The sequence below is a fragment of the Sturnira hondurensis genome, unplaced genomic scaffold (genome assembly GCF_014824575.4).
Source record: "Sturnira hondurensis isolate 20B ecotype Veracruz unplaced genomic scaffold, ASM1482457v3 Scaffold0021354, whole genome shotgun sequence".
Classification (NCBI taxonomy): domain Eukaryota; kingdom Metazoa; phylum Chordata; class Mammalia; order Chiroptera; family Phyllostomidae; genus Sturnira; species Sturnira hondurensis.
The window spans coordinates 6,031,220-6,319,577 of NW_028093985.1; the positions used below are offsets into that span (position 1 = coordinate 6,031,220).

A 288,358-nucleotide genomic window follows, 5' to 3' on the forward strand; every position below is an offset into this window, starting at 1 on the left:
CAAGAGGAAGGTGCCTGCAGGGGTTCTGTCAGACAGGGTCAGGCAGTGAGGGGCCCAGGGTCCTAAAAGCACTGTCTCTGGCGGAGGAAGAGGGGAGCAAGGTGGGCAGCTGCAGCCGTCCTCACTACTCTCCCCTGTGGGGATGGGCAGGACATGGCTCTTGGCGGTCAGACCACCCCAAGGCACGAAGCAAGTAGTTGTTAAAGTGCCTCTAAGGAGGGTGAGTCACTTACCTGCAGGGCTCTTGTTCTTGTTTGGCCAAGTGGGGGGTGTGCCTCGGAGCCTGCTGGGGCCAGACTTAACTAGGTTTGGGACCCCAGGGGAGTGACCGGGCAGCTGCTTTCCCTCTCCAGGCTCCCCTGCTCCTCCCCCAGGGCTCCTAGCCCAATGCTAATTTCCCAGGAAGACAGGAACATCACTTTGAAGGAGCGCTGCATTGTTAGCCTTCCCAGAGAGCTCACAGGTCTCAGTTTGGCTCTGTCCATAGAGAGGAAAAGGACCTTGACCTTTATCTCTTTACTTTCCCCTGCCTTCTGACACGTTTCCAAAGACTGAATTAAAGTAGAGACAATTAACCATCCAAGAAGCATGTCCTGGAAGGGAGGACCGGCTGCCCCAGCTGAGATGATGGTTCAAGTCCAGACAAAGGCTAGGCTTTTCCTGCACTACCCTCAGCAGCTGGGGCTCCTGCTCCACCCCCTCCCACTCCTGGTACACGCCTGTGAGATTGCAGAGGGGGATGGGACTGATCAGTCCACTTGAAGAAGAGCTGTAGGGGCCAACAATTGTATGGAAAAGTTCAATCGCTTGGCACAGAAAGGAATAAAAAATAATGTAACATTTTAAAGCCTGTCAACAAGCAAAATTGTATAACAATATATACTGATAAAAGTAAGGTCAAGTTCTAGTCTCTGATGGTATAAAGCCTTAGTGACAAAAGAAGGGAGGCTAATGGCACCAACTGCTCACTTCTTCTTCCTGCCATCCCTGTCCTGAGACAGTGTTTCTCCTCGCTGGGGACTGACAGCTAGACTTTGGGTTTGCAGAGGGGTCATCACTGGGGTGACTGAGTCTAAACGCCAGCAGAGGCCCAGAGCAGTGCAGCCCCCGCAGCACCAGCAGGGGTCCTGACTTCAGGAGGAGACCCGCCCCCAATCCCAGACTGTGTGTTAGATGTCTTTTCTTCCCAACCAGTCAGAAGAGTTGTGGGCATAATTCCTATGGCTCAGCCACTTAACTATTTTACTTAAGGCAACAATGTTTAACTACAGAAATCAAAGCCTTTCTCTAACCAGGTCCCATTAACCAATACAGAACTCTCTAACTATGTAACATTTTATAGGAAACCACTCTCTGAACCTAAACATAGTCATTATTTATTCTTTGAGGAGAGACCCTTACAAAGATTATTCCTTATTTAAAAAAATCCACATGTACACGCTAACCTCTGTACCTTCTTTCATCCCAGTCCCCGGAGATAAATCATTACAAACACAACTGTAAGAAGTCTCCCAGGTAACTGAAGTGATTGTTACTCTTCATTTCAGAGCCTTAAACACAGAAGGTGAGTGAGGTTCTGTTGACTTGGTATGAATGAGAGCAGTCAGGGTGTCTCATAGGCCTCCTCCAGAATTTTGCAAGATGATAACTAATTGTAACTAAAGATGAAAGATGGGTTGATGCCAACTTGTTGCAGAACAAGCTACTAAATGTCGAGGGCAGCACCACCCCAAGAAGCTGCAGTGAGCTTTAAGAACCCCCCTGCAAACCTCGCCCCTCCTCCTCCAGATGTGCAGTTGGGTTTGCCCGTGTGCTCACGGGGATGGGGGCGCAGGTGGTCACCAGCCTCTGTGACCTGGATGTGGGCAGGAGATTTTCCTATGAAATTCATAAAAACATTAACAAAGACCCTTTTTAGGCTGTGCAATTTCAACTTCTTTGAATTGCTTTGAAAAATTTCTAAGCCCCCAATTAACTCTTTATTCCATTTTCCTACCTCTTTGGGTGGCATCACTGCTCGGTTAGGCTGCCGCACTTGTCTCCCCACCGGCCTCCCGGCCCTCCACTCACCCCAGGCCCTCTGCCTGGTTGATGGTCACGGGAGGCACGTGACACTCCCCGAGTCCCGGCTGTGAGAACAGGACTTCCTACAAATTAGCCTCTGTCCTTAAAGGTGCAAGACAAAGGGCAGAGAGGAAGCCCAGCATTGGAGGTTGCAGGAGAGCACAGTAGAGACAGGGGCTTTTTAAGAGCCATCTGGACTCCATTTCCCGATCTCCTGGCTACATGACTTCATAATTTCCCCAATGTGAGGACCATTTACCTAACAATTAAATATGACTGTGAAGAGCTCAGTAGCCATTATAAAAGTCAAATGGTGTCTGGCCTACAGCATGTCCTCATTGAAGGTCCCTTGCCTTATCCCTGTAATTAGCAAGATATGGCATACCTGGTGGGCTAATTTACAATATCCAAAGAGGCTGTGGTGCATTGGGGCCAGACGAGGCCCACGTGGGCACCTAAGGGGGAGTGCACTGGCTGATGAGGCAAAAGAGTAGAAGCAACTTCTAGGCACTAGTGACCTAACGTCTCCTAGGAGAGCAGCTTTATGATCTAGGGGACTACAGATTACAATCCCAGAATATAAGGGTCAGGGACCTTCTTTACCCAAGAAAATTCCATGTTGTCTCTTCCTCCTCTTGGTGTTTATTTCTTGAAAACACTTCTCTGTCGGTTGCATTGCCACCAACTGTTTGTTGACAGGCCTGGCTTCTTCCTTAGGTTGGGTCCCCTGCGATTTCCCCACTGCATCGCAGAGGATGTGCACACTGGTTTCCTCTTGTGTTTACACTTCTAACACATTTCGAATGTGTCCCGGGCTTCGAGGGCTGCAGGCACGTGAGCAAAACAAACTTCCAGAAACACAGCTGTGGTTCTTCTCAGAGACAATGGCCCACGGAGAGGACAGAAGCACATCACCAAGTCAAGCTATCAGTTACCAGGAGGCGCCACCCGGCAGGCACTGAACGAAGCCGTGTGAGCCTGCCCCGAGGGAGCTTCCTCATTTCCACACCAGTGTCGCCCAGACACAGCCCTGCACTGGTGATAATAAATCAGTGAAAAAGTTTACTCCTCCTTCAACTTTTCCTTTCCTCCCAAGTCAGGAACAGTTCTTAGCTCAAATTTAGGAGCAGTTTGGATTCACCGGGTGTATTTTTATGATTACCAACGACACTAGTTTCCCCTTCCCCGTGGTGATAAAACAGCATCACTTAAAATTACTTATTCTAGTAAAGAACGTAAACTCGAGGAAAAGCACCATGTTCAGGCTCCTGGCAGTGGGAGGGCCTCTGTGAGCTGCCGAGGTCTGCGTGGGGCCCGAGCAGCTGTGGGATTGCTGGGGTGTCTTCCTGGCCCTGGCTGCCGGGGGAGCTCAATCGGGTTTTGGTGGGGAAGAAGGACCTACGGACCGGAGTGGCAGAACACGTGCAGGTGCCTCAGAGAAGGGGCCCTTCTCCTGGGTCTGGAGTCCTCCTAGATGTGCCGCCCACATGTTCCCAACACCTGGACACAGTAAACCCAAGCAATTGCCTTCAAGCACAGGTTTAAGAACCAAGAAAACCCAGCTGCGTTACTGCGAAGCCCCGGTAACATTTCCACACCATACAGATGCTTCCCTCACAGAACAGAGTGTCCTCTAATCAAAGGTTTTAAAAATAGTTTTTACAGAGAGAGCTCACTAGTCTGAGGGGTGTAAAATATAAAGCAAATCAATTCCTTTGTGGATCTTTAGGCTGGATTTCCTCCGACTCAGGAGCCCCTTCCGCCTCCCCTCCGCCCTGTCCCAGGGCTGCCTGCCTGCTGTGCTCTCTGGCAGGTGAGCCTCCTGGGAGCAGGGCTGTCTGTGCACCTCCCTCCCCTTGCTGCCATAGCTGCTCCGTCCTTGCCTCCACTGCACAGTGTGATTCTGGCTACAGAACGATGGCAGAGGGCAAATCCCAGCTTTTGATTTATTTAATATAAATAAAAGCACAGTAAGTCCTGTTTACTTGAGGGGAAGAGTGTGTGTGTATTTACTCGTCCCTGCTCTGCAAGACCCTGGTGTGGACAAGAGGCAGGGGCCTACTTACTGGCTTCATTACTTGCAAGCTGGCTCCTCAGTGCCCAAGCCCACTTTTGAGGCTCATGGAGAAGAGGGTGAGAATGTGTGTGTGAGAGTGTATGTGAAATCAAGACCCTGTGGAGTAAAAATCCCAGGGACATCTATACTTCATCAATGGGATTAAAATGACAATTTCCAGAAGAGGTGACAGTTTATTTATCTACAATCTAAATCAAAATTGAGGACTCAGCTGGGCAGAGTGGGAGGCTGGTGTGGCTCAGTGGACTGAGTGCTGGCCTGCAAACTGAAAGGTCGCTGGTTTGATTCCTAGTCAGGGCACACGCCTGGGGGGTGGGCCAGGTCCCTGGTTCAGGTGTGCATGAAGCAACCGCCAGATGTATCTCTTGCACATCAATGTTTCTCTCCCTTGCTTTCTCCCTCCCTTCCCCTCTCTCTAAAAATAAATAAATAAAATCTTTAAAAAAACAGGGAAGTGGACCACTTCATTATTCTCTCAAAGGGGTTTTAAAGAAGGTTTCTGGTGGCTGTCTCTAGGTGGGTGGCTTATTGTTTAATTATCTTTTATAGCTGCCTGTATTTTTAAAAATTGTTACAGAGATATTATTATCTCTATTGTTAGAAGAATGCCAGGGATTATTAAATAAAATACCTTAACCTCAGCGATCGATTACGTGGGTGAATCGCCTCCCCTGCCAGGCACAAAGCTCTGAGGCCAGGCCCAGGGCAGCTTCTCTGCTCTGTGGCATCTGGTGGCGTCTGGTGGCTGGCTCCTACGGCGATGGAGCGCAGGTGAAAGAAGGGTGGTGGCCACCTGGACACCGACTGAACACACCTGCTTGCAGCGACTGCTCAGGGTGGTCACCAGGTGGGCGGGCTGGTCTTTCACTGGCTTGACACTGAACCAGTCTACAAAAGCCATGGCTATTCTCTTGGGCAAAAACAGATTTTAAAGTTTAAGAGATGACTGGGAAAGATAATAAAAATGAGCCAATACATTTTTAAATTTTCAATAAATACTACCTAACTTAAGATTGATCATTTAAACCATTTTAAAGGGTATAATTCAGAGACATCCGTTCATTCGTGATGCGGTGGGACCATCACCTCTGCCAGGAACACCTCACTGCTTGGGCAGAGACCCCACACACGCAGCTGACACGTTCTGAAAGACACATTTAATTCTTTTTGTCCCCTACATGTGGAACAATGGTGAAGTAACAAAGAAAAACAATTAAATAAACAGATCCCTTCTTCAAAGGTAAACACATTCAGAAAGAAATGACATTAATACTGCTAATGACAACCTATGAATCTGTCCACATTCTAGCACAGAGAAAGAAAATCTAACCAGATGCATTGTTATGGGTAAAATAATATCTCAGATAAAAGTTTTACAGAAAATTAAGTCTTTAAAATTTAAACCCACTGATTGAGGAATAACCACACTGTCCACAGCAGTGAAGGCGCCAGAACCAGGGACAGTTGCTGGGGCCACAGCAGGGCGAGCGAAGGCGTAGCATTGCCCAATGGCCTCCAATCTGCAGTATTAACGGATTAGAAGGACCCAGAAGGAACATCTGGGCTCAGTTAGTTCATAAATCTGCCGCAGGCTTGGGAGTGAGAGGTACCAGCATTTGGCTGGCTGGCTGCCGACCCAGGAGAGGGGCACAGGCTGGTAACGTGTCCAAGGGTCTAGCACCACTCCCTCCCAGCTTCGTATCTTAATGCAGTCCAAGTCAGTAGTGACCAGAAAATACAGCCACTCAACTGAAGGATGGCTGCACCAGGAGCTCTATCATATTATTCAGTGGTTTTAGTTTCTAGAATCCTGTGAAGAACAGACTGAACCGAGGATTACTGGCAAAAGAAGAGTCCCTTCGGTGGCATATTGCACCCCACCCCAGTGGACACCATGACTTCACTGTGGCGTGTCCTACGCCTGCCCAGACACGAAGACTGTGCTCCTGCCCCAGCAGGGCAGTGTGAGAACAAAAGAGCAATGGTTGGAAGATATTTCTATTAGCCCTGAATTCAGCTCACAGTGTGAGACTTTCTCATTTGCTCACTCGTCTATTCATTTGTTTTTTTAAAGTGAACTGAGTGCCTTCTATGATGTACCAGGCACTGCACCAGTCATTGGTGATAAACAGCGAATGAAACAGTGGAGCTAACACAAACGGAGCACAGTTTTTGCAAACATTTCTCTGAGTCACACTCTTTGGAGCTAACGCAAACCGATCCCCGTGAATAGGGCCTTAGCGGGACTGGGCGGGGCTGGCAGGTCACCCTGCGCATCCTCTCCCTCACCGCAGCACCTCAGTGAGAGCAGTAACTCTGAGAGGGTAAGAGGAACGCGGATGTGCCTTCCTGGCTTCACCAGGCCCGGGGGCCCAAACTCGGCCGTTTCCTAGTCAGGCTGCCCACTTGCATCATCTCAGAACAGCATCCTTTCCCGGGTTTTCCCTCACTGCTGGAGAAGAGCAGTGCGACTCTTACTACGTTATGAGAGAAAGCCACAATCGTGATAATACACTGCATGTAACTAGAAATATCCTCACCAGGCAGATGACACAGGCCCAAGCCTCGCCCGCCCAGGCCTCTTCGTGTCTACCCTGCGCATGCTCATGGAGCCAGCCGGCCCAGCTTCTCCAGGCAGGGCTGTCACTTGGGTTCAGGAACAAAAGGCAGGCATGGTTCAGAGTTCCAAACACCAGTGGTGCTCAGAGTGGAGAAGCAAAGCAGCTTCTCAGGTGCAGGATGCCTGAGTCCAAAGAAAAAAAAAACGCAGGAGAGTTGGGGGTAGCAGGAAGTCTAGACAAAATGATCAATGGCTGGGGGGAAATTTGGGAATAAAAACAGAGTTCTTTACTGTAAAAACCAGAACCAAAGAGCAGGCATACTGCCACACTGCCCTTAACAGTGAAACGAGCCTCATGCTCCATGACAGGATGAGTGATGAAGTGGGTGAGCAAGGGCTGACCAGGGCGGGCTATTCACATGGAACTCCTGACCACCATCTCTCAGACAGGGAGAGCCCCGATCAACAGAACCATTAACAGTTGTCTGCTCCCTTCATTTGTTACAAGAAATGTGAGTCAGTCCAATAAAAGCTGGCTATTGGCACAGGGAAATCTAAGGTCTGACTTGTGAGGCAAAAGGAGCCAGCTGTTGCAGCCTCCAGGACTCTGTAACTTCCTATTTCAAATCAAGTTCCCGGCTGTCCCACGGCTCCAGACAAGGGGATGAACCCAATCACCCTCTCCTTTGGACACCCACCCCAGCCAACGGCGGGAGTGCTCCAGATTTCATCAGCTTCTTAAATGCACTAGGGGTTGAAAGCAGACACGTCACTGTGGTTTAGGAGCAAGGGAGGGGACAGGTGAACCCAGGTTGGGAGAACAAGTGAGATGAGTCATATGAGTAAAGGCCTGAAGTCCCACCTGCCACAGAAAGGTTTTCCGGCCCCCACCCAGGGAGGCGGCCCCAAATCCTACATCCAGGGGCCCCAGGCCCCCGTGCCCTTGGGATCACAGCGGGGGTCCTGGTCTGGGAAGTACACGGGCACCGAGTGTTTGTGGTAGAACTGGAGCCGGGAAAGGAGATGCTTGACGACATGGGGGTGTTCCTTTGATAGGTCGTGTCTTTCTTCTGGGTCCTTCTCAATATCAAAGAGCCAGAGGGTCTTGGTCGGTGGGTCTGGTGCGGGTATCTCGGAAACACTGTATTGAGACGGTGGAGGGAACCAGTGACCACAGCCTGGCAAAGAAACACAAGAGTTCAGTGGGGAGACTTGGTAGGCACATTCTAATTTTGGGAAATGAGTCCAGGGGACAAAGCCGACCTGGGTTGTGGGCGTGGACCCACGGAAAAGATGGGGCCCTTGATGCTGTGTTTGGATCTAAGACTCTGACTTCCAGTGCTTTCATGAGACATGTCTCACTGCTTCACCACCAGGGGCATCTGGGGATGTGAATGCATGCATGTGTGAGTGCGGGGACGGGGGCGGGGGCAGAATTTTACCTGTGACGTGACTTGGAGGGGTGGCTGCTATTGGCATTTAGTGGTCGTGGGCTAGGGATGCTAAAATGTCTTGTAGCATGTGGTGGAGTCCCGAACGATGAAGAGCAGTCTTGCCACAACTGCCAAGACTGTCCTCATCATCAACACTGAGTAATTACATCATAACCATAACCACCACGCCACATCTGAAAGGTATTTAACAGACATCCCTCTCAGAGAATGTGCTCAGGGCAAGCAGCCCCCTCCCGCAGCCACACCACTGGTTGCGGATGTGTGCAGCTTCCAGAGACTCCCCTTACGGTGCCTGGGAGCCAAACATATCTGAAATCCTTAGGCTTCCATGACGCTGAACTAGCATTTCTTCCTCCTACTCCTCCTGCAGCTAATTCTCAATTTTGTGGGGAGGAGGGTCAGGTTTAGTAGATCACGCCACTCCTTCCTCTTCCTTGTCCAGCTGTTTCATTCAGCAGCCCCAGAGTTGTCTTTTGCAAAAGGCAGTTGTCCCAGTTTGGGAAGTGCTGAGCGTTGTACCTGGGTAGCCCGTGAGGAGTTTCCAGTTTCCATGTCTAATTGCGGCGTGGACAGACGTGTTGAAGGCCGGATATTCTGGAAGGGAAGAGCCGTCCTCTGCTGGAGCTGTGCTGTTCCCAGGACCTGGGAAGAAACAGTTCGGGAGAATTAGATCACTGTTCTCGGAATGTGACATTATAAATCAACATTTTATTTCCTTCTTGCAGAACAGTAGCTTTTATTCAACAGTGGAGAGCAAATGTGTATCCTGCCACAGAAATGAATCTTCTATTAAGTATAAACAGAGCCATAGTTACATTAAACATCAGTTATAAACCACTGCAAATATAAAGGAAATCCCGAGGAGATTAGAATACTAATTCATCCTTAAAATCAGTGCGTTCTGCCAGCGCGCAGCTGGCTGTGTGGAGAACAGTGCTCTGCTATAGCACGGTGGGTAGTTTTTGTATGTTTTGCTTTTGCTGTTAAATGACTGAATTAAATGCCTTTTCTATGTATATCTATATAGATAATATAATGCTCTATAAAACGAACATTTTAATGGAGTCCATCTCAAGCTATGGGAGGTCAGGCATGCCGTGATAAATAGTACATATATTCATTTTTGTAACCACAGGTGTGAAATCCAAAAGTAATTGAGCGGTGCTCAGTTAACCATTCAGACGGGATAATTACGGGCGCAAGAATAAATGTGGTACACAAATCACTGGCTCATAGTGTGGATGATGTTCATTCATCATCTTGAGGTCTTATATTAATTGATCAATCAGGTTTTTTGAGGAGAACCATTAACACCTGCCCCCCTTTTGGGTTTGGAACCAATTGAAAGGTAGAGGACAGACAGATGGAGATGGAAATATTGCTTCTGTTACTGATGAACTTGACTGGAGAGGACACAGTTTCAGACCTGTGACAGACAGGTTTTGCTCATAACTGAAATCAACTTAAAGACTCAGCCATCCATCACTGATCTTGCTGCACGCGCACCAGGCTCTCAGAACGCAGAGCTCAGGGCCGACCGAGTGCTCCCGCAGAGCCCGGGGACGTGCTGGCTCCAGATTTCAACAGACACAAGGGTCTCAACCGAGCAAGTTTAGCTCCTTTTGGATAAATCCCTCCTTCCCCTGCCTGTGGGGAGGAGGAGTAAGGTCCAGAGAGACCTGAGCTGTACTAGAGCTGAAGACACTGGAGGGCGAGGTATGGATGTCCCCCACCTCACTCCTTCCTGTCTGTTCAAAAACCTCAACTCAGGGCCCGACTCTATCATATTCGGTCTGTTTTTAGTCCACTCAAACATGGTCACAGCAATCACATTGGGGGCACTTCCGACGTCAGCCAGACTGCCCACCCAGTGACTGAGAGCCGTAGTTTGCAACGTGTCTGTAAAAGTGCACACCTAACCACAGTGGTTGGTCCATCCACCCATTCACTGTCCCATCTTCGAGGACTTTGAGAGCGCCCTCCTCCCTGCCAGAGCAGGACTTCTGCGCTGCTCAGGGTTCAGCGCAGGAAGCACTGTCCATGCGGCAAAGGGTAGGGCCCCATTCTTACGTCAAGTCAAGTCTCAGGTCTTGTGGAAATGACCCTGAAGACATACATACTGGAGACTGAGCCAATTACTGTTGGTGGTTTCAGACCCCCAATCTTAACAATCACATACCAACAGGTCATTAGCACCAAGGAGGAAATCTTTCTGACTTGTTTCTCTGTTTGCTTTTGGCTATTTTGGATCCAATACAAAGGAGGCTTCAGGAGGCGAGGCGCCTGAGGATGTCTGTCCCAGGAAGTGCACTCTTCAAGCTCAGACTGTGGTGGACCTGTGAGCCCTCGTCACACGTCTGTATGAAAGGCCACATTCAGACCCCAAAGAATGTTAAATAAAAGAAGGCTGCTTTGTGAACACACACAAAAAAGAGGAAATTTAGCTATCTCACTAGACGTATATTTACATATATTTTTTTCTTAAAACAAACAGGAGCATAAAATACCCAAACAATAAATTAGACTAAAGATGAAAGATGTTGTTATCTCAATAATATTTTTCATTTTCAGAAATTAAACAACAGGAAAATCACAAGGCATGCTACAACCGACACCCTGTGAGGTGCCACCCAGAACGAAGAACTGCTAACATTTTGTCCTATTTGCTTTTTTACTTAATTAAACAGGACAACAAAGACGAAGTGACAGGCTCCCTGTCCCCGTTCTCAGTCCCAGTCCCTTCATCCACTCCCCAGAGGCTGCTGCTTTGTGATGTCAGTGCACAGTGTCTCCTTCAGCCATTTAAAAACACGTTAACATAAGAGCAGGGGACCCCAAAACCCTGGGTTTATTTATAAAACACTGAGGACTTCTTCTTACATGTTGAAACTTCAGTCACCTTCAAAGCGCTCTCCATTTGATGCAATACACCTATCGAGAAGTTTTTTCCACAGCTCAAAACAGTTTCGAACTCATCGATGTCGATGCCTTTTAGTGCTTCTGCCGTTTTTTGTTTCACCTCTTTCACATCAGCAAAATGCTTACCCTTGTGGATTTTTTTCCATCAAGGGAAACAAAAAACATTTCTTGGAGTGAGATCAGGTGAATAGGAAGGGTGGGGCATGGGGCTCTTGCCGTTTTTAGTCAAAAACTGCTCCACACACAGTGCAGTGTGGGCAGGTGCACTTGTAAATCACCCATCAGAAAATGGGCAAATGCATTGAAAGAGTCTTCAAAACAAAAATTCACTGAAGCCCAATGCAACCTCTCTCAGCAACACCAGCTTGGTACCCTGATACAGATGGGTTCCTAGAACACTCACCTTGTGGGGGAAGCCTGTACTACAAGGGGCTTGCCTTCCAAAAGATAATTCCAGTGTTTTTTGGGATCCCCCCGCTTTGTATATATATATAAGGCCTGTCCAGAAGGTATCCAGCCAGGTATTATGAAAAATAGAGACATTTATTTAAAAAGATACAAGACACGAGAAACATTGTACATAGGACAATGATACCTCAATCCCTTTCTAAGTAGGCACCTTCGGACCTCACACAGTTCTCCCAATCACCATCAGCTCCAACATCATATTTTCTTGAATCTCATCAGTGGATATGAAATCTCTTCCCTTTTAAAGGTGATTTTAGTTTTGGGGAAAGCCAGAAGTTGAAGGGCACCAAATCTGGGCTGCAGGGGCGCTGAGTCACCTGGGCGATTTGTTTTGCCAAAATACTCTGTATGAGATGCGATGCATGAGTGGGCACATTGATGTGATAAAGCTGCTAGTCACCAGTTGCTCACAGCTGTGGCCTTCTGAATCATCTGGAGAGTTTCCACATAGGAATGTTCAAATTTAAAGAAAAATTTGATGCAGATTCATTGTTCTACTCACTTAGTCATTTTGACTGTGACAGCCACACAGAACACATGCTCATTCAATGGCATCTATCGCCCCCACTGACTAGTACAGTGAAGTCATCATTGTTCACGCATGTGCGTTCCAGTTCACTTTCCTTGGCTGCCAGGTTACACCAATGTCATGCAAACCATTCTCATAATATTAACAATGGTTGAACTTTTTCCAGACAGACCTTGTATGTGTTAAGCAATAATGTACAGCACTGTTTAATACTTTTAAAATGTATGTGTGTGTTATGCTTTACATTTTCTGCATTTGTTTTTCATTCACAATAGTATTTTTAGAGCTCTGTGATTCTAAGTGTGTATATATATATATATATATATACATATATATGTGTATGTGTTCATAATTTCACCATATAAAAACACATTTTTATCCTGTTGATGGGCTCGTAGGTTGCTTTCATTTTATGTAACATGTTGCTTACAGCTCCTTGTGCGCATGTAAAAGAGCTCCTCCTGTATGTGTCTGCCCAGCTGCAAGGTGCCCACATTTCCAACTTTACAACACGTGCCGACTGGCCCTCCTACCAGTAATGTCCCTGTTTCTCCACATCCTCTACCTGATACCTTCAGATTTAAAATATTCTGCCTAGCTAAAAATTTTAGAGGGAATCTATAGCTTTAAAAAAATCATTTGATCAGCAATAATATCTTTCTTTTTCTATGTCAATCCAAAGGTTGCTTTGAAAACATTTTAAAATAACACTCATAGGGAAATGAACACAGATCACACTGGGTGAAGAGTGGATTCTGCACTGTAAACACCAGTCCACTCAGGAAATGGAACATTTCTAGGGCTCCAGACACCCACGCCAGCAGCCTCCAGTTACCACCCCCTCTCCCCAAGGTGACTGCTAACTTCACTGGTGTTTTCATTGTTAACAGTGTATGAAATAGACTATTGACATGCGAGATAAGAGGCAGAGATTTCTTAGAGTGTTAACAAACTTTTAGAATCTCTCTGATAGAGTTGGACTACATACATATTTAAGAAATATTTACTGATGAACAACTATGTGGTTAAGAAAGCTTTGTGTTCTGAAATTCTATGACACAAAGTACCATACTTTGCTATGTATAATGTGTACTTTCTTAGCTAAATTTTTGTGGGAAAAATAAGGATGAGCATTATACATGGGTAGTACTAATTTTGTATCTATATAAATATTTTTAATTCTTTTTTATGTTTCTGCATTAAAAGTGTAACTCTAGAAAGCAATAATGATATCCATATGCAAAATAATACCCTGGACTATGAGAATTGGTTTTGTTTCTAAATGTAAATAAATAAAAATTTAAAATGAAAGATTCTTTTCCCTGAGAACCTGGACCCAAAACGTGGGTGCCCATTATACAAGGCCAAATACAGTAATGAGCAAAGAGACATTGAAGAGAAGTTTTGAATGTAAAATCTAAGATACTTAGGGACAAAAGTTGTAATTAATAAAACAATAAAACTTCAAGGTATCAGGTGCGGTGACTGGGAGAGCAGGGCTGCTGCTGGAAGAACAGAGATGACGCAGCAGAAAAGTGGTGCTCACGTGATTCTGAGTCGGGCACACTGACCTTAAAGAACTAACATGAGCTCAAGGTGGAGATGTCTACTGAGCATCGCAGCTACAACTCTGGACCTGTGGGAGAGATGGGAGCGTGGTCTGATTCACGCACCTTCTACAGTGAACCCCGGAAATGAATTAGTTGTCTGGAGACTGAAGCAAAGACAAATCAGTGGCCCAGAGAGACAGCACTAAATGCCAAAATAAAAATTAAAAAGGAAAAGAGAAAAAGACTGTTAGCAAATGAGGCAGAGAAGAGGAAAATAATATGAGGATGAAGAGTAGTTGAACAGGACATCACAGAAGTCAAGAGAGCAGAGAGTTTCAAGACCATGAATCACAAGTACCAAATATTCCATCCATCAGCTTGATGAATGAACAAAATGGCACTGCATTTGTTAACCTTTGGGGAAAAAAAAGTAGGGAATTTGGATAGAATCATATACAAATAAATCTTTCTCTTTTCCTTCTGAGCTGGAAGCCACTTCTAAGATAACAGGCTTTCTGTCCAGACATTACTAACCAGTTAAAAGATGGCTTAGTCATGTGTATTGGTTTGGGATGTGAAAAAGAAGATCAGCAGAAAATTTTAGAGCAAATGAAAAAAAAAATCAGCGTCTTACAGAACACTTAGTAAGCTTTCAGACCTCCTGATCTGAACCCCCTCTAGAAGTCTGAAGGGGGTCCAATGTCCAGAAGGAGGTGGGCCAGTGGTTTCAGTGGAGAACCGTGTTTTCCAGACAGGTGGGTTCTGGACACACCTCAAGAGTGCTCTGTGGATGGGACGGCGAGTTAGTGAGTGGGGTCTGGGCTCCCCATCTCCACTTCAGGTGTCACAGTTTACCCTTAAGGGAGAATCTGTAGTATTTGCTAAATACATTGTATTTCTGCACACTTTTGTTTGAAAAAAAGGCTCTATGACTAAAATATAATTTGAAAGACACTAATCAGTGACAGGTGATGGATTCACCAAATGGGGATGGGACTGACAAAGGCCTGAGGACATCTGATCTGCTGTTCAATGTATTTCTTGGCTGTGCAATGCATCCTCCTGACTCTTTGGAAATACTGTCTAATACAGTCTATGATTGTGTTTTATAAAATATATTAATTTTCCTACTATGTTCTTAGTTTATTGTAATACACTGGAAAACATACAAAAAAGATGAATAGGAAAAGTAGGTGAATAGGAAATTTTAAATCGCCTGTAAATTTATTAGCTTCTGTTTACATTTTGGTGTATAATCCTTGAGATTTAATGGCACAAAGCTTAAATAAAATGAACATGTTAGCTGACTTGCAAATAAGAAGAGGTCACTTCAGAGAAAACAAACTTTTTGTGCCTAAAGATAATTGGGGAGGGTGGTGGGGAATCCTGAGCACCAGTGCAGAGGTGAACAGATGGTCTGGGTTCTTCCTCTATGGAATCTTGCTCAAGTGGAATGAGTTGGGCGTGGCTGGGGAACAGAGCTTGGAAAGAGCTAATGCTGTGACTGTGAAGGAAGGCGCTGTTAGAGACAGGGACGGGGGACAGGGCTGTGGGACCTACGTGAAGGACCGCCTCCCCCTCTGCCAGAAGGCCACAGTACACAGCAGCTTAGAGCACGCACTTTTGCAGCCACGTGGCTTCGGTTCGAATCTCAGCTCTCTCGCTCACTGGTTGTGTGACCTTGGGTGTTAGCTGCCCTGCCTAGGCCCAGTTTTCTTCATCTGTAAAGTGAGGATAATATTGTCTCTTTAACAGGATTGTTGTGTGACCTAAATGTGATGATATAATGAAAATGTATTACCACTATGCCCAGCAAATATTAAGTGTGCAATAAATGTTATTATTACCAATACCAATGTTATTATTACCAATTGTGTAATCGTGGGCAACTTTCTTATGCCCTGATTTACTATAAAGTTAGTATAAGAATAACATTAGTATGCCTATAAAATAAGGATAAGAATTAGTATAAGAATACCAAGTGAGATAAGGCATGTAGAGCACTCGGCACAGGGTCTGGTATGTCCTGAGACTAAGTTCAACATTAAAGACAACAGCTAATACTTGTAAGCACTTATTACCCGCTCACAAACATAAAACACTGTGTTAAGTGTTCCAAATATGTTAACTCATTTAATCCTTACAATAGCTGTATGAAATAGGTAATAATGTCTGCCAATAACTGTCACTAAATGCTAGCTATTATCAGTACGATACAGGTTTTTCCTTCTACTCAAGATCTTACAAAAAGGAGAAAAGTAGGCAGAAGCAATGATTGTATCTGCAAAAAAAAACCCCAAACCCAGAAAATAAAACAAATCACTTCTCTGGTCTGGCTTTGGAGAGGCCCTATACCTGCTCCCCCATCCACATTCTGGTGTTTGAACGGGGTGAGGGGAAAAGGCATCAATGGTGGAGGTTTCAATTTGCCACGTTCGGGGTTTAGTCCCTTTTCTGCTCTGTTGAGTGGCCTGCCATTCACTTCCACTGAACCTTCTTTGTTTTTGATTGCTTTTATAATCTACAAGATTAGTTCAAAATTTTATTCTACCTCTAATGACCCATCTTATTCTTCCTGCTATTGGAGGCCATCTTCACACTCTAATGGCACATGCCTGTTTCCTTACAGCACGATTCCCTCACTTGGGCTAAGTGAAGAAAACCCTGATGCTTCTCCAGACATTTGGTTGTCGAGGTATTTCCTAAAATGGAATCCTGCCACACGTGTTTTGTTTGTTTGTTTGTTGTGTTTTAAGAGAGAGGTGAAAGGAAGGAGAAAGAGAGGGAGAGAAACGATGTGAGAGAAAAACGGATGGGCTGCCTTGTGTAGCACCCGACCAGGACCGAGCCTGCAACCCAGGCAGGTGTCCTGATGGGGAATCAAACCCGCAACCTTCCGCTTTGTGGGATGATGCCCAACACACTGAGCCACACTGATCAGGGCTATGCATGTTTAAAAAAAAATGAATAGGTAAGCCTTCAGTTTAATGAGCTCAGTTACCTTCAACTTCTATGTCTGAGTTATAAGTTCTTGAAAGTAGTTTGTTTGTTAGCTTATTATGTGCGTCAATATGCTTCAAGGTTTATTTACACTAAACATTTGATTAGTGGACCACTTCTTCATGGTTCAAACCAAGAAAAGGACACCAAATTCAAAGTGAAGTTCAAGTCACTAGGCTTTTTAAAATAAAATTGTTTTAAATCCTCACCTGAGGACATGTTTTTATTGATTTTAGGGAGAGAGGGAGAGGGAGAAGGGGCGGGGAGAGAGAGAGAAACATCGATGTGAGAAACATTGATCTGCTTCCTCCCATCCTGCACCCTGGTGGGAAATAGAACCTACATCCTAGGAATGTGCCCTAACTGGGAATTGAACCTGAAACCCTTTGGTGTGGGATACAAGGCTCCAGCCAACTGAACCACTTGGCTAGGGCAAGTCACTAGAATCTTTAATGTGCCAGCTTGTCTGAGCCCCACTGCCCACTGCCTGCGCACCCCCCTGCTGGCTCCAGATCACAGGGCATTTGGGCTACATCTGGCTAGATGCACCTGGGCTCATGTGGATCAAATCTCCAGTCTGCTCAGGGTTTTACATGGCCCCAACATGTGGGTTCAAGCCACGGCTGCCTCTCATCTCACTGTGTGGTGAGGACTTCCGTACCCGGAGGCAAACATATTCATTGTTGTCTTGATTCTTGTTTTTGAAAATCATTCTGAATCTAAAAATAGAAGTTTTCTCTAAAAATAGTTTCCAAAAAACACTGGCCAGAACTCCCACACTCTGAGCTGATGCTTCAGTGATCCTCTTTGGTTAATTTTCGAAGATGACAAAACCCTCAGTAGCCACATGCACAGCCCTGTGGGCTGGAAAGCTGGGGTTAGAGAACTGTGAGGGGTCCGCGGCAGCAGTCCCCGCACTGTGGCTCAGGTTCTGGAAAGGAACTCAGGGAAACCAAAGTGCATTTTTGTAGGTTGTAGAACGCATCTATTATTTTTAAAAAAGATTTTATTTATGTATTTTTAGACAGAATGAAAGGGAGAGAGAAAGAAAGGGAGAGAAACATCAATGTGTGGTTGTCTCTTACGTGGCCTCCACTGGGGACCTGGCCTGCAATCCAGGCATGCATACTGATTGGGAATTGAACCAGCAATCCTTTGGTTCGCAGGCTGGCACTCAATCCACAGAGCCACACAAGCCAGGGCCTGATCTTTCTATTACTTCTTAAGTTATTGAACCACTCTGAATTCCTGCTTCTTTGCATGTAAAATGGGGGCAAAATAATGCCTACCTCACAGGGCGACTGTGAGGATGAAAGGAGACCCTTGCGGGGCAAGCGTGCTATGTACTCTATGTATGAAAACCCTGGTTACAGGTCTCTTGATTCCCACAGTGGCTGCTAGAGGACTGGGCACACAGACAAAACTGACTGACCAACTGACAGAAGTCTTGATGGCTAGCCATCTAAATCAAGGTGTGATCAACAGCCCGACTCTGTGATGACCACGAGATCTGAACCAGCTGCCCGGGTAAGAAGATGGTATCAGAAAATCACAGGTAAGACGGGATGAGGAAAGGTAGAGTTACTAGTCAAAGGGCATGTACGAAGTCTCAGTCACACGAGATGTCCCAGAGATCTCCTGTACAGCCCGGGGCACACAGTCAACAATGCTGTATCATCCATACTGTATCATGTACTTAAAAACTGGTTAAGAGTTCTCATCACACATACACACACACAACATAATAAACAAAGGGGGCAGGAAGAAACTTTGGGAGGAGATGGATATGTTTGTGGCAAAGACTGTCATGACAGTTTCATGGATGTATGTTTATCTCAAAAATCATTGAGTTGTATACATTAAATATGTACAGCTCTTTGTATATCAGTCATACCTTAACAAAGTAGTTTAAAAACAAGTGAATAAAAATAATGTGAAAAATGTAGTAATAACACCTAAATTCTGTATGCTAAACCACAGGTCTGGCCAAAATTGTGAAAATTGAGTGAAACAGAACAGGGATTCCCAATTACGGTTGTACATGGGGTCGGCCTGAGCCCCACAGTCGCCTTCACACTTGACTCTGTCTTCCTGAGCCCTGCATAGCTCAGCCCTGGGCTTTCTGGACTCACATGGGCTGCTTGGTTTTCTGTCACCTTCGATGCCCTGAAATCACCATCTTTAGCAGCAGCATCTATTATTTGTGCAATGGTCTTGCCACAGCTCCTCCCTGCAAACAAAACTTTATGCAGCTTTCCATACAAAGCAGCTTAAAGCAGAGCAGTCCAGCGTCCACCTTGATGCACTGTCAGCAGTCCCCAGAGGACCCCTCAGGCTCCATGCATCTCAGGGCGACAGACAGTGGCCAGTGCACTCTGCTGGAGGCACCTGTGTGGGCACAGGTGTGGACAGTGAGGGGGCCTGAGGGCCCAGGGAGCACGTCAGCACAGGGCGAGGTGGAGCTGGCTCGTGGTTGTGGGTTACAGTGGCCCCCAGGCCTTTTGCCTGACAGGGCCACTCCCCCACCTCGGGCTCTGTACAGCTCTGTTGTATGAGCTCTGGAGAAGGGGAAAACAGGGAGGCCTGACACCATTCAAAATCCCCCCTAAATTCATCCTGCCCCTTATTTCTGGATTTAACCTGACTGCTGCAACAGAAAACCTTCAAGTTTTCTGTTACACCCATACTACTTATTTAGAATCCTGTCTCCTGTTGGTGAAATCCTTACAACCCAAAACAGGAGTATCAAGGAAAATATGCCAGACATAAGGCTAATCAGAAAAAGGTGAGGAGGAATATGACAGATGGTATTTACTACCTACAAGGGAAAAATAAAAATGCCCGTAATTTTTATACATGCAGTCCACATGACATATTCCAAGTGAACCTAAGTTTATGATTTTCAGTTTACAAAGTCAGTTTCTCTGACACCTACTCATTCAGTTCATACTTGGGATTTTAAAAGTCCTAGTGAAAAAAGAGCTTTGATGTGGTTTGCTCAGCCTAGATGGAGTTCAAATGTTAATCATTACTGAATTGTGCATAGTAAGTATTCAGAGAATGCGCCTGTGTTACAGGGACCTTCAGCAGTCGCTTAATGTCTGACTCAGTGAAGATTTCAGTGGATCTTCAACTCTTGACTCTCCTGGCAAACTAATTCATTTATATCTGAAACGGGTTGATGAAAGGTCTTCTCATACTTTGGTTCAAATTGTATCTTGAATAAATATTTTTATATAATTCATTTGCCTATTAAACAAATACTTATTTTATTGATCATTCTAGGTGCTATATAGTCAATCTTCAAAATGAATAAACCAGAGTCCAGCTGGCAATAATACAATAATTTTTTTAACTTTTTAAAAAAGATTTTATTTATTTATTTATCTTTAGAGGGGAAGGAGAGAGGGAGAGAAACATCAATGTATGGTTGCCTTTCGTGCGTCCCCTGCTGGGAGTTGGCCTGCAGGGAACTGGCCTGCAACCCAGCCATGCGCCCTGACTGGGAATCGAACCGCGATCTTCTGGTTCGAAGGCCTGTGCTCAATCCACTGAGCTACACCAGCCAGGGCTGCGATAATACAATAATTTGTGAAAACATCATAAATTCTAAAATAGTAGAGAATACATTTGTGACTGAGTGAGTAAAATGCACAGAGTGCCTGGGAGGATCCGGAGGGGCAGTGCCCACTGATCTGGGACCTAAAAGACAGGCTGCATGTGACAGGTAAATGAAGGGTGACGGAAATGATCCAGGGAGTGGGCAGTATCTCCTTGAATATGTTTCCTCCCTATGGGAACTTCCTCCTTTTTGTAGTTTAGGTATCCTTCCTGCTTCCCCACATTTCCGTGCTCCTGTGAGTTACCCTGCGTTCTCCCAGCCCTGTGCCCAGGGGAGGAGCAGGGGCAGGAGGAAGAGAAATCCTGTCTCTCTGACACCCATCGGACAGACAGCTTCCACCGGAGCTCCTCTCTGCTGTGCCACGTGCGCTGGCCATGTGTCCTGGCGCCCCGGCTGGGAGCCTCATCTCCACACCTTCCCGCCGTAGCTCAAGTGGGAGAATCACACAGACTGAGACGGAAGGCAAAGCAGAGGGGAAGGAGCCTCTCAATGACGAAGGAGGAGTTAGACTTTAGTTTGTCTCTCTCTAAATACACGTTTTTCAAGTAACTGGTAGAGTCCATCAGCAAATTGCTATAAATGGGCACTCGTGTATATAAAAAAAGAGAAACTAACCAAAAATATTCCAAGAAACTAACAGGAAATATTCCATGGAGAGATGGTTACTGTCAAAGAGAGGGAATGTGTGAGTGAGCAGGGAAGGAGAGCCCTGAATGTGGCAAAGAGGATGCCAGCGAAGACTGTGGAGACAGCAATCACTGGGCTTGTTACGTAGAACGCCCACAATAAACATGAATGAGGGCCCAAGGAGCTTGCAATAACGAAGACAGATAGAAGAGTGCGTATTTTCTCTAATCATCCTCCGAATTAAAGTGAAACCAGATGATTGTTTCCAGTTCTGACATCACTGTTCATGTGCCAACCACTGTTTTCCATTCTGGTCCTGCCCCACAGTACGCTAATCTAATGCAGAACTATGGCTATCCTTTGAATTCACATTTTTAGTTTGTCTCTCTCTAAATACAAGTTTTTCAAGTAATTGGTAGAGTCCGTCAGCAAATCGCTATAAATGGGCACTTGTGTATATAAAAAAGGAGAAACTAACCAAAAATATTCATCTTCAGCCTGTGATTAAGATGATGAGCATGAGCCAGGCTGAGTCGTCTGTTCTGTGGCGAGGGATGAAAGGAGAAAGGCTCCCCCACCCGCAACATGGCATTTAACAAAACCCCAGCTTTCGCAAAGCCCCACGGTCCAAAATGCCGTGCCGAAGGCCACACTCCTCCTGTGTCCTACGGCTCACGTTCCTGTGCGCAGGAAAGACGTGACTAGGCTCTGAGCACATTTTTGGATAAAGATGAAATAAAGCTAACTTGATACTTAATTTGGAAAGGGGGCTCTGCCCGTGAAATCAGCCTGGGACGGCTGTCAGGCGGGCCTGGCCTCTCTTGACAGCGTGGTGGTGCCGTCCTTCCAGGCCCTGAGAGCTCACACTGGGGCAGCGGTGGCCACAATTTCAGTGCAGAAAACTAAAGCTGGCCAGCGTGCTTGCAAGGACAGCCCTCCGCCGCACTGTGATTCTGTGGCCCAAACCCCAGCATGTTACGCAAACCCTGTAATCACTGAAATGAGGGCCACTGGGTGCTGCTTGCCAGGTAAAAAAGCAAAAATTTGAGACAACCCTTTCTAGCCTACCCTAGCTCCTGGCAGCAGCACAGCCGAAAACTAGGGATGTTTTCTATTTCTAGTCAGTCAGGGTCTCACATAACCCAGGATTCAGAGCATAATCTCCCTTTCCGAGGGAAACTGAAAACACACCTGAGACGGTCAGCAACGATGGGCCCTTTAAAGAGGTGCCACCAATTCTTCGGATGGATGCAAAAAGTTCGGTTGCAGAGTACCCGCCTTAAATGTGCATGAATTTGGGGATACTGATTTGAGTCTGGTGGCTTGATTATGGGGTCCAGCAGCCAGCCGGCCAGCCTGAGATCCTTAAGCCTCAGTCAGGCCTCCCCCTAAAGATCCTTTGTGAACTGTCATGACCATAACCCCCAAGGTGCTTCCCGGGGAATGCTGACTGTTAGGCACCTCACGCACATAGGTGAGAGGACCCACAGGAGGGGCGGCAGCTGAATCCGTACTGGCCAACCCGACCAGAGAGACACTCTCTCCCTAGCAGTCACATTGCCATCATTCAGAAGCCCTAAGTAGGTGGGAGGAACTCAGCTCGACTGAATTCCAGGATCACTACCGACTTCTCTTTCTCCTGACGGTATTGTTCGTTTTCACAGTAAGGAATGAAGTGTACAGATAGACCTCACTTCTGAGACCTGCATAAAAGCCAATTAAGATCAGTGGAAAAAAACCCAGATCTAAATTTTTCATCTGACTCAAATAAGAATGTTGAGAATCTTCAGGCAGATTAGGAAACGGAATGGAGAGCCCACTATCTATCCTATCAGGCGCTCAGGTTACTAGAGGCTGGTACTCTACAAAGATTCTGGCAGTCAAATGTCCTCAGACCCAGGATAAATTCTGAAAACATGGTCATTTGTTCTGGAGCTCTCCCCTGGTTCCAGTACAGTTTGTCACATGAAAAATCTTTGTAATGTGGAAAATTAAAAAGACAGACCCCCTCCCCAGCCCAGGGCCACATCCCTACCCCTTGCAACCTCTTTTCTGGGAAGGGAGCACTGAAAATAGGAAAGCAGGAGTACTTGTAACGGAACAGTCCATGACAAACCTTCAGAGGGCTGGAGAGTCACTGGCCATCTCTACTCCCCACCTGGTATTTCACCCAAAGGTCTCTCTTTGGGGCTGGAATTCCCAGCAAAGAGATCCCCCCCTTTAACTGACTAAGGCTTTGCATTTTAGAAGGAAGCATACATTAAAACAGCAACAAGACATCAGCAAGAATGTTTTAAACATTTGTTTTGTTGAAGGAACTGTGTAAGGTATCACAGAAATTATAGAAAAGCGTCAATTGATTAATTACTATTATTTTTTATAGATGTGCCAGGTTTTAGATACAGGAAAAGTATCCCTACTCACCAAGTTTAGAACGAATTGGAAAGATAAATGTAAAAAAAAAAGGTAACACATGACAGATGCCAAAGGAGTGGTAAGAATAATTTAAATAACATAAGCATTTCTTGAACACTTAGGTTTGCAAGCCATTGTGCAAATAACTTCGGGGAGTAAGTATTACAGAACTCCAGGGACAGAAAGCTTATTTCTGGTTGGTGCCGTGAAGGCAGGGTTTCCGGGGAAGGTGAGACTGCGGGTGAGGCCTGGCACGGAAGGATCTGCAGGCTTCAGAGAGGCGATGGGTAGGGAGGTGAAGTCCCAGGCAGAGGGGAACAGTATGAGACAGGAGCTCATCAAGTCCGCTTTGACTCAGGAGGGTCATTGGGTACCCTGACAGGCTGGAGGGGACAGGGTAAGGCAGTTTGGGAAGGATTAGTTGTATCAGTTCCCACTAACTATACAAGCTAGAACTTTTTGCTGTAGGTAACTAGAAACCAGTACCATTTTTCTGTGTACATTTCAGAAGGATCATCTCCACACCCACTATGATGTAATCATTAAGCTTCCCAGGTGGTGTGATACTGTAAAAACACTGCAGCCAAGAATGACTGTCACCAGGAGAGGAAATTCCACATTGGGAGTGTGTAAATTAGCATCGTGCATCAGAGCAGGAAGAAACCAGAGAGCCTTGTTGGGTGAATACCCAGACAGGCCAGGCCAGGCCTGAGAGGTAGAAGGGAAGTCTGGGTGACCAACAGAGCAGGAGAAAAGGACCCTGGTCTGAAAGGACATCACTGAGAGAAGAGACAGCACTAGGGGGAGATGCTGCTTCCTGGGGGGTGCTGAATTAGGTTCAGACTCACTGTGGGACATGAGCAATCGGACGTGCGGGCTTAGACGTGGTGACGGGTTTACGGCGGGTGCCCACCCCTGCACTCCCCTCAGTGCACAGGAACAAAGCCTACACTCTGCAACACGGCCCACAGGGCCGCACCATCTGCTCTGTCTCCTTCTTGGGATCACAGTCTCACCACGTTTGGTGGCCTCCCTTGCAGTTGGGTATGTGCCAATGGAATGTAAATGAAGTGTGACCACGACTCCCAGGCAGGTCTGGGCCCAGAAAACCCTCCTGTGCACAACCGTTCACGCAGACAAGTACGCCGGCCTCAGCAGCTCGTTAAAAATGGCAGAGCCACAAGGTGGAAGAAGCTGCAGTCCTTTCCACGCTGCTTGCACAAGAGCTGTCCGTGGCTCAGGAGTACCCATTTTGTCCTTGACGTGCCTGGGAAACGTCCCTTGTTTGGATGATTCACAGTTTCAGTTTGCTCCAGCAGCCAGCGTTTTATCTTAGTGAATCCACCCCTCCTCTATCTCGTCGCAGGCCACTCCCCTCACCCAGTACTGGTTTCTTTCAGTCCTTCGGACACACTAAGCTCTGCCTGTTGGCGTGGCCCTTCCCAGACACAGGTTCTTTGCATTTGCTCTTCTCTCTACTCAGGGCACTTTCTACAACTCTTTGCTTGGCCAACTCCTCTTCCAGGTCTCAGATCAAACTCAGAGCTGCCTTTTTTTTGCCTCCCTAATGAAATTAAGTCAACCCCCATTGATCTTTAATATGTAACCCATATTACAACCTGCAACTGTATATTTCTTTATTTATTTACTATGTCTCCAATAAAAATATAAGATCCAAAAAAGGACAAAATCATGACTATTTTGCTCTCTGGTGTACCATTCACTCAGTGCCTAGGCATCTGATAAATATTACTGAATAAGTTGATGAACTGGAGCTCCAAGGTCATGGCTACATTTTACAGGGATCTAAATAAGGACAGATGGAGACACAGTAGGCTGTTTCCCAAATGTAGGAAACACACTTTTCGACTGCACACCCCCAAACAAAAGACACTTGAAAAACTAAGGAGATAATTACTACAGAATGAAGAAAGTTAGAACTAGCAAGGGGCCTTACACATCAGGTCACCTGATGCCCTTTGCACAAATGAGGAGATAGAATTTCCCTGACCCAGCCAGTCGGTGTCCACGCTGGGAGCTGCTGGTCAGGTACCCAGCTCCATATTAGGCCATTCTAAAAAAAGGTTTGGACTCTTTTGCCTGCAATAACACTGAGAAAGAATATAACTTTAAATTTGTGGCCAGGATAAACCTGCAGTCCTACTGTTAGATCTCGGGGCATCTCATGATGTTTATGTGACGGACTTAAATGAACTGATATTTTCTAAGATCTTAACTCCAGGTCTTCACTCCATTGTCCTGAGTGGTCTGAGAGGAGGGAGCTGTTGAAAAGCACGAGGAAGGGACATTTAGGTCCTTATTTGGCTGTATTCGCTCTCCTAAGAATGAAACACTTGTCTGCATGAGATACAGAACCTTCTCAGAAAGACAAACAGCACACATCCTGAGGCCTGGAGAGGAGCACTCCTGCTCCCCTCCCGACTCATCTGCTCTCACGGAGAGTGTGTCACTCACGCCCTGGAACGGGAGCTCCAGCTCTGAAATGGACAATTCATCGTAAGAAATTTCCCTCCGCACTGGGGACACATTTTGTGTTAATGTGATTAAATTAGCCTATCCTTTGGTATCCTTTGAACACTTGAAAGAAAGCCAGCAGATTATGGGCTCCTCCAACAGAAATATGTCCTACTCAAAAGTGATTTCCTCACACATCCCGGCCTCCCTGATCAGGAGATAATTGCTGGGCTGTTCTAGCCGCCAAAGCTGAGGCTTGGCATAAAAACTGTACGCTTTTGTAAGAACGCCAAAGGGAGTAGAGAAAGCCCTGGGTTTGCATCCCCACACCCCACTCCTGCACACTTCCATGCGGTCAGAGCGTCCAAGTTCCCACAGAGCAGTGCTGGTCTCCTCGGCTGGAGGACTTGGATCAGCCATCTGCCCGTGGCTGCTTTCCTACGTCATCCAACCTAAAGGCCTTCCAGAGGTTCAACGATGCAGGCTCTGTGAGCTCTGGAACTCTTCCCCGTGGAATACAGGAATTTCTCTTATTTCAGCAAGTATTTATTAAGCATTTACTCTGTACCTGCTGCCATACCTATTAGATGATTATTTATTACGCACCTACTATGTACTGGGTATTGGGCTCAAGTGCCATTCCCTGCAGGCAAGGAGGTCTTGGTCTAGTGAAGGGCGTGTTCCCTAGTTCAGTGCCCTAGTTCTCACCTGAGGACTCCAGGCAGAACTTCGCAGGGCTCCTGGCCGTCCTGGTGAGTCAAGGGTATAAGCAGAGTGCCTGAATGGCTCTAAGGGTCTTTTGCCATTAATGTTTTGGGAACAGAAAGAATGCCATTTAGTTTCAAGGAGCTCACATAAGATATATGCAGAGTTAAACTCCTACAAAAAGCAACAGAAACACCAGGGGAGACATTATCTCTCAGGGTTAGAAACTGCTCACACAGATGTAACCAAAATGTGGAGTGAAAAGGAAGAGTGTTTCTCTCCAGCTCAGAGTAAATTTTTTTTTAAATCAAAACTAGTCCATTCCTTTCCTTGCTTTGACACTCCCTCCAAACCCACCTATCTGTGAGGTAAGAGAACTTGGTTGAGGTAACCACACAAGTTTCTCTTAAGGGAAAAAGAGAGAGGGGAGGAGGCTGGGAACGGCCTAACTTTCACGTGACACAGGAGACAGGGAAACCACGGAACTATTTTGACTCACTGAGCAGGCGTGACACAGCCACTGGGAAAAAAGGGCAAGAGCTTAGAGGGATCAGGGTAAAATATCTTGACATGGCAGATAATTAATACACTAAAACCAGCAACCAAACGCAGAAAAAGAAGCTGTAATTGCCCAAATGCTTTCAAAGAGGGGATGCTGGAGCGGAAACAAAAGTGGGTGGTTCCTACTTTCACAGATGCTGATGGCCAGTAGGGACTGGCCCTTCCCTTGCCCAGCGGGGTTGGTTAGTTTTCAGCCTGTAGCCCATCTCCCTGTTTGCTCACGAGCCTCCCTGCTCCTGGACAGCAGTCTGGTGCGCTCCTCGGGAATTGGGACAATGCTGCCTGATGTAATGTGTCCTCACAGGGCTGCATCCAGTCTCCTATAAAGTCAATGCCGCTTGAGGGCAGAGACTGTGCCACTGAGTTCCTTTTAAACTACTTAGTGCTTAGCTCAGTAGGAGCCCCATAAATACTGTTTTTAAAAGATTTTATTTATTTATCTTTAGAAGGGAAGGGAAGGAGAGAAGGAGAGAAATATAATGTATGGTTGCCTCTTGTGTGTCCCCTACCAGGAACTGGCCTGCAACCCAGGCATGTGCCCTGATTGGGAATCAAACCACGATCCTTTGGTGTGCTCAGTCCACTGAGCTACACCAGCCAGGGCCCCATAAATATTTTTTGAGTGACTGATTTTTCTCTGCAACATTTCCGACTCCAAGGACCACAGACATTTGGTAGAGTCTCAGGGCCAGTGTGCATCATTTTGTGAGAACGAGTTTCTTTTTTCAAAACATTTTTTAATTATTATTCAATTACAGTTGTCCCCGTTTTCCCCCCATTACCTTCCCCTGACCTACCCCCTGCCCCCACTTCCACTCCAGATTCAATCCTCCTCCCACCCCGTTGTCTTTGTTCATGGGCCCTTCATACAGGATGCAAAGTTTCTTAGAAACAGGAAGTTCTTCATCGATTCACTCAAAGGAATGCACACTGGAGGGTGACAGAGAGACCTGGGCCAAGTAATAAATCCCATTGCAAAGGGACAGTTAAAAACACCAAAGCTGCCTTAGCCAGACAGCTCAGTTGGTTACAGCGCTGTCCCAACACACTAAGGTTGTGGGTTCCATCTCTGGTCAGGGCACGTACAAGAACCAACCAATGAATGAATAAGTGGGACAACAAATTGATGTTTCTGTCTCTAAAATCAATTAAAACAAACAAACACCAAAGCCTAATAATTGCTGAATCATATAACAAGCAAAAGGTGTGTGGGAAAGAAGGTGGAAATAAGGGTATTTTGTTTTTATCCCCTCTGTGCTTAGATTTGCTTTAGGATATCCCTTTGCCTGATTAATACTTTGCCTTGGTGTGATTAATACTATAATCACACCAAGTTTACCTATATATTGAGTGACTTTCTGCATTTGCCACTTATCTGTGGCCAGAATCTGAAATATTAGTAACATATCAGAGCAGAATTAAGCCAGCCAAACCCACAGGCAGCTAATATTACATTATTAGAGTGTACATTTTAATCAGTGATTTCATATAGGTATATAATAAAGATTTATTAAGATTAGAAAAATGGACAAAGTGAGGTTATTAGAAAGGAAAATGTCTTTTTGTTCCTATTCATTAATTTTATTTCTAATTATTTTCCTTCTATCACTCCCCCACTCCTGAAGAAGGAAGAGGCTAATGCAAACTTTTCAGCTGCTTTCCATGGCAGGAAGAACTATTTCTGACAAAGCGAAACTCATTCACTTTAGTAGATTTTTCTGGTTCTCACTGACCTTGACTAAAAAGCAAGCACGAAAGAAAGGGAATGATAATTTGTGAGGATAAATACATGGTCTGTGTCCTCTCATTGGGAAAATGGCTGGGAGAGCTGGAATGTCCACTGGAAGCAAATGTATACCTTTTGGTTATATTGACATGTACCGGGCTCTGGTACAAGTTCACAGCCAGACTCGACGCCTGGGCATTTGCTGCAGTGCAGAACCCTGCAAGGAGCAGTTCTAGAGAACAGCCCTTCTCTGTGGCACCAGGGCAGCACTGAGGAGGCAGGAGGAGCGATAAAGGAAACTGGGGTCCCAGTACTGCCCCTTTCCAGCTGTGCAGCTTCAGGCAACTTACTAACTTTCCTTTCTTCTTCCCTTTCTCTCTTCCTTTCTCTTTTTTCTCTCTCTCTCCCCCCACCCCTTCCTTCCTTCCTTCCTCTCTCCCTCTCTTTCCCTCCCTCCCCCCTCCCTCCCTGGAGGATATGTTTATTGATTTTGGAGAGAGAAAAAAAGGGAGGGAAGAGGGACTTCTCTCCCTCCTCCCTTCTTATCTCCCTTTTTCTCCCTCTAAAATCAATAAACATATTCTCCAGTGATGAAGGGAGGGAAGAAGGTGGGGGGAGCGAGAGGCACATCAATGTGAGAGAGAACATAGATGCATCGATGGGTTGCCCCTCTTTATGTGCGCCAGGACCTAGGCACGTGTCCTGACCAAGAATAAAACCTGTAACCTTTTGGTACCCAGGGCGATGCTCCAACCAACTGAGCCACTGCACCAGGGCTGTGTCTTTCTTTTACAGTGTGCTCGTGCCTGCTCCTCTGGAATACAGGCACAGTGTTCATCTCATAACCTGCCATCGAGGAGGCAGTGGCTCCTCACTGGGGAGCCTAAGCCAGAGTTCAGAGTGCAGACCTGTTTTTCCAGGACTTCATGCTCTCCTCACCCTCTCTGAATGAGTTAAGAGGAGGAGCATCTTACTTTCAAAGCCCTTTAAACATATTTGGGAAAGCTGAAGGGAGGGTCCTTTAAGAAGTTGTAAAGGTGTGAAGGTGCCAATAATTTGGGTGTGTTCCCTAACTAGGAGATCCTCAGAGGTGACTTCCAGTGAGGCAAAGGGATATCCTAAAGCAAATCTAAGCACAGAGGGGATAAGAACAAAATACCCTTATTTCCACCTTCTTTCCCATACACCTTAATACCTTACTATGAAAAATTTCTAGCACACAGCAAAGTAGACTGAAGAGCATAATAAACACCAAATTACCCAACTCCCGGCTCCAACAATTATGGCCAATCTTCCATTTTTCCTTGCCTTCCCCTTCTCTACAAATTGTCTCAAAGTAAATCCCAGCCACTATAACACTTTACCCACAAATATTTCAGTATATATCTCTAAAATACAAGGATTCTTTAAAAAAAAACATGATTACAATACTAATGTATCATCACATTAATGGAAATTTATGAGGAAGATAAGCAATATTCCCTAGAGCACTAACAGTAATTCCCTAAGAGCCTCACATGCCCAGTGCTGTACTCTGAACGCTTATGCGCTGCCCCGTTCATATACTGGAATCCACACCAGCAAAGATGGGAGCACTAGGAGGCCTCTCGGAGGTGCAGCAGTCATGGACTAGAGCCTTCGTGAATGGAATTAGTGCTTCATAAAAGAGGCTCCAGGGAAGGCACTGGCTATGAACCAGGAAGTGAACCCTCACCGGGCTGTGCCGACACTGGTATCTTGAACTTGGACTTCCCAGCCTCCAGAACTGTGAGAAATAAATTTCTGTTGTTTATAAGATATCCAGACTGTGGTATTTTGTAAAGGCAGCCTCAATGGGCTACGACGCCCAGTTGGTGTTCAGATGTCTGCCCCCTCATGGCCAAGACACTTTTGTGGGTGGCTGGGAGGACACCGTCCTCGGGCCCGGCTCTCTGGAAGAGTGCACCCTGTGCTGGGTGGAGTGAGGGCCATTTCATGCTGCATCTACACCTCCTGGCCCAGAGAAGCATTCCTAGGAAAGCATTTTCCTGGTTTCTGGAGCCACAGACAGCTTCACAAAGCCAAATATTTGTGAGGGCCACAAGGGACCAACCTCACTCCAGCCTTCAGGACAGCTCAGTCCTCAGCCTCAGCTGATGCCTTTGCCCTGCTTGCAGTGTCCCTGAAGGGACCAGGACGGCCCCTGCAGCCCTCCTGCTCAGACCAGTGGTGTCCTGACTAACGCTCTGTGGGGCGTGGAGTGAGGCAGGGCAGCACACAAAAAGGCATCAATAAATGTTAACTATTGCCTTTGCCCTGCTTTTGACTTTCTCAACTAGCAGAGCTAAGGTGTCAATGGGTACTAAAGGCGTCTATCTAAGGCACCAGATTTGCAGTACAGACATGTGTAGATCACGGGCTATGTCCCAGGCACTCTGCTGGGAGGGGGTACAGAGGTGGGTGAACAGATACGTGGGCCCCTGTCTTTCAGAGTTTTGGAACCCAGGCCTCAGTGTTCACCGAATGAAAAGCAGTAACAGCCTGCTTAAGTCTGCCCAGACAGGCAATGCCTGTGGTCACTGGGAAGGCCTCATCAAGGAAGGCGACATTTGAACTAGATCTCAAAGGAATAGGCAGATAAATCCCAGACAGAGGAAGGCAAGAAAGACAAAAGGAACAGCAGGAGGAAAAGCATGGAGGCAGGAAAGCCTGTGTCACATTTGGGGGACATGTCGAGGAGGGCATTGCTGAGCAAAAGAGTGAGAGGAAATGGAGGTGGTGAGGTGGGGAAGGTCAGGAAATGGGCTGGACCACTTGGCCTGGGCAGGGCCTCTGCAGTGTGAACTCGAGTCCAGCTCTGCTGAGGGAGCAGGTGCTGGGTGCTCACTGAGGGAGGCTAAGTAGGCGAGCAACTCCTATGGAGAGGACTTCAGACCCACCTCCATTAGCAGAGAGGCATCTGGTGACAGACCTTTCCATATATGTCATGGGTGACTCTCTTCTATGTCTACACCAAGGGCCAGTCCCATGGAGTAGCTGGAGGAATGAGGAACAAGCTAGGAGACAGATCATTCTGGAGTGTGTTCAGGGAGGAAGGTAAGGGCTCCCAGGTTTGGCTCAGCTCCCAGAGTGTGCGGCACTTCTTGCCGTTCAGCTGGGAGCAGGAAAATGCAATTCTGCAGCTGTTCAGTACGTGGTGTCTGGCCACACCTGCCGCCTTGGGCTTTAACCCCTGTGCTCCTGCTCTGACAACCACAGCCTGGCAACCTGCCCGACAGATCTGGGTCAGGCCTGCTGGCTTTTCCCACAGCAGGCCTGCAGGCCTGGCCCTGAACCACATCCCACTGACGCATTTCTTAACGCTGCACGCCTACTTGCCTGGCCCCGTGATTCTTGACAGGAGTGGGGATGGTGTCAGAGAGGAATTGGCAGCTGAATGATGGCAGAGGTATAGATGTGAAAGCAGGGCCCATGGGCCCTTCCCGTCGAACTCTGGTCTGGTGGCCCAGCACGGTGAACACCCCAAGGACCCCTTGATCCAGGAGATAGTGGCCCATCTGTTGTTCCAGAAGAAAAGGTGTTGCTCCCCAGTTTACCCTTGGCAAATTTAGCTCTCCTAATCTCTACCCACTTCTCAAACTTCCTGCATGCCTTGCTCGCCCCTCGAATTCCCCGACCAAGGCAGAATATTAATCTGTCTTTTCTTCAGGTGCTCAGAGGACCGCAGCCATTTCTCTTTTGGGGACAGATACAAACAGAGCCTGCTACACAGGGAATCAGGACGAGGCAGGAAAGACAATGGGAGTGATGAAATGCATGTCCAAAGCCAGCATGCAGATTCCACGAATTTCTATTGCCAGTGGTACGAGTACTCCAGGTACGACACAGTTGAGAAAGGACAGGGGAAGCAGCATGGGAAAACCTCTTCCTGCTTTGAATGGAAAAACGAAGCTGGTGCCTGTGAGTTATTTGTTTCTCATTTGCTTTGGAAAGAGGCTGTGGAGAGAATTTGGAAACTCACATTCCACTTCAGAAAGCAGACGAGATTTCTGCTGACATCAGTTTGGCAGGGGGTAGATTTTGTCTACTTTTTGCCACAGGAGCTCATTTTCTGGGGTGAACACTGTGCCGTTCTAATTCTAGTCCCCGACAGAGCTGCACCTCTAGTCATGAAACTGTAGAATGGGTTTTGAGTTTTTGTTTAGGACACGTTTTTAGAAAACACACAGCCTTCCTTCTGCCAACAGTGAGCGCCACTAGGAACTACACTAGTTAAACATCTTCACCGAGGACCTGCGCTTGGCCTTCCTATGCTTTGGGAGTTTCAAGAACTTCCAAGCGCTGACTCCCATGTTTAGCTGTATCAGAATATAATTGTGGTTGGATTTCTCCCAAGACTCAAAGGCCTTGAGTCTTTGACGTAGCGTGGTTAACATAAACTTCTTGCTATGCAGAAGGCTTTGAACAACAAAACAACTCAGAAATACAAGAAAAGTTAGGAAAATTTCTGTGGAAAATTCTGGTCCTAAAGTGTCAGATCAAACACAAAATTTGAAAATAATGCCTGGAGCTGCGGGTGTGATAGGCTGAGGGCCCTCGCTTTTTGGGGGGCAGTGCCAGAAGCTCGGTCTGACACTTACGCACACCACCATCCGTTCCATAATCCTGGTCCTGTGCGTCGAACTGGACTGGCCACTTTTCTGAGGGGAGCACCCATGTTATCTTTGCCTCATCCACATTTCCTAGCAGAGTGAAACAGTGAGTGCTCGGAAGTATTCGCTGGTTAAATAGTTGAGGGAATGCATTGATAGGCTAGACCTTTCTGAGGGGCTGTTCTCTTGGTTAGTGGGGTTCTGCTCTGGGTGGCAGAACTGTCCTCATTCCCTCCTGGAGAACCACAGTCCTACCAAGAGGACACAATCGAACTAGCAATATAAACGACAGGACCCAGAAATTCATCCTGGGAGCCCACTAAAGAGTTAATTCAGTTTTGATATGAGAAGCATGAGTCAAGGCTATAAGGATTATACACAATGGATTTATAACACAATACAATTAAAAAAAAGAACAAAAGTAGTGACTGGGGACGTTTCAGATGAAGAAATAACCATGTTAACCTCACTGCCTTCTTAAACATTTGCATCTGTGAGTTGCGGAGGCTCAACATAAAGCAGATTGCCTAGATCCACTGAAGCCATTCTGGCATGAGAAATTTCTCTTCCATAAAGCAAAACAGATGTGTGAGAGGGAAAAGCAAACTCTCTTTTGGGTGTATCAACATTTGGAATTACATAGTTATCTGAGGGACTATGTACTGTGTGAGGCAATGAATATAGAATCTTGCCACACTATACCCTTAAAAACTCAACATAAAAACCAGGGACATAATATCTGGAAAATACTAATTATTAGTGCAGATGGAAAATAACAGTATAGTCACATCTCATCCACAATTTTTAAGGCTCTCTGCCAACTGAACTAACTCTGAACCAGTGATTAAATATCCAGAATATCCGGCCAAGTGCCATTCTGTAAGATGTGAATTCAGATCCACTTAACTGTGTAAGTGAGTAGAAGAAGTGCCACCTCCTTGTAATCAAGGGAGAGCACACCAGGGTCATCTGCATATGTGACCACACACTGGGAACACAAACAAATCAATTTGGAAAGACAAAAGTGCTCAAAGGCTGCCCCACTCAGGGCAGGTCAGTATCTACAGAGCAGCAGAGAAGTGCCTGGTGGTCTGCTGGGTTGTGGGAACAGAGGAGCACAAACAAGAGCACAGGCACTGGGCCTGGAAGGGAGGCCTGGCGTCCTGGAGGGCACCCACCTGCCCTCAGAGAAGAGTATTTACAGCAGGGAGGAGAGGAGACAGAGAGGATGAACTCCTCCGTGAGTGACCAATCTGAAACCAGGCTGGGAATGTTGTTCAAGGAACCTTCAAATTTGATCTACATGTAAAAATCATGTGTAATAGACTGGGAATGGCAACACGAGAGTCAAGATCAATTTGATAGAAATGAATGCTACTATGATTAAATAAGTCCAAATGATTCATATGATTCCATTACAGAAACAAAGTCACAGGGATGTTCTGTTCAAATACGCACACACACACACACTCTCTCTCTCACACACACACTCTCTCACACACTAGATGCAGTAGCGTAGATGCAGCATAGAGGGCTCAGAACTGTCTTGGGCACACATGAGTGCAAATGACAATGGTGATGCAAAACTTGGTAAATTATGAGTGTACACAGGAGGAATAAGCAAATACATTTTCACTGATAGCTTTTCCACTTATGCTCAATTTAAACTTTAGATAGTCTCCACCTGAAGCCCCACAGCATTCATTTATCACTCAAAAACCTCACAGCAGTGATTTGTACTCTAAACCACAGTCATGCAGTACTATGCAAATCGGTACTTTCCTCATTTTGTGTGTTCAGTAAGAGTAGCAGTAAAAGAGAGTTTTCTTTCTTTTCTTCACTAAGTATATTCTCTGAAACTGTATTCTGATGTTCAAAACTGCTTGAGTGAGAAAATGGAATTATAAAACACAAGTATCCAACACTCTCCAATAAAAACACTTAGATAGTAATCCACTGAGAAAGAATGAGCTCCAAACTTGGGTTGTATGAATAAACAAAGGCTTTGCATTGCAAAAGGTGGATGGAGAGTTTTCATACATAATTCCATGACCACTTCCTCAATTTCACTGATTGGCAGTATAGTTCAATATGTCTGTAGACCTCCCACTTTTGAAGGAAAATATACAGAGCAAAAAAGTATGCGGAAAATATACAGAGCCAAAATGTTCATTGTTCATGAAAGGCTCTGGCATCTGAATTTAATAATCAGATGCCACTTGGGGTCTATATAGTTTTTCAACAGCATAGACACTTAAGCAAATCAGGTTGAAATTATACATAACTTGGTGCATACATTTCAACTGTGATTAATCTTTCTGTGTACATGTGCAACCTCTTACAAAACATTCTTGAAAGCAGTCTAACAAGGAAGAAGAAGGTTGTGGTTCCGGAAGGATCATCAGTGAAACAAGGAGGAGATGCAATTTGGTGTCCCCTAAGTGGCTTTGAGCTGTCTGCCACCACGGAAGACCACAGTGCCTCTATTACTATGCATTCCCCACCTGGTGTCTTCTTCTTTCCTTTAAGGCCCAGTTAAAATTCAATCCCTTTTCCGAAATCCTCTAAGAACTGTATTTGGGCATAGTCTTCCTTTCTCCATATTATTTTCCCTCTTACTCACCTAGCTATTCAGCATCTACTGTTGTGTATTTATCACTTGTTTTGGAATACATCCCCATTTTATTTCCCTGGCTCATTTATAAGCTCTTTGAGGACAAGGAACTCTGAGTTATACGCTTTCCATCCCTATAGCAACCTTCCTCAAAGTGTAGTCCTCAAATCTTAACAGCTGTCTGGTTCTTAGATCAAAATATATTCAGAGATCCTATAACCAGAGAAGCTGTATGGAGGGAAGGCCCAGGAAGCTGCATATTAAAGATGCTGCCCAGGTAATTTGTAGGCACTCTCAAGACTGAGGACCATTATATATACAAGCACTATAGATATGAACAAGGGGAGTACTGTGAACATAGTCAGTATCAAGCAGTGTTTCTTGACTATATAAAGGAACATGAAAAACCCCAAACCAAACCAAATTACCAACATCAAAATCAAACAGAAAACCATGTGTAAAATTAACAGTGTTAGGCTTAATCTTATGTCTGTAAATTGAATGACAAGGCAATAATCTTCTTACGAAGTTGAGTATTCACGAAATATTATTATTATTATTTTAAAAAATGCCTTGAATAATTGTTGTTCAAGTAAGAGAATGCTTGTTGCTTAGTTGCATGGTTGATGTGTAGGGCAGACCATCTGCCCCAAACTCCTAACTAGGAGGTCACACAGCCACCTGCTTTCCCGAAGAACCATTCCCTTGGCTTTCCTTCTTGTCTCTATTGCTCCTTCCCTGTATTTTATCTAAGAGATTTTTTAAATTTTTAAAATAATTTTATTTATTTTTAGAGAGAGGGAAAGAGAGGAGAAAGAAATGGAGAGAAACATCAGTGTGAGAGAGAGATATCAATCGGTTGCCTCTTGAACGTGCCCCACCTGGGGACTGAACTTACCACTCAGGCATGTGCCCTGACTGGAAATTGAACTGGTGACCCCTCACCCTGCGGGGCAATGCCCAACCAACTGAGCCACACTGGTCAGGGCGAGATTGATTGCTTATTATACATTTCACAATGACTCACAGGTTCAAGATAAGGGGAGAGCAGGCCTCAGAGAGCAGGGTCCCCAGTGGTGTGCAGATGCCTTATTCAAATTAGAAGACACTCCTGTGCCAGGAAGCATGACTTGGCACACGGAGGGCAGGCGGTGCCCTTGTGCAGTGAGCAACCTGCAAAACTATGCATGGCAGCCTGTCAAAATCGGGGGAAGAGAGCATCTGAGCCTACCATCCTTGCTCCATTTGTCTGAAGATGGCTTTCCCAGATCTCTGTTTTTTTCTGACTTTACTCTTTTTTCCCCTCAGGTTCAGATGCTATTGAGCAATAAGGAAAAGTCCAAATATTTTTCATTTGAAGGCTCAGAAGAAAGCTGCATGCGACTTATTATTGTAAGACAAATGTGAAAGGCTTGCTTTTTATTCCCACAAAGGGATAACAGAGGGAAGGATTTACATTTTGGGAAAAGGTAAAATAAAGAACTTTAGACTACAAGGGAGACTGAGGAATTCTCATTTCTACAGAGGTTTTGAAGTACTATGAGGAAAGGTCCATGTTTGGTGGTTTATGGTTGATCTGAGCAAGGAGGCCTCCTGGGAGCCCCTCCTTCTCCATGAAGGCACATTTCCTACCATGCAAGGCTCTGGGTCCCTGCTTTTGTGGCCATTTCTGCTGAGGTCCCCCTGGTGCCTTGAAGGGACCTTTCAGAACCACAACCTTGGTTCTGAAGTCCTCATTTCTTGGGCCCAAGTTATCCTCTTTAGCAGAAAGCTGACTAGTAGCTACAACAGGAATAGGTACCCAGTACAGTCTATAAAAGACACAAAAATTATTTTCCTGAAGATACGTAAATTTGTCAGAGTGCAAATTTGATAAGGACAGCATCAACAATCAAAGAAATGTCTTATAATCTTGCTAGACCATGGACTCCCAGAGGGCTGGACTCCATGTTCTCTCTCATTATTCCTTATGGGGCCTAGCAAGAAGCTTCTCAACAAAATGCTTATTGATGAGAGGAGCCTAATTCCTCAGCTCAGTCATCAGACTCTGCCTCCAGAAGGTCTTCTCTGTTTGGCTCCTGGAGAACTTTCCCCTTCTGTGCCACTCTCCATCCCTGCACCCAGCCCCATCCTCAGTCAGTGTTCTGGGCGTGGGCCCTGGATCTCCAGCTGTCATTTCAAGGTCAGATGAAACCACACCCTGGACAGCTGTTGTTGACCAAATTCTCAGCCCCACAACCTTTGCCCCTAAGTGTAACTTCTGTGAGTGTGTGCCTAAGTGGCAGATCTAATCAGTGACTTCAAGATAAGGAGATTATCTGGGCAGTCCAACCCAATCACAGTCTTAAAAACAGAGTTTTCTTTGACTTGTAACAGAAAAGCTTGAGAGATTCTAGACGTGACAGGGATTCAACGAGAAGGTTCTTCTTGACTTTGAGGTAAAGGGGGCCACGGGGCAAGGACCTGGGAACAGCCTCTAGAAGCTGGGGGCAGTCCGTGTGGGGAGAACAGGAATCTCAGTCCTACAACCACAAGCAACTGAATTCTGCCAACAACCTGGAAGAAGCTGAAGCGGATTCCTCCCTGAGCAACACTTGACGGCAGCCTGCGAAACCCTCCGTGGAGAACCCAGTTGAGCCTGCCTAGACTTTCGACCTCTAAAACTGTCAGATGATAAATGGGTGTTGTTTTAAGCTGCAAAGTTTGTAGTAATTTGTTATATAGCAATGGGAAATGAATACAGCAGCCCTCTGGGAATGTCTGTGGCAATACTTTACTTGCCTCCCAACTCAAGTTCAATCAACTCTGTACTTAGAGAGATAAAAAATGGGCATTAGTAGACCAAAAATAAACAACAGCCATGGTTATTATTATTGTTGTCCTTGTTCAACGACCCATTCAACCAGCTGCTGCCTTCTCTCCCCTGTTTGAGCTGCCCTCCTCAATCCCACACATCTGTTACATTTTCCTTTCTGCCCTTGTCTATCAGGGCTTGCAGTTTATGGTAAATGCCTCTATAACTGAGCTAGATCCTTTATGCTTCCAGGATCCCACCCAGCACCAACATGAGCAATTAAAAATATAAACACAGGGCCTGCAGAGCATCTGCACACAGATCTGGAGCAGTCAGTAGGTATGCCTTTAAGAATTAGATGACATGTCTTGCGTAAAATAAACTTGAACAGAAATGAGCCAAATTAAGACCGTTTGACATACAACCACAGCTGCTCAGACCTGAGCATTTGAGACTGAGATAGCCACAATCTAGCAGCTTTTATGGAGACCCGAGATCAATATCTGAGAGAGTAACCACCCTGTGTAAGGTCTGGGGCCTTGCCCAAGTTCCGTGGTGCTCAGCAGAAGGACGCTCTAGAATCCAGCTCTTCGAACACTTCATTCTTCCTTTCAGAAACCCCACGCTCTTTGTGTTTCAATCTAAAGAATCCTTCAAGGATAGCCACTCTTACTTTTCAGAGGCAGGGGAAATGATGTTCAAATGCCCTGCTTGATCCCCCCTTTTTCCTTAAGCAACTTTGTTCAGCCCTCTTTTTAGGGCTTGGTTTATTTTGCTTTGCATTCCAGGTAGTTGTCTGTATGTGTGCTTCCCCCGCCACCCCCCACCCTTGCAGCCCCATCTCCTTGGGAGCAGGGGCCTCCATCATTCATCTCGGTATCTCTCTAGAGCCTGCCTACCTGTTTTAGCCTCTAATCTGGGCTTTGAGTTGAATTTACAGTTGAGACTTCCTTTACTGTCAGGTTTCAGGTAGGGATTGAAGATCCCTTGATCCAGGGAAACAGAGGTCAAGGAACAGCTGCAGCTCAACCCACTCCTGGGGTCCCCCAGGGAGGGGATGGACCCACAACCCCAGGAAGTTGAGAGAAAGGGGGAAGGGACCGGCATGAAAGTTCCAGATGGAGAGGGGGAAGAGCCAACCTCGCTCCCCACCCCTGAGCCAGCAGCGGGCAGGGTTGCTTCTTCTCTAACTTGCTCTTTTCCCTGCCTTGGCCCAGGCTGAGCACATTCCCTGTAGAGCAAGAGTGGAACAATGCAGTTGCTGTTTCAAAGCAGGAAAAAAAAGGATGGTGGTGGGAAAATGTGAGGAAAGCATTTTACTTGATTTATTTTTTTAAATGTATGTTGTGTGGGAAAAGTAGTCAAGAAGATAAAATATGCAGTACATTCTGAACCATGAAGAAAAAACATTTCTGTTGTCCTTTAGAATCTTTTCTACTATATCTGATCATTTATTCAATCACTCAGCAAACCGCAACCACCCTGCCTGGGGCATGCGTCGCTTGGCTCCGCTTGTCTGTGTGCACACCGGTCTCTAGACCAGAGGGCCTCCTGAGCAGGGCCCTCCGCAGTCCAGCCTCACATCCCCAGTGCCCGGACAGTGCCCGGAGGAGGCAACTGCTCAGGGCATGGTGGCTGGCCAGCCACAGAGACTAAACAGGGCCAACGGAGGTAGGGTCTTAAGGGCAGAGCCTTGGGGCCAGGGGGCCAAGGGCTTCTAGGGGCGCGGGCAGTGACAAATGTCACAGAAAGGCCAGGCTGCTTCATCCTGAAAAACAGCCAAGGATTTGGAAATCAGGAGGCCACTGGTCACCTAAGGGATGTGTGAGGAAGAAAACAGATTGCAGTTGGGTGAAAAGCACTAAAAGAAACAATCACTGATGGGCACAAATAATTAAAAGTGTACCTAAATGTACATTGTTACATGACTGGCGAAATTACTACAGGACACTGTGCAGCAGTTAATACGGTAGATCCATGTTGGGGTTTCTCAGCCTCCGCATTATTGACAACTGGGTGGATACTTCTCTGTCCTGTGCATTATGAGAGGCTTTGCAGCACCCCTGGCCTCTGTCTGCAGAGGCTGTAGCACTACCACCCAGCTTGTGACCACCAAAAGTGTCTCCAGAATCGCCAAATGTCCCCAGGGGCGGGGTCGGGTGGGGAGCAAAACGGTCCCTGGATGAGAGGCACTGCTCCGTATGTACTGACCTAGAAAGATCTCCAAGGCAGATGTTTGAGTATTTAAAACATGTTGCAACTAAGTACTTTTCATATCATTCCATTTCTGTAAAGAAAAATATTTTGTATACACACACATACACACAACTGCACAGATCCATATTTCACATCTAAGGACACACATCTACAGTGGTCTGGACAGGTAGCACGGTTACTGTGGCATTTCTGGGGAGGACCCTGGGGCTGGGAGTTGCAGTGAGGTTTGTCTTTATTTGTACTGTTGGTGATTTTAAAAAATGAAAAAGAGCGTGGACAAAGTACATGTAAATTCTCCTCGACCAAGTTTAGAGATGAAGAAAGGTGGCCAGAATGAGGCAGAATTAAAGGAAGAAAATTTTAGGATGTGGGAAAGCCGAGCTACACTCAGTTGTGGCAATTCTGGATAAAGCGTAATGAGGGGAGGGGGGTGACTAATTTCTAGAATGCTTCCGCTTATTAGCTCAAGACTGCAAAATGCTTCGCCAGCCATGACCTTCCCACTACAGTTAAGTCTGCATAAAATGATAGAGTTTCTCTGTTTTTCCACGGCATGTTTCTTTAATTGGTATTTCTTGGGAGTGGGTACAGCTTCCTGTACCTAACATGCTGATACCTTTATGGAAACCGTCACTCTCTGGAGCTGGAGAGACCTGAGAATAGAAGCTGACTCTGCCTTGTGTTTGGTCTGGCATGGCTGGGTGTACTGTAGGAGTGTATTTGTTTTTCATTAATTTGTTTGTCACTTTTCTCCATGATCTATGGAACATTTATTTCCCCTGAAGCAAAAGAATCTGAAATGTCAGAGGTTTCCCTTGGTTCTGCTGGGATAATGAATTGTTGAGAAAAAGAAATTTTTCTTGTATGCTGTTTGATTGTGGAAGGAGACATTTTGTGACCTTTTGCTATTTTATGGTGATAATGAATTTCCTGACAAACGTGAAAACTTTGGGCTTCTTTATTAAAATAATAAGGTTTGAGGAATAACTTTGACCTGGACCTTTGTAGAATTAATCAAATACAGATTTTGGAAAAATTGATGAGTTTGGTCTTTACTGAGACACTCTAATTCATTCCTGTCACTGAGGCAGTGCACAGGTCCACACCACGTAAAAACATCGAACAATTAACTGCAGGCCCAAGTCCCTGAATGGAGATGCGGACGCGTGTGGCGGGAGGAGGTACCGGCCCAGGGACTTTCAGCCTGATCATATGCTGCTTTGTTTCCTGTGTTTCTTGCTCTATTTTTTAATGTGAAATAATGCAACCTGGCCTATCTTGGACAGAACAGAAAAGATAATAAGAAGCATCTGCACTCTCGTTCTTCAGAGCTAATGGGCCATAGTAACATTTTGCTTTATTCTTTTTAATCCTATTTTGATGTTTATATTTTCTACACAATTGAGATGATATAGAATATAAATTTTTATATTGCCCTTTTTTTCCACTTAAATATCACATATAATGTTTTGTTTCCAGTCTTTAAATACTTGAAAGGAAACCTGCCCTGAGTCCTCTTATAACATTCCAAACAAAGGCACCATTTCATGGGGGAAAAAAGTAATAGGTTTTCTTCTTTGCAATATAATAGGAATGCAAATCTTACCAATTCCCCTTTGAATATAGTAAGTAATTAGATCTATTTTTTCAGATTCTCTGAATTTGTAGATATGTGTTCACTTTTATTTTTTGTAATAAAATCTTTAAAGGTTTTATTTATTTATTTTTAGAGAGAGGGAACGGGAGGGAGAACCATCAATGTGTGGTTGCCTCTCATATATCCCCTGCTGAGGACCTGGCCCACAACCCAGGCCTGTGCCCTTACTGAGAATCAAACCAGCAACCCTTTGGTTTGCAGGCCCGTGCTCAAACCGCTGAGCCACACCAGCCAGGGCTACGCCTTTAGTTGTTTAGAGCTGAGAAAACCTTCCTGAGTCCAGGAGACAAGGCAAACTCACACAATGACTCTGGGGAAGGATGCTCTGTGTCCCTCAGAAACAATGACTGACCACTGCTACTGCTTTGACCAGCCAAGTGGATGCATGGAAGTCAAATTTAACACCAGACAAATTCTCAGCCATTTCCTGAGCTATGAGCATGGGGAATTTTCCTCCTTTCCACACAGAAGTAGCACCGCTAGTCACGGAGTCCCTCTACTTATTCTCTCTGGGGGATCGTCGGAGTTCTTCTATACCCACCCCCAATACATGGCAAAGATTCAAAAAAGTACTCGAGAGGACTCAGAACCCACAGCCCAACGAGGTGTCAAAAAATTTGGGTAGAAGTTAGCTACCTCATTCTGGACTTGGGAACCACTTCCTGGGTGGTAGATGTTTAGTTCACTGCTATTTGTGGAAGTTTGGGCTTTCTTTCTGAATATTGACAGAATGAAACCATCAGGAACAAAAGGAAAAAAAAGCCAAGCTTCTGAGGTGAGCTCTTAAAACCTTCATGCCTTGCTGACTTGAATATATTTTGAATTGTTTTCTTCAAATGCCAGATCACTTTAAGATCAGAAAACAATTTGGCATTTGGAAAATGAGAAAAATGATGTAAATTGTTATCCAACTAGCCTAAGTAGGAACTTGGCAGGGGTGGGGGGTGGGGAGCAGGTATTATAAACACATGAAACAGTTCTAAAATTTAAGACCTCGCATCTGCCTTTAATTGCATATCTCATAAAAATATTTAATTAGTCTTAAATCAAATATCCATGCAGATATTTTAAGTTATAAATCTTGCACTTCAAATAGGGTGAAAGACCATTTTAGAGTATGGGCTGGCTACTCGAAGTGTATTCAGAGGACTAGGAGCGTCAGTACCACTTGGGAGCTTGCTAGAAACACCAAATTCAGGCCCTACCCCAGTCTACCAAATTAGCCATCCATGTGCTCGTTCATGCCTGAGAAGCACTGGTTTAGAGTAGGGCTAACACACCACACCTTTAACATGCAAGCGATTTTACGTGATGGTCACAGGTGAGCTCCTAGGTGATGCGGGAAAACTGTTAGCACGGTCCACAGACTGCTGTCTTCTTCCTCACTAACAGACTACAGTGCAGGTGACTGACTGCCTGACGTTCTGAAGGGAGAAAATAATGCCCAGATCATTATCTCTGGATCTCGGGCCAGGTTGGGGTAGAGAGAAGAAGGTGGTAACTTTAAAGTGTGCGTGTTTTTCTCTCACTTGCTCACCTCTGCTTCTAGAAACACAGCCCCCTCTGGATAGCGCACGTTTTCCGGAGCGCTCCAAAGCTTGCTTGAGGCCAGAAATGTGTTTGGCTTAGCAGTTCGGGGACTTTAACTGTAAACCTAGCATTTTTTTTTAACATTCGACTTAATCACCAAAACTTGATAAAGCGCCGCCGAGTTATCTGAAAGAAAGCAGACACTGGACGATGGAAGGGCTGATGTCATCCTTGCAGCTGCCAAACCATTAACAATTTGGAAAGCGATTTTTAAAAGGGAAAATATAAAATTATGAAAAACATGCCATTTGGACATTTGCTTACATGCTCTTCCAAGTGTCTGGTGATTTATGTACATCTCCTCTTTCCATCCTTCTCCAATTTGGTTTCCACTGTCAATATTTTCTTTTTAAAAGAATGTATATTCATTTGAGCACAAAGCTGGATAAATGCTTCAGAAAAAAATGACCTCATATAAATTTGAAAATATGGTAAAATTAGAACGAGGGAAAGATTTAGATTTTTTTCAGTCTCTAACATTAAAGGTTTTGAATATTACTTAACTGTTAGAAATTAGGTAGTATATTCTAACTTGTCCAAGAAATAATCAAAATCCAACCCTCAATTTTCTAATGAAATATATATATTGTAAATAATTCTTATATCTCTGGCAAAAGATTCTAAGAGCGGCCGGCACTTGAGCTGAATTTCTCTCTTTCCTCTTTTATTCTTATTTTCCCTTTAGAGAAAGGAGCTGAAAGTCAGATATGCCCCAAATTATTTGCTGGAAGGAGTTTTTACAAAATGATATGGCTCTGAAATGAATTTTTGTATGTAGTCAAAATAATCACGACTTCCTGTTTAAGTCACAGAAATTATGGTAGTGCCAGACTCAAGTAAACTCAAATCTCTTACGCTTGCCATCAATTAAGCAAAATCTAAGTTTTCTGTCTTATTCAATAAACAAATATTAGCTATTATAATTCAAGCACCTCCAATATCTAATTACTTTTTAAACAACTTGTTAAAGTCTTTCTCTGTTTAAATTTTTATTTAAATAAAGAAGGACATTTATTCAGCAACTGCTTTTTGTTTTGCCACTGTGCTAGAGGCTGGGGTATAGTAATAAATACAAGAGACAAAAAGTCTGCTCTCATGGAGCTTATATTGCAACGGGAGGGGACAATGACAAACAAGTGAGTATTTAAAATATAATTATGCCAGGGGGTGACATGCACTGTAAAGAAAGTAACGCAGGTGTGGGGAACAGGGGCGTGGCGGCACAGTGCCTGATGGCACCTACAACACAGAGCTGTCATATCAGCTCCTTTTCCTTATTTCTCTCCATCCGATCTCCCTCAGCTCCCCGATTTAATCTTGTCTGTACCCTACGTGGAAACGGTTAGAAAAGAGGGCAACTAGCACAGGCACCCGACACCGCTCACCTTTTAAAGGGAAGTGCTCAAGCTGACTGAGAGCCCCTTTCCTAAGAAAAATAGTGCGGTACCCAGGAGATAAGTAAGAAATATACTTGCAGACTTTTGCCAACATTCCTAACTTGGAAATCAGGGCAGGTCACAGGACCGAAAGAAAGCTTCCATGTGAGAGACTCTTTCATTGCTGTGAGTCAAGAGTGTTGGGAGTCGCCTATGCCAGAAAGCCCGGGAGTCTCTCCAGCACACTGGACAGAAAGGCTGCTTGCAGCGTGTCCCCTCTCCTACGGGGGTACAGCAGCGCTGGGAGAGCACAGTCACCTGCACACCCAGAACAGAGTCCGGGCTCAGGAGCGAGACCACGAAACTGGCTCCATGTTGACGACTCCACCAAACACAGACGCCACCTCGAGACTGTTTTCCTTCATTTGGGCAGCCCGCTGCCCCAGACCACGCCTCTTCATCCACGGGCTATCGCGCCATGGAACTCATTCCCTACATCTCCTATAAGCTAGACCTCCTGCTTTTATATGTGATTAACAAACCTGCAGAGATGAGATCCCAAAATAACCTATCTTAAGCAAAAACCAGCTAATTTACACTCAGTAACAAAATAATACCAGCATGGAACATAAAAAATATACAAAAATATGAAAATATCTCAAAACTTGAAGGAGATGAACACATAAATGTGGAGGTAGGTAGAGTCACCACACACCTGGGAACTACTTACTAAAGAAAAAATAAACTGTCAGCAGCAACTTTGTGCACTTAATACAACCATGTGAAATATTAACTCTGTGAAAGAAGAAGCAAAAAAAACATAAAATTGATACCTTTTGTTAATAAAAAGAGCAGGAAAGCCTACAGAAAGGTAGTGAAAAGAGATCTGCCACACTACACTCTGAAATGCCATCAGAAGCGCGAAGGAGAGGCGAAATGAGACCTGTGAAATACAACCAAATCAGCAATCTGAGCTCACCCCAGAATGCAGGGGGAAAGGGCAAAGAGATAAAAATAAGAAGTAAAAGGACATGTATAGGGTGGGGCAAAAGCAGGTTTACAGTTGTGGGTACACAAAACACAGTTTATTCTCATATTCTTATTTATTACTTATTGTACGGATTGTACTGCTTTGTACCAGGGAGAACTGATGAAACAAATCTGAAATACGCTGGAGATCTTTCTCTCTTTCTGTGTGTTTATATTTATATTTTCATTTATATTTATATACTTATTGAACTACCAGTATCAAAGACGCAACACTACAATCACCCAGGCAGAAGGAGAAAAGCTGGGCAGCGTGAAAGCAAGGGTAACAGGCTGCGCTGACATTACTGTAACAATACGTGCCAATGACCACAGCAATGTCTACAGAACTTTGAAGGAAAAAGTCATGACTTACTCAATAAAGTTGTCATTACGTACACAAGTTACAGAAAGACATACAGTATTCTCAAATAAGCAAGGCCTCCAAAAACATATCACTCACGAAATTTCCATGATAATTCAAAGATGTACCCAAACCAACCCAAAAAAGGAAAATCAAAAGAAAATTTCTATCATGAGAGAAACTTAGTTATAATAAAAAAGTAAGCAGTGAAATCTATAAGTAATCTATATAAAATTAAATCTGTTCCTTATTCCTGTACCCTGGGATTGCTTTGCAAGTAACTGACTATATGCAAGTCTTTGTCCCTACTTTTTGTGAACTAAGACCAAGTCAGTGAACAATACTGAATAATTCATGCATGATGCTCAAAGTATCAACTAACTATTACTGATACCACATATATAACTGAATTCACAACAGAGAGTAATGATGATGGCCAGGACATGGGGGGCAGGGGAAATGGAAGATGGTCAAAAGGAGCCAACTTCCAATCACAAGATGAAGAGTTCTGGGGACTCCTCTTGGAGTGTCGTGAACAGATAACAATACGTATGTACACTTGACAATTACCAGAAGAGTAATCATAAATGTAATATTTTACCGGAGGTCATTAGAGAAGGTTACATCAAAGAAATATACAGCTTTCATAAACAGAAAGACTTGATATTGTTAAAAATGACAACACTATTCAAACTGATCTATAGATTCAATGCAATTTCAATTGAAATCTAAACTTTTCTCCAAGATGCTAGGCATTACAATATTGACTTTGTTGTTTTAAAACTGTAAACATGCTTTACATTAATTTTATTATAACTAATACATTTTTTAAAAGAGCCAAATATAAAACTTTAAACTTTCATAAGACAAAAAGAAAATACAAGTGAGTATTTGAACTCAGATTCTAATAATTTTTATTTTTTTAACATTTTATTTAAGATTTTATTTATTTTTAGAGAGAGGAGAAGGAAGGGAGAAAGAGAGGAAAAGAACCATCAGTGTGTGGTTGCCTCTTGTGTGCCCCCTACTGGGATCATGGCCTGCAACCCAGGCATGTGCCCCGACTGGAATTCGAACCAGTGACCCTTTGGTTCGCAGGCTGGCACTCAATCCACTGAGCCACACCAGCCAGGGCAGAATAAAGAATTTTAAAAAATTTTTAAACACAATGAAAGAGTTCTATAAAATAAATTTAAATTTTAAACTTTAAAATTTAAAAGACACCATAAAATAACATTTTAAATATTTGTTACAAAATGAGTATTTTCCATATAAAAAGTTCTTATACATTGATAAGAAAACTTTTTTCTTAACATGAGAAGAAAACAAACTAGTAATTGTGGCCCACAAATATTAATAGACATGAAAAATAAGACTAGCCTCAGCAGTACAATTAAAGAAATAAAATTAAAGCATTATTTTATTTATAAAACTGATACATGTTTTTAAAAATGCTAATATACCCTTTAGCCAAGATTCCAAGAAATAAGCACTCCTCTGTAGTAATATCTAGCAACTCACAGTATTACAGAGAAGCCACAGGGCCACGTATATCAAGAATCTTAAAAATATTTATGCCCTTTGACCCAGGTATTTTGTTTTAGACATTATCCTCTCAAAATAATGGATGGTCATTGCAGCTTTATTTATATTAACAAAAAAATTGAAATATCTTAACAAATGCAAAAATAGAGCAACGGTCAAGTATTCCCACAGGTTAGAAGGGCAGATACAGGTTCAAGACTGTCAACGTTATTAATGCAGCCATTAATAACATTGTTACACATCAATTTGAAAGATAAAAATTTTCTATACTTAATTATGCTAAAAATTAAGTAATGAAATAATATATCATATGATCTGAATTCTGTAAGAATCAATGTAAATAAATGTGTGTATTAGTGAGGAGAGAGAGAAAATGGAAAAAGTACACCAAAATATTAACAATGCTTCCTGGGGGCAGGGGGCAGGGGGCAGGATAGTGGGATTAGAATGATTCCTGCTTTGTCTCTGAGCTTTTCTGCATTTTTCAAAACTTCTACACCCTCCCCGCTCCATGTATTACTCGTATGTATAAAAAACAAACAGGACACTTCTCTTTGCATGCAAGATCAAATCTAATCTCCTCAGTCTGGCATATAATCTAATTTATCTTTCCCATTCCCATCTTCCCTTTCCCCATCTTCCCTTTGACCCTGGGACAGGCTTACACACACACCTTCACTCACACTGTTCTCCGTCTCCAGACGGATGGCCTTATCCATCTCGGGAACTCCATTCCAGGTTCAGAGCAAGGCTCGCTTCCCTTCATAAAGTGGCCTGTGTGGTTTCGCCCTCCTTCTCTCTCTATCAGACTCTATGGACTCGATCTGGTGATTAATCAAGTATAACTCGTAATGTCTACCACTGTTGCCTTGAGCTGTTATCTGGTTTTCTTTTAACTTTTTGTACGTTTTTGTTCTTCTCTCCAACTGGGTTATAAATGACTCTTTGTATTTTTCATAATGTTTAGTGAAACAGAGGGCTGTCTGCGGAAGACAGAATAAAGGCCCCCAAAGATGCTCATGTCCTAACCCCCAGAACCCGTAAATATAAGTTACAAGCAAAGAGGAATTAAGGTTAATCAGTTGTCCTGGACAGGCGGAGAGAAGCCTGGATTATCCAGGTGGGCCTAATACACATAATCACACGGGGCCTTCGGTGTGGAAGAGGTTGGAGAAGGAGAAGGAAGGAAGGCGGCTGCACCCAAGTGCGATGAGGACTCAGCCCCCCACAGCCGGCGTTGAAGGGAGGAAGGGCCGGGCAAGGGGGGCAGCTGGCTGTGGTGGGTAAAGGCACAGGCACGGATTCTCTTCCAGAGCCTGCCCTGCTGACACTGCATTTTGGTCCTGTGAGACCCACGCCAGTCTTCTAGCCTACAGGGCTGTGAGATAAACTGGTGCTGCTTTAAGTCACTAAGCTCATTGTAATCTGTACCTGCACTCAGAGAAAATTAATAAAGTGTCAAACATTATTTTCTTTCATTCAGGAGAAATCAAGAAAAGATAAAACCAAAGTTACTGAAGTAATAGACTAACTTAAAACTATACTTTTTGAGGAATTCTATCTTACCTCCCCCAAATGCCTCTCATTATTTATTTCTCCTTAGTGCTTATTCGGGGTGGGGCAAAAGTAGGTTTCCAGTTGTGGGTGCACAAAACACAGTTTATTCTTGTATTCTTATTTATTCATTGTTGTATTATTTTCCATATGGACAACTGTAAACCTTTTCCTGCCTCATCCTATATATTCGATGTATATTGCTCATCATTTCTTGCTATTTTATTTTATAACTGTTACTTTCACTGCGTACTTTATAGCTGTCTAATGTCATTTCCTGAGCATATATTTTTCCCTCTGATTAAAAAGATCCTTAAGAAGCAAGGGACATGTATTCAGTCTCTACAGTCGCTGCCAGAGGTCACAGACCTCAGTCTATAAACGTTGGTTACTAACGCCGTGCCTAACGGGTTACCTGGGGTAGACCATATACTCAGCTTTCTACAGCCTGCTTCTCTGAAGTGTTTTCAGAAGTTTTATCTCAACCCTATACATAAGTACCCCATTGCCCCTTAAAAAATTTGACAAGATTAGTAAATATTTAGAAGGTGAAATTACTACATTTTAATTTCATTGGATATGTCCCATAAAATTTAGTGAGGTTTTATGTTTTTCCTGAATTTTATGATTTACTCTTTCAAGAAAGCTGTCCACACTTATCCTTACAGACTGTAAGATTCAGGAGCTGAGGCAGGAAGATGTCTGGTCTAGATTGAGAGAAAGGAGGGAGTCTGGCCAGACCTGGATGTGAAGTGGGCCCCTGTAGGGTAAATAGATGCAGTCTGGCTTCCCCACCCCAATGTCTGAGGAACTAAGCGAAGCAGTGTTTCCATAGCCTTGAGACTGGGTCTGATAAACTGTTTCTATAACATGAAGTCACTTCGCATGCGCAGAATTATGTTATGTTATGTAACGTTCTGGCAGTTCTCTGGCTTTGTTCCCCTTTAGTACTTAAACAGGTAGGGACTCCCTGCTGGGGGAGATGATGAAAGACACACAAGGGGACAGGTGCTATGATGAGTGCCATGGGGGGGCAAGGGTCATGACATGTGCCATGCAGAGACATGCAGATAGACACGCAGCTTGCAGCATGCATGGCTCGCCCACCTGTGAATAAAGGCATGCCAGCTATCCCAGCTGCTCCATGAATATTATTCTGTTTGTGCAAATACCATTGACCTGCCCAGCCTTGAAGGGTCGCAACACAGCCCCAAGGCAGCTGCTGGGTCTGAACGGGACTATGTGGAGGGTGGTCTGCGTTGAGTGTCAAAATTGGCATGGCCTTTGAACCAACCAGAATTTCCAGGCTACTCCCAGAAGCTATGGCTAAAATTCTAGGCTCTGCCAGAATTAAACAAAAGTAGGCAAATAGATAAGTGGTCAGTTGGAAACAGAAGCATGTGGCATCACTGTGACCCTGGGGCGGGGAAGCTGATGTGTAAATGGGGCTCTGGGCGAGCACCACGTGGCGCTGTGCAGAAGAGAACTCAGGACGCAGCTGGCCCTGGCCGGGCGCCCTCCTTGCACAAGCAGGGCCAGCCCAAACCCTCCGTGTCGGCTTCTGTTATCTGGCCCTGGGAAGTCTTACAAAGTTGCCTGCCCTCATTTATCCGATCATAAAGTTGGAGCAGTGGGATCTGCCATTTCTGTACAGCCTAGGCCTGTGGCAAGGATTAATTAGTGTTTTTAAAGTGCTGCGGGTTTGGTTTGGTTTATTTATTTTCCCAGGATGAAAGCCAGGACGCCAGCACCAAGTGTTAACAGTGAAGGTTTGATGTAAGTTACTTGAGATGGATTCTGTGAAGTGGGGTGGACGGGCTATGGGGCTTGAGGGACTGCCTTTGGCATCCAAAAAGCCACATTTCCAAACACACTTTAGTGTTCCCCAAAGTGAAGGAGGCAGAATAGGAGCCTTTGAAAATTAAAAAGGAGCAGAGCTATCTGTGTTCAGGCCTGGTGATTGAGGGCAGGCACCAACCCACACCAAGGAGAGCCTGGTGAGCTGCGAAAGACAAGTATCGGCAGCCCGAGAAGACACAAAATTCTGCTCACTTCGTGACAAGCTGTAAAACGAGCTCCTCTGTTTCATGAAGAGAAAGAACTGTAACACAGGCAGTCAGGGTTTCGGGGCCGATGGCTGAGGAGAAATGCTGTCACGCGTGGGCTTCTCTGACCTGGGACAGGTGGACACAAGGAGCAGGAACTCCAGGACAGTCCCAACTCCCGCTCACTGAGAACCCAGCAGCGTCACAACAGTCCAGTCTCAGAAGAACCCTCCGAGCCGGGGGAAGGTCACGTGTTCTCACTACTAAAAATTAACACTGCAGAAATACAGAAAGTAAAGAGTATAGACACCCTGCTTCCCATCCCAGCGGCCAGAACACAATCACTGTTAACCTTTGTTGGGACATATTTATGGGAGACAGCTACAACTGCCCTCTATTTATGGGCGATGAAACAGAGAACTCAGCTTATCCACAGGCTGGCAGGAACGAAGTCAAAGCTGGAATTCAAACCCAGGTCTTTCGGAAACCCCAGAACTCGGCACGTTCCACTGCGCTCCACTGCTGTACACCACCCCTTGCCCCCTTGTTCCACCACCAAACTCAAATGTAATGACTACAAGGCACCAACAGGCTTCCACAACCAGAACAAACAGAAACTGCTAAGTCATGGGGATGTAATATACAGTGTGTGGCACAGAGGCAATAACATCATAATAACTGTGTGTGGTGACAGATGGTTCCTAGACTCATTGTGGTGACTATTTCAGAAAGTATAGAAATGTGGAGTCAGTTGGCTGTACACCTAAAACTAATATAATACTGTATCTCAATCAAGAGTAAGTTTTTCCAAAAAGCTTGGGGAGGGGGGACCCAAACAGAAGCTGCTATCACCTAGAGATACGAGAAACTGCAAGGCTAGTGTCACAACTAGACCCATTTTTCCAGCTCGTCTAAGTGCACAGTGTTTAGTCGCCACGCTATTATTTGAGTGACATGGCTGTAACTAAGATCTGGGTGACCTTTCCCACAAAATCAGTTTAGAAAACAGAAAGCAGAGAGACCACTGAAATGAGAAAGATGTGACTTCTGCATGAGGCTGAAACCTGGAGAGCCCTGAGTTCCAGCTCCACTACTTATTAGCCGTCTGTGACCGATGTCTCAGTTTCTCCTTTTGGATTATGAGGAGGATGGATGACCTGAATGCAGGGTGCTTTCTGCCCTCTGGAACCGTATGCAGTGAGGAGCAATACATCACTGAGAGCTGGTGCGCCTCATGCATCCCACCTAACCTTTTTCATTCTGTTCAGTATCTCATTTCAGGCTGAGAGGTAGAAAGTTGCCTCTGTAGTTGCTACTTCTCAAATATGCCCAGAAAAAATGAAAGTGCTTTGAAAATAATGTATGATGTTATTACTCTTGCTAGATTTATTCTAATTTAATCAGCAGGTGGTAACCTGCTAAAATGACTGATTTATCAGCATGCATTCTTTCAGTATGCATAAAATCTCTGATATATAAGGCATCGAGAGAGCTGTACAGATGAAATCTTGCCCTCCTTGGAGCTTACGGCTCTGGGTGGGGAAGACACACAAGTACACATAATTGCAGTATGAGGGAGCAAGAGCTCTGTGTCCTGGGATGCTCCAGAGAAACTCAGGAACTCAAGTTTGGAGGCATCAAGGAGAACTTCATGGAGAAGTAGGGATGTGAACTAGGTCCTAAACAAAGATAGAGAAGCAAAGGAGGATGCTGGTGACTTAAGGAGGGCATTGCAATGGTGCCGAGGGGCTGTTTCAGATGAATGACAGAGGTTGCAGGAGGCAGGCTAAGGAGTCTGCATGCAGCTGTCAGCAGGACAGTGAGCGGCTGTGTCCATGCCCTCTTCCAGGCCAGTTTCTACCCAAACTGAAAGCCTGACTGAACCCTAGTACCTACAACAGTTCCTGGCATGTTGTGGGCAGACAGCATCTACTGAATAAATTATCCTGGAAAAGGCAACCTAATGTCAGGAAATAGGTTTGAATGTTTCTCTAAAGAGGAAACAGGGAGCAGTTCCAAGCATGCAAACCTGGATGACTCCTGGATCTCAAGTATAGATTTGGCAATTTTACTGCAGAAAATGAGCGTCTGAGAGAGGAGAGGGAGGGACGCGTGTTCCTTCACCCTGTAATCACGAGCAGAAATAACATCTCATTATAACCTTTAAAGAGAGGAGGCCCTTTCAATGAAATAGTAACAAAGCTGGACAGAATCACTTTGAAGACTTGGCCCTTGGTGGTACGGAAAATGCTAACATCTGTCAGTGCCCTTCATCTGTAATCAAGCCCTATCAGCAGAACGAGTGCTTTAAACGTGTGCATGTGTGTCAGGTATGTGTGTGTGCTACACAATCAGAGGTACGTAAGAATGCCAGCGGTGCACGGAACGACACATCTGACTGCCAAGGCGGGTTGTGGGTGTAGACAGAGCAGGGTCATTACCTCAGAGCAGTCCAGATCAGGCCTGGAGCCTGTAGGTTGATGTAATGCTTTTGAAATAATTTTCCCTCCTGGTCTGGGGCAGGCTAGCTAGCGTCCAGGAAAGGTACAGAGTGTGGAGTGTGTCTCCAGGTGATGCTCGCACCTGCAGGACCTGGGCCTAACTCGGGACGGCGGGTGCTCCCCGCTGCTTCGGGCGCTTCCAGGCTTCCCCATAAATCAGCTCCAGTGGCACCATCCCGTTCCCTTGGACCCTCTCAGCTTTCCTTCACAGCCCACCCTGGACTGCTAGAGAAAGACCCAGAGTCTAGGTCTGCCTGTTAGAAAAAAATATTTTAAAGACATGGAGGAGTAAATAATCCTTAGGATCTAGTCTGAGGAAGGAGGAAAGAGAAAGAAGTACTATCTGGACAGAGCCCAAAACATGTCTCTCCGAGGTTAGGTCCAAACAAAGCCTCCGAAGGTGCATAAACAGTGTCCTCAAAGCACACAGGAGAGCCGCTGCAGCCCACGCGTGTGATGCTGGCCACGGGGGCTGGGGAGACAAAAGCGGGGCCATACTAGGGGCTCTGAGAGGGCCAGTGACCAATGCAACGATGAAAGAGAACGTGCCAGGGAGGCAGGATCCCCGAGAGAACAGCAAGAAGAGGCGGTGCCCTGGACTCAAGGGGGAAGTCAGGACAGGTTGAATCCAGAGGCCTCAGGTCTGTGAACATAGTTGTCTTTCCAGGAGGTCTGGGGAACCCAATTACTGCCCTGCCCCACTTGGGGTTCATTTTGTTTGTGGTTTTTATAGTTTGTCTATGTGACCATTAACATAAAGTTTGACCAATGCACTGTGGATATATTAGACATCAGTAATTAAACAGTATTGTAAAAAGTCAACATATTCTACAAAAAATGGAATTTTAATGTCCCTTAATGTCATCAAACCACATTCTTTTCTTTGTAATGAACACATACATTCTACTGCTTTTACTGGTGAGGAGAAAGAGGACAGATGGTACACCAGCCACAACCTACCAAGGGTATGTGGCCATGAAAAAAACCCTGTAAGAAGAGCCTCTGGGGGTGCCCTGTATTCTTAGAATGGAAGGGAGGGGCTGTGGCTGCTGAACCCAGGAGGCAAGGCTGGGAGGGGATGTGGAACTCCTCCGAAGGCAGGGCTTCCCTAGGAAACATCTAATGTCTAGTCCTGTGATTCATGACCAGAGAAGGCACGGAGCCGCCATACCCAACAAGACCAACCGAAAGAGAGAGAGCAGATGGAAAACCTGATTGATGTAGTGATGTTTTAGAACAGGGACTGGAAAGGTGGGCAGGATACAGTGATAACAAAATGATATAGTATTTCAAACCACTAGTGCTTTCAGTGTTTCTAGTGCTTTTCAGTGTTTTCACTCATATTCACCGATTACGACCATGCCTTTGGCTGCCTCACTGCTTATTAGCAAGGGCACCCTTACCAGCAGGGCGAGAAGGAGAGGAGCTGAGGAAGCAGCTTTGCTCATTTAAGGTCCTACTTATATAGCGTTCCTCCGAATGTTGAAGCTGGATGGAAATGTAGACATATTTAATCAATCTTCACAGATGAGGAAATGGATGAAGTGGCTTTTGGCAAAGTGTAGGTGGAGCACTACTCTGGTCTGCTGTAGGTAAGCACACCTAATCTGGGAAGTGCTGGAGTTAGAAGGCAAAGAAGTGTTTCTGTGATAACAGTGCCTCAATTGTCAATCCTTAATTTACACTCTAGACTGGCTGCTTTCTAATTTCGTTCCACAGAAGTCTCTAGAACATGTTTAAAAACAGATTCTATAAATAGGATTTGCAGACTTTTCCCTACAAATTAATTGCATAGAAAAGAAAATGGGCTTGTACCATCATCCAATAAAGGAGCAGCCCCCATGCCCCGCCTAAATAACTCATTTCTCCAACTGCTGCACAGTGGATTGAAATGAATATGAAAACTGGGAGGAGAGGCTCACAGTGCTGCCCATGTACGACTAAGAGGTGGCACTCAGTGGCCTGCAGGCACGGACAGCACAGAATGCTGCCCTGCTTTTACGGATAAACAGTGAGCGTAGTTCTATGTCAACGTCAGGAACTGACATTGTCCCTTACTACAAACAGAAGTCAGAGCAAGAGTCCCAAGCTGGCAGAGAAGGCCTGGAGTGGACTTCAAGGAGTGGGGGGAGAAGGGCAGAAGGCAAGATACCCTCCATGAATTTGTGATGGCAGTAAAGGATCTTCATCCATCATTTCATGTGTGGGATGAAGTGAAATCTCAAGCCAAGTGAAGGAACTTGCTTAAGACTTCGCAGTGTATGGGTGGCTGGGCGGCAAAGCTGAGCCGACTCTGTATTGACTTCCATGTCTTCGTGAACTTCACACGAGCTAGTGAAGATAACAGCGAGTGGTGCTGTGGCCAGGTGACACAGGAAAAGAGCTCAAAAGCTCCCGTTTGGTGCCAAGACAAAACATACTTTAGTGAGTGAAGGGGGCTTAAAGCTTTTCATTTATAGATGGGATTTTACGGGTAAGAACAGTTTACAGTCATTACAATGTGGGCAGCACATTCAGCACAATGCTGGATCTTACGCTGGGTATATGCAGTGCATTAAATTACTCAGAAATTTTCAAATTAACTCCCACCTTCCCCTGTTTCCCTCTGGGCACCCTGAGAGATTCTCATACGCCGGCCCTTGGTGGAGAATCTCTGCTCTGGGGACACAGTCACAGAGTGGGACGTGCAGTAGCCCTCAGACACACTGGGGCAGGGGAGAATCTAACAACCGCGGACACTGTGGCCTCACAGTGACCACCACGGGCTGTGACTCTCTCATGCAGTCGACCAAATCGTTTTCCTACCACCTTCTAGAATAATCCTTCTACAAGGGTTATTAGAAACACACGAGCACTTAAAATTCGTCTATTAGTCACATTACAAAGGAAAAAGAAATGGGTAAAATTCACATTAATACATTGAACTCAACGTATCCAAAGTATGCCATTTCAGCAAGTTGTAAATATGTATTATGAAATATTTTACTTTTCCACACTAAGCCTTCAAAATCTGGTGTGTATTTTATATTTACAGCTATTTCAATCCATGATTAGCCACATTTCAAGTGTTCAATTGCCAAATGTGGCTAGTGGCTGCCATACTGGACATACCAGCTCCTTTGCCTCTCTCACTCGCACTAGTAAGCTCCAATAGAAACAAAAATTTCTCCGTAATGTAGCTATTCCTACCTGTCTCGAGGCCTTTTCCTTTCTAAGTCTAATGCTTCCACTTTGGTCTTTATTCCATCCCCACTCTCCGCCACTCAATCATCAAGCAATTGTCACTGAGCGCCTACTAAGTGCGGGCCTTTGTGTTAACTTATGAGGATGAGAGATAAATAAGACATAGATCCTGACTTCCAGGAGGCCTCAGCTTAGGGGGACATGAAGGCACACGCTGGGGAATCTGATGAAGGCCGTGCAGAGACGCCCAGGTGGGTGCACAGAGGAAGCAATGACTGCTTCCTCCGGGGCTTCTGGAAAACATTCATAGGGATGAGATGAGACATTTGGACAGGGTTTTCAGTGATGAGGAAAAATTGTGGAGAGGCAGGGAAAGGTGTTGCAGGCAAAGGGAAACGCATAATTAAACATAAGCATGACGATCTGTGTGCTTGGAAATGGCAAGTGTCTAGCGGGGCGAGAAGATGGCAAGGAGCCTGGAGAGCGCCTGCGAGGTGAGCTTGGCAGCGACTGCCAGGTGAGACATTGAGAATTACTGAGGGGTCATTCTCTAAGTGAGGAAACCTCGCAGTGGGTTTTAGCACAGACTGGAGAGGACAAAGAAGCAAGGAGATTGGACAAAGGGGCAGCACTATGATTAGAAGGGAGGGCATGTGAGCACCCAAGTGAAGGAAGGTAATGTAAGAGCACTATTTTCTGAAGACAGTGTTGGGATGGGGCATTAGGATGGAACCAGGGCAGAGGGCGTAATAGGTCATGCTTTCCAGGCTCAACCCGAAGGCCCTGAGATGCTACTATAGAGGGCTACCATAACCTGTTGGGAGCTGACAGCGTTCAATGGCCTCTTTCCCTGAAGAATTAAAAGAGTGACCTGTGGGTTAATTTAGGCAGTAGACAGAATCATGCTGAAATACTTCCACAATTGCTCAGTAAGCCGTGCCTGTGAGATGCAGCAGGTGCTTGGCAGCACCTGGCCGACTTGCTCAGATGATATGATGGCTTATTTGACCCTGGGTTTTCTGGAAGAAGCCTGGAACTCCCAGGTAAGAACAGGGTAGCAACAACATGACATTCACAGTGAGAAGGAGCCTCTGAGGTCGATGGGTTTTCCTTTCTCAGACGGGAGAGCTGAGGCATGGAGAGGGAAAAGGCTTACAGGTCATACAGTTAGTAAGCTGCAGAGCTGAGAAGAGAATTCAGCCTCTGCAGCACCAAAGCCACAATGAGTCTGGGACAACGGGTGCCAGTGTTTATTTACCTTTATAGAAAACTCAGTGGAAACGAGAAAGCAAGGCCGGAGACACACACGCTAATAAAACTGACCACACAGACCTAGCTTAGCAGCAGTGCACTGGGTACTCACACGGAGAAATGTCCACGAAGTCGGGGTCGATGTTGTGCAGCAGCTCCGTTCTGGGGGATGGGCTTCCTTCACTAGAAAAGAGTTTTTTAGGCAACATTAATTTCCTCTCTCAAATGAGTATGGGTGATTTTAATACTTCCTCCTCTTATACTTGTAGGAAACAACAAACTTGGCAGTTAACAACTTTGTCATGAATTCAGAGATCCCCAAACTCTTTGGTTGGTGCATCTATTGTCCCGCAGTCATCGTTTATCTGTAATATAACAATGACTGGACATTTACATGAGAGCTTCAAAGTCAAGCACATTTTTAAATGTGACCTTTTGCAATAGACAATGGGGCTGTATTCGAACGCCAGTGAAGTGAGAACTCAAGTCACCCTGCATAGACTGCGTACTGAATCCTCACAGTGAAATGAAGAACGAGCATCGGCCAAGCTGGCAGCCTCAGTATTGCAGATGCAACATGCCTTTGAATATAAGCCTCTGTGAGAAAAACCACTGTCTTCTGTATCTGGCAACATGCATGGAATTCATTGAACACAAATACATGTGAAATATATGTACCTCTTTAACATTTAAAAAAAGGATTTACACAAATACAATCACAACCTATAAGAGAGCTGAAAAAAACTTGGTCACTTAGCCCAATACCCTCATATTACAGATGAGGAAGGCACAGAGTAAGTTATTGGCCAAATAAGGGTTTGTGTGACTCAAAATAGTGCTCTTAAAAAACTGGGGGCAGAGTCACCATCAGACATATGTGGTGTATGCATGAAATACCCGGGTCATTTGGTTACTGTATACCCGGCCTTACGGAAGGCGTTAGACACAGTCTCAATCACTGGGAGAGATCAGTGGACAACTCGATAATCCAACAGAAGGTGGCCAAGAACTGTTAAAACTCTGGGGTTTAGCTGCGTCTGGTGTGGCTCAGTGGATTGAGTGCTGGCCTGAGAACCAAAGGGTCACTGGCTCAATTTTCAGTCAGGGCACATGCCTGGGTTGTAGGCCAGGTCCCCAGTAGGGGACACGTGAGTGGCAACCAAACATTGATGTTTCTCTCCCTCTCTCTCTCTCCATTCCCCTCGCTCTAAAAATAAATACATAAAATCCTTAAAAACAAACAAACAAACAAAAAACCCTGGGATTTATACATGCCTGAATGACCTGTTCAGGTTTCTGCTATAACCAAGAGGCTAAGTTTTCAGGTGGCTCGATATACGCATACACCAAACTCACAGCTAGCTGTCTACAGCAGTGGTTTGGGATTCTAAGGACCATAAAATTTAAAAAAAATCTTGATTGTGATTGGCCACATTGTATTTGCCATGTAAGGAAATGTTAAGAAAAAATTAAATTACTTAAAAACAAAACAAAAAAACTTCTACTACTATCATCATTTTGCTTTTCTTCCGGATGCAAGTCCCTTATTAGACGCACAATTTGCTAATATATTTTTTAATTCTATGGGTTGTCTCTTTGCTTTCCTGACAGCATCACTTACAGGACAAAAGTTTTAGCATTTGATACCATTTCCTCCTCAAAGGTATGTGTACCAAAGTGGGTTGGATTTAAAAAATTTTTAGTTTTGTACATTTACAACACAGTTTTTAGCATATCAACTGTGTAATCACCACAATCTTACAGAATAAGTTGCAGCCTCATCAAATTCATAAAATGTTTAAGGGATTGATTATTGCTATATTACAACATTTGTTAGCTTCTCTCTTCTATATGTTGCCATATGTATTATATATAATACTACAAATATTGTGGTATTTCATTATTCTTTTGTACATTATTCCAAAGTCTCATTTCCATACAACCAAAGTACTAAAAAGTAGACAATGTCGATTGGTTCAACAGCTTCTGGTCTTACTTCTGGCTGATTCTGAAGGCCTCACTTTCTCAAATGCAGAACAGCACAAACAGCATAGCCTTTCAGAGTTTGCTTCTCAACTCCACAAATTACTGGCCATACAAACTTGAGCCTTGTTGTTCTCACTAGCACAATGTAGATCAAACTACAGAGTTTACAGGGTTGCTATGAGGATTAAATGAGGCAACACATGTAAAGCACTTAGCACGATCTGGGGTATCTTAAGTGCTGAGTAAGCTGCTCACTTAAAAACAACAATGTTCATTGCAAAATGCAGATTCTGACTCTGCAGACATGAAAAAAATTACACAGGATTATAACCTGAGATGCAGATACAAGCATAATACGTAGGTACAACAGACATTAACGTCCCTATCCATTCTTCTTGCAGGCAAGAGTTCTCCTTATGAAATACACTGATGTAGCTATAACTTTAAATTTCTAAGACATGTTATGATACATGTGAGAGTCTCTTTTTCGAAAAGTATCAGTGTCATATATACCTAGGTCACACACTGTCTATTCAGTATGAGCTACATATAAAAAAGACATATTGCAATCTGTTATCTAGGAATTTCCCTTATTTTTCAGTTTCGGCACAAGGCCCAGTTTAGTTGTATAAGCAACGCTATCTTCACTAGGCTATTGATTCCATTGTGAAAGGTAAATCTCTGAAAAATGATGATGTTTACAGTAAGTGATTTTTCAATAATCACACAAGTTCCTTGTTTTTAGGTGAACCAAGGTAAGGGGTGTTTTTGTTATGGCGCAACTGTTTGTGCTCCAGGTGGGCAGAAACTAAGGAGAGCTCTCTAATCAGCTCCTATAAGGCGGCCATCTATGGGACTTTTCAAAGATCTCTGCTACATAGTGCTTACCTCGGGCCCAGCACCCATGGCTGGCTAAGGCAGTGAGTTCACAATGACCACTTAATGACAGACACCGACCTCTGCACCAGAGAAACGGGCATGTGTCATGCATGTCCATTACAATCACACTGGAGTTACTGTGGGGGGTTGGGCTAGGCTAGTCAGAATAACAGTGGCTAGCATTTATGATAGACCATGTGCCATTTTCAATGCTTTATATGTATTATCTCACTGAATTCTTGACACCATGATAGAGACACAGCCTTGGCACACTGCACTTAATGAGTCATGAGATCATGTGGTTAAGCGGGTGACAGAACTGTGTCTGCAACTCAGGCAGGTCCCCGCTCCCGAGCCAGGTCCCCGCTCCCGAGCCAGGTGCTGGACGGTCTCCTTCGTGAAATGCAGACACGGCCTCAGCATCTCCTTGAATGTCTGGTACCTTCACCCATGTAGCTTATTATTAAGGCCCAATTAACAAGTACCGCTATTCAAATGCCTCTATTAAGAGTTCTTTTCCTCCACCCTCTTGTCCTAAAGACCGATACATTTCAGTACTCCATTTTAATTTACCTCAAATTTCATATTTTCTGGATTAATGAAAAACAACAGACCAAGGAGAAACTGATCAGGGACTAGTTTCCAATATGCTATAAATATTTTCTAAAAGTCTACAGTTTCAGACACTGACATCACAGCACTGTCCATTTATAAATAGAGTTTCCAGTTTTTGACTTTCATTTTCCAACTAGCCAAAGGGTGGGGCAGTAAAACATTTCCCATAAATAAATGAAATGCTGTTACATTCCCTATTTCTTTGACCACTGGTTGCTGACCATCTGCCCTAAAAGGACACACCCTGTAAGGCAGTATCAAATTTTTAGAAACCTGTTAACCCTTAGTAAGCGTCTTCATCATTGTCATCACCTTCATTCAAGCTAAGCGTTTGTTTTATACATAGTTTCCCCCCTAAATCCTCATGGAGGGCCAACCCAGCAGGTACCACTGCTAGCCCATTTTCCACACGAGGAAACTGATGCTCACAGATGGGAAGTAACCTTCCCAAGATCATAAAAAATAAATGGGTAAGATGGGATCTGAACTATATTTAACCACAAAGTTCACATTCTTAACTATTATACTAGTGAAATAAGTCCCTTACGGTACTTACATTCTTTGTTACGTGGGTGTGGGTGATACTGAGTTTGTACAAATCCCACGTGCCTTGAAAAGCCATTTAAACATGCAAACATCACCACAAATAAAGAGTTAGGGATGGAAATTATCAAGTTTTGACTATCCTTGAAGAAGAAATTCATTTGATATATGAGGAGAGAATTTTTTCATGTGCATTTTTATTACAGAATATTATTAAATTTCTTAAGTAGGCTACTTAAGAAATAAGTAATATAAAAGATAACAGAATCATGCCCTTAATATAATCTTTCCCTATTCATTACTGTAAAATAATTGGGTACAACTTCTGGGTTAGTCTCTAGGTAAACCAGCAGGGCCTAATATGCCTTCATTCCAATTTCCATTATAAAACTCATGAAGAATTACAAAGTGATGAAAACTGGCAAGAGTATTGGAAAATAAAGAGAAGACCAGACGCTGAAGTCCTGAGGGGACTTCGACTCATGCCAATGCTAAAGAGATCAACAACACATTCTCGGATTCTACCTAAGGGTCAGAACCTGATCCCAAAGTACAGAGGAAAAGATGGATTCATTTCGTCTGCCGTTAGCTGGATGACTCGGGGGCAGCACCACAGAAAACAGGCAATGACTTCCCATTGGCTACCTTCAAAGCTAGGCCCTCATGCCCTTCCTCCCTCGGCCCCAGCAGCATCCTTCCCTGTGCCCATCCAGGCAGCAAAAACCAGGCTACATGGGAGTGAACAGAAGAAACAAGTATCACCTATAGCATCCTCAAATGCAGCATTTAATGACAAAAAAAAAAAAAATCTAAAACAGCCTGCAGAGCACTACATCCTAGGAGCATAGGGGAGAGGCTTTTTTTGGTCAAAAGGGTAAAGTAGGGAATCAAAAACAAAAACAAACAACAAACCCACATCATTCTTTAAACACTTGAACTTAAAAACATATATAGTCCCCTGGCAGTCTTTGAAGGCAGAGCTGCTGCTTGTGTTAGGTAGCAGCTAGGAAAGAGTGGCCAGGGAAGAAATAAAGGAAGGGCCCTCACCATTATAATCCAAAAAAATCCCCCAACTTAATACAGGAGGCTAGACACAAAAGGAAGACATGTCTCACCAATGAACTCAGCTGTCCTGAGCCCAGTGTGACAAGAATGCAGGGTGTCCTGAGCACTGCAAGCAAAACAGGTGCCTATAGGAGGAGGGAGAGTCCCTGAGCCTGTACCGAGGAAAGGGGCTTCTGTGGCAACCTTACTCAGACTGCTGGGTGTTCTGAACATCACAAGCGGGGATTACACAGAAGGAAGAGGGGGGTCTATGCTGGGAAAGGGGGCCTCTGTAACAATTTCACTTAGACGGAGTCTACACTAATGGAGAAAGAAAGCCTCTATAGCAGTACGTATTCCCAAGATTTAGAAGGGGGAACCTAGAAGCTGACTAAGGCATATAACCCATGAACCCCAATGGTCGCACACTTCGATTAGCTAGGTACTCACTTGTAGCCTCAGCTCAAGTATACAGAACAAACTTACTAACAACTTCATTTCCTCTATACATGGGCAATTTAGACTAGCTGGGGGCCTGCTTGCAGCTTTGTGCTCCTGTGTTTCACAAAGAAACTTGCTGTCTCGTTGCCACTCTACGTGTTCATCTCCTGCTTGAATTCATGTCTTGTGAGTGAGACAAGAACTGAGGCAGGGAAGACAGCCTATTGACTTGGGTCTCTCCCCATCTCTAACAGTTGGAATTCCCTAGCATCTTTATTTCATTAATCATACTTATAATGCTTCATCTACAGTTTCTAGTGCTATTTTTCTTAAACTAGAGCAAGAGCCCAAGAACAAGTGAGTTTCGGGTTTCTATAGAATGCTGGTGGCCATCTAAATTTGAATCTCTCCACCCATTCCTCTGGGGGGAGGGGGGAAGACCATATTAAAAAGGAAAGACAGTAAAAGCACCCAACAGCCAAGCCTACAACATAATCAGGAGACAGGATATATTTAAACCCGGGGTGGATGTGGGGAAATGACCATCCGAGACCTGAAAGGGCAGTGCTGGTGCCCACCCTAGTGGGGCCAGGCTGGGACAGTGCAGGAGAGAGCAAGGAGTACCCGAGGGCCAGAGGCCCAGACCATGTCTGGTAAAAGAACCCCAAGGATGATGCGGGCTGACACTTGGTAGATCAGACAACTGGCTACTGGGGAGTCAAAGGGAAGTAGCTTGAAAAGTGCAGGGTCAGTGTGGCCGTCTTGGGTGGGCACCAATTCTGAGAGGGACAGCTGACTAACAAGTGTCTTTTGGAAGGTGGATGGTGAAGGGGAAGGAGGAAGAGGCACAGGCCATGGTCCTCCTGAGACAACACAGTATCAGAGAATTACAAGACGGACGAGACGGAAAGCGGCAGCACTTGTTAAAGGAACTGCACTTCACCATAGCAACAAAAGGTGCTCTTGAACTAGGAAATGAAATGAACTGTCCAGCTTCCACTCTCCAGATCACCTGCTATTGTGGGTCCAGGAAAAGCTAACATATGTAAACATAATCACAAAATGGAAGAAGCCGGCCTCTAGGCAATGTTACTATTAAGAGTTAGAAAAGAAGTGAGTGAGAATTTAAAACATTTAGCAACTCAGAACACTCCCCCTACTATGGGGACAAAAGCAGAAGAAACTGTAACATGATATTTCAACATGATTTAATATAATTAAATCAGAAATGCTGATATAAAAAATACCATGAATCAAAAATTTAGAAATCAGACACTGAACTAAAGGAAGAAACTGAAAGAAAATGCAAAATCTCAGAAGTGAAGGGGTATTTTATCCAACTGAAAGTACATGAAGGAGGATAGATAATAAAGAGGAAAAGAAAGAGGATAATTCAAAATGAAAGTTAAAAAGTAAAAAGAATCACAGAGAAACTGGTAGAAACAAAAGACATGTAAATTAGATTCAATAATAGCTGTAACTGAAGTCCCTAAAGAAGAAACACAAAACAATGGAACATAACATTTAAAACTATAATTCAAAAATTTCTGAAATAAAAGACCTCGATGTACAGATAAAAGGAATGCACTGTGTATCTGTGAATATTGACCCAGTAGGGTTACCTTTAAGGCGTATCTAGTAAAATCTTAGACTTTAAATAATAATAGTGATAATAAAAATCTTTTAGGCCTCCAGACTAAAGGACCAAGCCATTTACAAAAGAACATGAGATTGACATTGAACTTGCCAATAGCAGCATACACAGCCAGTGAGAGTGGGACGGCATGTTCAAGAAGGTCAAGGAAAGATGGTATGGGGCAAAGACTCTGTGTCAGTTGAACTGATTTTTAATTCTCAAGGTTGTATAAAACATTTGAATAGGCATGCAACAATTCTAAGAATCCTGAGAAATCTATTAAAGAATGAATTCCTCCAACTAAGAGATCATTGAGAATACTTTAGAAATGAGCAAATGGTTAGCATGTAACACACTGTAGACCTGAGACTAAAACAAAATTCTGGATAAGGAGAGAAGAACATTTTATGTGGCCTGCCAAAGTAGAAATAATACAACTAAAACTGGCAGACAAGGGCGAGAGAAAGGATAAAGTTGAATAAAGGATAAACTTGACGCTCCTATAGTCAAAGATGCCATTTAAAACTAACAAACCAAATGGAGAACTTATGTCTTTAAAATTAAAGAAAAAGACTTAGAGAATTATATAAAGACATTAGTATAATGGTGAAATATAAGTCATTCTAAATATTAAAAGAACTAACAAATGAAAGGTCAAAGATAAAAGTAAATATAACACAAAACAATATGACAAAGCTAAGAATAACAGTACCAGCCAGGGCAATAGACATAAACTCATCTACTAAAAGAAAGTATTTTCTGACTGGATCATAAAGAAAAGTCTAACACAGTACCTAGCAAGAACAGAATACACATTCTTTTCAAGTCCACATGGCAGACACCAAGAAAGACACCAAATCTCAAATTTAAAACAATTGAAATAAGAAGTATGTTCCCTGACCAAAACTGAATTAAACTAGAAATCATCAATATCATTAGAGAAAATCTGAAGTATTTGGAAATTAAGCAACATACTTTTAAATATATGGGTCAAAAAAAGGAAGTCACCATTTGCACCATTCCTACCATTATATTTACCAATAATTTTGATGTAAATTCTACCTTGCCAGAAAGCAAGACTGCAATCTCAGATTTTTTAAGGGTTTAAAGAAGATTAAAATTCTTTTTGTTTCACTAAGAAATAATTGACATGCATCACTGTATACGTTTAAGGCATACAGTATTCATCTTCTCATATAGATAAAATAAAAAGAAAAGAAAAAAAGAAAAAATTCTTCTTTTTGGTTGTAGGGAAAACTGTTGTTACACTTTGTTGTAATACTTCTTATCAAAAGACAATGAAGCAAAATCTATAGAATGCTGAGAAGAAAAGATGTGACAAGAATTCTTTGTCAAAAAGTTTATGTTTGGGGGTAATAATTTTTTTTCATATGCAAAGATGAACAGAACTCACCACTTATGTACTTTTACTAAAAATTACTTTAAAATATTAACTGACCAATCAAAAGATTAACTAAAGTTAGGAACTGAAGAGTGAGAAAGATATGTAATAAAAGGGGTGTTGGTAATATTAAAGGTAATTAAACATACAGATATATATATATAATACATAATGTATTCAGAATGCTGAAATATAATGCCAAGCTGAATTATGAAACACTTGAAAGTAGAAAATAAGCAGGAACATACTGACCAGGGAAATGCACAATAAAATTTTCTTTGGGTACTTCTGCTTCCAGCCAAGACCGCTCAGTCTTGGTAGACTGGACTGGTCTTACCAAGGAGACAGGCAGACTGGACTTATCCCCTCCTTAAAACAATCCAAAGAAAAACAGAGCATATAAAACAACAGTTTTCAGAAACACTGGCTCTCAGGCAAAGGACAGTGATCCCTGACGGCAAACAAAGGAAGTGAGTCTTACCACTGTCCCCGATTCCTATCTTGAGACAGTGCCCGAGCCCTGTACAGGGAGGGGAACTGAAGCACAGCCTCAGTGGAAGAGACAGAGCCCAGTGTCCAGGGAGACCAAGGGAGCTAACGTTTACAGGACAGAGTGCCAGAGAAGAGAAAACTGCACAGAAAGACAGTTGTAAAGGGTTCCTTAAAGAGTATTTAGCTGAGCACTGATCAGATGTATCTGCGGCAAAACTTGACAAAGGAAATACAATGGGCAGAGGTGGAGAGTATTCCTACCAAGAATTTAAATACATGCTTCAACCACAATGAACGATGATAACAGCGTGGCACTAACACACTGAGAGAGCTGCTCCGTCAGGGGGCTCAGCCCTGGCACCGAGACAGGTCCCGGGCTGGTAAGGACTCAACGTGGGGCCACAAAATTTCCACTACAGAGGAAATATTATTCAACAATATTAATAAAATCAGTATCAATAATAATTTCCCAATAATCAGTCTGGTTGTCTTGTTAATATTTGGAATAAAGTATCATTTTAGTTCAGACTTTTATTGACCGTTGTGCTTTGCTGGGCTTCACGGTATCTGAGAAAGTGGGTTGAAAAGTGACTTCTTTTCCCTTTACCTTTCTTCTTGAAGCTGAATCCATGGGAGGAAGAAGTTTTTACAATGTAACATTAGATTTTAAATGTATCTACATCATCAGAAAGTATTTTATTGCCACTACGGTCACATTGTATCACCTAGAACAGTTTCCCATTGATGAGGGGACAAAAGCCCTTCTTACCATTATGATTAGGGGCTCTGCTTTTGTCAATAAGTTTAATTAAAGAGAAAATAAGTAAAAAAAAAGAAGCATTACAAAGTCTGAATCCTTTGAAATGTGTTGAAACAACCTATAGGCTGCGTCTCAAGTTGAAAAACAAAAGGTTCATTTCAGACTGGAAAGAGCTTGGGGAAGTCACGTCCCCTGTAATGACAAACGTGGTCAATGGTTTGGAACAGAAGGAAACTGAAGCAACTGAAGGAGCTTCTGTTGCAAACAATGTCACCCACTCCAGAGGCGCCGACACTCTCCTGACATTTTAACATTTCACAGCAGGTCTAAGAGGAATTGATAACCAGGCAGCCGGTGAAACTTCCGGTGCTCTCAGCACAGCCGACTGTTTTTCTTCCATTACTGGCATTCCTATTTCATGAGACCATCTTGAAATTTTCAAAAACTGCCATCCTCTTGAAAATGGTATTTCCGAGCAAATATCTGACTGGAAAAAGTTGCAGGGGCACAGATCAAGTGTCTCTGGCACTTGGCTGTCCTCTTGTTTTTGCTACTTCGGAAAAGAAGCTCCAGATGCCAATGTGACTGACCACTTTCTGTCTCCGCGGGCGTGGGTGCCAAGTGTGCTGCCACCGACACTAACCGGAGGCTTGCCGCGTGCTGTGAGGGGCACCAGCTTCAACAGGGCGGGGGCTACGTCATTTTCCAGGATCTTTTTTATCAAGAGAGGGGAGCAGAATGAGAGCAGTTCTTCACTTACTAAGGGAAATTTGCTGGATTCCCAGAAGAAAGTCTGGAAATGCTGGATTACAGTTTGGGCAGCAAATTTTACTTTTTTTAAAGTAGAAAAGGAATGTGTACTTTTTCATGGTTTAACATACTTGGATGATGGTTTTCACCACATTCCCGGTAAGGCCCTGCAGTTACGTATGCTGTTCCAGAAAGGAGGGCACCTGTCCAGTAAGTAAGGGGCCGGTCACTATGAGTTCAGTTCTTCTAATACCAAAGAAAGACTAGGCAAATCTGGAGTTACGGGGACCAGCCTTTTCCCAATTTTTCTGCAGGCAGAAGCAGACTCCTGCCAAACTCTTAAAGGTTACTTCCGATCGAGATAATCTTAAGACTGGCATTTGGACTTATTATCCAAAATTTGGTGATGTGGATGAACATCAATGACTTGGACTTTGTCAAAGATAAATCCAGTAAATTCAGGGCCGAGGAAATGATTCAGATGAATTCCACTAGTTCTCAACTCAAGCGGACCCTCATCTGGCAAAGCGAGCTTCCTGATTATGAAATCAAGAGAAGGCTGAGACGAAAAAGGCAGTGGGAGAATTAGGAAAGGTCATCCAGAGCAAAGACGTGTCATTAGAGACCAAGGCTAAGATTCTCTGCACCAGTGTACTCCCAAGTACTGCAATAGGGCCCAATTTGGACAGTGAAGAAGGCTGATAGAAAAAAACAATTCGTTTGAAATTTGGGGGAGAGCTCTACAGATTCCCTGGACCACCGGAAAGACAGACGAGTGGTCCTAGAGCAAATTAAAACTGAAACAAAGCTGGAGGCAAAAATGACAAAACAGAAGCTATTCTACTCTGGTCCATCATGAGAAGACAGAGGTCTCTGGAAAAGATAATGGTGCTTGTGAAAAAACACAAGGCAGCAGGAAAAGAGGAAGATTGAGTACAAGCTGGATTGATTCAATCAAAGAAGCATCAGGCTGTTGAGGACAAAGCATTGTGGACTCTTTCATTCATAGAGTTGCCAGGAGTTGGGGCCGACTCACTAACAGGTAACACACACAATCACATAAGGGAAAAAAGTGTAATCAGTGTCTAACATCATAAAAATAAATTCTATCTAAATTTTTGTGCATATGTTTAAGTACCTTTTTTCCCCTGTAAGTTCACATCTTTTAGACTAGACTCAAAGAGATCTATGATTCAAAAACCTGAAAAAAATCTACAATGTCCCTAAAAGCATTTCTTTAAAAAAAAAACATTTACTTATAAGCTGAACCACCACTCTCACGCAAAAGCTGCCATCCTCACTCAGGTGCGCAAGCAGCCTTAGAGCTCTGTCCCGAGAGGAGAGAGGAAGATGGGTAGGCACCTGATGGTTTTCCACACGTCGAAGCCATCCAGAGGCTTGGTGCCGTTCGTGCTTCCCCCGGCCAGCTTCACCAGGGTTGGCAGCCAGTCGGAAATGTGGATGAGCTCCCGGTTCTTCACGCCCTTCTGTTTCAGCAAGGGGCTGGCCACAAAGCCCACGCCGCGGACACCTCCTTCCCACAGGCTCCACTTTCTTCCTCGAAGGGGCCAGTTATTGCCCCCAGCCAAAGTCTGCCCTCCGTTATCTGAAATACAATTAGGTGGTGGCATTAGGCCAATATTTAAGAATGAAAGACTTCTATATATGTTCTTATTAAATTGTGCTTAAGGACCAAAGAAAATAATTCCTCCTAATCCTCTCCTGTACCAACTACCCTGTTCCCACCCGAAAGTACCCTCCACCACACAGACATAACCAGATTGCAGCATGACCCAGATCTGACAGGAGACCAATCAGTCCTCTATAGATACAGCCCCTGAAAAACAGCCGTCCCCCATGGGTACCTGCTTGGGATGGAGCCCTGTGCCAATAACTGATGCACGAGGTTTCAAGTGCACGTATACAATGTGGTGGAACAGAAGAATGTGAATCCAGGTAAGCTGGGACCTTCTGGCGCATGGAAAGAAACTTCTGAATGAGTTTCGCTTAGTGACTTAAAGCTCCTGACAGGTGGGGACAATGGACCTTTTTATTTTCTTCCTGGAAAAATTTTCTGACATTTAAACTGGTCATTGAACTAACATTCTACTCCCTCATAATTTGAATGCTTTCTTAAGTGTAAAAGTTGAAGATTTCTTCAGTGGGCTGTCTCTGTAAACAGAACAGTCAGATGGAAAAAATAATTGTAAGAAAAATTCCTCCCTTCCCGAAAGGGTGATGGCAAGACCAAAAGCTTCATGGTGCACTGTGCCAAGGAAGAGAAGGGTTTCCTTCCACGAAAACTGAAGGAATGGAGGACACTGGTGAAGCTAGCAGAGAAGTTACAACAGTGACTGAAGTTAAGTAACCTACCAGCTGCTTAGGGCTCAGAGTCAGAAATTAAGTTGGACTGGAGAAGGTAAAAAGTGATATTTCTTGTGCAGTGAGGCTGTAGAATCATATTATTTTCAAAAGTAGCCACACACTTAGGTGACTTTACAGACATATTTTAAATGACACTTATTTGCACATATATTAATTATACTTATAACTAAACAATTTTTAAAAACCACTGTTATCCAAATGAACCACAGGAGGGCAGTAATACAGACCTGCTCTACAGGACCCTACACATATAAAAATCTAACACAGAAATTAAGATCTGTCAAAGCCACAGGAGATACACATGGAAGGAAAGAGACCTAATATGTGTTAAGTAAGCACCTACTATGCACCAGGCACCACTTTAATTTCATATTATCTGTCGCAGAATCTGGAATCTGATAGACTGGAAGCCTGACACACTAGCTGTGTGATGCAAGGCAAATGGCTGCTTCAGTATCTTTATCTTTAATGTGGAGACAATAATTGAGCGATGGCTGGTGTGGCTCAGTGGACTGAGCACCAGCCTGTGAACCAAAGGGTCACTGGTTCAATTCCTAGTCAGGGCACGTGTCTAGGTTGTGGACCAGGTCCCCGGTGGGGTGGCATATGAGAGGCAACCACACATTGATGTTTCTGTCCCTCTCTTTCTCTTTCCCTTTCCCCCTCTCTAAAAATAGACAAATGAATAGATTAACTGCTACCTCATGTATTATGGTGAGAATTAAATGACAACATCTATGATTGTTGCTTGGTTCGGTACCTGGCACAATCTAAGCACTAAATGAATGGTAGCTGATATTTATGACAATCCCAATAGTCTAATGTTATAACCATTGTGTTGCTTTAAAAGAAAAAGAGACGTGAAAAGGACAGTGGGAGGTGGGGGGTAAGTAGGGTAGGAGAGAGTAATGGGGGAAATGGGGACAACTGTAACTGAACAACAACAAAAAAGTAAATAAAGTACAACATAAAAAGAAAAGGACAAGCCAGCAAGTGGCAAATCTGGGATTCAAACACGGTCTGGGTGACTCTCCAGGCAGCTTCTGCTCCCAGAGAGTCGTGCTCCTGACATTGGGAGTACAGGTTTACACCCACGGGCCACAGAGATCTCCACCCCCCAGGGAACCCAAGAGCACAGCTGACCTCGGCACAGAGTGCATTCTTCGATGATGCAGCACCAGAAGGGCTTTGCAAGGTGAACACTCCCTTTAGAGGAGAAGCGCCTTTGTTGCTGGCGGGCAAGAAAGTCAAGGAGGCTGCCAAGGAGGCCTCTGGTTAAAGCCCTCAACGCACCAGCTCTCAGTGCCTCTCTGCTTTGTGAAGGGGGGGGCGGTTTAGAGGAAAGTGACAATTTTTCAACACACGGGTGGGTGACATCAATTTTATTTGCTGTCATGGACTTTCAAGAACCTCTCCTTAAACCCCACATCTCTTCTTGACAAAAACCCAAGGCCCAGGGAGTCACCCAAGCCCCTGTATTAAATACACATTCTACTTCACGTGCACCCACCTGTATTTTCAAAAGAAGGCACACTGTTTTTAGAAAGAGGAATTCCTCCATGTATACTTGTCAGGGTATGTCACCCATAGCCACCATATGAGTTTAAAAGAAGGTGCTGTTCATGTTGAATCACAAGAATACACTGGAAAGGAGCGCTACCCTCTGCCTGTGAGAACAAGAACGGCCGAGGCAGCACTGTATTTGGCTCTGTCACCTGGATTGTTCTAAACGATACTGACCCACTGCTTGCAGACGATACCCGGCGTCTCCATTTTAAATATCTGAGATATTATAAACTGTCTCTCGCAGTTGTGCATATTTGTTAGTGCTCAATACGAAACTGCGGGATGATGATGGTGGTGGAAATAAGAGTGGAAATGACGGGGAAGGGTAGCTGTGTCTGGAATCTGATTCCAGGAGCAGCCCTTCAGGTATGACTTGGAAAGGAAAATACTCCAGGCTGTAAAGAGAATTTGGCCGCCGCTGCTACTGTAGGAGCTGTAGAAGGTGTTTCCTCATAGTACTAGGGGAGGGCTGTTTTTGCCATTAGCTCAGGGTGATGCTTTTGCCATTAACGATGATAAGCCATTCTATCATCAGTTATCATCAGTTATGCGGCTTCCTCCCCGTTTTGCGGACAGCACTCCAGAGAGAAAGCGCTGGTAACTGACACACCTGCAACTTTTTCTGTGGGACCCCCCCATCACAGAGCCAACTGCAGACGTGGCTACATGCAGAGGGCAATTCGACTTTTCAGGAAGGAGCTGGGGTGTCGCATCTCCACAGCCAGTACGGGGCTGACGGCCGCCACTCACCAGGGAAGGAGCAGAATCCGCTGCAGACTCAGGCGTCTGAGCAGCAGGGTGCTGCTGGGCATCAGTTCCAGCACCGTCTCCCCAGTGTCTCAAGGAGCCGGACACAAAACTGACCAGAGTAACAGCACGGATCAAATAAGCTCATTTTTAAAAAGGTAGAGAAGGGGTTTTCCTATAACGCTCACTTAAATCTGCCACAAATTAAAAGGGGTCAAGTGTGTTGCATAAAATGGTAACTAGCCCTTGGTGGTGATTACTCTGCAGTGCACACAGATGTCGAATCACAATGAAACTTCTATCATGTTATGCACCAGTTTCATATAATATATACCAGTTTATATATTGTTATATGCCAATTTTACTTCAATATAAAAGTTTTAAAAGATAATGGAGCCACCATCATTTCAAACATGTTTTATTTTCATTTCCTTCTTAATTTTCTGTGGGCAAAAGTTAATTTTTGTTCTTATTAAGAATTAATTTTCAAAAGAAAATTTTCTTGTTTCATTTCCTGACTGACTTAGCAAAAAACTTCCAAATCCAAGTAAGATGACTTCAACAAGGAAACTATGAAGCATTTTTTTTGTCAGGGAAATGGTTTTTCAGCAATGTTTTTGGCAGAGGGAAAAGCTAATTATAAAATCTTTGCAGTCCAGAAAAGAAATGTCAAAATAAAACAAATGTTGTCATTTACAGATGGTAAATCTCACTTTGTAATTCATTATTGAATACAAATAACTGTCAAAAAGTCATGGAAAAACATCGGTCAGCCAAAGACCTGGCAAAAGCATTAAGTATATGACAACGAAGTCTCATCCCTATCCAGCTGATAAAAATGGAGACGGAACCGTGAGGACGTTAGTTTTCAAGACTGCTCCCAGGCAACGTGATGTTGTGGCTTGGCTGTGGCAGGTTTCCCTGAACCATCGACATACATCTCCATCCCATTGCCCCCAGGGATCTTTCAACCAGGGCTTACCCAAGGCATTCTCCTCATTCTGACTTGGGGATCACGGAAAAGCAAGAAACACTCCAGCAACCCTGTACCAGGGCCTGGCCTTCCTTCCAAATGGGAGGCTACCCATGTGAGTGTGACAGACGAATAGACATGACTTCAAATGCCAAGAAGCCTCTTCGTCCAAAAAAAGGAACCTGTTGATGACAGTTGCTTCTTTTAGACTAATTTTTTTAAATGACTAAAATGTAAACTGGAGAGTTAACATGTGTCTTAGCAGTTCATGTAAAGGGTTAGGTTAATTCAGTCTTCTCCTATGAAAAGATCTTGGAGAGAATACTCAGATACTCAATTTACAGCCTGATGTTCTCTTTCCCTGTTGTTCTACATTCAGCCATTTCTGATTTAATGTGCATTCATTTCTGCTAAGTATACCTTCCCAATGGGTTTCTAATCCAGACCACTGCCATGCGCCTATGACACTCCCCTCACCTGGCCTCCAGAGGTAACTTACAGACTACTGCAGGTTGCTGTCAGAGGCACACCTGTGCTTAAAGACCTCTGATTGCTTTCCAAGCAAGAAAAAGTTCAAACTTCTACCCAACACAGAGAATCCTTCACATTTGGTCAACCTACTCTTATAGCACCAACTCCTGCCCTTCCTCATAAAAAGTGCCCTGTGCTTAACACAGAATTAACTTCTCCCTGTTGTTATGGAAGGTCCATGGGGATTCAGTCCTTGTACATGTTTGGTCCTTTGCCTAATATGCTCTTCCCCTTCTTTCCTGCCACATGTAAATTTTGGGTCCCAGGTTAAATGTCACATCTTTGGTGAACTTCTCACTTACTCCCCCAGTCCTTCTCTCTCCTCTGTACTTCCACTGCACTCTACTTGCACACTCATCTACCCCACTTATCTTGGTATCTTACCTTACATACACTTATCACACTTATCTCTGTGTATTAATCAGTTGTTCATGAGTTCGTCTTCCCCTCTACCTCAGCCTCTCTAGGGCGAGAACAAGGCATTACCAGGACCTAGCACAGGCTGCCAAAGAGAGAGCTCAAAAATTTGAGAGGAACAAATAAATGAGTGGAGAAAAGGTCTCTACAAATAAAGACTGAAGACACTAAAAACTAACTGACTACTGAACAGTTTTTACTGAGCTTTTCATCCAGCCACTTCATGACCTTGGCTTTTAGGAAGATGGTCTGCACACAGATGCTCCTTATTTTATAGGATAATGGCAAGTGGGGAGCTCTTGGAACCCTGTGAGAATTTAAGCAAATACCAGAATTGTTTGTCCAATCTGGCACCTGGGCAGTTGCAACAAAGTCAAAGGGGTTGTTCGAGAGCATTTGAGGAAGCACCAGTCCTGGCCTGGAAGAGAATCCTCACTCACCCCTCTAACAAATCTTTCTGGAGCACCTGCTGTATACCAGGGACCATGCTAGCTGGCAGCAAACAAGACAGGCAGGGCTCCCTCCCTCATGGCATGGGCAGAGAAAGAGGCAAGATCTCCCCATTCATGGTAGATGGTAACTGGGCTTCTTGGAGGAGCTGCCACCAGAATGACAGGACAGAGCCAACCGCCATCAGAGAGACAGGTGCCCAGCACGGGGACAGGAGGCTCGGGGCCTTGTTCAATTATACATTAGTTGACGGGACATTCTGCGTCGAGGCTTCTTCTTAATTAAATATGTTAAATTAACTATACTTCAAGAACACTCTGTTGTTAGAACTTAAGGAAATCTTAAGCTAAATGACTATATATAAAAAAGAAAATTTCTAGCTGTTTTATGACTTTCATTATTTTTGTCTAGTATATCAACTGCCACATTTCTAATTTTGCTGACATGTATGCAAGGGATAGGAGTTAAGTGCTATGAGTCTGGGCCCTAACCAGTATGGCTCAGTAGGTTGGACCACTGCCCTACAAACCAAAGGATCAAGGGTTCAATTCCCAGTCCAGTTATGGGTTCAGTCCCCGGTCGGAGTGCATAGGAGAAGGCAAAGGATCAATGTTTCTCTCACATGGATGTTTCACTCTCTCTCCTTCCCCCTTTCTATCTTCTTCTCTCCCTTCTCTAAAAGCAATGAAAAATGTCCTTGGGTGAGGATTAAAAAAATAAAAACAGCCCTGGCTGGTGTAGCTCAGTGGATTGAGTGCGGGCCTGTAAACCACATGGTTCGATTCCCAGTCAGGGCACATGCCTGGGTTGCAGGCCAGTTCCCAGCAGGGGACTCACGGGAGGCAACCATACATTGATGTTTCTCTCCTTCTCTCTTTCCCTTCCCCTCTAAAGATAAATAAATAAATAAATAAATCTTAAAAAAAAATAAAATAAAGTCAGTGCTATGAATTTGGGAAGGTTATTCTAAGTTTCCGTGTTTGAAAAACGGATAAAAACCATACTCGCTCCAGTGTAGTGCCTGGCACAGGAGTAGTGTTCGACAAATGTTAGCCATTTTCACTAGTGATAATCACCAGCAGCAGCAGCAGCGTCCAAGTGTGTGGAGCAAATCGGGAGCCTATCTGGGTGTTTATGAAACACATACCAGATGTAGGTAGGTATTGCAGTCACACTCTAAAGCAGCGTGCTTCATAGAGTAAGTATTCCAAGCATAGAGCCCTCCTTGGTAACATTCTCTTCTCTGTAGGTAATTTCTTGAGAGTCAAGAAATGAATTGTGAGGGGTTTTGTTGTTATTCTTGGGACACAGCCAGGGCGACTCCTCTCTGTTTTCGTGAGTTCAAATAAAATACATCACTTATCAATGAATGCGTTCAAAAGCCAGAGCCTGTGATTCAAATTACATGTCAAAAACAGAACCTGTATCCAGACATTCATTTGAATATCTGAAGAGGTTTTCATTGGTTTGCAGCATTCGGGGCAGATAAATGCTCTGACCCCAACGCGAGTCTGACACTAATCAGACTTCACATCCCAATCGGAGGCACGGGCGTGGGGAGTGTTCCTGCTTCGTGGGCATTAGGGCTCTGCTGGAGTGATGCTGGCAGCCAGGCCCCGGTAACTGACGTCGCCACCAAAAGAGCTGAAGATAAGGAAGATGAATGCAGGGCAAGGGGGAAATGAATGGAGATTAAAAAGAGAAAGATTACGGAAGGTTGTAGTAAAAGATTTTTCTAATTTTAATGGGGCTAATGCCATTGGTTATAGTGAGATACCAACAGGGTTTCCGCTTTCCTGTAACATTTATTAGGGATAAAAAGACTCAAAAATCTGCCCAATAACTGAAAACATTTGGTCTCTAGAAGTAAAAATCAAACTGGGAACTGGAAAACTGTCCTAATTTACTCTGTATCAGTAGGCAAACAACTGAGCTTTTTTCTCCCATCTGAAGCATAGGTAGGTAGACCCTGATCTTGGAGATCCTGAAATGAAAGTTGGCGGGTAAACAGCGGGTGCTGTGAGCTAACTAACACTCCCAGAGTGTTGGGAGACAGGGGCAACGCTGGGTTTGATCTGACATTCTAGAACCCATAACAAGTGCCACAGAAACCCTGTGTTTGGAGTATTTAGGACCAGCAAACATAGATGTATGTTTGTCCTTTTTTACAATTAAAGCCCTCTTTGTTTTCCCTGCAATTTGATCTTGAAAGAATTTCTAATTTTTTTTACTAATCAAGTTATGAATTTCAGGACAAACTAAAATTATTCAATACCCTGAGGGAGTATCATGGTTGAGTCACAATCTGGCTCCCCTTCCAGCTCTCAACCCCCTTTAAGGGGGCCAGATAATTTTTACGAAACAGCTGTTTAGTTGTCAGGAATGTCAATCACGAAGTGATAGATGGAAAAGGTATCACGGAGGCACTTCAGAGTCTGTCAGGATAAAGGATGGCAGGAGAGAAGTGAAAATACCTTCAAGAGACAGAAGAAAGGAGAACTATGGATTCAAAACAACACGCATACTAAGTACTTGTATGGTGAGAAAGAAGGGGGTTGAGTTCAATGATTTTTCAGAGAATTAAACTAGCGAAAGCTAACAGATTCTATTCAAGCAAGCAACAACTACTTTAATTTACCTTTATGTTTCCAAATATACAAGTTAAATGTTTTGAATTTACCCTTAAAGCAGAAACATTTTATTGGATTTCCACTTTAGAGTAAGATAACATTTCAGAAAAATCAATAAACTAAACTGAGTACACAGGCAGTTTTGTTTCCCCAGGGCCCTCTCTGATGTTTGCTCAATGGTACAGGCTCTCCAGGTATCTGGATATCTGGGTGCCTGGGTGCCCGGGGGGGCCAATGATGGTGGGAGAGACAAAAAAACCTCACAAGAACATCGATCAGTGCAATCCTCTTTGAAGAACAACAGGGTAACACTTAATGACAAAGGCCAAAATAACTCAATACACCTAAATATTAAGAAGTTTGTTAAAAGAATTTAAACATTGAATGCATAGTTAACAAAGGCAGAAAAAAAAGATTTGCTTTGGGTCCCCAGATGATATTCGCTCCAAAGCTGAAGTAAATCAAACTGAATCTGTGGACTCTGGGTCCCCCCGACAGTGTGGGGAGGCAGGCCCCCTTCTAGACTGGGGTGCACAGTGAGATTTGAAGAAACGTGGTGGCCCCCAGACATCCCCACAGGGGAAGACAGTGCCGGCTATGGGGGCTGGAGGCGCTTGGGAAGAAGAGAACGTGGGGGAACAGCCTGGTTTCTGTGCCTAACGGGAGGCTGGAGGTTACATGGAGGAATTTCTACAATGCGGAGAGAGAGGTCCAGTATCCGAGAAACTGTGTCTCCTGAACAGCCATGAACCAGGAGATAAAACAAGACCAAATGGTCAAACAAATCAAAACAAATGCCCTTGACCACAACAGGCATCACCAAGTCTCTGCAACTAGATCCTGACATGGGGCCCACTTAGTCTCAGACAAGATTCTAATAAAATGCATGGTGGCTGGCTTCCTCATTTTATAGCAGGCAAGAATCCGCAAATCAGAAAGGCACACTGCTGGACATGGTCTCTGCAGAGACCGTCCTAAAAGTAAGGGAAAAGAATATGAATAAGAAAATATAAAATTTAAAAGTAGACCACAAACTAAAAATGTCTGTACTTGTTTTTCCAACATTAGGTGACCTACACTGATGTACATTAAGGACACCACTGTATGAAGCATAATACAATAACTAAAAAATTAAAATGATGCCCCTGTATCATTAAGACAGTAAGAGGCTAGTGGTATAGTTAAGGATAGTTTGCTTAGACCTAGAAAAAGGTTTATAGTCAGTATTTATGACCCCGATCCTATTGACATCTATAAAATGTGACCCCCTTCACCTGCCGTCTTCTAGCAGAGGTCACAGCTACAAGCACACAAAAGCTTTTACTGTCCTGGCACAGAGGTAAGCCTGTACACTAAAAACAGATCATTATTTACAGGTCAAGCAAACTGCCTCCTGTGTTTTTCAGCTCCACTGGAATGGTGTTTTGAGCCACAGTCAGGGCTTTTCTCATTCCTGGTAATTCCAGGTCACCTTGTGACGTTAGGACAATGGAGGTATGGCCTCAGGGAAGGGACGTCAGCAGACCATTGAGCTAATAGGTTTAGCCTACACAAACATTCAGAAACCGGGACAGAGTAAGAAGACAGGTTGTGACCCTAAGGCACCCAGGCCCTGTCCCCAGGACTGCATCTCAGGCTGGAGGGAATGATGGATGTGGGGACCCAAGGGTGAAAATAACCTGTGCTCACCCCCCTAAGAACGGCAAGGCTCCCTGCATGGCCCTGTGCCCAGTGTAGTATGGCAGCAGCAGATGACAATGACTTCAGGCCCAGTGGCCCTTACACCGCAGTGTGGAAGAGGTGGCAGTCCCACTGATGAGTGGTTTTCCTTGGATGTGGCAAAAGATGGTCCAAGTCTCTGCAGGCAAGGAGGCTGCAGCAAGGCCTAGGCGGGTGACAGGAGCATGAGGAGGAGGATGACTACGGACCACATACTCGCCTCGGCTCCAGTGCTTTGGGATGAAACGAAGAGGCCTTGAACCGAGATGACCTGAACAGACTGCAACCAGGCTTCCTCCACCCAGCAGAACTGAGACCCCAGCAGTACCCAGTCCAGTTACAGAGGGAAAAATAAGCAAGTTACATATCTTGGATGCCTCTGTTTGTGGACTGAAGTCTGTGATCAATGTGTGTGAGCATTATGGCTGTATGTTCTACATTTGATGGATATAATAATTGAGGTTTCTTTGCAGGTGGAACAGAAGGTGAACCCATTTTTATTGTCGTGATTGCTTTTATTGTCAATGTGGTAATATGTACCTCACTTGTGGAGTCAATTCACAGATTTTTACCTTCTTATATAAAAACAACTACAGGAACACCTCACTGCAGGTTCAGGTCCAAACAACCGCAACAAAGCAAATATTGCAATATAGCAAGTCACCTGAAATTTTTGCATTCTCAGGGCATATAAAAATTATGCTTACACTATAGTGCCTATTAAGTGTACAACAGCATTAGGACTAAGAAAACAATGCACAAATCTTCATTAAAAATAGTTTGGTGCTAAAAAGTGCTAACCGTCTACAATGAGTGATCACCTTTGGCCAGTAACTGGTCTCGCTGCAACACTGACGACTGATGCGTGATCAGGGCGGTGGTGGCTGAAAGCTGGGGTGGCTGGGGCAGTCTCTTAAAACGAGACAACGAAGTCTGCCTCATCAGCTGCCTCTTCCTTTCAGGAGCGACTTCTCTGTAGCACAGGACACTGTTTGATCACGTTCTACCCACAGGAGATCTTTCAAAATTGAAGTCAAACCTCTCAACTCCTGAAGTTGCTTTATCAAGTAAATTTATGCAATAGTCAACATCCCTTGTTGTCATTCAACAGTCTTCACCAGGAGTAGGTTCTAGCTGAAGAAATCACTTTCTTTGCTCACCCATAAGAAGCAGCGCCTCATCCATGAAATCATGAGATTGCGACAATTCAGTCACACCTTCAGGCTCCACTTCTGACTCCAGATCTCTTGTTATTTCCACCACATCTGCACTTGCTTCCTCCACTGAACTCCTGAATCCCTCAGAGTCATCCATGAGGGCTGGAATCACCTTCCAAACTCTTGTTAATACTGATATTTTGACCTTTTCCATAGAGGCATCTAGAATGATGACTACTTTCTACAAGGTTTTCAATTCACTTTGCCCAGAACCATCAGAAGAATCACTATCTATGATGGCTCTAGCCTTGCAAAATGTATTTCTTAAATAATAAGACTTGAAAGTTGAAATTACCCTTTGATCCATGGGCTGCAGAATGGATGTTGTGTTAGCACACATGAAAGCAACGTTAATCTCCTTGTACGTCTTCCACTGGAGCTCTTGGTGACTAGGTGTGTTGTCAATGAGCAGTAATATTTTGAAAGGACTTCCCCCCACCCCCAAGCAACAAGTCTCAATGGTGTGTTTAAAATATTCAGTAAACAGATGTGCTGTTATCCAGACTTGTTGTTTCAGTTACGGAGCACATGCAGAGAAGATTTGGCATAATTCTTAGGGCCCTAGGACTTTCAGAGTGGTAGATAAGCAATGGCTACACTTAAACTCACAGCTGCGTTAGCCGCTAACAAGAGACTCAGCCAGTCCTTTGAAGCTTTGAAGCCAGGCACTGACCTTTCCTCTCTGGCTGTGAAAGTCCCGGATGGCATCTTCCAATAGAAGAGTGTTTCATCTACACTGCAAATCTGTTGTTTAGTAGCCACTTTCATGAATTATCTTAGCTAGATCTTCCGGATAATTTGCTGCAGCTTCTACATAAGCACTTGCTGCTCCATCTTGCACTTTTATGTCGTGGAGACAGTTTCTTTCCTTAAAGCTCATGAACGAACCCTCTGCTAGCTTCAGTCTTTCCTTCTGCAGGTTCCTCTTCTCTCCTGGCCTTCACAGAACTGAAGAGAGTTAATGCCTGACTCTGTATGAGGCTTCGGTTTAAGGGAATGTTGTCACACTGATCTGATCTTCCACCCAGATCATTAAACTTTCTCCGTATCAGCAATAAGGCTGTTTTGCTTTCTTTTCATCAGTATGTTCACTGGAGTAGCACCTTTAATTTCCTCTAAAAACTTTTCTTTTGCATTCACAATCTAGCTCACTGTTTGCTGCAGGAGGCTGGCTTTTCGGTTTATCCTGGCTTTGGACTTGCCTTCCTCACTCAATGACGTCCAGCGTTGATTACAATAAAAGATGTGAGTCTTCTTGTCATGTGAACACTTAAAGACCGCTTGTAGGGTAATTAATTGTCCTGATTTCAATACTGTTTTCTCTCAGAGAATAGGGAGGCCAAGGGGAGAGGGAGAGAAGGGAGAAGAGCCAATTGGTGGTACGGTGAGAACATACATAATGCTTACCAATTAAGTTCACCATTTTTTATGTGTGGTGTCCCAAAACAATCACAATAGTAACATCAAAAATCAAGGATCACCATCAAAATATAATATAACAAATATCCACAGGTTCAGGGCTTCAGAACAGGAACAGCTTTAGGGAAGGAAAGGGGATTTCATTTTGCCTACCACCATCACAATGATCAAGTTTATCCTATGACTGCAAATGATTTGCGGGCAGAATAACAAAGTTCAGAGAATCATACTACACAACTCAAAGACCTACTATAAAACTATCAAGACAGCCAGGAACTGGAATAGGAGCCTACTTAAAGAACCAGATTTAAGTGATCATGCACTATTCAGCAAAGATGAAAAAAGTTTCTGCAACAAATGATTCTTGAGTAATTGGATATTTACAGGGGTAGGGAAAAGAACCTTGACCAACCCCTGTTTAACAATATACACAAAAATTAATTGAAGATAGATCACATTATAACACAATAGTAAAAAGAAAACAATTAAAATATAGGCAAGGATTTGAACAGATATTTCTCCAAAGAAGATATTTAAATGGCCAATAGGCACATGAAAAATAGTTTAATATCATTAGTCATCAAGGAAATGCAAATCAAAGCCACAAGGAGCTACCACCTCACACTTATTAGGATGGCTATAACAAAAAAGACAGACAATGACAAGTGCTGGAGAGGATGCGGAGAAATTGGAACCCGCACACACTGCTGGTGGGAATGTAACAGGGTATAGCTGCTCCGGAAACAGCTGGGCGGGGCGGTTCCTCAGAAAGAGTTACCACACACATATAGAGTTAGCATATATGCAGAAATACCACTCCTGGGTATATACTCAAGAGAAATAAAAACATATCTACATAAAAACTTATATATGAGCCATGGCTGGTATGGCTCAGTTGGTTGGAGTGTCATCCTGTACACCTGAAAGTCTCAGGTCCGATTCCCAGTCAGGGCACATGCCTAAGTTGTGGGTTCGGTCCTCAATCGAGGCGTGTGTGCAAGGCAGCCAATCCATGTATTTCTCTCAAATCAGTGTTTCTCTCTCTTCCTGTCTCTCTCTCTTTCCACTTTCCCCCTCCCTCCCTCTCTCTCTCAAATCAATAAATGTATCCTCATGCAAGGATTTAAAAAATAACAGATAATTTTAAAAGACTTAAAAAGTCCATATATTCGCAGCAGCATTATTTATAACAGTCTGAAAAGTGGAAACACCCATTGCCCATTAATTGGTGGATGCGTTTTTAAAAAATGTGATAGATTTTCAGTAATACGCAGCAATATAAGAAATATCCCACAATAAAAAGGAATGAAGTACTGACACACGCTACAACATGAATAAACCTCGAAAACATGACGCTACATGAAAGAAGCCAGTCGCAGAAGGCCACACACCGTATTATTCCATCCCTATGAAGTGTACAGACTCGGCAAGTTACAGAGATGGAAAGTAGACCATTGGTTGCCAGGGCCTGGGAGGAGTGGGGACACTGGTGGACACAGGGTTTGGTGGGGGAGGTGGGGGAAATCAGATAATGGTGATGACGGTGCCGCTTTGTGAATACGGCAAAAAACCCTGAACTGTATACTTTAAAAGGGCGGATTTTATGGTAATGTGAATTATATCGTAACAAAACTGTACTAGAAAAATAAAGATGGATCAAAGAAAAACATAAGAGAGTATCTTTCTAGAAAAACATGAGAATATCTTTACAGAAAAACCTAAGACCCTGTCTCTGTGACTCAGGGATAAATGAAGCTTTCTCAAACCAACAGCCTTTGGAAACTACATTTGTACTGTAGAAAAACTGATAAGAGCCATAAGTGTATAAGAGGACGCAGAGTGACGATAAAACTTCAAAAGCAGAATCAAGCAGTGGGAGGAAATACAGCTTGGTCAGCTGGTGGGATGCACTTTCTGTCCTCTGGACCAGAGGTGGTGGGTTTGGGGGAAACTCTCCTCAGAGTCCCAGGAATGAGCACCGTCTGCCTGATGGCCACAGGCCTGGCCCGGCCGCCTCATGCACATCTCAGAGCCCAGGCAAGGACGCCCTCAGGACGACAGATGCGACTCCTCCAGGCAGGGCATTCCAAATCCCACCCAAACGCTCAAAACCCAGAGCTTCCGGGACACGTCAGATTCTTTGTGCTCGTTTTCACCAGTCCGTCAAATTCACTTGGCTTCTTTTTGCAACAGTTGAACCTTTCTGGAATCAATGTGTCTCTCTTTCGTGTGCGGATCCCTCCTTTTATACCTCAATTTTCCATCAAGGCCCTTTGTTGTAAGCTGACCCTCGAAAACATCTGCCTGGCACGTGAGGCACAACGTTCTTTTTTTAAAAGAAAAAACCTTTTGTGTGTACACAAAGAGACTGATTCGTTGTTTATTCCACTTCTGGCTTCCTGCAAAGTTTAAATGTGGAATCAAGTGGAAAATGACTTCAAAATAGTTAAGAGATTATATAAATCTTTTCCATACTTCATGCAGCCAGTCATGATTGTTATATTAACCCTATCATGTATCACTGGTGTGCTAGCGACCTCTTTTATTTTCTGATTTACATACAGTAAAATTCACTTGTCTTGGGTTGCAGTTCTACAAACTTTCACAAACAGAGCTGTATACAAAGTCACAATCCAGATACGGAATAACTCTATCACCCCAGAACCACGCCCTTGGGCTGCCCCTTTGTAGTCCTCCGGCCCAGCCTTAACTCCTGGCAAGCACTGATGAAGTTCTGCCTTTTCTGGAATGTCATACAAACAGAACTGTAAAGTGTATAAGCTTTGGAGTCTGGCACAATGCACTTGAGATTCATGAACTGCAACGTGTGTATCCACGGTTCGTTCCACTGCTGAGGAGTGGTCCACTGCAGCACTATCCCGGTTTCATTTACCCACGCACTAGTTCAAGAACATTTGAGGGTTTATTTTTTCTGGTTTTTAACAACCAACTGCAAAGTTGCTATAGACACGCGGGTAGGGGCCTACCTAGGTAGACGCGTTTTCATTCCTCTTGGGGAGATCCCCACGAGGAGGATTCCTGCTTTCAGGATAGTTTTTCATAATCTTTGGTTTTCAGCAGTTTGACGATAATGTGAGTGTAGTTTTCTTTAGATTTATCTTGATGGGATTTTACGGGGCTTCTTGAATCTATGCATGTATCTTTCACCAAATCAGTGAAGTTTTCAGATGTTATTCCTTCATATATCTTTCTCCTACACCAATACTTCTCCTCTCCCTCAGGACTGTAATGACATAAATGTCAGACCTCTTGGTAATCTTCCACAGGCTCCTCCCTGAACTCAGGTCGATTTTTTCCTCTTGTTTCCTCCCTGTCTTTCAGACTGTGCAATGTCTACTGATCTACCTGGAGGTTCACTGTCCTCTGTCATCCTCATTCTGATACTGAGACCACAGAGTAAATTTTTAATTTTAGATACTGTATTTTTCAGTTCTAAAATTCAGTTTTGTCCTTTTTATTCCCTTTCTATTTCTCTACTGAGAAGTTCTATTTTTCCATCCATTTCAAAAGTGTTCAACTTGATTTTATGGGGAACGGTTAGACCAACCCAGTGAGATCCAGTTTACGAGTTTGCCTCACCCTCTGTGGACAGAGTGCCAACGTCAGTTTAGTTTCTAAAGCCTTTGCTACGCTGTTTGGGTTTGCCCGGTACTTGCACCACCTAAGGGTCAGTCTGAAACTTGGGCAGTGGTTTGTGCTACAGTTGAGTTGCCCCCCGGGGTCCGTGAGGCAAGTGCACCCTTGGGAAGTGAGAATAGGACTTAAGTCAGTTCTTACATAGAACCCAGCTCTCTCCTCTCTGAGATTCCCCCCATACCTTCTAGTCCTCAGGGTTCCTCTTCCCTGGTTTCTCTGGGCATAAAGCTAAGTTTCTTTCAGGTTTTGTCCTCCTATTCTATCATGCACTTCTACACAACTGAGACTGCCTTTGGAAGCAAAGTAGCAAAAGAAAAGAGATAAAATAATGGGATTCTCCCACAGTCTTTAGCTAAAAGGGGCTCCTTTCTCCTGGTCTTCTGATTAGAGAGAATCTTCTCTGGGGGGTTTAGGTGGCCAAACCCTCCTACTGATGCAATGCAAATCCTCAATTGGGACTGGACTTGGGGAGAGAAAAGACAAAAAAAAGAAAGAAAGAAACAGAAGAAATGGGAAGTCCTCTACATTCTTGAGAAAAGGACCCTTGCCCAAAGCTCTGGTTAGAAATCAGGAGTTTCACGTAGAGACATTGCTACCAAGGCCTGCTGCGTAGTTCTCTAGAGACATCAGCTCTTGGGTCAAGGCCCAGAGACAGGAGAGAAAACCCCACCAAACTGACTCCTGGTGTGAGGACTGATAAAGGCTTGCCGTCATTCCCTTCACCATCTGGCCGATCCTGTTTACTTTTCAGGTGCCCCAATTGGTTGTTATCTGTATTGTCCTGAGTTTTTAGTTGGAATCCATGAGAAATGCAGCTTTGGGTGGCTTCCTCCACTCTGCCCAGCACCAGAAGTGGGGGCTCCTGAGTTTAATGACAACGGCCAATGCCTGGTCTTCACTGCTGCTGGTGTTCTCACCTTCGTCTGAGTCAATACAGAAGCAGAATCAATGACACCTCATGTTGGTAGGAATGAAAGAAGAAAACTATTTGAAAGGCCTTGAGCACCCGCTAGGCGCCCATGACTGCTGTCAGCACTGTGGGGGGGACACGGACAACAGAAGCTCAGTACATGGTCCCTCAAGGGCCACGGCAGCCGTGGAAAGCCTGGCCTCTGGGGGAAGAACAAGGCTCTGTACAACGAAGACTAAAAAAAGGGAAAGAAAAGAAAAGGGAGATGACAACTGGACAGAGTGACACAGAGGCCACTCAGCTGCATGCTGGACCTTGACGAAGAGGAAAAGGCACATTCCACCAGAGGGAAAAGGGGCTCCCTGGGGCCATTATTCTCCCAAAGTGGGTTTTGTGCCCCTGTGATTACATGTTGAGTTGGTTTCCCCCCAAAGGAGACCGAAGGGGGTTTCTAAGGGCATTTTATTACTGCTGACCCTGTTCTTTTACCGACTCCTCTTCTGTCATTCTTATAGAAAGGGTTCCGAGGACTCGGGTCAGAGTGAAGACTGGGCGCCAGGTCAGTCAGGCTAAGATGCGACAGGAGGTCCTTCCCGGGAAGTCTTGAATTACCCCAGAAAAAAATTCTCAATAATTATTGTAACTCAGTTGGTTGCTGGCATTGTTTGTATGCTTCAGTTGAGTCAAAGCATTCGGAAGTTTATTTTTCATATTTTATTTGGATGGATTCCTACAATCACAATGGCAGTATCTTCATTCTAGGACAGTATCTATTCTATCTGAATGTATTTTTTTGCTACGTATTCAGAGAGGCTTTGCCTGGAGAGGCCCTGTGAGCAGACAACCCCCAAGGAGGGCAGAGCAGTTCACAGATGTCCTGCATAAGCAAAGAGGGGCCAAGTCCATTGTGCATTTTCACATGCAGCTGTGTGGAAAATGCCTATGCTGATGACTCAGTGTCTTTGGGTTTCTAGCTTTAAATGACAGCAGAGAAGAGATCATTTTCAAGCATTGAGCATTTAGGGACAACGGTGAACTTCAGCCAGCTTTGAGCCTATGAGCTACCATGCATTGCACTCGGTATGAAGAACGACTTTAAACAATGTAAAAAAAGGGAAGCCTGCTGCCACTTGGGCAGTAAGCACAGTACAGGACAGCTGTCGCAGCAGCCAACCTGACAGATACTGTGTCTATTTCCCTTAACAGAAACTTAGCTTCCCCCTAGTGTGTTTGGATGCTGGGGTCTTGCTTGACTTTATTTTCTGGAACGAGGTGTGCTCAGGGGTCACATGTACAATGCAGAACCCATGACCGCACTGCATTTGTGCCTCTTCACGGTGTTGCCTGGGAACACTATCTTTTGTAAAAGACTTTGCTGTGTCCCCTGATCCCCACCCCCCACTTCTACCCTCCGCCTGGCTGGCTGCTGGGACTGTATTTTGTCGCTTATCTAACACAAAATAAACAGAACAATCTGGAGCTAATTTAAGTGGTTTACCATATCAGGATACAGCTGGGAAAGATTTTAAGAAAAAGGCTCAACAGGAACAATAGCGCTGTGAAGCTGAGCGGCGGCAGAGAGCACAGGAAGGCAGTTTCAGACGGCCTGGCAGACAGCTGTCAGCCACTCCAATAACAATCCCCACAGCCAGTGAAAAGGGGCAGGGTCTGTGCGGCAGCTCAGCCGGAACACCAACAATGAAAAGAAGGGATCAGAGGGCGTTCTTCCTCAGTGGCCCAAGTGTTGGGGCCACCAGTCTCTGGGGAGCCCTTCCTCAGAGCTCCCATGCAGCAAGGACTGACGAGGAATTGCAGATGAGAGAAATTTTATTTCTCCACAACCCGGGCCAAGACTTTAAAAAAATTTTTTTAACGTGCATGCATACATGCTGGCTTTATCCTGACTTACGAATCCAGCGAGGCCTGCAGAGAAACATCTGTTTTTGACATCAGTTTCTTCCAGTCCGCAGGCTGGTGTCTTTTTAACTCTTTGGGGGCCTCTGGCTAGACCTCAAATTTCCTGGTGCAACCTGACAGAGGTGAGAGGGCTTGAGAGAGTTAAATGAAGCTATTTGTTGCCCTTGAAAGAACTTGCAAATGCTTTATGTATTTAAAAAGCAAACCCTACTTGGATCAAGCTCTTGACAAAAATCCAACCAATTAGGTAAACTGTGTAATCCCAAAGGCAGCGATGTTGTATGCAGAGAATACCCAATAGGAAGCATGGCGCCTGAGACTCCAGAGTTGACTTCTGCCCTCTGCAGCGGTTTCCTCACTGAGGACCAGGCGCCCTTGTCCTCTTCTCCATTACTCAATTCACGCTCACGCCTTCTCTCAGAGAGCACTCAACTTAGTAAAAATTCCCCTCTGACAAGAGCTATCTTTGGGTCTATTACAGAACAAACAGATTTGTTGCATAACTTAAAAAAATAATCCTTGTCTATGTTCTTAAAAAAAAAAGAATGCCATCTGTAAGGTTCAATAAACAAATGAAAAAGTAGAAATTAAATAAATGTTTCATTAGTCACTTTTGCTATACCATAGGTCACAACAGATCATTTAAATAACATCAATTATTAAATCTTCCATGATACCAGAACTAACTTAAGATTTCAGAGTACAAATAGGTAGAGCTGTAGATAGGTTCTCTAAAAGCAGAAAAGAATATAAAAAATTCTAAAGGATAAAAAGATAGGAAGGCAGGGAAATATCCCCTTTGGAAATGTATTATCCTTCCTATTTCCAGGGCATGTAACTTTGGACAATGATTCCTTCAGAACTATCTGAGCACACTTAAAAAACAATGCAACTAACTGAGATGGTGAAATCGCTCTAGAGAAGCTCTAAAACAATAGTGTGTATCGGAACCCCTGGAAGGCTTGTTAGTGCACAGATGGCTGGGCCTTACCTCCAGAGTTTTCGTCCAGAGAAGGGTCCAAGAACTTGAGTTTCTAACAACCCCCCAGGTGGTGGTGACTCTGTTGCTCCTCAGACCATACTTTGAAAACCACTGCTCTGGATGGAGTCAGATTCAATAGCTGATACATTCAAGTCAACCAGCTTTACTCTGAATCTTTTTCATTGTTCTTTTGAATCATCACTGGTAGAGCACGGTTGAGCAGAGAGAGTGGAAAATGAGCAACACAAATGGGCACTGAATTGATGTAAAATAGTCAAAACAGTCATACACAGTGAAAGGGGCTAGGTCTTACCTTCTGTGAGAACTAAGCTATAAAAAAATTATAAAAGTCATTATTTTCTGAAGGGTAAATTATCCTTGACTAACAGATGAAAAATATGTGGCAAAGGAGAAATTCCTATAATGATGAGCCCCTGGGCCCAGGCTCAGGACCAGCTGTTCTCATGGCGGCAGAATCACATGGGGAACCAGAAGGTTATTTGGAAACAAACGCAGAGAAGATGGTGAGTCTGCCTGGAAGGTGCTCTGCCCCATAGAAACCAGTGTCCGAGTTTCCATAATGGGATCCACCAAATACCAAATGGTAGCTTAGAGATCAACAAGAAAATGACGAGGCCAAGAAAGCTTTGACTGCAATGGCAATAATAACTAAAAAGACAGAAAAAGGAGGTAATTGAGAGAATCTAAAATAGACAGACACCTTAGGATACAACAGTGAGGTCAACTACCGTCTCGGCAATTCCAGTCGTTTCATTCAAAGTCTCCATTTTAAGGAACTGGGGAGCCAGTGCAGGCTTCCATCAACTCTAAAACTACACTTCTAGTGAGTGGCTACATAACCAGGCCTTCACTTCCGACAGCCAAAGTGGCTGCTGTGAGGTTGGCGAAGGCATTACTGTAGTGCACGAAGACCACGTGGATCTGAAGACAAGTAAAGAGAGAGAAGAGGGACTGCGGGGATGTTCTCTGGCAGCCCTAACAGCTCCTGAGGGCACTTCTCTCCAGCAAGCTGTTTCTGACACCCTGGTCATATCACCGTACTGCACCCAGAAGGGTTCGCCAGAGGGCAAGTGAGGTCATGGGGTGATCTGGTGAGGCCCACTGTCCGCCCAGGACTTAGCCTACTTCATGGGACTCAAAAATGAATTAAAACTACATTTTAAAAGCCATATCTTCCATCTGGTTCCTATCACTGTTTTTGGCTAGCAGCAAAAGTACCTGCCAGTTTTTATCTGTAGGAGGTGAAAGGGAGCAGCACATTTCAGGGGGAAAGCAAATAAACGTATTTGCCAGGATGGTTTCAGGTTTACCAAACAGCTTGTGGGGCAGGAAGCACTGCACTGATCCAAATAATGGCAACGGCAACACTTCTCTCCACTAGACCACCTGATGCCACAGGGCCAAGGAGAAGGTATGTTTTCAGCTCATAATACGAACTTGGCTCATAAGCCAAGTTCAGATGGGAGCTTCTCCAACGATCTGACTCAGGTACCTACATTTTAGAGGAAAATTTTTCTTCTGGGATCAACTCACAATCCTACTGCCCATTCCCATTTCTTGATGAAAACCACATATGTAATCAGAAATTATTTTTAAAGCAGCTTTCCTGAAGAATATTCAAGGAATTAGAAAGAAGAATGAACATATCATTTTGATTATTTAAAAGCACCTGTCATGGTCACTTGAACATGCCGAGTGCATGGGGCCAGGACTCAGGGGAGCTGGGGGGAGCCTGCAAGAATGTTTCCTGGGCAACCAGGGTGGAACTCCCTCGCCAGCCCTTTTCCCATCAGCCAAAACCATGTAGGGGACCAGGCTTTTAAAACTAGTTTTAATTTACTTTGAGTATCATGAAGTAGGCCAAGTCACAGACAAAAAGTTCAGAAAAGTGGATAGATACATGCAAAAAATGGATTAAAGATTTAAATGTACACACCTAGAAGAAAAGATACAGAAAAACTTCCTTGACGTGGGTCTTGACAATGATTTTTTAGATATGATACCAAAGGCATAACCGGCAAATACGAAAATAAACAAGCGGGACCACATCAAACAAGAAACACAAGCCAAAAAACTACATCAGATAGAATAACAAAAACAAATACAAATACTACATCAAAAGAAAATACCAAAGCTTCTGCACAGCAAAAGAAACCATCCAAAAAAAATGAAAAGGCAATCTACAGAATGAAAAGAAGTATTAGCAAGCCACACATCTGATGAACAGTTAATATCCAAAATAATAAGGAACTCATACAACTCAATAGCAAAAAACAAATTTTTTAAAAACCCAAATAATCCAACTAAAAAATGAGCAACAGACCTGAATAGGGGTTTCTCTGAGACAGACATGCAAATGACTGACAGGTACACGAAAAGGTGCTCAACATCACTAATCACAGGGAAACGCAAATCAAAACCACGCTGAAACATCACCTCACACCTGTGTGAAGAGCTTTGAACAAAAAGACAACATAATGCTGGCAAGGATGTGGAGAAAAGGGAACCCTTGTACACCGCTGGTGGGAATGCAGATTGGTGCAGCCACTATAGAAAAACAGTATGAAGGTTCCTCAAAAAATTAAAAATTGAGCTACCACATGATTCAGGAATCCTAATATTGAGTATATACCCAAAGGAAATTCAATCACTATCTTGAAGAGATATCTGCACCCACCCTCCAAGGTCACCAGAGCATTATTTACAATAGTCAAGACATGGAAACAACCAGTGTCCACTGATGTATAAATGGATAAAGAAGATGTCTGTCTGTCTGTCTGTCTGTCTCTCTCTCTCTCTCTCTCTCTCTCTCACACACACACACACACACACACACACACACAGGAATATTACTTAGCCATGAAAAAGCAGGAACTCCTTCCATTTGCAAAAACATGGATAAATCTCAAGAGCATTATGCTAAGTGAAGTAAGTCAGACAGAGACAAATACTGTGCAATCTCACTCAAGGATCCTAAAAAACCCATTGTAACAGTAGCCTGGTGGCTGCCCAGGGGATGGGCGTGTGTGGGGGGTGAGGAGAAAGTGAGCCATCGTGATCTAATGGTACAAACTTCCAGCTGTAAGATGTGTAAGTTCTGGGCCCCTAAAGTACAGTGTGGTGACTATAGTTAGCAATACAATATTGTGTACATGAAAGTTGCTAAGAGAGGAAATCTTTCTTCTTGTTCTTACAGGTGGGGGGGAAAAGTAGCCAGTAGGCAAATGTGGCCATTGAGCATTTGAATGTAGCTAGTGTAAAATGAGATGTGCTACAAGTATAGAATATACAACAGGTTTGGTATATAAATTTTTAAAAGATTGTGAAGTATCTCACTGATAACTTTTTGCATTGATTACTTGTTGAAATGATAATATTTTTTATATACTGGGTTGAATAAATTTATTACTAAAATTAACTTCACCTGTTCTTTTTAATTTTTAAAAATGTGGCCATTTAAAATTACATATGTGGCTCACATTTGTGGTTTGTATTAAAATTCTATTGGACAGCATTGGTCTAGAACCTCACTTTAATAATTCTCTAACCATCCTTAGGATACACAATCCTTCTATTCCACCCTTTTACCATATTTCAACAACCCTTCACCAAGTCCCAACTTCTCTCCTGAGCTGGCTCAAATTCCATGGCCCATGTCACTATAATATCTTCTTTAAACATACCGACTTACCCTTCTCTCTTTTCATTGTACTCAGCTGCACAAACTCAACCTCAGCAAAGCCAACATTCCATGGCCCCCAGGTAGCTAGAAACCAAGTGTCATCAGTGTTTCCTAGGCCCAATTTTGTCATCACTAATTCTCTTCCTATTGGAAGCCCAAGGGGCTTGTGAGCCAACACATAACCAGTAAGGGACAGAATGAGCAATAGTTTTAAAGGAAAGATATTAGTAAAACAAAACAAAACAAACAAACAAACAAAAAAACCCTGAACGGGTTTCTATATCCAAATCTGCCTCAGCCTAGCTGTATGAACGTAGAAAGCAACTTCACCTCTTTGGAGCTTGGCTTCCTTGTATAGTCTGAGGCTCTTGGTCTTTCTAGCTCTAACACGCTATGACTTGGTGAAGACAATAGAAGTCAGTGTGAACATGGGGCTACGAGTAAATGCTTTTGACACTGTCTCTGCCTGGGCCAAAAGCAGCAGTTTGCATGCAGGTAGTTTACCTTGGAAGTGGTCCCAGCGAGTAGGATAGAGAGGCTGGGGCTGCTGAATGGGGAAGGAGGGAAAAGCCACACACGGATGTGTTATCAAGCGGCTCCATCTCACTGGCACCCTTGGAGAAATCTGAGGAAATTCATCTCAGAACTGTCACTCTCGGGAACATAGAGGGAACACACTTATGCAATAGCTCCCAGGGAGCTGGGGTGGCCCACCAGGCCACAACTGCCAGCACATCTGGGTGATGCACATGTGGGCTCAGGGTGACACTCTGGTCACCGTGGGAGAAGCCGACCAAAGCCGGCTCTGAACTTGCCACCGGAACAGCAGCTGCAGCAGGATGTGGGGCTGGGAGGGTCTGCTGTGACGGACAGAGGTACTGACGACAGCCACTGTGTCTTTTAAAAATTATCTCCCTGCTTTGAATATTCTTCCCAGCTTTGTCCACCTGGGGAAATCCTTGGTGTAGACACTGATAAGTGTGTCTTAATAAGTGTGGTTTCCACATGAAAGACTAGAGCCAAAGGCTGCAACTGTGGCTTTGCTTTTAACTACGGATCACTCACTTGCCCCTTAAGCCCATGTCTTTATCTGGAAAACGGAGAATAACACACCCGCTTCACATTCTGGGAGAGGCTTAGAGCCAGAGTGTTGTCATTCAGTGGTTTTAAGAACTTCAGTACTATTTAAAGACAGAAATCGACTATTGGGCCAAGAGCTCCTGCCTGCCCCAACCTGCCCATTTGCAGATTCTGAGGCCTTCAACGTACAGTGCAGCTCTGCTCAAGCCCTAGATATTGAGGGCTTTTCTTGTAACCCCACTCCCACCCTCTCCCAACTGTGGTGTTTTGTGTGGGCTTCCACCTGGTTTCCAAATGTGCACTCCAGGTCCTCCACAGCAAGGAACCAGTGGCCTTCCCAGCCCTTGTGAACGTCTCCTCTAGGGGGCGCTGGGCTCTGCCAGTGTAGCATGGCTGAATGGGGTCCTGCTTCAATGTGGACCTTTAGAACCTAAACACAGACACACGTGTGTGCAATACACTGCCCAGGGATGACTGCTGCAGCGTCCTCACCAAGCAGTGCAAAATGAGAAAGCCCACATAGGGCAGTAATATTGATAGCTGAAATTATTAAATTCCTACCTTATACCAGGCCTGGTATCAGGCATTTTATGTGAGTTATCTTATTTCTCATAACAATCCTGTGAGTAAGCTTTATCCCCATTTTGCAGATAAGAACACCAATGCTCATAAAAGTAACTGACCAAAGTCACTCAGTTATAAGTGGTAGAATGCAGGTCTTAACTCAGATTTGTCTAATTACATGGACCCTGCTCTGCATTAACTGTCTGCTACCCTGTTTCTCCATGATGGGTCTCAAACTTGCCATGTCTCCTGGGTCATTATAAACCATGCTCTTTGTCAACCTTCTGGAGTCAGCTCAGCCCCCTACTCCTGGCTTTGCCCAGACCTGGCTTCCTACCCTCTCCCCTTCCCAGCATGTCGAGTAGGTGGTTGTCCAGGAAATTCTACACTGACTGAAGCTGGACTCTTTGGCGGCATATTGCATTGCTGTATCAGACAGATTTGGGCAGACTTTTGAAGGTAGAATGTAAGAATAACTTCTGGAGTGTTCTTTGAGTGGGGATGAAATCTAGATCCATTACTAAGTTGCTAGGATGAGTGATGTGTGCTGGATGCCAAGAAGCGTGAAACAGAGCATGGGGTGGCAGCGGGGAGAGCAGAATGCACTCACGGAGTGAGCACACTGAATCAGAGCTGAGAGGACAGCATGCAACTTTAAAAGCGAAGCACTGTCCTGAAATACCAACATTTTAAACCACTTCTTTTTCAAAGTGTGTTTCTTCCTTCTTACTCTTCACACACTGTACACATATGTGCCCATTACTTTTGCACTGGCAACCATACTCTCCAGGTTCCACATGTTCTTCAAGCCCAGACTGCTTAATTAAGGAATCGAATGCTGGCTGACCGGCAGGGTGCCTCCCAGGAAGAGGCTGTTGATGCCTGCTTCCTGCTGAACACTGAGACTGGGAGCACCTTATTATCACTTCCTTCTCGTGTACAATTCCCGCAGGTTCCACAGACCGTGCACTAATCTGCAGGACCACTGTCTGTGTTCAGTGTGACAAGTGATCTTCGGAAGCTCCCAACTCAATTAGAGCTTCAGGACTGGAGAAAACATTACCAACAGAGGGACAGCCGTCTAACAAGAGAAGTAAACAACTCCTGCAGAGGGAAGAAGTGCCTGGTCTTTAGTCACACACAGCAGTAAGATCGATGAAATTCTGCAGGAGTGTAAGCTGACAAATTAAGCAGCGGGGACATGATCACGAAGGTCTCACAGCCTCACAGCCACTTAGCCTCCCAGAAGCAAGAATGCTGAAACCCTTTTTATTACTGTTGGGAGGAAGGGAAAATACCAAGATCGGAATTCGATTTACTGCCCTTAACTTTCTAAGCATCTTATAAATAACTACATCATTAAACAAAGCGTGGTGTAGAATTTAATTTTTAAAAGTGCCCCTAAAAATGAGACACACCTCCTCACTTTTCAGAAGAGCACGCTCTGTGGTGAGCAAAGACACGTCAGAACTGGCACAACTACGCGACACTACGGAGGCAGGAGCTGGAACGGAAAATAAAAGAGTTAAATTTCCAAGGATTTCTGGTACGGGTCACCTGTGCTTTTTTTCAACAAATAACCTCTCCGTGGGTATCTCCCTATTTACAAAAAGGTGATAATTAATTATTTCTCATCTACCCCAGAGGATCAGAAGACAAGGAGTCCCTACAACAAACACTATTTGTTTAAAGACCTTAAAAAACAACAGCCCCCCATTGGGTGTGTGGGGCAGGGAGCAGATGGGAAATCCTCCTAATCCTGCTACAAACCTCAAATTACTTTTAATTTGAAATTTTAAAAAAACCCAGTTTTCTTTTTTTGGAAAAGATCATGTTTGTTTCCTGGAGAAATACTTCACTAATAGTGAACTTGTCCCCCTCCAACCCCCCAAAAAGATTTTATCATCTTAAAAAAATGAAAAGATTGCTGACAATGGATACAGTGGCCTCTAAAGTATCTTTGACCTATAGGAGTACTAGTGATAAAAATTTCAAAGAAAATACATTATACAGTACAGATATTTTAATAAGCTGATCCAGGATCCCACAGTCCTATGGTGCATGTTGTAACAGCATTTCTTCTGGTACTGAGGAGGAAGTGCTAACACATCTCAGCAAACAAGTGAACTACTTTGGGCTTTCTTTAGAACAGCTGAAAAAAGCTTTCTTTCCTCCTGTGTCTTCATCACGTTGCATTCTGCATTTATAAAGAACCAATACCTAAGACCACGGTCCTTGTACAAGTGCCTTTCTCCATGCTAGAGGTGTGGACTTCAAGTAATGAGACTCCCTCCTTTCTTTTCTCTTCCTTTTCCTTTAAACGCTCAAATTTTAGACTTATGCAACCAAATGAATTACCTCCTTCAATGAAGTTACTGGGATGAAACATCCTTATTTCAATGATGCTGTCAATGATCCAAACTGTTCCTGGAATTACCTTCCAAGCCAGTTTATGAGCCTGCTAAGCAAAATGGCCTCACCACTCACACCTCTAGGGAAGTACGAGAAACACACAGCTCTTGCCTCGTAGAACCTTACAGTCCACTATGCATTATTCCCACCCTACCCTGATCATTAGGAGAGAAAATCTTCAATCAACACTCACCAGGCACCTTGCAAGAGGCACGGATTGTTGCACCGTGAAGCTGCAATCTATGGCAGCACCATCCAAGAGAAATATAATCTGAGCCACGTATGCCACATAAACTATTCTGCTGGCTGCATTTTTAAAAAATAAAGAGTTAAGATTAATCTCAATACAATGTATTCAACCCAACATAACAAAAAATTATCATTTCAACATATAATCAATACACAAATTATTGACATCCTCTTTTATAATCTTTTTTCACACCAACTCTCTGAAATTCAGTGTTTCCCACTCACAGCACATCCCCATTCAAATCAGCCACAGTGCAAATGCTCAACAGTCACCGTGGACAGTGAAGATACAGAGGCCCTTTTCTCCCTGGAATAATGAAGGCCTGTGCACTATTCAGTACTGGATGAGCTGAGTTTCTCTTGGCATATTCTTAATACCTTTAACTTGTGAGTAGATGACCACAGTATAAGAAAATTAACTGTAACACTTGGAAGGTCTTTGTCTTATAACAAAAAACGTTATTAGAAAGTCAATCTGACACTTAGCAGAAACTATGGAAATTAAAACAGAAATGGTAAAGAAAGGTCTAGAGGCTCTTCCACCGACCAACAATTCGGCCTCTTGTTGGCCTTGGACGCCACTCCAGCTCGGAGAGGCTGCATGTGAGAGGCTGCATGTGGTCTTCTCTCAAAGCTGGGAAAGGCAAGTACAGCTCTGAAGAGGAACGCTTTGCCTTTGCCCAGGACCAACAGAACCTGTGATCTAAATTTCCTAATGATTCACAATCCAAATGTGCTCAAGATAAAGGAACAGCATGGGGCAAGGACCTGGGGTGGATGGGGAGTGAGCGGGGCTGGAGAAGCTGAGACAGAAAATCAGTGCTTAGGACCAGCAGGACGGAAAGGAAAGGAAAGGAAACTGGAGACCCAAGAAGTGCTTCTGAAGACCTGTCATCCCACCATCCTGGGAGGCCAAGGCAGGCCAAGGCAGGCCAAGGCCGCCAGGCAGGATGCAGACCCCACAGCCCAGACCTGAGCACACAAGTCCTTCGTGTCTGTTGTGTGAGACGGGGGGGAGGGGGGGCACACTCTTGAAGGGAAGTCACAGTAACCACAACCCAGATGTGCCAGCCAACATAAGCGCAGTGCCAAAGAGCCTGGGCCTCCAGTGGGCATTTGGTCCTCTAAAAGCTGAGTGAACTCACCCTGGCTGGTGTGGCTCAGTGGATTGAGGGCCAGACTGTGAACCAAAGGGTCACCAGTTTGATTCTCAGTCAGGACACAAGCCTGGGCTGCAGGCCAGTCTCCCTAGTAGGGGCGCATGAGAAGCAACCACACACTGATGTTTCTCTCCCCTCTTTCTCCTTCCCTTTCCCTCTCTCTAAAAATAAATAAAATCTTTAAAAATTTAAAAATAAAAGCCGAGTTCATGCGTGAACTCCTTAGCATGTGCCCATGTGAGGACTCCTCGTCCCTCCTCCCACGGGCACTCGGGGGAAACCACAGCTCTGTCCCAAGGTCTGAGTCAGAATTAGTGGGCGATTTTTTTTGTGAATGGAGTTAATCTCCTTTAAAGAATTTTAAATTCTTCCATCAAAGGATCAAAAATGAGTGAAAACCTGAGATTTTCAACTTTAAAAAAATCCACAAAATCAACTCTACTCTGTTCCTTAATTTGCCCTTGTGTGTTCCATCCAAGCAAAGGTGATTAGCATTCCAGGAGGGTGAGTCCTGTGAGACCCAGAGGTGTGTCCCTTTGAACACTGAGGGGAAGGCGGGACTGGCCTGGTCACCGTGCCCAGAACACAGCTTTGCTTCTCTCTTCCTCCACATCTGCTAAGATGACCCTCCATGCCCAAAATGTCCTGCCCTGTCTTTCCAATAATCCGCTGATAACTTATCAATCATTCAAGCACAGTTTAATTCCTATCCCATCTCCTCTAGGAAGCCTCCCCCGATGGCCCCCACCCACCTGGCCCCCACTCACAACCTGTGGAGATGTGCTGCCGTATCTAGAATGCAGGCACACTCCTCCGCCTGCAAACACATCCTGAGTTCTCTGCTGGACTAGTTGCTCTCCATCTTTTTGGGTTTTTTGACCATTCACGCTGCCTTCAGCAGCACTTCTTACACTAAGTGATTTTCAGCCTGGAGGTCAGAGAATACACCCCAGTCCTACTCATGTAGGGGATGTGTCAGAGCCCTAGGCATGGGAAAGGATGTCTACACACCACACGCCAGCCTGGCCCCCTCCATGACCCCTGGGGGAATCTGAGACTTCTGCCTCATACTGACTAAAGGCCAGGATCACTACACAAGGTGTCCTTTAAGACCCTGTCTTATCTAGCTTTGGGTGTCCTCAGAACCAGTACACTGCTGCAAATAAAATACAGTCATCGTGCATATTCACTAATTCCTGTTACTAAGAAAAAACATTATTATCTCGCCTGGTCAGATGACCTCACCTGGAGACAGCCTGATGACCAAACCCCACCACAGACACTGACTATGCCATTCAGGGACTCACGGATGGGAGCTGTGTGTCCTGTGCACAGGGCACTTGGGGGGCCTGGGTTTCCAATGGGCTTCACCAATCAGCCTGCTCTATTACCTTTGGATTCGAGAGGGGACTTCTAACATCAAACCTAACGCCACAGTGGGATTTTACGTGGACCGTAAAGCCAGCATTCTCATCCAAACACAGACCTCCCTTCTCCTCTCCCCCTCACTACTTTTACACTTGTGACTAATTTGTGTATGTCTATGTATATAACAATACATCACTAGACCACAGGCTGTTTTAAGGACACAGATAAACGTTTTTTTGGTAGTCTGGTAGTCTCCACAGTGGTAGATGCCATTTTTAATGTTTGTTCAATTTTTTGAAATAATTCTTATTTTCAAAACATCCACACAAATGAGAAAGCACTCTGGGATGGGAATGATAAAAAAATCACCATACTTGAAACAGTCATCCTAGGAGGGGCTGATGAGAAGTGGCTCATACTGTGAAAGAAAAATACAAAAGAGATCATAGAGATTACAGTTGGTTAGGAGCGAAAACCCCGGGAAAGGGAGAAACATGTGGTGCCAATGATCTCTGAAACATTTTCTCATTAAGAAAACACGAGAAAAGGGCCCCACACGGTTCAGGATTGCTCTGTAAGGAGGAGACAAGCCCGGAAGGCAGGATTTCAGTATACAACACTGTGTTGATGCTTGGTACCTAATTGCCAAAGTCAGCAAGAGAAGCAATGGGGATTTTTTTTCCAATATATTTTCTTGATTGTTTTTAGGCCTGGCCAGGGCAGGGGGTTGGGGATGGGGGGAACCTCATGCTTCTGAAAGCAAAGGAGAAGCAGCCTGTTTGAGGATAAACCCAGCAGGCCCGCCACCCAGAGAGTGCTCAGGCACTCTTTCCCAGGCCCTCCATTGAAAGCAAGTCTCCACAGACTCTGGGAAGGAAGCAGCCGGCAGTCTCTCCTCGGCTCACGAAGCAAGGGCCTCGGATGGAGTCAGAAAACCACAGTAATTGTTGTAGAAACCCAACGCAGAGAGGAATTCGGGACAGAACGCCAGCAAAAGCTAGCCTGGAACTCTCTAGTTTTTGAGCAAAATGCCTTGCTTCAAATATTGTCCACACACATGCACAGCCGTTACCATTGCCTCAAGAGAACCCCACGCCTGGAGTGTAAAATGGGGGAGAATTAGACTATTTGGGTTCTTTTGTAGCTAAAATTTAGCCCTCTTTTTTTTTTGCTTGTTTCCTTGAAAAAAACTACTACAGAGTAAATCCTTATTTTTACATTTTTGAAGATATGAATATAAACAGCTTTTGTTTTCAGGGGACAATTAGTACCTCCTTTGAAACTTAAATTTGTATCTTCCATCTGTCATTAATGACGTTGATTTTAAACACTCAGGACCAAAAACCATGAAATACAATCTACTTTTTGCTGATTCCTAAACTAATAATTCCTAGGCTATGAAGCTCCTTTTCATCCTCCAGCTGCCCACGGTGTATCTGCACCTACAGCTTGCGGTAGCCCAGCTTTACCTCAGCCCTGCCCCTGGTTCTGGCCATAGGATGATTTCTGCCCAGAATTCACTTTTCACTTCCTCCACCCTCCAGAGCAGCCTGTCCAACCTAACATTCCTCTCACTTTCACAGGAAATTTTGGCTCCGGTGAGTTCTTAGAGGAATGTACAATATAAGAAATGGATCCATCTTAAATGTAACCTTTAAAATGGAATGCAAAACAAGAGGAGAAAGTAATCCCTTCCCTCCTCCCTGCAAATTAGAAAAGCATCTTGCAATTTGGTCAATAAATATGCTCAGTTCAATATGTATCTGCTGCTAATTATGAACTCAGGAGAGGCCACTTATAAACTCACAGGCCAGAGAGGCCATGTCTCACAGAAATGTGAAAATAAAGATTATTTCATGCTTCTCATGCTGAAAATGTCATGATATCAAATGTATGGTACATTTTAGCATGCAAGCAATAAGCAATATAATACAACATTGAGGGAATGAGAAGGATCTTTGCCTTACATTGGGATTCTGGATTCAATGGTTAGATGTGTAGAATGCAAATGCAAGGCTGTTCTGGGGACCTTTAGAATGTATTGATTATTATTTTTCAATGGAAGAATCAATAAACCTGTAATGCATGACTACCTATTACTAATACAATTTTAAAGTGATCCAATACGCTTTCAGCATGGACACTGACATGGAAACATTAAAGGGGTAAACTGGACTGACTTGTGACTAGGAGAAACAAAATCTCATAGTTTTGAGCCATGTGTCGTCATTTCCCTCCATGGTAGATGTGTTAAATGAAGGCATAATTGCAAATAGAAAGACACGGTGGACACATTATATGACTCATTGCCTTAACAGGTCTTCCCTGTCTTTGTAGAAATTCATTTAAGTGTTTTAAGAACCTCATGAGACTGGTTTGCCAGCAGTTGGGTTACTTTGTTTTTGGCACCAAGTTTCTATAATATTTTAATAAGTCTGCCAGTTGCATGAGTACATTTAAAGTTCCCCAAGAAGTTCCCCAGGACCAGTTTTTAAGGGAATTCTATATACAAGGGAGAAAGGGACATAAGATTTAGAAGAATTAGTTAAGATTTTTTATTGCTCTGTTTAAGATCATACTCTGCATATAATTCTGTGAGAGCTCAGATAATCGATGGTAAAAGTTTAGGCTTTGTAATAAATGCCTCTATTGGTTTCAGTGAAAAATTGAACAGGGTCCAGTCAGTGTTCCTCGATGGTGGACTGCTGACCCACTGGGGCAGGACATGTCTCCATTGTGCAGGGCTGGCCTGAGCATTGTAGGTGCCTGTCCTCAAAATGGCTTCACCCTCAAGACCGTGTGACAACCCAAACCATTTCTGCACATTTCCCAGCCTGTCTAAATGCACCACAGACCTCCTGTTCTATGGCCTCTATGGGCACTCAGGCTGTGGGCTGCACTCTTTCCAGCTCTGTGCAAACACACCCACCCGACTGCCAACAGAAGGTAGGCTTCTGCCAAAGGCTATTACCAGCACTGATGGAAGTTCTGAAAGCACAGGATTACAGCACCGTCACCTCTCCCACTAATAGACACTCCTAGAGATCAACTGGTCCTTGCTCTCCTACGTATTTCCTAAATCTGTCCTTCTGTCTCCAACAATTTTCTCTCCACCTTTATTCAGCCCCTCCTCCCCTCCTACCTCTTTCCCACCCTCACCTTCTAAAAAGTCAGCCTGCCTCCAATCACCCTCCACAACAATCCTAAAGTGAAAATCTGATCCTACTTAAAACTTTTCAATGCTTCCCTGCTGCTTTCAGAGGACCTTCCAATTCCTTCTCTCCTGAGCCAGCTCTTAGGTCACGTGCTCCAGCCTCACGACTCCCCGTTCCCCACCTTGTACTCTGGGTTCCAGCCCCACTGGACCTCCCACATGACCTGCCCAAATGACCTGCTCTGCCCCTGTGCACATCCGTCTCTCATAGCAGGGAATGCTGTCCAACCCCCTCCCCACCTGCACACCATTTATCTGACCATCCTATTCCCAGCCTTTAACTCTCAAAAAGGCCCCCCAAACCCCTGGGCTCTGGTAGGTGCTCCTACCATGTACACCAGCACTCTGGCCTGCGTCCAAACACTCTTCCATTACCTCACAATAATGCATTTGCTTGTCTGCCTCACTAGACTACGAGTTTTCTAAGGGCTGGGACTATGTCCTATTTATCTTTCTCTCTGCAATGAAAGACTGTGTGAATGAATGAATGAAAGACTGGCCAACTTGTATCTAATAGATAATGAAACTGAGGCTGGAGTCTACATAATTCATGGGCAGGAAAGCTGGGACTTGAACTCTGATCATATCCTATCAGAGAGGAAATGAGAAGGGCAACCTTTGTGTTAGAAGAACAGAATATTAAGTTTGCGACAAGACAAACAATCTTTGTTAACAGTGGGAATAATCACCCATTTCCCTACCTGAAAAAAGGCAGAGAGACATTACTCTATTGAGGTTGCAATTTATATGCAGTAAGAGCATACAGAGCACAATATAAATTAGAATTTTTCTTACTCACTTTTTTAGAGTCTGATTCTAGAAATGGGTTCACTTACCCAGAAAGAGAAAACTGCCTAGGAGAGAACTTCAACCCCAGTTAGTTTCTGGCAAATATATATCATATATGGTTGTGTGTGTGTGCATACTCTTATACATGTATGATATACATACAAACTGTTTAAATAATTATTTCTATGTAAACTATACATACGTACATTCCTTGTGAGGTGTATTCCCCAGGTTTAAATAAGTCACCTTAGATCACAGGTTCTCACATTTCTGTGTACAAAAGAATCACCTGGATTCTTGTTAATGACTGAGATTCCTGAGCTCCGACCCCAGCATTTCTGATTCAGGATGTCTGTGACAGAGTCGAGGCACTTACATGACACAAAGTTACTGATTTTAGTGTGCAGCTCAGTGACATTTAGCTCATTCACAATGTTGTGCAGCCATCACCTCACAAAGGGCATCTTTAACAAACGCGCCACGTGCAGGTGGTTCCCCAGGTGGCGCCCTGAGAAAAACCACCTTCAGTGCCTCGGTGAGGACGACAAGGAAGGAGAAGCCTCATGACACTCCCTCATCATAAAAGGAGACTTCTTAAAAGTCACCTTCCCCAAACATTTATACCTAAAAAAAGAAAGCTTTGCCTCTCCCTCCCACTAAATAGAAGCATGACACTGAGAAGCTAGTCTGTCTCGGGTTCTCTATAGTGGCAGGTCTGGGGTTTGTGAGTTCGGGTGCGTCCAGTGTTTCTCTGCTTACGAAGAAGAGCAGTGTTATGTGAAGTGAGAAAACTGGGAAAAATAAATTGCTGCTCTACGATCAGCCAGACCCAGCTCCTGTTTCCTTGGGTGCTAATAACACTAGTATAGCACATTATTCAATTCTACTTCAGGCAAACAGATCGTCAACAAACACGGAAAGAGTCTCCAGAGGAAGAACTGCAAATTGAGTTTTGCGCTGCAAACTCTCATCTAAATGTAAGGACAGTGTTACTCCGATGAGAGTTCATAGACGTGCACACCCCATTACAGGCAGACCTCGGAGATACTGTGGGTTTGGCTTCGGACCACCTCAATAAAGTGAGCATCGCTTTATTGGTCCGTCATCCAATTTGTAAAACATGTAACATTTGCGAACCACAATGCAACGAGGTATGCCTGTTAACAGTTGCATAAAGACTTTGAGATCAATCTCTGTTTTCAAGGTTTTAGAATCAGTCTTCCTAGTTTTAATTCATGATTTAGTTGCTCTAGAGCTGGCTGTAATTTGAGCTCATTTTTCACTCAGTGTCAGATTTCTTTAATGATTCCTGAAGGTTAGCAACCATAAAGACCAGCCCTGGTGACAGGAACTCAGGTTAAAATGGCATCTTAGTAACAGTGACCAGTGCCTCTTCTCTTAACTAACACCCTGCTAAAATAACAAAGACACAGAATAAGATGAGAGCTCAGCATGAGGTGAGAAACCAAGGCTGACAGACAAACCTACAATGTCAGAAGCTTGGAGAAATTTCCATGAGCTGTAAGGCTAAAGTAGCTGGACCGAGCAAACAAGGGCTGGCCGACCCAGTTTGCCTGACACAAAGTCACACCTGCGACATGAACAGAGGCAGGGAGGCAGCCTGGCAGGGACATGCTAACTTCGGACAGGACCGGAGAATATCACCTCTTCCAACTTTCTACGTGCAGTTGGAGATCAAAACTCCCAGGAAAAATACAGACAACAGGAGTCTGACAGGGCGACACACTGTATCTTGGGAAGTGACCCCAAAAGTAGAGCCCTGAGGGTATGGAAATAGGATGAGTCTGGCAGCAGTGCATGCTGGGGCCGTTTTAGCGTGTCGGAGAAGCAGGCAGCCAAAAGAGCCAAAAGCAGGTCATCCGGTTCAGTAGAGAATGGGAGACGTGATGCCTACAGCCCACTGGGAAATGAGTGAGTAGTGTGCCTCAACCTGACCTCAAGCTATAGCTCTGAGAAGGGATTAACCAGGGACCAGTGACCACAGGCCAAGAGATGACCAGGCACACTGTGCGGACAGATCCTTCACTGCTATATTCAGAGTAAGAATATATAGCTGGTAATGATTTATTATAGAAATAAAGATTTTAGAAAAGCTCTATTACGGAAAACATTAGTCCTACCAACAGAAGTGAATAAAGCCAAAAGTAGACAAAAAGGACAATGGGATGTGGAAAAGGGAAAAAAGATGAAAAGCAAGTACACAACTGCTTAGGGTTAATAGGTATGACGTCAAGATCTGGCTTTAAATTCTGGCTCTTCCATCTGTTAGAGAGTGGTGGCGCTCCTGGTCCATTTGAGCTGCTATAGCAAAAATACCACAGGCTGGTTAGCTTACAAACAGCAGAATAGTTCTCACAGTCCTAGAGGTGGGAAGTCCAAGATCAAGACCAGCATGGTTGCCTTTTGGTGAGGAACTCTTCCTGGTTCAGAGCCAATGCCTTCTTGCTGTGTCCTCACAAGGAGGAGGGCTGCTAGGCATTCTCTCTGGGGTCTCTTATAAAAATACTCACCTCACTCATGAGGGCTCCACCCTCAGGCGTAGCACCTGCTAAAGGCCCCACCTTCTAACACCTCATATTGGATGTCAGCATTCCAACATGTGAATTTGGGGTGACCAAAAACATTCAGACCATAGCAGTGGTCTTAGGAAAATCACTTAACCTCTTTAATTTTGATTTCTTCATTTATAAAATGGGGATAAAGAAACCTATTTCACAAGGTTACATTGAGCTTTAACGCCTACAGCATGGCCAGTACAGAGAAAGTACAGGCAGAGCACAGGGCCTGGGCATGGAGTAAATATTTCTTAAACAGTAGCCATTTTTATTACCAACAACCTCAGAAGAAAAGAGAAGTCACTGAGACAGACACAGAAACTAAAAGCAAAATCCACACTAACCTACATCGGAGATGTTAAAGAGCAGAATTAAAATTGCAAAACGTCTAGCTGGTAATGCAGAGGCACTCCAGAAGACTGAGAAAAAGGACAAAAAGCTGAAAATGATGAGAGAAATGCTGAGTCAGTGATTCAGCCCACTAATTAAAGATATTTTTGAGAAATAAATCAGGCAGAACAAAAGCAATAAACTAAAATATGAACAAGGCAAACTTCCTGTAGTGAAAAATAATCTCGGCAGGCAGATCAAAGGGCTCACTGCATTTCAGGCAAAATTAATTTTAAAATATTTTAAAGACCCACACCTAGATATAATTCAGCAAAACATCTAAACTATGGAGATAATTAAAAGAAAAAAGCCTCAAGAAAAGGTTTCAGGGACCAGCTTAACCAGAAAGATCTTTCAAACAATCTGTATACTGTACCAGAGCACAGAAAAAAAAACAATGGAAAAACCACCCAAACTATTTTCTTTATCCTCACCCAAGGACATGCCTATTGAATTTAGAAAGAGGAGGAGGGAGGGAGAGATCAAGAGAGGAACATCGATGTGAGGGAGAAACGTCAACTGATAGCCTCTTGTATGTGTCCCCAAGGATCAAACCTGCCACCTAGGCATGTGCCGTGACTGGGAATTGAACCCACAAACTTTCTGTGTATGGGACAATGCTCCAACCATCTAAGCCACAAGGGCCAGGGCCCAAACTATTGTATTATGTGAGGATAACCAAGATGACAAAACCTGACAGAGAGGAAAAAGCCACCAACCCTACTTTTCATTTCTGAATTAATACCAAAATCCTAAATCTCTAGCAAATTGAATTCAGCAGAATAATAAAAATGCATATACATGATCAAGTTGGATTTAGCCCAAGAAGAAAAGATGGTCCACGATTAATATATCTATTAATAAATCATAGTGTCAGAATATGAGACAACCTTTTTATAAGGCAATCCCCATTTTCCTAGTAAAAAGCACCCAAAACCATTTTTGCTGACTTGACTAAATATAATACAGATGTTTATGAAACAGTGAAATGTCTATTTAAAATAGTTATGTGCACATAACTATTGTTTTTTTTTGAAATCCTATAATAAGTGATCTTAAACCATAGCTTCCCCCTCCCATTTTCACACATCACAAAAAAATTGTATTCCACCTCTTCCCATGCCTACTTGATACCCATCTGCTGGCACAGGGGCCACCGTGAGACGTTTCGGTTTCCCAGAGCGGCCATCCTCACTTCTGTCTGGGCTCCTTTCAGTCTGTGTGTGACCAGCTCGCACGAGCCCACCTTTCCTCCAGGAAATCAGTTACCTCCCAAGTGTGTCACTGCTGTCTCGACGACACAGACTTGTTTGATAAACTCATCACTTCCAATGCTTATGATTGTGAGATTACTTCCCAGGAATACTTACTAAATCAGTATTAAATTTCTTGGCCTCTTTTTAAAAATTTTTATTTATTTATCTTTTAAGGGGAAGGGAAGGAGAGAGGGAGAGAAATATCAGTGTATGGTTGCCTTTCATGGGTCCCCTGCTGGGAACTGGTCTGCAACCCAGGCATGTGACCTGACTGGGAATCAAACCACGGTTGTTTGGTTCCCAGACCCAAGCTCAATCCACTGAGCTACACCAGCCAGGGCTCTTGGCCTCTTTTTTATTGATTTTTTTATTGAGTAATCTCCATATGCTTTCAATACCAACACTGATCAATGTGCTTTCACCAGGCTGTTCAAAATAAAGACAATTGAGAATGACTCTCAGAATATAAGAGATCATGTAAGGATTTGTGTATAAGATGTCTCCCTCTTCTCTGAAGAGTAAGTTTGAGGGGAAAAAACAAATGTCATCGTATAGCAACCCCTTTTCACCACAAGGCCCATTTGGAAAACTAGAATGTGTGCACAGCACTAAGCAGCCGCACGAGGCTGCTCAGAGCAGCCCCTGGCCTGGACTGCCAGGCTCCTGGACAACTTGGTACTGCAGCACACCGTGGAGAGAGCTCTGCTATACCACGAGGTCTGTTTAGAGCACCCAGGTCATCACTTGCGGCAACTCAAAGACAGGAGACTCCAGTGGAGCCAGAAAGGGTGATGCCTGGCTCTGCCTGGCTGTGTGACCTTGGGCAAGTTAACTCAGCCTTTTTGTGCTTCAGTTCTCACATCTGCAAAAGAACTGCTGGGAGGATTAACTGAACTAATTCATGTAAAGCACTTAGAACTATGTCCTGCTCATAGTGAGCAGCACACTATACATGCTAGATTCAATAACCATGCCTGATTAAAAGCAAAACAACCCCCTGAGTGGACTAACCAGATTAATTCCTCAACATACCACTTCATACCCCTTACACAGTCACTTCCCAGTAAAACTCCCCAGATTACAAACCTTGACCCCATTGTACAGTCCCCTGTTAAATTTTCAGGTTTTGGCCAAGCAACACAAGAGATCTGAGAAAGCCTCCTTCGTGAAAGGCAGACCAAAGCAGAGATACAAGCAACTTTAGAAGGAAGAAAGACAATGCTGGGAGTAACAGCAAACTTAAAAATACAGGTATTTTTATGCATGTGTGTGCAAACACACACACACAAAATGACTAAGAGCACAGGCTCTGGAGAAATACATTGTTACATCCATTAAGTGAAAACAAAACTTCACAAAAAAAGAATTATGGGAAAACAAGAAGGAATTTTTGATAATTAAAAACAATTGTAGTTGCAATGAATTCAACAGAATAGTTACAAAACAGTAAGAAAACTCCCCAAGTAGAAGCAAAATGTAAAAAAATCAGAGAGTAAAAAAAATGACAAAACTAGAGGATTGATCCAACATCCAAATAACAGGTGTTTTGTCAAAGCAGGCTAGGAGAAAGGTGGGATGGAGGGCCAAACAATTCTGAAATAAATAATATGAGAAAATTTCCCATGAAAAAGGATCTGCGATTTCAGATGGAAAGTGCTGAGTACTCAACATAATGAACAAACCAAGATCGACACCCAAAGCACACTGTCGGGCAATCACAGAAAACTGTCTAATATGGGGAGTGGGGTGGGGATCACATATATAATAGATTAGAAGTCAGAATGACATCGCCAAAATAAAAACAATTTTCATAAACTTTCTTCTTGTTTTTCCCCTACAATCCACATGGAATACTTTGATTGTCATAAAATTTTAATATTAAAAAATCCATACTTAGAGACACCAACCTAGATTTAAATCACTCCATTTCTTATCCGCCTTTACAATGTTACAATCTGCCTCTTTGCACTGATACAGAGACCCCCTGTCCCGCCGGGGTCAGCAACAGTCCTACTGATAGAGCCTGGTCGTTCACATTGCCGAGAACAAGCCAGTTCGAGGATTCACTGCCCGGATGCGCTGCGTACGAGTGATGCCCACTCATACTTTCTCAGAAAGCACTTGTTTTCAAGCATACTCCTCGAACATTCTGATATTTGAAGAAAAGGTGGGGAGCCCATAATTCTTTTTCCTTAGACACATCTCTCTCTGCATTATGATCATGTCTCCACTCCTGCAGTTAGCATCTATTTTAATAAGGAACTGCTAAGTGCTCCCATCTGTCTTCATTCCATTTATCGAACACCATGTCCTAAGCTCTGCCAAGGGATGATTTTCTTATTGACAGGCTTACCTGTGGAGAAGATGAACACTGTGTTGTTCCAGAGCCCATGGCTTTTTAAGGCTGCGGTGACATTTCCCACTGCTTCATCCATAAGGGACACCATCCCTGCATAGCGATGCCTGTTCTTGTCTTGGATAAAGTCATAAGGTTTCAGGTATTCCTCGGGGACCTGGAGGGGCTCGTGGACAGACTGCAGAGCCAGGTAGAGAAACAGAGGCTGGAAGGAGAGTGTGTGCAAATCAGTCAACAGGGCACAGAAGCATTAAATATATACAAGTCCAGACTTATGTTAACAAAAGTAATATCAAGATAAGCCACAAAATGGGTTAAAATACTTGTAAATCATATACCTGATAAGGGACTTGGATCAAGAATATTTAAAGAACTCTTACAACTCCACAATAAAGGACAATTGGCCCAACTACAAAATGGGAAAAGAATGTGACTACACATTTTTCCAAAGAAGATATATACAAATGGCCAAAGCCCTTGAAAAGATGCTCAAGATCATTAGTCATTAAGGAAACGCACATCGAAACCATTCTGAGATACCACTTCGCACCTTCCAGGAGGTTAGAATACAAAAGCCGGAAAATAACAAGTATGGGTGAGGATGAAGGTAGTAAAATGGTGTGGCGGTTTAAAAAACAATTTGGCAGTTCCTGAAATCGGTAAACATGGAGTTACCATATGGCCCAGCATTTCAGGTCCTGGAAAATGAAAGCTTACGTCCACACAAAAACTTGTACATGGATGTTCACAGCAACATTATTCATTAGAGTCAAAAAGTAGAAACAACCCAAATGCGCACCAGTTAATAACAGGTAAACAAAATGGTGTGTTTGCAGTAATATACAACAATAGGAGAAATATTACCAGCCATAAAAAGGATTGAAGTACTAACAGATGTACAATATAGATGAACCTTGAAAACCTCCTGCTAATAAGTAAAAGAAGCCAGTCACAATAGACCATATACAGTATGATTCCATTTCTATAAAATGTCCAGGGAGGCAAATAACTATGGACACAGAGCACAGATCAGTGGTTGCCTGGGGCTGCAGGAGTCAGGGGAAGAACAGTGAGTGACTGCTAATGGGTACAAAGTTTCTTTTTGTGGTGATGACAATGTTTTAAACTCAGAATGTGAAAGTTGCATAACTCTGAAGTTATTATTGAATTGTATACTTCAAGTATATCTGAATTTGGGGGGATGGAAATTATGCCTTAGTAAAGATGTTAAATATGTAACAAAAGACACAAGATAAAAGATTAAAAATAAAAGGCTGAATTCTAAAATGGCCAAGAAGGCTCTGATCCAAACAAGTAATTATAATATCAACCATAACAACTGTATATTAAATGTCTACGTGCTAGATTCTATAAAGTTCACATACTCCATTTCATTAAATACTCAAAACCACTCTGTGTTACATTCATTTTACAGATACGGTAACTGAGGCTTAGAAAGGTCACAAGACTTGCCCGAGTTCACACTAAATACAGAGCGATTTCCTATTGGAAACCCCACTACTATAGCGTGGCTATGTACCAACAGGTGCTTTAACACTTTGCTTTATCTGGAAAATAACTGCACACCTTTTAGGAGAGGGTTAGGGATTTTTGATATTTTTATGAGAAAACAAGTGAATACCATGCTTTGTTAGTTTTGATCTAGGACCAAAGGTAAGGCCAATCTAGTTCCTGGAAACTAAGGGTGTGACACATCAGTTCTGTGCCACCTCCACCCTCCACAGCATTTAACGTGAGTGATATTCCAGGCCGGCCTCTGGCTTTAACGAACCCTTCTGAAGGCACTGTCTCCTTCGTGCTTCTACAGCATTCTGTAATGAGTTGAAATGCCTCAAAAAGCCAACTAGTTCAATCCAAGAATAAATATGTAATTCTGTTAAAGTATTCGAGGCATTTAAATCTTATAAATGGATGAGAAAAAGAAAGCAGACTGGGGGTGGGTGTCTCATATTTCATTCTCCATTGCTCATAAATTGTTTGGAATTATCTATATTATATCCCTGTGATAGACTACGGAGCATGCGTGTATGGAACTCAGAGAGACACCCAAAAGGTTCTTTGTAGTTCAGATCTTTGGCAGTTAGAAACACTTTTTTCCCCCAAATCAAAATGCTAAATAGAAATAGCTGTTGAATATCAAAGTCATCTCTTTAAAACCTATTTAACCAAAGATGTAGGTGATGGGGTGAAAACCATGATAATATAAAACCTGTGCTTCATCCGTACATTATTTCTGTGGGAAAACGTTCCAAGTTCCAGCCCCAAAGGCCAAAATCAAAACCCTGGCACTATGTTAGCTCTGCCTCTGCTCCCCCTCCACACTCACTTCCTGCTCCAGCCACGAGTCACACAGAAACCCGTGTTCCTCCGGACCCTGGCGAAGTGTGTCCCCGTGGGCACTCCGTCCGGTGGTGAGGAAGGGCACTGGGCTGAGATGTTGGGAGGGGAAAGGATGCAGAGCGGCCTCAGTGACCTGCCCGGCAGTGAGGGCTTGTGGTGGGAGCCGCCCTCTGGGTCTTCAGCCCTAGACTAAGCCATCCCTAGCCACCAGCCAAGGTCTAGAGAGGATTAAAACTGGAAAGCTACAACAATTTGTCCCACACACGAACTTTTAAAAATCAGAAAACATCACAAAAATGTTTTGTTTTGTCTTAATTTTCTTGAAACATCAGAACTTCTAACAACCCCATACCCACACCCCACCTGGAAACAAACAGCTGGAGTATGAGAATCAGAGACCTCGCTCTCAAAGCTCTCCACTTTTCTGGCCTCCCCACTGGGCAATCTGAGCAGCTTTCCTTACTTAGGGGGCGGCCCGACCCTTACGAACATGAGAGCTTGTGCCTCTGGTCTACGCTTTCTACAGTGGGCAGGGGTGGAGGAATGAGGAGGGAACCTCACTGCTTAAACAGATGTGCTCGTCCGGGTCATTCCTGCCAACACAGCAACCCACATGGTGGGTGAAGGTCAGAAGAGGGCAAGTGATTCCTAGAGGCAATGGCTGGGGCGAGCCAGGAGTTCTTACAACCAGGCCGGGGAAATACGTGGTTATTCTGGGACCACCACTAGAGGACCTTATCCACATTCAGTATAGAAATCATTCGAATCACTTCGTTAAATAGAGCAAAAGTTGCCTGAAAATCTTTCCAATAATCATTCCTTGGTGGCTAAGGGCACGGCTATCACTTCTGAGGGGTTAAAAGGATGGAACGACAGCCACTGCCCACCTTCCCAGGGTCAGTCTTCTGAGAAGGAGCATAACCGAGAAGAGGAAGTGGAAACCACCTCTGCGGACGTGGCCCAGCCTGTCTCCTGACCGTCCCAGGCCATCACAGGCTTTGCACAACTGCTGACCAGACCCTAATAACTCACCCTATTTAGGAATAGGATAATACTACCTGAATAGCTAAATAGGGTATTCCTTGAACAAAGCAAGTTCTCTTTCCTCCCGTTTCATGAGCAGTAACCTAAGGTCACTTCATGTAGGGTAAACAGCCTTACCTGACCCAGCATGGCTTTGGTCCCCAGGAGGCAGAATGATGTATAGTGTAGCAGCCCATTTAAGGAGGTCAGGACCAATGCAACACAGTTTGGAGTATTTCCATTCAATGTGGTAAAAATAAAGTTTCAGCATTCACTAGGTGAATTTTATTCATGAAGCAACTCATTACCCAACAGTGCTAAATGTGAGGCATTTCTACACTGTTTTTAAATTTAAAAAATTTGAACAGAGTACTGTTCTTAGTACTACATGGTGGCCCAGTGGAAAAACAATGAACTAGGGCTCTAAGGGTCTCCAACCACAACCAGGACCCCACCTGCAGCCAGCAGTCGTGGGGCCCGCCCAGTGGATCTGCCCTCACCTGCCCGCCAGGGCTCTGCTGGCCCAAACCAAGCAGCCACCATCCTGCCGATGAGCTCATTATTACTACAGTGTCTACAGACTTGAGGCCTAACCCCATCATGCCTTGGCCTTTAGAGACCGGAGGGCACTTCTGACCTTACTGACATTTTGACTCAAAACACTGAAGCCCTGGACCCACCCCGATCCTCACTGATCTTCGGGTTTACACGGCACCCTGCTCTCTCCCTTGTTCTTTCTGGGGTCCAGGGCCCTGCCCTGCCCAGTGACAGCTGCCCCTTCACACTAACCCTGACTGCACCCTCCCAAATTTCTTAGGACTAGATGGGTGAATCCTAGATGTGAATCATAACCAAATGTTTAAATATTACATAAAAGTGTGATATTATTACTTAAAGGTTATTAGCATGTTAATAAGATGCTAAAGGTTCATTTCCTTTCCTTATGTCTATTATTGTACTCTAAATATCCTCACCACACTAAGGAACTATCTCAGTGGGGAAGAAAGTCTTATTTTCATTTCTTTAGTATATTTTCCTAACTTAAAGAATGAATTTTAAAAGCATATGCTATGTTTTTAAGTTGTTATTCTATCTTTGACTTCCAAATCAAGACATTCCTTTCCAAATTGTATCAGGGAAAGTAAGACTCTACCACAAGACATGGCATTTGCTTTGAGAAGCTTCTAGCAGATCAGATGTGTGAGAAAACACTTATTTTTATTCTGCAAAGTGTTAGGGGGGCGCTATTTTTACCAAAAGGTATTTTAAGACTCCGTCCCTTTCACACTGCAGTGTTAGTACTAGGGAATTATCTCGTAGAAAGAGAGAGGACGCTGCTTCCCAGCTCATGGTTGTTAGCAGACCCTCCCCAGGCCAGCACCAGCTGCATTCCTGTTGCAAAACAGCTCCATACACTTTTTCCCCTCGAGTGCTCTTTAAAACAGGGATAACTTTGAACTTAGCTGGTGGATTCGTGTGAATTTCTTTAACGATTTCCATCCTAGGACAGGTTGCCTATGTTACAGTGTATACATACAGCACTTCAGAAATTAGCACAGAACAAGATTCAGGGTCGGGGGGGTAGAAAAGGGTAAGGGGGGGATAAATGACGATGGAAGGAGACTTGACTTGGGATGCTGAACACACAACACTATATAGAGATGATGTATTATAGAATCTGAAACCTGTATAACTTTATTAACCAAGTTACCCCAATAAATTCAATCTAAAAAAAGATCCCCTTCCCACCAAAACAAAGAATCAACACTGGGTTAAAATGAGAAGAGCAGCTTCTGGAACTGGGGTGACACACTGCTGTACTGAGAACTGAAATGCAAACATCTGCACTCCCTATTGTAAACCAACTTTCTGGGGTATCGCTTGGCTATACTGACTATCTCATTCAATTATGTCTATGCTTGAAACTTTACTTTGAGGATGCTGGGAATGCTGGGTACTGCTTCAGAATACTTCAGACACTGTAGGGAAATAACCAACCTCTCATCTGGCAACTCCCATGTTACCTCAGCAGCACCAAACACTAGTAACCCTAGTTTGGGTGACTCGTGAGCCCCAGGGCCTACAATTTCCCTCAGTTCCTGTGCTTGCCACGCCACACCAGTTAAGGCAGCCCACCCACGAAGAACTATTTCACCCCAGCTGCATCCTCTTATCCACTTAATGTTAGGGGGCACTGTGAGAGAATACTCTATTGTTCCTTAATGGGAACTAATTTTTATTGTAGGCATATTATAGTTATAGGATTATATTGTGAACCTGTAACAAAGGCCATTGGCTTCTGCTTCCAATCTGTGTTTCAGGGGAGTCAATACTGGCTGCACATCACACTCACTGGTGGGAGGTGGGGGTGGAGGGGTAATTAAGTACCAAAGACAGGGTCCCAACCCAGACCGATAAGTCACAGCTTTTGGAACTGGTATTTCTAACAGGCTTTCCAGATGACCCCATCCACTGTCAGGATGACTCATACATGGGGCTTAATGACCTCTGGTCTCGGACAGTAACTGTGAGCCGGTAGTTCACTGAGCTCCAGAGTCAAACAGTGAGGGTTTAAAATGCAATTCTGAGTCTCAATAGCTCTGTGACCTTGAACGAATTACTACTTAACTTCACTAAGCAAGTTTACGTATCTGTAAAATGGTACCTCCCTCAAAAAACAGGACAGGACCATAGGTCCATTAAGACCTTATCTTGTCTTTTGGGTTTTTAACTACATCATAAAATACCAAGTATACAGAAAGAAACTGAAATTTTAAGCCCATTACCTAGCAGTTACCTTTCCAACCGTATGAATATTGGTGTAGCTCTAGATTTCAAACCTGTGTATGTGGACATATTTGAGAGAATGGCCCAATTTCCTCCATGTTCCACAGCAACAGACATGGCAGAGCCAAGGTTGCAAAGCTACAAGTGGGGCAAAGCTAAGGACAGACACAGGGAAGACCCCCAGCCCTGGGTCAGAGGTAGCAAAGACAGCCACAAAGAAACCATGTCACACAGGCAGTCAGCGGCCAGGTGCCATGTTTATCTGGGACATAAACTGGATTCCAAACTGGGATCTCCACTGAGGACCTTCAGTAATTGTCACGGAGGCCAAGTGCAGGAAATGAGAAGAACCAGCACGTTCCGTAATTTGCTAGGTCAAGGTCCTGTTGAAGGACTAACTCCGTGGGTACACTAACGCAGCTCTTAGTGGAACCATATTTTGAGCCCAGTATCTGTTAACACAAATATCTGACCCAATTTTAAAGGCATTTATAAGCTAAATCCAGAGAATTCTGCATAAACTCTAGCTCATGGGGTTAACTCTAGGTTAACAAACAAACAAAATATCCAAGATCATCCAAACTCTTCTATTTTTACCCAGGGATGAGTCCAAAGATGTCAGCGCATGACATACATAGTGACTCCAGGTTAGTAAATGTGCAAACCAGGCTCATCAGTATGCCGTGTCTACAGACAGGAAGTCTCTGCGTTCCCAGGACATCTGGTCTCCCCAAGACATCCATTCTTCCCTAGGTCTATAGAAAGCTAAATCCAAGCGAACATTATTTTTTGCAGAAATTGGGCAGCTGATTTTAAAATTAGGGGATGCAAAATGTCCAGAAGAGCTAGCATTACCTTACAGGTGAGGGAAGAGCACAAAGTCAGAGAGGGCTTGCCCTGCACCTGAAGTTGATGGATCTCTCGATAGAAAGTGTGCCATAATAAAACCATGACTCAATCTATCATTTTAAAGAATATTTTATTTATTTATTTTTAGAGAGAGGGGAAGGGAAGGAGAAAGAGTGGAAGAGAAACATCAATGTGTGGTTGCCTCCCATGTGTCCCCCACTGGGGACCTGGCCTGCAACCCAGGCATGTGCCCTGACTGGGAAACGAACCGGTGACCCTTTGCTTCACAGGCCTGTGCTCAATCTACTGAGCTACACCAGCCAGGGCTTTCAATCTATCATTTAAAAAATGTCGATTTACTAATTACTTACAGCACATGCACATATTACACCAAACAATAAAACTATATTTCTACTAAAACACTAGAGACACAGTTTTTATTGAAGTATAATCTCGGGACCACTTCAACCAGAACCGCCCTTGAGGAGTTTCTTTAAAATGCTGACATGTGGATTCCCCTCAGACAGGAGAGACCGAGGTGGGCTCCAGGGATTTTTACGTTTAACAAGCCTCCCAGACTGACCCCGGTATACTCTAGAAATTTTATTTAATCTATATTGGGTGTTTTGCCACCTCCACTTAGTCCCCTTATACTCCCTCCCCCCAGCAATCACCACGCTGGTGCCATGTCCAAAGCTATCCCTCTAGAGTGTACTGGATTTTCCCCGGGATGACAGTGGCCTCTTCCTATGCTCATCTGAACAGATGCTCTCTTCACACACTATTGATATCAATAAAGAAGCAAGACTTACCTTCTCCGGTGGATGGTTAGCTATGAGGTCTGTAGCTCTTTGGGTAAAAATGTGTGTTGAATATATATTTTCATATCCTGTTGCTACTTCCTCGCCATCTCGAAAATCAAGAGCACATCGTGTGACATTCAGAGCATTGATAAATGTGCAGCGCTCATGGGAATAGTAATCTTCACTGCCTAGGAGATAGCCTGCAACGAGAATGGGAGACGAGAGCAGTCAGCACGGCAGAAAACGTGTTAAACAAACTCATGTTTCAGCATTTAATTGCCTAATGCAATTGATTACCCATGACAAGGCTAATCAGATGACAAGGTTAATCAGAGCACCACTTTTTAATGTCTCTATACTTGCTAGCAGATGCCATTGAAGTGCTATTGTTAAAAAAAATTCAAATCCACTCCTCACCTCAGTCTTCAGTTCATTAGCTCTGGCATAGAACTCTCAAAGTGGGAGATTCCAAGTAAATACATTTTTAAAAAACCAGGGTTCAAATGTAGTAAAACTGATCATATCTTAATCTTTTAAAGCTAAAATGGCATGTGGTTAATGTGATTTGTTACAAGTTTTTATTCTGAGGTGATCGCCTAAATGAAGGCAGGAATCAAACCCGGTTTATATTGACCTTGGAAGACTGCCTTCAAGGTTATTTACGGACGTGGTGCTAAGAGGAGTCATCTTTAGTCAGATGCTGACACCCACTGGTGAAAGCCACAAACCTTTCCAGACAGACGATTTCTAGGCATCACAGAATAAACGATCAAATTAACATGCAACACAAAGATTAGATTTTTCTGCCTATGGTGATCTCAATTTCACCCCAAATTTAAATGGAATTAACTGCCCATCCCACACTTTAGACCTAATCGGGGTAGGAAATGGGTTTTCTCAACAAATAGTTGTTTCTGCATGTGTTTCATATTTTTGTAAAATATTAAAATAAGCCTTGCTGCATATTATATAATTCTATGTATATGAAATGTCCAGAATAGGCAAATCTACTTGAGACAAAAAGTAGGTTAGTGGTTGCCTAGGGCTGGCAAGGAAAATGGGGAGTGGCAGCTAAGTGGGGTTTCTGTCGGGGCGTGAGGGACGTGCCCTACAAAATAACTGCGATGAGGGCGGCACAACCCCGTGAGTGCACTAAAAACCCCTGAGTTGTCCACTTTCATGGTGCGAATGGCATGGCATGTGGATTACACCTTGATGAACCTATTAAAAAGAAATAAGCTGTGCTGGGCTCTGAGCTCTCTCCTGACAAACACTACTTATTAACCTTAAAATGAGGATTATAAAACTGGCCCAGCCCTTCCCCCAGGGTGAATGTCCTATACTCACAATGAAAAACCCTACACAGTTTACACAATAAATCAATTCATTTTTAATTAACTTCTCCCTTTTCCAAGATTCACTAAATTCAAAGTTCTTAAGACCAATGAATACCTTGGTCTTAAGATAACATTTTAAACGGTAATTTTTCTCCTACGTATATAACAGAAAGGGAAATCCAATGCGTTTGTCAACTAATATGTACTAGAGAAGGAAATGTATCCACAAAAATAATGTCAGCTCTTACACAGGTACTTCGAAGGGTCATGACACAGGGGTTCTATTTGGGGATTTTACTAACGACTGGGCATTAGAGCCTGAGAAAATCACTTCTGGTTAGTTATCTGTATATCTAAACTGTTTTTTATCATTTAGGAGAAAATATGCAAAGGATATACCTGATCGAAAGAGGTATGAACTACAAATACTAAAAAGAGATTACATATGGGAGGATTCCAGACACAGCACTATTTATTCACGTACTCTACCACACTGATACCAAGTGTCCACGTGACAATCACACAGAGCTTTTCTCACAGCAGTGATTCACGAATGTGAACTTGCATGCTGAGCCTAAAGAAAATGGTACTCTAAAGAAAATTGTGGAAAAATGAGAAGATACTTTTTGAACACCTAAATCTCTGACTGCTCTATTTAACAGCATTATTGAGCTATAATTCACATACCATACCAATCTCCCGTTTAAAGTGTACAATTTAATCACTGTAATGTATCCACACCTCTGTATTCACAGAGGTCCACAAGCAGCCCCACAATCATTTGCCTGCTTTTTAACAGAACGTCCTAACAGCGACAGCAGCTGCCTGTCACTGCACCTTCCTTATCTGCAAGTCTCCACTCTGTGAAGGCGAGGTATCTGTCTGTTCATCTAAGCCCTGGTCAGGCTTCGTAATATTCATGAAAGGACAGCATTTCTATGTCCTGTCCAACTGAATTTGTAAATATATCAGGTCTGTCCAGGAGGTATCCAGCCATGTGATATGAAAAATAAGAGGTATTTATTGAAGAAAATACAAGAATCATTGTACATAGGACAATGACGTTTCAGTCCCCTTCAAAGTAGGCACTTTGGGACCTCACACAGTTCTCCCAGTCACCATCAGCTGCCCCATCATATATTTCTGAATCTCATCGACAGTCTGAAATCCCTTCCCTTTTAAAGGTGATTTTAGTTTTGGGAAAAGCCAGAAGTTGCAGGGTGACAAGTCTGGGCTGTAGGGGAGCTGAGTCACTTGGATGATTTGATATTTCACCAAAAAAACTCTGCATGAGACATGATGCATGAGCAGGCATGTTGTCATGATGAAGCGGCCCATCACCAGTTACCCACCGCTTGGCCTTCTGAACCATCTGAGTAGTTTCTGTGGAGGAATGTTCAAACTTAAAGCAAAAGCTGATGCAAATTTGTTGCTCTACTTGCTCAGTCATTTTGAATGCGACGGCCACACAGTACACATGCTCACTCAGTAGCATCTGCCACCCCACTGACTAGAACAATGAAGTTCTCACTGATCACACACGCACATTCCAGTCCACTCTCCTTGGCTGCCAGGTTACATCGATGATGTGCACACTGTTCTTGTCACATTAATAATGGCTGAAATATTTCCAGACAGATCTCATATAACTTGGCTTTTAATACAAAGTTTTCAAATAAATATCCATAGTTTTTCCTCTTCCATACTAGAGGTGCTAACCTATATTTTAGCAAAGACCTCACTGAAATTTTTCAAAAGATGTATGGACTGTTTTTTCTTTTAGAATTTCCAAAATAACAGAGGTCTTACATCCAAGACTGATTTTTAGTAGCTATTTAAGGATACTCAGGATATATCCAGAGTCGTCAAGAAAGGCCCTGGCTGGGTAGCTCAGTTGGTTAGAATGTCGTCATGATACACCAAGGTTATGGGTTCAATCCCAGTCAGGAGACATAGGGGAAGCAACCAATGAATGCACAAATAAGTGGAACAACAAATCCATGCTTCTCTCTCTCTTCTTCTCTAAAGTCAACAAATAAAAAATGTAGAGAGAGAGAGAAAGCCATGATTGATTAGTGAAGTCTGCCAGAGAACCTGGATGGAGCAGGGCACACGAGGTCTCATGTCTGATGTCCTCGCATCTCAACTTGAACCCTGGATCCAACGAGCACTACACAGCTACGTGCTCCGACTGCAGGGTTTGGGCCCCATGGAGTCACTTTCACTGAGACGCACTTTGGTGCTCTGGCTCTAGCTTGAATAAAAGAAAATGTCTCAGGGAACATCTGTAAGAAAACCATAATTTTATTACTAAAATGATGTCTTTCAGGATGCTCTCCATCCTACCTTCCCCAAAGGAGGAATTTTTCTCAGGTCTAAGAGCCAGAAAATGCTTTACTCTTCCTGAACATCTGGTTTCCATCTATCTTATAAATAATGGGACTCCTACAGACTGACCCTTTTTTTCTTTTGTTTTGGACACAAAAAATCTCAAGTCTCCGAGTTGAGTGTGAAGCTCGCCTACCGCTATGCAGTAGGTGTTTAAATTTGGTGTCAAGCAACTATTCCATCTTTTTTCTAGTCATCTTCATTTTTCAATTGTATTTATTTGTAAATGTTTTATGTTGAATATGTATTCCTTTTTGCATATGGCAAGTTGAAAATAAATGAACACATAAAAAGGGAGGTAGGTAGCAAAATAGTGAGACAGAAAGTGCAACATGAAAAAGAACTTGACAAAGATATATAGCCACTGCCAAAACAAACAGGTTGTTAATTAAGACAAAGCTCATAGCAGGCTTAAGGAAGGCACATTCTTAAAGAGACGTGAGGCCCGTCCACCGCGGCCACCGCTGGGGAGCAGCAGCTGTGGCTCTCGCTGCCCCATGGCCTGGGCCCCAACAGGGCCGCAAAGTGACACAGAACGTGAGCAGGCCAAGGCACCGCTGCTGCCGCCGGGCACCTCACAAGCACGCCAAGTTAGGTGGGACATGATCGGAGAGGTGTGTTGCTTTGTCCCCTATAAACAGCACACCATGAAGCTGCTCAAGGTCTCTGAGGACAAGAGGGCCCTGAAATTCATCAAGAGAAGGGTGGGGACGCACATCCAGGCCAAGAGGAAGAGAGAGGAGCTGAGCAGTGTCCTTGCAGCCATGAAGAAGGCAGCAGCCGAGAAGGACTGAGCCCCATGTCCTGTGTGTAATAAAACCTGCTCAGAAAAAAATAACGTAACATAATAACATAACAGAACATAAAACAAATGTTAGGTTTCACATTAGCTTCTACAGGGCTATCAAGTCCATAAGACACTTATAATTTTTTAGTATCCTTCATATTACCTTTTGTACTTTCCCTCCCATTTCATTTCTTAGATGTTCCCTAATCTAGTGATTTCAAAAATAGATCTCAGAGAAGGGAAGAAGAGTGCCACTGGAAAAGAGTCTTCTCTACCATCTTTACACACAGATGAAACAAAATTTTGGAGCACAGCTCATGGAGAGACAAAAATATTCCACACCTTTGTGAAGGAAATATTCTTGTACTGAGTGAAATTATTTTTAAAATTCATTCTCTATCCCCTTTTGGTAATAAGGCCCTTCAAGAGCACAATGGTCTCAGAGGTAAGCATACACATTCCCCAAAAGCCCCACAGCGGCATGTAGCACCTGGCAAAGGTAACTGCCTCCTGCAGGGTCCTGCCCACCCTAAGCTGCGCTTATGGAGGTGGCGTGGGACAGTGGCCCCATGGTGCTGCTGACTCACTCTGTGTTACACTATTTCATTTGATGACACTTGGGTGTGTTTTATGAGATGGCTGCTGTCAATCTGAGTTGTTAAAGGAACATGTGCATTTCCATTACCAAAGTAGGTATCAAATCCTCGGCGGGTTGGAAGGCATTCTTTCCGGTACATTCCCAGGTGCCATTTTCCGACCATGTGGGTAGTGTAGCCTGCCTCTTTCAGGAGCTGGGGCAGGAGTTTTTCATCCAGAGGAACGCAGCTGGGCTGACAGACCCAGATTATTTCATGCTGTAAACCTGTGCGGATCTTAAAAAGATAACCATAAAATTATGAATTATGATGTTGAAACATACTGAACAAGCAGATAAAGTAACAGCCTAATTTATTGGACATATGTGAGTACAGGAATGTTTAACTCTCTCCCTGTACTGGCTTAAGGCTATTTTTGAAAGGCACTTTACTCATTTATTCAAATAAGTTAATGGACATAAATAGGATTTGGAAAAAAGAATTAAAGCACTTTAACAAACATCAGATATCATCAAGAAGTATTTACTAAGACTCTATGTTAGAAGCCATTACCTTAAGTTTCCATTCCCTAGTTCAAAAAAGTGTCATCATAAGAGGTGTGGATCTACCAAGAAAAAAGTATTCCAATTTCTGTGCACATGAGAAGTCAGTGTTTGATTAAAAGGAACTTCTACAGAAACATATAAACTCCCAAAACTGAATCAAAAGGAAACAGAAAATCTGAACATACCAATTACAACCAATAAAATCAAAGCAATAATCAAAAAACTCCAACAAAGTCGGGGACCAGATAGTTTCCCAGGTGAATTGTACTAAACACTCACAGAACGCTTAACACCCATCTCAAACTACTCCAAAAAACTCAAGAGGCAAACAGATTCCCAAGCTCATTTTAGGAAGCCAATGTCATCCTAATGCTAAAGCCAGATAAAGACATGACAAAGAAGGAAAAGTATAGCCAATACCACCGATGAACACAGATGCAAACATCCTCAACAAAATACTAGCAAACCAAATTCAGCAATACATTAAAAAAATCATATGCCACAATCAAGTGTGATTTATTCATTCCTGGGATGCAATGTTGATACAGTATCTGCAAATCAATTAACATAATATATCACATAAACAAAATGAAGGATAAAAATTATACAGTTCTATCAATACATACAGAAAAAACATTTGACAAAATCCAGTATCCATTTACAAAACCTCTCAGCAAAGTGGAAATAGACGGAACATACCTCAACATAATAAAAGCCACATATGACAAACCCACAGCTAACATCATAACAGGGAAAAACTAAGTGTTTCCATGAAAACCAGGAACAAGACAGGAATGTCCATTTTTACCACTTTTATTCAACATAGTACTGGAATTTGTACCCATGGCGATCAAACAAGTACAAGGAAAAAAGGCATCCAAATTGAAAAGGAGGAAATAAAACTGTCATTATTTGAAGATGTCATGATACTACAGGGAGAACTACTAGAACTGATGAATGAATTTAGTAAAGCAGCAAGATACAAAATAAATATTCAGAAATCAGTTGCACTTTAATAAATCAATAATGAACTATTAGAAAGGGAAACTAACAAAAATAATCCCATTTACAATTGCATAAAATAATAAAATACCTAGGAATAAATTTAACTAAGGAGATAAAAGACCTGTTCTAAAAAAATTATAAGACACTGAAGAAAAAAACTGAAGAGGATATAAATACATCAAAACATGTACCATGCACATGAATGGCAAGAACGAACATCACTGGAATGTCGATACTACCCAAAGCAATCTACAGATTCAACTCAATTCCTACCAAAATACCAAGTGTATTTCACAGAACTACAACAAATAACCCAAAAATTTATATGAAACCATGAAGGACTCCGAATAGCCAGAGCACTCTTCAGAAAGAAGAACAAAGTTGTAGGTATCACACTATCTGACTTAAAACTATACTACAAGGCTATAATAATCAAAACAGTATGGTTCTGGCATAAAAAGAAAGACAGATCAATGTAACAGAATAGAGAGCTTAGAAATAAACCAACACCAATTAATGTTTGACAAATGAGGCAAGAATATAAAAGGGGGTAAAGACAGTCTATTCAATAAATAATGTTGGGAAATGGGGTAGATACATAAAAAAGAATGAAACTAGACCAACTTCTTATATCACATACAAAAATAAACTCAAAATGGATTAAAGACAAATGTAAGACTCAAACCATAAAACTCCTAGGAAAAAACACAGGCAGTAAAATCTCTGGCATTTCACTTAGCGATATTTTTTCTAATATATTTGAGCAAGGGAAACAAAAGAAAAAATAAACAAATGGGACTACATCAAACTAAAAAGCTTTTGCATAGCAAAGGAAACCATCAACAAAATGAAAAGACAACCTACTGAAGGGAAGAATGTATTCACCAATGATACATCTGATAAAGGGTGAATAGCCAAAATTTATAAAAAAACTCACACAACTCAACACCAAAAAAACAAATAATCCAATTTAAAAATGGGCTGAGGACTTGTACATACACTTCTCCAAAAAGGACATTCAGATGGCCAACAGACATATGAAAAGATGCTCAATGTCACTAATCATCAGAGAAATGCAAATTAAAACCACAATGAGCTATCACCTCACACCTGCCATCAATAAATCAACAAACAGCAAGCACTGAGGATGTGGAGAAAGGGAACCCTTGTGCACTGTTGGTGGGAATGCAGCCTGGTGTAGTCACTACAGAAAGCAGTATGAAGATTCCTCAAAAAATTAAAAATGGGGAGACTTCTGGCCAAGATGGAGGCACAGGTAGATACACTGTGCCTCCTCACACAACCAAAAGGATGACAACAACAAATTTTAAAAGAAAAAAACAGCCAGAATGGACAGAAAATTAAACTGTATGGAAGTCTCACAACCAAGGAGTTAAAGAAGAAACACTCATCCAGACCAGCAGGAGGGGTGGACATGGGCAGCTGGGACACAGAAGACTCGTGGGAAGGCGGCAGCCGGAGCACCAGGTGAGGTGGCAGCAGGTCGACCTGGCCGTCGCACATTTGCATTCAGATAAACCAGGAGGAACAACTGGGGAGCGAGACAGACCTCGCAACCCAGGGTTCCAGCACAGGGAAATAAAGCCTCAAACCTCTGATTGAAAACACCTGTGGGGGTTCAGGTGGCAGAAGAAACTCCCAGCCACACAGGAGAGTTTGCTGGCGAGACCCACAGGGTCCTATAATGTACACAAACCCACCCACACAGGAATCAGCACCAGAAGGGTCCACTTTGTTTGTGGGTAGCAGGGGAAGTGACCAAAAGCTGGCAGAGAGCTAAGCAAGCAGCACTGTTCCCTCTCAGACCCCTCCTCCACATACAGTGCCATCACCCAGCTACATAGGTTGCCCTACCCCTTACTATGTAACAGGCACCCGAGACAAAAAAAAATGGCCAAAATAAAAGAACAGATAAAACTTCAGAAAAAATACAACTGAGCAATAAAGAGATAGCCAATCTATCAGATGCAAAGTTCAAAGTACTGATAATCAGGATGCTCACAGAATTGGTTGAGTATGTTGCAAAATAGAGGAAAGAATGAAGGCTATGAAAAGTGAATTAAAGAAAAATGCGCAGAGAACCAACAGTGCAGGGAAGGCAACCGGGACTCACATCAACAGTTTGGGGCAGATGGAAGAAACAAACATTCACTTGGAACAGAATGAAGAAACAAGAATTCAAAAAAGTGAGGAGAGGCTTAGGAACCTCCAGGACATCTTTAAATGTTCCAACATCCAAATCATAGGGACGCCAGAAGGAGAAGAGGGAGCCAGCAAGAAATGGAAAACTTACTTGAAAAAGTAATAAAGGAGAACTTCCCCAATCTGGCAAAGGAAGGAGACTTCCAGGAAGTCCACGAAGCCCAGAAAGTCCCAAAGAAGTTGGATCCAAGGAGGAACACACCAAGGCACATCATAATTATATCACCCAAGATGAAAGATAAGGAGAGAATCCTGAAAGCAGCAAGAGATAAGGAGACAGTTACCTACACAGGAGTTCCCATAAGACTATCTGCTGACTTCTCCAAAGAAACCTTACAAGCAAGAAGGGGCTGGAAAGAAGTATTCCAAGTCATGAAAGGCAAAGACCTACACAAAGATGACTATCCAGCAAAACTATTATTTAGAATGGAAGGGCAGATAAAGTGCTTCCCAGATAAGGTCAAGTTAAAGAAGTTCATCATCACCAAGGCTGCATTATATGAAATGTTAAAGGGACTTATCTAAAAAAAGATAAAAACTATGAACATTAAAATGACAACAAACTCACAACTATCAACAACCAAACCTAAACAAAACAAAACAAAACAACTAAGCAAATAACTAGAACAGGAACAGAATCAGAGAAATGGAGATCACATGGGGGGGTTATCAGTGGGGAGGGGGAAGGGGAAGGGGAAATGAGGTAAACTGGGGAAATAGTACAGGGAATAAGAAGAAAAAATGGTAGGTACAAAATAGACAGGGGGTGGGGTTAAGAATAGTACGGGAAATGGAGAAGCCAAAGAACTTATATGTAGAAGCCATGGACATGAACTAAGGTGGGCGGGGAGGTGGGTAGGAGGGGGGTGCAGGGCGGAGGGGAATGAAAGAAAAAAAAATGGGACAACTATAACAGCATAATCAATAAAATGTATCTAAAAAAATAAAAACGAAACTGCCTTATGACCCAGCAATTTCAGTTTTTGGTATACTCTACATCCAAAGAAACCGGAAACACCAACTTGAAAGAACACCATGTTCACTGCAGCACTACTTACAACGGCCAAGGCAGGAGAGCAGCGCAAGTGCCCGTCAATGGACGAGTGGGTAAAAAAGCGCTGGCACGTGTACACAGCGGAACATTACTCAACCATGAAAAGAATGAGATCTTACTGTGTGAAAGCATGAGTGGACCTAGAGGGAATTATGCTGGGTGCAGGAAGTCAGTCAGAAAAAGACAAATACCATATGATCTCACTTACGTACGGAATTTAAAGGACAAAGTAACTAAACAAACGAAACTGAAGCAGACTCAGATACTGAGAACAGGATGATGACTGCCACAGGGAAGAGGGGTTGGGAGACAGGGTGAAAGAGGCGAAGGGATTCAGAAGTAGGGACTGACAGAGAAGAGTCACAGGGGTGTGAAGTACAGCACAGGGAATATAGACAGTAATGTTGTAATAACTGTGCATGGCGCCAGGGGGAGGTGGAAAAACTCAGGGGGACACTTTGTAAAGTGTGTGATAGTCTAACCACTGTGCTGCACACCTGAAAGTAATACAAAATAATATTGAATGTAACAGTAATTTTTTAAAAGAGGAATAAAGACAAATTTGATATTTTTTAAAAGGAGCTTAGCTTCCATATATAATCTCCAAGATTTGGTGACTTTTTAAAGGGTTATTCAATAGAATAATGAAAATGATTATTTGCATTTCTTATTCAACTTTATGTAAACCATTAATTTCCAAAGACAGTGACCAACTTTTCCTTAAAAAAGAAAGCGACCTTCTGCCCCACAGGCTGGGAATGGCTCACACAGGTATGTCCAGGGTGCAAGGACTACGCAACAACTAGCCTTTAAGATACGATCACTTGTTGAATCTTGATATAATACTAAATCAGAATATACAAAATTACATAAATAGGCTATAAAATAACCGTCCTTTTTCCAACAGCATATCTGTGTGAGGCCGGATATTCTTCACCAACTTTTAACCAAACAATATATCATAACAGACTGAACGCAGAAGCAGATGGAACAATCTAGCTGTCTTCTATGAAGAGAAGACAAGTACAGAAATACGAACAATGTCAGTGTTCTCATGTAATTCTTTTGTTTTGGAAAATAATCTTTCTTAAGATGTTTATGTTAACACATAAACTTCTAAACAAGCAAGCAAAATGTAACCAAAGACCCTGAAATACAGAACATGCTGACAGGGTCCAGAAGGGAGAGGGGAGAGAATCACAGGGGAAAAGGGGAAGGACTCCCATGAACAAGTATAAAGGACACATGGACAATAACTAAGGTGGGGGGCAGAGATGGGAGGGAGGTGGGGAGCACTGGGGGGGGGGCAGGGCTGGGAATACAAGAAAGAAAACTGTACTTGAACAAGAGTTAAATAAAAAAAATTTCAAAAAAACCACACATAAACTTCTAGTACAGTAAATTTTGGAAGGTAAAACTCATATAAACATAAGCTCTTTGGGGTCCTCAGTAATTTCTAAGCACATGCATTGGTCCTAAAATCTCAAACTGAAAAGGCTGAGAACCGATGCTACCACACCTGACAGAGACCACTGCTATGAGGATGATAAAGTGGGAGAGGGGATCAGAGGCTATTCTTAAGACTGAATGTCAAAAGAAAGCTCTCTGACGACGAGATACTTGAGCAGTACACCACACAGAGTGAGAGAGAGCCTCCCAAAAATCTCAGGCAAGGACAATACAGGCATAAGGGATAAAAAATACAACGGCTCGGAGACCTGACCTTGCCTCACAAGTTCAAAGGCCAGTGAAGTTAGTGTGGTCCTTATCACAGCTCCTGTGCTGATGGCTGCCACTGCACCCCCTGCACAAAGGAGGGGCTTCCCTCCTTGCCTGCCCAGCCTCTCCCCTCCCTAAAACTTCACAGCTCCTCACCTTGCCCTGGCTTAGTCAGGGAGATGTTCTTCGTATGCATTGGGGCTGAGGTCTCACATTCAGCTCTGTCTGCACTGGGTGCCAGCTGTCCCTAGCACTGGGCGCTCCTGACTTCTCCAGAACAGTGGGGGTCTGGGGACACTGAAAGTTGACAGAGCCAGTTTTCAACCAGGCCTGGGACTCTCTGGCATCTCCATCAGCTGCCAGGTGAGTAGCAAGCAATTACCAAGAAAAAATTTTAAAAATGGGATTGCAAATGATTCGCTTGCTTTTATTAAAGCTGACCAGCATAAAGCTCATCCTGGTTCTATCACCAAGCACATACTGAACACACAGCAACTGCCACGGTAATAACTGTAAGCAGAATTATTGACAACATATCACGCCCTCTCGCCTATATCTCAACCTGCTTTCCTAAGGAGCCAGGTGGCATCATAGAGGACATGCACATGAGACCAGGCCTGCCCCAGGAGTGTGTCATGGTGCACATGAACTTAAGATACATATACTGGAACTCCAGATCTCGAGTTCTGCTGGGACGATACTGCATTCTGGCATCTCTGCTCTTCTCAGACTCAATGCTGACCTCTCCCACCAGACACATGCACACCCCTTTGTCTTGTTTTGTTTCCAATACATGGCAATAAGCAGATACAACATAGAGACAAGCAAAAACAAAAAAACAAACCCTTTCAAACTCACAGTCTTTTTTCCCTTTAATTTATTATAAGCTACTTACTACTAAATAGCATTCCTATGAGAATTCTTATGAGCTCTGACACTGTCATGAACTTCATTTTCTTGGTGTCTTTCCAGAGCTAGAAGTGCTATTGCTCGACTTCACAATATCTTGCCACACCCTCCTGAAAGAACCTGTGGCATATCTTAAACGTTAAGGCAAAGTGGGTTTATTTTGACAGTGATGGATATGTTTGCTATTTTGGTTGCAGTGGCAGTTTCACAGGTATATACGAATCAAAAGTTGTCCTATTGGACGCTTTAAATATGTGCAGCTTATTGTATGTTAATCCTATCTCAAAAAGCCATTTAGAAATAAAAACGAGTTTAAGTCTTCTAGCGAGGCTTTATGCCTCTCCTAGAAGTCACTGGGCACCTACTTCTACTGGGAATGTGCCAGATGCCTCCTATTTGCCTTCCAAATCCATCCTCTGCTTCTGTCCTCTCCACCCTGGGAAGCTGACCTGTGGAGACCCAATCAAAACACCCCTTTGCCCCCTGGCTTGGCACTGGGTCCAGCCACTGGGGATGACAGGAAATCGGAGGGAAGAGAGAGACGAGAGGCCGCCTCAGGTTGTCAGGCCATCCTTGGTGCAGGTCATTCAGAAGGCAGCCTTCTCTCCGGGACTCTCTCTGTCGGTCCTGGTAAGTTCCCTGTCCTCTCCTTCCTTCTGGTCTAGGGCTAGTAACAGTTCCACTATCCCTAGGGTTTCCTAACATATTCACATCTTTTACATAGTCCCTGTGTGAATAAAACCTCTCTAAATTATTTTAATTTGAATATGCTATCTCTTTCCCATTGGGATTGTGAATGATAAGCTATTACAATATCCAGGCCAGGAAAGGAAAACATTTTTCTCAACATACACACCCCTCACCCCCAAAATCACAGAAGGATTCTGTCTATGGTTAACACCAGAAGTTTATCAACAGAAAATTAATCCTGGGTTTAAAAACTTCATAATATATACCAATTGGCAACAAAGCAGGATAAGGAAAGATAATGTTTTATGGAATTCAAAAGATCCGGTGGAGATAAATGCTGTGTGCAAATTTCTCAGACGGAAGGCTCATCCATCACAGACAGAGAACTACTCTGCCCACTCTGTAGCACCACCAAGGGATGCTGTCGATCGGCTTTCCAAGGCCACGGGCACCAAGCCAGGTGGTCAGCTGAAGCCTGCTTCTATTATCTGCAATCACATGGGGCAGGGAATTTGTTCTCTTCAGTTCCTGAGAATTTATTTGACAGAGCACTTTTATGGCATTACTGGGGAGCGGAAGCCAAACTCTGGATGACATCCAAAAACCATGTTTTTGGGTCTGTGCAAACACTGTTTGAAGTAAGGAAGCTGTAATGTGCAGAGAAGCGGTAAACAGGCAAAGGATGAGCTGGTTTCAATCCAGCGCTTCAGTTTTGCACAGAATTATAAGCCACACAATGCTTCGTGGGGTAGGGTGACAACAGGGCACCCACAGAAATCAAAAGAAAAAAATAAAGCTCCCCTTGTAAAGGTGACAGCATCTAAAACACTTCCATTCTAATAGGCACCTTCAACAAGAGTACGTGCAGATGTAGATGGTCCCAGGGAAAATACGTGTAAGTCCAGAGAGATTACTCTCCCTCTCCAGCATGGACGGGTAGCTGTCTCTTCTTCAAGAAACCAAATCCTCTCTCAAAAAACAGCTTCTCCTAAAATTCTGCTTGGCCATCAAGGATTCCCTCTGCAAAGGCAAGGGGTCTGCAAATTCAGCAAAGGACCTGACCTGTCTTTGGGTTCTTTCTGTGAGATAATAATGAGAAATCCTTGTTTACGGGTTCTGTTGCACATAAAAATTCATTTGATCCTGAGAGTTACCGTGTCCTCTGCAGATCTGGAAGATACCAGCAGTGTAGTTTCATGAGCTTCGGGGAGAAAACCAATTTCCTGGACCCCATCTCTTGGATGGGGAGGGAAGGAGATGGGGCGGTTTCCACATCGGAGCCTCTTACAATCCCTTTTTCCCGGCAGTCTATTGATTGATTACCTATTTGGAAGCTTAGAGCACAGTATTTCAGCTAAACTTACAACAGACTCTCCCAGGGACTAGGTGAACCACTGCTATACTCCTGGCAATGAACGCCATTTCTCCCCTCACCTCAACAGTGTTGAGAGGTAACATCCAACAGAACAGAAGTTCTGTCCTGTCGGTCTGACATGTGCAAGATGAAATCAGGCCCCCATTGCACCCGTGCATTTCTGCAATACCTCCTGCTTGAAAATTCAGGAAGATGGGCAGCTCTGTCCCTCCACTTCACACACCAGAGACCGTAGAGGGAAGCTTCATGATCGGAACATAATCACAGAACATGCTGGGAGCCAGCCAGGAGTCAGAACATCCAGCCTGTGCCTTGGCCAGGACGCTGTAGGTTTTAACCACAGTCAAGTGCCACTCGTGCCACTCACGTTTATTCCTGAAGATGCCCTACAGAACAAATGGATGGTGGAGAGTCTGCTCCCTCCCCCAGTAGGCCTTCTAAAAAGCGGTCAGCTGGCCATGCTCAGAAGCCAAGAGCTACAGAACACACATTATGACTACTAGGGGCCTGGCTTGGCCATCTGGCCTGGTCTTCCAGAGCTCAGGCTGCAGAACTGGCTGGTGTCACTGACAGTTTTAAGGGTCTATTTATTTCGGTGTTGATTAGCAAAGAGCATAAATCTCTGACTGAACTCACAAAGGGATGTTGTTTGTAGAAAGAATAAACATGGCAGAAACCCTTGCAGTGCCTTCCTGTTTAAACTATGAATCCAGCCACGAGCCCAAAATGAAAAGGAAGGAAAATAGTTTTTAGTAAGTGATATGATTAAGGAAACAAAAACAAAGAGAGTTACCAGACAGTGACAGCTTATGCTCAGAGTGATTCTTGAAATAACAAACCTAAAAAATCAACCACAAAATACACCCTAAGTCCAGTGGGTCATATTCCACTTAACCCCAAATTTACTTCTTCATTTCCAATTACTTGCGATGTGAAATATGGAATCATTTCTTTAAACTATCTTCAATACTTAATACAAGAAAGTCTCCAGATGCCCCTTCCCTCCTGTGAATGTTTCTTGGCTCTGGCTAGGCTTAGGATGGACACCCATCTTCAGGAAAAACAGAAGCCCAATCAGAGGCCGTCATCCTCACCGGCCCCTGCTTTGGAACCCTGGTGTGCTTCAGTGAGTAGCCACCTTCCTTGTTCTATGGACCTAATGCGTTCTTTATTCCTCCCCCTAAAGAGTCCGGGTTAAAGACTAAGAATAAAGACTCAGGAGTACTCGCCCTTCAGAGTACTTCATGCTCCTCTTATCTCTCACTCCTTGGCTGCCTTTGCCAGGGGTCCTGTGAACATTCCCAACCTGTGACACGCATCCTTCATAAGCACTCCACCCCTTTCTTCCAGCAATTCACTCCTCTTTTTACTCTTTTCTAATCTTAAGAGTCCAGGGGAGAGTGGACCAGGGGCAGGAGTCCACTGACAGGCAAGCCTGTGGGTGGGTGATAAAGAATGGGTGGGAAGGACAGTGAGGACAACGAGGAGAGGAAGCAGGGAGATGCGCGGTCCTCAGGCAGACCGCCTTCGCCTCGCCAAGCCACAGTGGGCAGCGCCCTCTTCTATTTGCAGCCCTGGGTCTTACCTGCTCAAAGCGAAGTTGAAGCAAAAGTAAAAAATTATGCATGATGCTCGCCTACAGCCTCCTTCCTGTATTTTCTGTCCAAGGTTCTGCTTCAGGGGTGAGTGAAAAGTGATGAAAGTGTCTTATCTGTTTATCGATGAGATTAAGAGAAATGTGGCTTAGGTCCCTTAAGAATGAAACCTTGAAGTCATCTTTCATTGCTTCTATTCCCTGCCAAGGTTTACACAGTTCTGGTGGAGAGGTCCCCTCGGTTCCCAAGGTAAGAATGTTCCCAGGTGAGGACCAAAGTTACTTTCCTTTTTTCCCTGAAGGAAGTTTTTCCACTAAGGCCTACTGCTTTTGTTACCCTTAAATCTTTTCTTTTCTCACAAAGGACACAAGGGCACAGAAATGACTTGTCAAGCCCTAAGCAGCTAAGAGAGCCAGCTCCTTCGGGAAATGCTCAGGGGTTAAAACACTTGGTGCACTCGTTCATTCGTTGAGCTGTTCAACACTGAGTGCTCCTCTAAGCCAGAGATAACTAAACAGGGCAACCTAGTGAAGTCAGACCTGAGAACAACCGACCACACATAACACGTGTACCAGGAGTGAAGAAGTATAATGCGTATTTACCACTGATTAAGTCAATTTCTAGGAATATGGAAATACAGTATTTTCAAGTCTTCTACTTGCACTAAAAGTAGTATGCAAATTCTATTAGAAAAGCTGAAGGATTATTTATTTATTTAACCACTTTCATAAACATCTTAATTACATGTTATTTTGTTGAAATGTATTTGACATAAAACACTGTGTAAACTTAAGATGCATCACATGTTAATTTGATACATTTAAACATTATATCATTGCCATTGCAGTGATAATGAGCACCTCTAGCATATTCCATAATGATCCTTTCTTTGTAGTGGTTGGAATCATTAAGTTCTAGTCTCTGAGAAGTCTGATTATCATACAACAGTGTCGACTATCTTCACTACACTGTGCATTAGGTTTCTAGGTCTTATTTACTACTTGTTCTAAGTTTGTCCCATCCCCCTTCAGGAGTTTAAGTTAATATTTCTTATCTCGACAGTTTAGACGAGGGGAAAGTAAATATAAAGTCTATTTCATTGTGTAGAACATGCATCCAAAGGATTCCAAGAAATTAAAAAACAAGCTACTACGGGAAGATAGGGAGAAGGGCCAGGGAGGAGGATGAAAAGATTTTTCTAAAAACCTATTTCTCTCTCAAAATCTTTTATATTTGAAACTTGAGTGTATTTCATTACTTAAAAAAATAAGCTTACTTTTTTAAAAAGGAAAAATCTAAACTTTAATTCTTTTTAAAAAGTTTTTATTGTATTTTTTTCCATTCCTATTTAGTCCCCTTATATCCCCCTCCCCCCAGCAATCAAAATTTAATTCTAACTGGAGTTACATGTATATGAAGAATGCCACATGGCACTTTATTGTGGTCCCTCCTTAAAATATATTTCTTTGGAACACTGTTAGATTAGAAATATTCTTTAGTAAATAGTAGCCTTCAATGTAACTACTATGAAAACTGAAGCAAGTTTTAATATTTTACCATGAGCAGGCAGTATTAGGTACAGGGGCCTTCCTCTCTGAGCTCTGAGCTTGCCTTTCATACGCCCCTTCACTCAGCCACAGTGGCCCTCCCCCCATTCAGAGAAGCTCTCTCCACCTCACAGCCTCTACTTTGGAAGCCCCTCCCACTGTGTCAAACTGTTTCCCGGGATCTTGCCATGGTTGACTGTTCGTTCAGGACTCTGCCAATGTCATCTTCTTGAAAATACCTTTCTTAGTCACTATTACTTGACCTGCTTTATTTTCTTCCATTTGTTGCCATATCATCTGAATTCACCTTACTCAATTGTTGTTTACTTCACCCCCCCATCGCACTAGGAGATCCAGAGTACACAGCACTAATAGTTGCTCAATAAAAATTTGTTGAATGAAAGAATGGGTTAATGCGTGTATTATACTTAATGGTGATAGACTGAAAGCTTTCCCTCTAAACTCAGGACTAAGAAAAGGATGTCCACTCTTGCCACTTCTATTCAACAATGTACTGAAGGTTCTACTGAAAGCAATTAGGCAAGAAAATGAAATAAAAGGTGTCCAGATTAGTAAGGAAGAAATAAAATTATTTCTATTTGTAGATGACAGGATATTGTATAGAGAAAATAATAAAGAGCATATATAAATACACAAACATACTATTAGAACTAATAAGTTCTGCAAAGTTCCAGGCTTCAATATATGTCAGTTGCATTTCTATACACTAGCAATGAACATTCAAAAATAGAATTAAGAAAACAATTATATTTACAACAAATCAAAAAGAGCAAAAACTTAGAAACAGGTGTAACCAAAGAAGTACAAGACTTGTAGGCTGAAAACGAAAAAATATTTTTGAGAGAAATTTTAAAAGGCCTTAATAGAAAGACATCTCATATTCACAAGTAGGAAGGCTTATATTGTTAAGGTAATAATATTCCTCACATGAGCTTACAGATCAATCAATCCCTATCAAAATTAGAAATGAACAAGTTTGATCCTAAAATTCATATGGAAATATAAGAGACCCAGAATAGCTAAAACAATCTCGGGAAAAAAAACAAAATTGGAAAATTCACGCTTTCTGATTCTAAAACCCATCACAAAGCTACAGTATCAAGACAGCATGGAATTGACACAGGGATAATCCTAGAGATCAACAGAATAGAATTGTGAACACAGAAATAAACCCATATATCCATGGTCAATTGATTTTTGACAAGGGTACAAAGACCATTCAATGGGGAAAGAAGTCTTTTCAGCAAATAGTGCTGGAACAACTGGGCATCCATATGCATCCACATACTTCAAAAATATACAAAATTTTTTAAAAATGGATCAAAGACCTAAATGGAAGAGCTGAAACTACAACACTCTTAGGAGAAAACATGGAAGTACTGGCACCCTGGAGTCGGATAGTGTATTTTTTAGATGTGACACCAAAAGCACAACCAAAGCAAAGTAAATAAGTTGAAATAAACTGAAATAAACTGAAATGCACTGAAATAAACTGAAACTTAAAACTTTTACATATAACAAACACCATCTTGAAAATAAAAAGACAACCCATAGAGCAGAAGAAAATAATGGCAAATTATATCTCTGGAAAGGTCAAATATCCAGAATATACAGAGAACTCTTATAACTCAACAATAAAAAGACAACAACCCAATTGAAAAGGGGATAGAGGATATGAGTAGGGATTTCGCCAAAGAAATATACAAATGGCCAATAAGACAAAAAAGACAGTTAATGTCATTAGTCATTATGGAAATGCAAATCAAAAGCACAATGAAATACTGGGCTGACTAGAAGGCTACAACAAAAAAGACAGACAGCAAGTGTTGTGTTGACAAGGATGCCTACCCACGCACTGTTGGCGGGAATGTGAAACAGTACAGCTGCTGTGGAAACATTTTGGAAGCTCCTCAAAAAGTTAAACACAGAGTTGCCACATGATCTAGCGTTCCACTACTAGATATATACCCAAGAAAACTGAAAGAAATAGATACATTCATACGAAACTTGGACACGGATGTTCACAGCAGCATTGTTCATAATGGCCAGAAAAACCCATTCCAATGTCCATCAACTGATGAATGGAAAAAAATAACACGTTTGTATGTTCATGCAATGGAATATTACTTGGCCATAAAAAGGAATGATACATGCCACAACATGGATGAAAGAACACCTACTGGATGATTCTATATGTGTCCAGAAGAGGCCATAGGGATGAAAAGCAGATTCGTGTTTGCCAAGGCTATGGGAAGGTGGGGATGGGGACTGACTGCTAATGGTTATGGGGTTCCTTTTTGGGGGTACTGGACAGGTTCTGGAAGTAGTAGTGGTGATGACTGCACAACTTTGTGGATATACAAAAAAAACAATGAATTATACACTTAAAATGGTTAATTTTATGGTATGTGAAACAAGTTTTAAAAAAGAGTATAGAACATTAAGCAATTTCAGATACTGCTGGTAGAAATATAGAATGATACAACCGACTGAACTGGAATTTTGCAATATTTATCAAAATTACAAATGCACTGAACAGAAAATTATTTTTAAAAACTTATCCTAAGATGTATTCAAACATGTGCAAATTTATTGTGACATATTTATTGACTTCAGCATCCTTTGACGTATCAAGAGGCTGGAAACAACCTATATGCCCATCATTATGAGACTGGTTAAATAAATCATGGCATAGCCATTTAACAAAATATTATACAGCCATGAAAGTTGAGAATGCTTTTTAAATAAAAATACGGACTTACTTCAAACATTAAAGTTTAAAAAAACAAGGTTCAAAGCAGTGTGAAGAGTATGTATTTTCTTGTATTTAATAAAATACTGCATACATAGTTCAGATAGCATTGTTTGCCTGCAAAAGATGGGCAACTTGATACCTAAGGAAGAGAAATGTGTGTATGTGTATGTAGAAAGAGATTTTCACTGTAAGCCCTTGTGTAACGTTTGAGTTTTAATCATGTGAATGTATTTTCTATTCCAAAAAGAAATAAAATATAGATTTTAAGGAGATTTTAAAAATAGTGAATGGATGAGCCTTATAGGGCTGTGGGAAGAACACTAGTCTAAGTGTACAGAGACCTAAATTTTCTAGTTCTGAAATTGTAACTCTCTTACCTCATCTGCTTATCAGCTTCCCTTTCCCCCCTTTCCTAATCCCTATGCATTTCTTTGAGAAAAGCATGAATATTTTAAAAGGTTCATATGTGAGGACTCTAAACAATTATATATCTCAATAGAAAAGGCTGAATTCACGTTTTCATTTGAACAAGTTTGTAGCAGCAGAACAAGCAGCTTTTGCACCTGTAAGGCAGTGCTGGACAAGGTTAATCTCTCTTTCTACCAGTAGGTGGGGTTAGTGAGTACAATAATGTTTATTTACCAAGCCATAGAGCAAATGTTTACTATTTGCTCTAATGGACACCGGAGTCTTAGAGTCAAAAAATTTAGAGCGATAGGGCCTCAGAGTTCAGCACAGTTCCCGTACTTTCCAGCAGTGGAAAATGTTGTCTAGCAAAGTCAGAACCTGTACATTGTCATGGCAAAGAATTAAACCCACATCCCATAATCATTAACTGGTCCGATGAACTAAATACTTAAATAAACTAAAATACTACAAGTCAGTACTTCTTGGAAATGTAAAGTTCCATCAGTCAGTCTAGGCTTGCTTATCATTTTATGCTCTTCTGTTCTACTCTAAAGTTAAATGATTATGAGAAGGGGGGGTCTGTAAATATGAAAGCATGCTTGCTAAACTCACAAATAGGCTATTAAGTACGTAGTTCTTTCACATACCTAATTTTAAAAGAAACAAATTTCCTCATTTTACTGTCTAAACTTATGTACAACACATGCTTTGTTTCAGAAATAAAGACTTTTTCCCTATTTCCATTTTACATTTATCATAGTCAATTCCCAACCTGAAATGTGATTAAATATTTTTTTAAATTGAGATGTTAAGGAACAACCTAAATATCTAAAAATAACAGATCATTCAATAAATATATTTAGTAATTCTGAGTAGGCAATGTAATATAGTAGGTATGCAGCCACACTGCCCAGTTCAAATCCTGGTCTACCACTTACTTGCCCTGTGATTTTGGGCAAGTTTCTCAACATTGTCCAGCTTCAGTTTCCCTGTTATCAAACAGTACCGATAATAGTGATTCCTACTTCGTCAGGCTGCTGTGACAATGTATCTCAGTGCTTAGAACAGTACCAGTAGGTACTATCTGAGAGCAATGAGGCTTCTTCACTCTTTGAGAAATAATGACTCCTTTAAAAGAGGATACTTTCTAACCCAAGGGAATTTCTAATTGGGCCTCATGAACTTTATCAGAATAAAACAGAAAAGTCAAACAAAATGCTTGGTGAGGATGGCTTGCTATTCTGAGTGATCTCTAAACTGTTTTGGAACACCCAGCCTCTACCCTGTCTCCACTTCCTAACTGCAGGGTACTCTAAATATTCAAGTTTTTGTTTTGTTTTTCCAAGATGAAATGTTCCTGACTAGTAGGGGAGGATGCTAAGGGACAAAGCAGCCAATTACATGAGCAAGTTTTTGAAGCGCAGTATTTGCTTTCCTGTTCAAGTCTGTTGGAAGGGAGGAAGTTAGAGAAAGGAATAGACCCTCCCATTCTTCTGTAATTTGAGTTCAGTTCCCTTGCTTCAGAGCAAATGCAGAACCACTTTGGGCAGATGCCTTTCTACGTTCCCCTTTTTCTTCACTCGAATGCTCCTTTAGTCCTACAAAGCACGCAGGGCAAGATCTGCATCGGAATAGATATTCCTGATTATACTTAGCAGCCAAAGTTAGAATGTAGCAAGTACTTAGTGCTGGCGGTGAAAGGAACCATCCTTTATCTCCATTGCAAACCTCCACTACAGCCATTTCTCAGACTGTTTGTTGTACAACTTCCATTTCTGTTTCTAGAAGTCTTTGGACCACTGTGGAAATCTTTATTACAGCTGAACATCTCCCTTCTCTTGATCTCAGGACACGAGGTAGGGTTGATCTGAAATGCTACAGGAACACAGATTTGGGGTGGCAAGGTTCAAGAGTATTTTTTGCACAGTCAGGGCATAAAGTATGCTTGTTAAAAGAGACAGTACATATGCATATATGAGGGTATGCATGTGATCTCAGACGGTTCCCACTTATGGCATTTAATATGGTCAAAATCACATCAGGATCTTATGAAAATGTCCATCTAATTCCGATTAAGAATAAGAGGCCTCAGATGCCTAGTGGTTCCGGAAAGGCACCAACCCAGCTCAGCTGCTTTCTAGCTGTGTGAGTCTTAACACATCATTCAACCTCTGCAGGTTTGTTTCCTGATTTGTAAAAGGGGATTAAAAATAACTGCTACCTCACGGGTTGTTTCGAGAATTACCTTTAAAAGCAGTAAAGCACTATGCAAACGTTCTCCATATTCCCAGTTATCTAACACATATGCACACTCTTCACAAGTATATATTTTTTCTATTAACTACAAAGAAGTTTTAAAGACAAGCTTTCGAAGACAATGAAGATGCTCAGAGGGGTCGAATACAGGTTAAATCTGAAAGGAATGTCAGCAGCCGAAGAAAAATCAACCTGCGCAGGTTTCACTGCAGGGATGCCAAAACGTGGAAAAATTACTTTATCTTTGGTCGGACCGTCCTAGCCCGCTACGGCTGGGTTGAAAGAGGACCAGAGCCATACCCCCAGGACACTCTCACTTTAACTCTCCCCCCAGCCTCGCGGCTCCCCGCCTCTCACTGCCGCTCCAGGCGCCCAGCCAGCTCCCTCTCCATCCTCCCAGTCCAGGACGGCCCCCGCTGAGTCCGTTCCGACCCTCTCGCCCACCCTCTAGGGCCCAGCACCCAGCATTCTCCAGAAACCCCTCCACCCCCGGACCTTCAGAAAACGAAAGACAGAAAAAGCACCCGAGAGGCGGGGCGCGGGGGACTGCGGACCGCCTGGGAGCCAAGCATGCGCAGAGTGCGCCGCGGAGGCGGCGCGGCACGGGCGACAAGCCGCCTCGCTGGCACCCGGCTCGGGGAACTGAGCGCGGCTCGCCCCAGGGTTTCGACCCACTTCCAGGAGGCTCACGGGCTGGGCCGGGCCGGGCCCGGAGCTGTTCGGCCGGAGGCGGAGCGGAGCGCGGGGCGGCCGCAGGGGGCGCCGGGTACCTGGTAGCGGCCGGTGAGCAGCTGGCTGCGCGAGGGCGTGCACAGCGGCTGCGTGTAGTAGTTGTGCAGGAGCACCCCGCCGGCCGCTAGCGCGTCCAGGCGCGGCGTGCGGATGTGGGAGCCGTGGAAGCCCACGTCGTTCCAGCCCAGGTCGTCCGCCAGCACGAAGACAAGGTGGGGCTGCCGGCCGGCTCCGACGCCCGGCGGCAGCAGCAGCAGCAGCAGCAGCAGCAGCAGCGGGAGGATGGCGGGCAGGAGCGGCCGCCGCGGGCCGGGGCCTGGGGGCAGGCTCGGAGCGCCGCGTCGGTCCATCCTTCCCGACTCACAGTCCCAGAGCCTGTGGCGCCACCAGCCCAGGGCACCGCTTATAGAATCAGGAACTGGGCGGCCGGGCCTGCCCCGCCCCGGGACTTCACCCCCAGCGGGCGCGGGCAGGAGAGACCGGCGCCTGGGCCCCCTCCGGCTCTCACCCTGCGAGAACCGAGAGACGGGGGGAGGAGCCAGCGGACGGAACTCGAGCGGCTGCCGCTACCCGGCTCCAGCAGCTCTGCCCGAGCGCGGTCCGCTGGCTCCGTGGAAAACAACATTGATGCTTCACAGGGGCAAAGATCTCTTACCTTTCCAGCTATGAACTTTGTGCGTGGCATTCTAACAGAGATTTGTTATCAAGTTTCCAAAGCATTTTCACAGCCCTCATTTCTTTCTCTCTCTTTTCCCTCATCTCTTTAAATCTCGCAACAACACTAGCAGCTAGGAATTATAATTAATGCACTCCCCTTTTCCCCTAGAATAGACAAACTTGTTGGTAGTTGGTTGAACCTAATCCAAACTCAGTTCTGCCTCCAGATCCTGAGCTATGGTGTTTTAAAGGTAGGGGGCAATCATTTCTAGCACGAATCCAGCCTCGTGAGGGTGGGAGGACGAAGAGGCAGAAGTCTAAATGATGTTTCAGACCCTATTGATGAATAGCGTACACCTGTGAAGCCACTTCCCACTAGCAAACAGGGGCCCCAATACACACTGCGAATGCATGGTGCCCTTTCGAAAGTGCCGTTTTACTTAAGGCTTCCCTGGAGTTTTTTGGGGTGCTGTGTGGGCGCTGTGTAGCTCATTAGCTTGTCCACGTGAGAGCCCTGTCAAAGCTGGCTCCCTGACAATCAAGTAGTGTAGCAAAGAACTATAGTATCTAATTTGCTTGAAATAATCTGTAAATGGAAGGAAAAATTCCCTTAACCACATGCTCACTGAATTGGGAAGTTAGCCTTCTGACCAGTATCTTCCCATTGCTGCCCATTGACTTTCTGCCTACTCCATGTCTGGAGATACATAATAACTTAACAGCTGTAGGGTAAAATAAAAAAATAGGCACTGCATCCTTTCAGGTTTGATTAATCCGATGCCATGTGAGTTATTTTGAAACTCTATAAGTTGTAGATAACTGATATCAATGGAAACTATTTTTTGTTTTAGTCCTATGCAAATGAATTTTATCCAGCGGAATGATATCTACCTCCACCTTCGCCCCCCCACCATGGAAAAAACAGTTTTTGCCTCCACGTGCACATTCCATATCCCTAGTCTGTTCTTTGGCTTGTCCTTTGAACTAGTTTAACACTATTTGTTTTCTCATTAATGAGTTGAATATAATATATTCATTTTTGTCTGTATATGGGTCATGGTTTTATCTTTTTTTGAAAATTACCCGTAACACATGAAATATTTTCCTCTTACATGCATATAATTCTTTTTCTTTGCATGAGTGGATTATATTACAATCACTTTTCATCACTGGTGAAATCAATGAAATGTAGCAGGAACATTTTGAAATACAGCTTTAAATTAAAAGGAATAAAGAGCCATTTGACTTTCATTATATTAGGACTTGAAAATTTCATGTGAAGACCCTTTAGCAGGCCATAATGAACAGAATTTTTAACTATGGCCCTTGCATGTCCTTCTGTCCTGTAACTGTTCCTCCCTGCGCTTCCTGATAAAAATCAAATTGCCCAAACCATGGCTGCTGATCAGCAGGAACAATTACAACTTGACCAACTGCTTCTGACCAACTTGGCCAACTGCTTCTGACCAACTTGGCCAACTGCTTCTGAAACTAGCTATGCTCGCAGTGAGCTTTCTCAGGTCCTTCATTTTCAAATAGAAGCTTATGCAAACAGTGCTCTGGAAGTGGGCAAATTAGTTAATTTTAAAAAGTCAATTCTATTTTTCATCGATTTGTGGAACATTCTACTGTGCACGACAAACTAGTTATTATAAACTCTCTCGGTTGGAGTTGTCTGATGTTTCCTAATGACTAGACTCAGGTTATGGTTTGTGCAGAAATATCACAAGAGTGATGCTGTATCTTCTCAATGCTACATATTAAGAGGCGCGTGACGTTGACGTGCTCTATTATTTGAACACTTCACTCCGGTGCCATTTCTCCACTGTAGAGTTACTACTTTTCCCTCATCATTAACAAGTGTTTTATGAAGAGATACTTTTAGACATGTATATATTCTGCTATTCCTAAAATTTTGCCTATTAGTTTTAGCATCCACTGATGCTTCTTGCTTCAATAAATTATTAGGATGGTTGCCAAATGGTGGTTTTGTAATTCAGTCATTCCTAATATACTTACTAGCTGCCTTTCTATAGTGCTATAAATAACTATCCCATCTCCCCCATTTATTCATTAATATCACTATGAACTCATGGATTCTTGTGTTTTTTTATTCTTGTTTTAATCAATAAGTTATACTACTTTGCTATAATTATTTCAGTGCTCAGATTTCCTCTACTTTGGGCAGTGGGCAGGGTTCCTCTAAGTTGGCCAGTCCTCAGTCTGGCTCTTCTGTCCTTTCGGCATGCCCTCTTTAATCTTGGAGCGCTTAACTTACTTAGTACAACCTAATATTCTAGGTTTATCTTGGAGAAATCAGACATTTTTCCAAGGAACCCTGATTTTTCTCAGTGGAGTGTGGCATGTAGAAACCAAGATTTGTGGTCTAGGTGTGCTCATTGCTACTGGGCTGTCATTGCTTCTAGGCACTCTCACCAGACAAAGATAGGAGCTAGATGCATGTATGGGGATACACACACACAAGTGTATACACACACATGTGTTTACACACATCCACATATATATACTGATACATATCTACAGAAAGAAAAAGCAGTCCATAGTGAGTACATTTGATTCTGTTACCCTCTTTCCATAGGTGTATGGGTTGTGCAAATTTTCACTATGTCCAGCTATTAAAAAAAAGTACTGTATTTTTACATTTTTGCCAACCTGATATGAGAAATGCTATATCTGGATACTTCGTTTTTGTTATTAAGTTTCTGTTATTATAAGTAAAGTGAAACATCTTTTCATTTGCCAGTGGGCCATTTTACATCATTTTTGTGAATTGTCATTTTTTATTGAGCTTTTGGTGTTCCCCCCACTCAATTTTTAAGAGTTATTTATATATTAGAGATGTTACCTAACTGTAATATATTTCACAAGTATTTCCTCCCAGTTTGTCAATTGTCAAATATTTCGTTACGGTGTTTTTGGACATACCAAAGTTAATTTTTTTGTATAGTCAAATTTATTGATATTTTCTTGTGTGGCATCGGGACTTGAGTGATAGACTTTGCTTATACCAAAATTAAAGGAAAATTCAGTGCTGTTTTCTTCTAGTACTTGTATGGTTTCAGTTTGCACACTTAGACCCCTGATTTATTGGCACTTATTTCTGTGCACATGTGAGATATGGATCTAATTTTATCTCTTTCTTAATGACTATCCAGTTGTCTCAGCACCACTTACAAGGAGAATAAAGTCCATCTTTGCTCTAGTGATACGAGATGCCACCTTTATCATATGCTTAAGTTCTGTATATACTTGGGTCTATTTCTGGGCTTTCTGCTCTGTTCCACTGCCCCATCTGTGGGTTCATGGCCCAGTACACACTGTCAGTTACAGGCTTTACCAGGTGTTTTAAGGTATGTAAAGATAGTGACTTCTTATGGCTTTTCATCTTTAATCTTTTCCTGGCTTTTTCTATATACTTATTTTTTTCATATGAAATTTAACATCGACATGTCCATGTTCATCGACTTTTTTATGGGTAAAAAAGTTAGTTGGCATTTTTCTTGGAATTATATTACATTTATAAATTAATTTAGGGACAACTGAAATCTTTATGACACTAAATTGTCCTATCTAAAAACAAATGTTGCCTGGCTGGTGTAGCTCAGTGGACTTGAGTGCAGGCTGTGAACCAAAGGATCACTGGTTCGATTCCCAGTCAGGGCACAAGCCTGGGTTGCAGGCCAGGTCCCCAGTGGGGGAGGTGTGAGAGGCAACCACACATTGATGTTTCTCTCCCTCTCTTTCTCCTTCCCTCCTTCTTTCTCTAAAAATAAATAAATAAAATCTTTTTAAAAAATAAAATAGAAACAAATATTAACATTTGTCTATTATTAAGGTCTACTTTTGTATCTTTTAAAGGTGTTTTAAAATTTTGCTTCTTTCAGTTTTGTGCCTTTCTTGTTAAATTTATTTAACAAGATAAGTATTTCATTTTTTTCTGTTGCTATTGAAATGGGGGTTTCTCCATCATTCTGTCTTTTTTTTTGTGGAGGTGAAAGCTACTGATTTCTGCATGGTAATTTATATTTCTCCAAGTACTGAATTATTTTACTGTTCAAATTAGTAAAATCACTGATTTTATTTTAGGGTTTTCCCAGTGCATAATCATACCAGTGAAAACCATTCCAATCAGTTTGAAGAGGCAAAAAATAGGACTGAAATCAAGGCAGCTTCCAATTCACCATTTGGTATAAAAATTAATTGTGCTTGGAACTTGAGATATATTTTTTTACATGAAAAAGATCTTACACATAGTTACTTGGTATGTATTCTAACCCACACAAACCCCATTTAACCCAAAGGTAAAATCTCTGAATTCCTAAAGTCAGTAAGAAAAAACCCAACAATCTAATGTTCAAATGGGCAAAATTTAGGGACATAATAGTCCCTAAAGTGAAAATGAAATATGAGTGGGCATTAAATACATGAATAGATATTCAATCTCACTGAAAAGGAGAAATACAAATTGAAATTTCAATAATATACCACACATACTAGTTATAACTCACTGCTTTGGGGAAGGTGTAAAGAAACCAGCCCTCTCATGTGTTAATCACAGAAGTGAAATTTGACATAGCCTTTAAGGAGAACAATTTTGCATTGTCAAAATGTATGATGTCAAAATAATGTCAAAATGTACATACAATTTAACCCAGCAATTCCAGTTGTAGGAATTTGCCATTCAGATGTACTCAATGCAAGAAATATCATATACACCAAGATACTCATTTTAGCCTTATTTTATTAGAAAAATGCAAATAATAGGGCCTTGTCAAATTAATTATGGGATACTAAGCAGTCAATTAAAAGGATGACATGGAATAATCTCTGGGACATGTTATTAAATTTTAAAAGTTGGGAACAGGACGTTATGCTTGGTATGTTTTCATTTGCTTAAAATATATGTATCCATGTGCATATACAAAGGTCTGTCCAGAAAGTATCCAGCCATGCAACTGAAAAGTAGAGACATTTATTGAAGAAGATACAAGAAACATTGTACATAGGACAACGACACCTCAGTCCCCTTCAAAGTAGGCACCTTGGGACCTCACACAGTTCTCCCAGCTTCTCTTCCACTGTTCAAAACACTCTGCAAAATCCTTTGTGGGACTTGCCATCAGTTGCTCAATCATATTTTCCTGAATCTCATCTATGTTCTGAAATCGCTTCCCTTTCACAGGTGCTTTTAGTTTTGGGAAAAGCCAGAAGTCACAGGGCACCAAATCTGGGCTGTAGGGGGGCTGAGTCACCTGGGTGATATGATGTTTTGCCAAAGAACTGCAGGATATGTGATGCATTAGTGGTAACATTGTCACGGTGGAGTTGCTAATCAGCAGTTGCCCAGAGCTGTGGCCTTCTGAATCATCTGAATAGTTTCCATGGAGGAATGTTCAAGATTAATGCAAAATTTGATGCAGATTTGTTGCTCTACTTGCTCAGTCATTTTCAGTGTGATGGTCTCACAGTAGACATGCTCACTCAGTGATGTCTACCACCCCCACTGACTAGTACAGTGAAGTAGTCATTGTTCACACATGCATATTCCAATCCACTGTCCTTGGCTGCCAGGTTACATCGATATTGTGCAAACCATTCTCATTATATTAACAGTGGCTGGACTTTTTCCAGACAGACCTTGTATACCTATATTCATATATTGAGAAAAATGTGTAAATATTTATAGAGTATCTTAAGAAAGATTCAGAAGAAAGGCTAACATGGATTGTCCCTAGGTAGAGTGTTTAACTGAGGACAGGTACAGGAAAGAAACTAACTTTTCACCTTATATCCTTTATGCCTTCTAAATCGTAAAGTTTAAATATGTTATCTATTTAACAGTATTTTATTAATAACATTAGCAATATAATTTGCATTTAAATATAAAGTAAAATGCATTATAAATGAGAATAGAGTCAAGAATAAATATCTCTCAGTGAACATGTTTGTAAAGTCCAAAGGCCATGTACTAAGAAAATCACATGGAGGCCCTGGCTGGCATAGCTCAGTGGATTGAGCGCGGGCCTGAGAACCAGAGAATCGTGGTTCGATTCCCAGTCAGGGCACATGCCTGGGTTGTAGGCCAGTTCCCATCAGGGGATGCACGAGAGGCAACCATACATTGATATTTCTCTCCCTCTCTCCTTCCCTTGCCCTCTAAAAATAAATAAATAAAATCTTTAAAAATAAATAAATAATAAAATGTTTACATTTCTTTTAAATAAATAATTTTTAAAAAAGAAAAGAAAATCATATGGATGCTTTTGCCTTTCAGTTTTTCCAGTTTGCAGAGCCCTTGGTTCTTGGCCTGGTGCTCACTGGCTATAAGTTATGCTCAGAAGTCAGTATACCTGTGTTTCAAGGCTTCCATTTTTGTTTCAGTGCCATTGAATATGATAAATATTGCACAAAAAGGCTAAGCAATTTTCAACACTGTATTTCTAAATGTTTAACTGTTGGGGTAGAGATAAGAAAGGCAAGAGATCTTAGAAAACCTGAAGATCACTAACTAAATGTGTTAAATTGCGGTTAGAGTTACTCAATGCCCCATTTACTACCCTGAATACTTCAGAAGTAGATAGACTTGAACATCAGAAAGAATATCCAAACTTTGTTACTTTAGATGTCAGCTATTAAATTATTTTCACACTACATTTATTTATTTTTTAAAGATTTTATTTATTTATCTTTAGAGAGGAAGGGAAGGAGAGAAGGAGAGAAATATCAATGTATGGTTGCCTGTCGTGAGTCCCCTGCTGGGAACTGGCCTGCAACCCAGGCATGTGCCCTGACTGGGAATCGAACCGTGATCCTGTGGTTCGCAGGCCCAAGCTCAGTCCACTGAGCTACACCAGCCAGAGCATTTTCACACTACATTTAGATTTGGGAAACTGATCTGGAGTGGATTTGTTTCTACCATAGCTAAGTGAGGCAGTGGGAAAGGACCTTTTTAAAGGCCTTTAAGATCATATACTGGACCTGCAGATGAGTGTTCTTAAGGTTCCTTCACCCTTCTTCTAGTTGCCAGTAGTCACATGTGTAAGCCATATTCATGCACTACTATCAGTGCTGATCACTGTCACGGCATTAACGATCATCACGGTCCCAGGCATACAGGATGGTACTGCTCCGTAAGAACCATCTTCGGTTTAGTGTTGGTCTGTGTGTGTCAGTGTACGTGTATGTATTAGGAGGAAAGGGTCAGATTTTAAAAAGGAGAAAGATTTCTTTTAGCTCTAATATTCTCCAACTTTCTGAGATTGATAATCTCTATAAAAAACAGCATTAGCCAACTCAAACTGAAGCTTCTTTGACCCCTATATCCTGCCCATTGCTTATCACCTCCTACATCCTTAAAGCCAACAAGGTGAGAGTAGGGAGTGCAGAACAGTAACATTCACATACAAAGATTTTAGCATAGCATTTTTTTTGTGCGTAAGATTGAACAAAAGTGTATGTCAGCCAATAGATTCTCAAAAAGTGAACACAGCATGTACCCACCAAGTCAACAGGTCAAGAAATAGGATGTTGACTTTGCATTTTGTGTCATTTTTTTCTTTCCTTTTCCTTATTTTTAATACAACCTAAGGCTTAGTATTCACACAATATTCATTATATCCAGTTGAATTTCATTCTTGTTTCCTGTATTGAACTTTTTACATTGTGCACCAATTGCTTTTTTTTTTTCAGTGCCTTTTTAAAAAAATTTTATTTATTTACTTATCTTTAGAGGGGAAGGAGAGAGGGAGAGAAACATCAATGTATGGTTGCCTTTCGTGTGTCCCCTGCTAGGAGTTGGCCTGCAGGGAACCTGACTGCAACCTAGGCATGTGCCCTGACTGGGAATTGAACCGCAATAATCTGGTTCGCAGGCCTGTGCTCAATCCACTGAGCTACACCAGCCAGGGCTTGTGCACCAATTTCTTAAGCAGTTCTAAGCCAACTTTTTTCAATCATGATCAAATACCTCCAACCAATGTGAGCACTGCATTAAAAAATAGTCATATTGAATCACCAAGAAGGTAAGAAGCCACTCTTACTTGATAAGATATATTATTTTATTTTTACCAGAGGACAGATTATTATTATTTTATGATTTTTATTTTTAAAAAATTTTGGATTTTTTATTGTATTTCTCCATATGTATATTGTAAAAAGTGAAATGTGTACATAATTTTAAAAAATGTTAATACAGTGAAAAGTCTCAACCCCTACCAGAAATACTAGTGTTAACTCTTCCAGAGAGTTAAATACATTCCATATATAAGTACATTTTAAATATTTAAAATTTTCCTCTTTGAACCTAAATAATAGTACATTGCATGTTATAACACACAATGTTTTTAAGGAATAATAATGTTAAGTAGCCCTTTTAAGTGTATTAGCCCATCCTGTGACCTCCCTCCATCCTAGTAGCCATGTTTGCATCTCTGGACCAGATGCCTTTGGCCAGGGCTGAACTTATATCAGTGTTGTACAACGCTCACTGTCTATTGCTACGTAATCCATTTCATGATCTTCCTCTGCTGTGCTCTGTGTCACAGGTGGGGCCAAACCCTACAAACTGCATGTCCCAGGCCTCTTTACCTATCTGGCTCCAGTTAGGTTCAGCCACTGGGAGGCACTGGGTAGCATCTTTAGCACCGTAGCTGTATCTCCTCTGTGGTTGCAGCTTCCACCGGCAGCTCCTCCGCGTATGGCCCAAGTATCACCTTGGTAGCCTCCTCAGGGTGTCCATCACTCGTTCTCCATGCTAAGTTCCCTCCTTTGTCTATGGGAAAGTTAGTCACATGGAGAGGCACCATGGGGAGAGAAGCTGCCAGTCCCAGCTGTTGCTGTTGTCATCCTTGGTGAGGTGCCATACATGTGCGTGAAGAAGCCAGGTTTTTTTAAAAAATTATATTTTATTGAGTATGCTATTACATCCATCTCGATTTCTCCCCTTTGCCCCCCTGCACCCAGCAGGCCCCATTCCCTCCAGTAAATCCCCCAAACATTGTTCATGTCCATTGGCCTTGCACGTATGTTCTTTGGCTACTCATTTCCTACATTGTACTTTACATCCCCATGGCTATTCTGTAACCAGCCATTTGTACTTCTTACTCCCCTCACCTCTTCACACTGCCTCGCATCTGGCAACCATCAAAATGCTCTCAGTATCCATGATTCTGTCTCTGTTCTTGTCTGCTTAGTTTGTTTTTCAGATTCAATTGTTAATAGATTTGTATTTTTTCCCATTTTATTGTTCATAGTTCTGATCTTCTTTTCCTTAAATAAGTCCCTTTAACATTTTATACAATCAGGGTTTGGTGATGATGAACTACTTCAGTTTTTTCTTGTCTGGGAAGCTCTTTATCTGCCCTTTGATTCTAAATGATAGCTTTGCTGGGTAGAGCAATCTTTGGTCTGTAGGTCTCTGCTTTTCATGACTTTGAGTAATTCTTGCCAATCCCTTCTAGCCTGCAAAGTTATCTTTGTACATATTTGATTAGAGAACATTTTTTAAGCTTTCTATTTCCAAGTCTTCCTAATTTACATAACCAACAGATGTACAAATAATTAGAAAAAAACTTAAACATAACGTTAAGTTTGGCAGAGATCCATAAAAATGTCCTTTAACCACAACTTCCAGAAACTGCAGTACTCTCTTATGTCTTATGTCTCTTATGTCTGTGATTATGACTTTGGGCACAATCACAGTGAGTTTTGAATGTCTCTTAGTTAAAAATTTTCCTCTAAAATATTCTTATCACAAAATGCATCATATTCCTGTCATCTATGCTAAATACTTCTGAAGTTTTTCTTCATCTTCTAAGGTCAGAGAAAATGGGAGAATGATAACAAACATTGATATCATTTAATCTATGGCTTTAAAACAAGTGCCCAATTATTGGTGAAAAAGATGAAGGCATGCAAATACTGCTGTACTGATTTCTCCTTGCAACATAAGACCAGCATCTTTTGTTGTATCTCCTGGCATTCTTTGAAATTTGATTGCTTTTTGTGAATAAATGACCATTTCCCTAGATTTTTTCTAGTTAATTGCCTTGTCCACAATTTCTGCGTGCTGTTCCTTTGATTAGAGTCTGATATAATACTATTTTATGTAAAAAATTTGTCCACTAACTAATAAGTTACTGCAAAGTTACAACTTAGGTAACTATTAAATTACACCACTGATGCCTATGTGAAGCATTTTATTTCCTTAGTTTTTTCTTTGGTTTTTAACACAACTAACAATTAAAAACAGAAATTTGAATTTTAAAGATATTATTCAAAATCAGTAAGATTCATGTATGAATGAAAATTTATACTTACTGAACACAATATTACCTCCAATTTGCTCTGTTTCATAATGTATTATAAATAATAAACATAAATAGAATTTCTAATGATCTCATAGAGTGACAGAATTGAAGAAACTGAACTTCTGCTTCTTTGTATCTAATCACTCTGCTGTCCTTGTTTCCTTCCAACCTACTGTTTAAACGTAGGATAACTGGTTCCCCAGGTTTTGAAGCCCTGGATGTGCCTGAGGAGACTTGAACGATTCCAGCACTAAAGACTCATTTGAAATTGGATGCATGCAGCTGAGTCTGAGTGTTATGGGTCTATGGTGTAACTCGGGGTTCTTTCTTTTTAAGTGTAGTTTGTATATAATATCTTATTAGTTTCAGGTATACAATATAATAATTTGACATTTATATGCCTTAAAACGTAATCACTACACGAAGTCTAATAAACATCTGTTACCATACAAACCTATCACAATATTATCAGGGTTCTTTAAATGAATTTCCATGTAGAATATGTACAATGTTTATGAAGGTAAATAACATAAATGTGCTAATTTGAAAGGGATGGGTAGATGACAAAACATTGACAATTACCAACAACAAAATATTTATACTAGAAAGGTGTTTTGGAGGAGCAGGATTTCAGAGTAGGAAAAAAGGAACTGCAATACTTAATGGTGTCATTAGAGTTCTTGCTATGTGAGTTAATAGAATAAATACTTGCATAAACTGTTGTTAACGGGGTATTTTCTTACTTGCAGCTGGATGCCTTCTGATACCCTTTATAACCTGTCATAATTAGCAAGCTGCTCCTGGATGGTGACACTCTGTGTGCCCTATCTTTAACCCCTCCCCTCCTTCCTGTTCATTTTTCAGTGCAGTCTGGCTTTGCCCCCACTAGCCCCTGAGATAGTTCATGCCAAAGATATCAATGATGCTCTGCTGCTTAACCTAAGGGGCACTTCTCAGCCTTGACATCTTTTATCTGTGACACAGTTTACCAGCCTCTCCTTCTCAAAACGTTCTCGCCCCTTAGCTTTCATGACACCTCCCTAAATAAATATATTGTTTGTTGTTGTTTTGAATGTTTGACCTCTCTACTTTGTAAGCTCCATAAAGACAGGGACCATGTCCCTGTGGTAAGTACTCAATGAACTTATGTAAGCAAATAATACTGTGCTAAGGGAAGTAATTACTCATAGAACTTTAAGTACAGGAAAGGCTTTAGTAGATGAGTCTGTGGGTTGTGCTTGGTTGGTGGCAGAGCCGGGAAAAGCAAGGCATCTGGCATTCAGCCCAGCGACCTCTGGACCACTTTGCCACCTCTGTGCTTCCTGACATGCTAATACTTACAAAATCATACCTGGGTAAAATATAATTAAGTAATGTGTTTCCACTTTATAACCCATAATATAGCATCTATTCTAAAGATTCTCTAATGGCAGAGAGATAAATAAAAGCAGGATGATCATCCTTATTTTTACATGAAGATTCATCAGAAGAGAGTATAATTAACTTTTGTTCTCTGCTTTTTTGAGACCTTGGCTAAAGGTTGCTATTTGTGTAACTGAAATTGTCTTTCTTTCATGGCTACTGTGTTTCCCAATAATGCCAACCTTCCTTTTTGTTTGATTCAAATATGCACAAAATCCTCTTACTAAAATTGCAGAATCTAATCTTTCTGCTAATTAATGTCTCACACAGCTGCCTTTAAAAACTTTTTCTGTCACCTTTCCTATTTGTAGAAAAGGATAAAGACAGATCAGTTAGGATGTGACCATTAGCAACAAAATGCCCGCAGACATTTTGACAATGTGTTGACTGGAAAGTGCTTTTGTAGTTCCAAGGAGCTTTCCAAGCTCTAGAAGAACGTGTCCATCATTCACCATCATATTCTTGGGAACATTTTCCTAAGCAGTAGACACGGCTCCTGCATATCACTAGGGTACTTTCAGGCATGCTGGTTGCTTGCTGTTCACAGCTGACCCTAATCCTGGGCCCGTCCCTTTGAGGCCTCTCTGAGTATATGGTTCACTTTCCAGAAGCTACTGGATTTAGTAGGCTCTTTTGAGTCAACGCTCTCACCCAAGAAGTGGCAAAAGGAGTGGAGAGCTTCAAGAAATGGTCTTTTGCTCTCTCCCTCTCTCTCAGGGCTTCTCTCCTTGTCAGGAGCTCTCCTTGCCCCGAGGTTTCTGCACATCCTTTCATTTCCAGCTTTTAGGACTGGTCAGTTTACTCTCTGATGGGTCATACTTCAAATTACCATGGGAGAAGTCCTGGTGGACTTGGGTCATCTTTCCATAGCCAAGTTGTTTGTAAGTCATTGGTCAGCCTCTGGATTGGCAGATGCCAAAGCTGGTACGGGTGGAAGTGGATGCTGGGGTGACCTACAAGACCTAATAGCACCTAACATACAAAAGAAGGAATGAAGACAACTTCTAAAGGAAAGCAAGACAAACTTTTAAAACATGCTGTGGGTAGGATTTCTTTACATGTTTAATATTCATCTAAACATTCTATTCTTTTATTAATCTTTTAGCACTATATTAACTGTATGGCATGAATTCAATGCTGTATATTGCTTCTTGTTATTATAGCATCAAAAAAAAGAGAGAGAGAAAGAGAAAAGAAAGAACCTGGAAGAGTCTATTATACAGAAGAGGAATCCACAGATAGTAAATAGATATTCTAAGGTTATAGGGCTACAGAAAGGCAGAAAATGAGAACTGGGACCTGTTGATTCCCATCCATAGTCATTAACCTGCACCTAATATCAGAATTAAAATACAGGGTCTGGATAATTTTTGAGAATTAGGAAAGGTTACCAGAAGGATTGCCTCCTTTTCTTACTTAAAAGGACATACCAAAGAGAAACGAATGTCATGTTGAAGTGTTCTAATATATAATTACTCTTATGAAACATTTAAAATACAAACTAGACACTTTTTCAAAACTTGCAAGAAATTATTTGAAAATCTATTTTAATTACAGAATCTCACCATGTTTCACATTCATCTTTTTTAATACCTAGGAGAAGTTCAATAAATGTTTAACAAGCGTATAGTAAATTATAAATGAAAAACTACCTTTTACCAAAAATGTGATTTACTCAGTCAACTAAACCCAAATAGTTTCAAGAAGTACATCAATGAATTATTTCTAAATGGATTTTTTCTTGCTGTACCCAGCACTAAGGGTGATCCTATCGGCTCATAAGCTCTTGTGTGAGCTGTTTTGTCAAGTGCTTTGTGCAGTGATATTCAGAACGGCACAGTGTGATGTCTGCTTGCATTAACCCTTCCCAGAGAGAGGCGTTTGGTATTCAAACTGTGTCTGTGCTGCCACAATCTGTTTCTAGTTCAGCTTCATTTCAGAAGGTTTATAAGTATCGCTTCCTTTGAAAGACTATTTTTTTTTGCAAGTTCCCGTCTAAAACAACCTTCGAAAAGACAATAATAATGTCCCATAAAACTGCTTTCAGGGAGGTCATCAAGAAAACAAATATTTCAGAAAACTGAACAAAATGTTATATATCAACATTAAATTTTACTATTTTCATCAAAGATGTTATTAAAAAATCAAAATTATTTTTCATCAACTAAGAAGATGTTTCTCAATGCAGTGAATCCATTAACAGTATTGCATTTGTTTTTCTGTAAAACATAATTTATTAATTGGTTTTCAGGTAATAAGAATCATATGCATATGTTTCTAAAATTATGTAATGTCTTTAAAAATAAAATGAAATTATATAATGCCCTCTAATTCTATTGCAATAATGATTGTATAATAGCAAACGCCTAAATGTTTTATTGATTGAATTATTTAAGCAACAATGCAGGATACTAAAAGCATTTCCTTCTAACTGCTTCATCTGAAACAATGTAAAACACTAATCCATTATGCTATCTTCCAAAGAAACAAGGAGACAGGTTTTAAGATTCTAAATCTAGATTGTGATGATTTTGAAACAAATCCTTGGTTTTCCCTGTTTCCCTGCAAATCAATTATAATTTTGCACACATAGCTCAGTTGACTGCTGAGGATCTTTTTCAAATTTTGTTCTTTCCACCTTTTTTCTGGAGCCGGTTTCTGGTTGGTTCTGTCAGTACCAAGGGTTCTTGTATGATGGTTGCTGGGTAATGCTTGCCTAATAGTTCAACTTCCACTTGTTGTCCTACCTTGCTTAGCTCTACAGGGACGTATGCAAAAGCCAGACTCTTCCGGATGCTGTAACTGTAGCTTCCAGAGGTCGTGTTGCCAACCACCTGAAAAACAAGACCTGGCCATCCTCAGCATGCTGGCCACAGCGCTGCGCCTCTCCCCTCCAGGTGAGAACATTTAAACTAGACATGCACTTCACAACCTGAAGCGGAAGTTTTATGATAAAGTTTTATGATACGCTGTCTGTGGGTATAACGCCAGGAGGGAAGATTCGGTTTTTTGAAAAAATTGATGAAAATTTACAAATGACAAAAAGTAATTCTCAAAGTATATATGTATATTACTTTGAAACTTTTCATTTTTAAATAACAACATCTAGTTTTTTAATACCTGGCAGCATTTTGCTCATTTCCATGCCAACAGATCTATAGGAGGAAGAATGGAATATTTTCCCTTTGAACTTAAAAGAAATTCTCTTCTATTATCAAACTAGTATGGCAAGAATAAATACATGAGAGAAAAATCTAAAACCCAAATGCAAACCTAGTTAACTGTCCCTGGTAGGGTTGAGAACATGGCCTGCTGAAACAGTACTCAATTAAACTATTTATTGATATACAGTCAATGGGAGGTGAACGTTCTATGTGTGACCTCAAATAGCATTTAGCAATTCCTGGTAATTGCTAGGCACTTAAATAAATGTTAACTTTAACTCTTCCAGCCCTACTCGGTACCTTCTAGAGAATTAGTAGAGGCCTGGTTCCCACACTCTTGAGCTTCCAGCCTCATTGAGGAATTAACATAGAGATACAAGGAAATATAACACTAAGTCAAGAGTGTTGAGCCAACATAATTAAGCCAGGATTTGTTCTACACTTTGAAGGTGGGTGAGATTAGGCAGGTGGAGATGGGACATGAATCTTCCCAGGATGAGTGGACGCATGGGGTTAGGCATGGACAGTCCCACTGAAGGAGAACGAAATAGGATGCTTGGGACAACAAAACAGAGAAAAACACTGAACAAGGACTCAAGCATAGGGGAGGAAAGCAAAAGCTTTATGCTACAAAAAAATTTCAATATGACAAGGCTGATTAGAAGATAAGAGGATTAGTGGAAACCAGATCTAAAGTTCTACAGCAAAGTTTGAAGTAGAAGAAAAAGCAGATTAAAATGCTTTTACATGCATATCAGGTTAAAATATCACATTTAAAAATTTAAAAGGAAGACAACAAAAGCCAAATATGATTTATGGCCCTGCTCCAATCGGCTTCTCCTGGCTACACAATGTCGCACTAGTCCGTGGAGCTTCGTTTGTCGTCCAGCGCACTGGGCTGTTCACAGCTGCTGCCCCGAAACACTCACGGACGTGCATCAGCCTGGTGGCCTTTCAGCTGCCTCAGCAAAGAGCCCACTGGAGCCAACCGTTTTTACAGTATGCCTAGTCTTTTAGATGCTACACTTTTATGAAATTAAATATAGACTCCTATCTCTGGAGACCCAGTTGTTTGAAATCCCAAATCAGATCTCTGTATCACTTCTGAACTTCTAATGGTGAGAACTGGCTGATTTGAAAAAAACAAAAAACCCCACAAATGCATTCATTAGTAAAGGCTTCTCTCTTGCAGATTATTAACTGCCAAAATATTGCTGGGATAACACACATGTTTTAAAATTGCTTTTCTCCTTTAGATCATAGTTAAGTGATATAAGACAGAAATCTGCATCAAGGGGTTGGAGTTTCAATCGTTGCTTTTGAAAGACTCTCTTGGTAACTTTGGTTCCATGTCCCAGTCTGTAAAACAGAGACCTGTTTTTGGAGAGTTGGGGAAGTTAGCCTGACTTGCTTGGGCATCTTAAGAAAACAGGGAGAGGCCCAAGCAAGTCTCTTGGCAAAACACCTAACTCACAGGTCCAAACCCCAGAGCCACCCTTCCAAGGCTGTGAACACCACCTTCTGGGCCGTCCTCTCTCTTAAAATCCCAGCAGTGACTGTCTTACAGTTCTTCCTGCTTTAGTAAGTTGAAGAAGTAGCATATTTTTCGTGAAACCTATTTTTAAAGTATTTATTGAATGCTTTGCTTTCTGCTAGATTACTTTCATTTCTCCTTTAATTTCTCACTAATCTTGGAGTTAGCTGCCCAGAGTATTTTAGAAGTCTGTCCTTTTCTTTCATTCTAGTACTAAGTATCCAGGGAAACATTTTTTCTAGCATAAATTTTATATTGTTTCTACCTTAAAATCTTCCACATTCAATTGATCCATTGCTTGTTTTTGCTCAGTGAATGAATTAAAAAGAACAACCTGCTTAGTAGATGCTCATTCTCATAGTCTTTTTTTTACTTTTATTTTTTTATTGTTGTTCAAGTACAGTTGTCTCCATATATTCTTTGTGAAATCAAACATTGGCTTTTTGTACCAATGTAAAGAAGCCTTGTTTATTTCTAGCCTTTTCTCATTCTTCTCTCATGGGACCTGAAGATGCCCTTAACTGACTTAGAGAAGATAACTTGGTAAACAGCCTTCGAAGGTGGTCACACAATTCAAAGTGGATGATACATTGTTTCGTTGTCCCAGGTGTTTTAGTTTATGAATAATGAAAAAGAACACTTTCTAAATTCTCCAAACTTCCTTTTTTCATAAACTTCTTCAACACTTATTTACCAGCAAAGCTGCTTTTAAAACTCAGGGACACTCCTTCTCATTCCCACCCTTGTGCCTTGATTAAAAAAAAAAAAATAAAGGCCCTGGCTGGCGTAGCTCAGTGGATTGAGCGCTGACCTGCAAACCACATGATCGCGGTTCGATTCCCAGTCATGGCACATGCCTGGGTTGCAGGCCAGTTCCCAGCAGGGGACTCACAAGAGGCAACCATACATTGATATTTCTCTCCTTCCCTTCCCCTGTAAAGATAAATAAATAAAAATCTTAAAAAAAAACAAAAAATAAATCAAAAAAAAGAAACCTTATTTAAAATTACAATCCTTCTCTCCGGCACTGCCCATCTCCCAATTGGACTTTCCTTTTCCTCAGCGTGCTCCTCACTCCCTGACTGCCATTTATTTTATGTATCATGTTCATTGTTGACCCATCTTGCCCCTGGAACCTAAGCTCCATGGGGATGGAGATTCACTGCATCCTATTTTGTTCACTGCAGCATCCCTAGTGCCTGGAATATTTCTGGCACAGAGCAGACACTCGGTAAAAACTTGTTGATTACAAGATTGTACTCGATCTCCAGCAATGGAAACATTTGCGGGAATGGAATGTCAAATACCAAAGGCAGTCCAAGTCCAGACAAAATCAGGAAATAAAAAGCAAAAGCTGTATCACATTATTTTACAGCATAAAGAAGATCAAAGAGGGTTGTCCACATGATAAAATGCTGACCCTATTAAGCACCAAACAGCAGATGAGCTGATTTCAGAAAATTTCACAGCGACAGTATTAATAAAGGATCCTACAAGTAGGCTAAGCTCTCTGCAAGCAGATGGCATGCTGTAGGAAAGATGAACAATACAGCATGTAAACTCAGTGCACAGATAGGGCAAAGGAAAATTCAAAAATGGACTTGGGTATCCAGGGTCCACCCTCCCAGCTTGGAGGCATAATTAACATATAATATTATGTGAATATAAGGTACAGGTATCCAGGCTTTTTACCTTTAACTGGGGTTCGTCATATTTAACATGCTAAGAGTCTGTCAGTTCATCCTAGCTGATGTGGGGTTGCAGACAGAATATTATAGTGTGATCTGTCATTCCATGGCCCAGTAAACAGAAAGGTGGTGGAAGGATGGCGTGCACTATATTATTAAGAATGGGAAAGCCGGGTGAAATACAGTGAAAATGTAAAACAGAAGAAAGATGAGGTGGGAGAAATATAATCACTAGGAAAAATTAATTAGAGCTGGGAAGAACCTTAAACATTATCTTTTATAATGGCTTCATGTTATAGGTGAGAAAACTGAGGCCAAGAGACGCCCATGCCATGAGTTTGTGGCAGAGGTGGTGATCAGCAGAAACTGTGGGCAAATTTGAAACTGGATGAAGAGCCTATTAAGAAAAGAGGGCTAAACCCGAGGTTTAGAATAGAAAGAGGAAGGTGAAACGGTGAGTTAAGAGAAGGAAAGGTTCAAACACAAGAAAAGGACAGCACAGTTATGGGTGAGGTGCTTAAGAAAGTCTGAGATCTGAGAAAAGTATGTTGGCTTCTTATTGTCTAACGGCATCCGTCTGCTAATCACATGTACAAGAACTGTGGGCACATAATTAGTGCTGAAGACAATGCAGTGGGGCGTCTGCAGAGACAGAGAAGAGAGTAAACTGGGGTATTTAGCACGGCTTAGAAGAAAAGATAAGCAGCTCAAAGTCCAATGATACCTGGGTCAGCAATCAGCTCCAACAATCATGAGCTGTGCAATCTCAAGCTACTTCAGCTCTCTGAGCCTCAAAGCCTCATCAGAATGATCAACCTCATTAAAATGAAGATGACCATACATATCTGGAAGGGGTGTGGTAAAATCAGATTAGAGAGTACTAAAAAACATCCAGCACACAGTAGGAGCTCTGTAGAAGTTAGCTCTACGCCTGACCGACCCATGCCGTGGCCCGAATGGCCATTTCTTTAGTAATCCAAAGGCTGGTATTTGATCCCACTGGCTTTATGCACCTCCAGTGCTCTTTTCGTCACTGAAGAAGTGGGGGAAATGGGAACTCATATTAAGTAGGCTGCAGGGCATGAGTAAAAACTGAGGCACGGAGTGTGTGAGTCCCTGGGTTTTGGCCAAGCAGACAGTGTTCCATGTGAACCAACTGTTCAGGAGAAGGACCTGTGCCCACCCCCTGGTCTAAGCTGAGCTGCCCTGCACCTGCTAGACAACCCCAGCCAAAATGCAGCCACACCTTGAGTTGTGCAGCAAATGGGGTGTTACAAGTCGTCATGAAAAAGGGTGGAGATGAAGTCCATCATTAGTCACCTGGTTTCACTGAATACCAGAAGAGAAAACGAAATGCAGCATTGCAAAGTGAGAAGAAGGTAATTCTACTCTTCCTGAGGAACAGAGTGGTTTCTACTTTCCACTTTGCTTCCTAAGGTTCTACCCTTTATTGTCATAGATGTTTTTGTTTGCAAATTTTTTCCTGCTAATGTGCTCCAGTTAGAAGGGTCTTCTGAAAGAAGGTAAGTCAGGAGCCAAATGCATTATAGAATCCATCTCTCCCATTCACAGATATGGAGGTGGTGGGCAAGATGATTTTACTCTCTAAATCATACCTTCCTCATTGTCGAATATCAAGTTCTTGGGTTTATTTTCTTTAATCAAAGCATATGAATTTTATGTTTTCAAAACTGCATAGCATTTTGTTTTCCTTTTAGTTAATTGCTTTCTGTTTCTTGAATGTCAGCCCAGAAATCAAAAGTGTGCCATCCCCAAAAGAGATAAAGAGCAAAACTTCCAAAAGGAGACAGAGACGAGGGGAGTTCCCGTTGCAGAAATGCCCAGCGACCTACAGCCAGGAGGCCCTCAGCACTCACCTTCCCATTGTGCCAAATGCTTTCATTTCCCTCTGGATCAACGTCGTCCGCTGCCAAGGTGAGGCAGACCAGTCTCCGTTTCAGCCCCTCGGCTTTAATCTGTTTCAGTGCTTGCTTTCCTACAAAGTCCGCTGGCTGCGGGAATCCAAGATAATGATGATGAATGAATGCTCGGATGCTGTGACAAGGTTAGAGATGCAAGCATTTAAATTTGTCTTTGCTATTTTCTTGCCAATTACACATTCAATAAAAATAGAGATTGGATCAAACGTCTAGACAAATATTTCTTAGTCCTCAAATGACAACATCAGCCACCTATTTCTGAATAGGTTAGACTTAAGGGTAATAACTTGTGATAACAATTCTACGAGAACTACCTAGGCAGAAAACATAAGGTATTATACTGCAAGGGTGGATTATGAAAGTGACCCTCGTATCTAGTGGTTCTGGGCAGGAATCCTGGCTGGTGGTGAGCAAAGCACTACTCAGTTTCTACCTATAGTAAGCCTTTTACAAAAAGGAAATCCACTTTTTGAAATGTGATGCCAAAAAACGACCCCCAAATACTTGATGTCTTTTTCCTTCTTCAGAATAATGCCCTGGGGAATGTATTAACCTATTGAGTTGCACCCATTAGCTCATTCAGGAAATGTACAGAGGCATTGACCCCGGCCAGTGTGGGGCACCATGCTAGGCCCTGTGTAGGTCATAGCATTAGGCCCAGATGGTTGGATCAAAGAGCTTATCTCCAACATTGCGCATTTTAACCTTCTTTTCCCCCTCCTTCCATGCAGCACAAGACAGATGACATTCCTATTCCTGATACATCCCTCTGGGCACACTCAGGGTTATTCCCAACGCAACACAACTGAGTGTGAGCAAGCGACAGTATCACAGGGATAACCTTGAATCCATTCATATGGGCGAAAAAAGGAGGAATGGAGGAATCATGCAAACTTCAGGGCTTTCACATTTATTAATAACACCTTACAACAAACAGGTGAGTGACAACTCATCAGTGGAGACACTTGGTAAACACAGGAGAGACAATTCTATGCAACCAGAAGGCAAGGTGAGTGTGAGACACTAGTCAGGGGCTGAGAGCAGGAGGGGTTCAGAGGACGGAGCACTGGGGGAAGGCGCCCACGTGCAGGGCGCTCAGGCACTCCTGGGGGGGTGGGGGAGGATGGGCATGGGAGAGGCGCAAATCACACCGCTGTGAGTGAGATCTAGTCAGGGTTACAGTGTGGGAAATTAAATCCTCAGAAACAATTCTCACACGCAGACTCACTACTCTCTAAAAGAAAAGAAAGGGAACAACAACTTTAATTACTGTGTTGGCAAAAAAAAAAAAGAGGAAAAATATGCCAAAAAATGTCTTCTGCTGCCAACATTTAGGACTTTACTGCTTTTCCTGCACAAAAAACATTTTGGATTGGTGCTGTAAGTCCCCTCAACCTCTTGGTTAAGCAGCAAGAGGGGTCCTTCCATATTCTCTGCTGGAAATGCCCAGTTCACACCTTCACTAACTCAGAACTTTCAGGGCAGGTCTACAACAATAGTGATTTATATGGATATTGCGACTTTAAATTGCTGGCCTGTATAGGAAGGTAAAGAAAGTGTCCCTTGGTCTAGGTTAAAGTAATTGCACAACGAAAGTCCAATTCTTCCCCCTTCCCCAGTGTGATCCAGAAGGCAACCAACTGTAAAGCTTTATTATGAAGCCAGATAGAAATTCAAAGAAGTCTAGATTCGATGTTACGTAAGACAGGACTGCTAGGGAAAAACAAAACAAACTCATGGGAAGAGTTTGATTTATCTGAATTCATATGTAGGAAAAATTCATGATAACAAAAGACATAAACCAAAGTCCATTATGGTTAAAACATGGATACGTAAGCACAGAAAGAACCCTCTAACAATCGCAACCTTGTTTTCCTATCTTTCTAAAAGAAGACTTACACTCTGGCTAAACAACGACACGGGGACTCTCTAGAGGGCCCGTCTGGCCGCGGCCTGCGCTGTGCGGAAAAGCACTGGCGGCGGCGCTGAGAGGCCAGTGCGCGTGGCACAGTGCGATCTGCGGCGCGCAGGGAGGGCCAAATAGTTTCTGTGTCTCCTGTTACGAAATCTGAGCCTTGACTCTTAGAGATGCACTAGATCCTGAAGGTTGTGGGTCTTCGTGAGTCCCCATTAAAGAACTTTCTTTCGACTCGACTGTTACCCCCCTGCTGGGTGCCATGTACTGCGTCAGGCAGGAGGTATTTGGAGCTAAACAGAACGAAGTCTCAGCTCCTGCGAAGCTGCTGGGGAGATGCGACCTCTTCGCTCCACCTCAAGACACACCCAGTCTTGACATTCCTACAACTCCTCGAGGTGCTAACACGTCAGAGGAGAGGAGGATAAACTGAGATTGCTGGGATCTGGTGGAACAAGACACGTGACAGCACAGAAATCAGCCACACCAATTTGAAACACGACTCAATGTCGGTTCTGTTTGTTCAGTGAGAGTGTAAAAGTTACAACGTTCTGTAAATGCAAAGCAAGCGTGTCTGCTGCGTGGAGGCAGGAATGCAAACAAACGTGCTATATGATCGGGGTTTGCACGGCGGGGGCTCGAGAAATAGTGGGACCCCTTCCCTTCTAGGGGCAGAAGAGCGGGGCGGCGTCAGCGCTCAGTCGGCAACAATCGTGCTGGGGAAGTTGTTTAACTGAATTGTTAAAGATGAGCTTTCACAGTAACTACTGCCTGCGTAGCCTTTTCCAAAAGTTCTTGCATTTACATTATAATTTGATCTGCGCACGAACCCACAGATGGTGGATTTGGGGCCTAAAAGAAGTCAGTGAATCTGGCCAAGAAATCAAGAAGCTGGTTTAGAACGACGCTCTCAGGAGCCCCAGCGCTGAAACTTCCATCTTCTGTGAGGGGCTTCCGCGGAGCCGCTGGTGCGGACACCTGCTACACCGCTGGGGGGCTGTGGTGCAGGATGACCATGAGAGCTTTCAGAAATGGGTCCTTGTGAGGGTGCTGGATGAGAGCTGTTGGGGCGGGTGCCAGGGGGTTGAGGGAATAAAATGTGTTGGAGGTGGGAGCCTAACTCAACCTTTACAAAATTCACAATCTCACCCAAGTCTAAGCAGAGACATAAAGTATCAGATAATCACAAGAAACAGGGAAAGGAGGGGCAATCCCAGAATACTTTGTTTAGAAGAGAAAAATGAAAGTGATGAATTCAGTAAAAAAGAATTAACGCGAGTAAATAATATTTGCAATGTATTGAACACTTGGTGCTGGACACAGCGCTGAGGGTTGTACATTTGTGAGCTCATTGAACCCTCACGGCATTCCTATGAGACAGCTAATCTCACCTCAGTTTATGGAGGAGAAAGGCCCAGCAAAAGCAAGGCTCAGTTACACGGCCACGTAACTTAGCACCTTTAGACTTTATCCATATGTATTTTTTCATCAATGTATGGTTGCTTTCTCATGCATCCCCTGCTGGGAACTGGCCCCTGCCAGGAACTGGCCTGCAACCCAGGCATGTGCCCTGACTGGGAATCAAACCGCAATCGTCTGGTTCGCAGGCCTGCGCTCAATCCACTGAGCTACACCAGCCAGGGTCATATGTATTTTTTAATGACTGTACCTGGAGACCATCATTGGCAGACACACGGCTGGGATAAATACTTTAAAAATATTTCTTTTCAATTATTCCTAGGTAGCCTAAACCTATTTGAAATATATTCACTACCCAATAATATTTTTGTATTACATAAAAGGATTTGAGGCCCTGGCTGGTGTAGCTCAATGGATTGAGCTCGGGCCTGCGAACCAGACGATTGCGGTTTGATTGAGCTCGGGCCTGCGGTTCAATTCCCTGTCAGGGCACATGCCTGGGTTGCAGGCCAGTTCCCAGCAGGGGACTCACGAGAGGCAACCATATATTGATGTTTCTCTCCCTCTCTCCTTCCTTTCCCCTCTAAAGATAAAATAAATAAAATCTTTAAAAAAAAGGATTTGAAAGTACCCTGAAGGCTAATATTCATGAAATTTGACATCTATCTGTCCCTGAATTAGGAAGTGATCTTGTCAGCAATATTATCCTCAGATGTGAATGAAAACAACACTCTAACAAACAACAAAACCTAGTAATGTAAGGAACACAGACGTCCAGCCCGGAGCAGAGGCGACCTCTGCCCCTTGAGACGACCCGCCCTTCCCGAGCGGCCCTCGAGCCTGGCCTGGGGAGATGTGGAGTGGGCAATGGCACGTCATTCTCGTTTGGCTTGGCTTTCCTCCCAAGACTGTAGATTTTACTGTGTTACACAGTTATTAATTATAAATGAGAGAGGAAAAATGACTAAAAGTAAGTGCTGTGATTAAAACCAGCACTTTCAAGGTGACCTGAGAACACAAAGACATGTCTTTAATGAGTCACCGCCAAATTAACTATAGAAATAGCTACTCATGTACTTGAGGGACATTCCTGGGGCACTGAGACTATAGCTTAAAAATAACCTTGGCTTATATTTTTTAATTTATTAATTTTAAAGAGCAATAAGCTCTATTAAAACAGCCGCCTGTGATACATGCTAAATGTAACACCCACATAGATGAAAACATTAAGTAGATTTTAAGTAAAATATAATTACTCATCTCTTATTAGCTCTTTTAAAACCACACATATTAGCTAAAAGTATATGGAAATGAAATAAACCAGTCCATTACTGGTCCCAGTTCTCAGGGCAATGGGGAGTTCTCAGATGTAGCTAAAGCCAAATTCAATAATGGAACCTCAGTTCTCGAACTTAATTCATTCTGGAAAGCTGTGCGAGAAGCACTATGTTTGAAAACTGAGTCTCCTCTATTTGTCACCTGAGAAACGAGTGGCCGAGCACACAGGCATCAGCGTGGAAGTGTTGTCTGGCAGAGGACTGAGACTCGGGGTTTTGTTAGACAAACAGGACACATTTTCTGTGCACAACGTGACAGAGAGCCAAACTGCTGGAGAACCGAGACATTCTAGGACCAAGGTCCGACTGGAGCCGCAGAAGAAAGGTCCTCCTACGGACACAGTCAGGCCAGTAGGTTTCCACAGATGGGGAGAGGAATTACAGAAACCTAAGTTTTGGACGTTTTTTGTTTCATATATTTGGAGTGTATATCCATTAGAAAATTCAAGGAAGTCATCAGTTTGATATAATTTTTGGCCCAAATCCCTTTAACTTAAATATCAAGAGGTTCCAAAGGCATAAGACAATTGCCGTAACATCCTGGCTCCCAAGAAAGCCCCCCTTAGAAACCAGGCGCAGCACTGGGGGTGGAATTTTGCTCCTGATTTCACAGACAGAAGAGAGCCCCCATTGCGTGTGTTCCTTATGACTTTTGCTAGATTCACTGTTAAGGAGAATATTTACTTTTCTACGTTTGAGTCTAATGATTCAAACAAGAACAGCGCAATGGACTTGTGGCTTTGTCTGATGTACATCCACGTTTGACTGCATCAGCGACATTATGCAATAGAGTTTTCATAACAGTTTTCATCTCTCCAGACTAAAGTGAGAAACACCCACTTAGTGTTTTTAGTATAGCACTCAAGTCTAAATGCAAAGTAAATAATTATTAAAGAAAATGAGAAAACATGAAGAAATGAAGTCTGACCAGGGACCTAAGATCTTTCTTGCTGGGGTCTTCAAAAAACTGAAAGAACTTTATCTATAGCTCTTTCTTTTAAGTTTAAAAGATTTTAGAGTCAATTCAATCAGATGGAAAGGAACTAACATTTATAAAGGTACCAAATGTTCTTTATCTCATAGAATACTTATAGCAAACTTATGAGATGGATAGTTTCTTCGTTTTAGAGATGAGGAAACTGAAGTGCCTACAGGTGAAGCAACTTGTTTAGTTTTAGAACTAAAACTAAAAATATTAAGTTTTAGTAAGTGGCAGATACATGACTCAAACTGTTCAACAGATACTTACAAAGCTCCTAGTAATTATCAGCCAGTTCTAGCCCTAAGGATTCCTGGCCCCTGTCCTCAGGGGGCTCACAGTCTAGCTGAGGAAGCCTCCAGTCTTGCGGGGTGTGATAAGTACTCATTGGTAAGTACAGAGTGCTATAGAAGAGGTGCCCCCAACACACCCCTAGCTTTGATTACCACCTTTTATATGAATCATCCAAACCCTACCTTCAGACCAGAGGTCTCCAAAACCATATGCTCGGGTGCTGCCTGAGACTCTCCACTTGGCTGTCCCAGAGCTCTGCAACTCCACAAATTCTTCCAAACTCCTCCTCTGCACTGCTTTCACATACAGTCCTCATGGGGTCTCCGCCCTACTATCTTAATATCACTCGCACCTCTTTCTTCTCCATCCTATGGCCCCTGACTTAGTTGAAGCCCTTGAGATCTCTCCACTGGATTTCTTCAATAATTGGGAAGATGATCCCCCCAGCACCAGGCTAATAGCCCTTTAATTTGTTTTTCATCACTAGAGTGTCACTCCTTACCCAGAGCCCTTTATGGCTTCCCAGTGTCTCCAGGATACACTACAAATTCTTTTTTTTTTTTGAGAGAGAGAGAGAGAAACAGAGGGAGAGAAACATTGATATGAGAGAGAACATCGATCAGTTGCCTCTAGTATAGGTCTCAACTGGGTACTGAACCCACAACCTAGGCATGTGCCCTGATGGGAAATCGAACCAGCAACCTATCACTTTGTGGGACAATGCTCAGCCAACTGAGCCATACCAGTCATGACGCACTCCAAGTTCTTTAGCCTAGTAAGTGAGACCCTTCATCATGAGCCCCCAGCATTCTCCATCACCCTCTCTCAGCACTGCTTTCAACAATGTAATACTTGCTCAGCAGCTGTTATCTGCTAGCCTGGAGCTGGTGCTGGGCATAAAATGGTAAGCAAAGCACATTTTGCATGGTCAGAACTCTACTTATGAGTTTACATTGCATTCAAAAAGAGGGAAAGAAAGAAAGAAAGAGAGAGAAAGAATTACAAGCTGATACATCCTATAAAAAGAATGTAGCTGCAAATTTTCTTTTTTAAATTATCGAGTAAAATCCAACAATACAGAAAAATATAATATATAACTAAGTGGGTTTTATTCCAAAAATGAAAATGGGTTAATAAATGTCATTCACCATATAAAAAACATATGATTATTTCAATAGATAGAGAAAAAGCATTTGCCAAAATCTAATATTCCCAGTTAAAAAAAACTTTTAGTACTAGAAATAGAAATCAATGTCCTCAACTGATACAAAGCACCCTGTAAAACCTGTAGCTAACACCGCACTTGAATGCAAGACTGAATGCTTTCCACTTACGACCAGGACCAGACAACCATGTCTGCTCTCACCACTTCTATTTAGCTTTGTTGAAGGAGGTTCTAGCCAGGTCAATGATGCAAGAAAAGGAAATAAAAAGCAACCAGATTAGAAAAGATAAAACAAACTTATTTATATACTTATTTTTTACATACTTACTTGATTATTTATTTAAAAACTTATTTTACTGGAATACAGAACAGGCTGGCAGGGACCAGAGGGGAGAGTGGAGAGAATCACAGGGGAAAAGGGGAAGGACTCACATGAACAAGTATAAAGGACACATGGACAATAACTAAGGTGGGGGGAGCGGAAATAGGAGGGAGATGGGGAGCACTGGGCGGAGTGGGCAGGGCTGGGAATATAAGACAGAAAACTGTACTTGAACAAGAATTAAATAGAAACAAAACCAAAAAACTTATTTTATAGAACATGCTTGTCCATGTAGAAAATCCAATGAAATCCACAGAAAAGCACACTACTAGAACTAGTCAGTGAGCTCAGCAAAGCTGTAGAACACAGATCAACATACAGAACCCAAGTGTTTTGTTTACTAGCAATACAAAACTGAAAACTGAAATTAAAAATTCCATTTATACTAGCATCAAAATGCAAAAAGATTACCTAAATAAATTGAGAGGTATACCTTATTCATGAGTTGGAAGACAAACTGAACTATAGAATGCAAAACCAATCAAAATCTCAGCAGGCCTTTAAAAAAATAAATTGATAGGCTGACTCTGAAATTTGTGGGGAGTCAGAGGACATAAAACAGCTGAAACAACTTCAAAAAAGAAGAACATGGTTGCAGGGCTATCACAACGTGATTTAAGTTACAATTATCAAGACAGTACAGTAGTGGTATCAGGAAGATCGATACAGATGTGCCTCAAATTACTATTCGTTGTAAGTTGAAATATATAAAATGTATTTAATACACTTAACTTATCAAACATCATAGCTTAGCCTAGCGCACCTTCAACACGCTCAGAACACTCACGTTAGTCTACAGTTGGGCAAAACCATCTGGCCACCGATGACCAGCACCATAGGGAGTACTGTGTAGCACATCTCTAGCCTGGGAAAAGATCAAAACTCCAAGTACACTTCTGACTGAATGCATATCGCTTTTGTACCATCAAAAAGTTGAAAAATCATTGAGTTGAACATTTGTAAGTGGGGGACCATCTGTAGAACAATAGAACATAGGAGAGTCCAGAAACAGACCTAAACACATATGGACAACTGATTTTTGACAAAGATACACAAGGCAATGCAGTTCAGAACACTAGTCTTTTTAACAAATGGTGCTGAAAACAATTGAATCTTTATATGCTGAAAAATAAACTTCCTCTCTTGCACCAGATATAAAAATTAAGTAAAAATGAGTCATAGGCCTACATGTAAAAAGATGATAAAACCCTTGGAAAAACAGCAGAAAACCTTTGTAATTTTGGATTAGGCAAAGATTCCATAGATCTTTGTTTGTTAATGAATCATACACCAAAAGCATGATTCATTAACAAAGAAATAGATAAGGACTTTAAAAATTCAAAAAATTAAAGTGAAGTAAGAGGTTCTGGCCAAGATGGAGGTGTAGGTAGAAATCCTTTGCTTCCTCACACAACCAAAAGGAGGATAACAACCGATCTAAAATCAATAAACACCAGAAGTGCCTGAAAATCAAACTGCATGGAACTCCAACAACGAAAGAATTAAAGAAACAGTCAACCAGACCAACCAGACCAGTAAGATAGGCTGACCGTGTGGACGGGGCTGGCTGAACAGGAAACTGAGACTCAGAGCTCACTGTAGTCTACAGCAGGGGTTGCCACAGTGGGCGAAACTCCCAGTCTCACCTGAGGGTTCATTGGAAAGTGGGGCTAGAGCCCAGCAGGTGAGCTGCATTGTTCCCTCCCTGTCCCCTCCCCCATGGACAGTGCCACAGCACAGCAAGGAGGGTTGCCCTGCCCAAGTGAATACCTAAGGTCCCTCCCCCTTACAACTTAACAGGTGAAATGGACAAAGAAATACTGCCCAAATGAAAGAACAGAGCAAAACTTCAGAAAGAGAGCTAAGTGATGAAGAGATAGCCAACCTACCTAATGAAGAATTTAAAGCCCTGGTAATCAAAATGCTCACAGAACTGATTGAGCTTGGTCACAAAATAAAAGAACAAATGAAGGATACCAAAGTGAAATAAAGCAAAATATTCAGGGAAGCAACAGTGACAGGAAGGAAACCAGGAGTCAAAGCAATGATTTGGAACAAAAGGAAGAAGTAAACATTCAACCAGAACAGAATGAAGAAACAAGAACTCAAAAAAATGAGGAGAGGCTTAGGAACCTCTGGGACAACTATAAATGTTCCAATATCCGAATGAGAGGAATACCAGAAGGAGAAGAGGAAGAGGAAGAAATGGAAAACTTTTTTCAACAAATAATGAAGGAAAACTTTCCCAGTCTGGTAAAGGCAATAGACTTCCAGAAAGTCCAGGAAGCCCAGAGAGTCCCAAAGAAGATGAACCCAAAGAGTAACACACCAAGGCACATCATCATTAAATTACCCAAGATTAAAGATAAAGAGACAATCTTAAAAGCAGCAAGAGGAAGTTCCCATAAGGGAAGTTCCCATAAGGTAACACAAAGGAGTTCTCATAAGACTATTAGCTAATTTCTCAAAAAAAAAAAAAAAAAAAACCTTGCAGACAAGAAGAGGCTGGAAAGAAGTATTCCAAGTCATGAAAGGCAAGTACCTACATACAAGATTATTCTATCCAGCAAAGCTATCATTTAGAATGGAAAGGCAGATAAAGTACTTCCCAGATAAGGTCAAGTTAAAGGTGTTCATCATCAGCAAGTCCTTCTTACATGAAATGTTAAAGGGACTTATCTAAGAAATTAAAGATCAAAAAGTAGCCCTGGCTGGTGTAGCTCAGTGGATTGAGCACAGGCCTGCAAACCAGACTATCGCGGTTCAATTCCCAGTCAGGGCACATGCTTGGGTTGCAGGCCAGTTTCCGGCAGGGGCCAGTTCTCTGCAGGGGATGCACGAGAAGCAACCATACATTGATGTTTCCTTCCTCTCTCCTTCCCTTCCCCTCTAAAGATAAATAAATAAAATATTTAAAAAAATAAAGATCAAAAAGTATGAACAGTGAAATGACAACAAACTCACAGCTATCAACAAATGAACCTAAAACAAGAAAAACAATGAAAACAAAAACTAAGCAAACAAGTACAACAGGAACAAAACCAGAGAAATGGACACCACGTGGACAGTTTTCAGTTAGGGGGGAGGGGAAGAATGGGGAGAAGCATAATTGGTAGGCATAAATTGGATGGGGAGAGGTAAAAAATCGTATAGGGAACAGAGAATTCAAAGAACTTATATGTACAACCCATGGACATGAACTAAGGGGGTACAGAGCAGAGGGGAGATAAAAAAGGAAAATTGGGAAACCTGTAATAGCACAATCAATAAAATATACTTTAAAAGTTTCAAAAAATTAGCCTCGGCTGGGTAGCTGAGTTGGTTAGAATGTTGTTCTAATACTCCAAGTTTGCAGGTTTGATCCAGGTCAGGGCACACACAGGAATCAAGCAATGAATGCATAAGTACGTGGAACAACAAATCTCTCTCTCTCTCTCCCCCCCCCTCTCTCTCCCTCCTTCCCACCCCACTCACTCACTCTCAGTCTCTCTAAAATCAATGAATAAGTTTTTTTAAAAAATTCAAAAGCTCTATTATTTGAAAGACACTATTAGCCAAATGAAACGACAAAACACAGATTGGGGAAAAATATTTGTAAAGCATATATCTAATAAAGAACTTGTACCTGGAATACATGAAGAACTTCTAAAACTAAAAAAGAAAAGAAAATAAGAAGAAAACAATTAAAACTTAGTAAAAGAATTGACCAGATACTTCATATAAAAAGAGATAGGGATGGTAGACAAGTACATAAAAAGATGTTCAATATCAAGTCATTAAGGAAATAAATTAAAACTTTGATGAGATACCACTACATACCTCTTAGAAAAACTAAAGTTCAAAACACTGACCATGGCAAGTGATTGGCAAAGCTGTGGAGGAACTGGAATTCTTGGATACTGCTGGTAGAAATGTAAAATATAAAATGGTACATCACTTTACAAAGCAATGTCTTCGAAAGTTAACACATACTTAATATTTTATCCACCCATGCCACTCCTAGGCATTTATCCAAGGAAAAAAAGAAAGTGTTTGTCCATACAAGTACTTGTACACAAATGTTCATAGCCATTTTATATGTAATAGCCTTAAGCTGGAAACAACTCAAGAGTTAATCAGTAGGTATATAAATAAATTGTGATATATATATCCTAGCATCAAAAGGAATGATCTATTGATACACATAACACCACAGATGAGTCTCAAACTAATTACATTGAGTGAAAGAAAACAAAGAGTATACAGTGTATGATTACATTTATCTAAAACTCTAGAAAATGCAAAGCAGTCGATAGTGCCAGGAAGTCCCTCAGGATCATGTGGGGGTGCATGAGGTCTGGAGGTAGAGATTGCAAAGGGGCGTCAGCAAACTTCTGGGGGTGAGCACATGCTCACCATCTGCATCGTGGCTGTGGGTCCATGAGTGTAAACATGCATTCTAACTTATCAAATGGAATACTTTTTATATTTCAATTTATTGCATGTTTAGCTAAGCTGTTTTAAATAAAAATAATAGTAAATAAAAGCGATCTAGATAATTACTTCAACTCATTCCTAGACCAAAGTACACAGACTTCCAAATTATAAAGTAGTCAACTAACCACCACATTTAAGCTTGTAGAGTGGAATTATTATTTCATAGCAGAAATTGGGTATAAGTGAGGATGATGGTTCACTGCCTGCTAGTTTAAGACACTCTGAATACACTCTGAAAGGTGTTTGAGGAATTACAAGCTTTATCTCAGCCTAGGTTTTTCTTCCTCTTTTCTTTCTTTCCTTTCCATCTCTTCTTTATCATTCAGCCATGGAAATGGGTAAGAGAACAAGGATGGCTTAATAAAAATGACACAACTATGTGGCTCATGTAGATAATGTAGCATTGCTATCATCAACCACTGTGTTAGCTGTGGCTAACACTATTCTAGTTCCTAGAGTTTTATACATGGCAAGGGAGCCCTTATTACACAGATTAGCAATCTCAAGTACAAAATGAAATTAAATAGCTTTCCCAAGGCCACATAGCTAGAATCTGGTGATTAAAAACAAACTACTAAAACAAACAAACAAGCAAATTACTGCCAGTTCCAAAGAAGGGGGGATAGAACGTATTCACCCGCAGACTAGCCAAAATGGGTCATGCAGCTACCGACTTACTGCCAATCCACTCAGATTCTATAGCTCCAGCCTCTGATAAGTCTACCCGTTTCTCTGCTTTCCCGTTTACTCCTAGGACCACAGCAAGCATGGGGTTAAGAAAAAACCAAGACAGTGGTTCTCAATCTTCGCTGCATAACAAAACCAAGAGTCCTAGACCTTATTATCACCACCCCCCATACCCAACCAGTTGGTTTGGGGTAGGTCAGGGTTCTCAAACTTGAGTGTGAGTCAGAATCTCCTCTCATAGATACAGAGAATGGACAGATGGTTGCCAGGGGGAGGGGGTGGGGGACTGGGTAAAACAGGTGAAAGGTTTGAGAAGTGTAGGCTGGTAGTTACAAAACAGGGTGTACAGTGCAGCATAGGCAATAGAGTCAATAATATTATAATAACCATGTATGGTGCTAATATTATAATAACTATGTATGGTACTAGAAATATCATGGGAAACACTTTGTAAAGTATATGATTGTCTCAGCACTATGCTGTACATCTGAAACAAATACAAAATAATATTGAATGTAAAGTGTAATTGAAACAATTCTTTTTTAAATAAAAGTCTCCTGGAGGACTTGTTAACAGCCCATTGGGCCCCCAGTTTCTGATTTTGGGGTCTGGGGTGGTACTCAATACTTTGCATCTCTGAAAGACCCCCAGGGCAACACTGATGTGCTAGTCTGAGAGCCACACTTTGAGAACCCCTAGGGCACAGCATCAGTAATTTTTTTAAAGTTCTCCAGGGTAGAAAAGTTTGGGCACTTGAAAATCATTGATTTGAAAAAAATCATTCTCAATCTTTTCTGGAATTGTCTGGGGAATTTAAAAAAAAGTACCGATGCCTGAGTCAACACTCCCAAGATTCTTTTTAAATTGATCTGGGATGCAGCCTGAACCTCAAGATTTTTTAAAGCATCATAGGAAAAAGTTGAAGAAGATACAAGTAAGTGAAAATGTATATTATGTTTACGGATAGGAAGAATTAACATCATTAAAATGTTCATACTGCCCTGACCAGTGTGGCTCAGTTGGTTGGGTGTCGTCCTGCAAAGGCAAAGGTCGCTGGTTGGATTCCTGGTCAAGGCAATGCCTAGGTTATGGGCTCAGTCCCCAGACAGGGCATGCATGAGAGGCAGCTCATTAATGTTCCTCTCTCACACGGATGTTTCTCTTCCTCTGTGTCTTTCTCCCTTCCCCTCTCTCTAAAAATAAATAAATAAATAAATAATTTAAAAAATGTTCATACTACCCAAAATAATCTATAGATTCAACACAATTCCTATTATCAAGATACCAATGCTGTATTTCACAGAACTGGAACAAATATTCCAAAAACTTATATGGAACCACAAAGATCCAGAATAGCCACAGCAATCTTAAGAAAGAAGAACAAAGTTGGAGGAATCATGCTACTGGATATCAAACTATATTATAAGGCCATAGTAATCAAAACAGCATGGTACTGACATAAAGACAGACATATAGATCAACAGAACAGAATAGACAGCCCAGAGATAAACCAATACTTTTATGGTCAAATAATATTTGACAAGAGACGCAAAACCATCTAATGGGGTAAAGATGATCTATTCATTAAATGGTGTTGGGAAAATCGGACAGATATGTGCAAAAAAAAGAAGCTAGACCACCTTCTTACACCACACACGAGAATAAACTCAAAATGGATTAAAGACTTAAAGATTCAAAAGCACAAAACTAGAAAAAAAACATAGGAAGTAAAATCTCAGACATTTCTCATAGCAATATTTTTTCTGCTATGTCACTGCAGGCAAGGGGAACAAAAGGAAAAAAGTAAACAAATGGGACTACATCTAATTAAAAAGTTTTACACAGCAAAGGAAACCATCACAAAGTGAAAAAGACAACCCACTGAATGTGGGAACATATTCATCAATGAGACAAATAATTAGGGGTTAATATCCAAAGTTTATGAAGAGTTTACAAAACTAAAACACCAAAAAAAAACAAACACTCTAATTAAAAAATGGGCAAAGGACCTGAATAGACACTTCTCCAAAGAGGACATACAGATGGCCAATAGACATACAAAAAGATGCTCAACACCACTAATCATCAAAGAATGCAAATAAAAACCACAATGAGATATCACTTCATACCTGTCAGAATAGCTGTAATCAATAAATCAACAAATAACAAGTGCTGGTGAGGGTGTGGAGAAATGGGAACCATCATTCACTATTAGTGGGAATGCAGAATGGTGCAACTAGTGTAAAAAGTGCTATGGAATTTCCCCCCAAAACTAAAAAGTGGAACTGCCTTATGACCCAGCAATTCCACCTCTGAGAAGATATCTGAAGAGACTTGAAATACAGATTCGAAAGAACATACACATTCCTATGTTCATTGCAGTGTTATTCACATTAGCTAAGATTTGGAAGTAGTCCAAGTGTCCATCACTAGATAAAAAAAGTTGTAGTATATTTACACAATATAATGCTACTTGGTCAGAAAAAAGAATGAAATCTTACCCTTCGAAACAGCATGGATGGACCTGGAGAGCACCATGCTAAGGGAAATAAGCCAGTCAGAGAAAGACATGCACCATATAATTTCATTTATATGTGGAATCTAATCAACAAAATAAATGAACAAGCAAAATAGAAACAGACTCATGGATACAAAGAACAGACTGACAGCTGTCAGAGGGGCGGGTGATTAGGAGCTGAGGGAAAAAGTAAAGGGATTAAGGAAATTAAATAGATTTTAAAAAATATAAAAAAGAATACTCTGCTGAACATAGTGTGTGGAACATTGGTAGCTTCTTTGAAATATTATTATAATGCCATTTACTGAGAGCATGTGGTAGCTTCTCTGGAAATGCACAAATATTCAGTCATTCCAAGAGAAAAATTCCAAGAATACATATGACTCAATTTTAAGGCAGTTAATTTTCCTTTTGCTCTTGATTAGTGTACTTCATTTCCAACAGAAAAAAATGCCACTATTTTCCCCAGAAGTAACTTCCTTTGGAACAAATTCTAATACCAGTAACAACAATGATATGAACTGTTTTAGGTAAAGGGTTTCTAGCTGAGGAAATTTAAAAATGTATACAAGTATTCAGTTATTTCCACCTGCACCAGGGTTGTGGTTAACGCTGCCTCTCAGGCCCTCTGCTTACTCTCCACGAGATGGCACCGTTCTGTGCTGCCAAACCCCGCCCCCCATGGACGGTGTTTTCATAATGAACGTTAAGAATGTTTCTTACATCTTTGGTTCCTTCAATAGCATCTGTTTCAAGTTTCGTGAGATCTGAGAGCCACCAGGAACTCTGTCTTTAACTTTTAGACCGGGGGTCTGGCGAGGTGTCTAATAAAGGAACTTAATAAATGTCGACTCGATAGATGCATTGTAATGCCACTAGGAAAACTGAAGCTCAAACAACTCTAAAAATTAAGCAAGGCCAGTGTCTTCACACCGTCTTCCTTTGCCATCTAAGACTCCCTCAATATTTCACTTTCTTTTTCCCACTTTTGTACCAGTTTCACAAAAACTCAGTTCACCCTAATGAAGTATAATGGTCCATCTATCTCCTCACTCAGCTGTTTTCCTTCTTAAATGGTCAAAGCAGCTATCCAATCCTACCACAAGACACAGAATTTGTTATAACAAAAAATGATTATGGGCGGTATCAATTAATGAAGTTGAGTCCATGAAAATTCTATGATGTTATTCCCAGGAAAAGGAATTCCTGGCCAGCTATTCAAGACTGATCAGCTCTTTATGGGAAGGGAGCTTACTAGGGAGAGGGCTGGGTGAGAAGGCACTACAGTGAGGTCAGAGCCCAACCCCGGCCAGCCCTGCTGACTGCACTTAGGTCTCTCTGCCTCTCTGGGCTTTAGTTTCCTCGCCCTCCAAAGAAGAGGTGGTGCTGGGTGATCTCTAGGGGCCCTCCTGGCTGGGACACCATTGCATCTCTATGTTTTCCTTAGTATCATGGCTTATGAACAATCATGGAAACACTAAAGGGCCAAGAAGTGAGTTCTACACAGAGGCATACCTGGTTTTATTGCTGTTCACTTTATTGCGCTTCACAGATGTTGTGTTTTTTACAAATGAAAGGGAAGGCTCTCCACCAGAAGAAACATTACACCCCTCTTTATGGTAATACTTGAGTATCAAGGCCTTGCCTTCAACTGGTAAAACAAATTAAAAAAACAACACCCTCCCCCAAATTACCCCCACCAACAGAACATCTGTGAAGAGCAAATTAAGAGTAATAAAACCTGGTATGAATGTAGGATCTAAACAAAGTTGATCCAACCTATTCACCTGCCTTGGAAATTAGCAAACATCACTGTGGCCAGGTTGACACCCACTAACCACCTGAGTCAATACAATGGAAAAAGACTGGCTCAGGTGGGTCCAGGTTCTTGTGCTCCTGGATTTTCACCTGGTGAAAGCATTAGAAATTAACTTTGTGACACCAGAATGAGAAGCCACGATTCAGAAATCGTAAAAACACTCCATAAATCAAAAGTATTATCTGTTAAATAACTAACTAAATTCTGGGCTGAGCTTTGGTTATTGAAATAATTTGGAGGAACTAATAAATACACAATCCACACCTGCTTATAACCATAAAGGGAGCTTTAAAATCCATTTTCAATACAAAGAGATAATTTATCTGTGCTTTTTTCCCAAACAATAACACCCAAACACTGAAGCAAAACACACAATTATCTATTTACCTATTGATGACCAACAACAGAACTTTAGTGCTTTCAAGAGCCAGGCCATTTTTATCCTTATGTTAAACATCTAAACTAAGATTTCTGTTATCAGAAGGAGCAATCTGCTGCTAGGGTCTGCTTGAATTCCCAGCACCTGCTTCCTCTGGTCCGGAGGCAGATGGAACCTCATAAAAATAAAAGTCGGGGGGAATATGCACAGAGAGATATTCCCTTTAAAACCCCTTAGGAGAAGGCTCCTTTTCCTAAAATCTAATACTGTAAACATACATGTTTATGTCACTAGCTTAGCTCAGAAGTTGCGAACTGATGCAGAGACATTAAAAAAGTTTCCTCAGCCTGATTCATAGGCATGCACTCACATATTTCCATAGGATGGGAAAGCAGCCTTTACTTTAACTTATCAGCACCTACGGCAGGACAGTTTGTTCTTGGAACTCTCGCAAGAATCCCAAACAGCAGCAGCTGCTGTTCTAACCTACAACCCAGGCCCAGCTCCACCAAGCCTTTTATAGGAACAAAGACACTGCTTAATGGGTGCGAGTCAGCTGGGCTGCTCTAACAGAGGACCGCAGGCTGGGTGGCTTAAACAACAGGAAGTTATTTCTTGCAGTTCTAGAGTCTAGCAAGTCCAAGATCAAGGTGCTGGCTGATTTGGTCCCCCTATAAGTGTCCTCTTCCTGGCTTGCCCTCTCACTGTGTCCTTACATGTACCGAGAGCGAGCTTCTTGTCTCTCTTCCTCTTCTCATAAGAACACAAATTCCCACGTGGGGACCCCACCTCATGGTCTCATCTAACCCTAGTTACCTCACAAAGGCCCCTCCTCCAAATAGTATCACAGTATGGGATTAGGGGCTTCAACACGTGAATCTCGGAAGGGCACAACATTCTGCCCATAACAATGAGATGTCTTCCTATACATATTTATCGCCTTGACTAGATGCGCTAAGCTGTAATAAGTTGGCCTTAACATGCTTTTCCACAATAATTATGTAGGGTGGTGCTTCTCAAACTTCAGGTGCATCAGAATCTCCTGCAGCTTGGTAAACGAGATTTCTCAGCTTGACCTCCCCCCCACCCCCCGATTCTGATTTAGTGGGTCTAGGGCCGAACCTGAGAAACTGCATTTCTAACAAGCTCCCAGATGCAGATGTGTCCTGTCTGAGAAGTGCACTTTGAAAACCACTGATGTACAAGTTCCCTTTAGAATGTTGGTACTCTTTGGGCCTGTACTGGCTTCCCAGTAAATACCTCTTTTATGCCAAACACATTTGAAATGTGCCATTTGCTTATACTCAGGTGTTGTGGTTTACATACAAAGATGCGTAACAAGCAGATGGAAGATTAGCTGAGGCGAGGCTGCTCCGTGCTGTGAGCGCCCAGGGAGAGTCAATTAATGTATATGTCTGATGAGCTGCGTTGTGGCTTAACGAGGCACCAGGTTTTACAAAAATGTCTGCTGACCTCTTATCCTCACTTATTTTTATCTCAGAATGTAGATTTTGCCTTTAAAGTTGCTGGGTTCAGCTATATTAGCTCTACAAGCGCACTGCAAAAGGTTGAACAGATAGCAAGTTTTGGACAAAGTGCATTATGGAGCACTTGAGCCACGCTTAGCATTTCTGTTCAACAACTTTGTCCTGTAATCACATGGTTATATTTTAAAGCAAGGCTCTGTCATGAAACGGGATACTTTTAAGATTTACTTCAAGTGCCCTTTGGAATATAAACATACCTTATTTAGCTTTACAAAATATTCCAGTCCAGCTTCCAAGGGATTTGTATCACAGTTCATCTAGAAGGGAAGCAAGCATTTTAAATCTTAGATGAGTGCAAATCATTTCAGTAACTTTCATGTATTTTTTTGGTAAAGAGTACTTTTTAATTTTGAATATAAATTGTGAAAAAAGAAAATCATAGACTGGTCTTTAAAGTGATTTTTTTAAATCTAAAATTCAAATGTACCCTTTTAGTCATTATTTCAATAGCAACTAGAAACTAAAATTCACAGTTTGTCAATGACTTTTATCATAATAAATACCTGAGGAATACCACAACACAGTGTTCCTTCCAGAAACAAGACTTTCATGTGTTTTTATGTAGTAATTTTGTGTGATTAGGTTTTGAAAAGTTATGAAGTAATCTACTTATCTTACAATTAACCAGGAGTCAGGATAAGCAAAGGAGAGAGCAGATGGTAGGAAAATGACTTCTACAGAATTCAGGGACAAAGAGGAAAATAGAGGTTGAATCTCAATCTTTTCAAATACAGCTGAGTTATTCCAATATACTTCAAATCAGAACTAAAGCCACTACTTGGGAAAAACCATTGAAGTTAATGGTTTTTGTTTGTTTGTTTGTTTTGTTGCTATTGGTCTCCAAGAGTCCAATAGTTGCTCCAAGAGAACTTGTCTAAACCCCATAAAGAGTAGCTAAACTTCTTTAAAAAGATAACACAACAATAGTATAAACCAAATGAGAAATATAAACTTGTTTTACATAACATAAAATTTGGTTTCATATTTTCTAATTAATTTGAGCAACTCTAAAATTATTTTGTATCTGTTCAAGGTTTCAGAATTTCTCCGAGAAAAAAATTAAAAGCCCAGAAGATTGATTGCTGTAACAACACTAGAGGGCGTGCTGGCACTGCTGGGAAACCGAGGGACCTGGGATGGGAACGGCTCGGCTCGTAGGAGGACCACTTCCTGAGAAGAGGCGAAAGAGAAATAAAAAGGCAGGAGGGTGCAGAAATGCCTGACTCCAAAGGTTGCTACTGCTGCTTCATTCCCTGGGGAGCAGGGTGGGGACGGGATTTTCCCTGTTTCCCTCCCTGCTGCAACCTTGTCTGAAGGCTGGGAGTCCCTCACAGAGCATCTCTCCTGCGAAGGACAGCCGGCCCCAGAGCCCTTGCTCCTCCTACAGTGGTGCCAAGAGGCTGCCCTCGCTGCCTCAAAGCCCACTTGCTTCTGCCTATAGTTTAAAGGCCTAAGGGGCCCTGCATCTGCTTTCAAACTTACTTTGCTCTCCAGTTAAATTCATTCTATTATTCACTAGGCACTTTGTAGGCTATCTAATAACTATAGCTCTGTTGGAAAAAAGATGGTCTCTATTTATAGGAGAGCAAACAGAGGCTTTTGAGAATTAAGGTCACCTATGCGGTAGAGGGTAAACTCAAACCCAAGAGACCCCACTCTACAGTCCATCATCCTTCTCCACTATCACTCATCTCACCTCTCAAGCCTAAAACCTCAAAGTCTTCTAAGAAAAAACAAGGAATCTGAAAAAACTAAGGGGTCCAGAGATAGCCTGCCACATGGGAGATCAAATAGGAGAGAGTTTGAGCCACAGTCCGGCCACTTCATAGAACCCGGACCAAGTTGTTTACTGTTTCTGAGTATGATGCGGGCAGAATTCGGATAATGCAGACGCCCGGACTCCCAACCCCTTGTCCCAGAATCACCAACAATCAGAGAGCTGAGAAGGTGAGTGAAATCATGCCTATGAAACAGTGTGTAACTAGACAAATAGAAATCCTTCATTCCCATTATTAATGGTACAAGTAAGCTAGACCACACATTCTAGACCATCAACTATGCTCCTCGGAAAGATGCCTTTTATTATTATTTCCCCCAAAAGGAACATGGTAAGAAGAAAATGAGAATGGGAAAAATGACAGAGGAAGAATAATTTGAAAGGTGGGGTGCAGGCTCCCTCGGAGCAGCCACAGCCCACACACAGCCAGAGATGGGTGTCCGGGCTCTCGGCCAACGGGAGGGACTAGGCAGAATAACCATTATGTCATCATTCCACTACCCTTTCAACTGAGGAATTGAAAAGAAAAACCTCTGCCCTGATTAAATAAAGTTATCTAATAATATGTAATTTCTCTTACAGTAAGAACCAATGTTAAAGCAGTAAAAACTACCCCTTATAAAAATAAAGAATGGAAAAAACAAAACAAAACAAGCCCTCATATAAAAATCAGATACAATAAACCAAATTTTAATGAAGATGCTAGTGTTTCAAACCTCTGACCCCCAGGCTCGGAAAGCTTTCTCCAGTCTTAAGACATTCATGGCATATGTTCCGAAATTGTCGATTCCTTCCTCCCGGCCTGCATCCATGATGACGCTATACAGTGCTGCAGAATCTTCTCGTCTGTGGTACAGTTCCCAGCCCAGCTCCCCTAAAATAAACCCACAAGTGCCACATCAGATAGGAATGGCGGCCACTAGGTTTAATACGCATTAGCTAAAAACCACAAACAAATGGAGAGATTTCACTTATGCAACATAGACATTGCTGAATGTTAAAAGACCAGTTCACTTAAAAAAGCAAATGATAGTTGCAACAAAAAAGCCCTGCGAAGAAACCTGCCACACCACAGATGCGTTAGTGCCCAATTCTGTCGCTCACACAGAGGGCAGTATTCTAGGACTCTCTTCACATGACGTGGAGAGACTGTAACGCAGCAGCTAACCTTGACCCCGGACCTCAGCTTCATAATGTTGAGTAGTTAGCATGGCACAGTTTATCCAGCTGCCTCTTAATCACAAGGCTTAAAAAAATAAACAATTATCATTTATTGAAATGGTCCTCATTGTGGTCTTCACAGTCTCTAATGCCCCATACTCCGCACCCTATCTTCCCCACTTGGCCATTTATTTCACCATTAGAGCTGTAGGCAAAAATGGAAATGAAACCCAACCCAGTCTGCTTATTTTTTAATCTGCTTGTGCCTTGTTCTGGTCACCATCTGGCGAAGGTTAGTGGGGAGGGGGTGGGGGAAATGTACATGGACTCCGGGGAAGGGTGGAGGGCTTTAGACTATGTGTTGCCCTGGTCCCCCAGTGTCCAGGGCTGGTGGAAACGCGTTTTTCCAGGGCAGCACCAGAGCGTGGGCAGCAGGTAGCTGAACAAGAGCATGGGCACCAAGTACTCCTGGGAATGGACGAGGAGGTCTGGAGGGAGTTAGAGGCGAACCCCCAGCTCAACAGGGAGCTAAAGAGCATTCGTTCAACTCTGTTTTGAATACCTACTATGTGCAAGGTTAGGTGTTACATGAAGACTTCCCTAATGCACTTTTAGTCTAGAAAGAAAGCTAGAGAGCAGGAATGCTGTAGGAGAGGTGCCTGATGTATTCAAGATGGGAAACAGCCGATGGGAGGTGATCTTGAACGGTCCCAGGTGGAGTCAGCTGGCCCTTCCTACATTCCAGCAGCTGTCATCTCCCCTTCTCTTACCTTCCCTTACAGATGGTAGGCAGCTATAGCATAATTGAAAAATCTGTGGAATGACTTTCTCAGACTAACAAGTGAATAGACCAAATTGTCATAAAAGTTGGGCAGGAGAAAACGTCCTCCAAAAGTACACTGATGAAAGATGGGGGGGTGGGTGGAGAGGCTGGGGAAGTGCATTTCTAGCAGCTTTGTTTAAACTTTAGAGACTCTAAGTTATTTTCTGACTCTTACCAGTGTAAGATATCCTAATAGCAGTGACAGGAATATTGGAAACCTTTAAAGATTTGGTTTGAAGAAACTTGAAAACGTCATCACTAAGATCTTCAGAGGTCAGCTTCTGAAGGACCTTTCTTGCATGTGGCCCTGCAACTCCGAGAACTCCAAGTTCATCAGTTATATTTTTAATTTCGACATTGTATCCACCTTTGGCTGCCTCTTCTTCAATCCATCTGTATTTGAGTCATAAATATTGTGTTAAATTTTGCTTGAATAATGCATGTCGTAACATATTTTTCCCCAAAGACATACTCTGTGTTTAGAATTACCAGAAAGTCCCCAGAATGTTGTTTCATATAATCACCTAATTTTCAAATTTGAAGAAACTGAGTCCCAGAGATGTTAAGTGACTCTTTGTAAAGCACCCTTTCTATAAATTGGGGGTAATTTTTCACAGCATAGGAGGATCCTTCCTTTTAAATGAGCTTTGCCACATGATTATTTTAAATAATGATAGCCCTATTGCATTTAAAATAATGACTCAATCTTCAAAAATTAGTTTAAACCCAAATTTTCTCTAATACCCGTACACAGAAGGCACATTCATGCTGCTGAAAGTTAACAATGTGCCTGCCAGCAGACACAGAATTGCTCTGACAATCACAAGGAAAATATAAAAACTCTAAAGAAGTTTAAATTTCTATCTTGATGCATCACTGGGACCCGGTTATAGAATTTGTTGATTATTTATTTACTTATTTATTTAAAGATTTTTTAAAATTAATTTATTTATTTATCTTTAGAGGGGAAGGAGAGAGGGAGAGAAACATCAATGTATGGTTGCCTTTTGTGCATCCCCTGCTGGGAGTTGGCCTGCAGGGAACTGGACTGCAACCCAGGCATGTGCCCTGACTGGAAATCGAACCGCGATCCTCTGGTTCGCAGGCCCGTGCTCAATCCACTGAGCTACACCAGCCAGGGCTTTGTTGATTATTTATTGAGCAGTCCCTAGAACTACACAAGTCTATCACAAATTAATCATCAAAGCTAAGCTACTAAAATGGCTCCCAATACATCTTGCATTGGAGGATATAATTTGCATAATTTTACAACTATAGTAAGAATCTACCTGTCAGAGTCAAGACTTCTCCTGCTCAACTTTTATGGCAATTCTGTCTATTCACTCCTGGCCTGACATTTATTAAACAACAGTATTCCAAATACTTTTGGAATACTAGAGTAAAGACTACAGATTTTAGATTAAATAGGAGACTAAAGATTGATGTGAAGGACGGACTTGGCAGGTCAACCATTTGGGTCCAGCTGTGGGCCCAAGAGCACAAAGCATGAACAGGGGAGAAGGTTGCTGACTGTGAGTATCACAGGCAGAAAGACTGGCCTCAGCACATTCTGTAACTCAAACTACAGTTTCCTCATCTGAAAATGGGAATAGTATATTATACGCAAATATATATCTATTAAGAGAATTAATGAAGATAATATGTAAAAAGAATTCTGACCCATTGATGATGCCTAATAAATGGGAGTTGATATTATTAGAATTAGTACACCTCGAAGAAGGATTACCTTTTGGAGGTGGACAGGGACAGGGTCCCCCACTTTAAATAATTTCCTATAAAGACATGAAATGTATTTGAAACAATAAGGCTTAAGAATTAAAGTTATACTTTCAACTACTGGTAACAGAAAAACTCAGCTTAAGATTGAGTCAATGTTTAATCCGTATACAATTCTCTTACTGGGTGTGCGCTCACCTGAGATCGTGAAGTTCTGACCCAGAGCCGGTTATTAACAGAAATTCCCCAGGGGACCGGTGAGAAACAGTCAACTCAGCATACACTCGACCTTTGGGGGTTAACATGTGACTTATATTTGTAAAACCCACCTACACAAAAGAATTTAAAATGATCTCAGGATGCAACAAAAATCTTATGTATCCTTTTAAAACAACATGGATACAAAAATGTGGGTGTCAAAAATGAAAAATATCTGAATCTTATCACTTACACCAATTGTATGAATCATTTGTAAACCTAAGCCCAAGATAAATTTTGAAGTTCTCAGTTTACATTACAATTATTTGTCATAAAAATTGTACCTCAGTCAATGTTTTAACTACCACAGACACAATTAAGCGAAGTCATAGGGTCCTTGGATGATAATTCATTCAACAAAATTTAAATTTAAAAATTAGCTAGAATACTCTTGACCAATTGAAGAGTTCTAGTGTTCATAGAGAAATCATTAGGCGGACTAAAATAACATATTGGGGTTTTGTTTTGTTTTGTTTTTGTTTTTTAATGAGAGGAGAGTTAAGCAGACCAGGATCCTGGACCTTGTACCATTCTAAGGTTATGTACCTTTGGAATGACATTTGCAAAGAGATGGTCCAACAGTCTGATAGAATCTTGGCCTTTGATGTTAAACTTGCCAAACGGCGACAGATCAATCACCCCTACTCTTTGCATAACCTGTTGATACTCAGAGCCCACAGGCTCAAACCAGTTTGTGCGGCGAAAACTTGGCCTGAAACACAGTTTGTGATAAAAACAACTGTCATTCATTTTCAGAAAATCACAGAATAAGTATATTTTAATAAACCCCGTTCATCTCTTAAATCCCATTGGGAAAAAGAATACAACCTAAAATTCTGGTCTGTAAATCATATGTATATGTTGGAATCTGATTTTTTAAAGTTACTCATATGCCCCTTTGATCCATTTCATAGTGAATAAAGTATTTATTAACTAGAAAAATAAGAGCAGTTGTGGGCTCTCAGATCTGGAAGAGAGCTTAGAAGCCAACCAGTCCTGGGGTTTTGACCCTGACTGTATACGAGAGTCCCCTAAGGAGCATTTAAAAGGAGCAGTTTTTTGGATCCAATTAAATCAGAATATGTGGGGATGGAGCTGTGTTGTCCAGTGCTTCTCAGACACTAACGCAAATACAAATCACTTGCATTTGTTAAGACACAGATTCTGATGCAACAGGTCTGGGGTGGGGCCCGATTCTGCATTTTAGCAGGCGCCACACCCGGGCTAAGTGAGGATCTGATCCAACATCTTCGTTTTTTTAGGAAAAAGACACAAAGTGACTCCCCAGGACTTTGTGTCATTGAATGACAGAGCTGGACTGGAACGAAGGTCCCCTGACTCATTGTGCAGGACCCTTTCTACCTTACGATGCGGACTTTCTAGTGTGGTGTTTTAACTTCAGAGTAGGCTGCTAAGTCTGCAAAATGAGTTTTCAGTAGTTTAATTATTAAAATAGCAGAAGGAACAGGCCAGATCCAAACAGCATGAGGTGAAGAATAGAGCTGGCATTTATATGAGTCATTTAAGAAAAACCAAGCCAGTATTTTGCCCCCAGATAATTGAGATTGGCTGCCTGGGGAGCCCCAGTTCATTAATCAATGACTGGCCTTCTGCTGTATTTTGCACCATTTAAATCTGGCCTTAAAGTAGACATCAAAACCTGTTTAAATAAACAAAATGACAAGTTAAAAAATAACTCAATTTCTAGATTTGCTATGTGTTTTCTTTTGCCTTATAAACTCTCAAGAGGAAAAATATATAATCACTATTAATTCCAAGTATAATCAGGGCATGTAATCCAAGTAAAACAGTGGCAACAACATTAGAGGAAATCATAGAAGTGTTCTAGTGACATTCTTTATGTTTTAGCTTAACCTCAAGTGCTAAGTAAATGATACTCTTCCCTAATTTATCGACAGTGCATTAATTTGCATGACTCAGTGCACATGGTAGGAAGTTGTTGCTTTGAGCTACTTCTTGATAAATAGAAGACCTACGTATCCATTGTGTTCTCATACTACGTGATTCAACCAGGCATCCTAAGCCAGAACAAAACTTTAGGAGCCAAGTGAAGGCATGTGGGGATTTGGAGGGGGTGGGAAGTTTCCTCTGAGCTCCTGGAAAATGCCAAGCGGGGGCTTCACCAGGTCTGGCTGTAGGACTCTTGAAGCCAAATGGGCCCTAGATATAGGCCAATGTCATGACGGAGAGACAAATGCTTCCATTGTCGGAAAATAAATTTTGTAGGAATGGGGTGGAGTGACAGGGTCAGTGGGGAGAAATGGCACTGGTGTCTCTCTGATGTCCCTCCAAGCTACCTCTGAAATGGCAGTGGGCAGTGAGAGCCACAGAAAGTCATTTATTTACCTGTACCCGGTGTCCTGGCCCGGCTTGTAAAACCAGTGTGGCTGTTCCCAGCCTGCGTGAAACCCCATGGAACATTTAGACTCCAGGGTTTTATAAAGCCCACTGACGCGCTGAGTCGGCCTGCCAGCAAACCGTTCTTCTTTAGGATACCCAACTGAAAAAGGAAAACGAGCACTTTACATAGAGTATAACCAAAGCCATAAAATACTTTGAAGGGATTCACAAAATGGGAAACAGTACTTAGAATCCAGAAGCATATAAATGTAGTAAATTTATGTTAAAAATACCCTAAAAGCTATCATTTTTATTTTGATCATCAAAAAGTAAAGTAAAAATAAACTTAAAACTGAAAATCACTGGTACACTCCACACATTAAATATGCACATCAATATAGATCCTTGTTGCACCTTAGAGGCACAAGGCTTTTTAGAGTGCCTAGCCACTCCCGCCAAAGTGCACAGAATAAAAAGCCTCTAAAGTCAGAGGCGCTGTAAGGCAACCTGTACGCACTCTGCAGACAAGAGTACTTTGCACTTTACCAATATTGTTGCATCCATACGACTCTCGTGCTTTGGCCTCCGTGTACTGAGTGGTTGTCCATTTGCCATAGCGATTGGGGTCCAGTTCTATCAGATCAAAAGGGGGCTCTCCATGCAGGATCCAGTCACTGAGGTACTTCCCTACCCCACCAGCGTGAATTATGCCATATCTTTAAAATACAGAGATAGATACACTGTTACTAACACACGTTATTTTCAAACAAATAAACATGTCCAAATATTTTACAGGGCCTTAAAATTGGGGTGTTCTGTGCTATCCAGAGCACATAGTCTACGTAATCTTTATGCCATAATTTTTTCCTAAAAAAAACATATTTAGGCATCCAAATTAAGTGTGCCTGACTTTATAACTAGTTTGTTTACAAAGTTTCAAGACCTGCATGCTGGCAAAGTAGCCTACCGCACTTACTTACCTAGTAACTATGTCCACTTTAGGAAAATGGGGCGGAGGAAGCAAGAGGCAGATGAAGCTGGTACCTTATTGATATACCTTCTGTTCTGTGGTTATCCTGATAGGAAATTTGCAGGAGAAATATGTACACTGTGGAGTGGTATGCTCATTTCTTCTCTGAATCAGGTTAGTTCTGTGCAGGGATCCTGGGCCATCATCTTAGTTAGAAACATCCAGACAAGAGGCACTCGTTCTGGGACATGTGGGGAGGAGGTGAAAAGGAGCACTGGCCCCTGTGTTTTGTAGCTAAAGGGACACTTAGTGTAGAAGATGGGCTTGCTTTCTATTTCCATATGAAGATGCTTTAAAACCAAGAACATGATTGCAGCAAATATAGGTGGAGGAATCATAATTTAATGTTAGCTATGTGCTGTTCTCCCCACTCACTCGTCTGATGAAGGCCTTTGCCACGGGTTTATCTGTGGTTTAAAAGAAGCTTTTGAGAAATCGGATGAGCATGAAGTTATGCCTTTCTCTAACCAAGAAAGGCAGCTATGTGAGCAGACCTCTAAATGCAAGAAATCCCAGTACCCCAAACAACAGCAACTTAATAGCCAGACACACAGGTTCTAAGTGCTTGGGAGGACTTTAGCAGAGACTGGGAATGTTAACTAACTTTTCCCACCCAAGATGCCAGTTTTGCTTTTTTATAAAAATAAATGTCCTCTAAGTTTGTTATAAGGCTATTTCTCAAGCAGAATAAAAAAGCAGCAATTGATGTTTCCTTTGATATTTTAAAGAGAAAACAGGCCATCCAAATTATACACAAACAATCTCACTAAGTTTCAAGAAATCAAGAAAAATTATTACATATATACTTAAAATAATTATGAAATATACACTTAAAATGTTTACTAACTTACCCAGGCCCAATGTATGGGATACAATAGTTGCCATTTTTGAGAGCTAGAGATACTGTGTACAAGACTAGAAACTGTATAAAGTTTTACTGGCTTAATGAAAGTGCTTACCATGACCTAGGCATTATTTCCACCTGACATATACCAGCTGATTATATCTTTACCAACTTTATTTTACTAATGAGAAAACCAACCTGCACACAAGGGTTAAATAAAGGCCCACAGCAATACAGAACAGACTGGGTATGCAAATTCAGTCATCTGACCCCAGTGTGCGTTCCCTGTTATTGGGCTTCACTTCTTCAGTGGCCCTAAACCTCTTGTCAGACAAGACACACACAACAGGAGTCACAGCCTTGGCAGACTTCTTGGGCACAGTCAGGGCTGTACTTCAGTTTCCTCTGGTCTCCTCGCTGGGCCATCATCTTCTTTCCCTTTCAACAATGCCCATGTGCAAACAAATAGGACAGAGTGCTAGTATTTGGGAATAATCCTGAATCAAATCCAGTTTCTTTTTTTAAAAGTGAATCTTATACAAACTTTTACCCTCCAACCACTAACAATTTACATGTAAAATGCCACACAACTGAGAGTTAGGAAACATCTCACCTGATGTTGAGAATCCCTGAGTTAGTAGGCAAAAGTATCAACCATAGAATTAAGGAGATCAGGGTATGATTCTCATCCTGCCACTACCAACTGTGTGACCTTGGGCAAGTTGTGCAACCTCCCTGAGCTTTCGTCTCCTCATTTTCTTTATGATGTTGATGAAGACTTCATTCACATGGCACTTAAAAGCACACAGTAGGCAAGCAACACAGGTAGCGGCTGGGCCCTTGTGTAACCAAGAGGAGAGGATGGCTGTTGGTAAGATCTGGTAATAAGGTAGTGATGTGGGGAGTGGAAGTGGAAGGGAACTTGATGAGGAGACCTAGGCTCTCCTTCTATCTCCAGCATTAACTACAGAACTTGCTTCTTCCCAAAGGCCCAGCTGCTGTGTTTTTTGAGTGATTGTGTCTGTTTTTCATGACAACTCTGTTAAACTATCAGATATTCCATCTTAAAGCACTTTCCCCTCTCCAGATTTGCTGCTTATAGTCTGTTCTAAGTGAACAAACTAGATTTAATTCGATACAATTCACTCAACATTTTGGGGGGCAATATGCTAGTCACCCAGAAGCAGAAAGAATTACTAGATTATAATAAGACAAAAGCAAAACAGCTCTGTCCGAGGGTCATCTGTGAGTAAGGTACTCGTATGCAGACAGTTTATAAACGTCTATCCTATGGGCTGGTTGCAGCGGAATAACCAGCAACATAAAAACAAAGATTTCTGGGTGCCCCTCCAGACTGCAAATCAGAATCTATAGGAGTGGGGTCCAGGAACCCATTTGCTGGTTAATTTTCCAATTCAACACATCTTTCATGGATTCTAGGGACAAACAGCAGAAATTTCATAGACAACATGTAAAGGAGAATGAAACACATGCAAGTGACTAACCATAAGTTGAGAGTCTATTTTGAAACATTCTCAAGGGGCGATTCTGGTGCTCAGCCAGGTATGGGCACTGTTGGCCTTCAGAGCCATGGGGTGGGTCACTGGTATGAGCTGCGAGGGGCAGCCAAAGTGGGGCAGGAGTTCCCTCACGTAACAGAAGAAGCAGCTACTGTACATAATGCTGTGGTTTGCTGTGTATAATGTGCACCCACGTTTTGGGCCCAAACTTGCAGGAAATAATCTTCTGCTTTAATTTTTTAAATTCAATTATTTATTTATTTATTTATTTATTTATTTATTTATAGTTAGATAACTTGTTTTTTGTGTTATAAAGGAGTTTTAGCGTTTATTTTTTAATACATTATGGCACAAGAAATTTTATGTAACAAATAATCCCAAAACACAAGAACAGATACAAGGTATTCCAGGTACTATCTATGTATAATGCACATCTCTGTTTTTCCCTCAGAAATTTGGAGAAAAAAGTGTGCATTATACACAGCAAAGTACGGTATGTCTTTACAAATAAGTGACTCCAAAATTTTCAGGTAGATCCCCAGAGTAAGGATTGCTGGGTTATGTGGGGGTTCTATTCTTAGTTTGGGGGAACTCCAGAAAAGAACTATGATTTCCCTAACATATGGGGTGTAAAACAATAGGCAACAGACAGACAAACAAACAAAACCTCATCAGTACAGATAACAGCATGGTGATCAGTAGAAGGGAAGCAGGTTGAGGAGGATTTAGAGTAAAGGGGGTCAAATATGTGGGGATGGGAAAAGAGTAGACTTCAGGTGGTAAGCACACACCAGACTCTACGATGTCATATTGTAGAATTGTATATCTGAAATTTATATAATTTATTAACCAATGTTACTCCAATAAATTTAATTTGAAAAAAGAAAAAATACACATTCTGGACTTCATCAAAATTAAAAATTTTGTGCTTCAATAGACACTATTCAGAAAGTGAAAGAACCCACAGAATGGGAGAAAAAATGCAAATCTGATGAGGGTCTTATATCTAGAATGTATTTTAAAAAAACTCCTACAACTTAATGATAAAAAGAAAAATAAATAACCTAATTTTTTAAATGGGCCAAAGGTACAAATACACATTTCTGCAAAGAAGGTATACAAGTAACATACAAGAGAACCACCTCCACACGCACAGGCCCACATGCGGACTCTGTAGGGTTTCCCAGCCCTCCGTTACATTGCCCCCTCCAGCCCCAATCTCCCTCTGGCTTCTTCTCTCTGGATGTCCCACAGATCTAAACTTCACACTTCAAACCCAGCCTAGCAAAAATGACACCCATTATTTTCCTGGTTCTCTCTCCCCATGGTCTTTAGCAACCAACCAAGGGTCCATAGAAAGGTTGCCATCATTAGCTATTTTTGTCTCTCCCTCAGGGACTAATGCAATCAGTCACCAAACCTAACTAATTTTCTCTCCTGTCTCAGTCCTCACTGCTACTTCCTGTGTTCAGACCCCAGCCTCTCTCCTGTTGACAGGACGGCACCACAACCAGCCTTGCATCTCTGGTCAGATCTCACGGCTGCCTCGCTCTCGGCCATAGCCCAGGAGGTAGCACTAACTAGAAATCATTACATAAGAGTTAAATAGATAGTCAGATAAAATGGGGAAGGAAAATAGAATGTTAAAAATTGTGGTATGACAATAAATGGGTTTTAATATTTAATATTAATACCAATATTAATACTTACCAAATTAATGGCACCAATATTAGAGCTGAAACATCAAATGGATGATGGACACAAATAGTAAGCAAAGTGGGAAATCATAAACAAAAACAAATCATGTTGGCCAAACATGAATTATGCTAAAAATAGCATCAGGTATGTCATACATTAGAATTTTTGAAATATCTTTGTTACATCTTGCTATAAAAACACCCTTGTAAAACTGGAGCCAAGTGACCTATCTAACATATACAGCATGAAACGAGACATAAATAATAGATATGGCAGGAAATATGCAAAGAGAAATTTCCAGGGAATCATTGCCCTTCTGTGCGCAAATCTTTAGAAACTTATACAAGTGATCAAACCATTGTATGGTTGGCATTGTAAAAGTAAATTTTCATTAGTCCCCCTTCGTTGTTCATGAAAGGGAAAACTCTCTGCCCCTTTCCCTTCCCCATTTTTGGCCTGAGATTCTGGGATAAGACTTATCTAAAATACACGACTCCAAAATAAATGTTGGATTACATGGAGATACTCACCCAAAGCCTATAGCTACCCAGTAGTTTCTGACCCCCTGATGGGGACCCACCATGGGCAGAATGTCAGGAGAATAGGTGATGGGCCCGTTGACAATATTGATGAGGTCAGCCTTTTTCAAGACTGGAACCATTTCCATGGCAGCCTCAACGTGCTCCATGATTCGGTCTAGATCAGACTCAAAGAGCTCCTTTCCAAACCCTGAAAGGACACGGTGTTGTGACTGATCAGGATGCCACAGAGGCAGTGCCAGTACCCTAAAGTGATTTGAATCCCCGAATCAGCTTACACTTACAGATGGCCTGTTAGGGAGGTACTTCCTCTTTTCTTTTGAAGTCTAAACTATATTATTGGGAACAGTAATATTATTTCTTGAAACAATAAAATTATGACAACTAACCTTTTCAATTAATAGAAAATTTAAGTTTGTACACATTAACAGTTTTCAGTATTTAATCCAATCACACTTTGAAATAACAAATGACAGTTGTTTGGTTTGATAAGAAAGATCTTTTATCCTTTAAATAACCATAAAATCTGCTTCATCCTCCCAGGTGAGTTATTGAGAGTTTACCAGGTCATGTCAGGACGCTGGGACTAATGGGAAACTCCTCTAGGATCCAAGATGGTGAACCAATGGACCTCTTTTTACTCTCAGCAGGGAAGGGATGGCATGGCAGCCTCTCCCCTGAGCCCACTCCCAGACATATCCGAGGGCCAGAACTCTGAGAAAGAGTCAGAGCCTGAAAGTACAGTCATCTTCTCCATCCTAAAAGGCACTGTGATTGAAGGCAGAGGGTCACACACGACCTTCTTAAAGAACGTGTCCGCCAATACTGATGATTCTTGCACACAGCAGCCAGCAGCTTCTTATTGCTCCTCCCAGGGACTGCATGCTGGTGGGTAAGGAGCACAGAGACCTGCAGATCACCAAGACTGGACCAGGACATGCGGCACTTGGGGCCAGCCCACATCTGGCTCTCCCTTCAACTTCAATTACTTAAATATCCGCCTAACAATTTATTTGAGGAAGAGGCCATCAGCATGGGGCAGAGCCAAGAGGGAGGCTAAACTTACCTGGAGGGACTCCATTGGCAACCCACGAACTCTGAACTTTCATTTTCTCCTGACTTTCATAGGGACCAAACAAGAGCCCATCCCTTTCCTGTCGGAGGTAGTAAGACCCTTCCAGGTCTCGGAGCACAGGGAGCTCTCGTTTCAAAGCTTTCACTTCAGGGATAGTCGAAGTCACAACATACTGATGCTGAACCGGAATGAGAGGATGCTCCAGGCCAGCCATTTTGCCTACTTCACGAGCCCAAAATCCTTAAACAAAAAATCATGTTCAAATGTCACATATATAAACACACATCTGACACTGATAACAGCAGTTTATATCAGCATAAAATTGTAGACTTCAGTACTGACGGAAAAGTCTAAAGAATGTCGTAATGACTTTTCATCATTGTACAATCAAATAAGGGAAAAGAAGACAAGACAATATTGCCGAGAGTTTTGAAGATAATTCTATAATCTAAGGGAATCCTATTCATGGAACAGTATTTTGCCCATAACCAAAGGTGGGCAGGAAAACATTTTTGAAGGAAAAAGTAATTCAAATATGTAAAAGATACCAATGTGGATAAAAAAGATAGCGATGGACTGACCCTACTCGCAGAGCAGGGATGATCAGGCATGGAAGAGCCACCCCCACCCTGCCCCCGCACCGTCGGTGTGATCAGTGTAATGCATCATAGTTGGGGACCAAGCCCTGAAAGTCAGCCCCCTCTGTTCCTCAGGCCCTCCTTAATGCCTAAAATTCCACCAATACAGAACTATACTGTTAACTTGAATTTGAAAATGCATATACTTGGGGAGAGAGAGCACATTAAGTTTTCTCTGTTATTTTAAAAGTTGAATTTGAATATGTTTGTTAGATCCTTTCTTGCAAAGGGCACAAAGGCACCTGGAGTCCAGGCAGGAGGGACGAGGGGCCACAGCCAAGGGGAGAGGGCTCCCAAATAGTGGGAGCTCCCCCCAGGAGCTCCCAAAATTTCTTCTGTACAAAGAAATTTTTCATTGCACTGTAATTTAACCCCTCTTCTACTTGGTGGCAACTTGATCAACAGAATTGACATGGCTATGCCCAAGAGCATGGTCCCTTTCCATATGTTGAAGTCTCCTGTGTTCCTCAGTGATGTCTAAAAGCTTTTTTTCATAGAAACCTCACACATCTCTGTAGGCTTTATATACATTCCCATGTGTTATCTTTTTTGTAGTTGTTGTGAACACCAGATTTCCTTCCTTGGTCTGTCCTGCTATGAGACTCGCTCGCAGAGGAAGGGACAGTGTGGGCTGCCTGGAGAGCCCTGGACACCAGCAGTGAGTGAGTCTTTCTCGTGTAATCATAAGCAACAGGAGGGTTACCTTAGGACTTTCAAGTCACCAATTTCTGCCGGGAGGTAGCTAACACTTACTAGGCCCCTAACATATGCATAGGCCAAGCATTCTGCTGGTGTTTCAAATAAGAGTGTAATATGTATACAAAGTAGATAGTATTTTCATCTATTTACAGATGAAAAAAATCAGAAATTCAAGGTCACAGAGACACTAGAATTTTGGACTCCAAAGCCACTATTTCCTACCATATCCCAGAAGAAGCTATTGTAGGAAGTGAGGTGACTTGCTATTGTTCACAAGGAAATATTCATTCTCTATTGCTAATTACATACTATTTAAATGTACTTTATTAGGTGGCTCAAACTCATTACAACCACTATTCATATAAAATGAAGGCAGTATACATTTTTACTAAGTAGTTCAAAAGAAATTAAGTCATTATCCAAATGATTTCTAAATTCTATGTGTCATTTTTTTCATGCTTTCACTATTGTTTTCCCCAAATTATCTCCTTCAGCATTCCCATAAACGCAGTGGGCACGTTCTCAAATTCTCCAGTGATGGATTCATTGTACTGGATTTTCCCCTCTGCAACCCACTTCAGCAAGTCTTTCAGAGCCTTTTGGCGGACCTCCCCTTGCTGACGATGAAGCCTTCCATGCAGAGATGCTGATAGATAATACCCTCTGGGGGTGGGCCTGGGGAAAGTGGATGAGTGAGGTTATAGGTAGAGATGGCCCCACATATAGCAATTCTTCCAAATTTCTTCGTCTGGGGGACAAAATGTTTGAAAATCTTCCACCTACATTATCAAAATAACAATCATGACCATCGGGAGAAGTTTTTTCAAACTTTCTTTCAAAGACTCTACTGTCTTGTAGTTAGTTAAAGGCAATGCCAAACCCAAGCTTTGTAAGGTAGGCAAGCTTATCACCAGACCCTGCTGCCCTGACAACTTGCACCCCTTGAGCTTAGCTGTCTGCCCCCCAACAGAGCCCACGGCCCCTGCTGCTGCACTCGCTGGAACTGTGTCTCCGCCCCTGCTCCACAGCTGGCGAGTAGGCCAAAGTAGGCTGTTGGCCGCCATGTCAGCTGTTCCCAGCCTCAAAGACAGAGGTAATGTGTCTGGCCTCTCCTCAGGCAGCGTCTCCAGCTGTTTTCCATCAGAAATGGAGTGTGTTGTCCAGCCTGAAGGAGCGGAAACAATAGTTCCTGTTGGAAAGGCTGAATTTTGACTTCCCACAACTCCGGCCACTTGCTCCCCCATCATCGTAGTACCTTCCTTCAGTCTTTTGGCCGCCGCTCTCACGTAAGGATCCACGGTGAGAAACAAAACTTCCATCAGGACCTCTCCATTTTTTAGGGGTGGGAGTTCAACTGTCTTATCTCAAAGTTATTATTTAGGGTGGCCTTCAAAGTGCTTCTTCAAGGTCCAACTCTCAGCACGAACCATCCTGAAGGCGCTCACGAGTCCACAGGCTGCACTACCTAGAGAAGGCGGTTAAGACTGCACAGCTGAGCGCCCAGGGCCAGGATTTCTGTATGGTCCCAGAGAGGATGGGGCTTCTTCCAGGGCAGGCTGGGGGAAAATTTTTAACCATTTCTATTTCCGCCTTTCCCCCCCGCAGAATCTCATGAGGAGTTCTGAAGTCTCTGTCATTATGAAGTTCAGAGCTAGACACAGAATCAATTATGAGTCTGTCTGGGAACCCAGATTATGTATTCTTAGGTACCGAAGTTTATTTCTACTTGTCCATCTGAACATCACTCTGGTCCTTGTTATGTTTTCGCCTAATGGCTAAGTTGGTCAAACTTGTATAATAACCCCAGAAATGGGTATCCATGTGCAAACAAAAAAATTTTACCTGTGGGCATTAGAGCTGTTTATTGGTCTTTCAATAATTTAGAGACTTAACTTATGTGTGTGGGCAGGAAGATGTGAATTACTAATTCAGGATTTTGTAGGAAAAATAAAGTAAAGCCACATATTCTAGCTGTATGGACTAGAGGAGCTTTATAATATAAAAAGCCAAAATATTTGGCCTAGCAATTCAAAGTACTGCAATATTCTCAATATACTTGTTTCAATTAAAAACATAAAATGAATAAAATAAATTCTGTCCTAGTCAAATTTACAAAGGTATTTGTAAATTTCTGAGTCTAATTGTTTGCTTATTAATATACTTCATCATTAAAATAAAGTGGAGACATATGCTTAAGTATCATATAACTATATTACTTGAACCCCCCTAGAATATTCAATGCAGCTTTACCCTACGCGGTGGCGTTTGTTGGCATTTTCTCCTCTATATGTCAGTCAAGCTAACCAAGGCCAAACCAGGACTACACTTCGGCCCCTGCTAGATCACCCACCCACCATGTGCTAAGGGAATAGAGACAAATGTAGAGGAATCATCTAAAAAATACGCCATTATCACTTGAAAAACACTGAAGAGAAGAATCAATAAAATAGTGGTTGTAAATGGCTTCCGATTACAACCAAGTCATTGATTACTAGAAATAGAGTTAAAATAAAGGGTACAGGTTTGTGGACAAGTTTATTGGTACTAGGGTTTACAACACAGTGACAATGATGGTTACACAGTGACATTTACTGATACAGAGTATCAGGCAAAATTAAGCAATTCTTTTGGCTGAACACTGGCTTCACATTGGCATGATCTGATCCCATTTCTGATTTACCACATCAGGAAAACTCTTAAGCAAAGTTTACAGAGTTACCTCAGGCTTAATGGATCAATTGGAAATGAGGTCAAGAGAAACATTCATCACTATGCAAAGAAAAAACTTGCATCATTGACAGCTTCTGCTGCGTGCTCCTGAGCAACCCTCACAGGAGGGACAAAATGAAGGCAGAATGAAGAAGCTTTACAAGCAAGACCAAAGGCAAGTCAGCCTACTGGGCACCAAGAGATCAGGGGTGTTAGAAACTGCTCTTTGGCTCTGCTTTCTAAAAAACGAGCTTACTTCATGCTGTCCCCTGTAGGAACACCAGTATGGTAGCGTCCCTCAAAACATATTTTGCAGACTGCTTGGTGCAGACAACACAGTACCTGGAATATTTGTTTAAAATACAGCTTTCCACCAAGATCACCTAAATTAGAACATTTGAAATCTGGGAAACTTCCCACAGTGATTCTTACGCACACTCACTTGAGAACCAAGCTTTTGGGGAAGTCCCTTTACCAGCAGAATGGGTGCTGGTTGACTATAGAGTAAGTAAAAGGATTTGGGTAATCTTAAGGCTGGTACCAAGTAGCTATGATACCCTGATGCTTGTGTGTCTCAGACCAGGAGTACAGGGTACAGACTTGCAAGGAAATAATAATAATTATTATAATTATACTGAACTTTTTAGTGCTTTCTGTTTGGTAAACCCTGTTTTGAGTACTTTACATCATTAGCTCATTTTACTGATCATAATAACTTTCTGAGATGGACACTATTATCTCCATTTCACAAACGAGAGATATGCCCAGGCCCCAGGGTTGGCAATACATTGCCTCTGGGCAAGAAAGTGCTACTGCCCTGGACAATGCTGGAGACACAACAGCCCACGGACACATTTTTCCTTCTAGAGTTTCCTTCTCACAGATATCCTAAAGACTTGATAGCCTTGTTATGGCTCCATGTACAGAAACTCCTAGCAGGTTACCGTACAATTGAGGAAATAACAGCGGGCCTTACATCTGACGTTTGGATTATATTCCCAGGTCTACATTCTGGTTACTTTAATTAAATTGCAGAGCCCTCCTGAGGGCCTCACTTGAATTTGTGAGACATCCTGGTCACACTGAGCAACCCTGGAAAGCTCCCATCAGACACACATGCTCAAACAGTGTGAGCGTGATGCCTTCTGCAGGTGTTTCTTGCTTTTATTCATGAAAAGCTTCTTGCTTTTATTCATGAAACTGGTCTTTGTTAGCTTAATCTAGAAGGGGGCATATCCAAACCTTTGCCCCCAGTTATTAAGGCTTACTCACTTGAGGAGTTTCCATGCTTTAAATAAGGTATTTATTTTTTAAAAACAGACTCACAAACAATCAAACACACCACTCAAACCTTCCATGAACTACTAATATGTAATCAGTTACATTTTTTTTCCAGTAACTGCCCAGTGGAGGAGAAGACATGGAGGAGAAAAAGAAAAAAATGTTTGGGCCAGAGATATGATCTGAATGAGATAAAGAATTAATGAAATATACAGGTGATGTATTATAAAACTGTATACATGAAACTTTATATAGAGTTATTAACCAATGTTACCCCAATAAATTTAACTAAAAATAATTTGATAGCATAGTTCTTGAAACAACTGTCAACAAAGAATTGCCTGGAGTTACCCATGAGGATGGGAGCAGGAGCAGATGGCTGGGGAAGAGGCTCAGGGACAAAGATGAATGGGGACTGCCCTGGAGAACTGCTTTCCTGGTGCTGGCCTGGGAAAACAAGTCCCAGGAATTCAGTTGGTGGTGTGGGCCCGTGCTTACCTCTGCACACAGGGCTGCACTGTCAGCTTAACTCCTGGGATTTGTTTTCCCAGGCCAGGACCAGAGGGGCTGTTCTCTAGGACCCCTGGCCATCGCCCAACCAGCCCCAATCAGACCAGAAGATTTCACAGCTGCGCAGAATATGTACTTCATCTGGTAACCAATGTCCTGGGTTTAGGTCAGATCTCTTTGGAAAGTATGCTTTTTCCAGTGATTCCTTATTCCTCAGAGTTTGAGGTTTAGGAAGAAAATTATTACAATGGCAATGAATTATATAAACAAAATTTTATCCATTTTAGGAAAATAATTGAGATATGCATTAAGTTAATGTCTTCTATGTTATTTCTCAAAATATCCATCAGGAGTGTTTGGGTGCCGGAAACACTGTATTGGGAAGAATGGTGGGGTTTACCGAGGCCCATCTGAAATGAGTGCAGTGACCACTTAGCAATGCCTGCCAGGGGCGCTGACCTGGAAGTCATAGTATGTTGGCTCAGTCTTTGCTACCACTCTGAAGACAGTAAATATTTTGGGGAACTGAATTCATGAGACTACAAAGAATGTGCCAAGATTATAAGGAATCCTTGCTACTTTGAAAAAAAGGATGAAGGATTTCATTGCCCTGGATATTCTAGCAGAGTTTAAACCAGTGGCCCAAGGATGGTGAGGGGCAGGGAGGGTCCCATAGGGAACTGCAGGGGTGGGGGCAAGAGAAGTTAAAAACGAAAGCAGTGTTGTATGCGTTTGCTTTTAAGTTTTTAGGCAATTCATTTTATATAGCTGTGTTTTGCATTTCAAATGATATCAAAGAAGGCATGAGATTTTTATCCTTTTCAAGTGAGGGACATTGGGGAGAAAGATTCATAAATACTCATTTTAATTCTTAAATGTTAAATACATGATTTTTTCCTAGAACCACTAAAAGTAATTTGTTAAAAAATAACATTAATCAGCCCTGGCTGGTGTAGCTCAGTGGATTGAGCGCAGGCCTGCGAACCATACGATCGCGGTTCGATTCCCAGTCAGGGCACATACCTGGGTTGTAGGCCAGTTCCCAGCAGGGGACTCACGAGAGGCAACCATACATTGATGTTTCCCTCCCTCCCTCCTTCCCTTCCTCTCTGTCTAAATAAATAAATAAATAAATCTTTTTAAAAAAAATAACATCAATCAAAGTTACGGTTTAGAGGAAAGGATCTTAAAGGTCCATGTTTCTGTAGTCCACATGGCATATCATTGAGCTAATATGTAATAAAGATTGTTTTCACTGCACAGTTTAAACACTGACTCAAAGAGCAGACCACCAGAAAATCAGTTATTACCTCCTGCTTATTTTAGGTTTTACATTAACCTTTGTAAACTATAGGAAAATATAAAGTATTAGCCCAATTTAGACTGCATACACACTTTCACTTGCATAGAAATTTATTTTTGTATGTGTGATAGTTGAAATAACCTGTCAGAAAGACTATTAACTCAAGAATCAAAAGATCCAGGTCCAAATCCTGGCTTTGACGTGTCACTTTGCCAAATGCCATGGCCTTTTTTTTTTTTTACCTTGGTTCCCATAATTAGAAAATGAGTGGGTTGTTAGATTATCTTAAACACTCCCTTTGGCTTCACTCTACTCAGAGTATAAATTGTAGCAGAGCAACCTAAGAAAAATTATGAAGTATGTTTAATAATGTTCTGAAAGAAAAATGGCTAACAGCTTTTTGACTAGTGTCAAATAATCACAGATGGATGAGAGAGAACACAAATGATCAAATCACCACCTCAAAAAGCAAACTGAGAACAAAGAAGATGCTCACAAATTTGAACACTAGAGTTCAGTTATTAATAAAGAAAGAGTGAACCTAAGGAAGGAAAAAGAAACATAATTTGGCAAAACACAATCTGGACCAAAATAAAGTGGTGCATGGAGAAGAATACCGAGTTTCCGTAGATTACCAAGACCAAGGGCAGTGGTATCTCCACCAAGAGCACAGTGACGAAGGGAGAGCTTTGTCGCTTAGAAACGGACAAAATGTTCCCCTTGGAAGCAGCACAGTGTTTCATAACAATGTTCACAGTATAAAACATTACTTCATCATTTTATTTCTCTGCCACTTTAAAAAAACCTCACTAATTTAAAAAAAAGATATGACACTTACCTGCAGCATTCACAATTCTGTTTGCTCTCATCGATCCCTGCGGTGTTTCAACATCCCATGTTCCGTCTGATCTGGCTTTCAGAGAAGTCACTGGCACAGGGTATTTTAAAAGGGCACCGTATTTCCTGGCCCCAGCAGCCAGGGCCATAGTTAGAGAGTAAGGGTCAATATGGCCATCTCCAGGATTATATAGTCCAGCTAAAATCTAAGTTGATCGTAAGAAAAATTCAAATGAGTATGTACTCATTTTTCAGTGGAACTATATCCTGCCAGCAAATGTGTAATAAAACAGGACTTGAAAAATTCATCGGGGTGTCAGATTGATCAGTCTGCACTTTTCTCTGTGTCAAAATTCAGACTTGGGCAGGACCTGCACTGAAAGTTAAGTAGACAGATTACCTCTAAATTGTCTCCAATATCCATTCTCCCCTCTCCCATCATAGCATAGAAATAGAATGTTTATTTAGATACATTACATGTCCACTAAAAGCAAAGAGTTTCCAATAGTTGCCAACTACTAGCTCCAGCTGACAGATAAAACTATTACTAAATTCTGGCCAATGAAATGTAAATGAAAGTGGCATGTGGCAGCTTCCACAAACCATTCATTATAAAAAGACAATTGGCATATGCCCCTGTCTCCTTTCTTTTTTAAAAAATATTTTATCTCCTGGCTGGTGTAGCTCAGTGGATTGAGCGCAGGCCCGCGAACCAGACGATCGCGGTTCGATTCCCATTCAGGGCACATGCCTGGGTTGCAGGCCGGTTCCTTGCAGGCTAACTACCAGCAGGGGATGCACAAAAAGCAACCATACATTGATGTTTCTCTCCCTCTCTCCTTCCCCTCTAAAGATAAATAAATAAATAAAATCTTTAAAATATATATTTTATCTATTTATTTTTGGAGAAGGGGGACAGTAAGGAGAAAGAGTGGGAGAGAAACATAAATGTGTGGTTGCCTCTCATGTGTCCCCTACTGGGGACCTGGCCTGCAACCCAGACATGTGCCCTGACTGGGAATCGAACCGGCAACCCTTTGCTTCACAGGTCTATGCTCAAACCACTGAGCTACACCAACCAGGGACCCCGTCTCCTTTCTTCTTTAGCCTTTCTTCCTCCATCATGCCATGAGATGCAGGCGTAATGGCTGGAGGTCTAGCTGCTATCTTAGAATAAGAACATAAGAGTCACACTCCTGGAATGAGAGAGCAATGATATGGAAGAAGACTGAGTCCCTGAAGCCTCATAGAAAAGAATTACCATTCAAGTCTGGACTGTCTAAGTAAAAGAAAAATAAACTTCTATCTTGTTTAAGCATTATTTTAGTTTCTGACATTTGCAGTCAAATCTAACACTAACTGATCAATTATTTATATTTAATTAATAAATACTCTTAGTAAATTCTTATGCTAAATATATATACACCTGGTGTCAGAAAAATATAAACTTAACTCAATCACTCAACAACTAATTCTTGAATAGCCATTTTGTGGTAGGGCTTGAAGCTAGGTACTGTGGGGGAGGGGGAGAATAAAATTCAGATGAAATGGGAGGAACACCATAAAGTGGTATTTTTAGGTCTTAGCGATTCAACAAAAATCTATGGGACACCCAATATGAGCAAGGAGGTTTTGTTGACCTTTGTTTCTGCAGCTACTGAGGTAATCATCTGTTTTTGTATTTTATTTATTAATATAGTACTACATTGATTGATTTTCAGATGTTAAACCAACCTTGCATTCCTGGAACGAATTCCACTTGGTCATGCTGCATAGTTCTTTTTATATGTTGCTGAATTCAGTTTGCTAATATTTTGTTGAGAATTTTTGCATCAATATACATAAGAAATACCAGTCTTTCTTTTTCGTGTGATGTCTTTGTCTCGATTTGGTATCGCAGCAATACTGCCTCACAGATGAATTGGGAAGGGTTCACTTCTATTTTTAAAAGAGTTTATGAAGAATTGGTATTAATTCTTCTATACATGTCCCATAGAATTCACCAGTAAAGCCGTATGGGCTTTTCTCTGTGGGAAGTCTTTGATTACCAATCCTCTTGTTGTAGGCTTAGTGCAAGAGGCTTTTCATTCGAATGGAATTCATACTACTGTAGCCTTCCGAATGGTACATTGGTGTTTTGTGACAACTATATCATTATAATGGTCCTATATCTATTTAATTTGATGCCCTCCTCAAGAGCCAGAGAACATTCTTCCCACATGGCTCCATTGCCTAAGGCCCTTAAGAAAAGTCTGTGATGGTGAGAACTTCCAGGCAAATATTCCAGGACTGACATATAAACAGATGAAAGCATAGCCTCACTAGTAGCAGTGATGGAATTTCAGTGCAGACGGTGCAATGCCACACCAGTCTGCCATCACACAGAACCGTATGCAAGGGAGTGCCAGGAGCCTGCAAAGACTCACAAGGGTGAACAATGCCAGCATCTATATCAATAATACACACCCTCGGGTATCAGAGATACTGCAGTCATCACCAGGGAGAATCATAAGCTTCTGCTTCCCTGAACAGCCCTACCCAGTACCCTTAGGTAGTGTGTACAAAGGAGTCAGAAAGCCTGGGTTCAAATCTCTGCCCAGCTCTTTTTATGGGTGAGCTTAGATCCATTATGTAAACCATCTAAGCTACAGTTTCCTGTTTATATACTATATACCTTATATTATTACTGTGAAGATTAAATGAGATTATGCGTGTTGAGGGTTTAGCATAGTATCTGGTACATAAATATGTGCTGTAGCGTCCGGTAGTATAGTAAGTCATTGTTATTATTATGCAAATTAGATTATCACCTAGCAAAAAAAGACACAATTCTCAAATGGGTTCTCTCAGTCAAATTTGGTTAAAACTAGATAAGTACCTGGCATGTACCCGTCAGGGGAGTATAGATATTAGCTAGGTATTGTTTGTGTAGTAAAATAGTATGGTACTTCCACATTAGATTTTATAAAAATCACAGTCTTTTAATACATATATTTAACAACACAGTCTTTCTATGCACATACCTATCATACCAGGTTACTGTTTTCTTTGTAGTTCTCAAACAGAAGGTTTATGTATGGAAATCCCCAGATCTGGGGGACATAGTAATAGAAAGGTATTGAAAATGTTTCCTCAGTTCTCATAGGTAGAAAACTAATAAAATTTTTTCAGTATCTTTTCATATTTCATTTAGTGTACATAATAGCCCACCTTGTAATTTACCCCAACTCCAGCATTCATCATCTGATTTTGCCATTTAAAATGTGTGCACATAGTTTTTCCATTTTTAATTAACATTTTAAAATAACTTTTCTAATCTTCATTCAAGGTGACAAATAGTGAAAATGCCCTTAAGACAAGTACCTTACTCATGTTGAGTAAAGGGAACATCTCCTGAATTTTCTCAGGTTCAATAATATACTGTTCCGTTGCATGCCAGCCGGTCCGAGTCATCTGATATTTAAATTCATCCACCCTTACAGGAGTTGTCGCAAGCCTGATACTACCTGGCTGATGGAATCCCACCACCTGTTAAAATAATGCCAATAAACCACATAAATAAATCATTGTTTGGCACTCAAACATGATTATTCCCTAGCACAATGAAAATGCAGGTGTAAAAGAAAAGAGATTTATTGAACTAAGCCGTAAAAGAGATAACTACATAAACATATCAGCATCTTACAAAAAGACATCTGTTCATTGACTATTTACTAAGTGCCTGCTCTGTGTCAGGCACTATGCTGAGTTACAGAGATGCTGCCACAAACAAGAGAGGCAAGGACCCTTCTTGGAAGGAGCTTACAGTCTACAGGCGAAGGCAGACAGCTAGTTGCATAATACAATAACATGAGATAGTGTTAATGTACAGAGTGAATGAAAATTATGTGGAAAAGAGAAAGACAAAGGATTTAAAGAGAGAATATGAAGAATCAGAATGTTGCAGTGATAAGACTAAGTGGGGATTGAAGTAAATATCCATTTGACATTTAACAAACTCCTTCAGTCGGCCAAGCACTCAGCTGAGCCCTGGGTTATAGAGATAAAAGATACAATCTTTGCCCTCAGGCTGCTCATAGTCTGCAGGGAAGACCAATCCGTAAAGCAACCACCACTATAGTGAGATGTGTGTTATAAGAGGGGTATGCACGAATATTCTTAGAACCAAGTGATACGTCCTCAGCTTGGCCTGACTGGTGGGTGAGCAAAGTCAAAGTCAGCTTCTCAAAGGGGATGACCCCCAGAGGAAGTGGAGGGTGAATGCTGAAATGGGGGGCGGGGGCTGCAGCAGAAGGAATAGTGCTTCAGGCAGAGAGCCTCCCCCAGCGCATTCCAGAACTATAAGTAATTAAGAAGACCTGTAGCATCTGAGCATAACAAAGAGAGAATGTTATGCTCAGGGAAGGCAGGCAGGGCTCCTCCGAGGAAGGCCCTGCTCCTTTGTCCTTTGTCCTGTCCATTTGACGGTTTCGGCAAGGGAAATGGCATGAAAAATATAAATAGACTTCAGTCTTAGCCTAAGGATATTCTATGCCTGCTGCTTTATTCTGAGAGTCCTAATAACTATGAGAAGTGATAAAAATAAAAGCAAGGGGTTTTAGCGAAGTACTTTCTAAAGCTGCATGACAATGTGCTACCCAATGTTGTCATATCCTTTGCAATCCAGTTGCTGAAAGGCCCTAATTTCTTTTATTCTAGATGCAGTAACTGACTGAAGACACTTTTGAAAGCTGCTGCTTTTTCTTCTTCCTTCACTAAATAGATCAATAAGAGTGGGTAATCACATGTGTAATACATGTCAAGAAATTAAAGTGATTGTAGAGCAAACTTCGGAGGTTCTCACCTTAAACTCTCACCAGATTTCTCTACCACATTAAACATTTCATACACCCTTAACATCATTATACACAGCTCTACGTGATGACACCAAAATTCTTCAGAGACCTTACATATTTCTAAGAAAGTGACCGAAAAGACAATTTCAAGTTCAACATATTTACCTGTCCAGTTTCTTCTTCCAGTTTCTCATAAAGTTTGATGCTATCATAGTGTATTTTCTTTAAGTTTATTCCAGGATGAAAGTATGTTGTTAAACCTGCCTTAAAAATGAGAAGGAAAGAAAATATTGGGAAAAACATTAACATTCTGAAAATGTTGATAGTTTTGCTGTTAAGCAGGATTTTACTGCTGGTCAGAAATGGAGCAGCACCAGACAGTCCCTGGGGGATGAGAACACATAAGTCTGTGCACAATTTCAGTAGGGCCTGAGGCTTCTTACACAGTAGTAAGAACAGTCTGAACCATATAAGTAATGTCAGAGCCAGCCAATGAACAAATACAGTAAGTCCCTAAAAGTTATTAGGAAAGGTTGTTTGAGACTAAGAAATGGGATGATTTGGTAGGAAGTTTAGGAACATATGGTACGAGGAAGAATGTGGGGGGGTGGCACACCCCCCCCTTATGGATTCACACCAGCAAATCATGTGTCCCCTTGTGGAGAAGGGCTGCAGACTAGCAAAGAGTCTTCCTTGACTCGATCCCCACTATCCCTCGAATGGAGCAGCCCTCCAGTTCCCTTTGAAATTTCTGAAATTCAAGAATCAGAAAATTCCTGAAAATTATAGCCTGGTGAATTAGTGAACAGACCTTTGTCGTGCTTTACCTGTTTGATGAGCACATAGATTGTACATGAAAAATATTTGCTGAATAAATACTGCATAATTACTCTCAGGAAAAATCATCTAAATATTAGCATGCCCAAACCCCTTTTATCAACTGAGCTGCAATGTAGTACCCAGACAAAGAGTTCTACGCAACTGCATGAAACAAGTTCTCTCAGTTTAGTGTCTGGGGCCCCAGATTGCAGCAATGTACCCTGGAAAGTTCATCAGAATACAATCTGTTTAAAATAACATCTGTTTAGGAGTTACTTATCAGGCTCTTCTATGGTATGGTGGGCATTTGGTTCTCCTAAACTCAAAAACACCCCACTTAAAAGTTCATCAAACATTCTTTATGGGACGATCCTCCGGCTTCTCTCAAATACTTGTTCAAGTGTTTAAACATATGCACAGCTACCTTTTTGAGAAAAATTCTGGCCCAGTTTAGAGGTCCTCTTATAGCATAGCCCCATTACAATGGAACTAAAAGTTGGGCTTCTTAACTTTTGGTTAAGTACTCTAGTCTCCTGTAAATGTTTGGTATCTGTCGTGCATATGAACTTTTCTGGTTCAATAGTAGAGACTCTTTGACCTTCAGGTATCTAGTAGAGAGGTCAACTTTGTCTCCCGTGTAGTGCCCATCATATGAGAAGACTTGATATTCACGAGCACTGACCTAGACTTCTGGTCGCCACTCACTCCTTGAGGCACTCTAATTTCAACCTAGGTTAAGCCTGACCCCCAGAAAGCTATTTACTATCTATACTACGTTGACTCTCTTCTTCCCCATCCCAGAAAGCTATTTTCAAAGGAGTTAATGATCTTCCATCTGAGTCACATGGGTTACTTTTTATAAAACTGTTACTTAAAAAGAATTAGCCCGATATCTTTTGTTTAGGGAACAAATTCTTCTAGAAATTTCTGGTTGAGGAAAAGTTAGCTCTACCTTAGTGAAATAGTACATCTATTTCTACCGAAGAACTCATACCACTCTAGTTTCCTTGCTGCTGGGAAGGTCAGAAGTAAGTCCTGAGCATTTTTTTTTCCCCAGGCATGAAAGCATATTATTTATTTTTTATATTGTATATATTTTTACTAACTGATTTTTATCTTTTAATCTGTATTGAGAATTGCAGGTGAACCATACCTCTGTTTTTACTGTAAGTTATCTGGATGTAATAACTCGCATGGTATTTATTGTTAATGTATATGCTATTCTCATAGCGTGGGATATAAGACGGGTAAAACATTGTTCTGTTCTGAGCTTCAGCAAGCTCATATTAAATGGAAAATTTGAAGAAAGTGAAAATATTGTTCTCATCCTTCAAGATTTCATGCTGTGATTGAGATCGTGAAACTTTCATCTATGAAACAATAAAATCAGAAGCATATGATTAAGTGCTGGAACACAGAAAGACATAAGAACTAAGAAAAGAGGAGGTGCTAGAAGAGTCACACAAGTCTTTAAGGAAGACAGGAGAGAGGCCTGCCTTTGGTGTGAAGGAAGAAAATAATTATAGTTGGTAGAGAAGATAAAAGAGGGAAGATGTATCAGAGACACAAGTAATCATTAGAAAATATAGCCCTTTAAATAAAATTAAAATGTATGAATCCTGAGGACTTCCGCCAAGATGGAGGCATAGGTGGAAATACTGTGCCTTCTCCCACAACCAAGTTTGAATACAACAAAGATTTGGAGAACAAAGACGCAACCAAAGAACAGAAAACTGAATTATACGGAAGTCTGACAACAACAAACCCTTCAACCGGGACTGGTAAGGGGGCAGAGCCAGCAGCAGAGCAGGGTCGGGCAGGAAAGATCCCCCGACCCAGGCCCAGGCATGGACCAAGTCGGGGTGTGGGACACACTGACCTCGGTTGCACATTCGCGCACAGTGAGACTGACCGAGAAGGCCCCAGCGGACGAACCCAGTGGCAGAGGGCCGATGGCGGTGGCACATTCGAGTGCAGTGGGATGAAATGTGTGGGCCCCAGTGACGGTGGCAGCTGTGGCCGCAATGGCAGGAGGCAGCAGACGGGACTGCCATTGCTCCTCTTTGACCCCGCCCCCACATACAGTGTCACAACCCAGCGACTTAGTTGCCCTGCTCTGGTGAACACCTAGGGCTCAGATCCTGATACATAACAGGCACGAACAGTCAAAAAGATGGCTCAAGAAGAACTCAAAGCCCCAGGGCCGATAACTCTAAGCGACCAGGAAATAGCCAGCTTCTCAGATGCACAGTTCAAAACACTTGTCATCAGGATGCTCACAGAACTGGTTGATTATAGTCACAAATTAGAGGAACATATGAAGGCTAAACTAATTGAAATGAAGGGAAATACACAGGAAACCAATAGTGATGGAAAGGAAACTGGTACTCAAATCAATGGAATGGACCAGAAGGAAGAACAAAACATCCAACCAGAAAGAATGAAGAAATGAGAATTCAAAAAAATGAGGAGAGGCTTAGGAACCTCCAGGACATCTTTAAACGTTCCAACATCTGAATTATAGGGGTACCAGAAGGGAGAAAGAAACAGCCACGAGTGGAAAACTTATTTGAACAAATAATAAAGGAGAACTTTCCCAGTCTGGCAAAGGAAATAGACTTCCAGGAAATCCAGGAAGCTCAGAGAGTGCCAAAGAAGTAGGACCCAAGAAGGAACACACTAAGGCACATCATAATTACATTAGCTAAGACTAAAATGAAGGAGAGAATCCTAGAAGCAGCAAGAGATAAGGGGACAGTCACCTACAAAGGAGTACCCATCAGACTGTCAGCGGATTTCTCAAAAGAGACCTTACAGGCAAGAAGGGGCTGGAAAGAAGTATTCCAAGTCATGAAATCCAAAGACCTACAGCCAAGATTGCTTTATCCAGCAAAACTTTCATTTAGAATGGAAGGACAGATAAAGTGCTTCTCAGATAAGGTCAAGTTCAAGGAGTTCATCATCACCAAGCCCTTATTATATGAAATGCTAAAGGTACTTATATAAGAAAAAGAAGATGAAAAATATGAACAGTGAAAGGACAGCAAACTCACAGTTATTAACAACCACACCTAAAACAAAAGCAAACCAAGAGGACAGCTAGATTAGGAGTGGAACCATAGAAATGAAGAAATGAAGAACACATGGAGGGTTAGCAACAGGGGAGTGGGCAGAGGAGAAGAGGGGAGAAGGTACAGAAAATAGCATAGACAGTAGGTAGAAAATAGATAGGGGGGCAATAGTAGGGGAAATATAGAATCTAAAGAACTTGAGACATGTGGTTATAAACTAAGGGGGGGAGAATGGTGGGGGAGGGGCTGTGCAGGGTGGAGGGGAATGAAGAGGGGAATAGAACAACTGTAATGGGCCCTGGCTAGTGTGGCTCAGTGGATTGAGCACGGGCCTATGAAGAAAAGGGTTGCTGGTTTGATTCCCAGTCAGGGCACATGCCTGGGTTGCAGGCCAGGTCTCCATTGGGGGACACATTAGAGGCAACCACACATTGATGTTTCTCTCCACTCTTTCTCATCCCCTCTCCCTCTCTCTAAATAAATAAATAAAATATTTTTAAAAAGAACAACTGTAATGGTATAATCAATAAAATATATCTATTAAAAATTAAAATGTATGAATCCTTATTGATGTAAATAAATAAATAGGAAAGCTCTTTTCTACGGTAGACTGACAATAATGAATTAATGAAAAGACGGGGGAAAATTGGGACAACTGTAATTGAACAACAACAAAAAAATAATGAATTAATGAAAACAGTGACAGAGTTAAAAAACTTACCAACTGAGCTATTGATGCTCTCCTTATCTATCTGTTTAATAATCTTTCCCCTCTTTCATGAGCCTCTATAGCCTCAAAAAAGCCCATTGACTGACCTCACGCCATATCCCATTGGCTCCAAATGTTTTGTCCATGCACTCACATCCAATTTAAAAAGTTTGGGGATACTCTCTAAAATATACGCATTGCCTGATTGTCATATGATATATAAATACGCATCACTAAATTAACAGAGATCGTAAAATACACAAAACAACTTGAAATGAATTAAATATTTTAAATCATTCCTTTGTTGTTTAGAAAAGGTTTGGAATATTAAGTTTATATATTTGCGAGGGCTATGTGATTAATATATGTTATTACTAAAATATATATATTGGATTAATCTTGATAAAACAGCAGTTTGAAGGCCTACATCTAGGTTTGTTTCATTTTGGGTCTGGTTTGAATGGCGGTGATAGCTGGAGCAGCCGCCCGTCACAGTACTGAGACCTACGTGGGAGGAGTGCACCCTCCCAGCCGTACTCTCCGCATCTTTTTTTAAAAAAATATATTTTATTGATTATGCCTTTACAATTGTTCTATTCCCCTCCTTCATTCCCCTCCACCCTGCACACCCCTCCCCCACCACTCCCCCCCTTTAGTTCATGTCCATGTGTCGTAAGTTCTTTAGCTTCTACATTTCCCATACTATTCTTGCCCTCCCCCCTATCTATTTTCTACCTACCCTCTATGCTATTTTCTGTGCCTTCTCCCCCCTTCTCCCCCTCCCACCCCCCTGTTTCTAACCCTCCATGTGGTCTTCATTTCTATGGTTCCACTCCTGATCTAGCTGTCCTCTTGGTTTGCTTTTGTTTTAGGTGTGGTTGTTAATAACTGTGTTTGTTGTCCTTTCACTGTTCATATTTTTCATCTTCTTTTTCTTAGATAAGTCCCTTTAACTTGATGCCACTTCCTCCATCGCAGTCACCGCTTACTTCAAGGTTTCCACTGAAGTTAGACTGTTAATGTCTCATGTTCTCTTGTTCAAGTTAATTGGAAGGTATTACATTTTTATTTTTAAATAAATGGGTACAAATCCCACCGAAACTCCTCATTTGGAAAATTTTTAGGTGGGTTAAAAAATTTAACTTTTGCATGTATGAAAGTTTTTCTAGATGATACATATTATTGTGGCCAGAAAAATCTAGTAATAATGCCAATTTTCCAAATTCTCTCTTCCCAACAGGACTGATTTGCAAAAAGAAAAAGCAGTTATTTCTCACTTATTGTAACATCCCCTTTAGCATGTTTTCTTAAATATGTATCTGCTGTGTAGAGATGACTTGCAGCCATTTGCATCACTACAAAGGTCACCAAATGTGGGACACTGTCATTTTGTAAAAGAAAAACTTTAAGTTTCATAACTCTTTTAATTATTATAATAAGATAACCAGCAAATCCCCATATAGGACAACACTCTCAAGGTCATTCCCTCTCCTTTTCCTCACCAATTACATTACTTAGAGCCCTGGTTCTACAAAATGAATCCCAACGGTGATTTCCTACAGCACATGCTCTGCAATACAGACTCAAGACAGAAGAAGTGAGGACTCTCCCACTGTGGAGTTCCAGCCTCTCCTTCACTCAGTCCCTTGGAACCATATCCGACACATCATTCATATCAAAGGTGAGGGCCATTTGTAAAGACTAATAAAGCTCAATTTTTTTCTTAAATTTTTACATAAAAATAGATAGAAGTCTCTAATAGTCTTCCTCACCCCAAATGGACTATCTTGCATCTTTAGTCCTCAGCCCTTCAAAACACCCACTTTCTTACCATCCCCAGGGCTACCCTGTCTTGGGGACCCCATGCTCCAAAACTACGTCTCACTCAATCCTCTCTTCTACCCTTCATCCCACAAGGAGTGCTCCATATTAGTAGTAGTGCCTGGTGCTGACAAAGCAGTCTCATTAAAGTATAACAAACGCTCAGGATTTTGAATTTGGGACTCCATTTTGAATATTCACATTGCAGCCTGTGCCCTCCTCCCTGAGCACCGATTCCTACACTCCCAGACATACTGAACTGGAGCACATGTTATACTTCAGTGAGACTGCCCTTATTCTTTGCATCCTGCCCCTTTAGCCAGCTCCCCAACCTTCCACATTCTCTTATCTGCTGCAAATATTTCTGTGTTAAAAATTCCTGATTCATGGTACTTCTCAGAGGTAGGCCCCCTTGACTTGCAAGAGTTCATAGAATCAGCTTCCTAAGGAAACCCTCTTTCTTTTCCCTCATTCTCCAGGGGCAAATCACCTGGCTTCTGATGCCTGACTCCATCTTGAGCTCCCACTGCATGGATCTCATTTTGCAAACCATTGCATAGCGCCTTCTTCGCTAACCAGGAGAATGCCTTTTCCACTCACTCTGATATCTCTTTACTTAAGGGAAACCATTTTACACAGTCAACATTTAACAAGAAACTGACATGCTAAAAACTTTGTCCACTTTTCTTTAAAAAACTTAGGTTAAGGTATGTTGCTTTAAAAAAATTCTTGAGATATATAAGTAAAATTGCAGGGAATTCAGTAATCTATTCTAAAATGTAGGCCATATCAAATCAATCAAATATAAATGAGCAAATAAGTAATTAAAATATTAAAGAGTACATCCTCCTTAACAAGCCAAAAGTGTCAAAAAGGTATAACCCCTTTCTCTTAGGATACTTCCACTTGCCTAAATTTCCTTCTGCTTACATGCCTTTACCTGGACAGCCTCGGGCCCCTCATTCACTCACTTCTGCCTTATCTCTGCTCTTTCAAGTAGCCTCCTGATGCTTCTATCTCAGTCATGCTGTCCTTCATTCATTCCTTTACCCAGATTTCCTCCTCTTCATGGCACTGCCTACTCTCAAACAGGCTTTGTATATTTTCTGTCTGCCCTACCAGAATATGGCGTCAAGAGGGCAGGGACTTCATTTTGTTTACTCCTGTATCCTCACCTACAACAGTGCTGGCCTGACACAATACAGACTCTTTCAACAATATGTTTGTTGAAAGAGTGACTGAATGTCCAGCAAGGAGAAGTTACAGGAGAGCTATAGGAGAAATGTTTCCATAATAGCAAAAAGCCTACACAGAAGGTCTAGTTCAGGGAGGGAAGAGGAACCAGGAGTGTTGGTGGCCTCCGGGACCCCTCTGTCCAGACAGGAGGAAGCAAGCTGAGGGGGAACTGGTGAAGCAAAAGCACATGTTCCTGTGAAGGTTCTGAAATGATGTTCAGGAGGACTAGGTGTCTGGGCCTCTCTCCCAGACTGGGAGTTGGAAGAAGAGGAAAGAGGGAAGAGAAGATGGCCTTGCTATGATTTTTCTAGGCACCTCCATCCAACCACGTGGCCAGGCTCTGTGGCCAGTAGGACTTGGATCCACCTCAGTTTAAATCTGAGCTGCACTCTCCTCCACACTCAACTAGAGGCAGGCAGCCCTTTTAGAGCTCAAGCTTCACCCCATCCCTTGAGCAGGCTCTGGATGCCAAAAGGGCCCTAAAAGCAGGGGTTTCTCTCTTCTCAGCAGAAGAAAGTAATGACGAAAAGGGAAGTTAATGACATGACAGGAAGCTGAACTGACATTGCCTAACTCATCCTCCAAAAGAACTCTGTACAATAGTCATAAAAACTCTCTCCCATCCTTGGCCGACTTCAGAAACAATTGGTTTGGCAGCATGAAAGCAGCGTCAATCACCTCATTTCCCTGAGCAGCTTTCCTCATTGGCCCAGTTATTGCAGAGCACCGGAACAATTATGCATGTACTGCTAAGTATGTGAGACAGACTTGGCTGTGCGTTTTAACACAAAAGTGTGTCACATGTTCTCCGTCCTCATAGTTAAGTCTTCATGTAGCCAAGGTTCTGTCTTACACACAAAATTAAAACCATAAATAAATAAATAAATACAAAGGACCACTAAAGTCAGGTGAGGGAAATATAGGTGAAGGTCTCAGCCATATTCAGGATCATTCCACCACTGTTCTTTGATACAAAGGGTACCATTTACTAAACACTTACTATGGGTTTAATAACTTCACACACAGTAACTCAATCTTCATCACAACCTTAGCAGGTAGGTACGATCATCATGTTCATTTTATACACCAGGAAATGGAAACGTAAGTAACCTGCCCTGAGTCACACGGGTAGGAAGATGTGAATCCAGAAGCCATGTGTTCAAGAGAAAGACACCGCCAGTGCTGATCACTGCCTGGAAGTGCACCCACCAAAATGGAACTTCACCTTCTAGCACTGTTGAAAGGGAACTGACTCTACAGAGCCAGCAGCAGGGCGTTGTGAATGGGAAGGAAACTGACGGTACTAGTGCACGATTCAGTGTGCAGGACAGTTTTGAGGTGCTTTTCTTACTGCGTGCCAGGTGGATCCGGCAGTGAGCTCCGATTTCTCCAGCAGGACCACATCTCTCATCCCCGCTTTAGCCAGGTGATAGGCCAGACTCACACCAATGCAACCGCCTCCGATGATCACGGTCTCTGCTCTCTCTTTCCATCCTGTTTCCGCAGATGAGGTTGGGTTGTCCTTTCTGTAAGACAATTTTTTTCAATGGTAGCTATATTAGGCTGTGGTAGCTACAGCTTTTTTAAAGGCATTTAAAGCCTAACTCAGGCAACCTGGTTGAGGGAGGAAGGAGGAAGCATTAGAGCCTCATTCCATGTAATTCCGGTCCATTGTAGATAACTAATATAGCTAAAGGACTGAACAGGTGACTTCGTTTATTTTTTTCCAGAAAATCTAGAGAAGAGTTTTTCTCCGTGTACTTAAAGAATGTATTTGCAATCATTTTATTCCACCAAAAACTGTAATCATCGGGACGCTTAGTCCCATAAATCTTGGATCACCTCCCTCCACTATTTTCCAGGTGAAAGAGAGCCAGATGGAATAAAACACTCTTCCTTACTTAACTTCCTCTCACTGTGCGCATGCTTCTCTAATTATAATTACTGCTCAGCGATTTAATATACATATTTGCATGACTGTCTTCCTAGCTTGATTGTGAGCTTCTCTCAGACATAGTGTAAAAAGTGATGCGTAGGAAAGCAAAGAACAACATATATACATACACCGGGGTTTGCAGACATACAGACCATCTCTGGGTTGATACAAAAGTCACTTTAACAGGTGCCCGGGAAGAGGGTTGAAGTTGGAGAGACTTCGCTGGGAACTTTTCTCCCCTTTGATACCGTATCACTTTTGTGCAATCGAGCAAGAAAAAAGAAGAAATCCAGACGACCCTGAACGCCCAAGTCTGCCTTAGCCCCTCGCTCCCACCCTTCATCCTCTGGCCTTCGGCCTTTGAGTGGGCCGGGTTCCCACTCACCCTTCCAGGCCGCTGACGGAGCGTGGATGGCCAGGGCAGCCAGGCAGCGGTAAGCCCCGCAGCGGGAGGCCCTGCAGCCGCCACGCACCCAGGCGGAACATGGCGAAGCCCAGAAAACGGACACCCGCTCCGAGACAGGCCTGCAGGCAGCGGCCGCGGAGGATCCTCCCCCGGGCGAGGGGCGGGCCCCTGGACAGGCGCGCTCCCTGCCACCAGGCTCCAGCAAAACCTCGGCATCATGGAACCTGCCGGGCGCCCCGGACCCAAGAAGGTGAGTTTCCCAAAGTCCGTGACTACTCAGTCAGCCCTCCCTGCGGCGGGTCTCCCAGCTCCAGGAGTTCAAACCCACCAGAGCCCCCAGCGCTGCTCTGCGGTGCGGGCCAGGCCCCTGGACCGCTCTGGGTCTCAGTTAAGCGGTTCGCGAGGCCGGAGTGACTACATGCCTGGGAGTGAGGATAAGATAACAAACCTGGATGCCATTTATTGTGCCCTGACTTAGGGTCGGCACTGCGCAGAGTGCTTTACTCAAGTAATCTCTTCATCTTCACAAGTGTCCCCATTTTACGGTAGAAGAAACTGAGGCCCCGAGAGTCAAGCGACTAGCTCAGAGAAGAGCAGGGATTTGAGCCTTCGGATCGGAGGCCACACGTTCTCTCCCCGAAGCCGGCCAGCACCCAGAGTGTTCTGGGGCTCCTGCCCCACTGCTCCGTTCCCCTGGGTTTTGGGGAGGGCCATGGTCTGGCCGTCCCAGTCGCCCGCTGGCCCAAAACCCTCCCGGCCGGGACAGTGCCAGACTTGCGGTGGAGAGGAGGATGCGTGGGGACTCCTCTGCCTCGTTCCCCCCCCCCACCCCCCCCAGCCCCTGTCTCCAGGTTTTTCCCTCAGCCCCACTCCCAGCTGGGATGCCAGCTATTGGCTTTGTTCGCCCATTTCTTCGTGGTGTGTGTGTGTGTGTGTGTGTGTGTGTGTGTGTGCGGTGGGAGGAAGGGGTGACAAAATAAAATTAGGAAGAGCATGAACTTGGACTCGGGGACATATTCAGGACCCCTCAAGGCAACCCACCTGCACCCCAAAATTCATAAGAGATGGTGGGGAAGAAAGGGGCGATGTGGGCATGAACACGTGCACCACTGACTTATTTATACTAAAAAGTTACAAGCAACCAAAACACCCTACAGTAGTGGGCTCTCTAAATAAATTAAGGTTCATCCACTTAATAAGTTGTTAGGCAGCCCATTCAGGAGCAAAGTATGGAGCAAACAAGCAAGTGCTCTGGCGATGTTAATTTACGAAAGGAGATACACACAGACTGATCCCAAGAACATGTGAAAGTATATACACACCATAAGGAAGGACAAAATAATGGCAATAGTTACATAAGATGAGGAATATGGATTTTAAAAACTTAAAAACATTTTGAATATATTTTTCTGATTATAAAAGTAAAGTGTAGGCATAGAACATGGGAATAGTAAAAGCGTAAAGAAGCAAAAAAACATGCTAATTTCTCCAAACTTTCCCTAATACTATGTTCACTTTTACAGTTCATTTTTAAGGTATTGCAGTATGCTTTTTCTGTTCAATTTCTTGCTAGCCTCTACCCCTTCAGCACCAAGTTTATGGTATGCTAACCCATGTTCATGAGTACCTGGGAACTCAAATTAAAATGTTAGAGGGAGGGAGCTTGTCCCACCTCTCAGCTCACAGGTGCATTTTAAGAGTTCATTGAATTGCCACAAAGGAAACCTCCAATTGCTTCTTCAGTCCAAGAGAGCAGTCCGAGGGGCAATTTTCAGGCAGATTGGATCTCTGGCTGCCTCCTGCCACAGGGCAAAGTTGGTAGACTCCTTTGTATATGAGCAGAGCTGCCCTGAAGCCAGATCTTAAATCCAGAAGTCCAGACGCTGATACCTGCATAAAGGGGGACAGCTGTCTCTCAGAGCTCACGATCAGATCCCAGGCGGGTCCACTGTCTAACGACAGGAGGATGGGATGAAAATATAAAAGTACTGCCAGGTAGTCTCCAGTGTTCTTTGTTTCATGCAGTCCTGCCATTCTCCAGCTGTCTTTATATCATACTGGCAGTGAGTGGAGGGGGCGAGGACAGCGGTAATGAAGGGGCTAAATGATGCTGTGAATTCAAATTGTAATTTAGTTATTCTGCTAATGGCTATTTAGAAAACTGGCAAATTTAAAATGTTGGACAAACATCTAGATAGCCTAAAAACGTCTTACCTTTATTTGCTATCATGAAGACACAGTCAAAATGTGTGCTACAATTTTCTTGAAAAAACCCTAGCTAATTTTCTGTTGAAGAGTATTATTATTATTATTATTTGCCTCAGGACCAAACTTGTAGCATATGTATCTCCTTTCAAAACAGGTTTGTCCATCTTCCAATTCTGCATAGTTTATTAAGGGCTGACTCTGGGTTAGGTGGTGTAGGAGGTGGTATGGGTTGGTCACAAGCTATGTCACCTGAGCCTCAGACATCTTACAGCCCAACACAGGAAACAGGTAAGTAAGCAGGTACTGCAGTGCAGGTGATGGATGCAGAAATGGAGGGTGTTTGGACTTAAGCAGGACGCAAAGGAGGAGGTAATCACAAATAAGAGTAGGTCAGGCGAGGCTTTGCACTGCCGGCAATGGAAGGTAAAATAGGGGGCTGGAAGGAATGGGAGATCGTTTCAATAATCCAGGGTCAGTGAGGACGAGGGGGACATATATTGGAAGTTTGAATAGACACACTTGGTTTGGATGTGGGATGTGAGATACTAACTACTAATACCTAAGTTGTATACTAATGTTCTTTCTCTCTAAAATTGTTTGATATATACTGTTAACTTTGATTTTTAATGTAGGTAATTGAAGTGTGTTAGAGTCTCAAGATGAGATTTTATGCAGGTGACTATGTCTCTAATTCTCTGTCCTATAGCCCTGTGCGGCAGCCATGTATTACATTGTCTTGAGATGATTTGTTGACCCACTGGCCTTCCCCAACGTACCCAGATTTTGAGCTTCATGAGGGCATGGACCTTGTTCTACTCTAATGTTTGTCCCTCATGCCTAGAACTGTACTTGGCATGTGGGATGGTCTCACTAAAAGTTTAAAGCTGACGTATTTATTTAGTTTTCAAAAGTACAAAACAAAAAGAGCAAATTGTATTTTAATGAGGGAGTAGAGAGATGGGTGAGGATTATGGTAAATATTAACATTTCTTCCGTGTTCAGCTAAAGTCATCTTCAGATATGAAATATGGGAAAATAACCAGAGTGAGGTGCTCTCCGTTGAACAGTATTTATAGGTAACACAGCAGGGCTCCCCTCTGCTTCCCTCCACAGGAAAATGGAGACGGTGTGGCTCTGACAGCCTGGAACTTAGCCTCCAGTGCAGCCCCTTCCAATGTTCCTTTCTGGGCTGCGCATGTGACTGAGTAGATGGGGCAGCTCCAGGCTTTCCTCCCCCACTCATGCATTGCTCTGTGTCCAGTTGTAGGCAGGGCTGACAGGCACTGTCCTTGCATTGTCGCTAAAATGTTGTATCTTCAACTAATGCAGTCAGTACAAGAAAGACAGACACCATGGGGGTGCTTGCAGTTTGTCACAGGGTGGTCAGGGAAGGCCTCTCTGAACAGAAGACACTTGACCAAAGACCTCCAGGAGGTGAGAGGTGAGCTTCACGGGTACCTGAGGCAGGTGTGTTTGAGACAATGGAAACCAAAGCCTTTGGATAACTGGTCTGGTTACAGACTTTTACTCGAGGTGTGAGTAGTCTGAATAGAAAAGTGGTAAAACAGAAAAAGGCTGGGAATTTAGAAGAGCTGATGTCTGCTTTGTTACTTACTTAGCTCTGTGATCTTGGGCAAGTCACATGGCCTCTCTGAACCTCAGCTTCCTCATTAGTAAAATGCCCTGCCCAGCTCGCAGAGCTGTTGGGAGGAGCACCAAATGATGGTGTGTATATGAACATGCAGGAAAACGTAGGGCATAATGATCAAATGTTGCATTCACTAGGATTGTGTTCAGTGATCTACACAAAAAGAGAGGTTTGTTTTTCTCACCTAATAAGAACTCTGGCAGTCCACGGTTGCCACAGCTACTCCAAGCCGTCATTAAGACTCCAGGCTGCTGCTATCACTCCCTTCCACTGGCCTTAGTGTGCGGGTTTCAGTGGCATGGCTGCGGGATGACTGCTGCATCTACAGGGCTTGTGCTGACATTCCGGGCAGGAAGGAAACGCATGTGAAGATGGAAGGGAGTGGGCCTCTGTATCAGGAAAGCAAAACTTCTCTGGAAATCTTCAGTGGACTTCCACCTTTGTCTCATCAGTCAGCACTGTGTCAAATGACCATCCCCAGCAGCAAGGGACTCTAAGATTCTTTTTTAAGTTGGTAACATTGTTGCCACCAAACAAAATACATTAGCAAGGAAGGAGAGAAAATGCAAATTAGTTAGGCAACCAGCAATGTCTGCCACAAACGCTTTCAAAAACCCAGATGACTACTATGGAATCACCCCTTCACTGTGTTTTGATTCAGACTAAATGGTATGAGAAAAAAATGTTCATAGCACTCTGACCAAAACAAGTCCCTGGATTGTCCAAGAAATAAAAGTGTACTCAATCTTTCTAAAATACTATGAGATACCGGTGATTGTAACAGAGCGGGAGCTTGTAAGAACAACATACTACTTTTCCAAAAATTAGGAACTGCTTTTTGGGGAAAAAAGAGGGGCCTTAGATAATTTTTCTTTCTTTTTTTCAGGGTATTTTAGAGCGTCTGGATGCTGGGGAGGTTGTGGTTGGAGATGGCAGTTTTCTCATAACTCTGGAGAAGAGGGGCTATGTGAAGGCTGGGCTCTGGACCCCAGAGGCCGTGGTGGAGCATCCAAGTGCAGGTCAGTGCCAGCATCCCCAAGACTGCTCATCTGGGGGGCAGTTTTAGTGCACCTGGCTGAGAGAAGATGAAAAAATAATAGCACATGTTTCCTAAGGATTGTTTCACTTGTCAAAATTGCCAAGAGGTGAAGACTCTGACAGTATGTGGGCTGAACAAATAGAAGAAAATGATTTCTCTCTCTCCCTTCCGCCCTCTGTGCACACACATTTGCATTATCATATAGAGAGAGTGCTGAAATACACATCTTAGTATTTGTTTTTCATGAATATTTACCCTATGGATATTCAAGGGTTTCCTTAGCATAGTAAAACTGTTATTGCTTCAGATTCACCCTTCTAGCTACAATATTCATATATTGTAACAGTGATTTGGGTAAGGATGATTAATGATATCTACCGGCTAACAAAGCACAGACAATAGACAGCCAGGTTCTGTTGCCAAAGCGGGAGGGGCAAAGAAAGAAATGCAGTTTTCCTTGTTCTACTTTGAGGGCTCTCCAGTGCCAGCTACTCCGTAGGCCAGCTAGATGCTTCATGGTGTGAGAAACTGAGTGAGCCCTATTAGACTCAGAAACCAAGAGCGATTGGCCAACCAACCTTTAACCTCTGCATCAGACTTCACCAAGCTCTGAGGCCTATCAATTAAATAATATGAGGCTACTCTAAACAGCCCGGATTTGGTACAGACCCTGCCATGTCCTGTCCTTGAATTTTACTAACTTTAATTTGCAAGTTTTTAGATAAGCACTAGGTTTGAAATTGTGTGTGACTGCAAGAATTGGGTGTGGATGAGCTGCTGCTGCTGAAAATAGTAGCTTCTGTCATTTTTAATATTTAAATTTCAATGAAAAAAAAAAACTACTCTGTAGTTCATCAGCTTCACATGGAATTCCTGAGAGCGGGATCTGATGTCATGCAGACTTTCACCTTTTCTGCCAGTGAAGAAAACATGGACAGCAAGGTAAACAGTAATGCCAGTTGGTTGGGGGACAAGGCGGGCAGGGATCATGTAACATAATAAAAATAACCTCTCAATAGAAAGCTATGGAATTGACCCAATGTGTTACTACCCTTTATTAAAAGCTCCACATGAAATATCTAAATAATTAATTATTGTATAGATATATATTCACTAAACTAATGAGTTTGTGGTTTCTTTAGGGGCAGGGAGGGTATAGGACTGGGAAAGAATAGGTCTTTGGAAGGGCATGGCCATTTTTCCGTGCCATTTTTTTATAGAGAAAGAACAGTTTATAGATGTTCTTTTTACCTTCTCATTTCACATTCGTCTTTTCTGACTTGTCCATCTGGAGACAGGGTGGTCCGAGGTCACACAGCACTGGCCTAGGAATGAGGACAGTTGGGTCAAATGCCCAACTTTGCCACCTGTTGGCTGTGTGACTTTGTGCAAGACACTTAACTGCAAGGAGCTTTGGTTTTCTGTTCAAAATGGAGGTAACTTCTTAACTGCCAAGGGTTGTATGAAGGATGTGCAAGTATTGTGAGATATTCTGCAAAAGTAAACTGTTAGCACTTATAAATGTTAATGTCCAACTAACCAACAATAATTGAGTGTCTGTTACAATACATTCTCTAGTACTAGATACAAAGATCATACAAAAGCATAGACCCTATTTTGAAGTGGCTCAAGGTCAAGCGTGGGAGGTAAACAAATATGCTAAAATCCAATGTGGTCAGTACAATAATGGAAACACAAACACATTGGTAGTAGAAGAGATGGTACCCAACTCTGCAGGTCTTCTTAAATTACAGTTAAAACCAGCGACTTCAACTTATTAGACTTGCTCATTTCCTTTTTTGTTATTGATTATATTTTACCTTTAAAATGCCAAGCTCACCATCTTAATTCTTGCTCTCTAATCTCAGTGGGAAGATGTAAATACTGCTGCCTGTGACCTTGCCAGAGAAGTGGCTGACAAAGGTGATGCCTTGGTGGCAGGGGGGATCTGCCAGACATCAATATATAAAGAGTACAAGGATGAAGCAAGAGTTAAAAAACTTTTTCAACTACAGCTCAAGGTTTTTGCCAAGAAAAATGTGGACTTCTTGATTGCAGAGGTAAGCCTAGTGTTATAGTGATAGTGTTAAACCTAGTGACAAGTATAAATGAATACTCCTCAACTATCCTGAGGGTATTGGGTTGCCTCATGACCTCATTTCCTTCATGAAGACAGTCAAAGGTTTATTTAAATGCACTACAGTCAACATGCTCTCTCTTGTATGCTAGGTTCTCTGTGAAGCCAAAAGACAGACCCAGGAGAGACCCAACTATGGACTTGGGTTTTCTAAGGTCAGAGTAGTTATAGCAGCTAACTCTTGGGGGCATATAATATCGGGTCTAGGGAGAGAACAGTGATTCAGGGAGTGTCCTCGCCGAGGGAGGGGCAGGACTAGAAGGAGCCCTGTTTATGGGCTGGAGGCCATAAGGGAGCAGAGCCTTGGGGGCAGGTGGCTGGCTGCTTAGGCTCCTCCAGGCCCTGCCAGTAGTCATTAGTACCAAGTAGTTCCCTTGCCTTCCTCCACTCTTGCTCACTCTTGCGTCTCTGTTTGCACTAAAACTATAACATGTGAGCAATATTTTAAAGAAAGAAACAGTAACAATTGGTCATTGACCAAACATGAAGGCCCAAAACATTCCTTTCCTCTGCCTCCCCAAATTTAAAGCCCTCATTCACCATTTCCCTTTACAATTGCTAGAGTCAAGTCCTCAGGTCTTCACCTCAACAAGGACAATAGCCTACCAACTGCTATTTTCCCCAATCACTCTACTGAACCTGTTGAAAACCTTGCTTCTCTGGCCTTCCTGAGGCTCAGGGCCACCTGCAGCTGACCCAGCTGGGAACAGTCCTTAGCAGAGCACAGCAGAACACAGACTCCACCCCTTACGTTCCCCAGAAGATGGGAACACCAGTCAGAGGTTCTAAGAACCTCTCTTTTGACTCCCACTGTCGTTCCTCACACACTGCTTCTGCAGAATCTGTTTCTAAGTCCAGATGGAAGAAGCAGGGAGATTTCTGCTAGCTTTTCTTCACATAAGATCAGCTTTTCAATTGCGGGACTTCAGGGGGTTCCTGAGAAGCACCCTTGCAGATGTCATAAACTTACCAGACAAGGTGTCCTGTCTGCCATGTGCAAAGAAACTCAGTAGCTATCCTTTCCCAGCTTCAAAGTTCTCATCTGCAAAGATAATATTTCTGTTCCTGCTTTATAGAACACTTATCAGTATCTAAACAGAAGTGAGTATAAAAGCACTTGGAAGTAGTATAAAGCATAACAAACCATTCATTACCTCAGTTCCATAAAAGATGAGTCCTAAATTTATTAACTGTTGCTCCTTCAAAATTATGACTTTAAATACTCAATTACTCAAAAAACCTTTGTGTTTTTTAGATGATACATGAATGAAAATCTATATACAGAGTGTGGCAAAAATAGATTTACAGTAGTATGTGAAACAAAGAGTTTATTATTGTATTACTATTTATTAGCTACTGCATTATTTTCCATATGACCAATGGTAAGCCTATTTTCCCCCACCCTCTATTGCTAAAAGAATTAACATATATACTCAGAAAGGTATCCTTTAGTCAGTCTGATAGAGATACATGCCCTCAAGTTTTATTACATATTATATACTCAGTTATTTTTATAATTGTTTTGCCACATTTGCATTCTACCACTGAAAATCTGCTTCATATTTGAACCAATTGAAAAAAGTAAAATTTCTCTTAGTATTTTGAGCATGCTGAAGAAGCTGTGTGGGCTGTGGAAGTCTTAAAAGAAGCTGGTAAACCTGTGGCAGCTACTATGTGCATAGGCCCAGAGGGAGACAAGCATGATGTCACGCCTGGAGAATGTGCTGTTAAGCTGGTGAAAGCAGGTAATTTGGACTCCTAATATGATGCACAGCTCAGTTGTTATTTATGAAATTTAGCAATGCCTGCTGTTGTCAGAGCAGTTCAGGAATGAAAGAACGAACTGGAATTCACTTCCTCATCTATAAAATTGGGGAGGTAGAGTGGGCCAGCTGACTTCTAAGACACCTTCGAACTATTAACAAATAAAATAAACAAGAAAAAAAAGTAAAAGTGCTTAATGTCTTTGCACAGGGGCTTCGATTGTTGGTGTGAACTGCCGGTTTGGGCCCGAGAGCAGCTTGGAGACCATGAAGCTCATGAAGGGCGGCCTCCAAGCCGCAGGGTTGAAAGCGCACCTTATGGTACAGCCCCTGGGGTTCCACACCCCCGACTGTGGCAAAGGAGGGTTTGTGGACCTCCCAGAATACCCCTTTGGTGAGCTCGGGCATGGATTAGACATCCTTGTTGTTTCTGAATGTGACAGAATAGAAAGAGCTATAATGAACAACTATGGTACAGTCATGCAATTCGGGACCACATAAAGCAAAAACATTACCTGTTAACCAAAAATGAGCCATCTGAAGAATGCACAATATAAAATTTACAGTTTTTTAATTGAAGAAAAAAGCTTATCAGAGCCTGTATCATCTGAAAAGGGAGATGGTAACAGGAATGCCTAACTGTTGTGTTACAGGACTGGAGCCCAGAGTTGTGACCAGGTGGGATATTCACAAATACGCCAGAGAGGCCTACAACCTGGGGGTCAGGTACATAGGTGGGTGCTGTGGATTCGAGCCCTACCACATCAGGGCGATTGCAGAGGAGCTGGCCCCAGAAAGGGGCTTTTTGCCACCGGCCTCAGAAAAGCATGGCAGCTGGGGAAGTGGATTGGACATGCACACCAAACCGTGGATTAGAGCCAGGTAGGAATTTTTAAATCAATAACACTATTTTTCTCAAATCTCACTTTATTCATTACACACATTCATATATGCATGTGTGTAATAACAAAAAAATTCAGCAAGTATAGAATTGTATAAAATGAAAAGTCAAAATTGCTCCCCTCCTGACACCATTCTCAGAGAAAACAAACTCAAATAAGTCAGAAGCAACTTATTTTAATTATTACTGTCTAGGGAACCTGAATGTGCAGTAGCCACGAAAGATAAAACATTATTCTCTAGAGTAAAGTCAGCCATTCTTTGAAACCCGAACTCCCAAACATTGATGTTTGCAGACAACTGTGATCACACAGAAACCTGTGTGCACCCTGACTTCTGACATTTTTATTGTTCCAACATATTGATTTGTTTATTGTTTCATAAGTAAAGAGAGAAACTGTAAAAAAATTATGTAACACTAAGGTCTGAGACCAGGAAACTTTGTACTTTTCTTTCTTTGTCTAAAAACAAGGTACAAGCCCTGGCTGGTGTAGCTCAGTGGATTGAGTGCGAGCCTGTGAACCAGAGTATCACAGTTCGATTCCCAGTCAGGGCACATGCCTGGGTTGCAGGCTAGTTCCCATCAGGGAACAAAGGAGAAGCAACCATACACTGATATTTCTCTCCCTCTCTCCTTCCCTTCCCCTCTAAAGGTAAATAAATAAAATCTTAAAAAAATAAAAATAAAAGATAAAAACAAGGTACAAATATCAACAAAGCTATCTGTATTGTTTTTTGTTATTATTTTGTCTCATTGCATTAAAAAACTTCACATACTTGTCATAACATTACATTAGAGCATTGTAAATATATTACATTAAAAAATTGTGAATATTCTAAAATAGAATAAAAAGAACCTTGCTAGAAATTTCAGAATGAATTTAAATCTATAAAACTTAAATGCATTTTTTTTCTGACAGGTGATACGAAACCTAAGGATTATTACTAAGGATAGAATTTGAGAAAAACCCCTGGCATGAATGAATATGAACAGTTATTCTGCCTGTGTGTTGAAACTGAAATGAGATACAAACCTTTGATTAATTGTGTATTTTTAAAACACAGGGCTAGAAGAGAGTATTGGGAGAATCTGCTGCCGGCTTCAGGCAGACCTTTCTGTCCTTCGCTGTCAAAGCCAGATGTCTAAGGAACAATGGAACAGAAAAAAATCCCCCCTAGGCCCTCTGGACCCCTTCCTCGCCTTTGCCCTGAGCCCACCCTGCTGTTTCCAGCCACTAATGGGAGGCAGCGCCTTCAGTTAAATGCAGCGTATGAGCGAGTTGCACTGCGGCTGGGGTCAAGCACCCCACTGGATGCTGCAGGGGATGCAGCGAGGATGGAAAGGCTCCTTGTTCTCAGTATTTGCTGCCCAGTAATACTGCACTACATCGTTTTCACGTTGCCAAGAACGACAAACTTGTCTTGGGACAAATTAAAGATAAAAAAAAACGGAAGTCACTGAGCACCAAGCTAGGGAGGAATTCAGGTAACTAAGCCAGGTGCTTGAGGAAGACAGAGTGGCATTCTGAACTAACGCACTGAGCTCGCTTTCCTTAAATGATTTGTATAATGACTCCAAAGGCACTTCCCAAAGAAAGAAGCAAACACCATTTTTGAGCAATGGAAAGATTTTGAAATAAGTGTATAACCTTCCAAAGCAATTACTTTCAAAGGTGATTTTAATTAAAGGTGTTAGGCGCTAGAACTTTTAATGTTTTTATAATCACTAATAACTAGATTTAGGGACAAGGGCAATGAGATAACATCTTATATTTTTCCTTATAGTATTTACTGTTGCGCTAGGCATAATAATAGATGCTCAGTGAAATGGTTATGATTTAAAAATAAGTAAAAACAAACAATTTTAGAAGACTTTTTAAAAGTCAATGTTCAAATCTATCTTGGTCTAGTATTTTCTTGATTTATCTTTTTGTTATTTTCTATGTACTGATTTCTCTCCGTGTTTCAAAATAATGTACCAATTTGTGTCAGTTAATACAAGTAAAAATAATTTACCTTTTATAGTGTTTCACTGTTTAAAATTTTATGGATATTCTTTGAAATAATAATAACAAACATTTATTACTTATGTTCCAGGCTCTTGCTTTTCTTTCTCTCTCTTTCCCTGTGAGAGTGGATGCTCACACATTAACAGCTTGCTTAGTAGATAAAGATTTTGTGAAAGGGCAAAGGTCAAGAGCTAAGAGGCTGCATTGGGAGGGGGTGCCCTCCTTCATCCTGAATCCCTTCCTTGTGTCTGCAGTGGTACAGACTAAAACCTTTGTCCAGTGCCACACCATATAGTACAGAAGTTGTGTAACAAGTAAACATGGATTACGTATGGTAGGTGATAAGGAAATGTCTTCAAATCTAGGTCCCTTGGCTCACAAAAAATAAAAATTATTGGAAGTCCATGTTAGCTAAAAGCAATTTGTTTCCATTTTTAGAAAGAATCAAGTCATTATCAGGTTTTCAGATTGACAATTGTAATATATACCAAAAAATAATTAAAATATATTCTCCAGAATTTGTTAGTCATAGGAATGACATGAATTGAAAGAGGCGAATAAGGAAATTAATAAGGAAAAATGAATTTGGAAGAGACGTGCAGACTGAGAGTAACAAAGGAAGACAGGACATGACAGGAAGATCAGCCCGGGCAATCACGTAGTGTGCAGCCACGGAAACTGTTCTAGGAGAGAATTTAACAGCTTTATTGTGTGCTGTTTGCTTTGCTTTGCTAGCTTGTTGTCTGAGCATTATTGATTAGAAAAGTCATCCTAGACCCATTAAACATGCTGGTTTCACTTTGGGTATAGTGAGTGCAGTGCCCAGAATAGAATGTTGATGAGATGGAAATTGATAAAAACTTTCAAGAGTTGAGCAGGTGTCCCACAAAGGAAAGCCTTCAAGAGAAATATTTCCTATGGTAAAAGGCCCCACAACTATATAGTGATTGGATCAAACAACAGATAATAATAAAAACATATTGGGGAAACGTATTTCAAACCATACAGGTCTAACTCCAAGTTTTTTAATGCATACTAAAGTGTTAAATTCTTATTTATGATTTGCTTTAAATATATTAGTCTATTAAAATGAGGGTTATTTTTAAAGACAAAGTTTCCACAGGCTTGGATTTGGTTGGAAGAAATTAAGAAAAAGGTAATTGTTTATAAAAAGTGAAGAATGCTCAATGAAACTAAGAGCTGGTTTGGACTAGCTCTCTAGTTCCGCAGCAGACGTTTACTGTGCTAGGGAGTCACCAAGAAGAGTAAATGTCTCCCCCCCCCTGCCCCCGAGAACCCCTGCCGTGCCCTGCATAGAGCAGGCAGTGCCGACTAGTAAATAGCTGCCACAGAAACAACGGAAGGGGCCCAGAGATGTGCTGAAACTGAGATGTGGAGTTCAGCCGGATCAACAGTTCCTGCTTGGGGATGATCACAGCCAGAGTTGATACCCTTATGCAAAGCCACTAGCAAAGTTAAGTAACTCATTCTGGCTGTACAGTCAGCTGATTTGAAGATGAGCACATATTTTGTTCAATTGATAACGAACATTCTGAAAAGAGCTTCAGAAGGGTGCAATTTTGCCCATCAGAGTTATTTTATTGAAGTCTTGAGCCAAGTAGATGGGGCATACTGACTGTGGCGTTGCTGGCACTCTGGCAGTCACATTTCATTTCATTCCAAATAGTGAAATTGGAGAAGCCTCTTTCCATTCAATGATGACTACACACCTTGAGGGCTCTGTGTGCTCATGCCAATTATATTCACTCATTCATTCATTTGTTCACTCAGTCACTCACTCATCCATTCATTATTCAAATAACGTTTACTTAGTGATTGACCTATGATAGTCCTGTACCCTCCTACGTGCTTCCATAGTACCCCAGATTTATCATGAATAAATACTATGTAGTTTTAATACTCCCTTGATCATTCTTATTTACTTACATGCCTCTGATGAGAGGGGACAGAGAAAACGTCTTCATTATTGTATTCCCAGTACCTGGCACAATATAGAACTCAAAAAAGGTGTTTTTGGAGAGGATGTGGAGAAAAGGGAACACTCAAACACTGCTGGAGGGAATGTACATTGGGGCAGCCACTATGGAGGTCCCCCCAAAATTAAGAATAAAACTACCATATGATCTAGCTATACACACTTCTGGATACATGCACCTATGTGTTCACTGCAATATTATTCATAATAGACAGAATATGGAAACAGCCAAGTGTCCATAGAAGAATGGATTTAGAAGTTGTGAGATTATATATATATATGGAAGACAATTTAGTAAAAATAATTTGGAAATTCACAGAAACTCCAGAAGTGCCAGAGTCAGGCTGATATCAATGAACAGCCCTCACATCAGCTCACATGTGAACCTACTGTTGGCAGTAGGTTTGACGGCCCACACCCGTGCCTTGGCCATAATTTATGCCAGAACAGGGATTCCTGCTTCATCACACTGCTTACCTCTCAGGCGGACTCTCGAGTTCAAGTTTCTGATTAATGGGGCCTAAGTCCCAGGCCCACTACCTCCTGTCAGGAAAGTGAATTTGGGAGCTTCTGCCTTGGGAGGGCAGGACTCCTGAAACAGGAGCTTATACCAGAACACAGAAAGGTATTCAAAGGCTGGTAGGTAGCCGGATGACATGGTCACATTAACAAATAGAAATCAAATAATCAATTGACTATAATTACCCCTATGATGCTATCACATTAGAATTTATATATGTGAAATATATCATATTTGTTACATAATTAAGGTCATAAGCTGAGATTCTAAGTTAGAGATAATAACTGAAATAAAAACTAAAGAGAGAGAAAAGAATTTAAGTTTTCCAGAATCTTTAATGACCATGAAGATCTGATTTAAAATGGAGCATTTATTTATATTTAACTCTTAAAACTGCTTGATTTATTTTCCCACATTTTCTTCCAAATGGAATACTAAAATAGCAGTACAGCATTTTAGAGCCCTAGAAGATTATCTTCTGGTTCTACTCTATTTTTCATTGAGGAAAGGAAACCGAGGCCCCAGAAGGTTCAGTGATTTACCCAAGGGGTCACTGTTGAAATGAACTCATGTTGAAAGGCCCAAAAGTTTCATTGTTTTTTCAAGAATCCCTTTTCGGAGCCTCCCACAATACAGTCGGGAAGCAGGGTGATCAAAAGTGCCCAAGTCTGGGCTCCCTTCAACGGCCAGCGAGAAAGCCCACTTAGGCTCGCTGTGTTCTTCTGGGAGATTCATCCCCGCCTCCTCCCCAGTGTGTAGTATCCTCGGACACGAAGAATGAGATTAAATGAAACTAATTCCCACAGAGGCGATGATGCACAAAATACTGCTCCCCTTCCCCCCACCCCCGCCCCAGTAAATCATGCAATTGAGACCACTTTCCCTACAAATCCTCTCCCTTTGTTGTGGCATTTCAGCATCCATTTGGCAAATATTTACTGGAGACCTACTTTGTGTCAGGCGCCAATCTAGGCAGCGTCCAGCATCACTAACATGGGTGCTTTAGGATTAATTCGTAGAGCATGGAAGCTTGCTCCATCTAATAAAAGTCTCTTAAAAGTGTGGCAGAAAAACTATCACTGGTTGTCACCTTAAAATAGCAAGTAGTTATTAGAGTAAATAAATAGCCCTTGGAAAACATGTTCTGATTCTTTTTAAAAAAGTATTTTAAGGAGCAGAATAGAACATTTTAAGGAGGATATAATGGAGAAAATATATTTATTTAATTAATTAATTACCTAATTAATGTAACTAATGTATCTGTATCACCATCACTTCTGAATGATGGGACAGGAGGACTAAGAGAGGAGAGCAGCAAGAGCCTGGGTCATCTAAAGAACAAGTTAAAATTTTGTCGCTTGGTCCTTTGTTTATACAGTTACAAGTGCCATAGGTCAAACTACATTTTATGTGGATGTAACCAAACTTAGGGATTGGGGCAGAATAGTAAAAAAGGAAATTAGGTAAAGAGTTGGTGACCCATGTTTAAGTTCAGTGGCTCCAATAAAAATATCTGATCTTGACAAGTCACTAACTTACTCTAAGCTCCATCAGCTTAGAAACACAAACACACCAAAAAAAAAAAAAAAAAAAAAAGAACGGGGGAAAAAGGACAAACCATGGAAGGGGAAAAGATATTTGAAAATCTTGTATGTGATTAGGATTAATATCCAGAACTTAAAAAGAACTCCTACAACTTAACAACAAAAAAAAGCAAACAACCTGATTTAAAAATGATCAAAGGACTTGAAAGGATACTTCTCCAAAGAAGATATGCCAATTGCCAACCAGCATATAAAAAGATGTTGAGAATCACTAATCACTAGGGAAATGCAAATCAAGATCACAGTGAAATACCAGCTAACACCAATTAGGAGCCAGTGTTGGTGAGGACATGGTGAATTGGAACCCTCGTACACTTTTTGTGGGAATGGAAAATAGTATAGCCACTATGGAAAATAGTATGGTGGTTCCTTATAAAATTAAAATAGAATTATCATAGGATTCCACTCTTTGTGTATACCCAAAAGAATTGAAAGCAGGGACTCACACAGCTATTTCTAAATCTATGTTTATAGCAGAATTATTTTTTAAAGGTTTTTTTAATTTTTAGAGAGAAGGGAAGGGAGAGAGAGAAACAAACACAGGCATTGCCCTGACCGGGAGTCAAACCGATGAACTTTTGCTTTGCAGGATGACACCCAGCCAACTGAGCCACACCAGTCAGGGCTATAGCAGCATTATTCACAGTGGCCAAAAAGTAGAAGCAACCCAAGTGTAAATCAATGGATGGATGGCTAAAGAAAAGAATGTGATACATACATACACTGGAATATATTCAGCCTATAAAAGGAATGACATTTTGACACATTTAATAGACCTTGAAGACATTATTGTAAGTAAAATAATCCAGTCATATAAAAACAAATACTGTATGGTTCCAGTTACATTGGGTACCCAGAGTAGCCAAATTCACAGAGACAGAATGTAGAACAGTGATTGTCAGGAAACAGGGGAAGGGCCCATGGCAACCTGTTGTTTCATGGGGACTGTCAGTTTGGGAAGATAAAAAAACAGTTGTAGAAATGAATGCTGCTGATGGTTGTACAACAATGGGACTATATTTAATGCCACTGAGTTTTACACTTGAAAATGATTAAAATGCAAATTCTGTGTCATATATATCTTACCACACTAAAAAAGTCAGAAGGATAATATCTCACAGAATTGTGATGCAATGAAACTTGGAGGCTTGTACAAATAAGTTAATAGTGTAACAGGGTGCAGAGTGGGGGTACCCCAAAGTAGCAGAGAATACTCCCCACAGACCTGGATGGGGGATGGGGGAGCAGAGGATATGGCATTTAAGGCACTTTGCATTACAATGGCAAGTCGACAGCCATGTTCTTCGATGGCAAGCTGGCAGCCATGGCCTTCCTGAAGGGAAGTGGACTGCCACCCTGGGCAAAGGCATATGTGACATTGGGAGCATTCAGGGACTCGTGACCTAGTGGCGGGGGGTGGGGTGGGTAGGGGAAACGTATACAGCATCTGCATGAGAGGCAGGAGCTGGATGTCCGTGTGTCACTGAGAACTCTTGCCCTGACTAAAGATGGCAGCTGAAAGAAGGTCAAAGGGATATGGGAAAACCGACAAAAGTAGCACATTGTAGGAGGGGCTGGATATGAGGACACATAAAAAGTTCCAGGCCAAGAGTTTAAAATGAGGGTGGGCAAGAGAGAAGAGAGGCAGCCATGAAGAAGGAGCCAGGAAGCAGGGGGATTCGACAATGAGGTCTGAGAGAGGAAGCAGCCAGCAGCTGTGCAGTTTGTAGTGAAGCAGTCCACCATGAGCTCTGGTGTGTAGGGTAGAAGCCATGCCTGCCGGGAGTCAGGACTCCACCATGCGGCCTGGGGTAGTGAGGAAGGCAGCCATGTAGGCTGAGGAAAGGGTGTAAGGAGAGAGCTGATGGGGCCGTGTGGGGATCCAGCAATGCTGATGGAGCTGTGTGGGAACCTGCCAAAGCAAGCAGATTCACAGGAGATGCTCTGAAACTGAACTGTGACCAGGAATGCGGACTCCTGCTTCTCTGAAGGATGTACAGAGAAGCCATTCTCTTGGGACATGTGCCTCCCTGGACTCCACCGTGGCCCAGTGCAACACGGCAGTTTAGTGTTTCCCTGAGCCATTACATGGGGGCTGAGAACAACGCACCCCAGATCCTGAAGGAGAAAGCGGCTGTGAGGGGGTGGAGACTCTGAAACCCACAAGGGCACCTTCCAGAGAGGATGGAGATCTGTTTGTGCGGCCACTCTAGGAACAGATAAGGACATGGGGAACTTCTGGGCATGGTTCTGGCTTATACAGTGGTGGGGAGCAATGGAAGCACTGGGTCTCGAAGGAGAACAGGGCTGTGAGCAGGAGCACTCCCATCTCCCACCCCAAGGTTGGAGTCCTGTAAATAAAAACCTGCTTCCTTCAACATTAAATGTTGAGTCCCATATAAAGGCAACACTTGGATGAGTCCTGCTTTGCTTGGTTACAATAGCATTAAGCACCCAGAATGAGTTCCCCTCTTTGACATTGCAGGGAGCTATAGACCAGAATTTCAAGCCGCAGCGGTGCCTGCCTTTTGTACACTCAATTCATCATCACACAGCCAGAGCAGATGGCTCCAGTGCCCTCATTCCACTCCCTCCACATTTTCCTACTTTGGAGGGTGATTGGGTTCCCTCGCCCACACAGAGTTCCTATCCTGGGGTGAAACTAAGGAAGGGTGATCGAGGGGATTTACCAGGGAAAATTTTGACTTGAATCTTAAAGAATAACCAAGAGCACAAGTAGAGAAAGTAAATGAATGCCTGATAATACAAAGTTAACTAGTCTTCCAGATTTGCCAGACATTTATTCAAATGTATAAAATAATGTATAGGGAAAGCTATTCATTTCAGTTTTATTTGAAGGGGCAAAGCATGGATATAATGTTACTATACATCAGTAGGGACATGCTACACACATCCTGGTATAGTACACAATAAAATACTACTAGGCTATTAAAAAGGGGAAGCTTCCATTCTATTAATACAAAATAATTACAAAATATATTGTTAAGTGAAAAAAACCCCAAAATGGAAACAGTGTCTATGATGCACCACTGCTGGGATAAATGGGGGCCAAAACTGTTCAAACACATTTGCTATTGTGAGTAAAATATTTCAGAATGGACACAAACTAACTGGAACACTGGTTGGTGGTGCAGGGGAAGTTGAACCTAAGGGACAAAACACACTTTTTAAATTTTAAAGCAAGTGAATGTCTTACCTTAATTAAAATAAAGTTAACTTTTAAAACATAAATCTTCAAAAATCAGTATGTAAAAATAGACCTTCTACACACTATGCAATGCTAATGTAAGAATCATTGGGAAAAGGAATGAAACCACCACCCTGAGATAAGTGTTTTAATTTTCCTTTTTATTGTTTAGTCTACATCACCAGTGTATAGTTAATCTCATTAACAATTAATGACCTTTGGAATTTTGGGTAGCTTAGGCATATATTAGGTACTAAACTTGCTTTTTAATACATTGCTTTTATAATAAGGAAACTATTAGAGTTAATACTGTCTATCTAAATCATTCCCTACCACGAGTGAAATCACTGTAGTCAAAATCTAGGCTGGCTTGTTTTAGTTTTAGTTCATTTAGTTTGGGGGCATTTTGTGGGATCTACAAAAGGTCAAGAAGCTATTTTATGTCATTTTTATTTTTGTTTTTAATTTCTATTGGAGCACAAGATACATACAAATATATATGTGTGTGCATTGTAAATGCACAGCGTGGTGAACGTACATAGCACTTATCTCAAGATAGAGAACATTACCAGCACCCCAGAATTACTCAATCCCTTCCTCGTCATTCTACCTCACCCTAGATAATCAGCATAGTGATTTCTAAGAGCGTAGCTTAGTTTTGCCTGGTTTTTGTATATCATGTAAACGTAATTTTATAGTATTGCCTTTTGTGTTTGGCTTCTTTTACTCAATACTGTCTATAAGACTCATCCATATTGTTGTGTGGAGTTACAAATGAATCATTTATATAGCATCCCATTGTGTAAATATGTTCATTTATTCATTCTACTGCTGATGGGTTTTTGGACAGCTTCCATTTTGGACTATTTATGAATGGGCTGCTACCAACATTCTTGTACATGCCTTTGAGGAACATTTATACAAGTTTCTATACAGGAGCAGACTTGCTTGATACAGATATACACAACTTTAAAAGATGTAGCCAAACATTTTTTTCCTTAACAGTTACACCAATTTACACTCCTACCAGTAGCATCAAGAGTTTCAGTTGCTCCCCATCCTCCCGACATTTCAGGTTTTTTGTTTTAGCTCTTCCAGTGCGTGTGTAATGTGATCACTGGAAGCTGGTTTCTGAAAGTACCAACTTCTTTCAGAAATTCTTTAAAAGCTGAGGAGGTTATAAAGACCAAAAAAGATTAAAACTGGGGAAGTAGAAGTTAGGGAAAACTTTGTATTTTTAGTGTATCTCCTGTTTTACTCTTTAATAATCTTATATGCATGCATTAACTTGAATACATATATTCCTATTTTCCTGAGATTCAGAAGATGGTGGGCGATGCTGATTTTGCCACTTAGAAAAGTGTTATTACTTTTGTAAGTCAGCGGAGGGCTGTATACTGGTGATAATCTTTAAATAGACTAAAGTCACACACCAGCCTACCCCAGAGAAATGCTTTACATGAACAAAGATTTCTATAATCACCAAGCTAAAAGCCCTCACTAAATCCCCTGCAGGTGCAGCTGACCGGTAAAACAGTTATGTGCAGACCCATAGGAAACAAAAATGAGAAAATATCAATTTTTTCATGAGGAAAAAGAGGTGGGGAGGAGGACTCTGGTTCCTGCCTAGTAGTGAGTTTCCCATTAAATGTAAGCTCCTCAGCACAGTGCTCGGGTCTAACCTTGCCTGGGCTAAACAACACATCTCCCTCCACCTGGGCCAGATCTGCCGCCATGGTGGCCTGATGGAGAGTCACCACTGCGCTTTCCTCCATGCTCCATCTCTCCCCTTTTTCCTTCTCACACCACACACCCATCAACCTGGCATGCTTTCCTCTGCAGATTCTAGAATTGTTCCTGGGATCTCATTCCCGGATCAGGAGCTACATGCCAAAGCTGACAGACCACATGGGTACCACGTGGTAGCCCCATGGGAAAAGGGGAATCTTTACCCTCGACTGCACCTTTTCCAGTTAAATAGTCAATATATATGCCTTAGTTCAGCAGCTCACAAAAATGAGGAAGACCAAGATTTGATTGGCAATCCCAGGAAATTATGGCTTTTCTTTTCCAATATCCTTTTAAAACAACAATATTTCAGAGTGACTGGACAAGCCAGGGGTTACACACAATCCAAAAGTCATGGTGCATTTGCGAGTGATGCCCATGGCAGGGCAGGCTGTTTCCTGCCAGTAAGTGGTCAGCACTGAATCTGAACTTGCCCTGACTAGGAGAAGGGACCTCTCTATTGGGCCAGGTGAGTGGGAGGGGCTATGTTGGATGAGGTTACAAAGAGTTGGGGCAGAGTTTTTAGAAAATCAATTTACTGAAGAGAAAGTATAGAGTAGCTCTAAAGAGTACGATTTCTGGCTTCTTTCTGCCTGGGCTGAAGTCAGCCTCCTAGCTCCATGTTGACATGGTCTTGGAAAAGTTCCCATTTAATATGCGCCTCAGTGTTGTCGTCAGTGAAAGAGGGATGGTAAAGTCCTCACATCCTAGGCTTGTTTGTGAAGGTTACATAATGTCTATGAACCCATTAGCACAGCTAACTCCACGGTGTAAGTGCTCTGAAGTTAGTTACACAGTTTGTTCGTTGTTTTTTTTTAAAGAAAAGAAGCAGAAAGACAGACGGTGGCAGATGACAGGCTATTTTGTGCGGGCAAAAAACATGACAGGCAAGGAGGAAGAGAAGAAAGGAACTTCCAGAACGAGGAAGAGAACTTGCGGTGCTACTGTCAAGCCGAGAGGACAGTTCAAGAAACCGGGGCGCCAGAACTCACAGGGAAAATGGCCGGAGGGGTTTCCTGTGGCATCCGTGAGACTCCGTACTATCTGGTAGAGCTGCCAGCTTCGAGAGAAGCAATTTTACCTGGGGCAGAAGGAAGCTCTGAACAGTCCAGAAACAAGCAAGCAAGCAAGCAAACAAACAAAGAAGAGTTTTTGCTCCAGGAATTAGGAATGGACAGAAGTTGTAGGCACACAGAGGTGCCCTCTGAGTCAGCCTAAGGAAGCACTTGCTGACCACGAGGGGAAGGCAATGAAAGCGCCCTGGGAAAAGGCTATTTCTGTTTTGCTCCAATTTATGTCAAGCCAACTTTATGTGAAGCCAATAGCAGAAGGAAGGGAGGAGGGAGGGGAGGAAATAAGGGAGGATGGAGAAAGGAAGTGAGGGAGGGAGGGAGGGAAATCTGGAAAGTTATTTAGCTTCAACTTGAGTTTCACATATGAAGAACCAAGGCACTGAAAAGGGAGTGATTGTGTAGAGCGGTTTGCTATGCCAGGTGTGTTGGGATGCATGTTGAGTGTGGCCATTGCAATGGACAGAGGGAATAAAGTGAGAAGAGGATTTTAGATGAAAAGCCCACCCTCACCACACATTTATGATGATCCTGGGCAGTGGCAACTGGGGTTAAGTCTAGAGGAAAACACAAGGAAAGTAAAACCTTCAATTTGGGGGCTATCTGGTAGAACTTAGACCAAAGGACATCTCATATGTATTTGATAAACCCCCAATACATTTGCAGAAGTTGAGAAATCAAATGCCTTTAAGTTAAGGTAAGTATGTGAACCAGGAGAGTGTAGGACAACTGGATGTGGTCAGGCTGGCAGACTGGATGGCTGTATGTAAAGGAATTTATATGCAATTTAAAAAAAAACACTGGCCTTGCCAAACTAAACCCTGAGGCTGGCCCCATTTCCATGTCAATAGTTTGCAAATGATGTTTTACACGGTGCTAAAACATTAACCCTTTTCCGTGATTTAAAGGTTAAAGGAAACATTTTTAATCTAAAGAGATCTATGAAAAGGTACATTCATTTTTAAAGACACTTCCAATTGCATGGAAAATGAAAAGTCCTGATATTTTCCCCATCTACATATTGAAAAGAAGGACATTTTAACTGTTATGAGATGGTGTACATCTCCCCCTTGGAAAGAAGGAGAAGCTATTCTTTACCTCCAGCAATGAGCATGGTATTTGAAACATTGTGTGAATGGTTCTTCAGTGTTTGCTGAGTGAATAAACGGGGTTATAAGTAAAGCAAAGCACTAGCGAGAGACCTTGCTTTTCAGGTTATAAAACTTAGAGGGTTGAGTTCCAGCTCTAAGCCTCCTCTTTCCATTCAGGATTTACCTCTCACCCCAAACATTTTGGTAGGAGGCCAAAGAATTTAGGGCATGACCTTCCTCGTCTCATTGCTCCAGAAGAAAACAAAGAACATGGGCAGCCTCCCAAGAGCAGTTAGGACAGAACTCACTCCCCTGTGGCGTCCAAGTGGACTTGGTCCTTTGGGAATGGGGCAGGGGAACTTCAGAGCCCACACTGGCAACTCTCCCAACTCTGTGAGTACAAAGAGAGGGTGCCTACCTCCCAGAGTTGTTAGGAGTAAATAATACTGTATGTAAAAGGCTTAATGTAGTGCCCTGCACACAGTAAGTGAACTCGAAACTCAGTGCTGTGGGTATTATTATTTATTATGGAAACAGTAGGTGAATTTGTTAAGTGGCCTTCACTGGGGGGTGGGGATGGGGAAGTAGGATAAACTCAGAGGCTGAGGAAAAACAAAAATATTTCAACAGCTGCCTACAAAATCATTTTGGGAAATGTGGAGGTAGATATGTGTTTAAATAACTAAAATCCTCTACATTTAAATACATATCCTTATCTATGCATGTGCAAACTTAGACATATGTAGTTACTCTGGAAGAATAGTGCACAGATAATAGTGGTTGCCTTCTGGGAGGACTTACACTGGGGAGAGCAGCTGGGAAAAGACTTAAAAATCGTGTCATGTGTGTCTACATTACCTATTAAAAATTCACAATTTATTTTTAAATTAAATGCTGCTAGTTTAAAATCTCTTCTAAGTTTGCTGAGTTTGGATGAATGTGTGCTTTGTTCAGCTTTCACTGCCAGAGTCCTGATATGGCGCCCCTAGCGCCTGGTGCCCGCCACTGCAGTGGCTCACTGCAGCCAAGGCTGGACTCCAGCTGCTTGGGTACTCCAGTGCTTGAAAAGTGGGAAATCTAGTTACTGTGAAGGATGACATTACCGTGTTCATCATTCTTCCTGGGCACGTGAAATATTAGGTTATTTGAAATACATATATTCATCCATCATCCTTCCATTTTTTCATTTTAAACTTGACAATTCTCAGAAGCAAAAGGACTTTTCTCAGTTATATATCAAGTGCACATCATTTAAAAAATTAAGTGTGTATCAATTCATTATTTGCTACAGTAATGTTTTTCTTTGTGTTGAAATGAAGACTACTGTCCACATGCAAACCTCCTCCTGTGCTTTTATTCTGGGCTGAAGAGTACACTTTGGTTGTTCTCTAGGCTACTTACCATACTGTCATACATTTTTTAAATGATGCTTTGATGATTTTAAAACCAATGTGTTCTCATTGTAAAGATGTTTTGCAAAACACAGTAAAATTACCAGTAAATTAAAAGCAAGCCTCAATTCAACCACCAGCAGATAACTACTGTTAATGCTTCTATTTCCTTCCAGTCTGTGTTTTTATACATAGTATTTTCTGTGAATTTTGAAGTCGCTAAAGTACATTTCTACTGTCACGTATAAATGTTAAAAGTCTGCCTTGGTTAAATATTGCAAAAATGTTTTTATTAAAAATGCCTACATTAGAACTTCAAGGCTATAAGTTCAGCTATAAGGGGAGAAGGTCATTTTAAACACACCCACTAGCGCAGTTAGTATGGATCCCTTCTGTAAATGCCACTGTTTGAGTTCATCATGTTCTGTAACCACTGGATGTTTATCACAGAGACGGCACTTCGGGCTGACTTTCAGGGCATGGCCTCCTCACCCATGGCCTTTGACAAATATTTGAGTATGCTTGGGGTTCGCAGGGACCTTGACAAGCAGGTAATGGTGCATGATTCCGGGCAAGGGAGAAGTAAATCAGAGTCAGCCGCGGGAGGGGCAAAGAGGGACTGTGAGCAGGCAGGTTTCCAGGTTTGAAACCAGAGTGAGTGGCGAACTCACGATTTTTTTTTCTCATTTTACTTCTCACTATTTTCACCCATTTGGGAGAACAATCTCAGTCTTCCCTTCTGATCACCTCCTCTCTGGGGCAGGTTCCCAAGGAGAGGCAGGCCTCAATAAAAGGCTGGTGGGCGTGTTCCCCGCCCAAGGCCGGCTGCTGGACCACAGAGGGGGGCAAGGGAAACCACCCCATATTTTAGCAGCGAGTATAAAGAGCCTGGCTGCGCCCTGGTACAGCTCTGGGCTCTGCCGGAGGGACTCATAGGCATCACAGGTGCGCATCCGTGACAAGTTCCAGTCCAGACACCACGAAGATGGCACCCGTTGGGGGCAAAAAGGCCAAGAAGGTGAGTCTTTGGGGACCCTGAGGGCGCTCTCCATCCCGGCCAAGGGTCGGTCTGTGGATCCACCAATCCCGAACCCCCGGGGAGTGCAGAGTCGTCCCTGGAGCCTGGCTGTGACAAGAAGGTGCTCCCACGACTTCTCCTGCAGGACCCCAAGGCACCTCTGAGACCACATTCCTGCCCTTGCCCAAAGCACTCCTGAGATCTCTGTGCCTCTGGACTGGAGGTCGCTGAGACCCGCAACATTTTCTGAGTCCTGCACGCCGACACAAAGCACTCCTCCGGAAGTGCAGCTCCTAGACTCACAGGCGTGACTTCCCTCCCCCACAGCGGCTGGACAACTGGGAGCCTTGCGCCTTGGGTTCCTGTGTATCCGCCCTCGCTGCCGCCCCGCAGGGAGGCACAGGCGTGGGCTCTAACCGTTTCCAGTATGCGCCTCCCGGCCTCTGCCTTGGGGTCTTCAGGCGCTTCCTAGCGCAGGATTGTATTTGCGAGCAGCTGGCCCCGGAGCTTGGTTGGGCAATGGTGTGTTTTCTCCCGTAGTTTGGTTTCAGCGACGGCTACAAAATGCACCATGCTAGCCTCGAAAATGGGCACAGAGGCTTCAGCACCCGTTTAGCAACAAGCGAGTATCTTCCCAAAGACACACTGGTTGGGACGAGTGTTCCAGTCCAGACTGACGGCCTTCGTGGAGTTTGGGAGTTGGATGGATGAGAAGAGATGGATGCAGGGAGGAGGGAATATACTTGACCCTTAGGTGTCCAAGCACTTAGCCCAAGGCCTGTTGGACAGAGGCCCCCAGGGGACGGCAGGGAGGCAGACCTGGCCAGGCCAAATATTCCCCCTCCGCCCTGGGACCTTGAGGGCAGGTCCGCCTCTCATCCTCATTGCCAGACATCCCTTCCAAATCAAAAATACCTCCACATAAAGAAAAAAGTTAACCAGTTAAAAACTTTAAATGTCATGCATCACGAATAGACATACGTCAGCCGTCTGAGGAAGATGTTGAGGTGGCAAATGATTATAGGCTAACAACAGTTCAATTAGATTGGCATTCTTTGCCAATCCATAAATCTTCTAAATGAATAGTTGATGTAAACTGGAAAGAATAATTCCTACAGAAATTTAAAATTTTTTAAATTTGAAACCCATTCATATAGCCAAGAATTCTAAACCACTCCTCAAACTCAAACTCGGAAAATGAAATATTTTAAAGGATTTTATAAGCAAAAGATGGACATAAAATGGGAAAAAAATGTTTCTTCGATAACTTTGTTTCCATGCATGTGTCAGTGTTAAAACATGGACAATAATATGTTTATACTCTTGAGTTTAAAAGTATGTCACAAAGCTAGCACACGTTCATTGTACACAACTTGGAAAAGACTTGTGAATGCCATCTTCTGCATTTTAGTGTATATTCTGCTAGCTTGTTGTCTAGCAAATATGTACTTTTCATACAAAAATGTTCTGATATTACACATACTGTTTGATAATACTTTTTCACAAAATGGTACCTTGAGCATTTTTTTCTTAGCAAATTCAACTTTTTTTAAAAAGCTGTTTAGCTTAGTAACAGAAAAGTCTGAAGTCCAGGTAATTTACAAATGCACTAGAATGTAACAGGTTGTTCTTCCTTATATAATTGTTCAACCAGTGTATGAACAACCACTGCTAACCACTCCACCAGCAAATATCAGATTCTTAGCTACGCTGTGTATTTAAATGTGTGTGGCATTAAGGTTTGGAAACACATGTGTCCAATGAGAGTTGCTAAGTGACTGAACAAAAATACCATGAGCTATTTCAGACAAATGAAAGTTAGCAGCAGGTCATATCTCATTTATTTGATTCTTGTTTTTGCTTTTGATATAAATATACTGACTATATATATGTGTGTGTGTATATATATATATACACACATATATATATAATTTCTTGCTAATTAGGTCATAATCAAAGTTGTGGTGTTAAGATGTGGCATTTGGGCACATTGAAATGATGACATTTATATTTTAAAATTACATGTGATCAATTCTGTATCGTTGTAGTTGTTTGTTATCTCTTGGACTTCTATGCTTGAAAATTTTTCTGTCTGGAAAGGAGTTTTGGGGACATATACCATGATCCTCCTATTTTACTGCTTTAAGGTGAAAATGTTGGTTGTGTCTTCTCTCTGAGCACTCGATGACTAAAGGCAGAGGAAGGGCAGGGTAGGGGAACGGGAGGCTCCAGGAAGGTGAGGGAGGAATTCGGATGCAAAATTCTATAAATGGCTGTCACAGATGGATGTAACTCTTGATGTTGATCCATCAGCATTTGCTTTACCAACTGTTATTGCTATTCGTGGGGCACAAAACACAAGTACTTTCCAAGTTATTCCATTGCAAGGGCTTTTCAGGTCTGCCCCACCTTCCCACTCCCATGTACAATCAAACCCAGATACCACACACAGATCGAAGGATCTGGAGGCCCTGCACTCCCCACTTGGCAGACTTTGTGTAAATGTTTAGATTCTGGGCCTTAATGCTTCACTTGTAAAATCAGAGAGAATAACCTAAATTGAATATAGGTCATCTTTTATTCTTAAATTCTATGATTCTTTTAAATTAAAAAGAAATGGTTACATTAGAAAATTACTTTCTAATTCACAAAGCTCTTCAAAAATATTGAGTTCAAAATTTATCTACTGAACATCAACACCAGGGTAATTACTGTATTGTACTGCAAATGAAGCAGATAGTGTGGAGCTTGGGATGGAAACCGGTTCACAAGTACTTCATTTAGTTATCGCTTTCCTATTCTTGTCAGCTTGCTCATGTATAGTGTAAATATGCATACTCATAACCTCCTAGACATTATAACATAGCTTCTGTCATAAACACCGGATGTGAACACAAAGAATAGAGACTTTCAGGGATTTGACCACCTTTAAGGTAGTATCTTCTTCCTCCTGTTTTTTCCAAGTATTTTCTGACTTTTCAGTCTTCAAAATGCCTACACAGTATTATATGCCACTCCAACTTCTTTATTAATTTTGATCATCTCTTTGAATGTGTGCCTAAGTATTCATTTGAGGATTTACAATGAAACCTTTTCATTTAGCCCTGGCTGGTGTGGCTCAGTGGATTGAGCATTGGCCTACAAACTGAAAGGTCACTGGTTCTATTCCTGGTCAGGGTACATGCCTGGATTGTGGGCCAAGCCCCAGTTGGGGGCATTAGAGAGGCAACCAGTCGATGTTTCTTTCACACATTGATGTTTCTCTGCCTCTTTTTCTCCCTCCCTTCCCTCTCTCTAAAAAAAAATAGATAAATAGAATCTTTAAAAAATACAACCTTTTCATTTAATCCTTCTGCAGGTGTATCTTCACACGTCACATTGTTTCACCACATGCTTTAAAACTCTTTAATGCGTCCTAAGAGACCAGCACATGTATATACAAATTTTCATTATATGAGCATGCAGGCTGTTAGCCTTATAGATAGTACCATGAATTATAAAATATACATGTGATTTCTGAGAACTCTAAAGAAGTTATACTTCTCAAGAACATAATAGCAAAAGTACTAAAGATAGAAAATTATCTACAAAATTCAAGTAACTCCTTTTCTTCCCCTCACCCATCCATCTGTAATTTCAGGGCATTCTAGAACGTTTAAACTCTGGAGAGGTTGTGATTGGGGATGGAGGGTTTGTCTTCGCGCTGGAGAAGAGGGGCTATGTGAAGGCCGGCCCCTGGACCCCCGAAGCTGTGGTGGAGTACCCAGAAGCAGGTTGGTGCCTTGCTCATAAGAGAGAACTTCAAACTGACCCAAGTCGAGGTGCACACCACCAAACAGATACATTCATGCCACATTTTCCAAATATCTGTTAATGCCTGTGGGCACTATACTAGCTGTGTGAATGTGGACTCAGGTGTTGGCTAAGCATGTTGGACAGCCCTCCTTGTTGCTGTCACCTGTGTTTACCCCTCCGTCCCCGACCCTCACTCTAGATGAGTTTAGTGCCTTGCTCACTGCCTTCCCCTCTGTCCCCGCCTCCCTCACCTCATTAGGTGACTTTGGTGTCCACACAGATGACCCATCCGGCACTCTTCCTGTTGATGCCTTGCTCCCCCCTCAGCTCCAACTGAGCTGCGCCTCCACAGCCCCCCTCAGCCGCCCACTCTGAGACCTCGCCATCATCATAGCTGTCCGCCTCTGAAATCGCAGTCCCCAGGATTCACTCTCTGACCACCACCTCCCTCCTTTTCTGCTCACTTTCCCTGACACTGCCACTGCTCGACCTTATCAAGACTCTGAGTTCTTCCTTCCACGGTGGTGTTTATTAACCATTCCCCTGCATGTGCCCACCTTGCCTCCTTACTCACTCTAAGTTAAATGGTGCGGTTATTAGTCACGATATCACAGATCGCCCTCCTCATTGTACATGTGCCAACCAGTTAAATACATTCTGTACTAGCCCACTCAACTTAAATTCAACTGTCTACTTATCCTGTACCTGTACCCACATGACTTACTCTCATTTTACTTTTTTGACCACAAATCGTTTATGGGCAGGAGGGGAGTTGGGATGGAATCTGAAAGAGATTATATGCATATGGATAATATCTCCCAGGTATATACATACAGAGGGTAGTTTGATCCTTGTAACTTTACTTGAGAAATGCAAGTCTTTGTAATTTCACAGTGAACTCTAAAAGGTCAAATAAAATTTTGCAGCGTTTCTTCAGTGGGATACCAAACCCTCAGCAAAATCATGTGGGGGCAAATGTGACCTGAACTATTGTGGGATATTTATAATTGTGTAACTAATGATTTAGTGTGGTTGGTCATATAATTTGAAGCAAAAAAAAGTATTAATGTATTTAACTGGGGGCAGGGAACTACTGCTTCAAGCCCTAATGGGAGTATTAGATAATATATAGCATATATACTGTATTTACTTTCTAAAATTCCCAAAATTCTGGATTCCAAGACACACTTGGTCCCCAAATGGCTTGGATAAGGGATTACAGACTGGTAGCAGCACCTTCCCTGTCTCACCCTTCCCAGCACTAGGAAGTGGAACCCAGGCACCAGTCCCACGGAAATATTTCGGGAGCAGTCCAGCTGCCAGGAAGCTTTCAGAGTTTGTCTCGGGGCCGCTGTCACCCAGCCTAAATTCGAAAACCACCTGCAGCTACACAAATTCATTTGCATAAACTAACATAAAAACTGCTCACTGCTCTCTGTCAGAGCATGAATTCTTTAGACATCTTTCATTTCCCCAAAATGCTAAACACATCTGCCATTGTGAGGCACCTAGAAGACTACCTAGCAAATAGTGGTGATGATGACGGTGATTTGCCATTATGATTAATATAACAAGAACAAAATTCAACTAAATGACTGACGTATGCACTGGCTCTCCGTACCCGCGGCGTCATGGATGAGACATGAGACAAATTCACACGGACTACCAAGTCCTGTGGAGGAAGAGGGACGGCACGGCTACTCCCTCAAGGGGGGAGGGCCTCAGAGCGGCCTGGCAACTCTCTCAAGGGGAGTGCACCCCAACCCTTGCCTAGACAGGCTTTTATTGGGTTTTGTTTTTTTTTTGCACAGGAGTTTAGGTATAGCTTATTAATCATTGTCAGGCAGTAAACAGTAGATAGCATACAAAGAACTATTAGGGCTTCTTCTAAGTCAGGGTCTATCAGCTAAAAGGCTACAAAACTTTGGGAAAACAAACTCATTTTCTGCCTGGGCCTTTATCATTTAACTAAGAGCATTCTTAGCAAAGCAGGCTTCACAGGACTTTACATATCCTTTCTCAGGCCTGATCACCTGGGGAGCCCACCCTTGCCAGCACAGGGCTGCACCGCCCTCTGTTGTTGTTTCAGGCATAAGTCAGGCAGAGGAGGCAGACAGCCAAGGAATTCTCGGAGACTTCTTGCAGGCAGACTGAGGACTCAGGGTTCATCAAAGTGGTTGGGGGGAAGGCAGGAGGGTCCATCACCCCTTCTTTGCTGCAGCCCCCCAAGTCCTTCCTTGAGGGCCTCCCTCAAGGAAGTGATCATGTCTGGCTTAGGTTGCCCCCTTTTTGAGGGGTCTTACCCGTCTCTGACTAACTGACCAAGCGTTGGGGGCAGAGATGGATGAAGCAGAAGCAGCGCTGCTGCCAGAGATAAGCTTTGTCTCCTTAGTGGGTCCAGAGGTCGCTCACTCAGCCTTATCCATGGGGGGCAGTTACAGCTCCTGAAACCAGGCAGGGCAGTTCCCAACAAATGACCACAGAATTCATGTCTTTCTGTATTTTCTCAATTAACAGATAAACGTATCACAAGTAAGGTTTTTTCCTAATTATTTAGAAATTTAAAATGGCTGGTTGCCCTTAAGAAACCCTAGTGCTGTAGGTCACACAGACTCATGGGATTTTGAAACTCCCTTGTCATTGGAGAGGTGAAGAAACTGCCACCTTGTTGGGGTAGGTAAATAAACAGCTTGCCCAACATCACACAGTTGGTTCTAGCAGAGTCAGAAAGATTCCAGGTTCACTGACCTTTTGTGCCTATTACCTTTCCCCCGCACAGTGTTACCTTTAAAAACAGTAAGAATGCAAGAATTTTTAAGGAAACCAACTCAACATCTTAGTCAAGAGCCTGGGTAACATTTAGCTTCTATGATGCTAAAATAAGACTAATATAATAAGGAGTTTAAAGCCATATCACAAATGTGATTAATTAGTGTAGGTTTTGTCCTTGTCATTGACACCAGTCATACCCTATTACTGGTTAGAGGATGAAGACTCAGGAGTCTTAAGATGAGAGAAAACGGAAAATAGAAATTGAAAGAATACTCAGAAATTACCAGATTAATTCTCCTGCTGAAGTTGATGCCAAAAGCTGTGGTTCTTGCACCCCGTGGAATCAGTACTGAATTCGGCAAGGAGTCTGGGTTTGCTGGGGCTGGAGGGTCTGGGACATTTGCATTCATAACACTTGACCCCAGGCGAGTCTAAGTTAGGTCACGTTTGGAGAAGCACTGCAGTTTTAAGCATGGTGGAATAAATCACTTAAGAACAAGGAATGCACATACACACAAACAATGTGCGTACCATTTTAAAATTTTTTCACAGAGCCTCTGGAAATATACGCAAGGACAACCGGGTGGACTTCCTGTTTATAACCCGTGTCACTCCCTGGCCCGCAGGCCCTGGCCCGCTGCTCCAGCCGCAGCAGCTCATCCGACCTGTAGTTCGGGGGACCCCATAGAGGTGTTTTTCATTGGTTCTGTTGCTAATTAAAACAAGTTGGAAGCCCTGTAACTTGGACATCCTTTTAAATTCCCACTGAGAACGAATGTTTCCATGATTTAAAAAATGAAGATTTGGCTTCTAGCTTAGAAACCCATTTTCTAAAATTTAAAAGGTTTTTTGCCTCATTCACTTGTTCATTTAAGAACAAAAACTGAGCTCCCCATGTTCTCTATGGTCTACTCAGCACCTGGGACACAAAAATGCCAGACTCATCCAGCCTTAGCCCTGAGGGCTTAAGAACTCCATGTCCTAAAAACTTCCTGGCCTCTACTGTAGTTGCTTCCAGACCTTTGGATTTCACAGGTCTCTGCAATTTGAAAATAAAAGTCAGGGGCTGAAACCGGGTTGCTGATTTCTTACTTTGCCCGGTTAATTCCCCTGACAAAACAAACATCAGCTAAGTGTTACTGTCATTTTACAAAATGACATGAGCATGTTTCCAATCTCTTAGAATGGTGGTTCTCACCAAGGCTGAAAATAAGAATCAGTGGGGGACCTTAAAAAAAAAAGGCTGTGCCCTGCACCAAACCAATTAAATTGGAATATCTATGGGATTATTCTAGCATCCGCAATATTTTAAAAGCTTGCAGGGTATCTAGTGGGCAACCAGGGGTTAGGACAACTACTTTAGAGCAGAGGATAAATAATTCTTTAAATTTAATACATTTGGTTGTATGGAGAAAATTCCTATTATATTTTCTCTAACCTGGGAAAGCTTTGCTATTTTGGAATTCATTCATGAACATGTTTGGGAATCTTGCTCCAATTCATATCCTACTCATTTTTTCAGAAACACCGGGCTAATCACATCACTCAATTGCTTACGAACTGTTGGTTTTGCCCCCACACTTACGGTCTGGAGCCTACACTCCTTGGCATGGTATGCTACGCTGTTCGCACTCTGTCTGCCAGGCCGCCTTTCCATCTTCCATCACCTCCCCAACACATCCTCAACTCCAGGTGCTCAGACTAACAGCCCTCCCCCCAGAGCAACGCCTGTTTTTGCTCAGGCTGTTCACTCTGTAGGGAATGCCCTTCCCTACCTCCTCTACCTGGCAAAGATGCAGAAACGATTCCTCCTCTCTGGACCTTCCTCTTCTATCCACTCCGTGGTAGAAATCTCTCCTTTGGCAAGAGACCCCAGCTCCACCTCTCATTAGCCCTCAGGATACATGAATGCCAAACAACCAGCAATTTAAGCAGATATTGTCATATTTACTTATCTTAGAGCTTTTTGGAAACATGGGTTAATTAACTGATAACAATTAATGCCTTTCTTATTCAATCTCCCAGTTCGCCAGCTTCACCGGGAGTTCCTCAGAGCTGGATCGAATGTCATGCAGACCTTCACCTTTTATGCAAGTGAAGACAAGCTGGAGAACAGGGGGAACTATGTTGCAGAGAAAATATCCGTGAGTAACACTACACATGGCACTCTTAGAAGGGTATAGTAGATACACATGTCATCACCAAAGTTCTTACAGAGAAAATGTTGAGCCTCTTCACAGTGTTGTCTTATTTTAAATAATACAGCAATGAAATATATACAAATAGTACCTAGATTTTTATCTGGAGTTTCCCCAAGTTGACAGAAAGGTATTTAATGAAGCAGATGGAAGAAGAGCCATTTAATGATTAATGATTCTCCCAGTCTCCTAAGTTGCTGAGTGGGTATCCTTACAAATTCTTACACCCTCACAGTTTTTAATATGGCACAATATACAAGGTCACAGGCACAAGGAGTCAGTGAACCCGGAATCTTCCTGACTCAGCTACAATCGTCTGTGTGATGCTGTGGGGCAGGCCGTTTACCTACCCCAACAAGGTGGCAGTTTCTTCATCTCTACAATGAAAAGGTAGTTTTAAAACTCCCATGACTCTGTGTGGCCTATAGCAGAGGGATTGAGGACACGTCCATTGTTAATGTCTAAATAATTAGAAAAGACCTTACCTGTGATACATTTATCTGTCCATTGAGAAAAATACAGAAAGACAACAAGTCATAAATTTTGTTGTCATTTTAATTGAACTTTATTTTTATTTGTCATAAAGACAAATTATCATCATTATCACCACAATTTTTCTAAGTGCAGCTGAGGCACTGAAAGATACCAGATCTTCTTATGCAAAGACTTTTACCCTCTTACAGGTCTTTGGTATAATGCAGTATCCTAGATACCATCATTAGATTTCTTTTTTCATCACTATTATTGGTATCTCGCTCTGCAAATCGCTCATCTTGGGAAAGCACTGAACTATTCCATCACTGTCATTTTCTGGAGTCAAATCACAACTGAGATGTGGACATTTGAATAATAATTTTGTTTCAATGTCAAATGGAAATGTCGACGTATTATGTACTCACGACTTTAGGGGAACAAAGTCAACGAAGCTGCTTGTGACATTGCCCGGCAAGTGGCTGACGAGGGAGATGCCTTGGTGGCAGGAGGCGTGAGTCAGACACCTTCATACCTCAGCTGCAAGAGTGAGACTGAAGTTAAAAAAGTATTTCAACAGCAGTTAGAGGTCTTTCTGAAGAAGAACGTGGACTTCCTGATTGCAGAGGTAAACAACGCCATCAAAGAGGAGAGAAATACACTTAGCATGTTTTCTCTGCCTTTTGCTTTCCTGACCACCATGTGAGATTAGGTGCCAATCATGACTAGTAATAGTAATATTTAGCTTTGAAATCTTTTTCCAATTTTGGGCTTCTACTAACTTTGATTCAGTTAATCTAAGAAAGTGTTCTTCGATCCTTTTAACTGCAATTCACAGTAAGAAATCACCATTCTAATCCATTTAAAAACGCTAATGCTTTTCAATTTCAAATTCTCAATATTCAAAATATTTCAGAGTTTGAAAATCACACATGTAGTGATAATTAAGCAATAGAATAAGTTTTCAGACTGTTCTAGACAAACAAGATTGAAAGTCCCTTAACCTTACCTTATTTTTCAGTATTTTGAACATGTTGAGGAGGCAGTGTGGGCAGTCGAAACCTTGAAAACATCTGGAAAGCCAGTGGCAGCGACCATGTGCATCGGCCCTGAGGGAGATCTGCACGGCGTAAGCCCTGGCCAGTGTGCGGTGCGCCTGGTGAAAGCAGGTGACAGTGAACTTCGGTCGGTTTGCGATTAGTGGGTCTTTAAAATAACGCACAGATGCAGTTCCATCTCTGAAGCCGTAGATACTATTTTTATTAACAGAAAAACCATTCATTTACTTTTACTTTTTTAGGAATATTGATATTATGGAGTTCTATAAAGGAAAATGTTTAAAAAGAAAAAATCAATACACTCACATACCAGCCTTTTGAAAGGAGCAATTAGACCTATGCTGAAGGTGTAACAAGTAGAGATGGGAGGAATTTTGGTAACTCAGAAGGAGCATTTGGAAAAATTGTGTTTTATTTTAAACTTATCTCAAGTTGAGGTCTTTAAACATTAATAACTTTTAAGTCAGTGCCCTCTTTGCCAGAGTTTTTCCATTCTCATAAATTATTGGTATGCTTTGCTTTTTGTAACTGATTTGATAAAGTTAAAAATCCTTTTTTATGAAATACTGATCACTGAATTTATCTTTTAATGTAATTTTCATCGCTAATACTGGGTTTCATTTCAATCAGGGAAAACACGGATTGTTTTCAATGCTGCCTCATTTTAAACCCAAGGAATAGCTTTGTGTCAGTGAAAGAGTCCAGCTGGCTTTGTGGGATAGAGAGGTTTTAGTTGGCTATTTGTTTGATTCCTGATTTTTATCCAACTCCTGACAGTTCATAGAAGTCACTTCATACTGGTCATTGACAATATCAGTTACTTAGATTTAGAAATGAAGTTGGATAGTTCTAATTTTTGATTGATAATCGGAAGAAGGGAGGAGAAGCAAGTTCACTTGTTTTCAGAAGATCAGAGGAGGCCTTCATCATCACCGTTGGTCATTGGCGAGGATTCCTGGCCAACAGCTCCTCCTCCTTTGCAATTCTGTTAGGAGTAGGTAGAGGCACAGTGTCTGGAATCAGTGCACTGCATTCATATCCTTTGTAGCAGTTCCCGCTTATCTCATTCATTATCTCTTTGATGCCTGACTCTCTCACTAGATTTCAAAGTCAAAGAGGGCAGAGACTTTGTCTCAGCATGGAGAACCCTGGGCCTAGCACACAGTAGGTTCATAATAAATATCTGTCTAATAAATCTATCTAATATCCATCCAATAAGTCTGTCTTCCAATATTAGTTCAAACTCTACCTGCACAGACCCTTACATAATGACCCCTGCCCCAAGATCACTCCTTTCTCTTAGGAACCAGAACACTTTCTGTTTATAGCCCTCATTTGGAATATCCTCAGTCAGCATTTTGAATTTGTGACAACGTTAAGAGGGTTCTGTTGTCAAATACATTTAGAAGACGCTGTGTTAAACCAAGTTAAGCAGGTCTCTTTACTGCAGAACTTCTTAGAGCCTTTGAAGCATTCAGATACATTGGCAGTGTCCAGGAAGGAGATGTGGTAAACAGCTACTGTCTAACTTAACCAATCACAGAACGTTACTTTCATGGAACAAACCTTAAAAAGCTCTGTGCTAAATTATGGAATCCTTGGTGTCAGGGACTGTATATTTCTCCAGAACCCCAGCAGGGGTATCCAAACTTTTGGCATCTCTGGGCCACACTGGATGAAGAGTTGTCTTGGGCCACACATTAAATACATTGTGACACGGAATCACACAACAATCTTATAACGTTCATTAAATTTATGATTTTTTGTTGGGCCACACTCACAGGCATCCTGGGCTGCACATGGCCCATGGGCCACAGGTTGGACACCCCCACACAAGGTCTCTTATACCTAATGGACATTCAATAAATAGCCAACATAGGATTAACTCATTAGTGTAATGAAGCCAAGCAAGGAAAGAAAAACTCTGGCAGAGAACATGCAAAGGAAAAAAGAAAAATAAAAAAAGGTAATCAAGATCCAAGTGGTTGAATAGACAAGACTGGAACCTAGTGGTAAGGTCAGGTGAGAGAGAGACATTTAGGAGCGTCCTGGGTATGGATGGCGTTGAAAAGAGGGTGGAGGCGAGGAGCAGAAGATGGCTCAGTGGGATCCTGGGACGCTGCAGGACTGAAAAGTTCAGGCTTCAGGAAGGGTGGGCCTGTAACGCCCGCAAAACGTATCCAGAGAGGCAGTAGCAACACTCAGGGAGTATGAGAGTTCTCAGAGGCTAAGAGAAAGGGAGTGTTAATGAGGGAGGGAAGGGGTCAACAGACCAAACGCTGCTGAGAGGTAGAGAAAATGAGAACAGGAAGCAGTTACTAGATTTGGCAAGACTGAGGTCACGGGTGCCCCAGAGAAAACTAATTCAGAGGAATAACCAGGAGGGAGGCCTGATTAGAAGAAGAATGAGGAGCAAACTGCAGACCCAGCCCAGTGAGGACCACTGAGACGCCTGTCACTGAACACTGGGTGCCACAGCTTGTGGTGTCAGCAATGCTGCTCCTGGAATCTGGACTTAGTGACATTATTAAATTGGCCTGATGAAAGGGAACATTGATTTATTCTTCAAATGAGTGGCATGGCAACCACGGGTGCAATCTAGCAGCTGGAAGTGCTAAATAATTATTGTACTTGCAATATAATGTCAAAGATTGAAAAATTGACTACTAAAATTTGAAGTTTAAAAACCTCTAATAATGACTTCTTTGAAAAAAGATGGACAGCCAAGTGTGCATAAATGACACTTCAATTATACCAGGCTCTTCAAAGTACTCGTCACAGAGAGTACTTGCTGCCTGTTAGCAATCATTCTTGCCCAAAGGTAAGATAGATTTCAGTAAGGATCAAGTGCTATACTTCCAAATTCACTGTTCCAAATAAAAGCTCGCTGATTAAGAGAGGAGAGTTGGGCCTCCTAGTATTCTCGTAAATCCCTAGGGCTGAAATGTTCTTCTCACTTGCAGGAGCTTCCATCATTGGTGTGAACTGCCATTTTGACCCCACAATCAGTCTGCAGACAGTGAAGCTCATGAAGGAAGGGCTGCAGGCTGCTGGGCTGAAAGCCCACCTGATGAGTCAGCCTTTGGCCTACCACACTCCCGACTGCAACAAACAGGGATTTATTGATCTGCCAGAATTCCCCTTTGGTAAGACAGACATTCTATTGTATATACTGTCTCAATGCCTTTATGTTTGACAAATTCCCAATAGATCTATCGCCAGAGAGGTTTATCACAGTAAACAGATGTCTTCCTATCTCTTTAGGCCCAGATTTTCTCCCTGCAGCCACAAATCTCTTGATATTAGACAGTCATAGAAGGAAAAGAAGGGACCAGCAAGCAAAAAAGACCTCTGAACTTAAGTGTAAAATCAAACTTGAATCAACACCTAGCTAGACAACCAGTTAGCCATGCGTGTCGGTTGGTGAAAGGAATGCCCTCATGGGAGGGATCAGCAAAGATTTTTGTTCTGGTCCCAGCCCTGTTGCTGAGTTGTGTAACCCTTGCAAAATCCCCTAGCTCCTCCGGGTCTTAATTTTCTCATCAGAAAAATAAGACGGTTAGAACCAGTTACTTCCAGGATCTTTTTCTTTTATTTTTAACGTTGCTCAGATACTCCAGGGTTTGAGGGTGGAGAGAAGATACCATCACTGGGCTAGTGTATGGCAAATTTGAATGAAGAGACCGAGCAGATGAAGTGAGGCCATGCCTGCAGTCTAGGCAGAGAGGAAAGGCCTTTAGCATGTTTTGGAAATGGGGGCAAGTCTACCTTGAAAATCAAGCCCAGAGATAGGGGTGGGGCCGGAGCATGGCCAGCCCCCTATGCCATTACAAGGTCTTCATACCTTACCCTGTTTCCCTTAGGGACCATCCCTTCTGCCATATTCCATTGGTCTTGCAGACCAACCTGATGTAACACAGGAGAGGGCTGCACAAGGATGAGAATGTCAGAGGGCAGGGTTCATCTTAAAGGCCGGCTATCACAACAGTTGAAACTGGATATATAGACACAAAAGAGCTGACAGCTTTGAAAAGTTAAGAATTAAATATTGACAAATTATTTAACTCACTAATTCAAGATATATGCTTAATTATAGCTGTCCATTTTTAATATTTTCTTTAAAAAGAACTTGAGCATAATGCCATTTATTGCAGGACTAGAGCCCAGAGTTGTGACCAGGTGGGATATTCACAAATACGCCAGAGAGGCCTACAACCTGGGGGTCAGGTACATAGGTGGGTGCTGTGGATTCGAGCCCTACCACATCAGGGCGATTGCAGAGGAGCTGGCCCCAGAAAGGGGCTTTTTGCCACCGGCCTCAGAAAAGCATGGCAGCTGGGGAAGTGGATTGGACATGCACACCAAACCGTGGATTAGAGCCAGGTAGGCACCTTTCAACTCTATTTGCCAAACCAAACTCATGCAGGTTATGAATATGCCCAAGGGAGGTCATTACAAAGATTGCAGCTAACTTGCTGTGTGGTGGGAAGGAGTCCATTATCCTCCTTAAATTCTCTCACAGAGATGTTTGTAAAACAACCTTGTGGAGCGATTTCTAGAGAAGGCTTTAGGAATATACAATGTAAATAACATAAGTTGCAGTGAAATATGATTTCATGCTCTAAGAAAGCACCACCCATATGATGGACACTAACACTGAAGCAATTGATTGTTTAAGATTTAAGTATCACTTAAGGATAACAATATTAATTAAGTGCCTGTTCTGTGCCAAGTACAATTTTTGGAGCTGGGAAGAGAGTGGTGAATAAGATAGAAAAGGTCTTTGCCCTCAAAGTTTACATTGCAGTGGGGAATGGTATACTGAGAAATTAGAAGCTTAAGAATATCAGAGACAGAATTTGATAGAAGACACAAGCCAATAAGAAGAGGAGGCAACCTTTTATTTGTGCTCACCAGCTGAGTGGGAACTCATTGCCAAAGCAGTGAGGACCCTGGAGGGTCACAAGTGGTCCAGGACAAGATTTGCAAGTTAGCGAGGTTTAACAGCCTTGAGACAGGGGAGCCAGTGAGGAAGCCTTTGCTAGAATATCAGGTGCGATGGGGCCTGGACTAGAGGAGACAGCAGAGAAAGGGAGGAAAAGGAGGCAGGATCCACAGAGTGAGAGGTCCAGAAGTGGGATGGTTTGAGGGAGAATAGTAAATGTGGGCTCGGCTGTTTCATGCAGAGAGTGCCAGAGAGTGAGGATGGGGGGGAGGTAGGGGCCATCAGATAGAAAATGTCCCTATTCTAATTCTTAACTTTTGATCCCTATGCATACGTTAAAAATAAGAAGTTGAAAGAAAATTTAAACCTACAGATTCTGAGGGGGAAAGATTTAGTACAGAATAACAAATGTTTTTTAATGGACAGTCTCAAGAGTGCAAAGATGGCACCATGGAGGTACTCCAGTTCAGCGACACAGGAGGGACACTCAGGGAGGAGTCTAATGTGTGTCTTGCTCACCCAGGGCGAGGAAGGAATACTGGGAGAATCTTCGGATAGCATCAGGCAGGCCGTACAACCCTTCGATGTCAAAGCCCGATGCCTGGGGAGTGACCAAAGGAACAAGGGAGTTGATGCAGCAGAAGGAAGCCACAAGTGAGCAGCAACTGAAAGAGCTCTTTGAAAAACAGAAATTCAAATCTGCATAGTAACCTCAGTGGAACCCAATTTTGTGAATTCTTTATGCTTGGGCCACAGTCCTTAGAAATGAGGGAAAGATGGTCAAAATAACAATGATCGTATTAACACCAGCCCACACATAAAATCTGTATGAACGGAACAAAATAGAATTACAAACAAGACCTGAAAGTTTTCAAAGTGTGTTTTAAAAGTTTCCTCAGAAGCAAAACAAATACAAAGCAGATCTTAAGCAGGTTTGCTAAGCACCCACCATGAATAAGGTATTAAGGAAATTTCTGTGGCCAAGGAAAAGTAATTGGGACGTTAATCCCATTTCAAGAAGTTTGCAGGCTAGTAAGGAGGATTAGACTCGAACTGTCAAATGGCTCAGAAACCAGATGGGGACAGATAAGGTGAGATAGGGAAGTGACTTCCCAAGCTCCTATGAATGTGACCCTTAGCAAGAAATGCAATTTACAGAATGACCCAGCCAAGCACATACTATGCAACCATTAAAATAAAATGTGTAATCTATTTTGATATTTTGTATTCCATCTTACTTTAGTAATAAAACATGCTGGTTGGGATCCTTCAAATTGATTTTATGACCTATTTATGAATTTTGGCTCACAGTTTGAAAAACACTGCTATGGGACACTTCAGCTATGGGGGCTTTCCCACTTCTTGAAGTTTATTCTTAGAAGATCAGCAATATGGGACCTGTCAATAAGTATCCAAAGCCCAGAGTCCTGCTCTCAGAGCGCCAGAGCTGTTCTCCATTCACTGGTCCATTTCTACCACTGAGAAACTTACCAACCAATAGGGAGGGGGTGAGAAGGGACTGGAGTTCAGACCCTCTCCATTCTACTCAAAACTGAATCCACCTAAATGCCTCCAGTAAGTCAGTCTGAGGAGCAACAGCCATGTGTTACTTTGGTAGCTTAAAGAAACAGAAATTCTCCCAACTCTATCCAGGTTCACTAGATTGGGAAATATATTTTTACCTGATAATATCCACTCTCTCATGAGAGGTCAAGCCTGAAGATACAAGACCATTAGAGTGAACATAGCTATTCTTCATGTATTAGGAAAGAGTTCATGTTGCTTTCTAAACATCCTCAGATTAGTTAGCTTTTTTGAAATTATAATTTCTTCTTCTAAAAACATAAGAGCAATGAGACTATCTTGGTTGTATCAGATTTTAATTTTCATTCTATAATTTGCTAAGTCCTATATGGAATCTCTATACCTCAGTTTATCCACCAATTAAAAAATAATACTATCTTCCTTCTTCACAAGTATGCTAGAGTTTTAAAGGAGAAGGCAGTATTTAAAAGGAAAAGAAATTTCTGGAAGTTTCTTACAAAGATAATTAGCAATCTATCCTTCATCCCCCAGTGCACAGGACTGGGGCCAGAGCAGCACAGCTCTCAGAGGCTGCATATGGCTGAGGTGAAATTAGAAAGAAATGACACTTTTTTTACAAAATTGCTATTTATCATTTTTAACCCTCAAATCAGATTCAGTATGAATGCTTCCTTTCTTAGATGATAGACACTTTTATTTGATTTACTGTTGTATTACTGTATAAGATGCTTGCACCTTTGATATGCTTTTCAGAACTTTATTGCCACACAAAACATTGTAAAATTAAGTCATTCTTACCTTTTTTACTTAAAATTTTTTTTATGTCAACACAATTACAGATGACTTATTCTCTTCTAAAGGATTTACACTGAAAGTGTGCTTGAAAAACTGTATGTAGACACTGCCTCCTAGTGGCATATTTTATATTGTGAAAATGAAATTCAGCATAGATTAGTGGTAAGATGGCAGTGGAATAGGAGACTTTATCTCGCACCACCTCCCAGAACCAAGCTGAAAATAAGGAGGGGGACATCCACCCGAAATAAACAACTGACAACTACCTGAAGAGGAGATACTTAACCAAGGAGGGGTAGAAACCACCAGTAGAAAGGGCAGGGATGTGAAAGGGCCCAGCAGCACTTCCATGGATGCGGGCCAAGCTGCACAGCTGTGGGAGCTTTCCCCAGTGGGGAGTGAAGCCTGGACCTCAGACTGGGCTCCCAAGCACAGAGCACCAGTGTTGGGTCACCCACCTAGACAGCGTCCATGGTGAAAAGCCATGCTTTTTGTTTGTTTGTTTTGTTTTGTTTTACCCTCTAGAGAAAGATGGAACCTGCTGAAGACAGCCACTTTTTCTTTTTTTCCTTTCTTTTGTTCTAAAGGGTGAACTCACAGGTTTTTGCATTCTGAGCCACTTGCCTTGGGCCCAGGCAAAGGGAGGGCAGCACAGCCTGGAGTCACATGAGGACAGTCTGGAGTGGCGAGCCTGGGGCAGAGGTGTGAGGGAATGGCTGCTGGGTTCCCTGTGCCAGGAGCCATTTTTCTTGAGAAGAGCAACCTCCTCCCTGAGGAAAACAATTCCTCCACCCTGTGAGAAACCACTTGCTCCAGCGTTGAGAAGGCTCCTAGTGCCATCCTCCAGAATCTTACTTGCCACACCTGCTATAATTTTCTTGTGGTTGTGGGAAGAGGCAAGCTATGTCTGCCTGTGCTGCCATCTTGACCGGAGGTCCTGCTACACCCACTGGAATCCTGCCTGCCCCACCAGCATCCTTTTTTTTACATTTATTTTTAATTTTTAATTTTTAATTTCTCTCTTACTTTCCCCCAACCTGCATCTTATCCCTTGCTGAGGAAACAGCAACACAGGAGGACTCGGGGATGTTAGAAACTGGCTTTAGGGCATAGCCATTCCATACACTTTCCCTGGAACCCGGCTGGCACTTCTCCCTCACCAGACAGGAACACCATTTGGTTTCCAGCAGACCCAAACTCTGGGATCTGAAGGCCCCATCCACTATCCTACTAGGGGCTTTGTCCTGCCAAGTTCATGGAAATAATCGGGGACAAACTCAGACTGTGAACACACTCACCACCTTCTGTGAAGTCTGAATGGCACCACCCACAGGAGATCCAGTGGTCCCATCCTTCAGATTCTGCCAGAAGCCTTCTCAGAAACAAATGGCTCAGTGGCTAGACCAAGACTAATGGCAGGACTGAACGCAGAAGCAGGTGGGGGTGGTTCCAGCAGTGCCTTCAGTTGTTAGTTGACCAATCCCTGGGCCCAGTGCTGATAAAAAGCCAGACTTACAGAGCAGCAAGGCCCATCCCAGATGCAGCCAAGCCTGAAGGCAATAACCACAAACTGTGGATCATTATAGCTTTAAATAGGCTGCCTAGAGCTAGACTGGGCAGCATTTGACATTGAGTTGCACCAACTCTACACAACATCAGAGTTGTACCCAGAGGAAGAACCCAGCAGGCAAGTACTATGTTATGCTGAGACGAATTCCACTTCACTCTTTTTCATTATTTTTTTGCATATCTCTATATCAATTTTTCTTCCATTTTATTCTTATTTTTCTCCACTTTGTACTTGCAAATCTTGTAACTTACTTACTCTTTTGTTACTCCATTTTGCCTTCTTCCTTCCTTTTCTTATTTTTTCAAATTTTCATTTTTCCCTGTCTTTGGGGTTTTTTTTGTGTTGATTACTTGTTTCTTTTCCTTACTCTTATTGTTTCTCCTCTCTTTATCCTCTCACAATCATTTATCTTTCCTGTGGTCTGATCATATTCTTTTTTTTCTTTTAATATTCTATTTATCGTTCCCCTTTTATTATTCTTGCTCTTTTATCACTGATTTTGCTGTTTTTGTTGGGGGTGTTTTTTCTTATGTGCATTTTGTTTTCTATGTTGCTTCACTTTGTTATATCAGTACTGGTACAACACCGTACAAGACATGGTGGGCCACTTTCAGTCAAGATGCAGGGGTAGGTAGATACACTTTGCCTCCTTGCACAACCAAAAGAAGGACAACAACAAATTTAAAAAGAAAAAAACCACCAGAAGTGACAGAAAATCAAACTGTATGGAAGTCTGACAACCATGGAGTTAAAGAAGAAACATTCATCCAGGCTGGTAGGAGGGGCAGAGATGGGCAGCCAGGGAGAGGAGGATGCATGGCAAGGCAGTAGCTGGTGGTCCCACATTTGCATGCAGATAAACCAAGAGAAACAACTGGGGATCAGGCAGACCATGCCATCCAGAGTATCAGGGTGAGGAAATCAAAACCTCTGGCTGTAAAAATCTGTGGGGGTTGTGGCAGCAGGAAAAATTCCCAGCCTCATAGGAGAGTTCATTGGAGAGACCTATGGGGTCCTAGAATGTACACAAAACCACCCACCCGGGAATCAGCACCAGAAGGGCCCAGTTTGCTTGTAGGGAGCTGAAGTGACTGAAAGCTGGCAGGGAGCTGAGCAAGTGGGATTGTTCCCTCTTGGACCCCTTCCCCACTGACAGCATCACAACACAGTGACTTGGGTTACCCCACCCTGATGAATATCTAAGGTTCCACCCCTTACTATGTATGTAACAGGTGTGCAGAGAAAAAAAAAGGCCCAAATGAAAGAACAGATCAAAGCTCCAGAAAAAATACAACTAAGCAACGAAGAGATAGCCAACCTATCAGATGCAGAGATCAAAACACTGGTAATTAGCATGCTCCAGAATTGGTTGAGTAAGTTTTTCCTCTATTTTGGTAACAAAATTGAGGAAAAAATGAAGGCTATGAAAGTGAAATAAAGAAAAATGTACAGGGAACCAACAATGACGAGAAAGAAACCTGGACTCAAATCAACGGTTTGGAGCAGAAGGAAGAAATAAACATTCAACCAGAACAGAATGAAGAAACAAGAATTCAAAAAAAAAATGAAGAGAGGCTTAGCAACCTCCAGGACAACTCTAACTGTTCCAACATCCAAATCATAGGAGTGCCAGAAAGAGAAGAGGAACAGCAAGAAATTGAAAACTTATTTGAAAACATAATGAAGGAGAACTTCCCCAGTCTGGCAAAGGAAATAGACTTCTAGGACGTCCAGGAAGCTCCGAGAGTCCCAGCAAAGCTGGACCCAAGGAAGCACACACCAAGGCACATCATAATTGCATTACTCAAGATTAGAGATAAGGAGAGAATCTTAAGCAGCCAGAGTAAAGGAGATAGTTACCTACAAAGGAGTTCCCATAAGACTATCAGCTGAGTTCTCCAAAGAAACCTTACAGGCAGGAAGGGGATGAAAGGAAGAATTCCAAGTCATGAAAGGCAAGGACCTAAATCTAAGATGACTCTATCCAACACAGCTTTCATTTAGAGTGGAAGGGCAGATAAAGTGCCTCTCAGATAAGGTCAAGTTCAAGGAGTTCATCATCACCGAGCTCTTATTATATGAAATGTTAAAGGGACTTACCTAAGAAAAAGATAAAAAATATGAACAGTAAAATAACAACAAACTCACAATTATTAAAAACTGAACCTGGCCCTGGCTGGTGTAGCTCAGTGGATTGAATACAAGCCTGTGAACCAAAAGGTCACTGGTTCAATTCCCAGTCAGGGCACATGTCTGTCTCTCTCTACTTCTTCTCCTGTATCTAAAAATAAATAAATAAAATCTTAAAAAAAAAAAACCCTGAACCTAAAAAAAAAACTAAGCAAACAAGTAGAACAGGAACAGAATCACAGAAATGGAGATCACATGGAGGGTTATCAGCAGGGAGTGGGGAATGGGGGAAGAATAAGTACAGGGAATAAGTATCATTAATGGTAGGTACAAAATAGACAGGAGGTTAAGAATAGTATAGGAAATGAAGAAGCCAAAAACTTATATGTATGACCCAAGGACATGAACTAAGGTGAGGGGTGGGGAGAATGTGGGTGGGAGGGGGTGTGCAGCACAGAGGAGAATAAAAGAGAGGACAAAACAAGACAACTGTAATAGCATAATCAATAAAATATATTCAAAAAAAGAAAAAATTAGCTAATAAAAGAGGATCAGAAGCACAGAAACAAGGAACAGACTGATAGCTGCAAAAGGGGAGAGGGGAGATTGGGACTAATTGAAAGAAAACTAAGGGATTAGACAAAGAACATGTACGCATGACCCATGGGCATGAACAACAGTGTAGGAATTGACTGTGGGAAGTGGGTGGCTGTGGGGAGGAGGGCAAGGAGGGAAACTTGGTACAATTGTAATAGCATAAACAATTTAAAAAAATTTTTTTTTTACAAATTCAGCCTATCCACCAAGTGAATTCATTTTACTTCCAGAAATCTTATTCATTAAAAGGGAAGAGTTGTTTAATACCTAAGACTTTCTTTTTGTTAAATAGACGTATCTCACGGGTAAATATATTTTTATGGAATGAGAGCCAGAGGAACCTTAGAGATCAAGCGTCCAAACTCTCTGCTTTAAAGATAAGATTACTAAGTAAGGCAGGGTGCCAAGTCAGGAAAGACACCTTACTAGTCCAAGGTTGCTTCAGCTTGGGTTTAGGTAGAAGAGTGGAAGTGAAACAGATGAATAAAAAAACGGACTTTACCCTCTGCCCATGAAATACAGATCCTTGCATTACTCCGAGTCAGTGTAAACTCACTGAATAAGCCATTTGCAATTTACGGCCTGACACTTCTTTACATTGCAGCAAAGCACCTTCTGGTAAGGGAATCTTGCCAATGCAGACCCATAATAAAACAAATCTAAACAGAATGGGATCAAAAGCTTCAGTTCCCAACTTTTCCAGAGGGGGGCAGCAAGTCACCAGCAGGGGATGCCTGAGCAGCTCTGTTTTGCTTTGAACCTAAGTTACTTCCTCAGAATGAACTGCAACACTTAGTGGCAGAATTATCTGGAGCCCTCTTTTTTTGTTCTGGTCAGTTTACTCCTAAGATATGTGGCTCTTTGAATCATGTTTGTGACAACTCACCCATCAAGGAAAACTTCGTCTATCTCCAACCAGACCCCCAAGGTCCCCAGTTCTCTTCTTTTTCCCAGCTCTGAGCACATTGGTTGGCTGTGAACATTATACAAACTTTTCCCAAACAGCTTCTCTGTTGGTCCAGTCTGGAACTTTCCATGTGTTGCCTGCCAGGTAGACAACGTTGATTCCTACACAATAAGGGAAGAAGAAGTTAATTTGAAGAGAGAAAAATAGAGGGGCACTGTGAACTGCTTCAGGAGTGCTATGTCTGATAGTGAGTGAGCTAAATAAAGAACGCAGGCCAGAGATGATGGGACCCAGTCTTTCCGAACATCTCCAGGAACAAAACAAGTGTTTCGTATTTGAACAGAAAGTTACTGAGAGACAGCCAAATACAAAGTCCTCTCACAGATGGCAGTAGGAAGGTCAAGGTCATTTGGCAAAAATTGGTGGGAGTGTGATGAGGAAAAGGAAGAGGTGGAAAATGCTTCCAGCTCTCAAGCTGCTGGCGGCATTCTGTTAGCTTTGGGTAGATGAAACATTAAGGGGTAAAAAGTGAGAGACAGATATCATTGCTTGTGCTTCTGTGAGCTGCAGAAATGATGCCAAACAATTTGGGGACTGTGAAACCAAAGCAGGTTAATTTAAAGGCTACTAAGTCAAACACAGTAATTATAACTCATAGTTTAAGTGACATATTTGGTAAAGTTCCCTACATAAATTTCTACATAAAGTGAGTTTTCAAGAGGAACATTTAACTTAATAAAATGTTTTTAGCACAAATAAAAAATATATATTTTCTCAAATGCCTAATTTTTTTCTGCAGTCATCACTTATCTGTAAATTGTTAATGCACCATTTGTAAATTATTCCTGTTTGTTCCTTGAAGCAGGTTCAGTGAGACCTCTGCTTGGCCCCATTATGTGGTTATTTGTTCCAATTTCCTACATGACCTTGAAAGGAAAAAGCTGAATATCTCTGAAAATATTTCAAATTTTTCACCCAATTCGGTCTGGCCATTCTTCCAATTATTTTGACTTAATGAGATCTTACTGTTCTTTGGAAAGGTTAATGTCTTACCATATGATTTGGCTTAGTGGAATTCAGCCATTTCCCCAAAACACTAGGGCAATGTAGTAGGAGTGGCAATGAATAAATGTTTTATTTTTTGCAATGAATAAGTTTAGAATCAGAATTTGAGGGGCAAGTTCTAGCTTTGTCCCTCCCTTACTGTGCAACATTGGATAAATCACTTCACTTCTCTGACCTTCAGTTTTCTCATTTGTGAGAATACAGATCTCAAATGCCTCACTTAAAAATCTCCAGCTTATGGTTCTAATTTGAAGGAATAATAAGTAACAGCCTCATTGTTGTCAACAAATATTTACTGAGTACCACTTGGTGGTATGTTTCCAGCAGATTTAATTGTTAATTAATTATTCCCCTGGTAAAACAGACCGTGGACTAAAACAAATAACACTGTTCGGAGGACAGAGGAATTGTTAATAGCCTACACTTGGCCTGGCACTGGGAAATGAAAATGTCCTTCTCCCCACAGATGCCGCGTCCCAGGGAGATTTGGGTCTGTGGTTTTCCATACTATGAACTGTTTCTATTTTCAGGACTCAGAGCTCTTTGTAGGTTTGCACAAGCTTTGGAAGTTGTAGAAATCATCAAATAGGTATTCTTGTTTATAGTTCTTTACCTACCTAGGAAGGGAGAAAACTGTGTTCTCACGTGTGTTAATAAGGGGGTGGAGTTTGGAAGTTACAAGCCTCAGAAACTTTTCCTTCCATAAAGCCATTCTCAGAAGCTTGGTGACTCCTAGCTTTGTATCTCTGGCCTAGACCATTCCCAGGTATGTGCACTTGACACCAATCTGCCTTTTAGACCCAAGCCAGGCCCTGCCCTGTGCCTTGAACCCCTTCCCATGGTTATCCAGGCAGTGTCCCACATCTGGACCTGGTCCTTCGTGGGTTCTGGTCAGCAGTTTCCTGCCTCAAAATGTTTAAGACACTCTCTAGTGGCTAGAGTTGGTCAGGGCCAGCTGTGCTACCTGGAAGAGGAGCCTCGAGCCTGGACAGATCAGCATGGGACCTGGTCCTGACTTCTTCCTGTCTGGGTGCTCAGTGACCCTGTACATCCCCTTCACATATCCCCCACTTCCCCTTCACAAATCCCTCACTCCTGGATTTGACCAAGTGCCACAAAAAGTCCTGGGGCTCTTGTTGGCCCCAATTCCAGGAGGGCCTCCTGGTGACAGGAAGCCCCCCACCACCGGCAGGTGCAGTGTTTTAGTCCCAGAATCAGGTGAGATTGGGCTGCCCAGTAGAGTGCTGACACTCTGATTTTGAATGAGTCACATCAGACACAGAACACGTTCAGAGCTCTTGGCCACTGAAGGTCCACTGCTAGCTCTTCCCTTGGGCAGCCAAAGGGGGCCCTGCATTGGCTCTCATCTGTGGGGGCTCCAACCTCAGTGCTGCCCATGGACCACAGACTCAAGGACAGCAGGAGTGGCAATAGGTGTTCTTTACCCTGTGTACCCCTCCCCAGGCACCGCCACTCCCTACCACCTCACTACCACAACCACCATGTGGTGGTCACCCCACCCCTGCACAGGCTGTCACACATTGGGCTGGTCTAGGGGTGGCTGTGTCTGATCCTCAGAGGTTTTCAACATTGCTCCACAATCAACAGGCTGTTCCCATCACTGTCCTCTGACCTCTCATGAGTACGGTGCTGTCCTGGTCTCCCAGGTTGGTGTTAAGTCGTGCCCAAAGACGGCTGGGCATTCCCGGAGTGAACAGAACGTCTCTCTTCTACTGCTGCCTCCTGGTGGAGATATGTGGAGGCAGCACACAGTCAATGCCGAGAGAGATCCCACTCCAGGAAAGTGCAGTTTATGGCCTTACCAACGTGGCAGGGAGATGTCCTCCTCTGCATCTCCAATATAACACTCCCAATAGCAAATTTATCAGAAACTTGCCATAAAAATTATCAGTCACATGTTCCCACATGTTCTGGGTAAGATGTGCATGGCGGTCATCATCCGCAAAGCACAGTAGTCACCTCTGAGAGCTGTGGGGACTACTATTCATGGGCCGCACCATGAATGATGTGGTGTCAGGGCACTGATGTCACCTGCATTAAATGACTGCTACTGGGGAGCTCCAGAAACAAAATCTATATTGTTTCAATTCAGTTTCCAAAGAACCCTGGCACTGAGAGTAATAATAGCAGTGCTCTCTTGTTCTCTCAGTGGTAGACACAGAAGTTGCACATTGGACAATAAAGAACAAGAAGAGCTGGTAATCTTCACATGCACCAACTGGACAAGGAACAAATACAGAAGTACCTCTTTCTAGCTTCATTTGGACCCATGAATTTTTAAATACATTTTAAATCAAATACATTTTATAACTGTAATTGTTTATATTTGGTGTTCCGTATAAGCCCTTCGTACCTAGAAGCAGCCCAGCTGGACTCTGAAGGCAAAATACTGATTTTCCTTGTCTGTCTCACCTCGCGTCTCCAACAGGGTCTCTTCCTGTCTTACAGTACGGCAGCACCCATCTTCCAGGTGCTCAAAGCAAAATCTTGAAGTCAATCTTGACTCTTCTCTTTCTTTCATACACTCTTTCAATCCATCAACAAAGGCTTACCTGAAGGGAAGGTCTACATTCAAAATATGTCAAAAAATCTAACCTCTTTTCACTTCCTTTCTAACATTATCTCCCTGGACCAACCCAGCAGCATCTCTCTCCTAGATTATAGCACAGTAAGTGTCTCCACCAGTCTCCATGCTTCCTCCCTATCCTTCCTCAGACCTATTCTTCATACAGTATCCTGGGTGATTCTTTTAAAAACTAAATAGATCATGAATTATGCTGCTGAGATGCCCCTTCACAGAAGGACAGACCACTCAGCTGTGGGCTATAAGATCACAGTATCCAGCTCCTTCAGTGTCATAGTTGCACAGAACCTCTTTGTTCAAGGTCACACTTCTAGTCCAGCCTTCGCCTGGTGCCTGAGCAAAGCAAGGATATTAAACCCTGGCATTTTGACCTAACAAAGGACAACTTTGACAGGCAGTATTCTCTCCAGAGCTCATCACTGGGTTGGCCAAGGTATTTTTGCATCGTCATTGCAATTCAACTTCAACCTCTGCCCAGTCCTATCTCCTGCCCCTCTCCTTTCACAGGCAACAGGCCTGCACTGCAGTGTGAGGTGCTGCCTGACTGCTCCTGGTCCCTCTCCCCGTAACATCCACAGGCACTTCCCACACCATCACATCTTGTGCTTCTGTGTCTTTCCTGACATCTGATTCCCAGAGGACCAAAAATGACTCATTTTCCCTTACCACCCCATGTAAAATAGAAATGCACTCTTCCTTGACACTCTATCCCCATTATTCTGATTATTTTTCTCCACCAAGTGACCACTTGTCATACATATCCTAAAATATTTGTTTTTTCATCATCTCCCCACATACTAGAATATAAGCTCCCCAAGGTGAGGGACTTGACTTGTTTACTTCTATATCCAAGTGCCTAGAATGATGCCTTGGATGCAGTAAGAACACAGCAAATATTTAACAAATGAGAAAATGATTGTATGTTTGGAGATCTCGGCTAGAAAGAAGGAAACTTGAATAGCTTAAAAAATCACCATCTTCTTCTCTTGTACATGAAAATTTTAGAAGCCAAAATTTTGGGGGATTTGCTTGTTACTTTCAAATTTGAGTCTAAAACCCAGGTTCCCAGATTCCCATCTTCTTTCTTCTATATGGACACATTTATACCTCAAATATTTATTGAGCATCTTCTATGTGCCAGACATGAAGCTAAGGGCTAGGAGATAAAAATGACAATGGCCTGCCTTTGGTCAGCCCCTGGACCATGAGGAAGATGGACAAGCCCTAAGGAATTAAGTGCTAAAACAGATGTTACAGATGGTGCTGTGAAGATGCAGAGACAAGCCACGTTAAGGGGGGCAGAGTTGCCCTAGGATCCCCTGAGAAATATCTCCATCCTGCTCACCTCTTTCTATTCTTCAAACAGCCCCTGAACTCATTCCTACCTCAGGGTCTTTGCACTGGCTATCACTTCTGCCTGGAGTATGGTACCCCATAGATCTTCACATGGTAGTACCTTCTTGCCATTCATGTATGTCTCAGATCAAAGGTCATCCTTTCAAGGAGGCCAGCCTGATACCTAAAGTGCCCCACCCACACAACCTTCCCATTCCCTATACCTTCACTAGATATTCAGTCAAGCAGCTTTGCTTTCGTGTTTCATAGCCCTCACATGGCCTGTTTCCTTCTTTATGCATTGTTTCCTGCCTGTCTCCTCCATCAGGTGCTATAAGTCTTCCAAGGACAAAGACCTCGTTTGTTTTGCTCTCTGCTCTAACTCCAGTGCCTACAAGGGAGCTGGCACACTTGAGGGGCTTGATAAGCATGCACTGAAGGACTATGAGAAAAAGCGTATAAAAAGATGATGCTTCCACAGAGACACAGAAGACAACTAGTAAGTCAGGGTGGGAGTGAGAGGGGACCATGCCACACCAGAAAGGCACTTCTGCAAAGAGATGGGCTGTGCTGCTCTTTTTCGATCCCTCTAGGGGCCCCAGCACCAGAAGGCTTCAGGTCTGGGTGATGGTGTACAGGGATATGGACATTTATCACACCATTCTCTTCACTTCTGTATTTTGCAAATCTTCACAATAGAAAAATTAAGGAAACAAGTCTTGAGGCCAAGTAGGTAATACAAATGTGTGAAGCATCTTGGATGGACCTGAGGGTATTATGTTAAGTGAAATAAGTCAGTCAGAAAAAGACAAATGCTATATGATTTCACTTACATGTGGAATCTAAAGAGCAAAAGAAATGAACAAACAAAATCGAAACAGACTCATAGATAGAGAACAAACTGATCATTTCCAGAGGTAGGGGGGCGGTGGGAATGGGAGATGAGTGATAAAAGTGAAAGGACTAAGGAGTACAAATTGATTGGGGAAGAAATGGGGACAACTGTAATTGAACAATAAAAAAACTTTAAGTGTTTATGAAAAAAAAAAGTTCGAATTGGTAGTTCCAGAAGAGTCACAGGATGTGAAATGCAGCACAGGGAACATAGTCAATGATTTTGTCATGACTAGGTAGGGTGCCAGGTGGGTGCTAGACTCATGGGGGGATCACTTTGTAAATTATATAAATATCTAACCACTATGTTGCACACCTACAGCTAATATAAAATAATAGTGAAGGCCAATTGTAATTGAAATTTTTTAAATAAAAATTTTCAAAACGTATAAAGCATCCTTGTTTTTAGCCCAAAGGTGGGGCCTGGGGTAAACTGGAGAAAACATCTCTGCATAAAAACATTGTTTGTACAAAAACATTCAGATTGAACTCTTCCCCTCATACTCTGTGCCATCTAAACAAACTCAGCCTGGGTTTATCCAATTTGTGATCCTCACTCTGCGTAGGCTAAGCCATGGATCTTCTTTGCTATTTTTTTTTATTATTGTTCAAGTACAGTTGTCTCCATTCCTCCCCACTCCTCCCCACCTCACCCACCCACACCTCCCACCCTCAATCCTACCCACCTTTGGCTTTGTCTATGGGTCCTTTACACATGTTCTTGATGACCCTTCCCCTACTTTTCCCGTTATCCCTCTCTCCCCTCTCCTCTGGTCACTATCAGTTTGTTCTTTATTTCAATATCTCCTGTTATATTTTTCTCACTAGTTTGTTTTGTTGATTAGGTTCCACTCATAGCTGAGATTATATGGTACTTGTCTTTCACTGCCTGGCTTATTTCACTTAGCATAATACTCTCCAGTTCCATCCATGCTATCATGAAAGGTAGGAGCTCTTTCTTTCTTTCCACTGCATATTCCATTGTGTAAATGTACCATAGTTTTTTGATCCACTAATTTACTGATGGGCACTTAGGTTGCTTCCAACACTTGGCTATTGTAAATTGTACTACTGTGAACATTGGGGTGCATAGGTTCTTTTATGCCATGGGTCCTAAACAATGTATTCATTGAATTGTGGAGAATATTACTCGACCATCTGGAGAACAAAATTCAGTAATATTGAAATATCAAGCTCTTTCCCAAGACCTCACTCCTACTTCAGCTCTTTCCTATGGCAGACTGCTCGTTTCCCTGCTGTGAGATAATAGAAAATATGTAGTGGTCATTGCCCCTAATGCCTGGCACAGAACTTCTGAAACCCTTGCAAATTCCTAAGTGACAAGAGCATCAGAAGCATCCCTTGTTCTATTGAGGCTACTCTGGGTGGGCTCCTCAGTGGCTGTTGGATGGGGGCTGGTCACGAGAAAGACCAAGGAATGATTAGAAACCTGGAATTTTCATCCCCATTTGTCATCCTTCAGAGAGGAGGGACAAGAAATGGAATTAGTAAATGATCCTGCCTACCTAAGAAAGCCTCCATTAAATCTCAATGTTACAGGGTTCAGAGAACTTCCAGGTTGGTGAACACATCCACACTGGGAGGGTGACATGCCTCAACTCCATGAACACAGGAGCTCTTGTACCACGGACCCTTGCAGACCATGCCCTATGTATGTCTTCATCTAGCCATTCATCAGTATCCTTTGTCATATTCTTTACTAAACTGGTAAATATAAGTAGGCGTTTCCCTGATTTCCGTGAACTGCTCTAGAAAATCAACTGACCCCAAATAGGAAGTCAGGGGAACTTCTGACTTATAGCTGATTGGTGGGTCAGAAGTACAGGTGACAGATCAAATTGGCATCTGAAAGCAGGGAGGTTCACTATTGTAGGACTGAATGCTTAACCTGTACGATCTGACACCATCTCCCATGTGAGTAATACAGGAGACACACCGGAAAAACTTACATGTTGGAAACTGAGTTTTCTTATATGCCTACCTTCTCTAAAACTCCCTGCAGGAAGAGGGGCTCGTTACAGCTCCTCGAAACTCCCCACTGCCTACCAACCCTCTTCCACCTCCATCCCCATGAAAAGCCTCTCCTCCTTTGAGGCTCTTGTCATCCAACCATCTACTCTCTTCCTGTTTTTGTTCTTTTAATCTTCTCTCCCCTGTCCCTCCACCACAGTCAGCAGGGCTTGAACACCTCCTTAAAGGCGCTCCCTTCCTCTCTCTCTCTCTCTCTCTCTCTCTCTCTCTCTGCAACCTCAGCCTCCAGTCAGTATCCCAGAAAATTACAACCACTCATAAAGGTAACCCAGCCTAAAGCCTCATCTTTGGAGGTATTTTGCCTCCTTCCCGAGTTCAGTTCAGTAGGCCCACTCTAAGCCACACCTGAACCCCATTATACCTTCAATCCTGACATCCCACTCTTGGAGCAGCCTCCCTTCTGAATCCACTCAATTCTACTACATCTGGGACCTCCAATATCTTGACTTTTCATTCCCTTTTCAATCTATCAATGCCTGTTCAACTTCTTTTTTTTCCCCTTACAGACAGCTATGCTTCACAACCTTAGCTAAATATTAGAATCACCCAAAGAGCTTTCGAGGCTCCAGATGACTGCGCTGTGTTTATCAATGACATCAGATTCTCTGGGGGAGGGGCTCAAGCAACAATACTTTGAAAGGCTCCCCTGATTCCAATGAGCAGCCAAGGTGGAGGACTACTCAGTGCTCTTTGACCTGGGCCCCACCATTCATTACTTTAACCACTTTCCCACTAGCACCTCCACTTGCCCATTCTCTTCTCTGCCACAGGATCCCTGAAAAGTCCAGCCTTGGAGCAATCCCACTGCACAGTTTCCCTATTCCTATCCAGAAGCTGCTGAGCCCTGCTGGAGGAAAAAAATCACAAAACTGTCAGCTTTCTCTGGAGGCCAAGTCTCACATAAGGCATTAGCATGATGGGGTTTGAAGAATAACAGGAAGACTCATGCCTTTGACTTCTTTATGCAATAATCTTACCAAATGTATATGACCAGGAAAAGTTATAAAATATGGGAATTAAGTATTCATTTATTTAATGGCATAATATCTGGGACTCTGATTGCAAGAAACAGAAACCTCCTTGAGCAAGATGTACAGCAGCAGGATGGTGTGAGTCCTGATGGAGAACTAGTCCTGCCTCTCACACTAAAAGAATAATGCAGGGATCACAGCAGGGTTAGTGCTGTATTGAGAAAAGTTATTAAATTCTCTGGGCTGAAATAAAGAGGGACCATTTGCTAACTGGAGACACCTATATTCCCAGGGACTGGAGAGACTAGATTGGTTTGCCAAGTTGTATCATGAAAATGTCTAAGAGGACTTCTTTTGTGGGGGGCAGGTGGGGAGACAAGATTTGATTAAAAAAAACTCTGGTCTTTACATTGGCCTCTTCTCCAAAGTTTTCGGAGGGGAACTCAACTGAACCACTTCAACTTGGTAGGTATCTAGGAGAAAGAAACCTTACATCTCAGTCCCTGGTTGCATGACTGGCGAGCACTGGTCTTGTCAATCTTTCTCAAGCTATGACCAGGGGAATAAACACTGAGGCTAAAAGGTGTAATCAGAAAAGAGAAGCCAATGAACAGCCCCCTGAGATTCCTACTTCTTCACAGGTGAAGAGTGTGAGCCTGCTCACCACCTCCTAGACCCCAGAGATGGGACCACAGACGGTGTATATGTTTGGATGCTGCAGGCTTGTCAAGGACCATAGCAGCATGAAGCAAATAGGAATGTGGTGGAAGGTTTCAGGCCTGGAGTCACCAGACCCCTCAAAGGCCTTCCCTTGGTGATGTTTGGGCTCCAATCCCTTAAGAGCCTCCACCATGTCTTTCAGCAACAATGAGCTCTATTAGAAGTGAAGACTACAACTTCATTTCAGGAGATATCTCTTCCCTTCCGCTCCTTCCTCTACCTGTGCTACAGAAGTACATTGCAGAAGAAGGTGGGCTTTTATGAGATAAAATTACATTCTCCTCCACCACTGCATACACAAAAAATCAAAATCACACGCAAGTCACTGGGGCCATGAGCCTCCTGTACTGACAGGAGTTTGGGAGAGCTTTGGATCAAATTTGAACTTCAAGTTTTAAAATGAATCAGGATGTGTGGAGAAAGAATCTGATTAGCAATTTAGACTAGGTGTTTTCTCCTGGGCCAATGAACCACGGCTGGGGGTGAGTCATCTAATATTATATAATAATGGCTACCAGGTAGCCACCCTATAAATGAGGGAGTCAGTCAGATTTAAAAGACAGGCAGAAATCTAATGAATGCATCAGAGACTCTAAAGATTGTCCTCCACGGATTGTTTGTTTCCTGGCTAGAAATTGGGAGACGTGAAAATGCTGAGGCTCTGAGCAGCCAGGGGATGCTGCATGTAGGAAGGAGAGAATGAAGAACCAACAGAGAAAGAGAATCTAAAAGACACACTCTACGTATAGATAGTCCTATAGACAACTTCTTTCTTCTCAGTTAGTTTTGTTCCTGCAACTTTCACATTTTTCACTGCAAGTTTCATGGTTCATTATTTACTTTATTTATATGGACCACAGAAATTATCTTTGACTAATATATTATAAGGAGAACACATTATTATATTACAAACTAGAGGAGAAAAAACCATAGGGACAATAAAATATCTGGAGGAACATTGAGAAGGTTAGAAAAACTAAACACATAAAACAAACAAAAAGTACAAATACCTTAAGGATATAGGACAAGAAACTAGAATTTTATGTGACACAACTTATGCCTGGAAAATTAGGGTGATACATAGCACTCTCATAAACCATGTGTATTATTAAAGAAAAGTGTCTCCAGGTGACTGCCTGGAGGTATTCACCTGTCAGAAACATATGACTGTCAAGGTGAATCAGAGCTGTGTAAATTAACCAGTGGGTGCTTGTAGGAGAAAATGTGTTTCAGGGAGGAGGGCTGTAGCCTTGGATTTGTGGGCAGGAGTAGGAATGCAGAGCATGAAGAACAGAGCTAGGAAAGAGAACAAAACAAATTCCTAATTATTCTCTTTATTCTCTTCTACTGTTTACACAATTCAGCAGCTGGGCTGAAGTGTCCAAACAGGACAAGAGATGAGACATACCAACATCATCTAAAGTACTAACACATTTTTTTCTGCATGTGAAATGAAGTATAATTAGAAATAGTGACACTTACTTTAAAGAAAACTTTAAAATTTATTTTCTCAAGCCCACTCAGGACTGGATTAATGGAACGAGGAAGAGTAATTAATTAAGAGGCCTGTATCCAGTTTCTAGGCTTTATTTATGTTTCCACATTTTAATGACCCAGCACCCTACTTAATGATTAAGAGCAAGGGGTGGGGTACAGGTCAATGTAAAGAGTACCTTAGAAGCTAAAGCCACACGTGTTCACAGACTGTGGGACTCTTTCTCCCCACACTCCCACCATCCCTGTGTTGTCTCTGGAGGGAGTGAGCAGCAGTGACAGCAGAGGCAGGGTGAGTGGAGCCGACAGAAAGTAACCCCAAGAAAAGCCCCGAAGGCCAGGTACTTGGATGATTCACCTCAGAAAAGGAAGAACTGCCCCCTTAGACCACCATACCAGCCCAAACTGGCACCAAAAGCTTGCTCTGACAGTACAGTTATGCATCACTCAGTGACTCAGACATATTCTGAGAAATGTGTCATTAGGTGATCTTGTTATTGTGCAAACAGCACAGATGGCACTCACATAAACCTGGATGGCATAGCCCACTACACACCTAGGCTCTCTGATGTAGCCTGTTGCTCCTAGGCTGTACAGCACGTTACTGTACAAAACAACATAAGACTAAACCAAGCACAAGAGAAAGTGATGCAATCAAGAGACGCAGGAAAGATGTTTGAGGCTGTTGCCGGCATAACACAACACACTGTTTTACAGCAGAATTTTTTAAAGGAGAAAAACTACACTTTAAAATAATAATTAAAAGTACAATATAGTAAATATATAAATGAGTACCATAGTTGTTTATTATCATTATCAAGTAGTATGTCCTGTAGATAATTATATGTGCTATGCTTTTATATGATTGGCAGCAGAGTGCATTTATTTATACCAGTATCACCACAATCACATGAGTAATATGTTGCTCTATGACCTTACAACAGCTATGATATCACTAAGGGATAGGAATTGTTCGGATCCATTATAGCCTTAAGGGACCACTGACATATATGCAGTACATCATTAAAAGAAACATCATTATGTGGCACTTGACTATATTATATCCTCTGTGGTCCTTTAAACTCTCATCTCAACAAGACACTATGCATCAGTTTCTCAATTCTCAAAGATGTGAAAGGTTTTCCCCACTACATTCATGTATTTCTAGAAAATTTTTGGAATTTCTGGAGCTGTTTTGCATAATTTTTAAAAAGCCTACTCTGCTAAAAATGTTGATAGGAAATGTTTGAATACACAGAAAGCTTTTTGAAAGTAAGATCTATGGCATCATGGAATAGTAAGAGGGAGAAACATTTTTAATGGTATTTAGCATTAAAATTAACTAAATATTGTAAATAAAACCATACTTTTGAGAATAACTGCTCACAATGTAATTATTTTGTATACAGACGAGTGGCATATTAAAGTATTTGTTATTTGTTGACTCAGTAGCGTTTATTGAGCATCTACCCTATGTGCAAACATTGTACCAGATGCTGGGGTGGCGGGAGGAATAAAATAGTGATCATAATAACCACCATTTCCTAAGTGTTTGCTATATAACTATCTACTCAATCCCCACAATAACACTAGGAGCTCCATATTATTATTATTATTATTATTTATATTTTCCAGAAGAGTACATTGAGGGTTATGTAAACCCACCTAAACTGGAAGGACGGAGCAAGAGTTAAGCCAGAGGTGGCCCAAGCGTTTGCTGCTCTTACTGACCATGTGCACGCCTTCCTGCAGGAAACTAATTATTTAGAATTAATTTCAAAATCTCTAGCAGTCAGTATCTTCTTGGCACATGGTAGACTCCTAACAAATATTTGCTAAATGAATTGAAACTGAATCACCAAATTTGTATTTTAATTTCTCTGTTTTTAGAAAAGAGTGTTCTGTTTTGTGGATGTGATTGTAAATAATATAATCTTATCAATTGCCTGTGAATATTATATTGGTCACTCTTGATATTCTTTCTGTAGTTTTTAAGTGTGAAGCTTCTAAATAAACATATTTCAAGAATAAATTGCAGCTTTTAGAAGCATATGTGGTATAATTCAGAAACTAACTCTCCTCTGTCTATAGATTATTCATATTTTGATCTTGACTAAAGTTGCTTGAGCTTTAGAAGCCAATTTAAATCATGCATTATTATTATTTTGTTAATCCTAACCCAAAGTTATGTTTTTATTGAGACAGAGAGAGAGAGAAACATCCATGTGAGAGAGAAACATCAGCGGTTGCCTCCAAGTATTCACACCGACTGACCTTCGGGGGAATTCAACCCAATGTAGGCATGTACACCTCTGAACCTGATTCTGAAATACATTCAAAATGAATGGTCTTGCAACTGAGATATTGCAAAACTTTCCTCTTTGGTATTCAGACAGAGGTCACTTACCAGAAATCAATTTGATATCTTCAACTTGCATTTGAAAGGACTGTTTCCTACAATTAATCTGTCAAAAAACACACCTTTGGCCCAGATATTTGCAGTTCTCTTTCCTAACTTTCCTCTAATAATCACTACCCCCCCCCACCAATTTTTTTAAATACACATCTTTCATTTATCCTAAATATTTCTACACTGCATGATAAAATCTAAGATGCAGAAACCTCTGAGGCACAAAACACAAAGAGATTCCTAAATATCAATGTTGAGAAAGTGAATGGCTTTAATGATTGATCGATCTTTTCATAAGTCAGCTGGTTAGTAATTCTTTGTTATCAATACAGTTGAAGTAGAACATGTTGGCTGATAAAGCAATAACAAAAATTCCTGATGATATATCATTATATAATTTCTGATGTAAAACTTGGAAGGAGTTCAGAGAACTGAATGTTAGTGCTGCAAGAAAATATTCTTCTTTTCCACCTGCTTATTTATGTGAATAAGGTTTATCAGAACTTATATCTATAAAATAAGAGGCATAGAACTCATGATAAACTTTTGTTCTAGCAATAAATAATATTCATAGATACATAAGCTAATTTAAAAAATAGTTCCACTCATCTAATTAGAATGTATTTTTAGTAAAATTTTACTATTCATAATTACATATCAAAATTGGTCATATATTTACATTTTTATAATCTCGATGTTAATCATTATAATTCAGTGCAGAAGAAACCTTTAATGCTTTGAGACTGTAATCACATAAAACATACATTTTAAATTTAAATACATCCATATATTTTTGTTGTAGAAAAGTCTGATGGCTCTATCCACAGAAAACTTTAAGGCATGTAAATATATGACATTGAGAAGGGGGGAGGGATGGAATAAGAATACAGATTTAAGGGAGAAAAGTGAACACTATAATGTTTTCCACTGTTAAAGAAGAGCTGATTAATGTGTATTTTTGGTTTTTAAAATATGTTTTATTGATTGTGCTATCTCAGTTGTGCCATTTTTTCCCACTTCACTTCTACCTGGTACCCCCATTCCCTCCAGCAATCTTTCCTTCAGTTCATATCCTTGGGTCATGTATGTAAGTCCTTTGGCTACTCCATTCCCTATACTGTTCTTAACATCCCCTGTCTATTTTGCACCTAACAATTTGTGCTTCTTAATCCCTGCACCTTTCCCCCATTCTCTCCCTCCCCCCTCCCAACTGATAACCCTCCTAACAATCTCCATATCTATGATTCTGTTCCTCTTCTTGTTTGCTTAGTTTGTTATTTAGATTCAGTTATTGATAGTTGTGAATTCATTGCCATTTTATTGTTCATTGTTTTTATCTTCTTCTTTTTCTTATATAATTCCCCTTAGCATTTCATGTGATACTGGCTTGGTGATGGTGAATTCCTTTGGTTCTGCCTTATCTGGGAGGCACTTTATCTGCTCTTCCATTCTAAATGATAGCTTTGCTGGATAGAGTTTTCTGGGTTGTAGGTTGCTTTTCATCACTTTGAATACTTCTCGCCAGTCCCTTCTAGCCTGCAAAATTTCTTTTGAGATATCAGCTGACAGTTTTATGGGAAGTCCCCTGCAGGTAACTAACTGATTTTGTCTTGCTATTTTAAGATTCTCTTTTTGTGTTTAACTTTGGCATTTTAACTATGATGTGTCTTGGTATGGACCTCTTTGCCATCTACCTTATTTGGGACTCTCTGTGCTTCCTGGACTTGCATGTCTATTTCTTTCATCAAATTAGGAAAGTTTTCTTTCATTATTTTTTTCAAATAGATTTCCAATGCCTTGTTTTCTCTCTTCTCCTTCTGTCACCACTTGGTGTGAATGTTGGAACACCTGAAGTTGTCCCAGAGGCTGCTTAAACTATCCTAATTTTTTTGGATTCTTTTTTCTTCTTCTTGTTCTGATTGTTTTTTACTTTGTTATTTTCCATATCATTGATTTGATCTCAGCTTCATCCCTGTAAATTGTTCTTTACTTCAATGAGTGTATCCTTCATTTCCAACTGGATCTTTTTATGTTGTTGAGGTCCTCACTAAGTTCCTTGAGCATCCTTATAACTAGTGTTTTGAACTCTGCTTCTGATGGGTTGCTTATCTCCATTTTATTTAATTTTTTTCTAAAGTTTTCATCTGTTCTTTCATTTGGGCCATGTTTCTGTGTCTCCTCATTTTGGCAGCCTCCCCATGTTTGTTTCCATGTATTAGGTAGAGCTGTTATTACCCCCTGTTCTGGAAGCATGGTCGAATATAGTAGATGTCCTGTCCAGTGGCATGGCCTCCCCTATCACCCAAGCTGAGTACTCAAGGTGCACCCTTAGTGTGGGCTAAGTACACCCTCCTCTTGTAGTTGAGCCTTGATTGCTGTTGGCAGGTGAACAGGAGATATTTACCCAGGCCAGTTAGCTGCAAGAACTGGCTGTGACCACTGACCACCAATGCCCACCCTCCATGGAGGATCAGCTGTGTGGGGGAAGGGTGGTGGTGCTCTGATTCGGTCTGTAGCTGTCCAGTGGGTGTGCTAGCTCTGAGGTTTCCCAGGTGGTGCAGGCCAACTTCAGCCTCCACCTGTGTTTTGCCTGGGACCACCCTGCTGGAGCTATAAAACAAGCTGAGATGGATGCTATTGTGGGCTTAGAGATTCTCAGATGATCCAAACTATAAATCTAGGTTGATTGTTGTTAGTGCCAGGTCTGGGGCCATTTAGCAAGATGCATGGGAGCTGGGGACTCACTGTGCCTGGCTATTGTTTGTTTGAAAGGATTTAGGAAGTTGTGAAGCACGAATCAACACAAGCCATTCATATGGAAAAACAGCTTGGGTGGACCTGTAATGTGGGTGGGATGGGTTCTCTGGGAATCTCCAGGGTGGGGCAAACAGTGTTAGGCAGGATGATGGAGTCTCAGATATGGCACCCACCTGCCAGCTCTGTAGTTCTATGAGCGGAAGGTTCAGAGAAGGGACAATGGCCTCTGTCTACCTTTCTGACTGGGAGAAAGCTACCCTCAGCTCTCACCTTGCTGCTGGACACTTCAGTTTCTCTCTGAATGCCACTAGTGCATTTCAAGCTGCTACCCTAGCACCAGAGCTGAGAGAGGATGAGTCTGAATAAGTCCATATGTGGGTTCTTTAAGAGGAGCTACTTAGGACTCAAGAAGTTTCTTCCACTGATCAGTCCCCACCAGTTTTTGAAGCCAGAAGTTATGGGGACTTATCTTCCTGGCACTGGAATCCTGGGATGGGGGGCCTGATTTGGGGTTGGGACTCCTTGCTCCAGAGATATCCCTCCTGAATTTTTATCCATCACGTGTACATGTGGGACCAGCCCATTCCACATCTCTGCCCCTCCTACCAGCCTGGATGGAAGTGGTTTGATTCCATAGTTGTCAGACTCCCGTTCAACTCAGTTTCTGATGGTTCTGCATGATGGTTGTTCTATATTTAGTTGTAATTTTGATGTGGTTGTGCAAGGAAGTGAGCTGTGTTTACCTATGCTGCCATCTTGACTGGAAGTCCTACATGTTATTTTTATGTCTTCTTGAAAGAAGTGTCTGCTTAGGTTCTGGGCCCATTTTTTAAATTGGATTGTTTGGGTGTTTTGTTGACTTGTGTGGGTTCTTTATAAGTTTTGGATATTAAACCTTTATCAGAGGTATTGTTTGCAAATATCTTCTCCCATTCAGTTGTTTGCCTTTTTGCTTTGTTGATGGTTTCTTTCACTGAGCAGAAGCTTTTTAGTTTGATATAGTCTCATTCATTTATTTTTGCTTTCACTTCCTTTTTTAAGGTCAAATTCATAAAATTTTCTCTAAGACCAAGGTCCATTGATTAGCACCTATGTTTTCTTCTATGTATTTTATTGTTTCAGGTTTTATATTTAGGTCCTTGACATATGTATGATTCATATTTAAATATAGCAGCAATGTACAAATATATGGAGTATTTAAAATAGCCTAAAGTCCCATGGCACATGTAAAGCGGTAACCAAGACAGACATTAGCTTGCAACTTAGTAAGGAAAACAAACATCAAGCAAACAACTTATTAATTGCAATTGTAATATTACCTCCTGAAAGAGATATTTGGGGTGCCATGGGACCATCAATCAAAGGACTACAGTAGTCTGAGAGATAGCAAAGTTCACTTTGCTGAAATTGCCTCAAGGTTGATGACTCACAGACCACTGGGAAAATTAAGACAGATGAGAATGGAGGAGGGGGGAGTGTTTCGGGTAGAGCGACAGCATCGGCAAAGGGCATAAGATGGAAAAGAGAACTGAAAGCAGACCAAACAAAGAGGGAGAGGTGCTAAGATGAGGCAGGGGAGGTAGAGTGGAGTCCTGTTATGAAGCACATTGCAGGCTATGAGAAGAATTTTAGACTTAATCCTAAGAGCAATGGGAAAATGGTGAACAGTTAACTGTGTGGGTTAAATAGGAATGTTTGCCTTGTGAGAGAAATTATAGCTCCTATTACCCACCCACCCAATTCCCTGAACCAGAGGCGGCCAATATCACTAATTTTCTGAATCCATTCTGAGATAGTTATGCATGTACATGCAGATATGTTTACTTGACTTATTGCCACTTAAGTGATATACGTCAGCACATGATGGGGGACCCCCCCAAAACTAGAATTATCTTCTGGAGTGTGGTTCCTTATAGTACAGGCTTCCCCTACTAGGTGAGTGTTTTAGGAACCACCCCCCCCCCCCCATATCAGTGTACCAGCTGGTGTGGCTGTGAAAGGCTATGTTTGCCTTTGGTGAAATCTTTTTCAAAGACTCTTTCAAACTGTTGCCTATTTCATGATGGGTGATTTACGAAGGCACCTGCCCACACTTCATTGAGTGTTGAACAGTTTTTGACCAAAAATGGCCTGACCCCCATTTTTCACACTCACTACTCACCCAATCTCCTTTTTGCTTTCCCCGGATCAAAAAAGCCCTCAAAAGGAAACATTTTGCCAATGTGGAAGAGGTGAAACAAACAACAGAAGTACTAAAAAGGCATCAAAATTGACAAGGCATCAAAAAAGCATTCAAAAACTGATTGAGCAGTGGAAAAAACATCTCCATAGGCGTATTGCATCAAATGGAGAGTACTTTGAAAGTTAAATACATGTAAGATTAAATACACAATTTTTAATAAATAAATTCTGGGCCTTTTTGGCTCCTCCCTCATATGTACACACTGTCTTGAATCTTTTTTTTAACTTATCAATATATCTATCAATATTTTAACTTATCAATCACCCCACATTAGTGTATAAAGAGCTGCCTCATTATTTTGTTCCTC

The 288,358-nt window shown here is 42.3% G+C and overlaps 4 protein-coding genes, 2 long non-coding RNA genes and 1 pseudogene across 7 annotated transcripts; 4 read left to right on the plus strand and 3 right to left on the minus strand.

The window, feature by feature from the left end:
- Positions 1–3,996: 3,996 nt before the first annotated feature.
- ARSB (arylsulfatase B) lies at positions 3,997–144,554 on the minus strand. Of its 2 annotated transcripts, XM_037032429.1 has the most exons (8): positions 144,089–144,554; positions 125,306–125,492; positions 120,118–120,308; positions 112,283–112,490; positions 71,011–71,254; positions 59,213–59,283; positions 8,675–8,797; positions 3,997–7,879 (listed from the first exon to the last, which is right to left on the minus strand). In XM_037032429.1, exons 1-8 carry the CDS (start codon positions 144,398–144,400, stop codon positions 7,614–7,616), a joined length of 1,602 nt encoding a protein of 533 aa, XP_036888324.1. In that variant the 5' UTR covers positions 144,401–144,554; the 3' UTR covers positions 3,997–7,613. The 2 variants fall into 2 exon arrangements, with proteins under 2 accessions (XP_036888324.1, XP_036888325.1); XM_037032430.1 differs by lacking the exons at positions 3,997–7,879; positions 8,675–8,797 and adding an exon at positions 56,385–57,006.
- Positions 144,555–158,415: 13,861 nt separating this feature from the next.
- Positions 158,416–221,436, minus strand: DMGDH (dimethylglycine dehydrogenase). Its single transcript, XM_037032202.1, has 16 exons — positions 221,313–221,436; positions 220,343–220,517; positions 211,501–211,599; positions 209,864–210,028; positions 206,502–206,706; positions 198,515–198,763; positions 197,440–197,638; positions 192,364–192,533; positions 191,824–191,977; positions 190,003–190,168; positions 189,397–189,527; positions 187,637–187,854; positions 186,194–186,351; positions 183,898–183,957; positions 164,721–164,855; positions 158,416–159,291 (listed from the first exon to the last, which is right to left on the minus strand). Exons 1-16 carry the CDS (start codon positions 221,411–221,413, stop codon positions 159,076–159,078), a joined length of 2,601 nt encoding a protein of 866 aa, XP_036888097.1. The 5' UTR covers positions 221,414–221,436; the 3' UTR covers positions 158,416–159,075.
- On the minus strand, positions 200,159–201,865 carry LOC118977294 (prostaglandin reductase 1-like; annotated as a pseudogene).
- On the plus strand, positions 200,190–213,799 carry LOC118977296 (uncharacterized). The gene is made up of 3 exons (XR_005064493.1): positions 200,190–200,271; positions 205,023–205,027; positions 213,779–213,799. It is a non-coding gene; the product is annotated as an uncharacterized LOC118977296 (long non-coding RNA).
- Positions 221,437–221,502: 66 nt separating the features above from the next.
- BHMT2 (betaine--homocysteine S-methyltransferase 2) lies at positions 221,503–232,660 on the plus strand. The gene is made up of 9 exons (XM_037032204.1): positions 221,503–221,583; positions 226,076–226,208; positions 227,079–227,170; positions 228,097–228,288; positions 229,963–230,110; positions 230,340–230,522; positions 230,782–231,010; positions 232,094–232,267; positions 232,307–232,660. The coding sequence occupies exons 1-8, from the start codon at positions 221,551–221,553 to the stop codon at positions 232,173–232,175; spliced, it is 1,092 nt and encodes a 363-aa protein (XP_036888099.1). The 5' UTR covers positions 221,503–221,550; the 3' UTR covers positions 232,176–232,267; positions 232,307–232,660.
- Positions 232,661–246,599: 13,939 nt separating this feature from the next.
- Positions 246,600–263,236, plus strand: BHMT (betaine--homocysteine S-methyltransferase). The gene is made up of 8 exons (XM_037032203.1): positions 246,600–246,723; positions 250,364–250,496; positions 255,316–255,434; positions 256,396–256,587; positions 256,981–257,128; positions 259,981–260,163; positions 261,172–261,400; positions 262,486–263,236. Exons 1-8 carry the CDS (start codon positions 246,691–246,693, stop codon positions 262,667–262,669), a joined length of 1,221 nt encoding a protein of 406 aa, XP_036888098.1. The 5' UTR covers positions 246,600–246,690; the 3' UTR covers positions 262,670–263,236.
- On the plus strand, positions 253,031–254,531 carry LOC118977295 (uncharacterized). Its single transcript, XR_005064492.1, has 2 exons — positions 253,031–253,191; positions 253,843–254,531. It is a non-coding gene; the product is annotated as an uncharacterized LOC118977295 (long non-coding RNA).
- Positions 263,237–288,358: the final 25,122 nt, after the last annotated feature.

Bases quoted from the DNA above. Each gene is read 5' to 3' on its own strand.
- ARSB (XM_037032429.1), bottom strand. From the start codon at position 144,400: ATGGACCGACGCGGCGCTCCGAGCCTGCCCCCAGGCCCCGGCCCGCGG. The intron at 112,491-120,117 runs GTAAGTCTTGCT...CTCTCCTTCCAG, and splicing joins CTAACCATCCACCGGAGAAG to CCTCTGTTTCTCTACCTGGC. The intron at 8,798-59,212 runs GTGAGTACCCAG...GTTTCTTCCCAG, and splicing joins CTTCGTGGACATTTCTCCGT to GTCCTGGGAACAGCACAGCT.
- DMGDH (XM_037032202.1), bottom strand. From the start codon at position 221,413: ATGTTCCGCCTGGGTGCGTGGCGGCTGCAGGGCCTCCCGCTGCGGGGC. The intron at 197,639-198,514 runs GTAAGTTTAGCC...GTGTCCTTTCAG, and splicing joins TGCCAATGGAGTCCCTCCAG to GGTTTGGAAAGGAGCTCTTT. The intron at 187,855-189,396 runs GTGAGCGCACAC...ACTCAAATACAG, and splicing joins TCAGAACTTCACGATCTCAG to ATGGATTGAAGAAGAGGCAG.
- BHMT2 (XM_037032204.1), top strand. From the start codon at position 221,551: ATGGAACCTGCCGGGCGCCCCGGACCCAAGAAG. The intron at 227,171-228,096 runs GTAAACAGTAAT...CTCTAATCTCAG, and splicing joins AAGAAAACATGGACAGCAAG to TGGGAAGATGTAAATACTGC. The intron at 228,289-229,962 runs GTAAGCCTAGTG...AATTTCTCTTAG, and splicing joins TGGACTTCTTGATTGCAGAG to TATTTTGAGCATGCTGAAGA.
- BHMT (XM_037032203.1), top strand. From the start codon at position 246,691: ATGGCACCCGTTGGGGGCAAAAAGGCCAAGAAG. The intron at 255,435-256,395 runs GTGAGTAACACT...TCACGACTTTAG, and splicing joins ATGTTGCAGAGAAAATATCC to GGGAACAAAGTCAACGAAGC. The intron at 260,164-261,171 runs GTAAGACAGACA...CATTTATTGCAG, and splicing joins TCTGCCAGAATTCCCCTTTG to GACTAGAGCCCAGAGTTGTG.